The sequence below is a fragment of the Carcharhinus amblyrhynchos genome, unplaced genomic scaffold, assembly GCF_965287045.1.
Source record: "Carcharhinus amblyrhynchos unplaced genomic scaffold, sCarAmb.v2.hapA scaffold_38, whole genome shotgun sequence".
Lineage (NCBI taxonomy): Eukaryota > Metazoa > Chordata > Chondrichthyes > Carcharhiniformes > Carcharhinidae > Carcharhinus > Carcharhinus amblyrhynchos.
In genome coordinates this window covers 10,056,286-10,344,643 of record NW_027649779.1, presented here as the reverse complement: position 1 = coordinate 10,344,643, position 288,358 = coordinate 10,056,286, and the positions used below count along the sequence as shown (strand labels likewise).

At 44.7% G+C, this 288,358-nt stretch overlaps 11 protein-coding genes and 3 non-coding genes across 21 annotated transcripts in view; 9 read left to right on the top strand and 5 right to left on the bottom strand.

Annotated features, from left to right (window-relative positions):
• The window catches only part of LOC145362487 (uncharacterized), a 76,311-nt gene extending 23,559 nt beyond the window's left edge, over window positions 1–52,752 (top strand). The window contains exons 1-8 of one of the 4 annotated variants that reach the window (XM_080218500.1): window positions 5,960–6,152; window positions 6,695–7,663; window positions 11,349–11,355; window positions 13,558–13,934; window positions 14,016–14,270; window positions 24,468–24,483; window positions 32,386–33,069; window positions 51,807–52,752. In XM_080218500.1, coding sequence (XP_080074626.1) covers window positions 6,993–7,663; window positions 11,349–11,355; window positions 13,558–13,934; window positions 14,016–14,270; window positions 24,468–24,483; window positions 32,386–33,069; window positions 51,807–52,502 — 2,706 coding nt within the window. In that variant the 5' untranslated portion in view covers window positions 5,960–6,152; window positions 6,695–6,992 and the 3' untranslated portion in view covers window positions 52,503–52,752. Of the gene's footprint in view, window positions 6,153–6,694; window positions 7,664–11,348; window positions 11,356–13,557; window positions 13,935–14,015; window positions 14,271–24,467; window positions 24,484–32,385; window positions 33,070–47,834; window positions 47,918–48,018; window positions 48,104–51,091 lie in introns of those variants that run through there. The other 3 variants (XM_080218503.1, XM_080218501.1, XM_080218502.1) reach the window with 3 other exon arrangements.
• On the bottom strand, window positions 45,122–50,833 carry LOC145362505 (uncharacterized). 2 transcript variants are annotated; one of them, XM_080218526.1, is made up of 2 exons: window positions 50,750–50,833; window positions 45,122–46,703 (listed from the first exon to the last, which is right to left on the bottom strand). In XM_080218526.1, the coding sequence occupies exon 2, from the start codon at window positions 46,339–46,341 to the stop codon at window positions 45,193–45,195; it is 1,149 nt and encodes a 382-aa protein (XP_080074652.1). In that variant the 5' UTR covers window positions 46,342–46,703; window positions 50,750–50,833; the 3' UTR covers window positions 45,122–45,192. The 2 variants fall into 2 exon arrangements, with proteins under 2 accessions (XP_080074652.1, XP_080074651.1); XM_080218525.1 differs by lacking the exon at window positions 50,750–50,833 and adding an exon at window positions 46,795–46,943.
• Window positions 52,753–60,368: 7,616 nt separating the features above from the next.
• LOC145362486 (uncharacterized) lies at window positions 60,369–73,166 on the top strand. Its single transcript, XM_080218499.1, has 5 exons — window positions 60,369–60,492; window positions 60,953–61,068; window positions 61,707–62,846; window positions 64,907–65,423; window positions 71,827–73,166. The coding sequence occupies exons 3-5, from the start codon at window positions 61,840–61,842 to the stop codon at window positions 72,997–72,999; spliced, it is 2,697 nt and encodes an 898-aa protein (XP_080074625.1). The 5' UTR covers window positions 60,369–60,492; window positions 60,953–61,068; window positions 61,707–61,839; the 3' UTR covers window positions 73,000–73,166.
• A 13,721-nt stretch (window positions 73,167–86,887) lies between these two features.
• LOC145362572 (uncharacterized) lies at window positions 86,888–152,336 on the bottom strand. Its single transcript, XM_080218572.1, has 7 exons — window positions 152,113–152,336; window positions 149,742–150,987; window positions 114,325–114,435; window positions 113,942–114,243; window positions 112,739–112,808; window positions 112,523–112,645; window positions 86,888–88,116 (listed from the first exon to the last, which is right to left on the bottom strand). Exons 2-7 carry the CDS (start codon window positions 150,613–150,615, stop codon window positions 86,987–86,989), a joined length of 2,610 nt encoding a protein of 869 aa, XP_080074698.1. The 5' UTR covers window positions 150,616–150,987; window positions 152,113–152,336; the 3' UTR covers window positions 86,888–86,986.
• Window positions 90,596–97,217, top strand: LOC145362492 (uncharacterized). Its single transcript, XM_080218511.1, has 4 exons — window positions 90,596–90,728; window positions 91,819–92,793; window positions 95,739–95,747; window positions 96,281–97,217. Exons 2-4 carry the CDS (start codon window positions 91,928–91,930, stop codon window positions 97,113–97,115), a joined length of 1,710 nt encoding a protein of 569 aa, XP_080074637.1. The 5' UTR covers window positions 90,596–90,728; window positions 91,819–91,927; the 3' UTR covers window positions 97,116–97,217.
• Window positions 139,397–140,791, bottom strand: LOC145362519 (uncharacterized). Its single transcript, XM_080218539.1, has one exon. It carries the CDS (start codon window positions 140,318–140,320, stop codon window positions 139,397–139,399), a length of 924 nt encoding a protein of 307 aa, XP_080074665.1. The 5' UTR covers window positions 140,321–140,791.
• Window positions 141,266–163,558, top strand: LOC145362527 (uncharacterized). 4 transcript variants are annotated; one of them, XM_080218549.1, is made up of 2 exons: window positions 141,266–141,321; window positions 161,901–163,558. In XM_080218549.1, the coding sequence occupies exon 2, from the start codon at window positions 162,196–162,198 to the stop codon at window positions 162,895–162,897; it is 702 nt and encodes a 233-aa protein (XP_080074675.1). In that variant the 5' UTR covers window positions 141,266–141,321; window positions 161,901–162,195; the 3' UTR covers window positions 162,898–163,558. The 4 variants fall into 4 exon arrangements, with proteins under 4 accessions (XP_080074675.1, XP_080074673.1, XP_080074672.1 ...); XM_080218547.1 differs by having other exon boundaries at window positions 141,275–141,321; window positions 161,910–163,558; XM_080218546.1 differs by lacking the exon at window positions 141,266–141,321 and adding an exon at window positions 159,697–159,781 and having other exon boundaries at window positions 161,910–163,558.
• LOC145362531 (uncharacterized) lies at window positions 157,579–159,898 on the bottom strand. Its single transcript, XM_080218553.1, has 2 exons — window positions 159,780–159,898; window positions 157,579–158,420 (listed from the first exon to the last, which is right to left on the bottom strand). The coding sequence occupies exon 2, from the start codon at window positions 158,325–158,327 to the stop codon at window positions 157,785–157,787; it is 543 nt and encodes a 180-aa protein (XP_080074679.1). The 5' UTR covers window positions 158,328–158,420; window positions 159,780–159,898; the 3' UTR covers window positions 157,579–157,784.
• A 19,770-nt stretch (window positions 163,559–183,328) lies between the features above and the next one.
• LOC145362528 (uncharacterized) lies at window positions 183,329–184,211 on the top strand. The gene has a single exon (XM_080218550.1). The coding sequence runs from the start codon at window positions 183,398–183,400 to the stop codon at window positions 184,070–184,072; it is 675 nt and encodes a 224-aa protein (XP_080074676.1). The 5' UTR covers window positions 183,329–183,397; the 3' UTR covers window positions 184,073–184,211.
• A 15,918-nt stretch (window positions 184,212–200,129) lies between these two features.
• LOC145362571 (uncharacterized) lies at window positions 200,130–215,413 on the top strand. The gene is made up of 7 exons (XM_080218571.1): window positions 200,130–200,172; window positions 200,321–200,600; window positions 201,384–201,460; window positions 203,210–203,514; window positions 206,233–206,344; window positions 212,293–212,604; window positions 215,304–215,413. Exons 1-7 carry the CDS (start codon window positions 200,130–200,132, stop codon window positions 215,411–215,413), a joined length of 1,239 nt encoding a protein of 412 aa, XP_080074697.1.
• Window positions 215,414–227,896: 12,483 nt separating this feature from the next.
• trnaq-cug (transfer RNA glutamine (anticodon CUG)) lies at window positions 227,897–227,968 on the bottom strand. The gene has a single exon. It is a non-coding gene; the product is annotated as a tRNA-Gln (tRNA).
• A 1,630-nt stretch (window positions 227,969–229,598) lies between these two features.
• Window positions 229,599–229,688, top strand: trnap-agg (transfer RNA proline (anticodon AGG)). The gene is given in 2 exon segments: window positions 229,599–229,634; window positions 229,653–229,688. It is a non-coding gene; the product is annotated as a tRNA-Pro (tRNA).
• A 3,419-nt stretch (window positions 229,689–233,107) lies between these two features.
• LOC145362570 (immunoglobulin gamma-1 heavy chain-like) lies at window positions 233,108–286,971 on the top strand. Its single transcript, XM_080218570.1, has 8 exons — window positions 233,108–233,282; window positions 243,105–243,280; window positions 244,200–244,272; window positions 263,909–264,225; window positions 265,416–265,467; window positions 275,892–276,197; window positions 276,569–276,886; window positions 286,940–286,971. The coding sequence occupies exons 1-8, from the start codon at window positions 233,108–233,110 to the stop codon at window positions 286,969–286,971; spliced, it is 1,449 nt and encodes a 482-aa protein (XP_080074696.1).
• trnav-cac (transfer RNA valine (anticodon CAC)) lies at window positions 247,759–247,831 on the top strand. The gene has a single exon. It is a non-coding gene; the product is annotated as a tRNA-Val (tRNA).
• Window positions 286,972–288,358: the final 1,387 nt, after the last annotated feature.

Genomic DNA, 288,358 nt, shown 5'->3' with positions numbered 1-288,358 from the left:
GAACCCCTCCTGAACACACCTAACAAACTCCTCCCCATCCAAACCCCTTACCCTAGGGATATTCCAGTCGATGTTTGGGAAATTGAAGTCTCCCATCACGACAACTCTGTTATTACTACATCTCTCTAGGATCTGTTTCCCTATCTGCACCTCAACTTCCCTGTCACTATTGGGCAGCCTATAGAAAACACCCAGCAAAGTTATCGACCTTTTGCTGTTCCTAACTTCCACCCACAGAGACTCCATAGACAGTCCTTCCACGGCATCCTCCTTCTCTACAGCCGTGACACTGCTCCTGATCAACAGTGCCACTCCACCACCTCTTTTGCCCCCAACCCTGTCCTTCCTGAAGCATCTGAATCCTGGCACCTGAATACCCAGTCCTGTCCCTGAGATATCCAAGTCTCTGTAATGGCCACCACATCACATTCCCAAGCAGCAATCCACGCCCTAAGCTCATCTACCTTATTTACTACACTCCTGGCGTTAAAATAGACACAACTCAGCCCCTCGGTCTGGACATTTCTCTTCTCCATCACCCGTCTAACCTCCCTCTCATTCTGCCTACAGTCCTTCCCTACTCGGGAGCTAACCTCCTCGCTCTCAGTCTCCTCATCTCTATTCCCTCCCCGCAACCTTTCTAGTTTAAAGTCCCCCCAGTAGCCCTAGCCAGTCTTCCCACCAAGATATTAGTCCCCCTGAGATTCAAGTGCCACCCGTCTTTACTGAACAGGTCACACCTGCCCCTAAAGAGGTCCCAATGATCCAGGAACCGGAATCCCTGCCCCCTGCTCCAGTCCCTCAGCCACGCACTCACCCTCCACCTCATTCCATTCCTGCTCTCACTCTGTGGCGCAGGCAGCAATCCTGAGATTACTACCTTCGCGTTCCTCTTTCTCAGCTGTCTACCCAATTCCCTATAATCCCTTTTCATGACCCCCTTCCCTCTTCCTGCCTATGTCAATGGTATCTATATGAACCACAACCTCCGGCTCCTCACCCTCCCCTTTCAGGAAGTCTGGGAAGCGTCCAGAGACATCCCGGGTCCCAGCTCTAGGGAGGCAAACCACCATCAGCAACTCCCGTCTGCGTCCGCAGAAACGCCTGTCTGATCCCCTCACTATGGAGTCTCCTATTAACACTGCCTTACTGCTCTTTTTCTTACTTTTTTGAAATACTGGGTCAGGCTCAGCTCCAGAGACCTGGCCACTGCTTCCTCCCCGAGGTGAGCTGTCCCCCCCAGCAGTACTCAGACAGGAGTACTTATTTTAGAGGGGGACATTCACTGGCGTGCTCTCCATCACGTGAGCTTTCCCCTTCCTAACCGTTACCCACTTGCCTTCTTCCTGTTGCCCCAGTGTGACCATTTACTGGTAGCTCCTGTCAATTATCTCCTCATTCTCTCTAATGAGACGAAAGTCCTCGAGCTGCATTTCCAGTTCCTTTACCAGGTCCCGTAGGGACTGCAGTTCCACACACCAAGCACAGATATGGATGTCTGGGAGACCAGGAGCCTCCAGGACCTCCCACATGTTGCATTGGGAGCAACATACTGGCCTCACACTCATACTTGCCCTTTTTAGAAATACAGAGAAAAAAGTCATTTAAAAAACTTATAAACTTACCTTGCCACACCCTTTTCGCTTAAGCCCTGTGAGTCAAAGCCCTTCCAGCTCACACAAAAACAAACTTTCCTGCTCTCACTCCGAGCCCCCTCTCTCTCTTTTTTAGGTTAGAGGAGGTGGGAGGGTAGGATACTCTACCTGTGTGGAGTATCGGGATTCCTCGCCATTCCAGTTTACGGTAAGGAAAAAGAAACTACCCAAGACTCTTTGCAAACTGCTTCCGGTTTCCGGAGTAAAATTTAAAGAAAAAAAACGAGCAAAGTTAGTTTTAAAAATCGCTCTAACTTACGCTCAAGCTCTCTTCTTACAAATCTCTTCCTCTCTTCAGTGCTCCCAAGGATCAGTGAGGATTGTGAATATATTGTCCTGGACAATAATTGGGATAACTCAGCTTGGGTGTGGTTGAATGGAATATATCAATCTGTTAACCACCTACAGTTAGTGAAAGTCTGGAACGTGTAGCTGGAAATCACTCCCTAACAGCACTGTGGGTGTATTTACAGGCATTGTAGCAGTTCAGGGAGGCAGTAAGAAGTCTGACAACACCAGCTTAAAGTCCAACCGATTTATTTGATAGTAAACTCACAATCTTTCGAGGTTTCCCTCTTCGTCAAGTGAATGGAGAGTTCTGGCCTCAGACAGAGTATATGAAGCACAGACAGTTTAGAGATTACTGATTAGAATGCGAATCCTTACACCTAACCTGCTGTTCAAGTCTTAAAGAGGCCGACAATGTGAGTGGAAAGAGCATTAAGCACAAGTTAAAGAGATGTGTATTGTCTCCAGACAGTACAGTAAGTGAGGTTTTGCAAACCCAGGCAAGTCACGGGGGTTACAGATAGTGCGACATGAACCCAAGATCCCTGTTGAGGCCGTCCTCATGTGTGTGGAACTTGGCTATCAGTCTCTGCTCAGCGACTCTGCGCTGTTGTGTGTCGTGAAGGCCGGGCATTCGGCCTCTGACCTTCGGGTAAGCGTTCTCCAAGGCGGCCTTCACGACACACGACAGCGCAGAGTCGCTGAGCAGAGACTGATAGCCAAGTTCCGCACACATGAGGACGGTCTCAACAGGGATCTTGGGTTCATGTCGCACTATCTGTAACCCCCGTGACTTGCCTGGGTTTGCAAAACCTCACTTACTGTACTGTCTGGAGACAATACACATCTCTGTAACCTGTGCTCAGTGCTCCTTCCACTCACATTGTTGGCCACTTTAAGACTTGAACAGCAGGTTAGGTGTAAAGATTCGCATTTTAATCAGTAATCTCTAAACTGTCTGTGCTTTATATGCTCTGTCCGAGGCCAGAACTCTCCATTCACCTGACGAAGGAGCTAACCCGAAAGCTAGTGAGTTTACTATTAAATAAATCGGTTGGACTTAAACCTGGTGTTGTCAGACTTCTTAACTGTGTTTACCCCAGTCCAACGCCGGCATCTCCACATCAGGTCACGTCGCCAGGGATTCCCTGGCTGACAAGGAATATCGAGGCACCGCTCAGATAAAAGGGGAAACATACGTTGGGTTTAGACGAACAGGGACAAGTGAATCACTCCATGTGATTACAAAGTGTAAGGGAACACTTCAGAGGGCAGTCAGGAGGGCGAAAAGAGGGTATGATATGGATCTGGCAGATAAGATTAAAGAAAATCCCAAGAGGCTCTGTAGCTATATTAAGAATAAAAGTGTGGCTATAGAGAGAATAGATCTCCTTAAAAATCAGCGTGGCCATCTGTGTGTGGAACCACAGGAGATCGCTGAGTTTTTAAATGAATATTTCTCCCCCTTGTTGACTGAGGAGAGTATCATAGGTGCTAAAGGATTAAGAGGTTATGTATTGGGCCACACACCTATTACTTATATGTATTATAGGGGATGGATAGGGTAGAGGTAGAGAGATTCTTCCCGCTCAGAAAGGATAGCAGGACTGGAGGGCACAGCCTCAAAATAAGGGGGGGGGGGGAAGTTTAAATCGGAGTTGAGGAGGAACTTCTTCACTCAAAGGGTGGTGAATCTCTGGAATTCTCTGCCCGTTGAAGTGGTGGAGGCTACCTCGCTGAATATATTTAAGTCACGGGTAGATAGGTTTCGAATAGACAGGGGAATTAAGGGTTATGGGGAGAAAGCAGGAAAGTGGAACTGATCCACTTCAGATCAGCCATGATCTTATTGAATGGCGGGGCAGGCTTGAAGGGCTAGATGGCCTACTCCTGCTCCTATTTCTTATGTTCTTATGTACTTAGAACAAAGAACAACACAGCACGGGAAACAGGCCCTTCAGCCCAATGAGCCCACGCCGCCCATTTTAACATTGTGAGTCCCCTCTTCCACCCTTGATCCTTGTCTATGCTTATGGCACTCCACATTGGAAACCAGATTGAGGGGAAACTAATTTAGGGACAATTTGTTACACCAATCAGCCTCAGGGCACATCTTTGGGTTGTGGGAGGAAACCAGAGCACCCGGAGAAAACCCACGCAGTGGAGATATACTCGTGGAGAAATCTTCAACCTTAAAGTGCATTAAGGTAAATAAATCCCCTGGGCCTAATTAAAATGTATTCTCAGATCTTTTGAGGGGTTAGGGAAGAAATTGCAGAGGCCCTTCAAGAGAGATTTGCTTCTTTCTTTCCACTGGCAAAATTGTGGAAGATTGAAGTGTGGCAGATCTTGTTCCATTGTTTAAGGAGTAAAGAGAAGCCTGGTGATTGTAGGCCGCTGAGCCTCACATCAGTGCTGGATAAGTTACTGGAGGGAATTCTGAGGCACAGGTTCAGAGCTTGGCCTGGACCAGTTGGCCCAAGGGCCTGTTTCTGTGCTTTATTGCTCCATGGCCAGTGCTCCATTTGTTATCGGTCTTTATACTTCGAGCTAGCTTTCCCTCATACTCTCATTTTTCCTCCCTTGTCATTCTTTTCCTCATTCTTGGCCATTTTAAATATTCTGACTAATTGGCTGACCTGCCAGTCACCATCGTATGTGTCAGAATGGGCCAAGACTGAGGCAGCTGTGTTATATATATTTAAGAACATAAGAAATAGGAGCAGGAGTAGGCCATCTAGCCCTTCGAGCCTGCCCCGCCATTCAATAAGATCATGACTTTAAAAAAGCTTTATTTAGAAAAGAGAATAGGCCAACGTTTGGAGCGTCAGAGTTCTCCACAGATGCTGTTAGACCTGCTGAGATTTTCCAGCATTTTCTGTTTTTGTTTTGCAGTATTTTGCCTTTAAATGTATTTATATATCCTTGTGGACTGTGTTAACAAATGAATTGTTACTAACTGATATATAAAGCATTATGGGATGTAGCTGGCTTGAGCACATTCCTATTTAGTCATTAAGGACACAATCATGGGGCATTAAACTTGCCGAGCAGAGCCTCTCATATCAGCACACATACTTGTGAGACTGCTACAAGTACAGGCAAGTCAGAGATAAGAGTGTCCTGAAAGATTTATTGTGAAGGTTCAGGGATGGTTGGTCAGATGTAGCAATTCTCATTCCCCAAAAGCTGTGAATCCCTGTCTTACACACTCTCCCTCCATGCTGCATCTAATATTCTCTCTCCCAATTCCCCTGAAGGTGCTTATTGACAGATCCCTGTCCTGGACACACACAGTGAAAAGTCTGACAACACCAGGTTTTAGTCCAACCTATTTATTAATATTTACGCCAGTCCAACGCTGGCATACCCACATCTGGACACACACACACACACACACACACACAGAGCTGACAGACCCCATGCCAGCTGCCAGACAGATCCCTGTCCTGGGACACACACACAGAGCTGACAGTCCCCACGCAGGCTGCCAGACAGATCTCTGTCCTGGACACACACACAGAGCTGACAGTCTCCATTCAGGCTGCCAGACAGATCTCTGTCCTGGACACACACACACACACACACACACACACACACACACAGAGCTGACAGTCTCCATTCAGGCTGCCAGACAGATCTCTGTATGAATGAATGGAGTAACAATGTGCGGAATGTACTGACTGGAGGGGAATGAATGAATGGGCGGGGGCGGGGCTCCGGAGACGTCACCGCTAGAGGAGACTGATTGGCTGATTCAGGCCGGGCTCCATTGTGCCGTCACAATGACTCGGAGGGGCGTGCCCAGCACCCCGCCTCCCATTGGCGGCCACGGGCACTGGTTACAGAAGCAGAACACTTTGCGCATTGGACACCAGCTGGCGGGTCAAAACCACACGTGGGCTCGGGTTCCGCCCCCCATTGTCTGCGTGCGGGAACATTGACCAATGGGAACGCCTGGAGGACCGGATGAGGCGCTGGTCCTCCAACCAATCAGAGTCTGAGATTTGGCTGAATGGAGCTTCCTGTATTGTGGCCCAGCATTGCTGCTGTTCCTCCCTCTGTCTGAATGAAGACAGATTAATATTGTCCTGGAACTACCTTAGATATTTCCAGGCATTAATCTCCTGCCTATCAGAGTCATTAGTCGTTTGGATTTCTCTTCCACAGGGATCAGTGGAGGCTGAGGCTCATTGAATATATCCCAGGGTGAGTTAGACTGATTTTTGATTTGAGTCAAGAGTTATGGGGAACAGCTAGGAAAGTGGAGAGAAAATTAAGGTAAAGAGGGATTTCCTCACTCAAGGATGTGGTGAAGTTTTGGACCACAAAAGCCCTCAGTCATCAAGCAATTTCAAGCCGGGGATTGATAAGATTTTGAGATATCGAAGACACTGGCGCATCGAGGCATCTGGGGGATAGCATGGGAAATGTGGCGATCGGCCAATTCTCAATCAATGGTTGTGGCAATCTGATGGGCTGAATGGCCCAACTTGTTGTTTCTATTGCTTACGATTTCTGTGTGCTGGAGTGGAGACAGTGAGCGTGGATCTGTCAATTGGCCTCAATCAGTATCTTCTGGAGAATTGGGAGGGTGAATATCAGAGTGAGAATGGAGGGAGAGTGCTTGTGGGACGGAGATTTACAGCTTTTGGGGAATGAGAGAGGAAAGAATGTTCCGTGGAAACTAGAATTTTCTGTCCTGAATTTCTGTTCTGACACTGATGACTTTTTTTCAACTCGTTTTACAGGATATTGAGAGAGGAATCGTGGGCAGAATTCTCAAAAGTCACATCGAGACGTGACAGAGTCACATTCCTTGGGACCTGAATTGGCCTTTGAATCCAGAAGGAGAAATGGCTGTCCGGTCTGTTGATTTGAAAAGATTTCAAACATCAGTGTGACTGGAAAAGCACCAACCGTGTTCCAGTGCACTGACTAAAGAGCTTTAACCAGTTACAAAGCCTGAATAGATATCACAGCTGGGAGAAACTGTACTTGTGTTCTGTGTGTGGACAAGGCTGCAACTGAGGCAAGATCACATGCACCATGGAGAAACCATGGAAATGTGCGGACTGTGGGAAGAGATACAGAGTCCCATCTAAGCTGGAAATACATAGGCGCAGCCACACTGGGGAGAGGCCATTCATCTGCTCTCAGTGTAAGAAGGGATTCAACCAGTCATCCAGCCTCCAGAGACACCAGCGAGTTCACACTGGGGAGAGACCATTTACTTGCTCTCAGTGTGGGGAGGGATTCATTCAGTTATCCAGCCTGCAGACACACCAGCGAGTTCACACTGGGGAGAGGCCGTTCGCCTGCTCTCAGTGTGGGAGGGGATTCACTCGGTTATCCCACCTGCAAAGACACCAGCGAGTTCACACTGGGGAGAGACCGTTCACCTGCTTGCAGTGTGGGGAGGGATTCACTTGGTCAGCCCATCTGCAGAGACACCAGCGGATTCACACTGGGGAGAGGCCGTTCACCTGCTCGCAGTGTGGGAAAGAATTCACTCAGTCAGCCCATCTGCAGAGACACCAGCGGGTTCACACCGGGGAGAGGCCTTTCACCTGCTCGCAGTGTGGGGAGAAATTCACGCAGTCATCCCACCTGCAGACACACCAGCGACGTCACACCGGGGCAAGGCCTTTCACCTGCTCTCAGTGTGGGAAGGGATTCAGAGTTTCATCCCAGCTGCTGAGACACCAGCGAATTCACGAGTGATTCCAGGGGTTTGGATTCTGCTGTTACTGTTTCAGCTCTCAGTTATATCCAGGACTGTATTTTGTTCATTCTCACAGCTGGTCAATGGGGAGGGTTTCTTTCTGCTGGACTGGCCGGTCTCAGCCTCCAGTGGGCTGATTCTCTTTGAGTCTTGTTGCGAATACTTTGTTTTAAATTTCACAAGGATCACAGAGTGACAGGGTGTTAGGACGTTCAGGGATATTTAATGAGCATTTCTGTTTGAAACCTCCCCCCACAAATATCCATCCAATTTCCTTTAATTGTTTAGTGTCTCCATTTCCTCCACCCTCGGAGGCAGCAAGTTCCAAGTCATTACCATTCGCTGCATCGAAATATTCTTCCTCACATTCCTCCCCCTACATCTCTGACCCAAAACTTGAAATCTGTGTCCCCCTCGTCCTTGTCCCATCAGCGAATGGGAACAGCTTTTCTTTGCCCACCTTATCTAAACCTGTCAGAATCTTGTCCACCTCGTTCAAATCTCCCCTCAACCTCCTTTGCTCCAAGGGGAACAACCCCAGCCTGACATCGACAATAAAGAACAAACTAACAGAATATGTTAGTACCTGAAATCAAATGGGAATGTTTAATTTCTGTTTTAAAGATATTGTGAATATATTTTGCTGGACAATAATGAAACTGGGATAACTCAGCTTGGGTGTGGTTGAATGGAATATATCAATCTGTTAACCACCTACAGTTAGTGAAAGTCTGGAACGTGTAGCTGGAAATCACTCCCTAACAGCACTGTGGGTGTATTTACAGGCATTATAGCAGTTCAGGAAGGCAGTGTTGGGGTTGACCATGGCCGAGGCAGCTACATACAGACATATATTCTGTTATAATGGAAGGAGTGCAGATTGAATGTGAGGCATTATGGGACTGGACTGTCTTGACCACATTCCTGTGACAGCTCAGTTTCTGCAATTACTGACCATTAAAGCTGCTGAGCAGGGCCCCCAGGGAGGACCTGGTGACAATATTTACTGGGAATGAATTAGAATTAAACTTCTTCCAGTTTAGTGGCTGAGAACCTGAATCTGTAAAAAGGGGGTCTGACCAATCCAGAAACAGCGGTAGGTAGTTAGTTCAGAAGTTAAGAAGCGTTCTCAGGCGTCAGATCAATTATTTTCTTACAAATTTGTGAGGGATTTGTGTCCTGACAGTCAGTGAAGTGACTCCGAGTAACACTGGACTGAAAAGCAGACCCTCTGAGAGATTCTAATCCTACCATTAGATGGAACAAGAAAAAAAGTTTCAGTTATAATAAAGGAGAATTAAGCATCTTGTATCTTATTTTATTTGAGGAATTGTGAGCTTGTAGTGCTCTATCACTTTAAGAAACTATAGCTGTGAGAGAGAATGATGAGGATTCATGGTTTGATATTTTCGAGCTGTGAAACCCTGTATGTTTTGTTTGTTTATGTGGATGTTTGTAGATGGGTTTTATCATTGTTTTGGGCTACATTTGTTAAGGTTTATCTTTCTGGGGATTTAACCTTGTGTCTTTAATTGAAAGTATTTCTAGAAGTTTAAAAACAGAACCACAAGAACACTTAAGGAATTAATTTTGGTCATTCTTATAAAGCACATGCAAAGTTTCTCTGCTCGTGTATGGATGATATTTGTGGGTTGAATGCTTCAAGCTTTGAGGATTTCTGTCTGTGATTTAAATCAAACAGATTTCCAAAACAAAGTATAATTAATAACAAAGCTTTTTTTTTCCAAAAGTTATGAGCCTGGAGCCATATTTACTGAGCTGGTTCCAGGGTGTGTTACTAAACATGTGGGAATTTTAATCCGGATACAATTCATACATGTGAGAATGAGAGTTTTAATTTGTCATGGTTATTTAAAATTTGGGAGATGTGAAATAATTCTGACCAATCCTGTGTTGTATTGAACTTTGGTTAAACTTCCTATCGGAGTTGAGAGACTGAGTAAGAACATCAGAACATAAGAAATAGGAGCAGGAGTAGGCCATCTAGCCCTTCGAGCCTGCCCCGCCATTCAATAAGATCATGGCTGATCTGAAGTGGATCAGTTCCACTTTCCCGCTTTCTCCCCATAACCCTTAATTCCCTTGCCTATCAGAAACCTATCTGCCCGTGACTTAAATATATTCAGCGAGGCAGCCTCCACCACTTCAATGGGCAGAGAATTCCAGAGATTCACCACCCTTTGAGTGAAGAAGTTCCTCCTCAACACTGTTCTAAACTGCTCCCCCCTTATCTTGAGGCTGTGCCCTCTAGTCCTGCTATCCTTTCTGAGCGGGAAGAATCTCTCTACCTCTACCCTATCCATCCCCTTCATTATCTTATACGTCTCTATAAGATCCCCCCTCATCCTTCTAAACTCCAACGAGTACAGACCCATACTTATACTTTCCCCCCTCCCTGGGCTGATATCCCAGTTCAGATGCTAGTCCGACACAAGATCCCTGATGTGGAGATGCCGACATTGGACTGGGGTAAACACAGTAAGAAGTCTCATAACACCAGGTTAAAGTCCAACAGGTTTATTTGATAGTAACGGCCGCAAGCTTTCGGAACGCTATTCCTTCATCAGGTGAGTGAGAGAATTCTCCACTTTCCCTCTCCACTCCCTGGGCTGAGATCCCAGTTCAGTGTCTGGATGAGTCTCTCCCCAGGCTGAGATCCCAGTTCAGTGTCTGGATGAGTCTCTCTCTGGGCTGAGATCCCAGTTCAGTGTTTGGATGAGTCTCTCTCTGGGCTGAGATCCCAGTTCAGTGTCTGGATGAGTCTCTCTCTGGGCTGAGATCCCAGTTCAGTGTCTGGATGAGTCTCTCTCTCTGGGCTGAGATCTCAGTTCAGTGTTTGGATGAGTCTCTCTCTGGGCTGAGATCCCAGTTCAGTGTCTGGATGAGTCTCTCTCTGGGCTGAGATCCCAGTTCAGTGTTTGGATGAGTCTCTCTCTGGGCTGAGATCCCAGTTCAGTGTCTGGATGAGTCTCTCTCTGGGCTGAGATCCCAGTTCAGTGTCTGGATGAGTCTCTCTCTGGGCTGAGATCCCAGTTCAGTGTCTGGATGAGTCTCTCCCTGGGCTGAGATCCCAGTTCAGTGTCTGGATGAGTCTCTCTCCCTGGGCTGAGATCCCAGTGTCTGGATGAGTCTCTCCCTGGGCTGAGATCCCAGTGTCTGGATGAGTCTCTCCCTGGGCTGAGATCCCAGTGTCTGGATGAGTCTCACTGTGTCCCCCTGGCAGTACATTGAGAATCTGACCGCCTTCATTCAGATACAGCACCTCCACTGCGCATGTTTCACCCTCAGCCCAACCCCACCCCCCCATTCAGTCTGATTGGTTGACGCATCAGCCACTCACCCGCTGACCTCCGGCACCACCTCCTCCGATTGGTCCGGAGTCGGTGTCAATCATTATGTTGGCACATGCGCAGTCGCTAGAGACGGAGGGCTGAAGCTCGCGCGAGAGGTTTTAAAATGCGAGTTTTCCAAAGGCCGAGCGCGGATCCAGAGACAAAATTAAATCCGTAAAGATAAACAGAGCCAGCAGGTAAGTCAGAGAGGCTTCATAAGCTTACTGTGCGGTCACTAAACCCTCAATAAGCTTTTGGTGCCGCGTTTGCTCGGCGATGCGACCTTTCTCCAGGAGAGAGCCGAGATACCGGCCGCCATCTTTATAGAGGCGATGTGCATCACAGCGCATGCGCTGCTGCCATCTTTATAAGGGGCAATGTGCACCAAAGCGCTTGCGCTGCTGCCATCTTTATATAGCCGATGTTCACCAAAGCGCATGCGGTGCTGCCATCTTTATAAGGGGCAATGTGCACCAAAGTGCATGCGCCGCCGCCATCTTTATAGAGGCGATGTTCACCAAAGCGCATGCGCGGCTGCCATCTTTATAAGGGGCAATGTGCACAAGGCGCATGCGCACTCGCTATGCCATCACAGAATGTGTAACCTCTCCCTGCTGATTACCCCAGGGAGAAATCCTCCTTTCAGGTGATGCAGCATTTCATTTGTATCTCCTCCAACTCGGTGCTCCCTTTGTGGTCTCCTCTACATTGGGGATATTAAATGTACACTGGATATCTGCTTTGTGGAAACATCTTTCACTCCATCCCCAAACCTGACCACAACCTTCCGGTCACATTTCAGCTCAGTGTCTTGCTCTCATGTCCACCCTCGGTCTGCTGCAATGCTCCAGTTGTACACAATGCAAACTCAATGAAAAACACCTTATCTTCCAATTGGGCAAGTTCCAACCTTCTGGATTCAACGTTACATTCAACATCTTCAGAATGTGAACTTTCCCTTCCATCTTTGCTCTCTTTTTTTGTTTTCTGTTATCCACTTTCCCTTGGCTTGTCCCAACACAACCCCTGCCCGACATGGCTACTGTCCCTTGTTCAGTTTTGCTCTGAGCTCTGATCTTCCATTAACACATTCCGTATCTAACCTTTGCCGCAGTCAACATTCTTCAGTCCTAATGATTCCATTAACTCCCCCTTTTTTCTCACGCCCCAACATCATTGTCAATCTCTCCTTAACTCTGACTGATCACCAGCTTTCCATTCTGTCCAAAATTTATATCTTTTTTATATTCTATTGAAGGGTCACATGGACTCAGAACATTAACTTTGTTTCTGTCCACAGTTGCTGTCATTCTTGCTGAGTTTATCCAGTGTTTTCTATCTTTATTGGTGGCAATGAGCCATTCATAAAATGTGTGTTCATTGGGACTTTCAGATCAGCAGTAATAGAATTGGAAACCTATGGTCACTCAGTCGTATGGAATTTAAGTATTGCTAATTGAAAGACACGTGTTTTTGAAGCTTTTCATCTTGCACTCATCCAGACAGATGCAGAAATACCAAATTTCAAAGCAAATAATAATTGCTGCTGGATGAGGAACATGTATTGACTGGTTTGACAGTCAGTTCTGATTGGTTAGGATGTGGCCATGGAGAATGCACCAGGGAACTATCACTCCTGCCTTTGTTTAGTTTCAGAAAAGGCCCATTGCTTGGACATGTCCCTTCTACATGCAGAGGACAGCTCCCTGTGTTTGACTACATGTAGCTTCTCGCAAGTGTAAGTAAAACACTTTACAAGCCCAACTGATAATTTTTACAATTTGGCATGCTTGTGTCTGTCCAGATGAGTATAAGATACAAAAGGTTTTGAGCAATATTCCAGTGTCTTAAGGGACAAAAATGTAGTATGGAGAGGTGAAGGAGGAGGGTTTCAGAGTTTGGGGATGAGAGACTGAAGGCTTTGTCTCAAATGGTGGAGGGATTAAATAGTGAATGTACAAGGTGCCAGAATTAGAGCAGCACAGATATCTCAGCGGGCTGCAGGGTTAGAGGATAATACAGAGATAGGGAGGGATGAAGCCCCGGAGAGATTTGAACGCGAGGAGGAGAATTTTAAACTGAAGACATGAGAGGGACAGAAATTTGCAACTTTGGGGATCAAAGTGTTCCATAGGAGCGAGAATTTCCTGTTCTTCTGGTGATGACTTTGTAAACTCTTTTTGCAGAGAATTAGAATGGGAGGATTTGCAGACAAGAAACTCAAACCAAGTATCACGTAAAGAGCCAACAGAGTCGCTCGATTAATCAGGATTTGAATATCATCAGTCTTCGAATGTGAAAGAAGAAATGTTTGTCTGTTCTGCCTGTGGGAAAAGGTTTGAAACATCAGTGTGACTGGAGGAGCACCGAGACCCACCTGAATGAGAGTGTTCCAGTGAACTGAGTGTGGAAAGAGTTTAACCAGTTACACAGCCTGAGAAAACATCACACCGTTCACAGTGAGGAGAAATTGTACACGTGTTCTTGTGTGTGATCATCCACTGTGGAGGGACACGAGGACACTAACACCATGGAGAAACCGTGGAAATGTGGGGAGTGTGGGAAAGGATTCAGTTCTCCATCCCTGCTGGAAATTCATCAGCGCAGTCACACTGGGGAGAGGCCGTTCACCTGCTCGGAGTGTGGGAAGGGATTCACTCAGTCCTCCCAATTGCGAATGCACCAGCGGTTTCACACTGGGGAGAGGCCGTTCACCTGCTCGGAGTGTGGGAAGGGATTCACTCAGTTATCTGACCTGCCGAGACACCAGCGAGTTCACACTGGGGAGACACAGTTCACCTGCTCTGAGTGTGGGAAGGGATTCATTCAGTCATCCAATTTACTGAAACACCAGCAAGTTCACACTGGGGAGAGACCGTTCACCTGCCCTGTGTGTGGGAAAGGATTCACTCGGTCCTCTGATTTGCTAAGTCACCAGCGAGTTCACACTGAGGAGAAGCTGTTTGGCTGCACTTCCTGTGGGAAGAGATTCAGGTCTTCAGCCCAGCTCGGTGTACACCAGCGAGTTCACACTGGGGAGAGACCGTTCACCTGCTCCGAGTGTGGGAATAAATTTGCTCAGTTATCTCACCTGCAGACACACCAGCGAACACACACTGGGGAGAGACCGTTCACCTGCTCTGAGTGTGGGAACAAATTCACTTGTTCATCCCACCTGAGGAGACACCAGCGAGTCCACACGAGGGAGAGGCCATTCACCTGCTCCCAGTGCGGGAAGGGATTCACTCAGTCTGGCAGCCTGCTGAGGCACCAACACATTCACAATTAACTGTAGGGTTTGGATTCTGATGTTAGTGCAGTTCAATACTGATTGTTCATCAGATATAGGAGCAGAATGAGGCCACTCGGCCCATCTGCTCCACCATTCAATCATGGCTGATATTTTTCTCATCCCCATTCTCCTGCCTTTTCCCCATAACCCCTGATTCCCTCATTCATCAAGACCCTATCTATCTCTGTCTTAAAGACACTGAATGACCCGGCCCTCCACAGCCTTCCGCGGCAAAGAGTTCCACATATTCCCCCACTCTCTGGTTGAAGAAATTCCTCCTTGCCTCTGTTTTAAAGGAGCGTCCCTTTAGCCTGAGGTTGTGCCTTCTCTGGTTCTAGTTTTATCTCGTACGGATTTTGTTTTGTTGATGTTAATAATCCCAGTAACTGGGCTGAGGTTTAAGATTCTGGATCTGGAGCTGATTGTGTTCTCAAGGCTGCGGCTTCCCTTTAAGGACCGCTGCCTCTGATCTTTCCCCATAACTCAGCAACTCTCATCAGAAATTAGTTTACAACAAGATTCTGAACTTTTACTACATTGATATTTGGGACAAACTCTCCAGTTCAGTGTGGGAGAGGTCCCACTGATTGACATCTGCAATGAGAAAGTGTTGATTAATCCTTGCTGGGAATTCTTTCTGACTTGCACATTACACACAGTGACACCTCCATTATCCACCAGAAAGAAAGGGGAATGAGAACTGGTGGAGAATCGAGAACTCCCAGATGTTACCCCTCCTGTGCCTACAGAATCTACGTTTTCAAGTTTGCTGATGACACCACCGAAGTGGGTCGGATCTCAAACAATCTCGAGACAGAGTACAGGAATGAGATAGAGAATCTGGTGAACTGGTGCAGCAACAATAATCTCTCCCTCAATGTCAACAAAACAAAGGAGATTTTCATCGACTTCAGGAAGTGTAAAGGAGAACGTGCCCCTGTCTACATCAACGGGAACCAATGAGAAAGGGTTGAGAGCTTCACATTTTTAGGTGTCCAGATCACCAACAACCTGTCCGGGTTCCCCCACGCCAACACTATAGTTAAGAAAGCCCCACCAATGCCTCTACTTTCTCAGAAGACTAAGGAAATTTGGCATGTCAGCTACGACTCTCACCAACTTTTACAGATGCCCCATAGAAAGCATTCTTTCTGGTTGTATCACAGTTTGGTATGGGCTCCTGCTCTGCCCAAGACCATAAGGAACTACAAAAGGGTGGTGAATGTAGCCCGAATCCATCACACAAACCAGCCTTCCACCCATTGACTCTGTCTACACTTCCCGCTGCCTCGGGGAAAAGCAGCCGGCATAATTAAGGACCCCACGCACCCCGGACATTCTCTCTTCCACCTTCATCCATTGGGAAAAAGATACAAAAGTCTGAGGTCATGTACCGACCGTCTCAAGAACAGCTTCTTCCCTGCTGCTGTCAGACTTTTGAATGGACCTACCTCGCATTAAGTTGATCTTTCTTTACACCCTCGCTGTGACTGTAACACTACATTCTGCACCCTCTCCTTTCCCTCTTTATGAACAGTATGCTTGTCTGTATAGCGCACAAGAAACAATATTTTTCACTGTATACTAATACATGTGACAATAAATCAAATCAAAAAAGTATTCCCCTAAGTTTGGGAGTGCATACACGTTACAATCCAAGTACTAGGCTGTAAGAAAAAAATTCCTGTCCGATAACCCTATAAAACCTGAAGAAATGTCTGGATTATTATAGAAGTAGCTCACTCTCTGTCTCATGAAGAAAGCTTCCACAGCAGGAGACTGGCTGACAAACACAGGACAGGTCTGTTAACTCTGTTTGCAGCACAGACCTTCGATCTGATGACCCTCGTGTAATCCAACTGTCTGTGTGAAGTTTAAAGTAGGCTCTCGAGAGCCAAGAGATTGTGAAGTAATCCATACTGGCTTCAGCCCAACACCCACACTCTGGATCACAACACTTAACCGTTCAGAGGAGACTGCAGCTACAGAGACCAGCACTCTCTCTGTGTCATCCTGTTTGTCCTCTGGGACTGGTAGAACGTAAGAAATAGGAGCAGGAGTAGGCCATCTAGCCCTTCGAGCCTGCCCCGCCATTCAATAAGATCATGGCTGATCTGAAGTGGATCAGTTCCACTTTCCCGCCCTCTCCCCTTAATTCCCTTGTCTATCAGAAACCTATCTACCCGTGACTTAAATATATTTAGCGAGGTAGCCTCCACCACTTCAACAGACAGAGAATTCCAGAGATTCACCACCCTTTGAGTGAAGAAGTTCCTCCTCAACTCTGATCTAAACTGCCCTCCCCTTATCTTGAGGCTGTGCCCTCTAATCCTGCTATCCTTTCTAAGCGGGAAGAATCTCTCTACCTCTACCATATCCATCCCCTTCATTATCTTATATGTCTCTATAAGATCCCCCCTCATCCTTCTAAACTCCAACGAGTACAGACCCAGTCTATTTAGCCTCTCTTCATAGTCCAACCCCCTCATCTCCGGTATCAGCCTAGTGAACCTCCTCTGCACTCCCTCCAAGGCCAATATATCCTTGTGCAAGTGCGGCGACCAAAACTGCACACAGTACTCCAGCTGCGGCCTCACCAGTGCCCTGTACAGTTGCAGCAAGACCTCCCTGCTTTTATATTCAATCCCCCTCGCTATGAAGGCCAGCATCCCATTCGCCTTCTTGATCACCTGCTGCACCTGCAGGCTGGGTTTTTGTGACTCGTGCACAAGGACCCCAAGATCCCTCTGCACCGTAGCATGCTGCAGCTTTTCACCCTTTAAATAGTAATCCCTCCTACTATTATTTCTGCCAAAGTGGATAACCTCACACTTGCCAACATTATACTCCATCTGCAGATCCTGGGACTGATTGGTGTTTGGTATAATAATACTCACAAAGGTCAGTTGTAATGTCTCTGAGATCATTTTAACTGCAGCTAATCTAACCCTAAGGGAATCAGGTGGCACAGTGGTTTGCAGTGCTATTTCATAGCGACAGAGACCCAGCACGGCTCACTGTCTGCAGAGTCTGCACGTTCTCCCTGTGTCTGCATGGGTTTCATCTCTGGTTTCCTCCCCTACACCAAAAGACATGCTGGTTCAGTGCATCGATAATGCTAAATTCTCCCTCAGTGTACTCGAATAGGTGGCGACTAAGGGATTTTCACAGTAACCTCATTGCAGTGTTAACGTAAGCCTGCTTGTGACACTAACAAATAAACTTCAAACCAGAGGCCCAATCAACATCTGATTGTAAGAGGAGAACAAGATGTAAGGGAGCAATAACATTTGTGTGTTATGATTGGTGTTTAAAAGTTACTTAGACAGGCACATGAGCGGGATGGAGATGGAGGGATACAGGAGACTGTTTTAAATAAAGTTCAGGAGCCTTGGGACATCCCTGGGAATCAGTTGATTCCTAAGGACCTTCCAACATATTTTCTGGCTCACTTGTTTCACTCGGGGATTCCCTTGAATGCGTGTATAAGGATGTGGATGGTACTGATGTTTTTCTCTTTTAATCCACAGGTGATTCGGTCCGCCTTGTTGTCCAACAAGGGGCATACACACAGTGGGTTGTGCGAGGGCTGCTCTTGGTTGTTTCGAGAGTAGCCTCGTGCTTCATGTCATTAGTGTACGCTTAAACTGGACCAGATGCTGGGCAACACGACAGCTCAGTGACTATCACTGTTTGCTGTGCAGACACATGGATTTGGGCCAGTGTCTGTGGGAATTTGCGCATTCTCCCCTCCCCGTGCTTGCGTGGGTTTTCTCCGGGTGCTCTGGTTTCCTCCCACACCCCAAAGATGTGCTATTAGGCTGATTGGTGTAACAAATTCTCCGTAAATTAGTCTTCCCTCAATGTGGAATGCCATAGACAAGGGTCATGGGTGGAGGGGGGGACTTGTAATGTTAAAATGGCGGCGCGGGCTCGTTGGGCCGAAGGGCCTGTTTCCCGGGCTGTGTTGTTCTTTGTTCTTATGATGAGTGTCACTGGGAGGTGTGTGACAAAATAGGAGTGGAAACATCATGACACTTAAATGTGACTGACTCTGCCTGGCTCAGAGCTGTGAACCTCAAAGGGAGAACAATGATGGACACGGGGAACTCCAGAGATTTCTGATATCTGAGGAGTTTCTGAGAGAAGAATTGAAAAGAATCTGAAACAAAACAACCACTATGGACTCAGGGTGAAGCTGAATAACGGCACAGCTTTATTTTCTATATGTTGACGGAGAAGCGCAGTCAGGACATACAATCGGACTGTCCCGAAAGCGCTCTGTCTGTCCCTCGCAGCAGGCTATGGTTATACCTGAACTTCGCGATTCAAATGCTAATACTTTATTTACAGTATTCGACCTTAGCCATCCCATCTCGATGTTTCCAAGTGTTGAGGAAATTGTTTTAGGTGTGTGTTAATTGTTTTATCTGATTGATTATCTAATAGTCTAGAATCTCCGGGGTTTGAACCATAGGTGTGTCATTGATCTCAAAAGAGGTTTTGAGGGGCCAGGAATGTATCCTTAACTGTGCTAATTTTAGGCGTCTCCATGGGTTGTTTGACTGTTTTAAAGGTGCTGATTTTGATGGGGTGGAGATTTAGTTCCTGTAGGCGCCATCCTGTCCAGCTTCCCTTGTGTGCCAGCCCTCATTTGCATTCTAAAAGCATGCTCTTGCTGACTGATCGATGTCTGTTACTTTGTGATTTTTAGTGGAGAGGCTCTGAGGATAACTTTAGTCTGCTTTCATATTGTGTGCCCAATTTCATAAAATTTGTTGTCCGATAACATTCTCAAGGCTATTTGCAGTTCTTTGGACTGCAGTCAGGAAATAAATCTGACAGCTCACAGAAAGTAATGCTTTAATCTTCTGTTTGAGACACATTGTGACTGAAAAGAGCAAATGTTAAAACTTCAGGATAGAAATACTCAGAATGTCACGAAGACGAGTGAACTGTCCAATTAATCCCATTCACCGTCACTGCTAATTTACCCTCTGCAAGTATTTATCCCATTTCCTTTGGAAGTTACTATTAAACCTGCTTCGAGCACCTGTCAGTTTGTACGTTCCAGATCTCTTTGAATCATTGCGTAAAAAAGATCTCCTTATCATGCCCTCCAGTTAGGCTGTCAATTGTGTTAAATCTCTGTGTCCTCTGCTAACAGAGCCTCCTGTTCCTGGGAAATAGATTTTCTCCATTGACAGATCCTCTTGCTCCTGGGAAACAGTTCCTCTTTATTGACACTATCATAAATCATTTGTCATTTTAAACATCTCTATTATACATATTTTCTGACTCAGTTGTTTCACTCAGGGATTCCCTTGAATGTGTGTATAAGGATGTGGACGATACTGATGTTTTTCTCTCTTAATCCACAAGGGATTCAGTCCGCCTTGTTGCTCAACAAGGGGTTTACACGCGGTGGGTCGTACAAGGGCTGCTCTTGGTTGTTTCGAGAATAGCCTAGTACTTCATGTCGTTAGTGTGTGCTTAAACTGGACCAGATGCTGGGCAACATGACAGCTCAGTGACTATCACTGTTTGCTGTGCAGATATGTGGATTTGGGCCAGTGTCTGTGGGAGTTTGCGCATTCTCCCCGTGCTTGCGTTGGCTTCCTCTGGGTGCTCTGGTTTCCTCCCACACCCCAAAGATGTGCTACTAGGCTGATCAGTGTAACAAATTGTCCCTAAATTAGTCTTCCCTCAATCTGGTTTCCAATGTGGAATGCCATAAGGGTAGACATGGGTCATGGGTGGAGGAGGGACTCACAATGTTAAAATGGCGGCGCAGGATCATTGGGCCGAAGGGTCTGTTTCCCAGGCTGTGTTGTTCTTTGTTCTAAATCTCCCCATCATATTCCCTGATCTAAAAACCCACGTTTTTCCTGCCCTGAAGAATCATATGGACTCGAAATGTTAACTGTTTATCTCTGAACACAGACCTGCCGAGTTTTTCTGCTTTTCTCCCTGATTTTCCTTCAATCAGAAACCCTTCATGGTTTTGAACATCTCGGTTAAAGGGGAGCACACAGAGACAGAGGGATACAGAGGAAAGGAGGGACAGAGAGACAAAAAAAAATTGAGAGATTTTAAAAAGCAGAAAGCTGAGGTCGTCAAAGATAAAAGCTGAGAAACGGGAAACAAGCAACACAGAATAATGTAAAATATAAGAAGCAGCCTATCAGTTCCTTGCTATGGGTATCAGAGCAAACCCTGACTGATCCACAAACACAGCCAGTTATATCTGGAAATGAAAGTCTGAACAGAAATAATAGGCTCATTTGTAAATGTCACCGCAGTGCAACTCTGTGGACAGATATAGGCCTCATTGACAGATGTTCTGACCAGATTGTGGTCCCTGGATTTATTTTCTGCTCGGAAGTGAGATGTGCGGTTTGGACCCGGCAGCAGAGAAAGAGGAAGTTGTGTTACCTGAGAATGAAACAGTGGGCGTCAGTTTGATGTTATCGCCGTGAACAGTCTTCCTGCCTGTGAGGGTGAACTCACTGTGACAGCATCAAGAACAACCACACAGATTGCTGCTGGTCTCAGCATTACAGTCACCCCCATCCCCATTTTAAACTATATATAAAGGAGATTCTTTTGGGTTTTTAACATTGTCACTGAATTGGGAGATGGACTGAGGGTCATGACTGGGAGAGATGAGGGATAATTATATCAAACAATGACTTTTCCTCAAAAACAGTTAGCAGAAAATTTGAGATTTAAAGCAGGTCAGGGCCTGTCAGAGGAAGTGGGAGAGAGAAACAGGGAAAGGAGGATTGAGTCTCTGTAAGTTAGACGTTGTCTCAGACAGAGAAGAGAGATTCAGTGTTTTCGATGCTTTTTGAGAGAGAGGTAATGAGAGAAAGAAAAACTTAAGTCAGTTTAGACACAAACATAGAAAAGTTAAACTGAGTGTCTGAGAGAAAGATAGACAGAGGTTAAGTGACTTAAACAGTATCTGAGAGAGAGATTGAGTGAGAGAAAGAAGTGTGTTTCATTGAGTGTAGGGGTGGAAGGTAAGTGAGGTGTGTGAATGTCAGAGAGAGAGATGTGTAGTGAGTGTGAGAGACAGCAGAGCGATGTTAAGTGAGAGATATTAAGTGAGTGAGAACAGGTTCACACACCCAAAGATCACTGAGAATGATCAAAATGAGGAGCTCACCCAGAAAACTACAGGAATCTTCAGCTGAACACAATATTCATTCTTAAAGGGGCAGTCGGGGCTCTGATGCTGCTCAGCGTCCAGTTAAAGGAGCAGGCACAGCTGCACTCTTCCCTCTGTTCTGTAGACAATGGTTAAAGGCTGATAGGAGTGAGGTTTATTTAAGAGGACAGTATGTGGGAAGCATGATCAATAAATCATGGAATTCCTGGACACACTCTGAACTCCTTCCCTACCTGGGAATCAAACTGTTGTCTAATTATCCCAGCAGTTAACAGCTCCTCCGAAATCCTCCAGCTCTGATTATAATGCAGATTTCAGCCACTCTACTTTGAGCTGATTTCTATTTCAATGATCCGGCACTGACACAAACAGATTTAAAATAGTCTGGAAATCGAAACCTGCCGTTTCACTCTCAGTCAGGAACAGGTTCCAGTTTTACACCAATTTAGCAGCACATTACCAGCATTCACTGTTATTCTTCCTGACTCTAAACACAGTTAAGAAGGAGCTTCTGTTCCACGTCTAGGAGCTCTGAACCATGGAAAAGAGCGACTGGGACACATTTCTTACACACCTCAGGATGCACCCACACAGTGAAAAGTGACGAAAAAGACCCAAGTGCTGTGTGTCCCTCTCAGCATGAGGGACTGCGTCAGGAATGAAGTTCTGTTCCTGCTGTATGATCCACCCCCAGATCGACCTTTCAGAGCTCCACACACACAGCAGGTGAACAGTCTCTCCCCAGTGTGAACTTGCTGGCATGTCAGTCGGTTATATGAATGGGTGAATCCTTTCCCACACACACAGCAGGTGAACAGCCTCTCCCCAGTGTGAACTCGCTGGTGTGTCAGTCGGTTATATGAATGGGTGAATCCTTTCCCACACACAGAGCAGGTGAACAGTCTCTCCCCAGTGTGAACTCGCTGGTGTGTCAGTCGGTTATATGAATGGGTGAATCCTTTCCCACACACAGAGCAGGTGAACAGTCTCTCCCCAGTGTGAACTCGCTGGTGTGTCAGTAGTGTGAGAAACGCAGCTCACAGTCAAACAATTTTAGTCGAGTCAAGTTCCGAAGGAGGAAGATATTTTATTTAATGTTCTTGCAAGACCGGGTGTCCAAAAAATAGGCACACCTTACATCGATTTGCAGCACATTTTTATACTTTTTTTTACAAGCATTGTGATGGCTTTGCAATGTGTTGTTCTCCCCTAATTGGTGGTCCCTGTCCCATCTATGTGTTGTCATTCCCCTATTGGCTCGAGGTGCCCCAAGTTTCCATCCCGTCTACTCCCCATCTAACCATGTCTCCTGTTATCACAAGAGTGCATTAGTAAACTCATCCGTCTTACCTAACACTGTTACATGTCCAGTTCAGATCAGCGGTAATCAGTCTTTTGCCAACTTAATCACTGCTGTCCCGACTATCTCAGTGACCTTTTTCCCCCTTTTATGCTCAGTTGTAGAAACAACACATCTTTCATACCATTTGTTTTTACAACCTGGACCTTGTACATTCCTTCAGGATGTGGTGTATGCTTCACTGCACACCACACATCTGGTGTTATTCCTACACCACAGGCAGTCTCTTTATTGTCCCTGACTATTGCTCTGTTAGCAGCAGCGAATTTTATGTCCTGTGTTTGTGACTAAAATCACAGTTGTTCCCATAATGTGGGTTAGCAATGTGCCTGACTATATCCAGTCTACCTAACTTTAGGCTATTTTGCTATGGTGTACAGATATATGTGTTAACAGCATCTTTACTTGTTGCTTACAGTAGGTTATATGAATGGGTGAATCCCGTCCCACACACAGGGCAGGTGAACAGCCTCTCCCCAGTGTGAACCTGTTGGTGTGTCAGAAGTTTATATGAATGGGTGAATCCCTTCCCACACACCAGACCAGGTGAATGGTCTCTCCCCAGTGTAAACTTGCTGGTGTGTCAGTAGGTTGTATGAATGGGTGAATCCCTTCCCACACACAGGGCAGGTGAACGGTCTCTCCCCAGTGTGAACCTGTTGGTGTGTCAGAAGGTTATATGAATGGGTGAATCCCTTCCCACACACCAGGCAGGTGAATGGTGTCTCCCCAGTGTGACTGCGCTGATGAACTTCCAATTGTGACGGGAAACCAAATCCCTTCCCGCACTCCACACATTTCCATGGTTTCTCCATGGTGCTGGTGCCCTTGTGTTTCTCCAGGTTCGATGATTGGTTGAAGCCTCGCGCACAGACACACGCACAATAATTTCACCCTGCTGTGAACGCTGTGATGTTTTTTCAGGCTGTGTAACTGGCTAAAGCTCTCTCCACACTCAGTGCACTGGAACACTCTCACTCAGGAGTATTTTTGTCTTGATGCTTTTCCAGTCACACTGATGTTTAAAATCTTTGCCCGCAGGCAGAACAGACAAATATTTCTCCTTTCACGTTCAAACACCGAAGATATTCAGCTCCTAATGAACTGAATGACTTTGCCAGACGTGATGTTTGGTTCGAGTTTTCTGCCTGCCGATCCTCCAATTCCATAAGAGAATTTTACACTCGGTTTGAGGGAAATAAGGGTGATTATTAAAGCTTAAAGTGTTTTTATTATTGTCACAAGTAGGCTTACATTTAAATTACTGGAAAAATCCCTTAGTCGCCACACTCCGGGGCCTGTTTGGGTACACTGAGGGAGAATTTAGCACGGCCAATGCACCCTAACCAGCACGTCATTCGGACAGTGGGAGGAAACTGGAGCAGACGGAGGAAACCCACGCAGACACGGGGAGAACATACAGACTCCACATGGACAGTGAACCCAGGTCCAATGTACTTAATTGGGTAGAGCAAGGAATGTTCGGTAACAGACATCTAAAACAATATTTCGGGATACATAGAGTAGACACATCTCAATGAGAAAAATATTCACAGAAAAGGTGCATCATTTGTGGCTGACTAAAAAAGTTAAAGTCTGTATTAAACTTAAAGAAAAAAGCATACATTTGTGCAAAGTTGAGTGGCAGGTGAGAAGATTGGAAAGAATATCAACGAGAAATAAAAAGATTGATAAGGATGGAAAAACTAGAGTAAAAAGAGAAATTGAGCCAGTAATATAAAGGCAGGAAATAAGGGTTTCTATAAATATTTTAATCAGAAAAGAGCGAACAAAGTGAGCATTGGACCTACAGAAAATGCATCTGGGGAACTGTTAGTGGAAAGTAGGGCTACGGTGGGTGAATTGAGCAGGTATTTTGAACCCATCTTCTCTACAGAGGAAACAAGTAACTGCCCAGAAATATCTGTAATCACCAAGTGAAAGAAATCAGAGAATTCCGGATGCCAGGAAAGTGGTATTGAGCAAATTGTTTGGGAAGTGGGATGACAAATTCTCTGGTCGACATGGACTTCACCCTGAGGAGAGGCTAATGTGATAGTTGGTGCATTGGTTTTAATTTTCCAAAATTGTGTTGATTCAGCAAAGATTTCATCATATTGAAAAATCATAGAACCCTACAGTGCAGAGAGAGGCCCTTCGGCCCATCGAGTCTGTCCCGAACACAATCCCACCCAGGCCCTACCCCCATATCCCTACATATTATACCCACTAATCCCTCTAACCTACACATCCCTGGACACTAAGGGGCAATTTCTTAGCATGGCCAATCAACCTAACCCGCACATCTTTGGGAGGAAACCGGAGCACCCGGAGAAAACCCACGCAGACACGAGGAGAATGTGCAAACTCCACACAGACAGTGACCCGAGCCGGGAATCGGACCCAGGAGCTGTGAAGCAGCAGTGCTAACCCACTGTGCCGCCCAAACATGGATGGAAAGGATTACAATCTGGTTGTAACCTCGACTCCACATTCCCGCTTCCCATTCTAATCTCTCACCCTCTCACTGAGGATTTAATTAGCTCTGCTTTAAAAATGCTCAAAGGCTCTGCTTCCACTGCCTTTTGAGAAAGAGACTGGCTTCTCATATTTACCCTGCAAAAAATGTTAGGTGAACTGGCTTGAAGGTACCCTTTTAGCGAACAGTCATAGAGCAATACAGCACAGAAACAGGCCTTTCACCATTTCTGGCCCACGCTGTTCTCCCAGCTGGTTCCAGTTGAAAGGATTACAAGGATATGGGCCAAATGCAGGCAATTGGGATCAGCTGGTTCGCCTGGATCAGAAGTGATGAAGGGCCTGTTTCTGTGCTGTATTGCACCCACCATCCTCTGTGTAAAACAAAACTTGTTTGTACATCTCCTTTAAACGTTGCCCCTCACACTTTAAACCTATGCCCCTAGTAATTGACTCTTCCACCCTGGGAAAAAGCTTCTGACTATCCACTCTGTCCATGCCTCTCATAATCTTGTAGACTTCTATCAGGTCTCCCCTCAACCTCTGTCGCTCCAGTGAGAACAAACCAAGTTTCTCCAACCTCTCCTCATAGCTAATGTCCTCCATACCAGGGCAACATCCTGGTAAATCTTTTCTGTACCCTCTCCAAAACCTCCACACCCTTCTGGTAGTGTGGCGACCAGAATTGAACACTATATTCCAAATGCGGCCTAACTAAGACTCTATAAAGCTGCCACATGACTTGCCAATTTTTAAACTCAATATCCCGGCCGATGAAGGCAAGCATGCTGTATGCCTTCTTGACTACCTTCTCCATCTGCATTGCCGCTTTCAGTGACCTGTGTACCTGTACACCCAGATCCCTCTGCCTATCAATACTCTGAAGGGTTCTGCCATTTACTGTATATTTCCTGTCTGTATTAGACCTTCCAAAATGCATTAACCTCACATTTGTCCGGATTAAACTCCATCTGCCATCTCTCCGCCCAAGTCTCCAACTGATCTACATCCTCTGATGGTCCTGATCGCTATCTGCAAATCTGCCAATCTTTGGCAAACTTACTAATCAATCCAGTTACATTTTCCTCCAAATCATGTATATATATATATATGTTACAAACAACAAAGGTCCCAGCACTGATCCCTGAAGAATGCCACTTGTCACAGCCCTCCATTCAGAAACACACCCTTCCACTGTTACCCTCTGTCTTCTATGACCGAGCCAGTTTTGTATCCACCTTGCCAGCTCACCTCTGATCCCGATTGACTTCACCTTCTGCACAAGGTCTGCCATGAGGGACCTTGTCAAAGGCCTTACTGAAGTCCATGTAGACAACATCCACTGCCCTACCCTCATCAATCATCTTCATCACTTCCTCAAAAAACTTGCTCAAGCTCATGAGACACGACCTCCCCTTCACAAAACCATGTTGTCTCTCACTAATATGGTGTGTTAGCTTTTATTGGCAGACAGATTGAATTTCGGAGCCGTGAGGTCATGTTGCAACTGTACAAAACTCTGGTGCAGCCGCACTTGGAGTACTGTGTGCAGTTCTGGTCCCCACATTACAGGAAGGACGTGGAGGCTTTGGAGACGGTGCAGAGGAGGTTTACCAGGATGTTGCCTGGTATGGAGGGGAGGTCCTATGAGGAGAGACTGAGGGATTTGGGGTTATTTTCGCTGGAAAGAAGGAGGCTAAGAGGGGATCTTATTGAAACATATAAGATGATTAGAGGTTTAGATAGGGTGGATAGTGATAGCCTTTTTCCTCGGATGGAGAAAGCTAGCATGAGGGGGCATGGCTTTAAATTAAGGGGGGGTAGTTATAGGACGGATGTCAGGGGTAGGTTCTTTACCCAGAGGGTGGTGAGGGATTGGAATGCCCTGCCTGCTGCGGTTGTAAATGCGCCTAGTTTGGGGGCGTTTAAGAGATCTGTGGATAGGTTTATGGACGAAAAGGGATTGGTTTAGATTAGTGGGTCAGTGTTTTTTTTTTAAAAAACTGGTCGGCGCAACATCGTGGGCCGAAGGGCCTGTTCTGCGCTGTAATGTTCTATGTTCTGGTCGCCGTGTTATAAGAAAGATGTGGAGGCATTGGAAGGGGTGCAGAGGAGGTTTACCGGGATGTTGCCTGGTATGGTGGGAAGATCTTATGGGGAAAGGCTAAGGGACTTGAGGTTGTTTTCGTTAGAGAGAAGGAGGTTAAGAGGTGACCTAATTGAGGCATACAAGATGATCAGAGGGTTAGATAGGGTGGACAGTGAGAGCCTTTTTCCTCGATTGGTGATGGCTAACACGAGGGGACATAGCTTTAAATTGAGGGGTGGTAACTATAGGACGGATGTCAGAGGTAGGTTCTTTACTCAGAGGGTAGTAAGGGTGTGGAATGCCCTGCCTGCAGCAGTTGTGGACTCGCCAACTTTAAGGGCACTCAAATGGTCAGTGGATAGGCATATGGATAACATTGGAATAGTTTAGGTTAGAGGGTCATTAGATTGGTTCCACTGGTCGGCACAACATCGAGGGCCGAAGGGCCTGTACTGTGCTGTAATGTTCTATGTTCTATGCTAACCCTTCTTGATTACCTTCAGTTTATCAAAGTGGCCAGCTATAACCTCTTTAATGATTGGTTCTAGCATCTTCCCCACAAAAGATGACTATCTAATTGGCCTAAATTTCCTGTCTTATGCCACCATCTGTTCTTGAATTAGCAGGCTTATAATTGCTACTTTCCAGTCTGATGGAGCCTGTCCAGAATCTAGGAAACTTTGAAAATTAACACCAATAAATTTACTGTCACTGTCTCATTAACCACCTTCTTAAGATGCTGGGGTGAAATCCATCCTGACCCAGAGACTTGGCAGCCGTAGCTCCATCAGTTTGCTTAGTACAGCTTCCCACATCAGTGTAATTTCTCCTAGTTCCTCTCTCCCTTCCACCTCCTGATTTACAGCTAGCACTGGCTGGTTTTGTATTTTCTATAGTGAAGACAGAAGCAAAGATTTGTTTATTTCAACAGCCATTTATTATCTACTATTATTCCCCATGCTTTAGAGAGCCAATCCTCACTTTATAAGAACATAAGAACATAATAGGAGCAGCCCTTCGAGCCTGCCCCATCATTCAATAAGATCATGGCTGATCTGTCGTGGCTCAGTTCCACTTTCCCGCCCTCTCCCCATAGCCCTTAATCCCCTCTCTTATTAAAAACCCATCAACCCGCGTCTTAAAAATATTTAGCGAGGTAGCCTCCACCACTTCAACGGGCAGAGAATTCCAGAGATTCACCACCCTTTGAGTGAAGAAGTTCCTCCTCAACTCCGTTCTAAACCGCACCCCCCCTTTATCTTGAGGCTGTGCCCCCTAGTCCTACTGTCTTTTTTGAGCGGGAAGAGTCTCTCCACCTCTATCCTATCCATCCCATTCATCATCTTATACGTCTCAATGAGATCTCCCCTCATTCTTCTAAACTCTAACGAGTACAAGCCTAGTTTATTCAGCCTCTCCTCATAGCTCAACCCCCTCAACTCCAGTATCAGCCTAGTAAACCTCCTCTGCACTCCCTCCAAGGCCAAAATATCTTTCCTCCTCTAATAATACCTATAGAAACTCTTGTTCATTTTCACATTAGCAGCTAACTTCCTCTCATACTCAAATGTTTTTCTTCCAATTAACCTTTTAGCCATTCTCTGCTGTTCTTTATATTCCAGCCAATCATCTGACCTGCCACTCACCTTTGTGTAGCTTTACGCTTTTCCGTTAAGTTTGATGCTCTGAGGAAGGAGACAGGGAGAGGGAGAGCCCTTCAAAAGGAACTATTTTAAAATAATAATAATAATAATAATTCATGGGGTGTGAGCATTGCTGGCGAGGCCAGCATTTTTTGCCCAATTTTTGAGATTCCCATCTGAGCTGTAAACCTTTGGATTAAATCCCACCATCAAAAAATTATTTCCCAGCTTAATGTGTAAACTGATTCGCTCAGTCTGTTCTGTCTATGATGGCACAATCACTTGTTCACCCCAACGAGTTCACATCGAAATGCAGGTGATTGTTACGTTGTCAGTCACACATAAGAACTAGGAGGAGGAGTAGGCCATCTAGCCCTTCGAGCCTGCCCCGCCATTCAATAAAATCATGGCTGATCTGAAGTGGATCAGTTCCACTTTCCCGCTTTCTCCCCATAACCCTTAATTCCCTTGTCTATCAGAAACCTATCTACCCGTGACTTAAACATATTCAGCGAGGTAGCCTCCACCACTTCAACGGGCAGAGAATTCCAGAGATTCACCACCCTTTGAGTGAAGAAGTTCATCCTCAACTCCGATCTAAACTGCGCCCCCCCTTAACTTGAGGCTGTGCCCTCGAGTCCTGCTATCCTTTCTAAGCAGGAAGAAACTCTCTACCTCTACCCTATCCATCCCTTTCATTATCTTATACGTCTCTATAAGATTCCCCCTCATCCTTCAAAACTCCAACAAGTACAGACCCAGTCTATTCAGTCTCTCCTCATAGTCCAACCCCCTCATCTCTGGTATCAGCCTAGTGAACCTCCTCTGCACTCCCTCCAAGGCCAATATATCCTTCCGCAAGTGCGGCGACCAAAACTGCACACAGTACTCCAGCTGCGACCTCACCAGTACCCTGTACAGTTACAGCAAGACCTCCCTGCTTTTATATTCTATCCCCCTCGCCATAAAGGCCAGTATACCATTTGCCTTCTTGATCACCTGCTGCACCTGTGGACTGGGTTTTTGCGATGCATGCACAAGGACCCCCAGGTCCCTCTGCACCGTAGCATGCTGCAGCTTGTCGCCCTTTAAATAATAATCCCTCCTACTATCATTTCTGCCAAAGTGGATAACCTCACACTTGCTAACATTGTACTCCATCACACCCGGGACAGAAGTGTGCTGGAAGGCCTATGCTGCTTAGTTGCCAAATAAATTGATGTAACACATTTGAACCTTGGCCTAATGGTACCAATCATAATCATAGAACATAGAACATTACAGCGCAGTACAGGCCCTCCAGCCCTCGATGTTGCGCCAACCAGTGGAACCAATCTAATGACCCTCTAACCTAAACTATTCCCATGTTATCCATATGCCTATCCACTGACCATTTGAACGCCCTTAAAGTTGGCATATCGTATTTTCTGTTGAACAACATGCGTTTGAATGGCGAGGCGATTACCCAACATGCTCTGCGGGCGAGAATGTGCCCTATCCACATTACTACAATCGTTGCGCAAGCGCGCTACCCGGCTCTGACTGGGACATGCGCAGTGTCGGCACTCCGACCGGAGCATGCGTATTCCGGGCTGTGACTGGAGCCGGAGAGAAACAATGGAGTGAGGTTCAGTAATGGAGCCGCTGGGTGACCGGGGAGGGAGAGAAGCAGCGGAGTGGGCTGGGAGGCTTCATAAACACCTTGTGGATACCTCAATCCAGGTAATATGTTCCCGGTACCGTTTCAATCGGGCACCGAATAGAGTCGGAGCTGAGCGGCTCCAGGCCCGGATTACCGGCCGCCATCTTTATAGGAACAATGTACAACAGGGCGCATGCGCTGTGAGTCTGGACCAGTTACCAACTCTCCCGGATTGGACTGGAGTCTCCAGGAGTTTATTATTTGTCCATGGGGATGTGGGAGTTACTGGCTGGGCCAGCATTTATTGTCCATCCCTAATTGTCCTTGCAACATAGTAGTTAGCCCTGTTGTTTCACTGCATCAGAGACCTGGTTCGATTCCTGGATTGGGTCAATGTCTGTGTAAATTAGATGGGCACATGAAGGAAATAAACTTGCAGGGGAAAGGGAATATAAAAGGGGAATGAGACTGACTGGATTGTTTGACAGAAGTCGACATGGTCTTGAGTTACTGAATGGATTCTTTCTGTGTTGTAATGACTCGATGAGTGGAAATATATAACAGAGCGACAGTGTCTCATTACAAGATGAGAAATAATAAATGTACTTTGTTACAGAACCATAAATAGTATATCAGATCCACAATATAACAACACTCGGCATATCTCTATCCTCTAATAATTTATTATTCTCTTAAATGTCAGCCATCCCCTAGGGAAACCAGCCCTTTAATTGTGAACATTAGGAAAGAGACCATCCTTTTAGCCAGACTAATAAATGTGTCAAGCTGAGGGAGCAAAGGATGTCAATGTCTTTGAGAGAGAGAGTTGTAATGTGGAAGTTGGCCAATGAGCTTCAGAAAGAAACTTCCTCCTCTGTGCAACATCTGGGAGGAAATCAATGTTTCTCCCTTTCCATTTCTTTTCTCATTCTCGGGGAAATTGGGGACTTGCACCAACTGAAGAAAAAGGAAGTGAATTCAGTCTTACGTTCCACACATTTTTAGTCCAGTCATATGTGCATAGATCTGTCTGGCAGCCTGCATCGAGATTTTCAGCTCTCTGTGTGTCCAGGACAGGAAGCAGTGAGCATGGATCTGTCAATCAGCCTCAATCAGCACCTTCAGGGGAATTGGGAGGGTGAATATTAGATACAGCAGAGTGAGAATGGAGGGAGAATGTGTGGGATGGAGATTCACAGCTTTTGAGGAACGAGAGGAAAACATTTCCATAGAAAGTAGAATTGTCTGTTCTGAATTTCGATTCTGTACTGCCACTGATAACTTGTGTCAACTTGTTTTACAGGATATTGAAAGAGGAATCACAGGCTGAAATCTCAAATGTCAGGTCCTGATCTGGCAGAGTCATATTCCTTGGAACCTGAATATCATCAACCATTGAATCTGGAAGGAGATTTGAAAAGATTTTAAACATCAGTGTGACTGGAAAAGCATCAACACACTTCCACATTCAAGTGAGAGTGTTCCAGAGCACTGAGTGAAGAGCTTTAACCAGTTACACAGCCTGAATAAATATCACACCATTCACAGCGGGGAGAGACTGTTCTGTGTGCGGGTGAGTCTTCACCTGATTGTCCCCAAGTGAGAGGCAGGAAAACCTGCACCATGGATAAACCATGGAAATGTGCGGACTGTGGAAAGAGATACAGTGTCCCCTCTCTGTTGGAGACTCATCGGCGCATCCACACTGGGGAGAGGCCGTTCACCTGCTCTCAGTGTGGGAAGGGATTCATTCGGTTCCCCCACCTGCAGTCACACCAGCGAGTTCACACTGGAGAAAGGCCATTCACCTGCTCTCACTGTGGGGAGGGATTCAGTTGGTCATCCAGCCTGCAGACACACCAGCGAATTCACACTGGGGAGAGCCCATTCACCTGCTCTCAGTGTGGGGAGGGATTCACTCGGTCATCCAACCTGCAGAGACACCAGCGAGTTCACACTGGGGAGAGGCCGTTCACCTGCTCTCAGTGTGGGAAGGGATTCACTCAGTCATCCCACCTGCAGACACACCAGCGAATTCACACTGGTGAGAGCCCGTTCATCTGCTCTCAGTGTGGGGAGGGATTCACTCGGTCATCCAACCTGCAGAGACACCAGCGAGTTCACACTGGGGAGAGGCCGTTCACCTGCTCTCAGTGTGGGAAGGGATTCACTCAGTCATCCCACCTGCAGACACACCAGCGAATTCACACTGGTGAGAGCCCGTTCACCTGCTCTCAGTGTGGGGAGGGATTCACTCGGTCATCCAACCTGCAGAGACACCAGCGAGTTCACACTGGGGAGAGGCCGTTCACCTGCTCTCAGTGTGGGAAGGGATTCAACCAGTTATCCGACTTGCAGAGACACCAGCGAGTTCACACTGGGGAGAGACTGTTCACTTGTTCTCATTGTGGGGAGAGATTCACTCAGTCATCCCACCTACAGAGACACCAGCGAATTCACACGGGGGAGAGGCCATTCACCTGCTCTCAGTGTGGGAAGGGATTCAGAGTTTCATCCCAGCTGCTGAGACACCAACAAGTTCATGAGTGATATTCAGTATTGGATTCTGCTGTTACTGTTTCAGCTCTCAGTTACATCCAGGACTGCATTTTGTTCATTCTCATGGTTGGTGAATGGAGAGAGTCAGAGGGTTTCTTTCTGCTGGACTGGCAGGACTCATGACTTTGGATGGGTGGAAGAGGGGACTCACAATGTTGAAATGGTGGCGTGGGCTCGTTGGGCCAAAGGGCCTGTTTCCCGTGCTGTGTTGTTCTTTGTTCTTTTTTTGCCTCCAGTGGGCTGATGCTCTTTGAGTCTTGTTGTGAATACCTGGTTTTAAATTTCATAAGGATCACAGAGTGACGGGGTGTTAGGGAGGTCAGAGATATGTAATCAGCATTTCTGTCCGAAACCATCCCCCGCCAATCCCCAAATCTCCATCCAATTTCCTTTGTAATAGATTGTTTCCACTCCCTCCACCCTCATAGGGAGCGGGTTCCAAGTCAATACAACTCACTGCAGCAAAATATTCTTCCTCACATCCCTCCCCCTGCATCTCTGACTCAAAACTTTAAATCAGAGTCCCCCTCGTCCCTGTCCCATCAGCGAATGGGAACAACTTTACTTTGTCCACCTTATTTAAACCTGTCAGAATCTTGTCCACCTCGTTCAAATCTCCCCTCAACCTCCTTTGCTCCAAGGGGAACAACCCCAGCCTGACATCGACAATAAAGAACAAACTAACAGAATATGTTAGTACCTGAAATCAAATGGGAATGTTTAATTCCTGTTTTAAAGATATTGTGAATATATTATTCTGGACAATAATGAAACTGGGATAACTCAGCTTGGGTGTGGTTGAATGGAATATATCAATCTGGTATCCACCTACAGTTAGTGAAAGTCTGGAACGTGTAGCTGGAAATCACTCCCTAACAGCACTGTGGGTGTATTTACAGGCATTGTAGCAGTTCAGGAAGGCAGTGTTGGGGTTGACCATGGCCGAGGCAGCTACATACAGACATATATTCTGTTATAATGGAAGGAGTGCAGATTGAATGTGAGGCATTATGGGACTGGACTGTCCTGACCACGTTCCTGTGACAGCTCAGTTTCTGCAATTACTGATCATTAAAGCTGCTGAGCAGGGCCCCAACTGAGGACCTGGTGGGAATATTTACTGGGAATGAGATGGAATTAAATTTATCCCAGGACCGGCTGGCGTTCAGTGGCTGAGATACCCGAACTGTAAAAAGGGGAGTCTGACCAATCAACAGTGGTAGGTAGTTGGATAAGAAATTAAGAAGCATTCTCAGGCATTGTTTAAATTAATTTATCCTAAATTTGTGCTAAAAACTGTGACTGATTTGTGTCCCGATAGTCAGTGAAGTGACGGTATACTCCAAGTAGCACTGGACTGAAAAGCGGACCCTCTGAGAGTAGATTGTGACGGTTATTATCTTCCCCCATAATGGCCAGTGAAAAATCAGAGCTCGAGTGGGGACTGGACAGGGCTCTTACCTGCCATTTGGAAACCCAGAACACAAAACCAATCAATAAAATGGTTCGAGAATGGAGCCATTTTGATGGTTCAGATTCGAGACATTGGCTCTATTCTTTCTGACCTGCTGAGATTTTCCAGCATTTTGTGTTTTTGTTTCAAATTCCAGCATCCGCAGTATTTCACTTTTATGATAAAATGAGATTTGGAATCCCCACGACCCTCCCCCAAAACAGAGGGAGTGGTGGGAGAGGAAAATAAGGATAAGAATGAAGAAGTCTGGCTTCTGATTAACAAAATGAGTGAATCAGTTTATAAAGCACAAAAGTTATCCATCCCTGACAATAACTGATCAAATTACAATAATTAGGTTGAGGAATGTAACAAAAAATGAATAATGAAGTTTAAAATCAAGTTTGTTTTGTTGGAAAAGTTTTTTTAAAATTATGTAAAGTGCCATAATTGCGAGCCAAGTTTTTTTTCTGCTCACTCCCCACCCCTTTAGGCTCTGTACAAAAGTTAACCCTTTCAGCACTCAGTTGATTTGTTTTTAAATCACTCGGAAACTTGTGTCTATTTTAGTTTATAATTGTGGATTTATTCAAACCAGTTAAATCTGGAAATTTTAAATGTAGCCTGGAGGAATTTGGAATAACTGAGAATTCTCTCGTTGTCACCTCAACCCCAGATAAAGAACAACAATCTAACAGGTGGTAATGGTAACTCAATAAACTGTTGATTGAATCCTTGAATGTTGAATGATTCTTCTGAGTTCATTGCCCCCAACACACTGGAAACCAAGTATTGCCAAAACCTTCAGACAATACAAAGACTCACGAAAGCCAGTGTCCCAGTTTAAAGATTTATCTTTTATTTGACCAACGATCGAAGGGAAACATTATTGGACAGTGTAAAACCTCTCTAGAAGAGAAGCATCCTGATCTCTGCAACAACTCTGACGTAAAATGCTTAGGATAGATCAATTAATTATACATTCTTCTTGTCAAATTCTCTTGCCTTTCATTAGGTGTGAATCAATAATTTTCCATACCAAAAAAATCATTAATTACATAGAACATTACAGCGCAGAACAGGCCCTTCGGCCCACGATGTTACGCCGACCAGATAAAAAACAATGACCCTCTAACCTAAACCAATCCCTTTCCATCCATAAACCTATCCACGGATCTCTTAAATGCCCCCAAACTAGGCGCATTTACAACTGCAGCAGGCAGGGCATTCCAATCCCTCACCACCCTCTGGGTAAAGAACCTACCCCTGACATCCGTTCTATAACTACCCCCCCGTAATTTAAAGCTATGCCCCCTCATGCTAGCTTTCTCCATCCGAGGAAAAAGGCTATCACTGTCCACCCTATCTAAACCTCATCATCTTATATGTTTCAATAAGGTCCCCTCGTAGCCGCCTTCTTTCTAACAAAAACAACCTCAAATCCCTCAGTCTCTCCTCATAGGACCTCCCCTCCATACCAGGCAACATCCTGGTAAACCTCCTCTGCACCCTCTCCAAAGCCTCCACATCCTTCCTATAATGTGGGGACCAGAACTGCACACAGTACTCCAAGTACGGCCGCACCAGAGTTGTGTACAGTTGCAACATGATGCTGCGGCTCCTAAATTCAATCCCCCTACCAATAAACACCAAGACACCGTATGCCTTCCTAACAACCCTATCTACTTGATTCCCAACTTTCAGGGATCTATGTACACATACCCCTAGATCCCTCTGTTCATCCACACTATTCAGAGTCCTACCGTTAGCCCTATACTCTACACATCCGTTATTCCTGCCAAAGTGAATTACTTCACACTTTTCCGCATTAAACTCCATCCTCCACCTCTCAGCCCAGCTCTGCAACATGTCCAAGTCTCCCTGTAGACTAAGACACCCTTCCTCACTATCTACCACACCTCCAACTTTGGTGTCATCAGCAAATTTACTAATCCACCCAACTATACCCTCATCCAGATCTTTTATAAAAATTACAAACAGCAGTGGCCCCAAAACAGATCCCTGAGGCACACCACTCGTAACTGAACTCCATGACGAATACTTACCATCAACCACCGCCCTCTGTCTCCTATCCGCCAGCCAATTCCTAATCCAATTTCCTAAATCACCCTCAATCCCATACATCTGCAATTTCTGCAGAAGGCTTCCATGGTGAACCTTATCAAACGCCTTACTAAAGTCCATATATACCACGTCAACTGCCTTACCCCCATCCACCTCTTTGGTCACTTTCTCAAAAAATTCAATAAGGTTAGTAAGGCACGACCTACCCTCCACAAAACCGTGCTGACTATCTCTAATCATTTCATTACTCTCCAAATAACTATAAATCCTATCCCTAATAATTTTTTCTAAAACCTTGCCCACAACAGAAGTAAGACTCACCGGTGTATAATTCCCGGGGAAGTCTCTGTTCCCCTTCTTAAACAATGGGACAACATTCGCTAACCTCCAATCTTCTGGCACTATACCGGTGACCAACGACGACCTGAAGATCAGAGCCATATGTCATATACTTTAGCCAATTCTGTAACTTGTCCATGGAATCCAGACGCTTCCTCCCCCTATTGCTGACTCCACTTCCCCTATTGCTTAGCAATCCCAGACGCTTAGCTATAAAGATCAAAGTTACTGTTCCCATTCGCTCTTACTCTGCCACTGGCCAACCAGACAAATGCAAATTTTCATGTCTGAGAAGGCATTGTCTTATCTGGACAGTGTGAATGAATCCTATTCATGAAGCTGCTTTGAAAACCTTTCTATTAGAAACTTTCCTGACCAATGCTGGCAAATTCTGTGGTTTCATTGTTCTGAAGAATGTAGCCTGTCTGTAAGTATCCCTGTACCATCATGCCTTGCAGCAGCCTGCCTTTGGCTTAAGGTTACATTTGCTTTTAAAATACAGCTAATATCCATGTTAAAATTGGAAAATTCATGTTTAAATCAGAATTACTTGTTTAAATCTCTGAATTACAAGTAAACCAGAATTACTTGTTTAAATCTCTGAATTACAAGTAAATCAGAATTACTTGTTTAAATCTCTTACTGCATTTGCATATGTAGACTGTTCCCTTGTTAGCTTCTGGATCATTTAACTCAATGCTGGTAGTGTCTGAAATGCCTAATGGTTTAAAATTTCTCAAACTTTAGGAATTTTCTCCAACAGCTTGTCATTGCGGAGCTTGGAGTACAGCACTTGTTTCGGGAGTCTTGTGTGGGGCTTGAGGACAATTTGGCCAGCCCATCGCAGCTGGTCTAGTGTGATCAGTGCCTCACTACTGGGGATATTGGTCCGGGACAGAACACTCACATTGGTATGCCTATCCTGCCAGTGGATTTGCAGGATTTTGTGGAGGCAATGACGGTGACATCTCTCTAGGGATTTGAGGTATCTGCTGTTCACTGTCCATGTTTCTGCTGGATACAGAGGGACAGAGACTACAGCTGCTCTGTACACCATGAGCTCGGTGCTGGATTTGAGGTCTCAGGCTTCAAACACTCTGTTCCTCATGTGTCCGAAGCCTGCACTGGCGCATTGGAGTCGCTGCTGAATTTCATCACCGATGTCTGCCTGTGCCGATAGGAGACTCCCAAGGTGTGGGTAATGATCCACATTGTCCAGGGGCTCACCATGGATTTTCCAGATGATACCAAGTTGGGTGGAAGGGTGAATTATGATGCAGAGATCCTTCAGAATGATCTGGAAAGGTCGGGTGAGTGGGCTAATCAATGGCAGATGCAGGATAATTTGGATAAGTGTGAGCTTATTCACTTTGGAAGCAAAAGCAAGAAGGCAGATTACTACCTGAATGTCTGTAAATTGGGAGAGGGGAGTGTGCAGCGGGACCTGGTTATCCTTGTGCACCAGTCACTGAAGGTGAGCATGCAGGTGCAGCAGGCAGTAAAGACGGCAAATGGCATGTTGGCCTTCACTGTAAAAGCTAACGTACAGGGGCAGGGATGTGTTGTTGCAATTATACAGAGCCTTGATGAGGCCACAGCTAGAGTGTTGTGTGCCATTTTGGTCTCCTTTTCTGAGGAAGGATGTTCTTGCTCTCGAGGGAGTGCAGCGAAGTTTTACCAGGCTGATTCCGGGAATGGCGGGACTGACATACGAGGAGAGATTGACTAGGTTAGGATTGTTTTTGCTGCAGTTCAGACAAATGAGGAGGGATCTCATAGAGACTTATAAAATTTTAACAGGACTAGACAGGGATAGATGCAGGGAGGATACTCCCAATAGTGGGGGTGTCCAGAACCAGGGGGTCACAGTCTGAGGATTCAGGATAGACTATTTAGGACGGAGATGAGGAGACATTTCTTCACCCAGAAAGTGGTGAGCCTGTGGACTTCATTACCACAGGAAGCAGTTGATGCCAAAACATTGAATGTATTCAAGAGGTGGCTGGATATAGCTCTAGGGGCCAATGGGATCAAAGGTTATAGGGAGAAAGCAGGATGAGGCTACTGAGATGGATGATCAGCGATAATTGTAATGAATGGCAGGGCAGGCTCAAAGGGCCAAATGGCCTCCTCTTTCTCCTATCTTCTATGTTTCATCCTTACAGGAATATGCCAATCTTGAATTTCAATCAACTTGTGCTTAAAAGCCTCCCACATTCCAGAACATAAGAAATAGGAGCAGGAGTAGGCCATCTAGCCTTCGAGCCTGCCCCGCCATTCAATAAGATCATGGCTGATCTGAAGTGGATCAGTTCCACTTTCTCGCTTTCTCCCCATAACCTTTAATTCCCCTGTCTATCAGGAACCTATGTACCCATAACTTAAATATATTTAGCGAGGTAGCCTCCACCACTTCAACGGGCAGAGAATTCCAGAGACTCTAAGGGGGAAGAATCTCTCTACCTCTACCCTATCTATCCCCTTCATTATCTTATGTGTCTCTATAAGATGCCAAATGTTGATTTGCCCTCAAGCATCAGCTCCCAATCTACATTCTGCAGTTCCTGCCTAAGATTGCTGTAATTAGCCTTCTCCCAATTTAGTATCTTCACTTGAGGAAATAGGGGATTCCTGCACTGACTGCCTGCCCCTTGTAGCAATCACCCATCTATCTGCCTGCACCTTGGGTGTGACGAAGTTTCTAATGCTCCTGTCTATGACAGTTTCTGCTACCTTCATGCTCCTCAGTGCATCCAACTGCTGCTCCAACCTATCCATGCCGTCTGTAAAGAAGCGTCACAGATCTCCCACATTTCACAAGTGCAGCACTTAACCCCACTGACTGACATTTCCAGCACCAATTAAATTATTTAAGAAAATTTATAAAACTCTTACCTTCGCTTTTACCTTCTTGCAGTGTCCTTTTTTTTGGATAAATTGGGGTTGTTCTCCTTGGAGCAAAGCAGATTGATAGAGGTGTACAAAGGTACATGGAGGTGTCGAAGTTTACATGCTCTGTTTACACATATACAAGCTTTATGGGTCATCCAGTCTCGAAACTTTGGTTCTATTTTCTCTGAAGTGGAGATGGCGGTGTTGGACTGGGGTAAACACAGTCAGAAGTCTCACTGCACCAGATTAAAGTCCAATAGGTTTATTTGGTAGCAAAATCCACTAGCTTTCTGTGCGCTGCTCCTTCGTCAGGTGAGTGGGAGTTCTGTCCACAAACAAGGCATAGAAAGACACAAACTCAATTTCCAAAATAATGATTGGAATGCAAATTTACACAGGTAATTAAGTCTTAAAGGTACAGACAATGTGAGTGGAGACATCGTTCTATTCTCTCTCCACAGATGCTGTCAGATCTGCTGAGCTTTTCCAGCATTTTCTGTTTTTATTTCCCTTTATTTTTCCTTCCCTGTCACCGCTCTGCCTCATCAATGAGACATTGGGACTCAGAGGGTTGATGCAGTTTGATGGACAAGTTGTCTCCATTCTGAACAATGGGGAACAAGCTCCTCCCATTCAATGACATCTTGCCCTCTACAAACATGGCAGCCGCGCGTGCGCACCGCTGCATATTGCCCCCAATAAAGATGGCGAACGTTAACCCGGGACGAACCTGAGGAGCTGCGGCCCTGCTCGGAACAAACTGAGTCCGGGAAGCTCTCTTCCGCGGTTTGCTACTTTCACCACATGCTTACGCAGCGTTTTCACCCACCTCGGCGATCCATTGCTCTCTCCGTACCGCCAATCACCTCTAACAGATTTCCCAGCCCAAAACAAAAACCGTTTTCCATCGCCATTACTCACACTGCGCATGCTCCAGTCAAAGCTGGGCCCGCCCCTCTTTCGCTCCGATTGGTTGGAGGACCGTGCTCTCCGATCAGTCCTCCAGCACCGCCCCCTGTTCCCAATGGTCCAAGGCGCTGTCAATCAGCCCAGTATTGTGACGATGACTTGCTGCTTGTCCAATAATAACAGAGTCTCAGTGTAACAATGACCCACACACACAGGCTCCAGTCCAATCAGAGTGGAGATGGAGCACAGAGAAAACCCAGCAAAACACTGACTGACTCTGAGTGTAACATAAACAGTGTTTGTTCACATAATAAGAGTCACATTGCAGTATGTTAGTGAACACAGCATTAGATCCAATGTAATGATAATACAGTCAGTATCCAGTGCACCACAACCAAAGTTTAGGTTTCATTTGATAGTGTGACGGAGTCATGGTCTATTGATATAATGTATTTAAATTCCAGTGTGTGTTACTCTGCCACTGTCATCATCAGACAATAACCTGTCTGTTATTCCAATTCTGCTGTATTTTACAATGTTGATGGTAGTCATGACATAGAGATGCTGGCGTTGAACTGGGGTAAACACAGTAAGAAGTCTCACAACACCAGGTTGAAGTTCAACCAGTTTATTTGATAGTAATCCCACAAGCTTTACTATCAAATAAGCTGGTTGAACTTAAACCTGGTGTGGTGAGACTTCTTACTGTATTTTACAACTGCAGCTCCTGGGGCTGACTGGAATCTGGTATAATAATAATCACAAAGGTCGGTTTGTGTCCCTGAGGTCATTTGAACTGCAGGTAATCTGACCTTAAGGGAGACAAGAGGCCCAACAAACATTCGATTATAATAGGAGGACAAGATGTAAGGGAGCAATGATATTTTAAGGCGTCTGTGTTATGGTGAGTGTCACTGGGAGGTGAGTGATAAAATAGAAGTGGAAACATCGTAACAGAGACACATGTGACTGACTTGGCCTGACTGACAGCTGTTATATTTGAGAAGAGAATAATGAGGAAATGAGGATCTCCTGAGATTTCTGATATCTGAAGTGTATCTGTTAGAGGAATTGAAAATAATCAGTTCCTTTTCATGGTTATCTGCAGTTCTCAAGTTACAAAGATACATAGGAAACAGATCTGACAGCTCATCAAACCCAATGTTTAAATCTTCTGCTTGAGACACATGGTGACTGAAAAGATCAAATATTAAAACCTTAGGGGAGAAACATTCAGACTGTCATAAAGATGAATGAAGTATCTAATTAATCCCATTCACCATAACTCTGTCAGTATTTATCCAATTCCCTTTGAAAATTACTATTAAACCTGCTTCTAGCAACCAGTCAGTTTGTGCACTCCAAATCATTTCAATTTATTGTGTAAAAAAAATTCTCCTTTTCACCCCCTTCAATTCTGTTGACAATTATATCAAATCTCTGTGTCCTCTGCTTACAGAGCCTCCTGCACCTGGGAAATTGATTCTCTCCATTGACAGACCCTCCTGCTCCTTGGACATAGTTTCTTTCCATTGACATTTGTCACTTTAAACACCTTTATTAAATCTCCCCATCATATTCCCCAATCTAAGATGGATAACACATGTTTCTCTTGCCCTGAAGAATTATATGAACTCAAAATTATTATTTTATAATATGAACTGTTCCTCTCGCAACAGATGCCACGAGACCTGTTGGGCTTTTTTGCTTTTCTCCCTGTCTTTCCTTCTATAATCAATCAGAAACTCTCCATGATCTTGAACGTCTCGATTAAATAGGAACACACTCAGCCTGAGAAAGATACAGAGGAAAGGGGAGACAGAAAGACTGAGAGAAAAATTGAGAAAGATTTTAAAAAGCAGAAAGATGGGGCGGTCAAAGATAAAAGCTGAGAAACAGCGGAAACAAGCAATACAGAGAGAATAATATAGAATATAAGGGAGCAGGCTATCAGTTCTTGGCTATGGGGAGTACAGGGAACTCAGCAACTGATCCACAGACACAGCTGGTTATATCTGTGAATGGAAACTCTGAACAGAAATAACTGGCTCATTTGTAAATGTCACCACAATGTGACCTGTGTGATTCTGCCCTGACCCTGTGAACAGATATAGGCTGCACTGACAGATGTTCTCACCAGATTGTGGTCCCTGGATTTCTTTTCTGCTCAGAAGTGAGATGTGTGGTTTGGAACCGGCAGAGAAACAGGAAGTTGTGTTACCTGAGAACGAAACAGCCCACGTCAGTTTGCTGTTATCATCGTGAACAGTCTTCCTGCCTGTGAGGGTGAACTCACTCTGACAGCATCAAGAACGACCACACAGATTGCTGCTGGTCTCAGCATTACATTCACCTCCATTCCTATGTTAAACAATAAAGAAAGGGGATAATTTGGATTTTTAACACAGTCATTGAATTGGGAGATGGATTGAGGGTCATCACTGGGAGAAATGTGGAGGAATTAGAGAACAAATGAGTTTTCCCAAAAAGAGAGTTATTAGAAAAGAGATTTAAAGTGAGTCAGGGCCTGTCCGAGGAAGTGGGAGAGAGAAACAGAGAAGATTGAATCTCCATCAATGGAATGTTTTCTCAGACATCAAAGTGATGAAGTGTTTGTGCTTTTTCAGAGAGGTAACGAGAGAGAGAAAACAATGATTAAGTTTAAGCATTATCTGAAATAGGAAGGTTAAATGAGAGAGTGTTTGAAAGAAAGATAGAGAGACATTAAGTGACAAAGACAGAACCTGAGAGGAGAGAGGTTGAGTGAATGTGAGACAGGACCGAGGTTAGAGTGTGAGAGAGGTGGAAGGTAAGTGTGAGTGAATGCCTGGAGAGAAAGAGCAACATTCAGTGAATGTGAAAGAGATGAGGGGTGTTAAATATTGAGTTTCTGAGAGAGAGATGTTAAGTGAGTGAATGTCTGAAAGAGAGGAGAACAGGTTCACATACCTAGGGATCACTGACAATGATCAAAATAAGGAGATGACCCAGAAAACTACCAACAGGAAACTTCAGCTAAACACATCACTCATTCTTAAATGGTCAGTCAGGACTCTGATGCTGCTCAGCTTCTCTCTGTTCTGTTTATAATGGTTAAAGGCTATTAGGAGTGATGCTTATTTAAAACGATAGTGTGTGGGAAGCACACATCATCAAAACTGAGAATTCTTGGACACATACTGCAGCTCTTTCTCTATTCATCTGGGAATCAAAATTGTTGTCTAATTGTCCCAGCAGTTACCTGGCTCCTTTGAACTCAGTAAAAAGTCTGACAACACCAGGTTTTAGTCCAACCTATTTATTTGATAATATACTCACAAGCTTTCGGGGTTAGCCCCTTCGTCAGGTGAATGGAGAGTTCTGAGAGGATCTCCAAGAAGATTGCGCATATCGACACAGACATCAAGTTTTTACAGAGATGCAAGAAAGCAGAAGGATTCGCATTCTAATCAGTAATCTCTAAACTGTCTGTGCTTTATATGCTCTGACTGAGGCCAGAACTCTCCATTCACCTGACGAAGGGGCTAACCCCGAAAGCTTGTGAGTATATTATCAAATAAATAGGTTGGACTAAAACCTGGTGTTGTCAGACTTTTTACTGTGTTTACGCCAGTCCAACGCCGGCATACCCACATCATGACATCCTTTGAACTTCTCCAGCTGCTACGTTAATGCAGACTTCAACCAATTTATTTTAAGCCAGTTTCTGTTCAATAAACCATGACTGACACACACGCACACACATTAAAACGTTTCAGACTTTTTTGCATTTTTAGTCTGGAAACCTAAACCTGCCGTTTCATTCTCAGTCAGGAACAGATCCCAGTTTGACACCAATCTTTGACAGCATGTTTCCAGCATTCACCATTGTTCTTCCTGACTCTAAACACAGTTGTAAAGGAGCTTCTGTTCCACGTCCAGAGGCTCTGAACATTGGAAAAAAGCGACTGGGACACTTTTCTTACATTCCTCAGGATTCACCCACATGGGGACTCCGCTGTCAGGGAAAAGTGACGAGAAAGACCAAAGTGTTGTGTGTTCCTCTTAGCGTGACCATGGAGGACTGTGTCAAGAATGAAGTTCTGTTTACTGTATGATCCTCCCTCAGACTGCCCTTTCTGAGCTGCAGCTTGGTGATGTTGAACACTCAAATGGAAAAGACAAAAATCTACAACAATAATTCCATCAAATGTCTATTTCACATTTATTCAGAATATCAAACCTCAATAGAAGAAAAAAGTCAGAGTGAACATAATTCAGTCCTGGGTATGATTAACAGCATCAATATGTGTAGAATCCAAACCTTGCAATCTCTTGTGAACTCGCTGGTGTGTTAGCAGGTGGGATGACTGAATAAATCCCTTTCCACAGACAGTACAGGAGAACAGCCTCTCCCCAGTGTGAACTCGCTGGTGTTTCAGAAGATAAGATAAATGAGAAAATCCCTTCCCACATACAGAGCAGGTAAATGGCTTCTCCCCACTGTGAACTCTCTGATGTGTCAGCAGGTTGGATGACTGACTGAATCCTTTCCCACACACGGAGCAGGTGAACGGCCTCTCCCCAGTGTGAACTCGCTGGTGATTCAATAGGTTGGATGAACGAGTGAATCCCTTCCCACACACGGAGCAAGTGAATGGCCTCTCCTCACTGTGAACCTGCTGGTGAGTCAGAAGGTTGTATGAACGGGTGAATCCCTTCCCACATTCAGAGCAGGTGAACGGTCGATCCCCTGTATGGAGCTGCTGGTGTATCAGAAGATTGGATGAATTAATGAATCCCTTCCCACAGACTGAGCAGGTGAAGGGCCTCTCCCCAGTGTGAATTCTCTGGTGGTTCAGTAGGGCAGATGGACGGCTGAATCCCTTCCCACACACACAGCAGGTGAATGGCCTCTCCCCAGTGTGTGTATATTGGTGTGTTAGCAGGTCCTTTTTGTTTTTAAAGCTCTTCTCACAGTCAGAACAATTAAAAAGTTTGTTGTCAGAGTGAACAAGTTGATGTGTCTGCAGGTGGGATGACTGAATGAATCCTTTCCCACACACAGAGCAGGTGAACGGTCTCTCCCCAGTGTGAATGCGTTGGTGTGTCAGCAGATCTTTTTCGCATTTAAAACTCTTCCCACAGTCAGAACATCTAAACAGTCTCTCATCAGTGTGAACAAGTTGGTGTGTCACAATGTGAGATGAACGAGTGAATCTCTTCCCACACACAGGGCAGGTGAACGGCCTCTCCCCAGTGTGAACTCGATGGTGTGTTAAAAGGTTGTACGAATGGGTGAATCCCTTCCCGCAGACGGAGCAGGTGAATGGTCTCTCCCCAGTGTGACTGCGCCGATGAACTTCCAGTTGTGACGGGAAACCAAATCCCTTCCTGCACTCCACACATTTCCACGGTTTCTCCATGGTGCTGGTGCTCGTGCTCTTGTGTTTCTCCAGGTTGGATGAACAGTAGAAGCCTCACCCACACTCACATGTATATAGTTTCACGCTGCTGTGAATGGTGTGATGATTTTTCAGGCTGTGAAACTGGTTAAAGCTCTTTCCACAGTCAGTTCACTGGACCATTCTCACTTGGGTGCATGTTTGTCCTGATGCTTTTCCGGTCACACTATGTTTAAAATCTTTGCCCACAGACAGAATAGACAAACATTTCTCCTTCCACATTCAAAGACCGATGATATTCAGCTCCTGATGAACCAAATGGCTTTGTCAGACGTGATGTTCAGTTTCCGTTTTCCATCTGCCAATCCTCCACTTCCAATATCCTGTAAAAAGTTGAGAAAACTCATCACCGTCAGTCCAGGATAGAAATTCCGAACAAACAATTCTAGTTTCTCTGCAACATTTTTTCCTCACCTGTTCTCCCAAATCTGTAATTCCCCACCCCACAAACTCTCCCCCCTCCCTGGGCTGAAATCCAAATCTATCTCACCATCTCCACCATTTCTTTCCTCCACTCCCAGTTTTCTCCCTCCCTCTTCTCTGTCTGGGTTCAGTTCAGTAAAAAGTCTGACAACACCAGGTTTTAGTCCAACCGATTTATTTGATAATAGACTCACAAGCTTTCGGGGTTAGTCCCTTCGTCAGGTGAATGGAGAGTTCTGGCCTCAGACAGAGCATATACTTTATATACTTTATATGCTCTGTCTGTGGCCAGAACTCTCCATTCACCTGACGAAGGGACTAACCCCGAAAGCTTGTGAGTCTATTATCAAATAAATCGGTTGGACTAAAACCTGGTGTTGTCAGACTTTTTACTGTGTTTACGCCAGTCCAACGCCGGCATACCCACATCATGGGTTCAGTTCTCCAGCTCCTGTCTGCAGACTGACAATAAAACCGATGGGTCTTATTGGGGGTGTTGGGGCCTCCAGCGGGTGTTTGTGAATCCTCCCAGGGTTTCCTTCCCAGAGATCAGAGTCCTCATTGATTTGAGGCCAAAGTGAAACCCTCCCCCATCCTCTGATGTGAACCATCCTCCAGTGGCTGAGCCAGGATGGGGCCGTTAACCTGGGTCTGTTCCCGGGAGGGAGAAGCCCCACAGCTGCAAACCAGGGAGCTGACAATGATTCTGAAGCGAATCCACAAAGTGTTTCCAGACCCGCCCAGCCACCGCCTAACGCTGACTCCGCTTCTCCGGGACAAACCAGCGCCAAGGACAGCAATGACACTGCGCATGCTCCACATCACAATGCCCGGGGACTGATTGACGGCGGCTCCGGACCAATAGGAAGAGGGGGGTGGGCCTGGAGGACTGAGCGGAAGAAGGGGCTGGTCCTCCAACCAATCGGAGTGAACGAGGGGCGGGCCTTCAGGATCGAGCTGGAGCGGCTGATCCTCCAACCAATCAGAGTGAAAGAGGGGGGCGTGACCTGAAGCATGCGCATTGCGGGTAATGGCGATGGATGGGCAGTTTTAGTTTGGAAGCGAGATCGATACGAGGTAGAGGGTGACGTGCGGGGAACGATAAATATGGCGGGTGGGTGGAGAGGCTTCTTAAACTCAACTCCCGAAAAGAACTTTCCGGTCCCCTCCCCCCCGTTTGTATCAAATGGAGCCGCAGGTGGTAGTGTTGGGCCCGGGCTGACTGCCGCCATTGAGGCTGAATGTGGGAGGCCGGCAGATTGTGAATGAAGAGTGAAGCCCTGACGTCACAATGGAATGGGTGAGAGTGTGACGTCACAATGGAAGTGGGTGAGAATGTGCTGTCACAGTGGAATATAGAAGGGTAGGAGAAACTATGAAGCTGGGCTAGCGCTTAATATAAAAAAGGATAGCAAGAGTTTTTATAAATATATAAAAAGGAAGAGGCTGGCTAGGGTGAACGTTGGTCCTTTAGAGGATGAGAAAGGTGACCTAGTGGTAGGGGATGGGGATATGGCTAAGGTATTGAATAACTTTTTTGTTTCTGTCTTCACGGAGGAGGACGTGAATAATTTGCCGGGTGTTAGCGATGGAAAGGTGGTAGGACTGGAGGGTCTTAATGACATTACTGTTACTAGAGAGGCGGTGCTCGACAGACTGGAGGGGCTGATTGTGGACAAGTCCTCAGGACCGGATGGAATGCATCCGAGGGTTCTGAAAGAAATGGCGGAGGTGATAGTGGATGCCTTGGTGGTTATTTTCCAGACGTCGCTGGATTCCGGGGAAGTGCCGGATGATTGGAAAACGGCTAATGTTACGCCGTTGTTTAAGAAGGGTGCCAGGCAAAAGGCGGGGAATTATAGGCCGGTTAGTTTAACGTCTGTGGTAGGTAAAATGTTAGAATCTGTCATTAAGGAGGAAATTGCAAGGCATCTTGAAGGGAATTGCTTGATAGAGCAGACGCAGCATGGTTTCATTAAAGGGAAGTCGTGTCTGACAAATTTACTGGAATTCTATGAGGATGTGTCTAGGGCGGTGGATAGAGGAGAGCCGGTGGATGTGGTCTTTCTGGATTTTCAGAAGGCGTTTGACAAAGTACCTCACAAGAGGTTATTGCAGAAGGTCGAGGGACATGGAGTTGGGGGTAGGGTGTTAGCGTGGATAGAGGATTGGTTGTCAAATAGGAGGCAGAGAGTGGGGATCAACGGGTGCTATTCGGATTGGCGGATGGTGACTAGTGGAGTGCCCCAGGGGTCGGTGCTGGGGCCTCAGCTTTTTACCATTTATATAGATGATCTGGAGGAGGGAACCGAGTGTAGGGTGTCGAAATTTGCTGATGACACCAAGATTGGGGGAACGGCAAATTGTGCAGAGGGTGTGGAGAGTCTGCAGAAGGATCTAGATAGGCTGGGGGAATGGGCCAGGAAATGGCAAATGGAATTTAATGTTGGCAAGTGTGAGGTGGTCCACTTTGGTAGGAATAATGGTAGGAAGGACTATTACTTACGGGGCGAAAAACTGCAGCAGGCGACGGTGCAGAGGGACCTCGGGGTCCTTGTGCATGAGTCGCAAAAACCCAGCTTGCCGGTGCAGCAGGTGGTCAGGAAGGCGAATGGGATGCTGGCCTTCATAGCGAGGGGGATTGAATATAAAAGTAGGGAGGTCTTGCTGCAGCTGTATAGGGCATCGGTGAGGCCGCAGCTGGAGTACTGTGTGCAGTTTTGGGCGCCGCACCTGCGCAAAGATATTTTGGCCTTGGAAGGAGTGCAGAGGAGGTTTACTAGGCTGATACCGGAGTTGAGGGGGTTGAGCTATGAGGAGAGGCTGAATAAACTAGGCTTGTACTCGTTAGAGTTTAGAAGAATGAGGGGAGATCTCATTGAGACGTATAAGATGATGAATGGGATGGATAGGATAGAGGTGGAGAGACTCTTCCCGCTCAAAAAAGACAGTAGGACTAGGGGGCACAGTCTCAAGATAAAGGGGGGGCGGTTTAGAACGGAGTTGAGGAGGAACTTCTTCACTCAAAAGGTGGTGAATCTCTGGAATTCTCTGCCCGTTGAAGTGGTGGAGGCTGCCTCGCTAAATATTTTTAAGAAGCGGGTTGATGGGTTTTTGATAAGAGAGAGGATTAAGGGTTATGGGGAGAGGGCGGGAAAGTGGAACTGAGCCGCGACAGATCAGCCATGATCTTATTGAATGGCGGGGCAGGCTCGAAGGGCTAGATGGCCTACTCCTGCTCCTATTCCTTATGTTCTTATGAATGATTGAATGTGTGACGTCACAATGGGTGAGGTCTCCAGATGAGTTGAGACTTGGGTGGACTCGGGCGATGGCACTGACATGTGGCCCGGTGTCACAGTGGTTAGCACAGCTGCCTAACAGTGCCAGGGACCCAGGTGGAATTCCGGCCTCGGGGCACTATGAGGAGTTTGCACATTCTCCTTGTGGCTGTGTGGGTTTTCTCCAGGTGCTCCAGTTTCCTCCCATAGCCCAAAGATGTGCAGGTTAGATGGATTGGCCAGGCTAAATTAACCCTTGGCATCAACAGGATTAACAAGGTAAAAACATAGGATAAATGGGGATGATAGGGCTTGGATGGGATTGTTGTCAGTGCAGGCTCGATGGGCCAAATGGCCTCCTCACACTAGGGTTTCAATGAATGAAGATGGAAATAGGCAGTCTTGATGATGATGTGGATATGTGGCTGGGAGCTCCTCCTAGAGTGAAATATTTCACCAGGGTTGTGAACAGCCTAGTTCAGCCTCAGACAGTTGCCAGGAAGCAGGATAGAGTTGCTGGTGACGAAGTGGAGTTTGTGATAGGGACGGAACACAATGGGTTCAGTCTTCCCAGTATTGAAAGAAATTTCTGTTCGTTAATACTGGCTATCAGACAAGTCAAGACATGAGTTGGAGGGGAACTTGGAGTTGATGTTCACATCTACCTGCTATCTTGATCCTTTGAGATGGTGGAGGTTGAGGGTTTGGGAGATTCTGTCAGTGTTCTCATTGAGTTGTAGATGTATAAAATCCCTCTCCTTCATCCCCGATCTCTCCTATTTCTCTGTCTTTTTCCATAGTGCCCAGACTGGATGGTAGGTTCCCTTCCCTGAAGGACATAAGGAAATCAATTGGGTTTTTTGACAATCCAGCAGTTTTCATAGTCACCTTTTCCCAGTGCCGTCCCCACAAATTACCAGATTCTTTCAGCTCAGTTTCACAACTTGCCGTTGTGTTTTTGTGGGTTCACTCTCACTTCCTTTTTCTATTTTAAATCAATTTCACAGGGTATTAGAAGAGGAGGTTTTGCAGTTTGGAAACTGAAACCAAGCTTGGTATCAGCACCTTATGGAGCCAGCCAATTTATTGCAATCTGAATATCAATGTGTTTTGAACATGGAAGAAAATAGCATCATTCACAGTGGAGAGAAACTATACACGTGTTCTGTGTGTGGACAAGACTTCAGCCAATCATCTGACCTTTTGGAACATAATTGCAGTCACAACAGAGAGAAACTGTTGTGGAAATGTGGGGACTGTGAGAAGGGATTCAAATCCCCATCCTTGCTGGAAATTCATCTACGTAGTCACACTGGGGAGAGGCCATTCACCTGCTCCCAGTGTGGGAAAAGATTCACTCAATCATCCAGTTTACATATTCACCAGAGGACTCACACTGAGGAGAGGCCATTCACCTGCTCTGTGTGTGGGAAGGCATTCAATCGGTCATTCAGCCTAGCCTTGCACAAGCGAACTCACACGGGGGAGAAACCGTTCACCTGCTCTGTGTGTGGGAAGGAATTCAATCAGTCATCAAACCTAGCAAAACACCAGCGAGTTCACAGTGAGGACAGACCATTCACCTGCTGTGTGTGTGGGAAGGGCTTCAAAGCATCATCCATGTTAACAAAACACCACCGCGTTCACAATGGGGAGAGGCCATTCAGCTGTTCTCAATGTGGGAGGAGATTCGCGCTCTCAGCCAACCTGCTGACACACCAGCGAATTCACACTGGGGAGAGGCCGTTCATCTGCTCCCAGTGTGGGAAAGGATTCACTCAGTCATCCAGTTTACATATACACCAGAGGACCCACACTGGGGAGAGACCATTCACCTGTTCTGTGTGTGGGAAGGCATTCAGTCAGTCATCTAACCTAACATTACACCAGCAAGTTCACACTGGGGAAAAGCCATTCACTTGCTCCCAGTGTGGGAAGGGTTTTGCTCGCTCATCCAATCTCCTGATACACCTGCGAGTTCACACTGGGGAGAGGCCGTTAACTTGCTCCCAATGTGGGAAGCGATTCACTGACTCATCTCACCTGCTGGCACACCAGCGAACTCACACCGGGGAGAGGCCTTTCATCTGCTCCCAGTGTGGGAAGGGATTTGCACACTCAGGCAATCTGTGGACACACCAGCGAGTTCACACCAGGGAGAAACCGTTCATCTGTTCCCAGTGTGGGAAGGGATTTAGTCAATCATCCAACTTAGCAATACACCAACGGATTCACACTGGGGAGAGGATGTTCACTTGTTCCCAATGTGGGAAGGGCTTTGCTCACTCACACACGCTGCAGGCTCACCAGCGAGTTCACACTGGAGAGAAGCCATTCACTTGCTCTGTGTGTGGGAAGGGATTCAGTCAGTCATCAAATCTATTGAAACACCAGCGAATTCACAAGGAACTATTGTGATTGAATTTTGCTGTGAATCATATTCAGACTGAACCATGTCCATTTGGGTCAGTTCTGCTGAATTGAAAAGTGACTCCAGCCCTGCTACAGGTGTTAATATAGTTCGTCTGAGAAAGGGAGGATTTGGGGGTCAGGAAACTCACGGAAAATGTCAGATCAGGATTGGATGGAGCCACACAATTTATCGTAACCTAAACAGTGGAGAATTTTGAACCTGGAAGGAAACAACACCATTCACAACCACAGTCACATTAGGGAGACAGTGGAGGCAGAGAGTGGGGGTCAATGGGTGCTATTCGGATTGGCGGTTGGTGACTAGTGGGGTGCCCCAGGGGTCGGTGCTGGGGCCTCAGCTATTTACAATTTATATAGATGATCTGGAGGAGGGAACCGAGTGTAGGGTGTCGAAATTTGCTGATGACACCAAGATTGGGGGAAAGGCAAATTGTGTGGAGGGTGTGGAGAGTCTGCAGAAGGATCTAGATAGGCTGGGCGAATGGGCCAGGAAATGGCAAATGGAATTTAATGTTGGCAAGTGTGAGGTGGTCCACTTTGGTAGGAAGAATGGTAGGAAGGACTATTACTTACGTGGCGAAAAACTGCAGCAGGCGACGGTGCAGAGGGACCTCGGGGTCCTTGTGCATGAGTCGCAAAAACCCAGCCTGCAGGTGCAGCAGGTGGTCAGGAAGGCGAATGGGATGCTGGCCTTCATAGCGAGGGGGATTGAATATAAAAGTAGGGAGGTCTTGCTGCAGCTGTATAGGGCATTGGTGAGGCCGCAGCTGGAGTACTGTGTGCAGTTTTGGGCGCCGCACCTGCGCAAGGATATTTTGGCCTTGGAGGGAGTGCAGAGGAGGTTTACTAGGCTGATACCGGAGTTGAGGGGGTTGAGCTATGAGGAGAGGCTGAATAAACTAGGCTTGTACTCGTTAGAGTTTAGAAGAATGAGGGGAGATCTCATTGAGACGTATAAGATGATGAATGGGATGGATAGGATAGAGGTGGAAAGACTCTTCCCGCTCAAAAAAGACAGTAGGACTAGGGGGCACAGCCTCAAGATAAAGGGGGGGCGGTTCAGAACGGAGTTGAGGAGGAACTTCTTCACTCAAAGGGTGGTGAATCTCTGGAATTCTCTGCCCGTTGAAGTGGTGGAGGCTGCCTCGCTAAATATTTTTAAGAAGCGGGTTGATGGGTTTTTGATAAGAGAGGGGATTAAGGGTTATGGGGAGAGGGCGGGAAAGTGGAACTGAGCCACGACAGATCAGCCATGATCTTATTGAATGGCGGGGCAGGCTCGAAGGGCCAGATGGCCTACTCCTGCTCCTATTTCTTATGTTCTTATGTTCTTATGTTCTTATGAAATGTGGAGACTCTGAGGAGAGACTCAGTTACTTGTCAGAGCTAGAAACTCAGCAGTGCACTCACACTGGGGGGAGGCCATTCACCCGCTCTGAGTGTGGGAATGGATTCACTCAGTCTTCTGAGCTGACTACACACCAGTGAGTTCAGACTGGGGAGAAACCATTCAACTGCCCTGAGTTTCAGAAGAGATACAGTCGGCCATCCACACTGCTGAGTCACCAGCGAGTTTACAACTAACCACAATGATTGGATTTATCTGTTAATCACATCAAGGACTGAGCTGTGTTCAGTGTAAGTGAACCAGCAAATGAGGTTAAGGGACAGGTCAATAGAGGTGCAGTGGCAGATATTGAAAGGGATATTTCAGAAAACCCAGAACAGATACTGATTCCAATGAGAAAGAAAAATTCCAAGAGGAGGATCCACCGTCGTGGTTCATTAGAGAAGTTAAAGATAGTATAAAACTTAAAGAAAAAAGCCAAGAATTGCACAAAGACGGGTGGCAGGTCAGAAAACTAGACAGAATATAAACAGCAAAGAATGATAAAAAGATTAATAAGGAGAGAAGAATTTGAGTACGAGAGAAGGCAGTTAGAAATATAAAGATAGATAGTAAATGTTTCTCTGGATATTTAAATAAAAAAGAGTTAACAAAGTGAATGTTGGTCCAGGAGAAAGTGATTCTGGGGAATTAATAATAGAAAGTAAGGAGATGGAAGATGAATTCAACAGGCATTCTGCAACAGTCTTCACTGTAGTTTAATACTGTATCCGATAGGATATAACTTCTATCCTCGATACTATCAGGGTGTGGAAAGGAGGGAGAAACTCAGGAAAACTGCTGTCACTTATGAAGTGGTACAGAGCAAATGGTTGGAGCTGTGGGCTGACAAATCCTGGGCCTTGATGTACTCCATTCTAGGCTCTTAAAAGAAGTAGCTCATAAACTAGAAGCAAAGTACTGTGGATTCTGATAATCTTAATTGAAAACAGAAAATGCTGGAAAGACTCAGCAGGTCGGGCAGCATCTGTGAAGGGAGAAACAGAGTTGACGTTTTGAGGCCATGAGGCTGTTCTTCAGCTGAAGACGGGTAGAAATGACTGGTGAGATCATTGATGCATTGTTTTTAATTTTCCAAAATTCTCTGGTTTTGGTGGAAGTTCCATTAGATTGGAAAGTAGCAAATGTAACTCCTTTATTCAAAAGAGAGAGGCAAAAAGCAGGAAACTACAGAACAGTTAACATGTCATAGGAAAAATGTTAGAAGTTATTATTAAATATGTTACAGCATGGTAGTGAGAAAAAAATCTGGCTATGAAGGAGAATCAACACGGTTTTGAGACAGGGAAATCATATTCAATCTATTTTTTCAGTTCTTTGAAGGATTCACATGTGCCGTGGATAAAGGGGAACCAGAGGTGCGTAAAGGTGAATGTACTGAGATTTCCAGAATGCATTTGTAAGCTACCACATCAAAGGTTATTGTGGAAAATGAAAACTCCTCATGGGGCGGGGGGGGAATGGTAACATATTGACACAGAAAGAAGATTGGCTAGTTAATAGGAAATGGTTGGCATAAATGGGTCTTTTTTCTAGTTGGCTGTATGTGAAGAGTGGTGTGCCACAGGGATCAATGCTGGGACCTCAACCTTTTTACCATTTGTCTCAATGACTCCGATAAGGGAATTGAAGATATCGTTGTTAAATTTGCTGATGATATAAAGCTAGCTGGAAAAGTAAGTAATGAAAAGGATGGAAGGAGGCTATAAAGGGACATAGGTTAAGCGAGTGGGCAAAGAACCAGTAAATATAATATAAATGTGGACAAATGTGAAATTGTCCATTTTGGTAGGAAGAATAAAAACAAAGTATATCATCAAAACAGTGAAGGATTCAGAGGGATCTGTGTGTCTTTGTGCATGAATCACAAAAGGCAGGTCCAGCAAGTAATCAGGAAAGTTAATGGAATGTTATTGTTTATTGTGAAAAGAATTAGTTACAAAAGAAGAGACGTTATTCGTCAGTTATACAGAACACTGATGTGACCACAGTTGGAGTATTATTCATCTCCTTAAGGATATATATGTGTAAGAAGCAGTTCAGAGAAGGTCCACTGCACTAATACCTGGGATAGATGGCGAAAGGGTTAAAAATCATTCAATGCAGCAAAGTTCCTGAGAAACTGCTCGAGCTGCAAGATACAGCCGCAAAAACAATCGACATGGGGCCTTTGATGGACCACAGGAGGGCTGTAACTACAACATCATTGCTTTCAGATAACAGACTGCAGTGTATTTTGACAGAAATCATAAGTCACCACTCAGATTGCCAAACAGTCAAGGACCACATTCATGTGTTTATTGATAATGTAACTGTGTAGATGTGCCCTGTTGACTGAATATTGTAATTAGGCAACCGTAGGGCTGCTGTCATTGGTAAAACACTAATGTGGAAAACAAATGAAGTAATCAGAACTATTAGTTGGGATTGGATATTGAGTACATTTGAATAAGTTTACAACTTTGATTTGTGTGTTAATGACTCATAGTTGATGTTAAAGACATAATTGCTGTTGTATTCCTTTGCTCTGGGAGCCTGTATGTCACGTGTGGAATCAGGTTTCCCCTGCTATTAGATTGAATAAAGGCGAATTTTAAACTTTGAAAATATTTGTCTGGATTCTCGGGGGAGTGAAGAATGGGACAGTTAGTAAAGTTCCCTAACAAAGGGTATGGAGAAAAGGCAGGAGAATGGCAATAAGCCATAATGTTTGTTTGGAGGGCCAGTGTAAACATGATGGGCCAAGTGGTCTCCTGCACCACCATTCTGTGAAATTCAGGTCCTGGTGGATCGAGTGACCCTGTCGAATTTTGATCTAATGTTTGGTTTTAATTTCCTATCATTAAATCCTTCCCTTTTAATTTAAAAAAAGGAGTTGACGGTGTCAGTGTCACTGTCAATGCAGAATAGAAATTCAAAACAGATAATTCCAGTTTCTCTGGAACACTCTTCCCCCTCGTTTCCCCAAACTTATAGTTCAATCAAACTAAAAGACCAAAATCAACAACAAAGTCCCAACAGAATCTCCCTCTTCAGGGCCACCTGGGCACAGACAAAGACCACAGAAGATCAACCAGAGTGACCCCTGTCTCCCCCTTCAGCCCCTCCTATCCTGGATCTACAGATTACTGTTCTAACCAGGGTCCAGAGCAGGTCCAGGAGAACATGCTCCCACTCACCCACTCCCTCCACACTATACAGCCTTCAGGACTCAACATTCAGTCCATCAATTTCAGAGAGTAAACTCTCAGCCCATTCTGTTTCTTTGTCTTTGATTGTTTCATTTTTCCTCCTTTCAGTCAACAACCAACCCCTCCCCCCCCCACCCCCCCACTCCCCTGGTCCTGACACAGCTTTTGTTTTTTTTCCCACTCCATCTCCATTCCCTCTGGCTCTGGGGGATTTACTTTTCTCTCATTCAATCTCTCCTGTCTTCCACCCTGTCACAGACTTTCCTTTAGTCCATGTCACACTCCTCCGCTTTCTCCAAACCTGTTACATTTCTAACTTTTCCCAGTTCTGATGAGAGGTCACAGACCTGAAATATTAACACTGTTTCTTTCTCTGCACAGATGCTGCCTCACCTGCTGAGTTTTATTCCAGCATTTTTGTGCTTTTCAAGATTTCACAGAATCACCAAATAGCTTTGGTGCAGAAGGAGGCCACATGACCCATTATGTCTGCCCCGGTTCTCCGAACGCATAACTCAACTAGCCACCTTCGCCCTGTATTTCTGCACATTCTTCCTATTCAAATGATGTCACATTGCCCTTTGAATACTTCAATTGAATCTGTCTGCACCACACAATCAGAAGTGCATTACAGACCCTAACTTGTGTGTGAAGGGATTCGCTCAGTCATCCTGCCTCACTGAAATTCTTCACACTGAAAATAGTCCTCTTAAATGTTTTAAATGTGTAAAAATTTTAAAAGCAGACAAGAAGTGTTGAAACACCAACTCATTCGTGATTAATAAGGGAATCAAGGGTTATGGGGAAAAGGCAGAAGAATGGGGGTGAGAAAAATATCAGCCATGACTGAATGGCAGAGCAGACTTGATGGGTCGAGTGGCCGAATTCTGCTCCTATGTCTTATGATCTTATGCTCATTCATTCAAGGGTGATGTCATTCATCTGCTCCATATGTGGGAAAGGATTTGCCCTTTCAACCTGTTGAGACCCCAGTGAGCTCACACAGGGAAGAGCTTCATTCAGTCACCCAACCTGATTAAACACCAGTGAGATCACATGTGACTACAGAGATTGGCTTCTATTGACATTACTACTTTTTTTTAAGTTTATTTAGTAGTGTCACAAGTAGGTTTACATTAACTCTGCAATGAAGTTACTCTGAAAATTCCCTAGTTGTCCCACTCCAGTGTCCGGATACACTGAATTTTGGAGAATTTAGCATGGCCAATGCACCTAACCAGCACATTTTTCGGAATGTGGGAGGAAACCAAAGCACCCAGAGGAAACTTATGCAGATACAGAGAGAACGTGCTGACTCCATAAGACAGTGGCTCAAGCTGGGAATCGCACCTGGGTCCCTAACGCTATGAGACAGCAGTGCTAGCCACAGTGCCACCATGCCACCCAGTTGGACTGAACAATGTTCATTCTGAGAGTCAGGTTTTGTTTCTGACAGTAATAACCATCCTAACTTGACTGGAGAATATGAAATTAGTCAACTCTTTTTCAAAATTATTCTTCTGGATTTTTTCTTTTGGAGAGTTATTACATATTTCTGCTGTGAAATGAGAACTCCCACAACTTGCCTGGACTTGCAAAATCTCAGTAACTGTCCTGGCTGGAGACAATTCACACCTCTTTAACCTGTGCTTAACCCTCTCTCCACTCACATTGTCTGTACCTGTAAAGACTTGATTACCTGTAAAGACTCGCATTCCAACCGTTAACTTGTAAATTGAGTCTGTGTCTATGTTTGCCCTGTTTGTGAACACAATTCTTCACTCAACTGAAGGAAGAACACTCCAAAAGCTTGTGCTACCAAATAAACCTGTTGGACTTTAACCTGGTATTGTGAGACCTTTGTGCTCACCCCAGTTCAACGCCGACATCTCCACATCATAATTGAACCCAGCCAGAATCAACACAATCAAGGAAGGAGTGAGAGGGGAAACGTTAAAAAAAGCTTTGATACCTCTGTGTGATCCACAGCAGAACTTCCAGAAATGGAGCACAGAAGATCACCAATTCACAATATTTTGTTAATTTATCTCAAATGTTAACAATTTTATTTTGTATTAACTCTTTGAAATTTCAGTGGTGCAGTTATCACCCAGCATTCGCTGCGGGTGTGAAAGTCCCCTATTCACTCCACAGGTGGCCAGTACGCAGGCGCGGTGCTGCCTCTGGAGCATGCGCAGTGTCACTTTCCTCGGAGCTTGCGAGTGTGGGAGACGGTTTTTTTTAGCGGGTGAGAGTCGGTGGGGTGGAGGGAGAAATGGAACTGGGAGTCGAGGTGGGGAGGGAGCGGAGGCTTCACAAACACCCGCTGTAGACCGCAAGGTCCGAATCAGAGCCTGCGGGTCCCGGGTTTGCAGCTGCGGGGATTTTATCGGGGATTCGGCCCCGCGCCGCGGCCGCCATCTTTGTTCAGCGGGGAACAGAGCGCATGCGCGGTCAGTGGGCGGAGCTAAAGCAGACAATGCTGGAAAATCTCAGCAGGTCTGACAGCTTCTGTGGGGAGAAAATAGAGGTAATGTTTCCAGTCTGGATGATCCTATGTCAGAGCTAAGGGTAAAGAGAATCAAAAAAAATTATACTATGGGGTGGAATGGGTTGAAGGGAATGTAAGTGAGGATAAAGATGACTGAGAAGTTGCTAAAAATCAGAGAATCAGAATCTTACAGTGCAGAAGGCGGCCATTTGGCCCCCTCGAGTCTGCACTGATCACAGTCCCACCCAGCCCCTATCCCCATAAGCTCATGCACTTACCAAGCTAGTACCCCTAATACGAAGGGGCAATTTAGCATGGCCATTCCACCTAACCTGCACATCTTGGGTCTGTGGGAGGAAACCTGAGCACCTGGACAAAACCCACACAGACATGGGGAGAACGTGCCAACTCCACACAGACAGTGACCCAAGCTGGGAATTGAACCCTGGTGCTGTGAGGCAGCAGTGCAACCACTGTGCCACCATGCTGCCCACTGTGGCACAGTGGTTAGCAGTGACCATTAAGAGATCAGAATGTTTTGTTTGGCAGAGCAGAGGTATAGATGGTTAAGGCAGTTGGCCTGGAGTGGGGAGGCACAAGAAGGAGAGTGGGAATAGGGAAGTGGAAAAATGGAAGAGAGAAAGAAGAATGATACAAATGGATGAAAAAATGAAACAAAATTAAGTAAAACTAATGGAAATTCACTGGTGGTGGAGAGAGATCACACTGTAAAGTTGTTCACTCAATGTTCAGTTCAGAAGGCTGTGAAGTGCCCATTCGGAAGATGAGGTACTGTCCTTTTGGTTTGCTTTGGGGTTCAATTGAACATTGCAAAAGGCCAAGGATGGATGTGTGGACAGGAAGTCAGGGTGGTGTGTTCAAGTGGTAAGCATCTTTGTCTTAGAGCTTTATTTTTAAATGACCTGGTGTTCTAGATTCACCGTTGAGGAGAAACATCCTTTCAGGACTTATTTTGTCAAGCACCCAGATAATTTTATATGCTTCAATAAGTTAGAATCTCATTTCTCTAAACTTCAATGATTATAGATGCACCCTGCCCAAACTTTCTTCATAAAACAAACCCATCTGTGTCCCAAATCAGCTTAACGTACCTTGTCTGAACTACTCCCAATTTAAACATATTGATCTTAAATCATCCTACATTAGGAAACAGGAGGAGAGAATATTCCCTGTTTCTATCCTGGACTGAATGATGGATTTGGAAACTCCTTTTCCAGGGGTTTAGAAGGGGAGGATTTACACAGCAATCTCAAACAAAGAAAAATGTTTATCTCGTAATTTCAAACCACAGTTGACACATGACTCTTGTAATTTGCTTTTAAAGGGAGTGAGAAGATTTAGAGACTGCAATTTTTCTCTGACTCCAGTGCTTCTGACATCTTTCCAGCTGCAGGCTCCAGCAGCAAGTTTAAATTTGAAAATAGTGAAATTGTTCCAGAAGTGAGTATTATTGAACACTCATCTACAGTTCAGAGTTTTTAGTGCTGCGCTCTGTTATCTGTGTGAGATTCCATGGCTCTGGGGCTGGTGTGATTCACCAGCAAGTTCACACTGAGGAAAGGCTGATCACCTGCACTTTGTGTGGGGAGGGTTCAGTCGGTCATTCCACCTGCTGACACATTGGTGAGTTCGCGTTGGTGAGGGGCCATTTACCTGTTCTGACTATGGGAAGGAATTCACTCAGTCGTTCCACCTGCTGAGATACGAGCAAGTTCACAAGTGATGACAGGGGTTGGATTCTGCTGTTATTGCTGCTGTTAATTATGTCTAGGATTGAACCATGTTCATTCATCCAAGTCATCGGTGCAGACTTGATGCAGTTCCTGCACTGCAAGGGTTCTATGGATTCTAAAATTCTGTACAAATTGAACACAATTTCATTATTTCTGATTTCTGTACATCTGGAGATAAATTCTACTCCTATGTGAGCATTTTGATTGATTTGCTGACTCGCAGTGATGTTTTAAATTCATTATTCACTTTAAACCAGTGAAGGATATTCCACAGCAACTAGGGTTGCCTATTCTCAGTTTCTGAGCTGTACTGACTGTGATGACATTTGTAAACTCCTTTTACAGGATGTTAAAAGGGGAGGATTTGCCATCCGAAATCTCAAACAAAATTTCACGTCAAGCTCTGATAGAGTCATTCATTACGTTGGGGAAACCATCAGAGTGACAGGAAAAGCACTGAGATGCAGACACCCATACCATGGGAAAACTGTGGAAATGTGGGGATTGTGGAAAGCGATTCAAATTCCCGTCTGGGCTGGAAACACATCAACGCCGTCACACTGGGGAGAAACCGTTCACCTGCTCCAATTGTGGGAAAGGATTCACAGATTCCTCCACCCTACTGGCACACCAGCGAGTTCACACTGGGGAGAAACCGTTCACCTGCTCCAATTGTGGGAAAGGATTCAATCAGTCTTCCAACTTGCTGAAACACCAGCGAGTTCACACTGGGGAGAGACTGTTCACCTGTTCCAGTTGTGGGAAGGGATTCACTCAGTCATCCCATCTGCTGACACACCAGCTCGTTCACACTGGGGAGAGACCGTTCACCTGCTCCGTGTGCGGGAAAGGATTCGGAGATTCCTCCAGCCTGCTGAGACACAAGAGAGTTCATACTGGAGAGAGACCGTTCATCTGCTCCAATTGTGGGAAGGGATTCTCTCGGTCATCCACTCTGCTGACACACCAGCGAGTTCACACTGGGGAGAGACCATTTACCTGTTCCAGTTGTGGGAAAGGATTCACCCAGTTAGCCACCCTGCTGACACATCAGCGAGTTCACACTGGGGAGAAGCCATTCTCCTGCTCTGTGTGTGGAAAGGGGTTCATTCGGTCATTCCACCTGTTGAGACACCAGCGAGTTCACACTGGGGAGAGGCCATTTACCTGCTCAGAGCGTGAGAAGGGATTCAGTGATTTATCTGCGCTGCAGACACACCAGCGAGTTCATACTGGAGAGAGACCATTTACCTGTTCTGATTGTGGGAAGGGATTCACTCGGACATCCACGCTGCTGATGCACCAGCGAGTTCACACTGGGGAGAGACCATTCACCTGCTCTAACTGTGGGAAGGGATTCACTCAGTCATCCACCCTGCTGTCACATCAGCGAATCCACACTGGAGAGAAGCCATTTACCTGCTCTGTGTGTGGGAAGGGATTCACTCAGTTATCCACCTTGTTGAAACATCAGCCCATTCACAAGTGATGACAGGAGTTGGATTCTGCTGTTATTGCTGCTGTTAATCATATCCCGGACTGAAGCATGTTCATTCTGACAGTTGGTGAAGTGGGAGGTCAGAGGGTTTCTTGCTGTTGGACTGGCCGGTCTCTCAATTTTCATTCCTGTGGCTGATTCCCTTTGAGCGATGGCACATTCCCACTGAAATGATCCACGAAAGCAGATGTCAGATGAGACTGAGATGAGGAAAAAATTCATAATTCAAAGGACAGTGACCGTGGGGAATTCTCTATCACAGAAAGCTGTGGAATTCAAATTACTGAATATATTCAAGGAAGAGATAGTTTTTGTTTTAGATTTTAATGGCTTCAGGTGGTATGGGGAGGATATAGCATTGAGGTAGTGGATCAGCCATGATCATATTGAATGGTGGAGCAGACTCAAATGGCCTGCCCTTAGTTTCTATATAGTACATTAACTTTATACTGGATCATAAATAGTCTTTTTCCGACCACTACAGGTCGTAGAAGAATCGTAGAATCTCTACTGCACCAACCACAATCCCACCCAGGTCCTACCCCCATATCCCTTCATAGTTACCCACTAATTCCTCTAACCTACGCACCTCAGGACACTAAGGGGCAATTCTGTAGCATGTCCAATCAACCTAACCCGCAAATCTTTGGATTGTGGGAGGAAACCGGAGCACCCGGAGGAAACCCATGCAGACAAGAGGAGAATGTGCAAACTCCACACAAACAGGTGTGGTGTCTTTTATCCATCCTCATTCGGAGTGCGGAGTTGGCCGCACTCTGAACAATTTTTTCCAATTTATATTCTCTGGAATTTAGAAGAATGAGGGAAGATCAGATTGAGGTATACAAGATTATAAAAGGTGTGGATAAAGTAGATGTGGAGCAGATACTTTCTCTTGTGGGGCATTCTAGGATGAGAGGTCGTAGTCTAAGGATAAGGGATAGCAAATTTAAGATAGAGTTGAGGTGAAACCACTTCTCCTAAAGGGCTGTGAATCTGTGGAATTCACTACCCCAAAGTGCGATGGATGCTGGGATAGTGAGTAAATTTTAAGGAGGAGTTAGACAGATTTTTAATTGGTAATGGGTTGAAGGGTTATGGGGAGAAAGCAGGAAAATGAGGAGGAGGAGCATATCAGCCATGATCGAATGGCAGAGAAAACTCGATGGGCCGAATGGCCTAATTCTGCTCCTATATCTTACAAACTTATGAACACAGTTTTAAGATTTTGGAAAGAGAGACAGGGAAAATGAGGACTTCTTTTAAAAAGTAAATGGTAATGAGCTGGAACTCAACTGTTAAACTCAAAGGCTGATAATATCCAGACCCTGATGAATGGGGTTTGCCCTGAATGTTGAGGTCTCCCCTCCCACTTACTGCCCCTAACGCTGCCTCTGCTTAACCACCTCCTTCCCACCTGAAGGTGAAACTAACAAGTGTCTGTCCCTGGACATGAGCCGCACTGCACGTGCCCCGTGTCACAATGCCCGGGGCTGATTGATGGCTGATTTGAACCAATAGGAAGAGAACCGAGGGAGAGCGGCTCATCCTCCAACCAATCAGAGTGAATGAGGGGCGGGGTCTTAAGTGGTGCCCAGAGCTTTATAAATATTCAGAATAACTTCCCTGTTTATATATCAATATCACACTTTATGAAGCTCGGGGTCAAATTTGCTTTGCTGACTACTCTCTTAGTATGTCTTGTAGATATAAAAAATCTCTCTCCTTCACCTCTTTCTCTCACCTCCCATAGAGGCCAGTTGGGTTTTTGTGACAATCAAGCAGTTTTCATGGTCATTTTTTCCTACTGCCAGCTTCACAAATTACCAGATTCGTTCAGCTCGATTTCACAACCTGCCTTTGTGTTTTGTGGGTTCTCTCTCATTCCCTTTTTTTCTGTTTTAAATCAATTTCACAGGGGTATTGGAAGTTGAGGATTTACAGTTGGGAAATTTGAACATCATCTCAGGATCTGAGAGTCACCCAATTCATCAGAACTTCAGTATCATCAGAATTTGAACATGGAAGGTAAAAGCACCGTTAAGAGTGGGGAGAAACCGTACACGTGTTCTGAGTGTGGGCAAGGCTACAGCCGATCATCTGGCTTGTTGAGACACAAGCACGTTCACACTGGAGAGAGACCCTATAAATGTGGGGACTGTGGGAAGGGATTCAGTTACCCATTTGAACTGAAAGCTCATGGGCGAAATCACACTGGGGAACGACAGTTCACCTGCCCGGTGTGTGGGAAGGGATTCACTCAGTCATCCAGTCTGGTGACACATCAGCGAATTCACACTGGAGAGAGGCCGTTCATCTGCTCTGACTGTGGAAAGCGATTCACTCATTCATACAACCTGCTGAACCACCAGAGAGTTCACACCGGGGAGAGGCCATTCCTCTGCTCTGACTGTGGGATGGGATTCACTCACTCATCGAACCTGCTGGCACATGAGCGAGTTCACACTGGGGAGAAACCATTCACCTGCCCCGAGTGTGGGAAAGGATTCACTCGGTTAGCCAACCTGCGGAAACACCAGCGCAGTCACACTGATAAGAAATGTGTTTGAATGCTCAACTCCAGGAAGTGCCGTGGAAGATTGGAGGAACCGATGTCCTGTCAATGTGTTCACACTGATAAGAGACTATTCAGATGCTCTCGCTGTAGGACTGAGTTCAGACAATCATCTCAACTCACTGTAAACCAGCACACTGATGCTGGGGAGAGGCTGTTTACTGCTCAGTGTGTAGGAAGGGATTTATCTGTTTACCCAACCTATTGACAGACCTGAGAGTTCACATGTAATTACTGAGATTGGATTCTTCTGTTAATAACATCCAGGACTGAACTATGTTCTTTGGGTCTGTTTCTGATGTTAATGAGTTCCATTTCAGATAGAGATTAATATTCTGGATAAAGGACAAATAAATCAGCTTTGTGTTAAACATAGTGTGACAAGTCCTTTTATTGTCACCAACATAAGTTAGTTCCTTTTCAAATTCTCTCCCTCCCCCGTTTCCTCCAACAAGAGTGAGGAGCTCATGGAGCTTCTTTGTCACTAAGATTGAGACAATCTGATCAGCTGCCTCTGCTGATTCATTCCCTTCCATTGGGCCAAACTGTCTCTAAAATCTCCTTCTTCCCTGAGCCTTAAACTTGCCTGTTTCTTTAGTTTTTCTCCTATCTCCTCTCATCCCCTCTAGAGCTCGCCTTCTCCGTGAGACTCACCCTCTGCTCCCTTCACTCTATTCTCACTAGGTTGCTGACCATCACCTTCCCTGTCTGAGCTGATTGTTTTAATTGTTCCCTTGCCTCGGCTCCTGTCACTATCTGCAAAACTGCCAACATCACCCCCTCCTCAAAGAACCAGCTCTTGCTCCCACCGTCCGAGCAAACTACTACCGATTTTCAACTTCCCATTCCTCTCTAAAATCACTGAATGTCTTGGAAAATGGAGAATGCGGGGAAACTCACAGGAAAAAATTCAAATTAAAGTTTCTCCAAGTTTATAAAATGGGAAAGAGAAGCTGAAGTGAGCATTGGTTCCTTGGCAGGTGAGACGAAGCGGCGCAGTGGTTAACACTGTGCCTCACGCTGCCAGGAAATTGGGTTCAATTCCCGGTTTGGGTCACTGTCTGTATGGAGTTTGCACGTCCTCCCTGTGTCTGCGTGGGTTTCCTCCGGGTGCTCCGGTTTCCTCCCACAGTCAAAAGACCTGTTGGTTAGGTGCATTGACCTGAACTGGCACCATAGAGTGCCAACTAGGGGAATTTCACAGTAACTTCATTGCTGTGTTAATGTAAGCCTTACTTGTGACTAATAAACTTTAAACTTTAAGACTGAGCAATAAATGATGGAATGGCCCAGACTCTGAACAAATATTTGTTCCTGTTTTCAGTAAAAGGCACAAAATACAATTGTGTTGGAAACAGTTCAGAGAAGGTTCACTGGGCTGATTCCTGGGATGAAGGGATTATTTTATGTGGAAAGGTTGGGTCTGACCACAGAGTTTATCAGAATGAGAGATGATCTTATTGAAACCTAAGATTCTGAGGGGGTTTGACAGGGTGGATGCTGAGAGGATGTTTTCCCTTCTGGAAATCTCAAACTGGAAGCGCAGTTTAATAATAATTGGGGAGGTGAGGAGGAATTAAACGAGAGGAGAGGAGGAATTTCTTCTCATTCACTTTTGGAATTCTCTCTCCTTAGAGAGCAGCGGAGGCTGGGTCATTGAATATATTCAAGGCTGAGTTCCCCAGAGCTTTGATCAAAAGGGAGTCGAAGGTAACGGGAGCAAGGCAGGAATGTGGAGTTCAGGCTGCAATCAGCCATAATCTGACCAGCCACAATCTCATTGATTGGCAGAGCAATCTCGGTGGGTGAAATGGCCGAATCCTGCTCCTATTTCTTATACATATCTGAAAAGGAAGGAGCTGCAGGTTGTATCCAATAATTTCCTGTTTTAATGATGTGCCACCATAAATAAAATACAAGATGTGGAACATCCATGAGAATGCAATCCTGACAATTACTTACAGAAAGGATTGAATCAGGCATCTCATCTTCTGAGACACCAGTGAGCTCACATTTCACTTGTGATGCTACTGTGCATTTAAGGAATGTATTTTAATTCTATTTCTGTGTTTTTTCTTTCATTGCCTGATGTCTGATGAAAGCACAATTGGCCTTTTTATTTGTAATTTGGGCCTAATGGAATGTCCTGTAGTTTTCTGAGTTTACATCCCTTTTGAATTGTTGTGGGAAGATTGATTGACAGGTCAAGGTCAGGTGGTTCCTTCACAGAAGAATCCAAGGATTCACTTTCAGTTTTAGTTAAAAGCTATTGGACTCCAGACTGGGAAGCAGAACTTCTGTGTCTCTCCCTGGTATTAGAAATTCTGCTGACTAGATGGAACCGTAATAATTAACAATCATCTTTCAGCCCTGAAATTTAAACCCACTGTTTCACTCTCGGTCAGGAATAGATCCCAGTTTTACACCGATCTCTGATTTGTCAGCATGTTTCCAGCCTTCACCTTTGTCCTTCCTGACTCTAAGCCCAGATGTAAAGGAGCTCCTGTTCTGTGTCTAGGAGCCCAAAGCTTTGGGTGAAGTCACAAGGCACTGAGTGCTGGAGGGACAGTATTTCCAATATTCACTCCTCCAGTTTCCAGGTCGGATCTGTACCTCACTCAATGTCTGTTGTATCATTGTCCCAGCGGTTAACAGGCTCCGGTGAATTCCTCCATCTGATATTTTAATGCAGACTTTTATAAATTAGTTTGAATGGGTTTATTTTAAATTAGTAACATCAGCCTTAAAGTCACTGATTCAAGACAGTCACAAAAACATGTTAAATCATCAATGGCTACTGAGTACAACCAGGCCTGAGGCAAGGGTTTCAGAGTCGATTCTGTGCAATGGAATATCTTATCAGTGTTGCCATGGTGAGCTGTCTGCAGTAAAGAGCCTGTTTGACTCTCTAACTCAGACTAAACTATTTTCTCCCACAGCGCACAAAATATTACACCCTGTACCTCAATAAATTTCCACCAAGTTATAAAGGGTTTAGACACAGAAATCATTCAAGCTGGAGGGTGTGTTTAAAAAAATCATCTGACATTTTATAAAATAAACTTCTCAACAATGGTTCAGCTGCTGTTTGAGAATTGAGTCAGGTTTTGGGGATCTGACACCAGGAAGGCCATGACACATGGTGCAGAACAGATTCACCACAGCTCAGAAAGAAGCCACTCTACCATTGCTGTAATTATGATGTGGAGATGCTGGCATTGGACTGGGGTAAACACAGTAAGAAGTCTCACAACACCAGGTTAAAGTCCAACAGGTTTATTTGATAGTAAACCCACAAGCTTTCGGGGTTTGCCCCTTCGTCTGGTGAGTGGAGAGTTCTGGTCTGAAACAGAGCATATAAAGGCACACACAGTTTACAGAATACTGATTAGAATGTGAGTCTTTACAGTTAATCAATTCTTAAAGGTGCAGACAATGTGAGTGGAGATAGCATTAAGCACAGGTTAAAGAGATGTGTATTGTCTCTAGACAGGACAGAAAGTGAGATGTTGCAAGCCCAGGCAAGTCATGGAGGTTACAGATAGTGTGACATGAACCCAAGATCCCACTTGAGGCCGTCCTCATGTGTGCGAAACTTGGCTATCAGTTTCTGCGCAGCGACTCTGCGCTGTCGTATGTCATGAAGGCCACCTTGGAGAACATTTACCCAAAGATCAGAGGCCAAATGCCCATGACCACTGAAATCCCGAGGCATAGTACATTAAGGAGACCATGCAGACACTACGACAACGGATGAATGAACATCGCTCGACAATCACCAGGCAAGACTGTTCCCTTCCTGTTGGCGAACACTTCAGCGGTCAAGGCCAGATCCTGCCTTATTTTACTAAAATCCACTCTCCCCACCCGTCCCACATTTTTTTTGCAAGTCATTGAGTACTTTGTCCATAACAAACTTTTGTTCTATCTGATCCTCCCCCATCAACAAACTCACCACATTTCTCCTGCTCTTTAGTTCTGAAGTAGAGTTACATCATGAAACATTAACACTGTTTCTCTCTCCACAGATGTTGCCAAACCTGCTGCTTTTTTCCAGCTCTCTCTGTATTTATGGGTGGGAAAAACACTATTTACCATCCAGGATAACATAAATGTCCTTCTTCAGCTTCTGTGGATCATTTCAGTGGAAATGTGCTCTCCCAGGCTCAAAGAGCATCAGCCCACTGGAAGCAAAGTTTTGAAACTGCCAAGTCCAGCAGAAAGAAACCCTCCGACCCTCCCACTTCACCAACTGTCAGAATGAACATGGTGCAGTCTTGGATGTGATTAACAGCAGCAATAACAGCAGAATACACTCCTGGTCATCACTTGTGAACTTGCTGGTGTGTTACCAGGTGGGATGACTGAAAGAATCCCTTCCCACACACAAATGGTCTCTTTCCAGTGTGAACCCACTGGTGTGCCCGCAAGCTGGATAATCTTCTAAACTTCTTTGTGCAGTGAGAGCAGCTGAACGATCTCTCCTTAGTGTGAATGTCACAATGGGACACCAGTTGCCAATATCTTTTGAAGCCGCTCCCACTGTCAGAACATTTAAAGGGTCTTCATTGCTGTGAGTGACAGTGTGTTTCAACAAGTGAGAGTAACTGAGTGAATCCCTTCCCACTCACAGAGCAGGTGAATGGCCTCACCCCAGTGTGAATGCGTTGGTGAATTTCCAGTCAACATGGGTGTCTGAATCCTTTCCCACAGTCCACACATTTCCATGGTTTCTCCATGCTGTGGGTGTCCTTGTGACTCTTCAGATTAAACGATCAGTTAAATCTCACACAGAGCACAGGTACAGTCTGTCCTTGCTATGATTGCTGCAATGTATTTTCAGGCTATGTAACTGATTAAAGTTCTTTTTCCACATTCAGTGTACTGGAAAACTCTCACTTGGGTGTCTGCATATCTCGGAGTTTTCACAATCTCACTTATTTTAAAGTATTCTGAAGCAGACAATACAGAGCAACATTTTTCCTGCTTGATTCAACAGTCAATGATGGTCAGGCCCCGATGAATCAAGCGACTCTGTCAGATCTAGATATGATGTTTATTTTAGATTTCGGTCTGTAAATTGTCACCTTCTGATGTCCTGTAGAATGAGTTTACAAAAGTCATCGTGTCAGTACAGGATAGAAATTCAGAACAGACAATTCTAGTTGCTATGAAACATTCTATCCTCTCTCATTCCCCAAAAGCTGTAAATCCCCATCTCACACACTCTCCCTCCATTCTCACCCTGCTGTATCTAATATTCACCCTCCCAATTCTCCTGAAGGTGCTGATTGAGGCTGATTAACAGATCCATTCTCACTTCTTCCTGTCCTGGACACAGAGAGTTGAAAATCTTCAAGCTGACAACCATGTTAAAGTTTTACATTTGGACATAAATGAACAGACTAATCACGGAATCTTAGAATGCTTACAGTGCAGGAGATCATTTGGTCCATTGAGTCTGCAATGACTCTGACAGAGAATCCCACCTAGACACCATTCCTATTTACCCCGCCATTCCCTCTCACCTACACATCTTTGGAGGTAAGGGACAATTTAGCATGTTCAATCAGCCTAAGCTGCACATCTTTAGAGTGTGGAAGAGAATTGGAGCACCCAGAAGAAGTCCATGAAGACACAGGGAAAATCTGCAGATCTGCTCAGACAGTGACCCAAGCCGGAGAATCGAACCAGTGTCCCTGGATCAGTGAAGCAGCTGTGCCAGCCTCTGCCACGGTGCCGCTGCAACGATGTGTATAATACGAAGCAAGAGATACATGAAAAATGTAAGGAGGATCCTAATTTAGGCAACAAGTGATGATCAGGAAGTTAAAAATTAAAGACTAGAGAAAGAGAAAAAAAGTGTTTTATTCGCAAATGTTGGAGACATAAGGAAGTTTGAATCTGTCTAAAGCTCAATCTTCATTCAGAGAGAGAGAGCAGCAGCAGCTTTGCTGGCCAGGAGTGAGCCGCTGAACAAGCCCATTGTCCATTTCCGCATTCAGACAGAGGAGCGGTGATTGGCTGGGGGAACAGAGTCCTTCCGGTCCTCCAGAGTTCCCATTGGTCAATCCCCCGCATACAGACAATGGGAGGCGGAGCCCCACGTGGGGGTAGGCGGGACTTTGCCTTCCAGCCGCGCTGAGCGGCTGTCCAATGGGAAAGGCTGGAAGACCCGGACAGACAATGGTCAGTGCGCCGGCTTTGTCCCGGGCCCCGCCCCACACACCCGCACATGCGCATTCCCCAAATTCCGCCAATGTGCACTTCCGACTCACTGCCTCTCACCGTAGCTGGCCAATGGGAAGTGTTAGAACACCGGAAGGACTCTTGTCCTCCAGCCAATCAGATTGTCCACCCAAGGGAGAGGCAAGGACACCTGCACCATGGAGAAACCATGGAAATGTGGGGACTGTGGGAAGAGATACAGATTCCCATCAGAGCTGGAGGTTCACCGGCGCATCCACACTGGGGAGAGACCATTCACCTGCTCTCAGTGTGGGAAGGGATTCACTCAGTTATCCCACCTGCGGACACACCAGCGAATTCACACTGGGGAGAGGCCATTCACCTGCTCTCAGTGTGGGAAGAGATTCACACAATCGTCCCATCTACAGTCACACCAGTGTGTTCACGCTGGGGAGAGGCCATTCACCTGCTCTCAGTGTGGGAAGGGATTCACACAATCGTCCCATCTACAGTCACACCAGTGTGTTCACGCTGGGGAGAGGCCATTCACCTGCTCTCAGTGTGGGAAGGGATTCACACAATCGTCCCATCTACAGTCACACCAGTGTGTTCACGCTGGGGAGAGGCCATTCACCTGCTCTCAGTGTGGGAAGGGATTCAGTCAGTTATCCAACCTGCAGAGACACCAGCGAGTTCACAGTGGGGAGAGACCGTTCACCTGCTCTCAGTGTGAGAAGGGATTCACACAATCGTCCCATCTACAGTCACACCAGTGTGTTCACACTGGGGAGAGGCCATTCACCTGCTCTCAGTGTGGGAAGGGATTCAGTCAGTTATCCAGCCTGCAGAGACACCAGCGAGTTCACAGTGGGGAGAGGCCATTCACCTGCTCTCAGTGTGAGAAGGAATTCACTCATTTATCAAGCCTGCAGACACACCAGCGAGTTCACATTGGGGAGAGACCGTTCACCTGCTCTCAGTGTGAGAAGGAATTCACTCATTTATCGAGCCTGCAGATACACCAGCGAGTTCACACTGGAGAGAGACCATTCACGTGCTCTCAGTGTGGCAAGGGATTCAGTGATTCATCCAACATGCGGAGACACCAGCGAGTTCACACTGGGGAGAAGCCATTCATCTGCTCTCAGTGTGAGAAGGGATTCACTCAGATATCCAGTCTGCGGACACACGAGCGAATTCACACTGGGGAGAAACCATTCATCTGCCCTCAGTGTGGGAAGGGATTCACTGACCTATCCAACCTGTGCACACACCAGCGAGTTCACAGTGGGGAGAGGCCGTTCATCTGCTCTCAGTGTGGGAAGGGTTTTAGACTTTCATCCCAGCTGTTGAGACACCAACAAGTTCACGAGTGATTCCAGGGGTTGGATTCTGTTTATTGTTTCTGCTCTCAATTACATCCAGGACTGCATTTTGTTCATTCTCACAGTTGGACAATGGGGAATGTTGGAGGGTTTCTTTCAGCTGGACTGGCTGGCCTCATGACATTGCATCCAGTGGGTTAATGATCTTTGAGACTTGTTGCAAATACCTGCTTTCAAATTTCACAAAAGTATCATCAGTGACAGGATGTTAGGAAGTTCAGAGATAATTAGTAAGGATTTCTGTTTGGAACCCCCAAATGCCCATCCAATTTTCTTTGAAATTATTTATTGTCTCCACTTTCTCCACCTTCTTAGGCAGCGAGTTCCAGGTCATCACCATTCGCTACATCAAATTATTCTTCCTCACATCCCCCCCATCTCTGACTCAAAACTTTAAATCTATGACCCCGCCTTGTTCTTGTCCCACCAACGAATGGGAACAGCTTTTCTTTGTCCACCTGATTTAAACCTGTCAGAATCTTGTCAGGAATGTGTAGCTGGAAATCCCTCCCTAATAGCACTGTGGGCATACTTACACCTTAGGCATTGTAGCAGTTCAAGAAGGCAGTGTTGGGGTTGACCATGGCCGAGGCAGCTACATACAGCCACATATTCTGTTATAAAAGGACTGCAGATTATGGGACTGGACTCTCTTGACCACATTCTTGTGACTACTCAGTTTCTGCAATCACAGATCATTAAAGCTGCTTAGCAAGGCTCCAAAAGAGGACCTGGTGAGAATATTTACACAGAATGCATTAGCATTAAACTTACTCCATAAGTTTGAGCAGCATGGTAGCACAGTGGTTAGCACTGCTATCTCATAGGATTTGATTCCTGGCTTATGTCACTATCTGTGTGGAGTCTGCACATTCTCCCCATGTCCTCCTTTCCTCCGGGTGCTCCAGTTTCCTCCCAAAGTCTAAAGATGTGCAGATTAGGTGGATTGGCCGTGTTAAATTGCCCCTTAGTATCAGGGGGACTAGCTAGGGTAAATGCATGGGAGATAGGGCCTGGGTGTGATTGTGGTCGGTGCAGACTCAATGGGCCAAATGGCCTCCTTCTGCACTATAAGATTCTATGAATCTATGAATAACCAGCTGGTGTTCAGCGGCTGAGATGTCCGAAACTGTAAAAAAGCGGGTCTGACCAATCAACAAACGATGGTAGGTAGTAGATTAAGAAGCGTTCTCAGGCATTGCTTCAATTATTTTATCATAGATTTGTGATAAGAACTGTGAAGGTTTTGTTATCCGGTAGTCAGTGAAGTGACAATACACTCCAAGCAGCACTGGACTGAAAAGTTGACCTCTAAGAGTGGATTCTAATGGTTATAATCCGACCCAAGCGTGGACAGTGAAAAATTCACAGCTCGAGTGGGCACCAGACAGATTTCTTATCTGCGTTTTGGAAACTAAGAGCCAGAAACTTATCGATAAAATGATTTGAGAATAGAGCCAACATTTTGAGTCTGGATGACACTTCATAGGACCTCTCGTGAAGGGTCATCCAGACTTGAAAAGTTGGCTCTATGCTCTCATAAGAACACGGATCTTGCACCTCGACACGGATGCTGTCAGACCTGCTGGGATTTTCCAACATTTTCTGTTTTTGTTTGACTTTTATAATAAATGATTAAGTCTGATTGGAATCCCCACGACCCTCCTGCAATACAGAGAGAAATTGGTGACAAAAGGAGAAGAAGGATATGGATGATAAAGTGTGGGTTCTGATTCTCTGAGCCCGTGTAGAATTAAGAAAATGAGTGAACCAGTTGAGAAGAACAGAAATTACCCATCCCTAACAAAAACTGATCAAATTAAAATAGTTTGAGGAATATAACAAAAAAAATTAATAGATGAAGTTTAAAATCAAGTTTCTTTTGTTGTTAGAGAGGGGGTTTCTCACAATAACTTCATTGCAGTGAAGCCTACTTGAGACTAATTATAAGCTTTAAGTTTGTTAAAATTATTTTGTTATATGGGTTCAGAATACCTTGAGATTAAAAACTAATAAAGGCTATTGAAACAGGGTGGACTGACTTAGACTAACGTAGAATAAGGACCACAGTGTGCCTTATTTATATAATACAAAGGTACTGTCTGCATAGAGACACATAGAGAATTTAAACATGTATTTCAGATTTAAATATGTACTTTTTTTACTAAAATGTGTACCTTGGCCAAACTGCAGACCGCATAAAGTATAATGGGATAAAAACTGAGTGAGACAGGCCACATTCTTTCAGAATAGTGAAGCCACAGAACACAGTTTTTATCAGTATGAGTTATAAAAGTACACGCTTCCCAGACATTAGAATGAATAGAATTATTCATTTTTTACTGATAAGGGATGGCTAAGCAGGTAGTGGAAAGAAACTTTTGAACTCTATAAGCTGTGTAATAGAAGTTGCTGAGAATCAGTTAGAAAGCAACCTTTGAACCCTATGGACCTCCATAAGTGAAAGTTGCAAAGTAACAGTGGGCAGGAACTTTCAGATTCTACAGACCAATGAATTCCCATTCTTCCAAAAGATGGAACGTTATTGGCCAAGGTAAATATTGTGCACGAACATGATTGGAGCATCCAGTTGGGATGACAGAGTGGGTGGGTGAAATGAACCTTCAAAATAGTATAACTATATGGCCAATGAATAACTTTATAAAGGAGTTGGACTGCCCAGCTGCCTTTCTCCCAGTGCGCGTTGGTCAATAAAGAATGTCTTAAACCAATACAGTGTCTTCCGCAAATCTTTGTATGAACTGGGTTCATCCCAACACTTGGCTTCTGAGAAAAACTCCCATCATATGTAAAGTGATGTAATTGTGTGCCAAGTTTTTTTTGCTCACTCCCCACCCCTTTAAGTTCTGTAGAAAAGCTAACACTTTCAGTGAACAGTTGGTTTGTTTGTAAATCACCTGGTAGTTTTTGATTGAGGATTTATGGGAACCAGTTAAATGTAGAAATTTTAAGCGTAGCCTGGAGGAACTTGGAATAACTGAGACTTTTATTGTGTTGTCAACCCAGTCCCAGATAAAGAACAAATATTTTACACCTGCAACATGTTTGGGATTTTAAACTAACAAAGACTAGATGTTGCCTCTAAAATCAGCCTTGGAGGTCGGCTTAAAAATATGGTTGTTATAATGAAGGGGAATGAAGGATCTTACATCTTATTTAATCAAGGCGTTGTGAGCTTAGACCATAAGACATAGGAGCAGAATTAGGCCAGGCAGCCCATCAAGTCTTCTCCACTATTCAATCTTGACTGATATTTTTCTCATCCCCATTCCCCATAATCCCTGATCCCTTATTAACCAAGAACCTATCTATCTCTGTCTTACAGACTCTCAATGAGCTGGCCTTCACAGCTTTATGTGGTAAAGTGTTCCATAGATTCACCACTCTCTGGCTGAAGAAATTGCTCCTCATCTTTGTTTTAAAGGATTATCCCTTTAGCCTGAGGTTGTGCCCTCTAGTTCTAGTTTTTTACTAAGTTTCATTAAGATCCTCCCTCATCCTTCTAAACTCCAATGAATACAAACCCAGAGACCTCAACCATTCTTCATATAGCTCTTCATTCCAGAGATCATTCTTGTGAACCTCCTCCAGATTCTTTCCGAGACCAGCATATCCTTCCTTAGATGTGTGGCCCAAAACTGCTCACAATACTCCAAATGGGGCCTGACCAGAGCCTTATACAGTCTCAGAAGTATATCGCTGCTCCTGTATTCTAGCCTTCTTGACATGAATGCTAACATTGCATTTGCCTTCCTAACTGCTGACTAAACCTGCATGTTAGTTTTAAAAGAATCTTGAACAATAACTCCCAAGTCCCTTTGTGCTTTTGATTTTCAAAGCATTTCCCCATTTAGAAAATAGTCTATGCCTCCAATCCTCCTACCCAAGTGCATAATCTCACAGTTGTCCAGATTGTATTCCACCTGCCACTTCTTTGCCCACTTTCCGAGCCCATCAAAGTCCTTCTGCAGCCCTCCTGCTTCCCCAGTACTACCTGTCCCTCCACATATCTTTGTATCATCTGCAGACCATCCAGTGGCACTGCTGCCTTAAAAAAGCAAATACAACAATGGTTTTGGCATATACTAGAAGGCAACAGTACCTTCTTTTCCATCTTCCAATCATTAAAGTATATTGTGAAATGTTTGTGGCGCTCTGTCACTTTAAGAAGCTAAAGCTGTGAGAGAGAATGCTGAGGATTCATTGTTTGATATTTACAAGCTGTGAGAATTGGTGTGTTTTGTTTGTTTTAGTGGATGTTTGTAGATGTGTTTTATCATTGTTTTGGGCTACATTTGTTAAGGCTTATCTTTCAGGGGAATTAACCTTATCTTGAGTCTTTACTTAAAGGCATCCCTGGAAGTTTAGAAACAGAACCACAAGAACGTTTAAGGAATTCATTCTGGTTATTGTTGTTATACAGCTAATACTATGTTTCTCTGGGTAAGGATAATATTTGTGGGTTGAATGCTTCAAGCTTTGAGGTTTTCTGTCTGTGATTTAAGTCAAACAGATTTAAATAAAGGAAGTGTAATAACTAAAGCTTTTTTTTCACAGAAGTTGTGAACCGAGAGCCATATTCACTGGCCAGAGACATGATTCCAGGAGACTTTTCTAAATTTGTGGGGACTTTAATCCAGATCCAAACTCACACATGTGAGTATGAGAGAGTTTTAATTGTAATGGTTATTTAAAATTTGGGACACGTGAAAAGAGTACATGGAACAGCACAGCACAGTACAGGCCCATCGGCCCTCAATGTTGTGCCGAGCTACGTCCAAACCCAAGATCAAGCTATCCCACTCCCTATAATTCTGACCAATCCTGTGTTCATTGAATCATAGAATCTCTCCAGTGCAGAAGGGACCATTCAGATTATCCAGTCTGCACCATCTCTCTAACAGAGCATCTTACCCAGGCCCTCTCCCCTGCCCTGTCCCTGTAATCTCACACATTTACCATGGTTAACCTATCTAACCCACACAGCTTGGGATACTAAGAGGGAATTCAACACTGCAAATCCACCAAACCTGGGCATCTTTGGTCTGTGGGTGGAAACTGGAGCAGCTGGAAGAAGCCCATGCAGACACAGAGAGAACATGCAAACTCCACACAGACACTCACCCAGGGCTGGAATTAAATACGGTGCACTGCGAGGTAGCAGTGCTAACCTCTTTGCAACCATGTCACCCTATAGTTGAGGCCAAAACATTGTCTGATTTCAAGAAGATGTGATATATACTCTTGGGGCTAAAGGGATCAAGGGATATGGGAGGTGGTGGGGGTGGGGGAGAAACAGGATATTGAATTCAATGATCAGTCATGATCAAGATGAATGGTGTAGCAGGCGCAAAGGGCCAAATGGCCTACTCCTGCTTCTAGTTTCTATGTTTCTCTCCACTGTGCCAGCAATCCATCCAGTGGCACAGTGGTTAGCATTGCTGCCTTAAAAAAGCAAATACAACAATGGCTTTGGCATAAACTAGAATGTGACTGACAGTTTCACAATGGAGTCAAGGGCATCAGGAGCAAAAGATACCTTGGGAGGTGTAGAAGAAAGTGACAGAGATTACGAGTGGGTCCTTGGTAGGTTTTCTAAAGAGATTCCCAAAGGAAGTAGCAAGTTGGAAAAAGTCCAGAATAAATTAATCTACAGTTGCACTGGAAACTGTGCCTTACAACTGAATACAAAATACAAAGGGTTCAGGGAACTGGTGGATAAACTGCATAATGGACCTGATTGCTGGCAGGAGAGCATGTCTGTCCTGGGCAATCAGTTACATTGGAAACAGGGGACAGATGACAGGATGAGTGGTGCTCAGAAAAACCTACTGCTGTTCGGCCAAACCTTGGAACAAGATATTGATTTACAGTCCGAAAATATCAGATCCAGTGAAGAGTTCGAAGATGGCATGGGGACTTTGAGGGAGCTAATTCAGCCACAAAGTGACACCTCCCTGAAGCAGTCCACTCCCTGTGTTTAGCTAAAACCAAACAACTTGAGACACAAATGAGTCACCAGCCAGCAGATGTAGTTGTTTTCTTCAAAAAAAGAATCACTAAAAGTACTCCCACCTCTCCTGTGTGATAAGGAAATGCCAGTGTGTGTGTGATTAGCCATGACTTTTGCACTGTCATGATCCACAACACTTACTCCAAGTTTGTTTGCTCAGTTGAAGGAATACCGTACATTTGAGTCATAATTGTTGAAGCAGGGTGTTGTTTGCAAGCATCGCAGATTTGAAGAATTAGTTTGGAAAGGGAGTGAAAATTAATTTAATTTGAACTGCTGTGTGTTTCTATTTGAAATAAATACAGACTGTACCTAAATATAAAAGGAATGATTTGGGTTTGAAATTAAGTTGTTCAAGGTTAGGATTGTGAAGGCCAATTTTGCTCCCAAAACATAAAGATAAGGCTGCAAACCAGTTTCAACTTTCCAAAACATTTGAATTAAAATTGTTGAGATTCAATTAACAATACATTTCACAAAGTACTTAAGAACATAAGAACATAAGAAATAGGAGCAGGAGTAGGCCATCTAGCCCTTCGAGCCTGCCCCGCCATTCAATAAGATCATGGCTGATCTGTCGTGGCTCAGTTCCACATTCCCGCCCTCTCCCCATAACCCTTAATCCCCTCTCTTATCAAGAACCCATCAACCCGCTTCTTAAAAATATTTAGCGAGGCAGCCTCCACCACTTCAACGGGCAGAGAATTCCAGAGATTCACCACCCTTTGAGTGAAGAAGTTCCTCCTCAACTCCGTTCTAAACCGCCTCCCCTTTATCTTGAGGCTGTGCCCCCTAGTCCTACTGTCTTTTTTGAGCGGGAAGAGTCTCTCCACCTCTATCCTATCCATCCCATTCATCATCTTATACGTCTCAATGAGATCTCCCCTCATTCTTCTAAACTCTAACGAGTACAAGCCTAGTTTATTCAGCCTCTCCTCATAGCTCAATCCCCTCAACTCCGGTATCAGCCTAGTAAACCTCCTCTGCACTCCCTCCAGGGCCAAAATATCCTTGCGCAGGTGCGGCGCCCAAAACTGCACACAGTACTCCAGCTGCGGCCTCACCAATGCCCTATACAGCTGCAGCAAGACCTCCCTACTTTTATATTCAATCCCCCTCGCTATGAAGGCCAGCATCCCATTCGCCTTCCTGACCACCTGCTGCACCTGCAAGCTGGGTTTTTGCAACTCATGCACAAGGACCCCGAGGTCCCTCTGCACCGTCGCCTGCTGCAGTTTTTCGCCACGTAAGTAATAGTCCTTCCTACCATTATTCCTACCAAAGTGGACCACCTCGCATTTGCCAACATTAAATTCCAATTGCCAGTTCCTGGCCCATTCGCCCAGCCTATCTAGATCCTTCTGCAGACTTTCCACACCCTCCGCACAATTTGCCTTTCCCCCAATCTTGGTGTCATCAGCAAATTTCGACACCCTGCACTTGGTTCCCTCCTCCAGATCATCTATATAAATGGTAAATAGCTCTTTCAACTTTGATTAAATAGTAAATATTGAAAATTGAAATTGGTGTTCAAAAAAGGATAAAAGAGATGAAATTTGAACAAAATTGAAGAAAATAACACAAGAGAAGTTTTTTAAATTATGTAATTTATTTGCATGCCAAATTTCCTCTGCCCACTCCCCACCTCTCTAGGTTCTACAGAAAAGTTAACCCTTTCAGCAGACAGTTGATTTTTATAAATCGACACACAGCCTTTGTTTTTTTAATGTAACCTATGATTGGACACATTAACTCACTGAGATCTTGACCAGAGCCAGATGGAGTGTTTGTGTTTTTTGTTTAAACAGGTGATGATGGTTTCCAGCTCTGAGTGAAGGCAGCAGTTTTGAGAATGAAAGCAGAGAATAAAAGACTTTACCTTTCAGAAAGCCAACAAGACTGCTTTTGGGATTGGAATTGATAAATATCTGACATGAGTTGCTATTTCAAGCATTTGAAATGGAAATTACCTGGTGTTTAAAGGAAAGAATAAAATTGGTAATGCCTGGAATCAAATGGAAATGTTTAATTTCTGTAAAAACATATTATAAGAATACGTAATAATTTATTTGACTCTAAAGATTCTCCAGAACTCCTGAAAGTGTAGTTTAAATCCATACATTTGGGTGTTTATGAAGATTTGAGTGAAAGGGACGTCTCGATGAGATGAATGAGGTGACAGTTTTATCTTGGAGATACTTGTTTCTTTGTCTATGAACTATTTGAGAAAAATGAATTTGATAATCTGGCCACCATCTAAAACTGGGACTGTACAGGACGAAACAAGCAAAGACATTGAGATGAAGGACACCTGTAAACCTGACTTTGGATTTTCTTTTGAAGACTCTGACAGAATTATTGAATGGTGCATCCTTTGTAAGACAGTGGACTCCAGGATGATGAAACTAATTGGTAAAATAGACAGCACAATCCCAAAAGACCTGATAATCCTTCCACAAATGCAAAACAATGATTTGTGGGAGAGGGCAGAGAGATGCCAACAAGTAGGGCAAAAGAACACTGTCTGGTTTGAAAGAAAATGAGTGACAACATTTAACAGGGAGGGAAATAAGTGAAGGTGAGATTCCAACAGAGAATTAAAGAAGAAATTGGAACACCGATGTGAGACTGCAGAAATGGTTTGTAAATTGGGAATTAACTTACATCCGAGAGTACACGGTGCAGCTGTACTGAAAAGTGAAGGGCAGTCCAGTGGCAGAGTGGTTAACACTACTCCCTTACAGCGCCAAGGACCTGGATTCAATTCTAGCCTTGGATGACTGCCTGTATAGAGTTTACACATTCTCCTTGGGTCTGCGTGGATTTCCTTTAGGTGTTCCAGTTTTTTGCCTTCATCCAAAGATGTGCGAGTTGATTGGCCATAGTAAATTGTGCCTTATTGCCAGCTGGACTAGCAGGGTAAATAAGTGGGGTTATGGGGATATGGCCTGGATGGGATTGTGGTCTGTGCAGCCTCGATGGGCCTCCTTCTGCACTGTAATGATTCTATGATTTAAATGGGACTTTCTCAGCTACTGGACCAACAGCATGACATGAAATGGTTAATATGGTCTGAAGAGTAAGAAATCACTTTGAAATGATAAAGGCACTGACACATACTCCATAGAGAAACTGATTGTAAGACCAAACTAAATGGAATTTTTGATTAGATCAAATGAAGCCGAGGGAGAAATAATAGTTAATCAGAATGAATTACAAGATGGATACAGGTGAAGGAACAGCTTTGAGAATTTTTTTTAAGTCTATGCAATTTGTATAGGAATTATATGTTATCACTGCTTTTATATCCAATTATACCGGTTCAATTATATCTAAAAATTAGTTATGAGAAGAAGATTGTAAAGGGAAAGGAAGTTGGCTATCTTGGACAAGGCCAATGAACAAAAGGGGGGAAATATCAGAGTGAATTAATAGATTTCATAAAAGAGGTGATAGATGTAATACCCCTGCATTTGAGTAAAATCACATGTTTGTCAAATGCTCTACGTCAAGGTTCTAATATCAGCAAGGTTGTTTACTTGTTTGAGGAACAAACAATTTCTAGATTACAGACAAGCCTTGGGTGAAGTTTTAATAATAAACCTACATTGGCAAGGTAGGAATTTTAGAACAATGTTTTGTGTTTTGACTAACAGTATAGCATTGATATCTGTATTGCAGCTGAGAGTGGTGTTGGAAAGCTCAGTGGGATTGGTGAGTGAATTTGGGCTTTGCAGGTTGGACTCTGGTTGTGGAGGTACTGAATGCCCCTGGGGCAGGATTTTGGGAAATCGCCTTTGGTTCAGGAACCTGAGGAAAATTCATATTTCTACAGGGGTGGCCACCCAACTGAAGTGATTAAAGTCGCTTGTCTAGTTCACCATTGTACCTTAAAATAAATTTCAATTCATTTGCTGTTTCAGAGGCTTTTTTTGATGGTTAAGTCCCTTTCAAATTAAAGCATTTAGAGGGTCAATATGGAACTGAGTTACCATGCTGTTGTAACCAAATCAAATTGTGTCTAAATATTAATAGTATATCCCTGTAAAGCTGACAGAAAAGCTTTACGAAGGTTCAAATAAGATTCACAAGGATGTTAACAGAGCTGAGTGTGTTTAAGTCACAGGATAGATTGAACAGGCTGGGGATAATTTTGCCAGGAAAGAGAAGGCTGAAGACTGACCTGACAGAGATTTTAATGGGTGTGATAGGATTGATATCATCAAGTCATCACTGTGATTACAGGATAGAAATCTGGAACTGACAATTCTAGTTCTCACAGAAAATCGTTCTTCATCTCAAATTATAAATATATGTCCCCACACACTCCCTCTTTTCTGAAGTAAAGTTTATTTATCAGTCAAAAGCAAAGTTTACTTTAAGACTGCAATGAATTTGAGAACATAAGAAAGAACATAAGAAATAGGAGCAGGAGTAGGCCATCTAGCCCCCGAGCCTGCCCCGCCATTCAATAAGATCATGGCTGATCTGTCGTGTCTCAGTTCCACATTCCCGCCCTCTCCCCATAACCCTTAATCCCCTCTCTTATCAAAAACCCATCAACCCGCGTCTTAAAAATATTTAGCGAGGCAGCCTCCACCACTTCAACGGGCAGAGAATTCCAGAGATTCACCAGCCTTTGAGTGAAGAAGTTCCTCCTCAACTCCGTTCTAAACCCCCCCCCCCCTTTATCTTGAGGCTGTGCCCCCTAGTCCTACTGTCTTTTTTGAGCGGGAAGAGTCTCTCCACCTCTATCCTATCCATCCCATTCATCATCTTATATGTCTCAATGAGATACAGTGAAATTTCCCTAATCGCCACATTACAGCGCCTGTTCGGGTCAATGCACCTAACCAGTACATCTTTCAGACTGTGAGAAGTAACCAGAGCCCCGGGAAAAATCCGTGCAGACCTATTGATTGTAAAATTAAGTCATCCTACTATCCTCCTCTTGCTTTTTCTCCAATTTTCCTCCCCTGAAGGTGTTGCCTCTCGACTTCAGTCTCATACTCACCTATTGTCCTCCCCAATATGTCACCCAGTTCTCGAAGTCATTCCATCTAAATTTAACAACCTATTTTACTATAAGGTGACATTCCAATCCAATCCAGTGATATCCCATTGTACTTTGTGAAAGGGCGGGGTCACTGCGCCCAACTTTCCATTCCAGTCCCAGGGTTTTGGATACTGCGGTCTGGATGCGTAATGGCGGCTGCATCTCCCACACTCCATCGCGCCGCAGAAACCACTCTATCCGCCGCGCAGGCGGGCGGTCTGGGACTGCGCATGTCCAAGGGAGAGGAGAAGCTGCGCGTGTGCCGATGAGCGCCCACCCCCTGACCCTCGTGCTGAGGTGTTGGCCAATGGAAAAAGTTGGAGGACCGGAAGGACTCTGCTCCTCCAGCCAATCAGTGTATGAGCTTTGTGTGACTGAAGATGGAGTTTCAGAAACATTAAAACTTCCTCCTGTGAGTAAAACACTTTCTTTTCTCCCCCTTTCCATTTCTTTTCCCATTCTGGGGGGACAGTGGGGACTTGCAGCAACTGAAGGGTAAGGAAGTGAGTCCAGTCTGTATATTCCACACATTGTCAGTCCAGTGAGATAGACAGATATCTGTCTGGCAGCCTGCATGGAGATTTTCAGCTGTGTGTGTCCAGGACAGGAAGCAGTGAGCATGGATCTGTCAATCAGCCTCAATCAGCATCTTCAGGAGAATTGGGAGGGTGAACATTAGATACAGCAGAGTGAGAATGGAGGGAGAGTGTATGGGATGGAGATTTGCAGCTTTTGGGGAATGAGAGAGAAAGAATGTTCCATAGAAACTAGAATTATTATTGTAAAAGACTGAGTTTTATTTGCTGTAAAAATGTAAGAGCTTAATTGCTGTGTATGTAAAGAATGTGCAATGAAGATAAATGTACTGACGAGTGAGACCTTCAAACTCTGATTAGCCTCAACATTTAAAACTGTGTAAATAAGGGATTGTACAGAATCAGCTAAAGGGATATATTGAACCAGTTCTCTTGTATTCCTGTCTAAGATAATGAGAGAAGGTGGTGTGTCAGTAATTTAGGATCCAGTTAAATTAATCGACTGATCAAATGGACCAATAGTCACGTAACAACAGCCCCAACTCTGACATGAGGTAATCATCACTTTGGGGATAAAAGTAGAGATTCTGAAGGTCTTCCTTGCGAACCAAATATTGAAGACTCCCGAGGCTGAGTTCCAAGGAAATTCTTGTCAGAAAAGGAGCCAGACTCCCGAGGCTGAATTCCTGTGAAAGAAGGAGCCAGAGAGGGTTACACTTCTACAGACTGATCACCCACATGAAGTTGTAAAAGTCAATGTCTTGAAGTGGTTCAGTAAAACTTTTTCATTCAATAAACTTTTTTAAATTTACTAATTCACATTTGGACCTGATGTCCTTGACTCAGTTGTCATATTGTCAGTCACATTCTAGTACATAGCAAAGCCAATGTTGTATTTGCTTTTATAGTATAGAAACATAGGAACTAGAAGCAGGAGTAGGAGAGTCTGCTCCACCATTCATCTTGATCATGGCTGATCACCAAATTCAATATCCTGATCCCCCCTTTCTCCCATATTCCTTGATCCTCTTACCCCAAGAGCTGTATCTAATTTCTTCTTGAAATCAGTGTTTTGGCTTCAACTATAGGGTGGCACAGTGCCAAGCACTGCTGCCTCACAGCGCCAGGGACCCACCTTCAATTCCAGACTTGAGTGACTGTGCGGAGTTTGCATGTTCTCCATGTCTGCATGGGCTTCCTCCAAGTGCTCCAGTTTCCGACCACAGACCAAAGGTGTGCAGGTTGGGTGGATTTGCAATGCTAAATTCCATCTTTGTGTTCCAAGACGTGTAGGTTTGACGGATTAGCCATGTTAAGTGTGTGAGGTTATGGGCATAGGGTGGGACAAAGGGCCTGGGTAAGGTCACTGTTCGAGAGAGTCGGTGCAGACCTGATGGGCTGAATGGTCTTCTAGATTATAGGGATTCGATGATTTACTATCTACAATCTGGGGTGTTGTTAGAACATAGATCCATAGAACATTACAGCACAGAAACAGGCCTTTTGGCCCTTCTTGGTTGCGTCAAATCATTTTTCTGCCTAATCCCACTGACATGCACCTGGACCATATCCCTCCAAACCCCTCTCATCCATGTTCCTGTCCAAGTTTTTCTTAAATGTTAAAAGTGAGCACTCTTCATGGCACTCCGTTCTTCTTTTCCTGATGACATTCTATCACTGCCCATCTCTGTGGAGTTTGACTTTGGACCTGAATAGTTCTTATCAACTTGCTTACATGCTGTTTCTTTTAGGTGTCTGGTCTCCCAGTGCAACTTTCTATAACTCTGCTATTTGTCTGGTACATCTATGATTCATTCACAATGTGACTTTAAGGCTATTACTTAACTGTGTCCACCCAGGCATGCCAAATATTGACCCTTGCAACAGAGTCAACTAAGGACACAGGGACACTCACATGAGAAATTTGTGAGGGATTCATTTTCTGTTGAAGAACTTGCCAATTCGTCTCACTCAGTTTACAAACATTGCATCAATCTACTCTCTTTTTTTGGCCAAGTGGCAGCCTGCATCTTGTTTTCATGTTTTTTTGCTGCCAGATGGAGCTGTCCTTTGTTCTGCCACTAACACCTTATTCTGGACCAATGCTTTGTTTCTTTGCAACAACCATTACCTCTCCCTTTCGTTCCAGGACATTTTTGTCATTTGATCTCACTCACCCTCTCACCAATCCCTAACTTAAACAGCAATCTACTGAAAGCAAAGTAGTGAGACCGGCCATTCCAGCAGAAAGAAACCTTCCGACCCTCCCACTTCACCCACTATCAGAATGAACATGGTTCAGTCCTGGATATGATTAACTGCAGCAATAACAGCAGAATCCAACTCCTGTCATCACTTATGAACTTGTTGGTGTCTCAGCAGGGCAGATGACTGAGTGAATCCCTTCCCACAGTCAGTGCAGGTGAAAGGTCTCTCCCCGGTGTGAACTCTCTGGTGTGTTCGCAGGGCGGATGATGTTCTAAACCTCTTTGTGCAGTGAGAGCAGCTGAACGGTCTCTCCCCAGTGTGAAAGCGCTGGTGAATCATCAGTACCTGGGAGCTTTTGAATCCCCGCCCACAGTCGGTGCATCTAAAGGGTCTCTCGTTGGTGTGAGTGACTTTGTGTCTCAGCAGGGCGGATGACTGAGCAAAACGCTGTCCACACACAAAGCAGGTGAATGGCCTCTGCCCAGTGTGAACTCGTTGGTGTGTCTGTAAGGTGGATGAATCACTGAATCCCTTCCCACAGTGAGAACAGGTGAATGGTTTCTCCCCAGTGTGAACTCGCTGGTGCACCCGGAGGTGTGATGATGTTTTGAATCTCTTTGTGCAGTGAGAGCAGCTGAACGGTCTCTCCTCAGTGTGAATGCGCTGGTGGGACATCAGCTCCTGAGACCTTTTGAAACCACGCCCACAGTGGGAGAATTTAAAGGGTTTCTCATTGGTTTGAGTGACTTTGTGCATCAGCAGATGGGATGACTGAGTGAACTCATTCCCACACTTGGTGCCATTGAATGACCTGACTCCAGTGTGAACCTGCTGGTGTGTCAGGAGGCTGGATGACCGCGTGAAGCATTTCCCACATTTGGAGCAGGTAAACGGTTTCTCCCCAGTGTGAACTCGCTGATGTGTCTGCAAGTGAGATAACTGAGTGAATCCCTTCCCACATTGAGAGCAGGTGAATGGCCTCTCCCCGGAATGAACACGCTGGTGTGTCTGCATATTAGACAACTGAGTGAATCCCTTCCCACACATCGTGCAAGTGAATGGTCTCTCCTTGGTGTGAACTCGCTGGTGAATCCGCAGGCTGGATGAATCACTGAATCCCTTCCCACACTGAGGGCAGGTGAATGGCCTCAACCCAGTGTGACTGTGCTGATGTGTTTCCAGTTTGGATGGATACTTAAACCCCTTCCCACAGTCCCCACATTTCCATCGTTTCTCCATGATGCAGGTGTCCTTGTGTCTCTCCAGGTCAGACAATCAGTCAAAGCCACAGAGGGTTACAGTTCCCCCCACTGCTAATAACCATGTGGTTTTCGTTCAGGCTGTAGAACTGGTTAAAGCTCTTTCCACAGTCAGTTCACTGGAGCACTCGTACTCTGAAGTGTACGTGTCTTGGTCCTTTTCCAGCCACACTGACGTTTAAAGCCTTCTGAAGCAAACAGAACAGACAAAGACATTCACCTTCTAGAATCAGAGGCCATTGATATTCACTTTGCAATGAATCAAATGCAAATGCCAGATCCTGACATGACGTTTGGTTTGAGGTTTCTTGCTGAAAATTCTTCCCTTCTAATATCCTGTAAAAGAGTTTACAAAAGGCATTACTGTCAGTACTGGGTAGAAATTCAGAACAGACAATTCTAGTTTCTATGGAACATTTTTTCCTCATTCATTCCCCAAAAGCTGTAAATCTCCATCCCCCACCCTCTCCTTCCCTTCTCATTCTGTCGTATCTAATATTCACCCTCCCAATTCACCAAAGATCCTCAGACAGCACCTTCCAAAACCAGGACCATTTCCATCTGAAGGATAAGGGCAGCAGTTACTTGGGAGTTCCCCTCCAAGCCACTCACGATCCTGACTTGGAACTATATCGCCATTCCTTTTCAGTCACTGGGTCAAAATCCAGAAATTCCCTCCCTACCAGCAGTGTGGGTTAACACAGTGAGAAGTCTGACAACACCAGTTTAAAGGTGAGTGGAGTTCACTCTCCACACACCTGATGAAGGGGCAAACCCCTAAAGCTTTTGGGTTTACTCCCAAGTAACTGCTGCCCTTATCCTTCAGATGGAAATGGTCCTGGTTTTGGAAGGTGCTGTCTGAGGATCTTTGGTGAATTGGGAGGGTGAATATTAGATACGACAGAATGAGAAGGGAAGGAGAGGGTGGGGGATGGAGATTTACAGCTTTTGGGGAATGAATGAGGAAAAAATGTTCCATAGAAACTAGAATTGTCTGTTCTGAATTTCTACCCAGTACTGACAGTAATGCCTTTTGTAAACTCTTTTACAGGATATTAGAAGGGAAGAATTTTCAGCAAGAAACCTCAAACCAAACGTCATGTCAGGATCTGGCATTTGCATTTGATTCATTGCAAAGTGAATATCAATGACCTCTGATTCTAGAAGGTGAATGTCTTTGTCTGTTCTGTTTGCTTCAGAAGGCTTTAAACATCAGTGTGGCTGGAAAAGGACCAAGACACGTACACTTCCGAGCACGAGTGCTCCAGTGAACTGACTGTGGAAAGAGCTTTAACCAGTTCTACAGCCTGAACGAAAACCACATGGTTACCAGCAGTGGGGGGAACTGTAACCCTCTGTGGCTTTGACTGATTGTCTGACCTGGAGAGACACAAGGACACCTGCATCATGGACTTTAACTTGGCATTGTGAGACTTCTTAGTGTGTTTACCCCAATCCAATGCCGGCATCTCCACATCATTGTGGGTTAACCCACAAATACAGACTGTAGCGATTCAAGATTTTAGCTCACCACCACTTTCTCAACGGCAACTAGGGATGGGCAATAAATGCTGACCAGTCAGCGACATCCATGTCTCATGAATGAATAAATTAAAAGATTTCCCTGAAGGTGCTGATTGAGGCTGATTGATAGATCCATGCTCACTGCTTCCTGCCCTGGACACAGAGAGCTGAAAATCTTTAAGCTGACAGCCACGTTACAGTTTTACATTTGGCCATTAATGAGCAGACTGATGATGTTTGTAATACACTGTATTACCTGGTTACAGATTCATGAAGAATGTGAGGAGGGTCTTTATTTAGGCAGCGAGAGTGACCTGGAAGTTAAAAAAAACTGAAGCCCAGAATGAGAAAAGAAATGGAAAGGGGGGGGGAAGAAAGTGTTTTACTCACAAATGTTGGAGACATAAGGAAGTTTGAGTCTGCCTGAAGCTCAGTCTTCATTCAGAGAGAGAGCAGCAGCAGCAGCTTTGCTGGGCAGGAATGAGCAGCTCAACAAGCTCAATGTCCACGTCCGCATTCAGACAATGGGGAGCTCTGATTGGCTGGAGGACCAGAGTCCTTCCGGTCCTCCAGCTCTTCTCATTGGTTAATACCTCAGCGCGACGGCCGAGGAAGGGGGACACGCCCCGCACATGCGCAGTTTCCCCTCTCCATTGGACATGCGCAGTCCGGACCGGGGGGGCAGGGGGAGACCACCGAGCGGCTTCTCGCTCTGGCCGGAGCCGCCAGCCGCTTGTCTGGAAACCTTGGCTCGAGGAGAGGGGGGGAACAATGGGTGGGGGCGGGGCTCCCGGGTCCGCGAGCCTGGGCCTGCGCACTGGAACCCCGAGACGTCACCGCGGAGCAGAGTGATTCCTATTGGCTGATTTGGGCTCTGTCGTGGCGTCACGAGTTGTCCACTGAGTTTCCGAGTGAAACTTCCTCCTCTGGGCAACATCTGGGAGGGAATCAATGTCTCCCCCTTTCCATTTCTATTCTCATTCTGGGGGAAATTGGGGACCTGCAGCAACTGAAGGGTAAGGGAGTGAATCCAATGAGGCTGCAGACTCTGGAAACATTACAGACGAACATCGGAATGAGGAGCAGGAGCAGCCCAGGCCCAGGTATCTCTCATTCTCTCTCAAAGACATTGACATCCTTTAGCTCTCTCACTGTGACACGTTTATATATCTGGCTAATCGGATGGCCTCTTACCCAATGTTCATAATTCAAGGGGAAGTTTTCCCAGGAGAGGGCTAACATTTTAATGAACAGTAAATTTGTATGGGAGAGAAATATGTTTAATGTATACGATTTACATGGTATGTACTATGTTATTTACTATTCCCTATTTCTTGTCTTAAAATATGTAGCAGTGTATCAACATGATCTATTTCCAGTGATGGAAACATTACAACATGGAAGGCACCCATTTGGCAACTCAAATCCATGCCAATCTCTGTAGAGCAATTAGGTCAATCCCATTCCCTCTCTGTATCCCCATTTCCCCGTGTTTCATGTCACAATGGAAGTTCCAAAGGAGCTTCCAAAGGAGTGGAGTTGGGTCATGGCACTGAGGTGCAAATAGGTGGTCTTAATGATGTGGCAATGTGGCTGGAAGCTCAACTTGGGCTGAAATATTTTACCATGGTTGTAAAGAGATTGGTTCAGCCTCAGACAGCTGCCAGAAAGAGGGAGAGATTTGCTGGTGAGGGAGTGGAGTTTGTAGTGGGGACTGAAGACAATGGGTTCAGTCTTCCCAGTGTTTATATGAAAGAAATTTCTGTTCTTTTGCTACTGGATGTCAGACAAGTCAGGATGGTGTGTGAGTTGGAGGGGAACTTGAAGGTGATGGTGTTCCCATCTGTTTGCTACACTGGTCCTTCTAGATGGGTGGAGGTTGAGGGTTTGGGAAACTTTCTGCCAAAGTCCTAATTGAGTTGTCAATGTCCAAATCCCTCTCCTACTTCTCTCTATCTTCTCTCACAGTGTCCAGAGTCTTGTGTCCAGACCGTGTGGTAGATTTCCTAACCTGAAGGATATCAGTGAACCCACTGGGTTTTTATGACAATCCAGCAGCTTTTATGATCACTTTTTTCCTAGTGCCAGCCCCACAAATGACCAGATTCACTCAGCTCAATTTCACAACCTGCCTTTGTGTTTTTGTAGGTTCTCTCTCACTTCTTTTTTTTCTGTTTTAAATCAGTTTCACAGGGTTTTAGAAGAGGAGGATTTGCAGTTGGGAAACTGAAACCAAATATTATATCAAAGCCTGGTGGAGCTAACCAATTTATTGTAACCTGAATATCAGTGTGTTTCGAACATGGAAGGAAATAGCACCATTCATAATGAAGCAAAACTGTACACGTGTTCTGTGTGTGGTCAAGACTTCAACCAATCATCCAGCCTTTCAGAACATAATTGCAGTCACAACAGGGAGAAGCTGTGGAAATGTGGGGACTGTGGGAAGGAATTCGATTACCCATCCCAGCTGGAGATTCATCAGCGCAGTCACAGTGGGGAGAGACCATTCACCTGCTCCCAGTGTGGGAAGGGATTCACTCAGTCAAACAGCTTACATGTTCACCAGAGGACTCACACTGAGGAGAGACCATTCACCTGCCCCCAGTGTGGGAAGGGATTCACTACTTCATCCCATCTGCAGAAACATCAGCGAATTCACACCGGGGAGAGGCCGTTCACCTGCTCTGTGTGTGGGAAGGGATTCACTCAGTCTTCCAACCTCATGTTACACCAGCGAATTCACACTGGGGAGAGGCCATTCACTTGCTTTCTGTGTGGGAAGAGATTTGCTCAGTCAGCCACCCTCTTCACACACCAGCGGATTCACACTGATGAGAGACCTTTTAAATGTCCAGACTGTGGAAAATGCTTTAAAAATTCTGTAAATCTGCACTATCATCAACGTGTTCACACTAATGAGAAACCATTCAGGTGCTCTCACTGTGGGACTGGGTTCAAGCAATCATCTCAACTGACTGTACACCAGCGCACTCACACTGGGGAGAGACCGTTCACCTGTTCCCAGTGTGGGGATGGATTTGCTCACTCATCCACTCTGCTGACACACCAGCGAATTCACACTGGGGAGAAGCCGTTCATTTGTTCCAAGTGTGGAAGGGGATTCAATCAGTCTTCCAATCTGCTGAGACACCAGCGAGTTCACAAGTAACTGTTGTGATTGGATTTTGCTGTTTTCATGTTCAGACTGTTGAACCTTTGGGTCTGTTTCTGCTGAATTGAAAAGCGATTCCAGCTCTGTTATAGGTGTTGTTATAATTGGTCTTAAAGGGGAGGATATGGGGTCAGGAAACTTGCACGGAACATCAGATCAGGATTGGATGAAATTGCACAACGTATTATAACCTGAACAGCAAAAAATTTTGAACGTGGAAGAAAATAGCACCGTTTTCATTATCTAAAAGTTGCAAGATCTGGGGAAGATTCCAGTAGATTGCAAAATAGCAAATGTAACTCCTTTACTCAAAAAAAGGAAGAAGGCAAAAAAGAAACTAAAGGCCACTTAATCGAAAATCTGATGTAGGGAAAATATTAAAGCTTTATTAAAGATATCATGAGAATGAGAAAAAGTCAGACAATAAGAGAGAGTCAACACGGTTTGAGAAAGGGATATCATATTCAACCTATTTACTGGAGTTCTTTGAAGGAGTCACATACGCTTTGGATAAAGGGGGTTAGTTGGCTGGGTGGCTGGTTTGTGATGCACAGTTTTACCAACAGCACAGTTCAATTGTCGTGCCAACCAAGGTTATTCATGAAGGTGCTGTCTCCTCAATTTTGCCCCTCACCTGAGGTGTGGTGATCTAAGATGATGAAAGGTATGGATAAAGTAGACGTGGAGCAGATGCTTCCTCTTCTGGGGCATTCTAGGATGAGCGGTCTAGTCTTAGGATAAGGGGCAGCAAATCTAAACCAGAGTTGAAGAGAAACTGCTTCTCCCAAAGGGTTGTGAATCTGTGGAATTCACATTGCAGTGGATGTTGGGACAGTGAGAAAATTTAAGGAGGAGTTAAACAGATTTTTAATTGGTAATGAGTTGAAGTGTTTTGGGGAGAAGGCAGGAAAATAGGGATGAGGAGCATTTCAGCCGTGACCGAATGATGGAATAGACTCAATTGGCCGAATGGTCTAATTCTGCTCCTATATCTTATGAATTTATGATCCTCAGGTTAAGTGACCATCAGTCAGCTCTCCTTCTCAGTGAGACATCTGGGAGATGATGACTTTATATATTGGTAAATGGGGCAGCAAAGGTGAATGTACTGTACTTAGATTTCCAAAATGCATTTGATAAGCTGCCACATCAAATAGAAAATAGAATCTCACAGTGTAGAGGGGTAACATGACATGGAAAGATGATTGGCTAGCTAACAGGAAACAGAGTTGGCACACATAGATCTTTATCTGGTTGGCAGGATGTGACAAGTGATGTGCCAAAGTGATCAGACCTGGGACCCCGACTTTTAACAATTTATATAAATGACTTGGATGCAAGCATGGTCGTTAAATTTGCTGAGGAGAAAATAAGTTGTGAAGAGGATGTAAGGAATGTAGATAGGTTCAGCTAACGGGCAAAGATTTGGCAAATTGAGTATAAGATGGGCAAATGTGGAATTATCAATTTTGGCTGGAATTCCTGCCAAATTTTAAAAAAACATTAAATGGTGAGAGATTGCAGAACTCTGAGATTCAGAGGGATCTGGGTCTCCTAATGCATGAATCACAAAAGGCTGAAACGCAAGTACAGCAAGTAATCAGGAAAGTTAATAGAATGTTGTTGTTTATTCTGAGGAAATTGGTTACAAAGGGAGTGAGCTTATGTTTCAGTCATACAGGACACTGGTGACACCACATCTGGAGTGTTATTAAAGTACTGAACTCCTTATTTAAGTAAAATGTAAATACATTGGAAGCAGTTCAGAGAATGCCTACCAGATTAATACAATAAAATTGGCAGGTTGTCTTACAAGGAAAGATTGGAGTGTCTGGGCTTGTGTCCACCGGAGTTCAAAAGAGTAAGAGGTACTTTGATTAAAGCCTTTTAGGTTTGAGGGTTATTGACTGGGTTGATGTGGAAAGGATTTTTTTTTCTTGTGGGAGAATCTTGAAGAAGGAGACACTGTTTAAAATGTGTTGCTCATTTAAGACAGAGATGGGGAGAAATGTTTTCTTTCAGAGGATCATGGATCTTTGGAACTCTCTTCCTCAAAAGGCAGAGGAACCAGAATCTTGGAATATTTTGAAGACAGAACAAAATGATCTCCTAATTAACAAGGAGATGGAAGATTATTGGTGAGGGTAGTGGGCAGGAATGTGGGGTTGAGGTCATCCCCAATGTCGGAACAGGCTCGAGGGGTTGAGTGGCCTCTTTCTGTTCCTAATTATTATGTTTGAATGGGTCTGTTTCTATTAATAAACAGCAGTCCATTTATATGTCTGTTAATATTGTTAATAATAGTCAAATAAATTGGCTTTGTGTTAAACACATGGTGCTATGCCTTTTCAATATCTCTTACACGGAATAGTCCAAAGACATGTGAGTTACGTTGATTGACCATGGTAAAATTGACCCTAGTGTCTGTGGGAATAGGAAGGTTATTAAGTAAGGTTACAGGAATAGGGTCTGGGTGGGATTGTGGTCGGTGTGGACTGGATGAGATGAATAGCCTCCTTCTGCATTGTAGGGATTCTACAATTCTAGTCTTGTAATAGAATATTGTAACTATGTTAATATATTTCAAGGCATTGTTATTCTGATAGAGAAGGAGTGTATGTCAACTCCCTGTAGAGCAATCCAGTTAGACCCATTGTCCCTCCATATACTCATTCTCCTGCAAGAGTATTTGCTTCAAATGCATATCCAATTTCATTTTGAAATCTTTAACTGCCTTCACTGCCACCAGATCCATGGGCACCTAGTTCCAGATCATGACCACTTGCTGCACCCACCATATCTCCAACCAGGTAATGAGTGCCGCATAATGCACACATTTGAACAGGAAGTGATGTGCATGGATTCATTAACCAACATGAATTGGCACCTTTAGGAGAACTGGGAGGCTATTTATTGGGATACAGCAGGGTAAGAATAGTGGGGAAAAGTGAAGCGTTTTCTATAAAAACTAGATTTGTCTTTTCTGAATTTCTAAGTTGCACTGACAGTGATGAATTTTGGAAATTTGTGTTACAGGATATCAGAAGAGGATTTCCAGACAGAAACCTCAAAATAAATACTCGTGGTGATCTGACAGATTAACTCCATTCATCGGAACCTGGACAACATCAGCCTTTGGAATCTACAAAGGGAAATACTTATCTGTTCTGCCTGCTTCAAGAGATTTCAACCATAAGTGTGATTGGAAAAGCATGGAGTCACACAGATCCGAGTGAGAGTGTTCCAGTGAACTGACTGTGGAAAAAAACTCCAACACAGCTTGAAAAGACATCACCAGTCACATTGGGGTGAGACCGTTCAGGTGTTTTGTTGTGGATGAGGCTTCAGCTGACTGTCAAACTGTGACAGACACATGGACACCAGCACCATGGAGAAGCCATGGAAATGTGGAGACTGTGGTAAAGGATTCCATTTTCCACACCAACTGGAAACTCATCGATGTAACCACACTGGGGAGAGGCCATTCATTTGCTTGGAGTGTGGGAAGGGATTTGCTCATTCATCCTCCCTGCAGACACACAAACGAGTTCACACAGGGGACTGGCCATTCACCTGCCCCGAGTGTGGGAAAGGATTCAAAAGTTCATCCCACCTGCAGAAACACAATCGGGTTCACAGCGGGGAGAAGCCATTCACCTGCTCCGATTGTGGGAAGGGATTCAGTGAATCATCCAACTTGCTGATGCACCAGCGAGTTCACACTGGGGAGAAATGGTTCACGTGCTCGGAGTGTGGGAAGGGATTCACTCAGTTATCCCACCTGCAGACACACGAGCGAGTTCACACCGGGGAAAGGCCATTCCTCTGCTCTGACTGTGGGAAGGGATTCAGTAATTCATCCAACCTGCAGAGGCACCAGCGAATTCACACCAGGGAGAGACTGTTCAGCTGCTCCGAGTGTGGGAAGGGATTCACTGATTCATCCTATCTGCTGATACATCAGCGCGTTCACACTGGGGAGAGGCCGTTCATCTGCTCTGAGTGTGGGAAGCGTTTCCCTTATGCATCAAATCTGCAAAAACACCGCCGATTGCACACTGGGGAGAGACCATTCACCTGCTCCGACTGTGGGAAAACATTCACTCAGTCATCCCACCTGCAGACACACCAGCGAGTTCACACCGGGGAGAGACCATTCACCTGCTCTCAGTGTGGGAAAGGATTCAGTAATTCATCCAACCTGCGGACACACCAGCGAGTTCACACTGGGGAGAGACCATTTACCTGCTCTGACTGTGGGAAAGGATTCACTAAATCATCACAACTGCTGAGACATCAGCGAATTCACAAGTGATGACAGGGGTTGGATTCTGCTGTTATTGCTGCTGTTAATCACATCCGGGACTGAACCATGTTCATTCTGACAGTGGGTGAAGTGAGAGGGTCGGAGGGTTTCTTTCTGCTGGACCGGCCGGTCTCACGACTTTGCTTCCAGTGGACTGATGTTCTTTAAATCTAGGAGAGCACATTTTCACTGAAATGATCCATAAAAGCTGATGAAGGACATTTATTCTATCCTGGATAGTAAATAGAGGTTTTTCCACCACGACAGGTAGATGTACAATAAGTACATTTGTCTCTGTTCCATTGAGTCTACAGCACAGGGCCAGGTCAGTCAGCTCAATTGGTCTATGTCAGTATTTATGCTCCACATGAGCCTCCACACACCCCTCTTCATCTTCCCCCATCAGCATATCCTTCTATTCCTTCTCCCTCATGTACGTATCTCGCTTCCCCTTCAATGTATTCACGCTGTTCACCTCAACCGTTCACTATGGTAGTGAGTTCCACATTCTCACCACTTGCTGGGTAAAGAGGTTTCTCATTAATTCCCTGTTGGATTATTGAACCCCTTCATAACCTTAGAGACTTCCACCAGGTCACCCTTCAGTCTTCTCGGGGTCCTTGTGCATGAGTCGCAAAAACCCAGCCTGCAGGTGGTCAGGAAGGCGACTGGGATGCTGGCCTTCATAGCGAGGGGGATTGAATATAAAAGTAGGGAGGTCTTGCTGCGGCTGTATAGGGCATTGGTGAGGCCGCAGCTGGAGTACTGTGTGCAGTTTTTGTCGCTGCACTTACGCAAGGATATTTTGGCCTTGGAGGGAGTGCAGAGGAGGTTTACTAGGCTGATGCCGGTGTTGAGGGGGTTGAACTATGAGGAGAGGCTGAATAAACTAGGCTTGTGCTCATTAGAGTTTAGAAGAATGAGGGGAGATCTCATTGAGACGTATAAGATGATGAATGGGATGGATAGGATAGAGGTGGAGAGACTCTTCCCGCTCAGAAAGGACAGTAGGACTAGGGGGCACAGCCTCAAGATAAAGGGGGGGGCGGTTTAGAACGGAGTTGAGGAGGAACTTCTTCACTCAAAGGGTGGTGAATCTCTGGAATTCTCTGCCCGTTGAAGTGGTGGAGGCTGCCTTGCTAAATATTTTTAAGACGCGGGTTGATAGGCAAGGGGTTTAAGGGTTATGGGGAGAGGGCGGGAATGTGGAACTGAGCCACGACAGATCAGCCATGATCTTACTGAATGGCGGGGCAGGCTCGAGGGGCTAGATGGCCTACTCCTGCTCCTATTTCTTATGTTCTTATGTTCGTTTCTGGAGAAAAGCAGCCCATCATTCAAAATGTGTCAAATTTAGACTAAGCCTTTAACAATGACTTTGATGCAAGAACTGAGTGTGATATATCCAACATTGTGGAGAATAAGAAAAAAATGAATTTCTATAGCACCTCTCACAACCACAAGGTGTCAGCTGAACATGTGAATCAGGAGCCTGTTCTGCCATTCAACATGATCATGGCTGATCTGATTGAAATCTCAACTCCACATTCCCACCTACCCCAATACCTTTCAGCACCTTGTTTATCTGGAACCTATCTCACTCTGCCTTTGTCCTGAAGCATTATACAGTGAATGAAGTTCTGTGAATTGTAGTGACTGTTGTAATGGAGGAAACTGCAGGCTTGGGTAATCAAATTTAGTTTTAAAATTCAATCACTTCCATACCATATTCATTGCTATAAGTAACAAGGTCACGGAAGCCATTTTAAACTCGAACATGTGGCTTCTCACAGTCTGTTCACCTTCTGTCAGTTGTCTTTATTCGCTACAAATTGATTCTATATTAAAAACCAGTCATGAAACAGATTCAGTATCGAACTTTGGTTAAGATATTGTTAGTAACTCAATATAATAGACAATTATATCATAAAGACTAGATCTTTATTTATAAATATTAACACTGAATAACCTGAAATGTTTCCAGAAACTGCAGACCTGGTAGAAATTGTTTAAAGGAAGAAATTATTTTCTAATTTTAATAAGCTACAGGATATCATATTCTTCCAAAGTCCAGCTGACGAATAAGGTTCATTGTTCAGTCTGGTCAGGATTAATAAGGAAGAAAGCTGTTAACTGTCTTTTTGAACCAGTCTATCTTGTAGTGACAAGCATATTAATTAAGATTATTGTATTAATTAGCTAGCAGTCAGTAATAAATAAATAATTGTAGTAGTAGTGAGATTTAATTGGGTTACAATTAATAATAAAGAATCATTATTTTTAAGTTTATTTATTAGTGTCACATGTAAGCTTATAGTAAAAAAAACTGAGTTTTATTTGCTGTAAAAAGGTATGATCTGAATTACTGCGTATATAAAGAATGTGCAAATACAATAAATATACTTTCAAGAGAGAACTTCAAACTCTGATTCATCTCAGAATTTGAAATTGTCTGAATATCTGATTGTATAGAATCAGATAACGGGGTTAATACGAAACTCTGCAATTGTATTTCTGTCGAAGATAATGAGAGAAGGTGGTGTAAGTAATTGGGGATCTGGGTTTAATTAATCTGTAACCAAATTGACCAAGTGTCATGTCACAATCAACCCAACTCTGATGTCAGGTAATGTTCACTTTGGGAATAAAAGTAGAGATTCCCAACATCCCAACATCAGTACTTGCCAGCCAAGTACTGAATATTCATGGGGTCGAGTTCCAGATAAATTATTGTCAAAGAAGGAACCAGACTTCTGAGGTTCAAATCCACAAGAATTCCTTTCCAAGGAGCCAGAGAGGGTTAACCTTTCACAGACTGATCACCCACGTCAAATTATAAAAGCCAAAGTTTGCAGTAAACGTTTCTCGACGAGTAAACTTATTTTTAAAACTTACTTACCGGAGAATCCTGCTGTTGCCTTACCTGGTTAAAATATTCTTCCATCCATTTAATTTATTAAATGGCAAGTTGGAGGGGGCTGAAGTCAATTAAAATTCAGATATCAAGATCAGGTAACACAAATCTGAAATTTAAAAACTTGCATTTAGCATCGTTCAGGACTACAGGGTCTCCCAATGCACTTTCCAACCAATGAAGTGTCTTTGAAGTGTGGTCATTGTTGTAATGCAGGAACTGTGACAACTAATGCATACACAGCAAGATCCCAAAAGCAGCAACATGATCACGAGCAGATGATTTGTTTGTAGTGATGTTGATTGATAAATATTGGTCAGGACTTTGGGGATAGCCCCACCCCCAGTCTTCAAAATCATATCCATGGCAACATCTATGTCCTTGAAGGGGCAGATGGGGTACTTGGGTGGCATCTCGCCCTAAAGGCAGCAGCTCTAAAATGTCATCACTGTAAATCCAGGATAGAAATTCAGAACAGACAATTCCAGTTTCAGTTTTGTTCCCCATCCCAACAATCAGAATCCAGAATCCAGTGAAGTGTCTTTCCTCCACTCCCAGTTTTCCCTCCCCCTTGGGCTGTGTTCAGATCTCCAGCTGTGTTTGCAGAATAAGAATAAATTCAATCATTTTCTCTCCTGCTCACTGCATCCCTGATGCCCCATCTACTCAATGCCCCTTCACTATGACAGTCACACCTGTACCCTGTTGGCTGGACAAGACTCGCCAGCTTCCTCTGTTAAGTGGTATCTGGTCACCTGAGTACCTTGGGCATGACACGAAAAGAGCCCCACCTTCCCAGGGGTCGGTGCTGGGGCCTCAGCTATTCACCATTTATATAGATGATCTGGAGGAGGGAACCGAGTGTATGGTGTCGAAATTTGCTGATGACACCAAGATTGGTGGAACGGCAAATTGCGCGGAGGGTGTGGAGAGTCTGCAGAAGGATCTAGATAGGCTGGGCAAATGGGCCAGGAACTGGCAAATGGAATTTAATGTTGGCAAGTGCGAGGTGGTCCACTTTGGTAGGAGTAATGGTAGGAAGGACTATTACTTACGTGGCGAAAAACTGCAGCAGGCGACGGTGCAGAGGGACCTCGGGGTCCTTGTGCATAAGTCGCAAAAACCCAGCCTGCAGGTGCAGAAGGTGGTCAGGAAGGCAAATGGGATGCTGGCCTTCATAGCGAGGGGGATTGAATATAAAAGTAGGGAGGTCTTGCTGCGGCTGTATAGGGCATTGGTGAGGCCACAGCTGGAGTACTGTGTGCAGTTTTGGTCGCCGCACTTACGCAAGGATATTTTGACCTTGGAGGGAGTGCAGAGGAGGTTTACTAGGCTGATGCCGGAGTTGAGGGAGTTGAGCTATGAGGAGAGGCTGAATAAACTAGGCTTGTACTCGTTCGAGTTTAGAAGAATGAGGGGAGATCTCATTGAGACATATAAGATTATGAATGGGATGGATAGGATAGAGGTGGAGAGACTCTTCCCGCTCAGAAAGGACGGTAGGACTAGGGGGCACAGCCTCAAGATAAAGGGGGGGCGGTTTAGAACGGAGTTGAGGAGGAACTTCTTCACTCAAAGGGTGGTGAATCTCTGGAATTCTCTGCCCGTTGAAGTGGTGGAGGCTGCCTCGCTAAATATTTTTAAGACGCGGGTTGATGGGTTTTTGATAAGCGAGGGGATTAAGGGTTATGGGGAGAGGGCGGGAATGTGGAACTGAGCCACGACAGATCAGCCATGATCTTACTGAATGGTGGGGCAGGCTCGAAGGGCTAGATGGCCTACTCCTGCTCCTATTTCTTATGTTCTTATGTTCCCAATCTGCCCTGACTTTCTATTTCATTGGTAGTCTCTTGGCTTTGAGGATGAATTGCCTGATCTGATTGTTAAATCCACCCATCTCCCTTGATTCCATAATCCTTAATACTCTCATCTCACAACCTTCTCACAATCTCAGTTTTTAAATTTTCTGTTGACTGAATCTGATCAGAATTCCAGATTTCTATTTTCCGTGAAGTGATTCCTGATATTGCTCCTGAACACCCCAGTCTCAGTTAAACAAATAAACATTGCTGATTTGTATATTTAAATGGTGACATTTTTAAAAAAAGCACAGTGGTTAGCACTGCTGTCTCATAGCGACAGGGACCCAGTTCAATTCCGGCCTTGGCTCTGTGTGGAGCTTGTACATTCTCCCCGTGTCTGCATGGGTTTCCTCTGGGTGCTCCGGCTTCCGCTCACCGTCTGAAAGGTGTGCTGTTCGGTGCATTGACCCAAACAGATGCTGGAGCGTGGCGACTCAGGGAATTTCACAGTAACTTCATTGCCGTGTTAATGTAAGCCTTATTTGTGATTAATAAATAAATTTTAACTTCAAAAACAAAAAAACAGTGGTTAGCACTGCTGCCTGACAGCGCCAGGGACCTGGGTTCGATTCCCGGCTTGGGTCACTATCTGTGTGGAGTTTGCACATTCTCCCCATATCTGCGTGAGTTTCCTCCGGGTGCTCCGGTTTCCTCCCCAGTCCAAAGATCTGCAGGCTAGGTGGGCTGGCCATGCTAAATTGACCTTAGTACCCTCAGGGGGATTAACAGGGTAACTAGGTGAGATTACAGGGATAGGGCCTGAGTGGGACTGTTGTTCAGTGCAGGCTCAATGGGCCAAATGGCCTGCTTCTGCACTGTAGGAATTCGATAATAATTGCGGTTAAAAACTGGAGAAGCTGGAAATGGGAAGTAAAAACAGAAAGTTGTGGAAATGGGAAGTAAAAACAGAAAGTTGTGGAAATGGGAAGTAAAAACACTAAGTTGTGGAAATGGGAAGTAAAAACAGAAAGTTGTGGAAATGGGAAGTAAAAACAGTAAGTTGTGGAAATGGGAATTAAAAACAGAAAGTTGTGGAAATGGGAATTAAAAACAGAAAGTTGTGGAAATGGGAAGTAAAAACAGAAAGTTGTGGAAATGGGAATTAAAAACAGAAAGTTGTGGAAATGGGAAGTAAAAACAGAAAGTTGTGGAAATGGGAATTAAAAACAGAAAGTTGTGGAAATGGGAAGTAAAAACAGAAAGTTGTGGAAATGGGAATTAAAAACAGAAAGTTGTGGAAATGGGAAGTAAAAACAGAAAGTTGTGGAAATCCTCAGCAGGTTTTGGCAGCTTCTGTGAAGAGAAACAGAGTTAACATTTACAATGCCAGGGGATTGTTGTTGATGAGCTGAGTATTTGCAGCATTGTGCTGAGCTTTGAGAAACATTCTGAATGTGAATTTCTAGTTCTTACACAGATCTGGATGTCAATCTGATTTCACACCTTCCTCTGAACACTTTCCAAACTCACCTCCAGCTCATTGTCCATTCCTTCACTAAACACCCGGATGGACAATCACCACCACAAGATGGCGGCGCCCGCCGGTTGCCCGGGTAGCCGGGCCCAGGCAACGGGGAGGAAGCCCGCCCACTCACCCCCCCCTCCCTTACCAAGATGGCCGTCCCCGCGCTCCGCTCCCTGAACAAAAGACACGCCTTCCTCTCCCAAGATGGCGGCGGTGACCTGGGTTCAATCCAAGTCCCGGATGATCCTCTTCCTATTGGCCCGGATCTGCCCGTCAATCACTCCCCGGCCCATTGTGAGCTGGAGCATGCGCAGTGTGACTGTGAAGCTGGACTCAGGCGGGTGAGTGGAGGAGGTTCCAAACCCCCCAATAAGACCCATTGGGTTTACTGTCAGTCTGCAGACAGGAGCTGGAGAACTGAACCCAGACAGAGGACAGGGAGGGAAGGAAAGAAATGGTGAGATGGGTTTGGATTTCAGACCAAGGAGGAGGGAGAGTGTGTGGGACAGGGATTTACAGATTTAGAACAAAGAACAATGCAGTGCAGGAACAGGCCCTTTGGCCCACCAAGCCTGTGCTGATTCCTAATTTAGATCCACGACTTATTGTCCTTCCGTGGTTCCTATCCCTCTGTTCACCTCCTGTTCACATGTCTATCAAGACACGCCTTGAATGTTGCTAAAGTGCCTGCTTCCATCACCTCCATTGGCAGTACATTCCAGGCACCCATAACCCTCTGTGTGAAAAACTTTCCCCATCTCATCTTCAACCTGTGCCCTCTCATAGTCGACCCTCCCGCCCTGGGAAAGAACCTCTGACTATCCATCCTATCTATGCATCTCATGATCTTGTAGACCTCTATCAGGTCACCCTCTCAAGCCTCTGTCTTTCCAGTAAAAACAATCCGGGTTTATCCAACCTCTTCTCGTACCTTAAACCCTCTAGACCGGGCAACGTATGGTAAACCTTCTTTATACTCTCTCCAAAGCACCCACGTCCTTTTGGTCGTGAGGTGACCATAACTGCATGAAATACTCTAAATGTGGCCTAACTAAAGTTTTATGCAGCTGTAACACTTTTTGCCAACTTTTATACTTGATGTTCTGGCCAATGAAGGCAAGCAAGAGAGGAAAAAATGTTCCAGAGAAACTAAAATTGTTCAGAATTTTTATCCTGGACTGACTGATGACTTTTGTAAACTGTTTTACAGAATATTGGAAAGGAGGAATTACAGACAGAAACAGATATCACACCGAGATCTGACAGAGTCACTCGATTCATCAGGGTCTGAATATCATTGGCCTTTGAATGTGGAAGGAGAAATGTTTGTTCTGTCTGTGAGAAAAGATTTCAGACATCAATGTGACTGGAAAAGCACTGAGACACACAAATACCTGAGTGAGAGTATTTCTGTGAACTGACTACGGAAAGAGCTTTAACTAGATACACAGCCTGAAAGAACATCACACCATTCACCGCAAGGAGAAACCATTCACATGTTATGTGTGTGGATGAGGATTCAGCTGTGTGTCCAAACTGGAGAGACACAAGGACACTGGCATCATGGAGAAACCATGGAAATGTGGGGATTGTGGGAAGGGATTCAGTTACCCTTCTGAATTGGAAATGCATCGACGCGCTCACACTGGGGAGAGGCCATTCACCTGCTCCACCTGTGGGAAGGGATTCACTCAGTCATCCAGCCTGCTGACACACCAGTATGTTCACACTGATCAGACACCTTTCAAATGTTCTGACTGTGAGAAGGCATTTAAAAGCAAAAAGTATCTGCTGATGCACCAACACATTCACAGTGAGGAGAAGCCATTCACCTGCCCCTTGTGTGGGAAGGGATTCACTGCTACATCCAACCTGCAGAAACACCAACGAGTTCACACTGACAAGAGACCCTTTAAATGTCCAGACTGCAGGAAATGCTTTAAAACCTCCGGTGAAGTGACGTGTCATCAACGTGTTCACACTGATGAGAGACCATTCAGATGCTCTCACTGTGGGACTGGCTTCAGGCGATCATCTGAACTCACTGTACACCAGCGAATTCACACTGGAGAGAGGCCATACACCTGCTGTGTGTGTGGGAAGAACTTCATTCAGTCATACCACCTGCTGAAACACCAGCAAATTCATTCCGATATAAAACCTTTTAAATGTTTTGACTGTGAGCAGAGCTTTAAAAGCAGCAAAAATCTCGTGATGCACCAACGAGTTCACACTGGGGAGAGACCGTTCACCTGCTGTGTGTGTGGGAAGGGATTCACTCAGTCATACAACCTGTTGAAACATCAGCGGATTCACTCTGATATAAAACATTATAAATATTTTGATTTTGAGCAGAACATTAAAAGTAGCAATGACCTAATGATACACCAGCAAGTTCACACTGGAGAGAGACTGTTCACCTGTTCCGAGTGTGCGAATGTATTCACTGACTTACAGCAAATGCTCAGACACCAGCAACTTCATGAGTGTGTGCAGGGGTTGGATTCAACTGCTTTTACTGCTGTTAATCACATTGAGGACTGAATGTGTGGGTTAATCCTGAGGTGTGTAAGAAATGTGTCCCAGCCACTCTCTTCCATGGATCAGAGCTCCTTATCTGGGTAGAGAAAACAGGTCCACTCTGGGTTGTCACCCGGCAAGTTGCTGTGGAAGCTTTCTTCATAAGGAGAGAGGGAAGGACAGAGAGCCCTGTTCTGTTAATTTTCAAGGAATTTTTTTTACATCTTATGAAGATTATTAGATAGTGATTGTTTACAGATTGATTGAGATTGATATAGAACTGTGAGCTATTCCTGATCACAAGTGACTATTCCCAGTCTGAAAACGTTTCTGATCTGAAGTTTCCAAATGTTTTTGTGGCATTTGAGTTTTCAGATGAAAAGCACTGACAATAACAAAACATAGAACATTACAGCGCAGAACAGGCCCTTCGGCCCACGATGTTGCGCCGACCAGTTGAAAAACAATGACCCACTAACCTAAACCAATCCCTTTCCATCCATAAACCTATCCACGGATCTCTTAAACGCCCCCAAACTAGGCGCATTTACAACCGCAGCAGGCAGGGCATTCCAATCCCTCACCACCCTCTGGGTAAAGAACCTACCCCTGACATCCGTCCTATAACTACCCCCCCTTAATTTAAAGCCATGCCCCCTCATGCTAGATTTCTCCATCAGAGGAAAAAGGCTATCACTGTCCACCCTATCTAAACCTCTAATCATCTTATATGTTTCAATAAGGTCCCCTCTTAGCCGCCTTCTTTCCAGCGAAAACAACCCCAAATCCCTCAGTCTCTCCTCATAGGACTTCCCCTCCATACCAGGCAACATCCTGGTAAACCTCCTCTGCGCCCTCTCCAAAGCCTCCACATCCTTCCTGTAATGTGGGGACCAGAACTGCACACAGTACTCCAAGTGCGGCCGCACCAGAGTTGTGTACAGTTGCAACATGACGCTGCGACTCCTAAATTCAATCTCCCTACCAATAAACGCCAAGACACCGTATGCCTTCTTAACAACCCTATCTACTTGATTCCCAACTTTCAGGGATCTATGTACATATACACCTAGATCCCTCTGTTCATCCACACTATTCAAAGTCCTCCCGTTAGCCCTATACTCAACACATCTGTTATTCCTACCAAAGTGAATTACCTCACACTTCTCCGCATTAAACTCCATCCGCCACCTCTCAGCCCAGCTCTGCAACCTGTCCAAGTCTTCCTGCAAACTATGACATCCTTCCTCACAATCTACCACACCTCCGACTTTGGTGTCATCAGCAAATTTACTAATCCACCCAACTATACCCTCATCCAGATCATTAATAAAAATTACAAACAGCAGCGGCCCCAAAACAGATCCCTGAGGCACACCACTCGTAACCGAACTCAGTTACTAACCGTAACAGTTAGTATTTATCCAGTAACAGGTTAAAATGTACCAAGACCCTTCACAGACAGTAAGAAGCTGGATTGAAAAGGTAAGGAGGCAAATTTAGGAGGGATTTCCATCCTTTAGGACCTCAGCTGGTGAAAGTATAAGTGAAGTGAAGCCAGTTGGGGGAGCTGAAGAAGGTCAGGACATGTTATTTTGTTGTCTCCTGAGACGTGGGCATCACTGGAAAGGCCAGAACTTATTACCCATCCCTTATTGTCCTTCAACTGAGTGGCTTGCTCGGCTCTAGACTCAACCACATTGCTGTGAGTCCAGAGTCACACGTAGGCCAGACCAGATAAGGATGGCACATTTCCTTCTCTAAAGGAACTTAGTAAAGTTTTACAACAATTGATGATAACTAACGTGGACATCATTACTGAGACTAGCTTTAGAATTCCAGATTCATTAACTGAATTGGGGATTTGAACCCATGTCCCCAGAGCATTAGGCTGGACTTCAAGATGACTATTCCAGAAGTGGACATGGTTAACAGCTTCATGTTTTGAGGTGTCCAGATCACCAACAACCTGTCCTGGTCCCTCCACACTAACACTATAGTTAAGAAACTCAACCAACACCTCTGCTTTCTCAGGAGGCTAAGAAAATTTGGCATGTCTGCTACAACTCTCATTAGCTTTTACAGATGCATCATAGAAAGCATTCAAGTCTGAGATCACAGACCAACCAACTCAAGAACACCTTCTTCTCCACTGCCATCAGACTCTTGAATGGACCTACCTTGCATTAAGCTTTTCTCTACACCAGAATTATAGGGAGTGGGATAGCTTGATCTTGGAATTGGACATAGCTCGGCACAACATTGAGGGCCAAAGGGCCTGTACTGTGCTGTAATGTTCTATGTTCTAGCTATGACTCTAACACTATTTTCTGCACTGTCTCCTTTCTTTTTCCCTGATGTACTTTACAAACAATATGTTTTGTTTGTATGTTGTGCAAGAAACAATACTTTTCACTGTATCCCAATATAGGTGACAATAATAAATCCAATCAAAGACATTACCACTATGTCACCTTCTTCCCTAATTGGAGGAGGGCAGGGAGGTTGGAAGGTTAAGGGGCTAGTGGAGGTTCCAGAGGCTGTCTATCATGGAGAAAGTGGCTGCCTCTATGGAGCTTCAAGTACGATTCTGACTCACCTCCATGCAGGTCATGACCATAAACTGTAAACTTCCAGCCCTTGTCCATTCTTACATCCCGAGAACCAGCTCCCCCTCTCTCTGGCTTTGTGCTGATTATCAATCCGGCTGGGAGCCACTGGGTGGATGAGTGGGTGAAGGAATGTTCAATGCACATGAAGGAGATTGGGTGTGTTTCCCCATTTTTGTTTTGTTCACTTTTCCAATATTTATTTATTTCCATTTTTAACCAAAAGATATTCAAGTTGTAACACTGAAATCCAAAGGAGTTTAAATCTGTTAAAATCAATCCCCATTCAGTACACAGGAGGACTGGACCCAATTTTTTATAGTATAAATAAACACAAATCTTACAAGATGTTTATCAGGGGAATTGTTTTTCTGTGAGACCAGGGACGGTCAAACTCTGTCCCAAAGTTCAGATTAGGGCCCTGAGCCTGGGCTATGGGGCCACACACATGGAGCATCATTCCCGGATGTCCTTCACCCCTGATTTAAATCACTCCACCATTGGTGGTCATGCCTTCAGCTGCCTGGACCCTAAGCTCTGGAATTTCCTCCCTAAACCTCTCCACCTTTCCACTTCATTTTCCTCCCTAAAGACTGTCCTTATAACCAATCTCTTTGTATCATCTGACGCAATATGTCCTTTTGTTCCTGTGAAACTGCTTAGGACATGTTATTAAATGAAAAACTCTACATAAATATAAGTTGTTGTTCGAGTTCAGTGAGATCTGATTGCTTACTGTGCGAGTGAATCTGTATAAATGTAACTCAGGTGGACACAGTTTATTAGAACTGACCTAGGGAGAAGAAAGCTCTGAACTAACCACTGGACTTTCTGTTCTAACTTGCTTTTACACCTGAAGCTAAATGTTTTCCAGACACACTGGCTACCTACGGAAGAAATCTGAAATTTTAAACACCACCCCCCCTTAAATAAGGAAAAAAATATATATATACACATTGATATCAAGTACATGGCTATCATTACAATTTTTTTTATTCATTTGTGGGACATGGTCATCATTGGCTGGCCAGCATTTATTGCCCATCCCTAGTTGCCCTTGGTGAGCATCTAAGAATCAACCACATTGCTGTGGCTTTGGTGTCACATGGAAGCCAGACCAGGTAATGATGGCAGATTTCTTTCCCTAAAGGACATTTGTGAACATATATGCAGATATATGAATTAGGAGTAGGCCACTCAGCCCCTTGAGTCTGGTTTGCCATTCAGTAAGCTCATGTCTGATCTGATTGTAATCTCAGTTCCAAAGCCCCTGATAACTTTTCACCCTCTTATTTATTGTTACGATCTTTGACCAGACTCTGGGATGTGAGGGAAAATCCAATTAGGGACAATCAACATTTTTGATTAAAATAAAGGTTGTGATTCAAGACAGATAACAAGTAGGACAGTAGCACAGTGGTTAGCACTGCTGCCTCATCACCCAGGGCCAAGGTTCGATTCCTTGTCCTGACACAGTCAAGGATTTGTGTACATCCACTCCCAGTCACTGTGTTCCTGCACCCTGTTTAAAACTGTCCCATTTTGTTTATTCTGCCTCTCCACATTCTTCCTTCCAAAATCTATCACTGACTAAATCACTTTGGGATGTTCTGAGGGTGTGAAAGGTTTTGAACAAGAAATTTCTTTCTCTTTCACAGCTGATTTAAGGCGGTAGATTTTGCTTCAAAGATTAAATTGGGATTGATTTCAGAGTTAATTATTTGACTGATCAGGAAGAATTAAGAGGAAAGATCAGGTCCTTTAAGGTACATTGCAGGCTTGGTAGTTCAATCAGCTCCACTCTCAGTTCAGGAGAACTCAGCAACTTCACATACTGTCCACAGGGGAGTTCCTCTGCTGCATAGAATCCCTACAGTGCAGGAGGAGGCCATTCGGCACCGAGTCTGCATTGACCACAATCGCACCCAGGCCCCATCCCCATAACCCCACCTTTCTAATCCTCTGACACTAACAGGCAATTCAGCATGGCCACACATCTTTGTGCTGTGGGAGGGAACCACAGCACTTGGAGGAAACCCGTGCAGACACAAGGAGAATGTGCAAACTCCATGCAGATAGTGACCCGAGCCTGGAATTGAAGCCGGCGCTGCGAGGTAGAAGTTCTAACCACAATGCAACCGTGCAATGGGACCAACATTCGTGTTTTAACTAACGTCACTGTGGATTAATCAGACTGCTGTTTGTGGAATCTTACTGTGCACAAACTGACTGCTGGGATCAGTAATAACTTATATTTATATTATTATATTATATTAATAACTTGCATTGGTGATGGCCTGGTGGTGCTGCCGCTAGACTATTGTTAATGTTCTGGGAACCCAGGTTTGAATCCCACCACGACAGGTGCTGGAATTTCAATTCAATAAAAAAAACCTGGAATTAAGAATCTACTGATGGCCATGAAACAATTGTCGATTATTGGAAAAACCCATCTTGTTCACTAATGTCCTTTAGGGAAGGAAATGTGCCGTCCTTACCTGGTCTGGCCTACACGTGACTCCAGGCCCACTGCAATGTGGTTGACCCTCAACTGCCCGCCAATTAGGGATGGAGAATTATTGCTGGCCAGCCAGAGACACCCAAGCTACACAAATTAAAACTAAACATGTTTACTGTGGGGGTGGGGTGAGTGTGGGAGGCTGGTCAGGAATGGATTGAATCATTCCGTTTAAAGGTAACAGGCATGGATGAGGGTTTCAGCAGCAGGTGGGGTGCACGGGCTACATGATGGAGACTGAAATATCTGATATTAGTGATGGTGTGGAAATGTTGTCAGAAACTCATCTTGGGGTCAAATCTGACATTGAGATTGTGAAGGGTGTGGGTCAGCCTCAGACAGTTCCGAGGAAGATGGATGTGCTCAGTTGTTAGGGAATGGGATTTGGAATGGTGACTGAAGACAATCGCTTTGATCTTCTCAATTTTTAACTGGAGGAAATTTCTACTCATTCAGTACTGAATGTGGGAGAAGCAGTTTGATAATTTAGTAACAGTGGAGGAATGGAGGGGGATGAGGGTGAGTTAAAGCTGGGTGTTATCAGTGTATGTGGGAAATTTCACACGGTGCTTTCGAATGATGTCACTTAATGGCAGCATGTGGATGAGAAATAGGAGGGACCACAGATAGATCCTTGGGGAACATCAAGTTCAGGGGCCTTGGAGAGGAAAAGGAAGCTGGAGAGGAGGTCAAAGATTGATTTTTCAGAATGTGTGGTGACAGTGGATTTAAAGGTGAGAAGGATTAGGACCACAAGTAAACAGTATCAATTAATATAGAGAAGGCAAATGGTCAGCAGCTTAGTGTGAATAGGGTCAATAGAACATAAGGGTCATGGGGGTTGTGGGGTGGGGTCATGCACAAGCTGAGTTCTGACAGGGCATAAGAGACAGATGGGAGGGAAACTGGAGAAAAATGTGAGTTCCAGACTTAGTTAAGGATAGTTTGGCCCGGTGTGCTTGTGGAAGGAAGGGAAGCAGCAGAGGCAGCTGACCAGATTGTCTCCATGTTAGTGCCAAAAAGTTCCATGAGCCTCTCACACTCGTTGTTGGTGAGCATGGATGAGACAGGGGAGAGAATTTCAAAAGGAACAAACTGTAACAGCTGTTAAAAAAGATTCAGCACAGTGTATTTTACACAAACTATTTTCTTAAGCAAAAAATATTAGCCCCTGTAACTGGGCTGGGGTTTGAAAAAGAACAGAAAAAGACTCCAATGAATTCATTGACTGAAGTTACTCACAAAGTTGCTGGTGTCTCAGCAGGTGGAATGACGGAGTGAATCCCTTTCTACATTCCACAGTCTTTTCTTGGTTTGAATTTGCTGGTGTACAGTGAGTTCGGATGATCGCCTGAACCCAGTCCCAGAGCTGGAGCACCTGAACGGTCTCTCATCAATGTGAATTCACTGATGGAACATCGGATCTCAACGTTTTTTATAGCATTTACCACAGTCCAGATATTGGAAAAGTCTCTCCTCAGAGCGAACACATTGATGGGACATCAGATTCTCAAAACCTTTAAAGCACTTAAGCATTTAAATGGTCTCTTGTCGTAAACTCGCTGGTGTCTCAACATCTTGGATGAATCAGTGAATCCTTTCCCACGCTTGGGGCAGGTGAACGGTTTTCCAAAGTGTGGACTCGCTGGTGCTTCAACAGGTTGGATAAATCATTGAATCCTTTCCCACACACATTATAACTGAATGGCCTCTCCCCAGTGTCTCAGCAGGCTGGATAAATCACTGAATCCCTTCCCACACTTAGAACAAGTGAAAGGTTTCTCCCCAGTGTGACTGTGTTGATGAGTTTCTAGCTGAGACGGGCAACAAAATGACTCCTCACAATCCCTGCGTTTCCACGGTTTCTTCGTGTGAACACGTTTATGTTGCCACAAGCCTGATGATCGATTGAAGCCTCATCTACACACAGAACAGGTGTATGGTTTCTCCCCACTCTGAATGGTGCTTTTTCCTTCCATGTTCAAGACTCAATGATATTCAGTTCCAATAACTTGGGTGAACTTATCAGACCCTGGTGTGATGTTTCGTTTCCTGTTCCCCAAATACAAAACTTCCCCTTTTAAGGCCCTATCAAATTGATTTAAAACAGAAAGAAAATGAGTGAGACAGAACCAAAAAAACACAAAGGCAGGTTTTAAAATTGAGCTGAATGAATCAGGTAATTTGTGGGGCTGGCACTAGGAAAGAGCAACTATGAAAGTTGCCTCCTTCTGCTCTGTAGGAATTCTGTGAGACTCGGACGTTGTCATGAGGGAATAGGTTTTGGAGAACAGTATTTGCTTCCTTTTCATTCCTGCGCTGTCACTGCTCTGTCTGATCAATAAGACATTGGGACTCAGAGGGATGATGTAGTTTGATGGACAGGTTGTCTCCATTCTGAACAATGTGGAACTCAGGAGCAGCATTGTGTACTATCTACAAGATGCACTCCAGAAATTCATCTTAGCACCTTCCAACCCACAACCACTTCCATCTAAAAGGACAAGGGCAGCAGAGACATGGGAACACCACCAACTGCAAGCTCCACTTCAAACCACTCACCATCCTGACTTGGAAATATATCGCATTCCTTCGCAGTCACAAGGTCAAAATCTTGGAATTCCCTCCCTACCAGCAGCATGGATGTACCTACACCATATGGACTGCAGTGGTTCAGATCCCAACAAACATGGTGTCTGCACCTGCGCGCTGCTGCACATTGCCCCTTACAAAGATATCGGCCGGACATGCGAACTGATGAACATTACTACCGGCAGAACAGCATCAGTCAGAATCCAACACTTGTAATCACTTGTGAACTTGCTGATGCCAATCCAACAGGAGAAAAACCCTCTGACCCTCCCACTTCACCAACTGTCAGAATGAACATGGTTCTGTCCTGGGTGTGATTAACAGCAGAATCCAACACTTGTAATCACTTGTGAACTCGCTGGTGTGTCCGCATGTTCGATAACTGAGTGAATCCCTTCCCACAATCAGAGCAGGTGAATGGCCTCTCCCCAGTGTGAACTCGCTGGTGTCTCCTCAGGTCAGATGAATCACTGAATCGCTTCCTGCACTGGGAGCAGATGAATGGCCTCAGCCCAGCATGAACTCGCTCGTGTTTCCTGAGGTCAGATGAATGGCTGAATTGCTTCTCACACTCAGAACAGGAGAATGGCTTCTCCCCAGTGTGGACTCGTATGTGCGTCCGCAGGATGGATGAATTACTGAACCCCTTCCCACACACTGAGCAAGTGAATGGTCTCTCCCCAGTGTGAATTCGCTGGTGTGACTGTAGGTGGGATAACTGGGTGAATCCCTTCTCACAATTAGGACAGACAAATGGTCTCTCTCCAGTGTGAATTCGCTGGTGTGTCTGTAAGATGGATGGGTTACTGAACCCCTTCCCACAAACAGGGCAGATGAATGGCTTTTCCCCTGTGTGACAACGTTGATGAATTTCCAGGTGAGACGGGCAATGAAAACATTTCCCACAATCTCCACATTTCCATGGTTTCTCCATGGTGTCGATGTCCTTGTGTCTCTCCAAGTCTGACAATCAGTTGAAGCCTCGTTCACACATACAACCCATGTGCAGTCTCTCCCTGCTGTGAATGATGTGATGTTTCTTCAGCCAATGTAACTGATTAAAACGCCTTTCACAGTCACTGCATTGTACACTCTCAGTCAGGTGTCTTTCTCTGTACTATTCCAGTCACACTGATATTAAAATCTCTCACAGCAGACAAAAACTGAAGGTTGATGATATTCAGCTCCCGATGAATGGAATGACTCTGTCAGATCCTGATGTGCTGTCTACTTTGAGTGTTCTGTCTGCGATATTGCCTCTCCTAATATATTGTAAAAGAATTTACAAACGTTATCAGATACAGTACAGGGTAGAAATTCAGAACAGAATTTTAATTGCTAAGGAACATTCATTCTTCTCTCATTTATTGAAGGCTGTAAATATCTGGACCACATACTCTCTATTCACATTCTGCTGTATTCAATACACACCCAATAACACTATGATCTATAATTATACAGTACTCTATCACATGATTACAGATACACAGAACTGTTAGGGAGTATTTTATTTCAAAAGTGTTGCTGACCTGAAACTCTCTGCCGACTAGCTTGTTTGAAGTAGAAGAGGAGAATAATTTCAGAATTAAATTGAAGGGGCTCTTCAAAGAAATAAACGTGTAGGGGGAATGGGGATGTAGAGAAGATATGGGAGTGACTAGATTGTCCTCCAGAGTGTTAGCATGAGCCCAAGTTACTGAATGGACACTTTGTGTCATAATGACTCTGCTGGAAATGCATATTGTAGCTGCAGCGGAATAATACAAGATTAGAAGTAACTACTGTATTTTATTACAAATACAGATCTAATCTGTACCATATTACAAGATGTGGGTATGCCGGCGTTGGATCATCGACATGGATACCATCATCACACGTGAGAATACCATCCACCAGGTACGTGGTAAATACTCTTGCAACTCGGCCAACATTGTCTACCTGATACGTTGCAAGAAAGGATGTCCCGAAGCATGGTACATTGGGGAGACCATGCAGACGCTACGACAACGGATGAATGAACATCGCTCGACAGTCACCAGGCAAGACTGTTCCCTTCCTGTTGGCGAACACTTCAGTGGTCACGGGCATTCAGCCTCTGACCTTCGGGTAAGCATTCTCCAAGGCGGCCTTCACGACACACGACAGTGCAGAGTCGCTGAGCAGAGACTGATAGCCAAGCTCCGCACACATGAGGACGGTCTCAACAGGGATCTTGGGTTCATGTCGCACTGTCTGTAACCCCCGTGACTTGCCTGGGTTTGCAAAACCTCACTTACTGTACTGTCTGGAGACAATACACATCTCTTTAACCTGTGATCAGTGCTCCTACCACTCACATTATCAGCCACTTCAGGTCTTGAACAGCAGGTTAGGTGTAAGGATTTGCATTCTAATCAGTAATCTCTAAACTGTCTGTGCTTTATATGCTCTGTCTGAGGCCAGAACTCTCCATTCACCTGACGAAGGGACTAACCCCGAAAGCTTGTGAGTCTATTATCAAATAAATAGGTTGGACTAAAACCTGGTGTTGTCAGCCATATTACAAGACTAGACATCTCTGGCCTATCTTAATTTACTGTCCCCTTAAAAGTCAGCCAACTCCTGGAGAAACTATCTCTTTAATTGTGAACATTAGGAAAGAGATCATCCTTTTACCCAGACAAATAAATGTGTCAAACTGAGGGAGTGAAAGAATGTCAATGTCTCTGATAGAGAGAGACCTGGGCCAACCTTTCCAGAGTCTGCAGCCTCCCTGGATTCACTTCCTTTCCCTTCAGTTGCTGCAAGTCCCCAATTTCCCTCAGAATGAGAAAAGAAATGGAAAGAGGGAGAAAAGAAAGTGTTTTCCTCACAAATGAAGGCGACAGGAGGAGGTTTCAGTCTGTTGTGGACCTCAATCTGAGTGTCACAAAGACCTGATTGGATGGAGGACCAGAGTCCTTCCGGTCCTCCAACTTCTCCCATTGGTCAACACCCCAGCACGAGGGTCAGGAGGCGGGCTAACCCGCGCATGAGCAGCCTCCCCTCGCCCTTGGACATGCGCAGTCCCGGGCCGGGGGGGGCAGGGGGAGACCACCGAGCGGCTTCTCGCTCTGGCCGGAGCCGCCAGCCGCTTGTCTGGAAACCTTAGCTCCCAGGTCTGCGCGCTTGCGCACTGAAACTCTGTGACGTCATCACAGAAGAGACTGATTCTTATTGGGTGATTCAGACAGGCTCCATTGTTGACGTCACAATGCGGAAGTTGGATTGATTCAGATTTCAGGTTCAGACTCCCTCCTCTGGGCAACATCTGGGAGGAAGTCAGTGTCTCCCCCTTTCCATTTCTATTCTCATTCTGGGGGAAATTGGGGACCTGCAGCAACTGAAGGGTAAGGGAGTGAATCCAGGGAGGGTGCAGACACTGGAAAGGTTGGCCCAGGTTTCTCTCTCTCTTAAAGACATTGGCATCCTTTGTAGTGTTCCACAGGGACTAGAAATGTCTGTTCTGAATTTCCATCTTGTTCTGACAGTGATGACTTTTGTAAATTCTTTTTACAGGATATTAGAAGGAGACGATTTGCTGATAGAAATCTCAAGATCGAACAGTCATTCAATTCATGGGAGCTGAATGTCATCAGTTTTGAATCTGGAACCAGAAACGTTTATCTTTTTGAATTGGGTGAACAATTTGGTGTGAACAGTAAAGCATTGAGGCACACGCAACCGGAGTGGCAGTGTTCCAGTGCACATTTTGTGAAAACTGCAGGAGAGACAGAAAGACACTCAGATCATGGAAAAACCATGGCAATGTGGCGACTGTGAAAAGTCATTCCGTTCCCCATCGGTGCTGGAAATTCATCGACGCATTCACACTGGGGAGAGGCCATTCACCTGCTCCGATTGTGGGAAAGGGTTCACTCGGTTATCGATCTTGCTGACACACCAGCGAGTTCACACAGGGGAGAGGCCCTTCACCTGCTCTGATTGTGGGAAGGGATTCACTCAGTCATCACACTTGCTGATACACCAGCGAGTTCACAATGGAGAGAAGCCATTCACTTGCCCCATGTGTGAGAAGGGATTCAGCGATTCATCCACCCTGCAGACACACCAGAGAGTTCACACTGGGGAGAGGCCATTCATCTGCTCCATGTGTGGTAAGGGATTTGCTCAGTCATCCAACCTGTATTCACACCAGCGAGTTCACACCGGAGAGAGGCCGTTTCCCTGCTGTGTGTGTGGGAAGGGATTCAGTAACTCTGCCAACCTGCTGAGACACCAGCAACTTCACACTGGGGAGGCTTCCTTCACCTGCTTTGAGTGTGGTAAAGGATTCAGTGATTCATCCAATCTGTTTTCACACCAGCGAACTCACACTGGGGAGAGGCCATTCACCTGCTTTCTGTGCGGGAAGGGATTTAGTCAGGCATCCAGCCTGCAGACACACCAGCGAGTTCACACGGGGGAGAGACCATTCACCTGCTCTGTGTGCGGCAAGGGATTCAGTGATTCGTCCAACTTGATTTCACACCAGCGAACTCACACTGGGGAGAGGCCATTTAACTGCTTTGTGTGTCAGAAGGGATTCAGTCGATTCTCCAACCTGCTGACACACCAGCGACTTCACACTGGGGAGAGGCCGTTCACCTGCACTGAATGTGGAAGGGGATTCACACGGTCATCCCACCTGCTGAGACACCAGCGAGTTCACAAGTGATTACAAGCATTGGATTTTGCTGTTAATCACACCCAGGACTGAACCACGTTCATTCTGACAGTGGGTGAAGTGGGAGGGTCGGAGGGTTTCTTCCTGCTGGACTGGCAGGTCTCAGGACTTTGTTTCCAGTGGGCTGTTGCTCTTTGAGCCTGGGAGAGCACATCTCCACTGAAATAATCCACAAAAACTGGTGAAGGAGATTTATTTTAGCCTAGATTATAAATAGTGTTTTCCCTACCACTACAGGTAGATCTAAAATAAATACATTTCTCTCTGTTCCATTGAGTCTACAAGCACAGTGCCAGGCCAGTCGGCTCAATCAGTCTGTGTCAGTATTTATGACCCTCCACCCACCCCTCTTCATCTCTCCCCATCAGCATATCCTTCTATTCCTTTATCCCTCATGTATGTATCCAGCTTCTCCTTCAGTGTATTCATGCTGTTCACCTCAACCACTCGCTGTGGTAGCGAGTTCCACATTCTCACCACTCGCTGGGCCAAGAGGTTTCTCACTGAACTCCCTATTAGATAATTAAATCTCTGAAAATGTACTCTGCATTTATAACAAAAAGGATGAATTGTCCACGTGGGTAGAGATAAATGTCTGTCCTGATAGACATTAGAGAGATTTGGTTGAAAGGTGACCGAGGCTGGGATCTAAATATTGAAGGGTAATTGACATAACGGAATAGCAGGAAAGTGACGGGATCTCTCCCATTAATTAACAACGGCGTTAGTTCAGTACAGAGAGACCATCTTAGCCTGAAAGATCAGGATCAGGTTTGGGTCGAGATAAGAAATAGGAAAGATATGAGGTCTCTTGTGGGAGTAGTTAATGGCCCCTTACCTAAATTACACAACTGATTTATTTATATATAGTATATTTATTTATTAGTGTCACAAACTGGCTTACATTAACTCTGCAATGAAGTTACTGTGAAAATCCCCTAGTCACCACAGCCCAGCGCCTGTTTGGGGACACTGAGGGAGAATTTAGCATGGCCAGGGTGCCCCACCAGCACGTCTTTCGGACTATGGGAGGAAACCGCAGCACCCAGAGGAAATCTGTGCAGACACGGGGAGAACGTGCAGACACAGACAGTGACCCAAGCCGGGAATGGACCACGGGTCCCTGGTGCCATGAGGCAGCAGTGCTAACTACTGTGCCACCATGCTGCCCTAAGATACTATATTACACTGCACATAAACAAAATAAATACCTGATCAAAAAGGACTCAGAAAAAGTACAAACTTATAAATCTCAACCCCTTTTCACAAATACAGATCAAATACTTCATCATTTTCTCATTATTTTGTTCTGATTATTCAAATAGTATCTCTATTAAACTCAGAGATAATATTATTTTATTCCATGACTTCATATAAACTAACATTTGAAGCTTATACATTGTTTTAGAACTGTATTTACACAAATCTTCACCCGAAGCATTCCAAAGACTCGTCCACAAACTGAAATATACGCAGACTTCAAAGTTGTACAAACATAACATTTTTAAGAACATAAGAAATAGGAGCAGGAGTAGGCCATCTAACCCCTCGAGCCTGCCCCGCCATTCAGTAAGATCATGGCTGATCTGAAGTGGATCAGTTCCACTTTCCTGCTTTCTCCCCATAACCCTTAATTCCCTTGTCTATCAAAAACCTATCTACCCGTGATTTAAATATATTTGGCGAGGTAGCCTCCACCACTTCAACGGGCAGAGAATTCCAGAGATTCACCACCCTTTGAGTGAAGAAGTTCCTCCTCAACTCTGATCTAAACTGCCCGCCCCCTTATCTTGAGGCTGTGCCCTCTAGTCCTGCTATCCCCTCTAAGCGGGAAGAATGTCTCTACCTCTACCCTATCCATCCCCTTCATTATCTCATGCATCTCTATAAGATCCCTCCTCATCCTTCTAAACTCCAACGAGTGCAGACCCAGTCTATTTTTTAAACTTGTTTTTTTTCTATTTAATTCATAATCATTATCCTTTAAAGTCAATAGTTTATTTGCAAATTTTCAAGCTTTTTTTGCTTCTTCCGAAATCTTTGCAGTATTCAGTTCAACTGACTCCCTTAACTTCAAAACCTGGACATTTTATAAATAATTTATTGCTAATCATTTGGCTTTTTTTCCTGTAACTTATAGATCGGATTAATAGAGTTTATTTATTAGTGTCACAAAGTAGACTTGTATTAACACTGCAATGAAGTTAATGAAAATCCCCCCAGTCAGCACACTCCGGCATCTGTTTGGGTTACACCGAGGGAGAATTTAGCATGACCAATGCGCCCTCACCAGCACATCTTTCGGACAGTGGGAGGAAACCCACGCAGACACAGGGAGAATGTGCAGACTCTACACAGTGACCCAAGCCAGGAATTGAACCTGGGTCCCTGGCACTGTGAGGCAGCAGTGCTCACCACAGTGACACCATGTCGCCCAAATATTCATGCTCCATAACATTGCCCCAAACCGCTGGAGAATCATCTCAAGTGAACAATACGAAATATACAATGACTGTGGATCCAATAAAAGCTTAATTTCACTCAGAATTTCAAAGAACAACACGGGAAACAGGCCCTTCGGCCCAACAAGCCTGCGCCACCATTTTAACATTGTGAGTTCCCTCCTCTACCCATGACCCTTGTCTACGCCTGTTGGGGAAGATTGAGGGGAGGCTAATTTAGGGACAATTTGTTACACCAATCAGCCTAAGAGCACATCTTTGGGGTGTGGGAGGAAACCGGAGCACCCGGAGAAAACCCACGCAATCACGGGGAGAATGCACAAACTCCCACAGACACCGGCCCAAATCCATGTATCTGCACAGCAAACAGTGATAGTCACTGAGCTGTCGTGTTGCCCGTCAGTTTAAGCGTACACTAACAACGTGAAGCACTAGGCAACTCTCAAAGCAACATCCAAGAGCAGCCCTCGTACGACCCACCACGTGTATGCCCCTTGTTGGACAACAAGGCGGACAGAATCACCTGTGGATGTCAAAAAAAGACATCAATAAACATACACAACTTATACAGATATTTACGGAAGATCCCCAGAACATAGAACACTACAGCACAAACAGGCCCTTCGGCCCACAAGTTGCACCGATCACATCTATACCTACCAATCCATAGAACTATCTGTAACTTCCAATCCCATTAGATCCCATATACTCATCCAGAAGTCTTTTAAAAGACTCCAGCGAGTTCGCCTCTACCACCACCGACGGCAGCCGATTCCATTCACTCACCACCCTCTGAGTGAAAAACTTACCCCTAACATCTCCTCTGTACTTGCTTCCCAGCACCTTAAACCTGTGTCCTCTCGTAGTGACCATTTCAGCCCTGGGAAATAGCCTCCAAGAATCCACCCTATCTATTCCTCTCAACATTTTATAAACCCCCATCAGGTCGTCTCTCATCCTTCGTCTCTCCAGGGAGAAGAGACCTAGCTCCCTCAACCTATCTTCATAAGGCATGCCCCCCAATCCAGGCAACATCCTTGTAAATCTCCTCTGCACCCTTTCAATAGCTTCCACATCCTGTAGTGAGGTGACCATAACTGCGCACAGTACTCCAAGTGGGGCCTGACAAGGGTCTTATAAAGTTGCAGAATTACCTCCCGACTCCTAAACTCAATCCCTCGATTAATGAAGGCAAACGTAAGTCAGGTGAGCCATAAAATATGTTGGACGGTCCACAGGAATCTATTGATTCCCAGAAATGTCCTGAGGCTCTTGATCCTTATTTAGAACAATGGGCAATAAATGCTGTACCAGCCAGTGGCACCCACATTCCAGGAGTAAATAAATGTTGACATTGTCTGTGGGGAGAGAATAGAGCCAACGTTTGGAGTCTAGATTACCTTTCATCAGAGGGGTCTGAACCCGCTTCTGTTTTTGTAAATGTTGACATTGTTTATTAACCAAGGGATTCACCAAATAACAAACTTTGTTCCAGTCAGAGTTGGTCGCAATTCATTTTTGACAATATTTTTATTTTCTCGAATTCAGTATTAACAATTTCAATGAGCTCTTGAAGATCCCACAAATCAGACTTGTAAACTACACACATGTGAATGCAGTAAGCGATTAAAACAAGTGATTATGATTTCATTTTGATATTTTAAAGGTATTAACTGTATTATTAAAGTGTGCGCTTTAGCCAGGAGCAAGTTGCCCCAAGGCCTGATGGATTTCCAGAGAGAACCACATTCTTAGGAAACAATGAAACCTCGGAACGTTCTTCTCATCGGGAATTGCGAGCAGTAAGGTTCTCAGGGCTGTTTACGAACAGAGTTATTCCCTATCTAGATAAGACACGAGAATGTACGTTAGTCTGATGGGACCAGTGACGTGGAAGAAAACGGTGGAGAAATGAACTTTGACTTGAACATCTGAGGTTGCTAAGCAGTGGAGGAAGTTGAGTCACTGATACAGGGGGAAGGAAACATAAGAACATAAGAACATAAGAAATAGGAGCAGGAGTAGGCCATCTAGCCCTTCGAGCCTGCCCCGCCATTCAATAAGATCATGGCTGATCTGTCGCTGCTCAGTTCCACATTCCCGCCCTCTCCCCATAACCCTTAATCCCCTCTCTTATCAAGAACCCATCAACCCGCTTCTTAAAAATATTTAGCGAGGCAGCCTCCACCACTTCAACGGGCAGAGAATTCCAGAGATTCACCACCCTTTGAGTGAAGAAGTTCCTCCTCAACTCCATTCTAAACCGCCTCCCTCTTATCTTGAGGCTGTGCCCCCGAGTCCTACTGTCTTTTTTGAGCGGGAAGAGTCTCTCCACCTCTATCCTATCCATCCCATTCATCATCTTATACGTCTCAATGAGATCTCCCCTCATTCTTCTAAACTCCAACGAGTACAAGCCTAGTTTATTCAGCCTCTCCTCATAGCTCAACCCCCTCAACTCCGGTATCAGCCTACTAAACCTCCTCTGCACTCCCTTCAAGGCCAAAATATCCTTGCGCAAGTGCGGCGCCCAAAACTGCACACAGTACTCCAGCTGCAGCCTCACCAATGCCCTATACAGCTGCAGCAAGACCTCCCTACTTTTATATTCAATCCCCCTCGCTATGAAGGCCAGCATCCCATTTGCCTTCCTGACCACCTGCTGCACCTGCAAGCTGGGTTTTTGCGACTCATGCACAAGGACCCCGAGGTCCCTCTGCACCGTCGCCTGCTGCAGTTTTTCGCCACGTAAGTAATAGTCCTTCCTACCATTCTTCCTACCAAAGTGGACCACCTCACACTTGCCAACATTAAATTCCATTTGCCATTTCCTGGCCCATTCGCCCAGCCTATCTAGATCCTTCTGCAGACTCTCCACACCCTCCGCACAATTTGCCGTTCCCCCAATCTTGGTGTCATCAACAAATTTCGACACCCTACACTCGGTTCCCTCCTCCAGATCATCTATATAAATGGTAAAAAGCTGTGGCCCCAGCACCGACCCCTGGGGCACTCCACTAGTCACCATCCGCCAATCTGAATAGCACCCGTTGACCCCCACTCTCTGTCTCCTATTTGACAACCAATCCTCTATCCACGCTAACACCCTACCCCCAACTCCATGTCCCTCGACCTTCTGCAATAACCTCTTGTAACATCCAGGTTCAATGAATAACCATCGTGTCACAGGGTATAATGCAATTGTCTAAAGTACGTGACATGTTATTATGATTTAAGTATATTGAAGATTGATTCAAAGCTAATGATAGGTGGGAGAATTTGATAAGAAAAATGTATAATTGATTTATCCTAAACTGTATTGGTCGAAGTTTATTGGAGATGTCAGTCTGCTTTCCCTCTGGAGAGACCTCGGACTCTTCGATAATCTCTTCCTGCACTGAGCTGGTGAAATAAAAGATACGTCTTTAAATTGGGAAAATGGCTTTCGTGAGTCTTTGTATTCGCTGAAGTTTTGGCGATGCCCGGCCACCTCGTAAACCCCACTCACGGAGGGTTGGAGGGTTTCTTTCTGTTGGACTGGCCTGTTATGTGACTTTGCTTCCAGTGGGTTGATGCTCTTTGAGCCTGGGAGAGCACATTTCCCACTGAAATGATTCACAAAAGCTGATGAAGGACATTTATCCTGGATAGTAAACAGTGTTTCTCCTACCTCTGCAGCTAGATCTAAAATAAATGCAGGAAGAATTGGAAAATTGCAGCAGGTTTGACTGTGGAGGGAGAAACAGAATTAGTATTTTGCTATTATTCAAAATGAAGAGAGAGACCAATACCAATTGGCTGGAGGCCCGTTTCCCACTGAGTTCTCCAGCACCTTCCTGTCTCTCTATTACTGCGACGCCCAGGGCAGTTTTCCAACTGGGGCACAGGCCTCATTATTCTCGGCTAAATTCAGCCCTCAGCTCCATCGCCTGGCTATCATTGAGACAAGCAACAGAGAGACAGAAAGGTGCCCCAGGCTCAGACGGGAAGTCAAAACTCGGGGCTTTAGATGAATTATTAGGATCTCTGAAATGATTTACAAGGATGAAGCCTGGATTGGGAGGCATGCCTTATGAAGTTAGGTTGAGGGAACTGGGTCTCTTTTCCCTGGAGAGACGAAGGTTGAGAGGCGACCTGATAGAGGTTTATAAAATGTTGAGAGGAATGGATAGAGTGGATTCTCAGAGGCTATTTCCCCGGGTTGAAATGGCCGCTACGAGAGGACACAGATTTAAGGTGCGGGGAGAAAAGTACAGAAGTGATGTTAGGGGTAAGTTTTTCACTCAGAGGGTGGTGAGTGAGTGGAATCGGCTGCCGTCAGTGGTGGTGGAGGCGAACTCGCTGGGGTCTTTTAAAAGACTTCTGGATGAGTATATGGGGTTTTATGGGATTCGGGGTTATAGATAGGTGTTGATGTGATCGGCGCAACTCGTGGGCCGAAGGGCCTGTTTGTGCTGTAGTGTTCTATGTTCTATGTTCTATGATCAATAATTTAAAGAAATGAATTTAAACCCATTGAGTAAATAATCACAAGACAAAACTTCAAGTTTTATGAATTTTACTCTGACAAAACTGGAAGCAACAATGAATAAACACTTCTTGTAGAAACACAAGCTGTAAAATTAAACTTTGCCCTTTTACTCTTGACGCACTCAAATATCCCATTCAATGGTTCTGTTTTACTCTGGAATGTTGATGTTAATTCTCCAGGAATGATTCCGACAAGGTGACTCCCCAAGAGTGTATTTCCACTGTTTTCCTTCTCCAGTCTGGCAAACTTTAGTCCTAGAACTGAATTTCACAGTGATGGTTTTAACACAAGCAAGGTGAATCTTCCAGTCTTGTTTCACAATTGTGACCAACATTTGACATTGGAGCAGAAGTTGGCCCTTTGAGTCCGCTCCCACCATTTACTGAGATCATGGCTGATCTGTTTGTGTTGCATTCCACACTGTCATTCTCCAGCTGATACTTTACATTCCCTTATCCAACAAAAATTGGTATAAAGACAAAATTCTGCTGCTGCTTAGGGTGAGAGGGGCGAGGTATAATTCAGATATTAGAGGGAGGTTTTTCACACAGAGGGTTGTGGGAGTATGGAATACTCTGCCAAGCAAGGTGGTGGACTCAAGCACACTGGATTTGTTTAAGAGTTACTTAGACAGGCACATGAGCAGGATGGAGATGGAGGGATATAGGAGACTGTTTTAAATAAGGTTCAGGAGCCTTGGGACATCCCTGGGAATCAACTAATTCCTATGGACCTTCCAATATATTTTCCGGCTCACTTGTTTTACTTTTGAGCTTCTGGGGATTCCCTTGAATGTTTGTATAAGGATGTGCATGGTATTGATGTTTTTCTCTTTTAATCCACAGGTGTTGTCCAACAAGGGGCATACACGCGGTGGGTTGTACGAGGGCTGCTCTTGGTTGTTTCGAGAGTAGCCTAGTACTTCACGTCATTAGTGTGTACTTAAACTGGACCAGATGCTGGGCAACACGACAGCTCAGTGACTATCACTGTTTGCTGTGCAGATACATGGATTTGGGCCAGTGTCTGTGGGAGTTTGCACATTCTCCCTGTACTTGCGTGGGTTTACGTGATTCGGTCTGCCTTGTTGTCCACCAAGGGGCATACACACGGTGGGTCGTGCGTGGGCTGCTCTTGGATGTTGCTTTGAGAGTCGCCTATTGCTTCACGTCGTTAGTGTGTGCTTAAACTGGACCAACTGACGGGCAACATGACAGCTCAGTGACTATCACTGTTTGCTGTGCAGACACATGGATTTGGGCCAGTGTCTGTGGGAGTTTGCACATTCTCCCCGTGCTTGCGTGGGTTTTCTCCGGGTGCTCCAGTTTCCTCCCACACCCCAAAGATGTGCTCTTAGGCTGATTGGTGTAACAAATCCCTAAATTAGTCTCCCCTCAATCTGGTTTCCAATCTGGAGTGCCATAAGCGCAGACAAGGGTCATGGGTGGAAGAGGGGACTCACAATGTAGAAATGGGCGGCGTGGGCTCGATGGACCGAAGGGCCTGTTTCCCAGGCTGTGTTGTTCTTTGTTCTTTGCTGGAACCTGAAACTGAAACAGAAAATGCTGGATAATCTCAGCAAGTCTGACAGCATCTATAGAGCGGGAATAGAGACAGCATTTTGAGTCAGGGTGATTCTTTGTCAGAGGTGAATACACGGAAAAATTGGACAAAATTTATCCTGTGAGGGTTAAGAATTGGGAAACAATCTATTAAACCTTCTCTGAACCACTTTCAACGCATTTGTATCATTTCTTAACAAAACTGCAGCCAGTATTCGAGATGCAGCCTCAGCAATGCCCTGTAGAACCAAAGCTGAACATCTATGTTCAATTTCTCTCGTAATAAAGGATAGCATTACATTTGGACAGGGAGCAGAAAGAAACCCTCTGACCCTCCCCATTGACTAACTGTGAGAATGAACAAAATGCAGTCCTGGATGTAACTGAGAGCAGAAACAATAACAGCTGAATCCAAACCCCTGTGATCTTGTTGGTGCCTCAGCAGCTGTGATGAAATACTGAACCCTTTTTATACACTGAGCAGGTTTCTCCCCAGTGTAACCTCACTGATGTCTCAGCAGGTGGGATAACTGAGTGAATTCCTTCCCACACTGAGAGCAGGTAAACAGCCTCTCCCCATGTGAACTCGCTGGTGTCTCTGCAGGTTGGATAACTGACTGAAACCCTTCCCACACTGAGAGCAGGTAAACGGTCTCTCCCCAGTGTGAACTCGCTGGTGTGTCCGCAGGTAGGATCGCTGAGTGAATCCCTTCCCACACTGAGAGCAGGTGAATGGCCTCTCCCCAGTGTGAATGTGCTGGTGTGTTTGCAGGTCAGATAACTGGTTGAATCCCTTCTCACACTGAGAGCAGGTGAATGGCCTCTCCCCAGTGTGAATTCGCTGGTGTTTCTGGAAGGCAGAGGACACAGCAAATCCCTTTCCACACTCAGAGCAGATGAATGGCCTCTCCCCAGTGTGAACTCGCTGATGTATCTGCAGGTCAGATAACCGAGTGAATCTCTTCCCACACTGAGAGCAGGTGAATGGCCTCTCCCCAGTGTGAACTCGCTGATGTGTCCGCAGATTGGATAACTGGTTGAATCCCTTCCCACACTGAGAGCAGGTGAAGGGCCTCTCCCCAGTGTGAACGCGCTGGTGTCTCTGCAGGCTGGATGACCAAGTGAATCCCTTCCCACACTGAGAGCAGGTGAATGGTTTCTCCCCAGTGTGAACTCGCTGGTGTGTCCGCAGGTGGGAAAAACGAATGAATCCCTCTCCACACTGAGAGCAGATGAATGGCCTCTCCCCAGTGTGGCTGCGCCGATGAGCATCCAGCAGAGATGGGAATCTGTATCTCTTCCCACAGTCCCCACATTTCCATGGTTTCTCCATGGTGCAGGTATCCCTGCCTCTCTCTTGTGTGGACAATCAGGTGAAGCCTCACCCACACACAGAACACTTGTACAGTCTCGCCCTGCTGTGAATGGTGTGATATTTATTCAGGCTGTGTAACTGGTTAAAGCTCTTCAGTCAGTGCACGGGAACACTCTCACTTGAATTTGGCAGCGTGTTGTTGCTTTTCCAGTCACACTGACGTTTGAAATCTTTTCAAATCGACAAACCGGGCAACAATTTCTCCTTCCAGATTCAATGGCTGATGATATTCAGGTCCCACAGAATATGCTTCTGCCAGAACTAGATGTGATGTTTGTGATTTCAGCCTGTGATTCCTCTTTCAATATCCTGTAAAACAAATTGACACAAGTCATCAGTGTCAGCACAGGATAGAAATTCAGAACAGACAATTCCAGTTTCTATGGAACATTCTTTCCTCTCTCATTCCCTAAAATCTGTGAATCTCTATCCCATACACTCTCCCTCCATTCTCATTCTGCTGTATCTCATATTCACCCTCCCAATTCTCCTGAAGGTGCTGATTGAGTCTGATTGACAGATCCATGCTCACTGCTTCCTGTCCTGGACACACAGAGAGCTGAAAATCTCCATGCAGGCTGCCAGACAGATCCATGTTTGTCTGAGTGGATTAAAAATGTGTGGAATATACAGACTGGATTCACTCCCTTACCCTTCAGTTGCTGCAAGTCCCCAATTTCCCCCAGAATGAGAAATGGAAAGGGGGAGACATTGATTTCCTCCCAGATGTTGCCCAGAGGAGGAAGTTTCACTCTGAAGCTCATTGACCAACTTCCGCATTGTGAGGTCACAATGGAACCCTGCCTGAATCAGCCAATAGGAATCACTCTGCTCTGCGGTGACGTTTTGGGGTTCCAGTGCGCAGGCCCGAGCGCGCGGAGCCCCGCCCCCACGCATTGTTCCCCTCCCCCTCCCGGGAGTCCCGCCCCCACCCATTGTTCCCCACCCCGTCCCGGGAGCCCCGCCCCCACCCATTGTTCCCCTCCCCCTCCCGGGAGTCCCGCCCCCACCCATTGTTCCCCACCCCGTCCCGGGAGCCCCACCCCCACCCATTGTTCCCCACCGCATCCCGGGAGCCCCGTCCCCACCCAGTGTTCCCCTCCCGGGAGCCCCGCCCCCACCCATTGTTCCCCTCCCCGAGCCCCGCCCCCACCCATTGTTCCCCACCCCATCCCGGGAGTCCCGCCCCCACCCATTGTTCCCCTCCCCCTCCTCGAGCCAAGGTCTCCAGACAAGCGGCTGGCGGCTCCGGCCAGAGCGAGAAGCCGCTCGGTGATCTCCCCCACGGCCCGGGACAGCGCATGTCCAAGGGAGAGGGGGAAGATGCGCATGTGCAGGGGAAAGCCCACCCTCTGACCTTCATGCTGAGGTTTTGACCAATGGGACGAGTTAGAGGATCGGAAGTTCTCTGGTCCTCCAGCCAATCAGAGCCTCCCCATTGTCTGAATGCGGAAGTTGGACAATGAGCTCATTCCTGCCCAGGAAAGGTGCTGCTGTTCTCTCTCTGAATGGAGACTGAGCTTCAGACTGACTCAAACTTCATCCTGTCTACAACATCTGTGAGTAAAACACTTTCTTTTCTCCCCCTTTCCATTTCTCTTCTCATTCTGGGGGAAATTGGGGACCTGCAGCAACTGAAGGGTAAGGAAGTGAATCCAGGGAGGGAGCAGATTCTGGAAAGGTTGGCCCAGGTCTCTCTCTCTCTTAAAGGCATTGATATCCTTTACTCCCTCAGCCTGACACATTGATTCATCTGGATAAAAGATCCCTTTCCTAATGACCACAGTTAAAGGACTGGTTTTCCCCAGGAGATGGCTGACATTTAATAAGAATAAAAAATTAATATAGGACAGAGATATCCCTAGTGTTGTAATATCGTAGATTTGGTATATTATTTATGGTTCTGTCACAAAGTACATTTATTATTCCTCGTCTTGTAATGTAGCACTGAAGCTGTGTTACATATTTTCACTCATCGAATCATTACAGCACAGAAGGAGTCCATTCAGTAACTCAAATCCATGCCAACTCTCTGTGGAACAATCCAGTCAGCCCCATTCCCTTTCAATATTCCCTTTCCTCTGCAAGATAATTTCCTTCATGTGCCCATCTCATTTCTGAAATATATTAAAGGGGGCAGTAAACTAATTTGGACAGAGATGTGTCTGATGTTCCTTCATCCATGGATATGGGTGCTGCAGACTTTGGCCAGTATTTATCACCCATCCCCATTTGCCCTTGAACTGAATGGCTTGCGAGGCCATTTCAGAAGCCGGTTGACAGTCAACCACATTGCTGTGCCTTTGGAGTCACATGTAGCCCAGATTGGGTAAGGATGGCAGATTTCCTTCCCTAAACAACATTAATGAACCAAATGGGTTTTTCTGGTCAATCAACAATGGTTTCATGGTCAAAAGTAGATTCTTAATTCTAGATTTTGTTTTAAAATTCAAATTCCACGATCTGCCATGGCAGGATTCAAACCTGGGTCCCCAGAACATTAGCTAAGTTTCTGAATTAATAGTCTAGCGATAATATCACGAGGCTATCAGCTCCCCTGTTGTTATATGGTACAGATTAGATGTATTATTTATAGTTCTGTAATAAAATACATTTATTATATCTGGTTGTGTAATTTTGGACTACAGCTATATTGTATATTTCCAACAATCTCTTCCCTCAGAGAATTGTTAGTATCAAGATTTCTCTTCCATGGGGACCAGTGGGAGGATTGAATATATTCAAGGATGAGTTAGAATAACAAGGTAGTCAATACATTTTGGGAACAGACTGGAAAATGGAGAGAAAGCTCAGATGAGGAAGGATTTCTTCACTCAAGGATGTGGTGATTTTTTCTGGATTCTCTATCCCAGAGGACGACCGAGCTTCTGTCATCAAAAATTTTGAAGAGAGGGATTGATAGGTTTCTAGATATTGAAGATATCGATGGATATGGGGGACAGTGTGGGGAAAGTAATGCAGAGGTAGATCAACCAATAATCCCAATGAATGTTTGAGCAGACTCGATGGGCTGAATGCTGACTGCAGCTCCTGTTTGTTATGATGTGTGTGTCCAGGACAGGAAGCAGTGAGCATGGATCTGTCCATCAGCACCTTCAGGAGAATTGGGAGGGTGAATATTAGATACAGCAGAGTGAGAATGGAGGGAGAATGTGTGGGATGGAGATTTATAGCTTTTGGGGAATGAAAGTGGAAAGAACGTTCATCAGGATCATAGAATTGCTACATCTTATCAACTGTCCCTGAGCTTTCACAGTGAATCCCACTTCTGAAGACCCCCTTATCCCTGACTTGTCTGTACTGCTGTCAGTCTCACAAAGCAGCTCCCTGTGTGCTGATACGGGAGGCCCTGTGAGGCGAGTTTAATGTTCCATGATTGTGTCTTTAATGAATGCTCCATAGAAATGAGAAATGTAGATTTGAATTTCGATCGTATTCTGAATTGCGATTTTTTTTTGCTAAATTGACTTACAGGATATCAGACAAGGAGAAATCAGACAGAAATCGCCAATGTCACAGCTAAATCTGACAGAGTGACTCAATTTCCTGGGACCTGAATATCATCGGCCTTTGAGTCGAGCAGGAGAAATGCTTGTTTGGCCTCAAAAGATTGTAAATATCACTGACTAGAAATGCACTGAGATACACACAAACCCGAGAGAGAGTGTTCCATTGCACTGAGTGTGGAAAGAGCTTTAACCAGTTACACAGCCTGAAAATACATCGCAGCGTTCACAGCGGGGAGAGAGTGTACCCGTGTTCTGTGTGAGATTTAACTGATTGTTTAACCTGGAGAGTCACACCCGCACCATGGAGAAACCGTGGGAATGTGGGGAGTGTGGGAAGAGATACAAAATCCCATCTGAGCTGGAAATTCATCAACGCAGTCACAGCGGGGAGAGGCCATTCACCTGCTCTGTGTGTGGGAAGGGATTCACTCAGTTACCCGGACTGCAGAAACACAATCTCACTCACACCCAGGAGAGACCCTTTAAATGCTCTGACTGTGGGAAGGGTTTCAAAAGCTCTCGGTATCTGATGTCTCACCGGCGCGTTCACACTGAGGACAGACCCTTCAGCTGCTCTCACTGCGCAAAGAGGTTTAGAACATTGTACAACCTGCAGAGACACCAGCGAGTTCACACCGGGGAGAGGCCGTTCACCTGCTCGGTGTGTGGGAAGGGATTCACTCATCCATCCCACCTGCTCAGACACAATTTCACTCACACCAATGAGAGACCCTTTAAATGTTCTGACTGTGGGAGTGGTTTCAAAAGCTCTGGAGAGCTGGTGTCCCACCAGCGCACTCACACTGAGGAGAGACCGTTCGGCTGCTCTCACTGCGCCAAGAGATTCAGAACATCGTCCAACCTGCAGACACACCAGCGAGTTCACACCGGGGAGAGACCCTTCACCTGCTCTGTGTGTGAGAGGGGATTCACTCAGTTGTCCAGCTTGCTGAAACACAATCTCTCTCACACCCAGGAGAGACCCTGTAAATGCTCTGGCTGTGGGGGAAGCTTTGAACGTTCTGGAGAGCTGGTGTCCCACCAGTGTATTCAGACTGAGGAGAGGCCATTCGGCTGCCCTCACTGCACAAAGAGGTTTAAAACGTCATCCAACCTGCAGACACACCAGCGAGTTCACACCAGGGAAAGGCCGTTCACCTGCTCGGTGTGTGGGAAGGGATTCACTCATTCATCAAACCTGCGCACACACAGTCTCACTCACACCAACGAGAGACCCTTTAAATGCTCTGACTGTGGGAGTGGATTCAAAAGCTCTCAGGAACTGATGATCCACCAGCGTGTTCACACTGAGGAAAGACCGTTCCGCTGCTCTCACTGCTCAAAGAGATTTAAAACATCATCCAACCTGCGGGTACACCAGCGCACTCACACTGAGGACAGACCATTCACCTGCTGTGTGTGTGGGAAGGGATTCACTCACTCATCCAGCCTGCTGAGACACAGAGCCACTCACTCCGAGGAGAGCCCCTTTAAATGCTCTGCCTGAGAGGCCGGTTTCAGAAGCTCTGAGGAGCTGATGATCCCCGAGCACATTCATAAGAACATAAGAAATAGGAGCAGGAGTAGGCCATCTAGCCCTTCGAGCCTGCCCCGCCATTCAATAAGATCATGGCTGATCTGTCGTGGCTCAGTTCCACATTCCCGCCCTCTCCCCATAACCCTTAATCCCCTCTCTTATCAAAAACCCATCAACCCGCGTCTTAAAAATATTTAGCGAGGCAGCCTCCACCACTTCAACGGGCAGAGAATTCCAGAGATTCACCACCCTTTGAGTGAAGAAGTTCCTCCTCAACTCCGTTCTAAACCGCCCCCCCTTTATCCTGAGGCTGTGCCCCCTAGTCCTACTGTCCTTTCTGAGCGGGAAGAGTCTCTCCACCTCTATCCTATCCATCCCATTCATCATCTTATACGTCTCAATGAGATCTCCCCTCATTCTTCTAAACTCTAACGAGTACAAGCCTAGTTTATTCAGCCTCTCCTCATAGCTCAACCCCCTCAACTCCGGTATCAGCCTAGTAAACCTCCTCTGCACTTCCTCCAAGGCCAAAATATCCTTGCATAAGTGCGGCGACCAAAACTGCACACAGTACTCCAGCTGCGGCCTCACCAATGCCCTATACAGCTGCAGCAAGACCTCCCTACTTTTATATTCAATCCCCCTCGCTATGAAGGCCAGCATCCCATTCGCCTTCCTGACCACCTGCTGCACCTGCAAGCTGGGTTTTTGCGACTCATGCACAAGGACCCCCAGGTCCCTCTGCACCGTCGCCTGCTGCAGTAGAGGCCATTCAGCTGCTCTCTCTGTTCAAGGAGGTTTAGAATATCATCAACACTGCTGAAACACCAGTGAGTTCACACCGGGGAGAAACCATTCACCTGCTCGGTGTGTGTGAAAGGATTTACCCGGTTATCCAGCCTGCCCAGACACACCACCATCACACCCAGGAGAGATTCTTTAAATCTGGGCCTGGTTTCCAAACCTCTCGGGAACTAATGTCCCACCAGTGAGTTCACACCGGGCAGAGGCTGGTCACCTGCTCTGACTGGGAAGGGATTCACTCAGTCAGCAAACTCGGTGAAAGTGAGTTCACAAGTGATTACAGTTCTGGGATTATTCTTGTCAATCTTTCTTGCCCCTTCTCCAGTGCCTCTATTTCCTTTTTCTAGATGGAGATCACTAATAGGATGTAGTACAGCACTGGAACAGACCCTTTAGCCCACGATGTTGTGTCGAACATGACGCCAAATTAAACAATTCCTTTCTGCCTGCCCTTGATCCGTATTCCTCTATTCCTCGCACATTCATGAGCTTATTTAAAACTCCCTTAAATGCCCCTATCGTATCTGCCTCCACCACCATCCCTGGCAGAGTGTTCCACACACCTACCTCTCTCTGTGTAAAAAACATTTACCTCTCACATGAACTTTCCCCGTCTCACCTTAAGTTCGTGCTCCCTAGTATTAAACATATCAACTCTGGGGGAAAAGATTCTATGTCCCTCATTTTATAGACTGCTATCAGGTCTCCCCTCACCCTCCACCACTATCGAGAAAACAACCCTCGTTTGTCAGTCGCTCCCACTCTCCAATCCAGGCAGCATCCTGGGAAACCTCTTCTGCACCCTCATCAAAGCCTCTGCATCCTTTCTGGAATGTGGCGACCAGAATTGAACGCAATATTCTAAGTGCGGCCCAAACAAAGTTTTATAAATCTGCAACATGGCACGCTGACTCTCGTACTTAATAAAGTATGGAACTGATCCACTTCAGAGCATGATGTGGAGATGCCGGCGTTGGACTGGGGTAAACACAGTAGAAAGTCTGACAACACCAGGTTGAAGTCCAACTGGTTTATTTGATAGTAAACTCACAAGCTTTCGGGTTTGTCCGGTTTCCTACCACAGTCCAAAGATGTGTGGGTTAGGTTGATTGGCTATGCTAAGAAATTGCCCCTTAGTATCCAGGGGTGTGTAGGTTAGAGGGATTAGTGGGTATAATATGTAGAGATATGGGGGTAGGGCCTGGGTGGGATTGTGTTCGATGCAGACTTGATGGGCTGAAGGGCCTCTTTCTGCACTGTAGGGTTCTATGATTCTATGTTTATCTTGACAGTTGGAGTGTTTCTTTCTGCTGGACTGGCCAGTCTCCCAATTTGGCTTCCAGTGGGCTGCTGTTCTTCCTTGGGGATCACTGATGTTGGCAGTGCTCCCAGTGCAGTCTAACCCTGGTTCAAAACGAGTTGAATCTGACCTCCCCTGCTTTCCAGTCCTAACCTACTCCAATAGGAGCTCTTTATAGGGCCCGACACTGTGGGGAAAGCTGTGAATGTTTCGAGTCTGGGCAAAGGAGATGTGCTGGAGGCAGATTCAGTCACCGTTCTCAATAGAGAATTGGATCTTTTTTTTGAAGAGGAAAAATTGACCAGACGTGCGGGAAATGGGCACTGTGTGAATTTTCATTGCAGAGGGCTAGCACAGACAAAACGGGCCGAATGGCCTCCCTCTGTCTTGCCATTCTGGATTACCAGCTCGCTGATTCTGAACAGCACAACAAGACAGTTGGTATCTCTCGTGCCCCTGAGTCAGGAGGTCGGTGCGGGGGGGAGTTGAATTTCCAAACCATTCCCGGTACTAAGGGAGAGCCGGACAGGCAGAGCGACCATGTCTCGAGTGAGAGACTAACCCGAGAGCCCTGTTTCCACCTCAGGTAGACATAAAAGATCCAACAGCAACAGCCGGAAGAGGACAGGTGTGACCCCGGGGTGTCCCGGGGCCTGATATTTATCCCACAATTAATGAGTGAGACCGGGTGATCTGGTCATCATCACGTTACCTTCTGTGGGAGCTTGCTGTGCGCAAATTGGCTGCAATCTTCAGAAAGCGTTGACCGCAGTATCCCAAAAGGCGGAAGGCACTATATAAATGCAAGCTTCCTTATGAATCAACAGGCTCCTATCCTTATGGACAGATTGCCCAGAGGGCCAGGAGTCAGCTCGAGCCAGCTGAGTGCGGGAGGACAGGAACTTCCAGTGTGAACCGAGGCTGCTTCCCTTCATTGTGGGACCTGACCATTTAAAGGGGATACCTTGACTTGCTGAGCTGTGAATCCAGCCCCCTTCTCCCTCTGTAATAGAACAAAGAACAACACAGCTCAGGAAACAGGCCCTTCAACCGAGCCCACGCCGCCATTTTAACATTGAGAGTGCCCTCCTCTCCCTACGACCTTTGTCCACGCCTATTGGACTCCACAATAACGGAACCATAACCAGATTGAGGGGAGACTAATTTAGGGACAATTTGTTACACCAATCAGCCTAAGAGCACATCTTTGGGGTGTGGGAGGAAACCGGAGCACCCGGAGAAAACCCAAGCAAGCATGGGGAGAATGTGCAAACTCCCACAGACACCGGCCCAAATCCATGTGTCTGCACAGCAAACAGTGATAGTCACTGAGCTGTCGTGTTGCCCGTCAGTTTAAGTGTACACTAACGATGTGAAGCACTAGGCAACTCTCGAAGCAACATCCAAGAGCAGCCCTCGCACGAGCCACTGTGTGTATGCCCCTTGTTGGACAACAAGGCGGACCGAATTGCCTGTGGATTAAAAGAAAAGACATCAATAAACATGTACAACTTAGACAGACATTCACAGAATCTCATGGAATAATGCTGACCTGGAAGTAACATCTGGACTGTACCTCTGCCACTGAGGACAGGCAGAGATAATATTTCCCCCTATGATTCTGCTGTAAATAATTTATCTCACAGACTAACGGGTAGATTTCACCAAACCTTGCTAAACTGACTGAGTACGGCCGTTGGAAGAAATGATCCATTTTTGGTTAAGATCGGGATCTGGGAATTTTATACAGGAGCCATTCACAACGGGGCAAATTCACTTTCTCTTTTAGACTGTTATGGTTTGTTTTATTTTGATTGTTTTAGAATTCTATCTCGGCTCCTGGGGTGGAATTTGTCACAGCTGTCAACCGTGAGCTGAGTTTTCACAGCAGGTTGTTGGATCAGGATTTGCCTAAACTCTCCTGGTGAGACAGTTCTCTTAATGAATAAATGTACTATCTTTAGCTTTGTTGTCACAAAGCATCCCTGTCTGTAACAATGTGTCTCAAAAGCTCGTGGATGAGTTTGAACAGAACATGGTACATGAAATAACTCCTCAGAGACCAGTGTCTCTTCAACAGATTTCCTTTATTTACAAACTCAGTTCCACTCCGAAGATTGCTTCAGTTACAAGATCAGAATCAGGAGTGTCAGTAACCTTGATATATGATATATACAATATATGTGGTGCACCCTGATTAGGTAGGTGATCATTCCCTCAGTCAGGGGGCTCATACTCCAAGAGGACAATCTCGTGTGCCTCATTGAATTATAGGCTCCCGACAGTACAGAAGGAGGTCATTCGGCCCATTGAGCCCGCACCGACAACAATCCCACCTTATTCCTGCAACCCCAGATATTTACCCTGCTAATCCCCCCCCAAACTAGCTAGTTATCCGAACAGAGATTGTAGAGTGGATTCAGAACTCTCTTCTCCCCAGCTCTGATCGAACATGCTAGGATTCTTATCAATTTTTACTGGTGCACAATAGAAAGCAATCTTTCCAAATCTATTGAAGGTTTCTGCTCTGCCCAAGACCAAAGAAACATTGGGGAATGTTGCTCAATCTATCACGCAACCCAGCCTCCCCTCCATTGACTCTGTCTACACTCACCGCTGCCTCAGAAGAGCAACAAGCACAATTAAAGACTCTACGCACCCTGGACATCCTCTCTTCTTATTGCAGCACAGTTAGGAAAGTCAGTAAAAGATAATCTGTTGTTGGCAATTTGATGATCTGGTGTCTAAAACCAGAAGATTCAATATTTAGAATCAACAAGATGAACAAAGTTAGAAGGTTATTTATTAGTCATAGGCAAGACTTACATTAAACACTGCAATGAAGGCCCTGTGAAATTCCCCTAGTCCAGTGCCTGTTCGGGTCAATGCATTTAACCAGCATGTCTTTCAGAATGTGGGAGGAAACTGGAGTACCCGGAGGAAGCCCACAGAAGCACATCAATACTGCAGCTGGATATTCACAGGAAAAAAGTTGTTATCGAACGCTTCAAGTGGACCGAACAGAGAGAGATCCAAGTGTAAGAAATACTCCAATCTTTAATAAATATGTTTCAAACGCTGACAGATTTTAAGTCAGCTTCTATCACATCGAAGTCAATGGGAGATTGTTAAAGGTTCCAGATAGATATGTAACTTGATGTTACCATTACCATACATTGATAGATTCAGGAATGTCGCACAAACATTTTAATTCTTCGTTCTATTTTCAGACTGTAAAGTTAAACCAGGAATTTCACTCTCAGTCAGGAACAGATCCCAGTTTTACACCCATCTCTGATCTGACAGCACATTTCCAGCATTCACCATCGCTTTTCCTGACTGTAAACAGAGTCATATAAGGAGTTTCTATTCCTTGTCTAGGAGCTGTGAACCATGGAAGGGAGTGGCTGCGGCACATTCCTTACACACCTCAGGCTAGCAGAGACGCTCTGGAAGGTAAGGGCCCAAGAGAATGGCGGAAGGTCCGAAAACTGAAATGATCTAGACAGTTAGAAAGGAGAGAAGAAAAAACCCTCACACATGGAGCAGTCGGTAACAGGAGAAGAATTAATCTCTTATCCTGAAGAAATGAAGGACTTAACTGTGTGTCTGAAACAATATTAGTTCATTTAACACTTATCAGATAATAAACTGCAACATGTTCTGGAGATCAGCCTGAAAAAACTCCAGTTCTCGAGTTGAACATGTTTCAGATTTGGATATGATTAAACTGGAATTAAAAGCCTAATGATGACCATGAAACCATTGTTAATTGTTGTTAAAACCCATCGGGTTCACTAATGTCCTTTAGGGAAGGAAATCTGTAGTCCTTAGTTGGTCTGGCCTACATGTGACTCCAGAGACATAGCAATGTGGCTGACTCTTAGACGGCCTCTGAAATGGAGGGCAACTAGGGATGGGTGAGAAATGCTCAGTCCAGACAGTTACCCTCACACCCAGTAACATGAATTTTTAAAAGTAACAGCAGAATCCAAATCCTTCCATCATTTGTGAACTTTTTGGTGTCTCAAAAGGTGGGATGAGTGGATGAACGTCTTCCCACAGTCAGAGCAAAGGAATGGCCTCTCCCCAGTGTGAACTCGCTGGTGTGTCAGAAGATTGGCTGAATGAATGAATCCTTTTCCACACGTGGAGCAGGTGAACGACCTCTCCCCAGTGTGAACTCGCTGGTGTTTCTGGAGGCTGGACGACAGAGTGAATCCCTTCCCGCACACTGTGCATCTGAAAGGCCTCTCCCCGTTGTGAACTCGCTGGTGTGTCAGCAGGTCAGTCGTGGTTCTGTAAGTCTTCTCACACCCGGAGCATTTGAAAAGTCGTTTATCCGTGTGAACCAGTTGGTGTTTACTGAGGTGGGACGATCGTGAGAATCCCTTTCCACACACGGCGCAGGTGAATGGCCTCTCTCCAGTGTGAACTCGCCGGTGTATCAACAATTCACTCGTGGTTTTATAACTCTTCTCACACTCAGTACATTTGAAAGGTCTGTTATCCGTGTGAACCAGTCGGTGTGTAGTGAGGTAGGATAATCGTGTGAACCCCTTCCCGCACAGAGAGCAGGTGAATGGCCTCTCCCCAGTGTGACTGCGTTCATGTTCGATGAGGTTCTGTGATCGTATGAACGCCTTCCCACAGTGCGGGCAGCTGAACTGTCTCTGGGTGTGAACACCCTGTTGTGTGATCTGGTCCTTGGAGCTTTTAGAGTTATTATCACAGTCTGAGTGGTCAAACAGCCTCGCATCAAGATGAACTTGCTGGTGTGACAGCAGGTGGGATGACTGAATGAATCCCTTCCCACACACGGTGCAGGTGAACCGTCTCTCCCCAGTGTGACTGCGCCGATGGTTTTTAAGCTGGGATGGAAAACTGAATTCCTTCCCACAGTCTTCACATTTCCACAGTTTCTCCATGGTGTCCTTGTGCCTCTCCAGGTTGGATGATCAGTTGAAGCCTTATTCAAACACAGAACACACGTCCAGTTTCTCCGTGTTGTGAATGCTGTGATGTTTTTTTCAGGCTATGTAACCGGTTAAAGCTCTTTCCACAGTCAGTTCACTGGAACACTCTCACTCGAGTGTGTGTGTGTGTCTCGATGCTTTTCCATTCACACTGATGTTTAAAATCTTTTCCCGGAGACAGAAGAGAAAAATATTTCTCCTTCCACGTTTAAAAATCTATATCAGGTGCTGATGAGCGGAATAATTTTGTTAGATCGTTCTGAAATGTATTGTTTGAGTTTCCCATTTGAAAAAACTTCCTCTTCTAAGACACTGTAGACAGAAGTTTGTATAGTGATGGAAATTCAGAACAGATAATTCGAGTTTAAATCATAGAATCCCGACAGTGCAGCAGGAGGACATTCGATCTATCAAGCCTGCACCAACAACAATCCTATCCAGGCCCTATGCCCATCACCCCATCCTAATATTAACCTTGATGTGGAGGTGCCGGTATTGGACTGGAGTCGGCACAGTGAGAAGTCTCACAGAACCAGGTTAAAGTCCAACAGGTTTATTGGGTAGCATGAGTATTCGGAGCATTGCTCCTTCATCAGGTGAGTGCCTGATATTAACCTAACCTGCACATCTTTAGACACTAAAAGGCAATTATAATTAACTATTACAGGGACTACAACCTCTCACACTGATGTGTGCATGGCCCTGAAGGCTGCAAACATCAGCTGCAGCTTGGGAGTGAAGGAAGCTGTTTAAAACCCTTTGGTCCAAAACACTGCATTCCTGGGCACTAGGACCCGGTGGGGAACAGGGACCCGGAGCCTCCGCCCACTCTGTTACGTCACCAGAATAAAAACGCATGCGCACTCCTCTGCTGTGAAGCAAGATGGCGGCCGTTAACCGGGGGGCCTCGAATCGGGGAAAGAGACCCGGAGCTGCCAACGCGGGAGCTTCAGGTTTGTATCCGGGTTTCGGATCTTCACCCAGTGTTTACACACCCTCCCCGATCAAAGGCCGCTCCATTATTCCCTCTGGGTTTCCGCAGCTTTATCGGCCGCGCAAGAACCAAACAAGCGTCTGTCGCGCAGGACCTGCCACTCAGTGCGCATGCTCCCATTGGAATGGGCACTGCGCCTGCGCACCACCATCCTGTGGTGTAGATGGGACTTGGATTTTGATCTGATTTATTGTCACATGTATTAACACACAGTGAAAAGTATTGTTTCCTGCACTATACAGACAGAGCATACCATTCATAGAGAAGGAAAGGAGAGGGTGCAGAATGTAGTGTTACAGTCATAGCCACAGTGTAGAGGAAAATAAAAGCAAATTACTGTAGATGCTGGAATCTGAAACCAAAAGAGAAAATGCTGGAAAATCTCAGTGGGTCTGACAGCATCTGGAAGGAGAGAAAAGAGCTGATCTTTTGAGTCCAGATGACTCTTTGTCAAAGCTCTTTTCTCTCCTCACAGCTGCTGCCAGAACTGCTAAGATTTTCCAGCATTTTCTCTTTTGGTTGTAGAGAAAGATAATGTTAATGCAGTGCAACTTAATGCCATTCAAAAGTCTGATGGCAACAGGGAAGAAGCTGTTTTTGAGGTGATTGGTACATGATCTCAGACTTTATATGCAGCTGCCATCTTTATAAGGGCAATGGGCAGCAGGGTGCATTTGCATCTGCCATCTTTATAAGGGGCAACGGGCAGCAGGTTGCATATGCAGCTGCCATATTCATAGGGGGCAATGGGCATTGATTGCAGAGTTGGTCCCTTTTTCATTGAATCACAGGCTGACTAGTTAGGAGCTGGCTATGTGTTGGATGCAGAACTCGGTCCCTGGCCTCCTGTGTGGGTCTTTTTTATTGTTGCCTCAGTCTGAACTCCATTTATAACCCGTCTCTGTGGGTTCTCTCTCAATCCCCTTATTTTCTGTTTCAAATAAATTTCACAGGAACTAGGAAACAATCAGCAGTCTGGAAACTGAAAATAAATATATCAGAATCTGACAGTCATTCTAATTATCGTAACTGAGAATCAGTGGATTTTGAACACGGAAAGTAAAAGCACCGTTCACAGTGGGGAGAAACCGTGTGTAAACAAGGTTTCTGCCCATCATCTGACCTACCAAAACACCAGTGCGGTCACTCCATGGGAAACTGCAGTAATGTGGGGACTGTGGGAAGAAATTCAGTTACCCACATCCAGGCTGGAAACTCATCGGCGCAGTCACACTGCAGAGAGACCATTCACCTGCTCTCAGTGTCATTCAGTCATCCAACCTCCTGACACATCAATGTGTTCACACTGACGAGAGACCATTCGGGTCCTCTCTCTGTCGTACTGGATTCAGGCATTCACAGAATCTCACTGCACATCAGCGCACCCATACTGGGGACAGACTATTCACCTGCTCTGAGTGTGGGAAGGGATTCACTCAGTTCTCCATACTGCTTAGACACCAATGCACCCACACTGGGATGAGGCCATTCACCTGCTCCGAGTGTGGGAAGGGATTCACTCAGTCCTCCATACTGCTTAGACACCAACGCACCCACACTGGGGAAAGGCCATTCACCTGCTCTGAGAGTGGGAAGGGATTCACTCAGTCCTCCATACTGCTTAGACACCAACGCACCCACACTGGGGAGAGGCCATTCACCTGCTCCGAGTGTGGGAAGGGATTCACTCAGTCCTCCATACTGCTTAGTCACCAACACACCCACACTGGGGAGAGACCATTCACCTGCTCCGAGTGTGGGAAGGGATTCACTCAGTCCTCCATACTGCTTAGACACCAATGCACCCACACTGGGGAAAGGCCATTCACCTGCTCCGAGTGTGGGAAGGGATTCACTCAGTCCTCCATACTGCTTAGACACCAACGCACCCACACTGGGGAAAGGCCATTCACCTGCTCCGAGTGTGGGAAGGGATTCACTCAGTCCTCCATACTGCTTAGACACCAACACACCCATCCTGGGGAAAGACCATTCACCTGCTCCGAGTGTGAGAGGGATTCAATTGGTCATCCAACCTCCTTAGACACCAAATAATTCACCAGTAACCACAGTGATTGGAATCTGATGATAATCCTATCCGTGACTGTAATACATTCATTGTGTTTGTATTTGCTAATGTTATTGAACTCTGGCGAGTTTTAAGGTTTAATATTCTGAAGAAGTCAAATAGATTAGCTTCGTGTTGAATCTTTTTGGTATCCTCAACATGAGTTAATTCCTTTTTGAGGTGTTCTCTCTTTCTCCCTCCTTCATCTTCACCTCCCCACGAGTGCTCATGGAGGGGAAACTCATGATCTTCTTTGTGAAGACAATCCAACCAGCTGCCTCTGCTGCTTCCCTCCCTTCCCCTAATCCACTGGACCAAACCACCTCTAACACTCCCCTTTGTCTGACCTCTGAACTCACATCTTTCTCCAGTTTTCCTTCTGCTCCCCTCCTGTCCTCTGAGAACTCATCTTGTCCACGAGACCCACCAGCTGATTCCTCAATCCTATTCCCACTGATCTACTGCAAGACGTTCCCCAACAGATTGATTTGGCATCACAAACTTTCAGATCGCTGCTCCTTCATCAGGTCACTTGAATTCCAACCATTATTTTTGCAATTGTGTCTCTGTCTCAAAATGTTGTGTTTATGAACCTACATCTCCACTCAGCTGATGAAGGAGCATTGCTCCAGAAGTTCATGATTCCACATAAACCTGTGGAAATTAACCTGGTTTTGTGACTTTTTGCTGTGCCCACATCAGCCCAATGCCGGCATTTCACAGAATATTCCGGCGCAGTACAGGCCCTTCGGCCCTCGATGTTGCGCTGACCAGTGGAACCAATGTAATGATCCTCTAACCTAAACTATTCCAATGTTATCCATATGCCTATCCACTGACCATGTGAACGCCCTTAAAGTTGGCGAGTCCACAACTGCTGCAGGCAGGGCATTCCACGTCCTTACTACCCTCCGAGTAAAGAACCTACCTCTGAAATCCATCCTATAACTACCACCCCTTAATTTAAAGCTATGTCCCCTTGTGTTAGCCATCACCAACCGAGGAAAAAGGCTATCCTACCTTACCTTCATCATCTTGTATGCCTCAATTAGGTCACCTCTTAACCTTCTTCTCTCCAATGAAAATAACCTCAAGTCCCTCAGCCTTTCCTCAGAAGACCTTCCCACCATACCAGGCAACATCCTGGTAAACCTCCTCTGCACCCTTTCCAATGCCTCCAAATCCTTCTTATAATGTGGCGACCAGAACTGTACGCAATACTCCAAGTGCGGCCGCACCAGAGTTTTGTACAGTTGTAACATGACCTCATGGCTCCGAAATTCAATCCCTCTACCAATAAAACCTAATGGGATTTGTAACGGTGACTGAAGACAATGGCTTTGATCTTTTCAATTTTTAACTGGAGGAAATTTCAGTACTGGATGTGGGAGAAGCAGTTTGATCATTTAGTAACAGTGGAGAGGGATGGGGGTGAGGTAGAGCTGGGTGTTGTCAGTGTACACGGGAAATTTCACACGGTGCTTTTGTCACTTAATGGCAGCATGTGGATGAGAAATAGGAGAGGCCACGGATAGATCCTTGAGGAAACATCAAGTTCAGGGGCCTTGGAAAGGAAAAGGAAGCTGGAGAGGAGGGCAGAGATTGTTTTTTCAGAAAGTGTGGTGAGAGTGGATTTAAAGGTGAGAAGGATAGGACCAGAAGAGAACAAGAACTGTAAAAGGTATTGATTAATACAGAAAATGGTCAGCAGCTTAGTGTGAATAGGGTCAATAGGGGGTTGTGGGGGTGACATTGCAACTTCTCCATGTTAGCTGATATTGTCAATACCTCCCTCTCTCTCTCTCAAACCCAATGACATCAACCACTTCTCAAATTAATCCCGGACACTTTTAAACTACCATCCCATCTTCTGTTCCTCTCGAAGGTCCTTAAACCTTTCTGACCTTGTAAAGTTTATTTTTATTCAGGATCTGTGGAATCTTGTGCCTTTATTCACTTGTTAAGTATGTTGAATGTCCACCTTTACCTATTTTACACAAACTCACCCAAATCTAAAAGCAGTTTAGTAGGAATTGAGGGGAACAAACAGAAGGTGGGTCTCCTGAACGAGATGAATTGCTAAGAGGAAATGGAGAGTGCTACAATCCCAGCTAATGTTATTACTGGACCCGACTTCACAGGGGATTCGGTCCACCTTGTTGTCCAACGAGGGGCATACACGCGGTGGGTCGTGCAAGGGCTGCTCTTGGATGTTGCTTTGAGAGTTGCCTAGTGCTTCACGTCGTTAGTGTATGCTTACACTGGACCAGATGCTGGGCAACACGACAGCTCAGTGACTATCACTGTTTGCTGTGCAGACACATGGATTTGGGCCAGTGTTTGTGGGAATTTGCACATTCTCCCCGTGCTTGGGTGGGATTTCTCCGGGTGCTCCGGTTTCCTCCCACAACCCAAAAAACATGCTCTTAGGCTGATTGGTGTAACAAATTGTCCCTAAATTAGTTTTCCCTCAATTTTCCCCAATAGGCGTAGACAATGGTCATGGGTAGAGGAGGGCACTCAATGTTAAAATGGTGGCGTTGGCTCGTTGGGCCTGTTTCCCATTCTGTGTTGTTCTTTGACTGTCACAAAACCTTGGCTCAATTGACCGTAACTTTTATGTGGATGAACAGAGGCACTGGACGGCCAATTAGCTTTTAACGAAAACATCTTTTAAACATAAATAACAGTAACATCAAACTCCTTCTTTCCAGCCAACTCCTGCTGCAGTCAACACACCAGAGGATGCTCCCTCTTGTGGTGATGTGAGGTACACGGTCTCTACCTGGGGTGGGTCATTGTATCCTCAGACTGATGGAGGGTCTTGTTGCAGGATTGTGCTGCTGCAGCCCAACCTATTTAGAGAATTGATACCAATCTCAGACACAGCTATGGGCAACACTCTGCCTTTACACAAACACACTATCTCACACACACACACACACTCTCACACAAACACAGAGCCAGGCTGAGACCAAATATCAGTTTCAGTTCAAATCAGCTGCTGGGCACTAAAATAATAACAAACAAATCTGAATTTAATCTGGGTTTTATTGTGAAATGGGATCATGTATAAATATCGCTCCGTGTGGAGCGGAACTGGTGATTTGTCTGTAAGAGATATTAAATTGGACAGGTTATAACGTTTGAACTGTAAGATCTAATGGTGTGAAGTAAGTGGGAACAGCGTGGATGTGATAAAGGCTGGAATACTGATTGGGAGAACGAGAGTGAAACTGCTGTGCTGAGTTGTAGGGAGGGATGGATGGATGGAGAGGGGGATGAATTGGGGTGAATGTGAGAAGCTGAAGGCTGCAAGAAACTACAAAACTTGTGAATGTAACCCAATCCATCACAAACCAGCCTCCCATCCATTGACTCTGTCTGCACTTCCTGCTGCCTCGGGAAAAGCAGCCAGTATAATTAAGGACCCCATGCACCCTGGACATTCTCTCTTCCACCTTCATCCATCAGGAAAAAGATACAAAAGGCTGAGGTCACGTACCGACCAACTCGAACAGCTTCTTCCCTGCTGCTGTCAGACTTTTGAATGGACCTACCTCGCATTAAGTTGAACTTTTTCTACACCCTAGCTATGACTGTAACACTACATTCCGCATTCTCTCCTTTCCTTCTCTATGAATGGTATGCTTTGTCTGTATAGTGTGCAAGAAACAATACTTTTCACTGTATACTAAGACATGTGACAATAATAAATCAAATCTCATCAAATAAATTTATGTTTGAAGAGGTTCCCAGTGTCTCTGAGCAGCTGAACTGGGGAAGCCTTTGGGCCGAGACAGTGCTGCTGCTGTTTCCCCTCCTGTACAGTAAGAAGTCTCACAATGACCAGGTTAAAGTCCAACAGGTTTATTTGGTAGCACAAGGTTTCGGAGTCTCAGGCCTCTTCCTCAGGTGAGTGAGGAGTTGTGTTCACAGACAGGGCAGATATGGACACAAACTCAATTTACAAGATAATGGTTGAAATGCGAGTGAATCGACGTGAGTGGAGAGAGGGTTAAGGACAGGTTAATGTGTATTGTCTCCAGCCAGGAAAGTTAGTGAGATTTTGCAAGCTGAGGCAAGTCGTGGGGGGTCAGAGATGGTGTGAAATGTACATCAGGGATGGCTGTATCCTTCTGAGCTGCTGCTCCTCCTCCTGGTGTCACCTATTGCCCAGTCCACCCCGGTTGCTGGTGGGACATCCAGGGCCTGTAGAGAGACCAGCTGCCATATTGCTATGGTAGCCAAAATGGAAGGCTTGGAGGAATTTCTCCCAGAATTGTGTCAGGACGTTTGTGTATTTTAAGGAACATGTAAAAGACTCTTTGGCAGGAGTGTTGGTCTAAGTATAGAACATAGAACACTACAGCACAAACAGGCCCTTCGGCCCACGAGTTGCGCCGATCACATCAACACCTATCTATAGCCCCCAATCCCATAAAACCCCATATACTTATCCAGAAGTCTTTTAAAAGACCCCAGCGAGTTCGCCTCCACCACCACTGACGGCAGCCGATTCCACTCACTCACCACCCTCTGAGTGAAAAACTTACCCCTAACTTACCCTAAACTTACCCCTAAGTATTATCTACATTTCTAGATAACGCAGCTATCTGTCAATGGTTTCTCCAGTGTCTGTGCTATCGTTTGTCTTGTTTCTGGATAAATTGGTCTCTCCAGTTGTTTGTAATGTTCTGGGTTGTGTAGTTGAACTGTGTCCTTTGGTGGGTTTTGTTGTCTGTCCGTGATAATAATGTGTCCTTTCTCTGCCAGTTTTATGATGATGTCCGTGTTGTCTCTTAGTTCCTTTGTCTCCTGTTCTTCTGAGGTTTGTGTTGCCTGGGAGGGTGGTGGAGGTGTGATGCCTCACATCCTTCAAAAAAAACCTGGATGAGTAGTTTGCCCACAGCCTTGGTGTGCCAAGTGCTGGCAAGTGGGATTAGATGGACCAGTCGGGGCATTTCGTACATCAGTGCAGACTCTTCTGCACTAGAATATTCTGTGATTCTATTTAGTTTCTTTTCAATGATGGGATGTTTTCTATCTTCTTCTTGGTAAATTCTAAGGTATCCCTGCTGATTTTGGGTGGTATCCATTTGGATTTTGGTGTCGAGGGGGGTTTTCTCCGAGTTCGTTTCCTCAAAGCAAACTGTCAATTTTTATCCTTTTGAAGAATTCCTCAAGGTCTGATTCTGTTGGTTGGTTTTGGGTTTGGCGGCGGATATGAAGCAAAGTCTTTTCCCTGGAACCTTTTGTGTTTGTGTTAGTTGTAAAGTTGTGCTGATGTTTCTGGTAATGCTGCCTATTCTGAGAGGGGTTCTGCTCTGGGCTGGCTGTCCCTCTGCACGGTTTCTGTGATCCTTGGTTAAACTTTTCCATCTGCACTGTGGTTTCCATCCAGTGGATGACTCTAACTTTCATTCTTTTATCGTGTTCCTTAATCATTATTCTGAATAGTTCCTCTATGGTGAGCAGTTTGACATTTTCCTCCGGTTCCCCCAGTGGTCTGGGACTGGGTACCATTTTGTCTTTTGCTGTTTACTGGGAGTGTCCTTTGGCTCGTGGTTTGTTTTGGATCTGTTCTTAGTCTTTTTTCTGGCCCTAGGGCTCCCTGCCTTAGGGGTATACCCGGGATGAATTCTGAGCTTGTCCAGTCTCGTGCTTCCCTTTACAGGTCCTTTTACAGTTCTCCAGGTCCCCAGTCAGTCCGAGCGAAATGTGATACAGCAGCCACAAACAGAGGGAGATAAACCACAACTTCTTGCTTTGGTGGGATGCTCAGGGATAGCGTGTTCTCCTCACTGTCCAGTTCATTAAGGTTCCTGTTGTAGCTCCTTGTCACTGTCCTCCTAGTTAGTGCGTTCTCGTCTTCCTTTATTATCTACGTGTGGTGGCATCTTTTGTGCTCTGCCTGTTTTCGCTGCGCTCTGCCTGACGCTTGTCTTCCCCATCCTGGAGCAATGTGTTTGTGAGCTTGCTGTATTCCTTCCCCTTGGTTTGGGCTGTTGATTCTGTTCTCCATCAGTGTCTGTTTTGAGGTCTCTTGTGGGGAACCTATTCCAAGTAGATGTGTTGAGTTTGCTGTGTTCAGTCACGTTGTTGCAGTTGTGGTTTATCTTCTCTTTGTGGGATGCTGTGTCACATTTCTCTCGGATTTAATGGGGACCTGGAGAGCTTTTGGTTCTTTATTTCAGTCAGACGGGGTGGGAATTTGATACGAGTTTGAGGGGTGGTGTTTTTGTTTGATGATTCTGGGTGACAGCGAACATCAGCAGAAACAGAACAATTATTATCAGACCATCAGTTTTGAATGTGATTAACAGCAGAATCCAATCCCTGTGGTTGTTTATGAACTTGCTGATGTGTCAGCAGGCTGGATAGCCAATGGAATCCCTTCCCACACACGGAGCAGGTGAATGGCCTCTCCCCGGTGTGAACTCGCTGGTGCGCTCTGAGGTTGCCTGAATGCCTGAACCTCTTTCCGCAGGAAGAGCAGCTGAATGGCTTCTCCTTAGTGTGAACTCGCTGGTGGGTCAGGCAGTGAGATGACTGAGCGAATCCCTTCCCACACACGGAGCAGGTGAATGGTTTCTCCCCAGTGTGAACCCGCTGGTGTGCAGTGAGTTCCGACGACCGTAACCTCTTTCCACAGTGAGTGCAGCTGAATGGCCTCTCCCCGGTGTGAACTCGCTGGTGGACCACCAGGTTGGCTGACTGAGTGAATCCCTTCCCGCACACTGAGCAGGTGAATGGCCTCTCCCCGGTGTGAACTCGCTGGTGTTTCAGCAGATCCGAGGATACCGTGAATCGCTTGCCACACTCAGAGCAGGTGAACAGTCTCTCCCCAGTGTGAACTCGCTGGTGCTTACTGAGGTGGGATGAATGTCTGAATCTCTTTCCGCAGTCGGTACAGCTGAAGGGCCTCTCCTCAGTGTGAAATCGCTGCTGTGACATGAGACAGGCTGACTGAGTGAATCCCTTCCCACACACCGAGCAGGTGAAGGGCCTCTCCCCAGTGTGACTGCGTCGGTGGTTTTCCAGCTGGTATTGAGAATTGAATCCTTTCCCACAATCCCCACATTTCCACGGCCTCTCCCCGGTGTGTGTGCGTCGATGATATTCCAGCCGGGATGGATAATTGTAACCTTTCCCACAATCCTCACATTTCCAAGGTTTCTCCATGGTGCCAGCGTCCTTGTATCTCTCCAGGTTGGGTGATCAGTTGAAGCCTTGTCCACGTGCAGAACATGTGTATAATATCTCCTCGCTGTCAATGGTGTGATGTTTTTTCAGGCTGAGTAACTGGTTAAAACTCTTTCCACACTCAGTCCACTGGAACACACTTACTCAGATGTTTGAGTGTGTGTCTCGCTGCTTTTCCAGTCACACTGATGTTTGAAATCTTTCCCTGCAGGCAGGACAAACATTTCCGCTTTCACGTTCAAATGTGGATAATATTCAGGCCCTGATGAATTGAGTGATTCTGCCAGAGCTTGCTGCGATGTTCCGTGTGAGCTTCCTGGCCCCTTATGATCATCTTCCCCTTCTGAAAGCCTGGAAAAGGAGATGTAAAAACTCTTCACTGCAAGTGAGCAGGATATAAATCCAGAATAGACAATTGGAGTTTCTCTGGAACATTTTTTTCCTCTCTTGTTCTCCCACATCTGTAAATTCCCTTCCCACACATACACTCCCACTCCTCCCTGGGCTGAAATCCAAACCCATCTCACCATTTCTTTCCTCCACTCCCAGTTTTCTCCTTCCCTCTCTCCTCTGTCTGGGTTCAGTTCTGGGTTGAGTGAAAAACCAAACCAAAGAATCAATAATTTTCTCTCCTGATACGAAGAAGCATTACCCACTTTCTGTTACATCATTATAAGAGGGGGCAGCACGGTGGCACAGTGGTTGGCATTGCTGCCTCACAGCACCTGGCACTGTTCCCTCACATACCAGGGACCCGGGTTCAATTCCGGCCTCGGGTCACTGTCCGTGTGGAGTTTGCACGTTCTCCCCGTGTTTGCAGGTTAGGTTAATTGGCCATGATCAATCGAGCCTAGTATCAGGGAGATTGGTGGGGTAAATGTGTGGGGTTGTGGGAATAGGGCCTGGGTGGGATTGTAGTTGGTACAGACCTGATGGGCCAAATGGCCTCCCTCAGCACTGTAGAGATTCAAGAAGGCTGCACCACATTCACCATGAAACCAAGCTGATGACATTTAACCTGGGCCTGTTTTTGGGCAAATTTCTTGCAGCTGCAGTTTCTCATTTGGGGTTTGTAGTCTACATTGACTGTTATCGAAACCTCTCCACCCACAAGTTCCCCTCCAGTGCCTCTTACCAGCTGCTGAGCAACAAACATCATCTTCTCCACAGGTAACTGGCGGTGGGCAATATTTACTCCTGTCCAAATCCCAAAAACACAGCAAAGAACAAAGCAAAGTACAGCACAGGAACAAGTCCCTTGGTCCTTCAAGTCTATGCTGATCATAATGCCCCAACCAAACTGAAAAGAAACCTTCTGCCCTTACTCGGTCTGTTTCCCTCCCTATTCACGTACCCATCTAGCTGCCTCTTAACATTTTACAACATTTGATTTCATTAAATTAGATTAAATCACTGATAAAAATAACTATTCAAAAACAATACCCATTTGACAATCCGATTTCCCCTAAAATTTACCTCCTTTGATGGTGTCACTTTGAAAATTGCTGGGCCCAACTGGATTCCAACATCCTCTGTGTTAAAAGTGGCAGTTTCACTTCCATCTCCACTACAGCTCAAACTGATCCAAAAGGAAACAGAATCATTACCTGGAGGAGATAAAAAATGCTGGACTACGAGAAGGGCCAGGAGTGGGAGGAGCTGATTCGCTGTTACAAAGCCAAGCATGGGTATAATGGGTTGATTGCTGTTGCCCCCCCCCCCCCCCCCATGTATTGTAATCATTCAGTGGTTCTGCGATTCAATGAAAAGGGAGTGAATACTGGTGGCCAATCACCAAACATCTAGCCCAATACAAACCAGTTCTGAATGGGTCTGTCTCTCTTTCTAGATTTGGATTATGGACTCAATGGGCCAAATGACCTCCTCCTTCTGTACTGTGGGGATTCTATAAAGTTGTCAGTCATCAACCCGGGCCTGTCTGCAGTCTGAGTGAACAAAGAACAACACAGCCCGGGAAACAGGTCCTTCGGCCCAACAAGCCTGCGCTGCCATTTTAAAATTATGAGTCTCCTCTCTACCCATAACCCTTGTCTATGCTTATAGCCATCCACATTGAGGAAAGACTAATTTAGGGACAATTTGTTACACCAATCAGCCTAATAGCACATCTTTGGGGTGTGGGAGGAAACCGGAGCACCCGGAGGAAACCCACACAAGCACGGGGAGAATGCGCAAACTCCCGCAGACACTGGCCCAAATCCACGTATCTGCACAGCAAACAGTGATAGTCACTGAGCTGTCGTGTTGCCCAGCATCTGGTCCAGTTTAAGCGTACACTAACGACGTGAAGTACTAGGCTACTCTCGAAACAACCAAGAGCAGCCCTTGTACGACCCATTGCGTGTATGCCCCTCGTTGGACAACAAGGTGGACCGAAGCACCTGTGGATTAAAAGAGAAAAACATCAATACTATGCACATGAGTGGTTAGCACTGCTGTCCCACAGCGCCAGGGACCCGGGTTCGATTCCTGGCTTGGGTCACTGTCTGCGTGGAGTTTGCGCATTCTCCCCGTGTCTGCGTGGGTTTCCTCCGGGTGCTCCGGTTTCCTCCCACAGTCTGGAAGATGTGCTGGTTAGGGTGCATTGACCCCGAACAGGTGCTGGACTATGGCCATCAGGAGAATTTCACAGTAACTTCATTGAGGTGTTAATGTAAGGCCCACTTGTGATGTGAACTTCACAATGAGACAAGTTTCTCCCCTGGTCAGCCAGACCCTGAGGCCCCGCCCACCCAGCGATTGCGTAACAGACGGCCACGCATGCGCTCCCCGTTAAACCAACATGGTGGCGGAGGCACTGGGCCCCGGGTCCCGGGGAAAAAGCGTCGCGGCTGTGAATACGGAACCCGTGGGGTATACTCGGGCCCTGCGGCCTATAGCGGGTGTTTGTGAAGCTTCCGTTCCCTCCCCACCCTGTGTCCCGGCTCCATTCCCCACCGCACCAACTCTTACCCGCTGGAAAAAAGTGTCGCCCGCCATCGCAGGGACCTCGGGCAAAGTGACATCGCGCATGCGCCAAGTATAGCACTGCGATTGCGCACTGGGTTCCGGTGCCGTAAATGGGGCGCTTTCATAACCGCAGCGAATGCCGGGTAACAGCAGTGCCATTCACTTCCCAGTCAAACGACAATATTGATTCTCAATTCCGATGTATTTTTAAACATACGCAACATCTGTGGACGATTGCTGTGATATATTCCACATAAGACGTAGGAGCAGGAGTAGGCCATCTCGCCCTTCGAGCCTGCCCCACCATTCAATAAGATCTTGGCTGAACTGAAGTGGATCAGTTCCACTTTCCCGCTTTCTCCCCATAACCCTTAATTCCCTTGTCTGTCAGAAACCTATCTACCTGTGTCTTAAATATATTTAGCAAGGTAGCCTCCACCACTTCAATGGGCAGGGAATTCCAGAGATTCACCACCCTTTGAGTGAAGAAGTTCCCCCTCAACTCTGATCTAAACTGCATCCCCCTCCCTTATTTTGAGGCTGTGCCCTCTAGTTCTGCTATTCTAGAACGTAGAAGATTACAGCATAGTACAGGCCCTTCGGCCCTCAATGTTGTGCCGAGCTATGTCCAATCCCAAGATCAAGCTATCCCACTCCCTATAATTCTGGTGTGCTCCATGTGCCTATCCAATAAGGATTCTATTTGTCAAGTTTTGCACGTAAATCTCCAGTGGGTAAGTGAACAAAGAACAATACAGCACAGGAACAGGCCCTTTGGCCCTCCAAGCCTGCACCCATCATGTGTTCCCAACTGGACTATCTGCTTCTATCCCTCTATTCTAAGTGCTGTGACTGTTATGACTTTCACACTGGTTCTCCTGAAGGTGCAGATTCTGCCTGCTTTCAATTCATAATCATTCGTTCCTGTCTCTATCTCCAGAGACTGAATACTGACCTGAACCCAGATAAAAAAATTCCAGATGAATATTGCCCTCTTGATGGATACTGAATATTTATTGGTTATTCCACAGATGTAACCCACTTCACCCATCATGCTGTCTCTTTAGAAATCTATCCAATTAATTCCACAGCCCTGCTGGCAGAATCAAAACGGTACATCGACTGTAATAATCCATGACCTTAATAGAAATAGTTTTGCAGCTGGATAATTCTCAGACATATTCACCCTCTTTAGAAGGTTTGATTGCCCAATTTATTAAGATATTAGGAGCCATTGGTGAGTTAATCACACAGAGTAGAGTTTAATTCAAAACACTGCAGATACTAATGAATTATTAATAAAGGGCCAAGTCAAGACGGAATGCAACAGCTGTGTCATCGTGTCCTTCCACCCGAGTCCCAGAAATTGACAAGGGGGATGACGGGAGAGAGCAGTGTGCATTTAGGACTCCAGAAACAGGAACTTTAGAGACAATTTAACTCAGTGCACCAGTGGAAGAGAGGGAAGCAGCAGAACCAGCTGGTCAGATTGTTTCAATGACAAATAAGTTCCATGCACTCCTCGTACTTGTTGGAGTGAGGATGAAGGAAATAGCAGAAAAAATGGAGGAAGATATGGGTTCATAAGAACGTAAGAAATTGGAGCAGGAGTAGGCCACCTAGCCCTTCGAGCCTGCCCCGCCATTCAATAAGATCATGGCTGATCTGAAGTGGATCAGTTCCACTTTCCCGCTTTCTCCCCATAACCCTTAATTCCCTTGTCTATCAGAAACCTATCTACCCGTGACATAAATATATTCAGCGAGGTAGCCTCCACCACTTCAACAGGCAGAGAATTCCAGAGATTCACCACCCTTTGAGTGAAGAAGTTCCTCCTCAACTCTGATCTAAATTGCTCCCCCCCCTTATTTTGAGGCTGTGCCCTCTAGTCCTGCTATCCTTTCTAAGTGGGAAGAATCTCTCTACCTCTACCCTATCTATCCCCTTCATTATCTTATACATCTCTATAAGATCCCCCCTCAGCCTTCTAAACTCCAACAAGTACAGACCCAGTCTATTCAGTCTCTCTTCATAGGCGAACCCCCTCATCTCCGGTATCAGCCTAGTGAACCTTCTCTGTACTCCCTCCAAGGTCAATATATCCTTCCGCAAGTGTGGCGACCAAAACTGCACACAGTACTCCAGCTGCGGCCTCACCAGTGCCCTGTACAGTTGCAGCAAGACCTCCCTACTTTTATATTCTATCCCCCTCGCTATAAAGACCAACATCCCATTCGCCTTCTTGATCACCTGCTGCACCTGCAGACTGGGTTTTTGCGACTCATGCACAAGGACGCCCAGGTCCCTCTGCACCGTAGCATGCTGCAGCTTTTCACCCTTTAAATAATAATCCCTCCTACTATTAATTCCACGTTTAAGTTCCTTCCTACTTTCAATGTGCTCCTCAAGGGTTTTGTCCATTCTTAGACTCGGTCTATCACATGCTTCCTTTTTACTGAGCTTACAATTTCCCTTGTCATTCCTGTTTCCCGAATCCTGCCATTTCTATCCTTCATTTGTTTGCGAGAATATTGCCTGTCCTGCACTTCAATCAACAGGCCTTTTAAAAGTCTTCCACGTGCCAGACATGGATTTGCCCTCAAATAGTTGTTCTCCGTCCACGTTCCCCAGTTCCCATCTAATCTGGATCTAACTGGCCCTCGCCTAATTAACCACCCTCACCCTGAGTGCCACTCTTATCAATGACTATCTCAAATCCTATGGGATTATGGCGGCTAAGCCCAAAATGCAACCCCCCCCCCCACTGAAACACTGATCACCTGGCCCAGCTCAATCCCCACTATCAGGTCTGGTACGGCTCCCTCCCTGGATGGATTGTCAACACACTGTATCAAAAAGCCCTCCAGGGCACGTCTAACAAACTGTTCTCCATCCTAGCCCTTGGCTGTAAGGGAATTTGTATAGATACTTAACAAGAAAAAAGTGAGCATTGCTCCCATAGAAAGTGCATCTGGAGAACTGATTGTGAAAAGTCGGGCTACTGTGGGTGAACTAAAGAGAGATTTTCATAGAACCCTACAGTGCAGAAAGAGGCCCTTCACCCCATCGAGTCTGCACCGACCACAATCTCACTCAGGCCCTACCCCCATATCGTACCTGCTAATCCCTCTAACCTAAGCATCTTGGGACACTAAGGAGCAATTTTTAGCATAGCCGATCAACCTAACCTGCACATCTTTGGACTGTGGGAGGAAACCGGAGCACCCGGATGAAACCCATGCAGACATGAGGAGAATGTGCAAACTTCACACACACAGTGACTCGAGCCGGGAATTGAACCCAGGTCCCTGAAGCTGTGAAGCAGCAGTGCTAATCACTGGTTAGCAGCAGGGCAGCATGGTGGCACAGTGGGTTAGCACTGCTGCTTCACAGTTCCAGGGTCCTGGGTTCAATTCCCGGCCTTGGGTCACTGTCTGTGTGGAGTTTGCACATTCTCCTCGTGTCTGTGTGGGTTTCCTCCCACAGTCCAAAGATATGCGGGTTAGGTTGATTGGCTGTGCTAAGAAATTGCCCCTTAGTGTCCTGGGGTGTGTAGGTTAGAGGGATTAGTGGGTATAATACATAGGGATCTGGCGGTAGGTTCTAGGTGGGATTGTGTTCGGTGCAGACTCGAAGGGCCTCCTTCTGCACTGTAGGGTTCTATGGTTCCGTGCTGCCCTGTCTTTTGCACCCATCTTTGCTATAGAGGGCAGAAGTAACCTCCCAGAGATAGTTCTAAATCAGGAGATGGAAGAGATGGCGCAAATCAGGAAGATTACGAACAGTGTTATTGAGCACATTGTTTGGGTGTGCGCGCTGAGAGATTCTCTGATCCGAATGGATTTCCCCCTCAGGCGTTGAAAGAAGAGACTATTGAGATTGTTGTTGTAGTGGTTTTAATTTTACAAGATTCCATCGATTCGGGAAAAAGGGAGAAAGTGGGAAAGTTCGGCCCAGTTAGCTGAACATTTGTCACAGAGGAAATGTTAAAAGCCATTCTCTTTCTCAAAAGGCAGTGGAAGTATAGTCTTTGAATATTTTTAAGACAAAGCTGGATAAATTCCTGTTTAACAATGCAGTGAAAGGTGATGGGGGTTTAGGCAGGAATGTAGAGTTGAGGTTACAATCAGATCAGCTTACTGAATGATGGAGCAGGCTCGAGGGGCCTCTTCCTGCTCCTAATTTTTATGTTGGTACGCTCGCTGGTGTTTCAGCAGGTGGGAGGACTGAGTGAATCTCTTCCCACACTCGGAGCAGACGAACGGCCTCTCCCCGGTGTGAGTGCGCTGGTGGACAGTGAGATGAGATGATTGTCTGAATCCAGTCCCACACTGAGGGCACCTGAATGGTCTCTCATCAGTGTGAACACGTTGATGGTACATTAGTTCTTGACAATTTTTGTAGCACTTCCTGCAGTCCGGACATTTAAAAGGTCTGTGCTCGCTGTGGATACTTTGGTGTGTCATCAGGTTTGATGAATTAATGAATCCCTTCCCACACACACAGCAGGTGAACGGCCTCTGTCCTGTGTGACCACGCTGATGAATTTCCAGCTGTGACGGATAATTGAATCCCTTCCCACATTCCCCGCATTTCCACAGCTTCTCCCTGCTGTGACTGCATTTGTGTCTTGACAGGCCGGATGACTGACTGAAGTCTCGCGCACACACAGAACATGTGTACGGTTTCTCCCCACTGTGAACGGTGCTTTTTCCTTCCATGTTCAAAATCCAATGATATTCCGGTTACGGTAAACTGGGTGATCCCGACGTGATGTTTGGGGTTGAGCTTCCTGATTGCAAATTCACCCCTTTCTGAAACAGAAAAAGTGAGAGTCAAACCACAAAAGCAGGTAGTGAAACTGAGCTGAATGGATCTTGTAATTTGTGGGGCCGGCACTAGGAATGAGTGACCATGAAAACTGCTGGATTGTCATAAATGTAACAACTGGTTCATTATATCCTTCAGGAAAGGGAACCTGCCACCCAGTCTGGGCCGATACACGATCCAGTATCTATGGACAGGAATAAGAGGGGCATAGAAGAAGTAGAGGATGAAGAAGAGGGATTTTTCTGTATCAGCTTGATCAGAACTTTGGCAGAATCATGTAATGCTAAACCTCCACCATTTACAATGACCAGGGTATTAGGTGTATGTGAAGACTATCACCTCTGAGTTCCCCTCCAACTCACACATCGTCCTGACTTGTCTGACATCCAATACCGGAACATCAGGAATTTTCTCTCATTTAGATATTGGGAAAGTTGAAGCCATTCTTTCCAGTTCCTACTCCAAACTTCATTCCCTGACTACTGACACCGTCACTCTCACTGCCAACTGTCTGAGGCCAGCTGTGTGAACAGCATGGTGGCTCAGTGATTAACACTGCTGCCTCACAGTGTCAGGGAACTGGGTTTGATTCCTGGCTTGGGTGACTGTCTACGTGGAGTTTGCACATTCTCCTCATATTTGTGTGGGTTTCCTCTGGTGCTCCAGTTTCCTCCCACAGTCTGAAAGACGTGCTGGTTAGGGAGCATTGGGCCGTGCTAAATTCTCCCTCAGTGTAACCTGAACAGGTGTCGGTGTGGTGACTTGGGGGATTTTTACATTAATTTCATTGCAGTGTTAATGTAAGCCTACTTGTAGCACTAGTAAATAACCAGGTTGTTCAGAACCATGATGTTATATAACCATGGTTGAGGGGATGGCACAGTTGTGCTGCATCAGTGAGAAATTGGAAGTGAAAGAGTGAAGCAGTTTGATGGGCAAGTTGTCCACATTCTGTCACTCGGAGGAATTTCAAATAAGGAACTTATTGCCCCCAACAAAAATGGCATCTACATATGCGCCCTACTGCGAGTGCCCCCAATAAAGATGTCAGCTGCGCATGCGCCCTACTGCCAATGCACCGATAAAGTTGTCAGCTCCGCGCACACCCGTTTGATTACCCCCGACAAAGAAGGCAGCTACGCATGCGCCCTAGTGCGAATGCGCCGACGAGGATGACAGCTGCGCATGCGCCTTAGTGCGAATCCCCCCGATAAAGATGACAGCTGCGCATGCTCCTTACTGGGATCACCTGAAAAAGATGGCGGCGGTTAACCGGGGTTTGTAACTGAGAGAAAATTGCGGTTCTGCTCTGTACAAACAGGCCGGGGACCATCCCCAATTACCGGTAGGTTCTTTTTCAAGGATACGCGGTTTATGTAAGGTGTTTACGAAGTCTCGTAAACCGCCCGCCTGATCCATCGCTCCCTCTGCCTCGCCATTCCCACCTTTTACTAATTGTGTATCTGAGCAAGAATCGTTTCTCCGTCTCCATTGATCACACTGCGCATGCTTCATTTACACTCCCGCCCCTAGAACTGATTGGAGGACCAGCCGCTCCTGCGCGGTCCTCCAGCCCCGCCCCTCATTCACTTCGATTGGTTGGAGGACCAGCTTCTCCCGCTTGGTCCTCCAGCCCCGCCCCCTCTTCCTATTGGTCCATAGCCACCGTCAATCAGTCCCCGGCATTGTGATGTGGAGCATACGCAGTGTCATTGCTGTCCTTGGTGCTGGTTTGTCCCGGAGAAGCGGAGTCAGCGTTAGGCGGTGGCTGGGCGGGTCTGGAAACACTTTGTGGATTCGCTTTAGAATCATTGTCAGCTCCCTGGTTTGCAGCTGCGGGGCTTCTCCCGGGAACAAGCCCAGGTTAACAGCCCCATCCTGGCTCAGCCACTGGAGGTTCTGGAAACACTTTGTGGATCCGCAGGTGGTGAGGAGCTGGAACCAACGGGATTTAAATGGATCCAGAGCCTGAAATCAAACCGGGAACATAAATGGATCTGGGCGATGAGTCTTCATAAACACCCAGTGTGGGCTAGATGCTGGATCTCGGGTCAGGGTGGCACGGTGGTTAGCACTGCTGCCTCACAGCGCCAGGGTCCTGGGTTCGATTCCCAGCTTGGGTCACTGTGGAGTTTGCATGTGCTCCCTGTGTCTGCATGGGTTTTCTCCGGATGCTCCAGTTTCCTCCCACAGTTGGAAAGATGAGCTAGTTAGGTGCATTGACCCAAACAGGTGCTGGTGATGAGGGGAATTTAACTGCAGTGTTAATGTAAGCCTTACTTGTGACTAATAAATAAACTTTAAGGAACATTATAAAACAAAGTGAGATTCCCAGATACATCAGGAGATAATAGGACAGGTGACCAAAAACTTGGACAACAAGGTGAGTTTTAAAGAGAGTCTTAAAGGAGGAAAGTGAGGCAGAGACAGAGAAATACAGGGAGGGAATTCAGAACCTAGGGCTGAAGACATGACCACCAGTGGTGGAGCAATTGCAGTAGGGAATGTACCAGAACAGCACTGATATCTCGGATGTTTGTGGGAAGATTACAGAGATCGGGAGGGCTGAAGCTATGGAATGATTTGAAAACAAGGATGAGAATCTTACAATCAAGGTGTTACATGCGTGGGAGCCAAGGCAGATCAGGGAGGACAGAGGTGATCGGGGGACAGGACTTGCTGTTAATTAGGAAAGGGTTGGTGGACTTTTGGATGACTTCACATTTCCATAGGTAAAATGGAGACCCGTAACAGTGCTATGGAACAGTTGAGTTTGGAGGTAACAATGGCCTGAATGAGGGTTTGAGCAACATTGAGGTAGAGTTGAGGTCATGTGATGTTACTGAGGTGGAAATAGGCGGTCCCAGAAACTTGGGATCAAATGGGACACTGAGGTTATGAACAAACTGGCTTAATTTCAGACATTCGCCAGGAAGAGGGATTGAGTGGATTGCAAAGGAACAAGACTTGGAAGGGGGGCCAAAAACAGTGGCTTCCATATTCTTGATATTGAATTGAGGTTAATTAGTCAGCAGGAAGAGAACCAGAAAGCAGAATGGGCTCTGACACTGATATCAGGTTTAAATTAGTTAGAGAGAGAGAGGTTTGGAGAAACCCCCTTCACAATTTCTCATCAAATCTCTAAACAGTCAGTTCTGGACACGAAGTTAACATCTGCTATTTTGACTGATGGGTTCAGGGTGATTCTGATTAATGTTTTCTCTTGTGTTTTGAATGAATTGAATCATCAAAAATACTATCTCTAGTTGCACACATTTTTTAAAAGCATACTGAAATGATTATCTGACAGTTTATTTGGATTTCAGTTCGGGGAGGAGGGAGAGTGTGTGGGATGGGGATCTGCAACTTTGGGGGTTCAAGTGGACAAAAAAAATTGCAGAGAAACTAGAATTGTCATGTCAGAATTTCTATTCTGGACTGTCAGTGATGACTTTTATTGACAGTTTTTACAGGTATTAGACCAAACATCACATCAAGATCTGACAGAATCACTCGATTCCTAGGAATCGTACTTGGAATGTGGAAGGAGAAATGTTTGAAATCTTTTCCTACAGACAAGACAATCAAACATCAGTGTGACTGGAAAAGCACTGAGACACACCTGAGTGAGCGTGTTCCAGTGAACTGACTGTGAAAAGAGCTTAAACCAGTTAGACAGCCTGAAAAAAACATCACCATTCAGTGAGGAGAAATGTTCTCGTGTTGTGTGTGTAGAAAAGGCTTCATCTGATCATCAACATGGAGAGACATGATGACACTGACACTACAGAGAAACCATGGATATGTGGGGACTGTGGGAAAGCATTCACTTGCCCATCCAAACTGGAAACTCATCGACGCACCCACACTGGGGAGAGACCCTTCACCTGCTCCATATGTGGGAAGGATTTCACTCAGTCATCCAACCTGGCATTACACCAGCGTGTTCACACTGGGGAGAGGCCGTTTAGCTGCTCTGTGTGTGGGAAAAGATTCATTCAGTCATACAATCTAGCATTACACCGGCGGGTTCACACTGGGGAGAGGCCATTCACCTGCCCCGTGTGTGGGAAGGGATTCATTAATTCCTCGAACCTCGTGGCACACCAGCGAGTTCACTCTGGGGAGAAACCATTCAGCTGCACTGACTGTGGAATGAGCTTTAAGCTTTCATCCACTCTGCTGAAACACCAGCGAGTTCACACCGGGGAGAAACCATTCAGCTGCACTGACTGTGGAAGGAGCTTCAGACACTCAGGCGGTCTCACTGTACACCAGCGAGCTCACACCGGGGAGAAGCCATTCACCTGCTCCATGTGTGGGAAGGGATTCACTGATTCATGCCAACTGCTGAGACATGAACGGGTTCACACTGGGGAGAGGCCGTTCTCCTGCTCCGAGTGTGGGAAGAGATTCATTGATTCATCTCAATTACTGAAACACCAGCGAGTTCACAAGTGATGGCAGGGATTGGATTCTGCTGTTAATTCATTCTGACAGCAGGAGTTTGTTTCTGCTGGTGTTAAACTCCAGCCCAGTTACTGGCTGTATTAATATCCTGGATCAAGAGGTGATTGTGCTGCTGGGGTTGCAGTTACCGCTGTCCATCAGAAATTAGATTTGGAACTTTTACTTCAACCTCAAATTGTTTAAGTTAAGTTTCTTTATTAGTGTTACAAGTAGGCTTACATTAACACTGCAATGAAGTTACTATAAAAATCCCCCAGTCGCCACTCTACACGCCTGTTTGGGTACACTGAGGGAGAATTTAGCATAGCCAGTACACCTAACCAGCACATCATTTGGACTGTGTGAGGAAACTGGAGCACCCAGAGGAAACCCACGGGGACACGGAGAGAATGTGCAGATTCCACACGGACAGTGACCCAAGTCAGGAATCGAACCCGGGTCCTGGCACTGTGAGGCAGCAGTGCGAACCACTGTGTTACCGCGTCACCCTACTGATCTTGGCCCAAATTCCACTATTCAGTATATGAGAGGTTGCAGCAATGAACATCTCCAATTAGAAAGTGTTGATTAATCCTTGCTGAGAATTCTTACTCACTGTCACATTACACACAGTGACACCACCATAATCCATCAGAAAGAAGGGGAATGGGAATTGCTGGAGAATCAAGAGTCTCTCCAAATGTCACCCATCCCATCTGGAACAGAAATGCCTTCAGCACAGGGATAGCATCTTTTAAGATTAAACCAAATAAACTCAAGTTAAATCAGGACAAGGTAAAAGGGGCAGCTCCCCAAAAGGAAAGGGAACAGCCTGAACAAAATCAAAGTACAAAGGAAACTTAAAAACATCAAATAAAAATGTGATTATTAGGGTCAATAATGCACCCCAGCCCCTGCAGCGCCAGCTCAGGAATGGCAATAAGTTGAATCCGAGTAATAGATTGGAAGAAATCACCATCTAATAGCCTTACAAAACCTTTGGATACTGATGGAATATTATAGAAAGAAACGTCTTTGGAAGAAAGCTTGCTGGCTGACAAACATGGGACAAGCCTTTCTCCCTGTCAAGGACCTGTGTCTAACACAAGCCCTGAAGCAAGACATTTTTAACCCCGATACCATTGGCTCTTATGGTAACTAGCTACATGTACAGGTTAAAATAGGCCCTCGAGCAAGGAGGTTTCAAATTGACTGGCTTCTCCCCAATCAGGCTCGTTGAAGTGAATCTTCCATAGGTACCAGCTATGGACATCAACATTCACTTTGCTTCAGCCGTCTACTTGCCCTCTGGGATCTGTAAACCTCTCTCACAGGTCAGGTGCTTTTCCTATCAATTTAACTCATGCATCTTGTTTTAAATGTCGCTTCTCAATAAACTGTTTTAAAATCACTACTGAGCTCAATTCTCTTTTTGGGTGTAGACCAGTAAGAGTTTACAAAGTCGATTTTTAAATGTTTCTGTAGGCTTTTGAATAGGGAGAAGCGAGCGAAAGTAAGCATTCTCTACGGGAGACAGGTAAAAGGGAAAATATAATGGGGAACAAGGAAATGGCAGAGAAATGCAACAAATACTTTGTATCTATCTGTCCTCATGGTGGAAGACAAAAGAAAAGTTCTAGTAATGGGGAACCAAGTGGGTAGTGCCAGGGGGCAGGAACTTTTAATACAAGGAAGAGCTATTTTTAAACATTAGTCGCCACCACAATATCGTTTGAGTTGTAATACTGTTCATCAAATGTCAATAATAATGAAAAACCTGACAGACATGTTCTGACATCATTTTATGGAACTTTACAGTAAAGTTGTGAATTGAATGATCCTTTCTGACAAGTACAATGCGAATAAAAGTTTTTAAAAAATGAAACAAGCCATTTAATTCCCATCAAAATGGGTTTGATTGACCAATGGTGGGAGTTGCACTAGTCCAAAACTGTTGTGGCTTTGGAAACACAGATTACACACTCCCTTGTCCCATAAGAATGAGGGTCTTCTAGAAATAGAGACTGGAGAAATTAATGGGACTAAATGGTGACAATTTCCCTGGATCAGACAACCTGCATCTTGGGGATTTAGAAGGGGGAGCTTCAGAAATAGTTGCTGTGTTAGTGTGATCTTCCAGAATTCCTTAAACTCTAGAACAGTTCACAAGGATCGGAGGTTAGCAAACATTAACCGCACTAGTCCAGAAAGTAGAAGGAGAGAGAATGGGGAATCTAGACCAGTTAACATCAGTTGTAGGTGAAATATTAGAAATCTTATTGTTCGGGACTTGGTAACATGGTACCTGTAAAATAAAAAAAACAGAAAATGCTGGAAAATCTCAGCAGGTCTGATAGCATCGGTGGAGAGAGAATAGAGCCAACATTTCAAATTTGGATACCCTCTATCAGCTCTGATGGGCTGTCATCCAGACTCGACATGTTGGTTCCATTCTTTTCCCACAGATGCTGTCAGATCGGCTGAGATTTTCCAGCATTTTCTATTTTTATTTCTGATTCCAGCATCTGCAGTATTTCACTTTTATCTATTAAATTAGACTAGGATCAAATTAATGGTGGTGAGAAAAATGAGAGGTGATCTAATTAGAGTATATGATTCTTCATGGGTCTGAGAGGTTAGATGGTGTGAAATTATTTCTCTTGACTGGAGAGTCTTGACTACTGGGTCACAGCCTCTGAATAAGGAGTCAATCATTTAGATTGAAATGAGGAGAAAATTCTTCATTCAGTTGTGAATGTCTGGAATTTTCTCTTCCAGGGAGCAGAGGATGCTGGGCCATTGAATGTAATTAAGATAAAGATTGATAAATATTTGGGTACAAAGAGAATCTGAGCAATATGGGGAGGTGGGGTTGAGGTAGATTATCAACCTTGCAAAACATCAGCTGCAGCCTGAGACTGGGTGGAAATGTTGAAAAGTCTAATTCTCTAGTTGCAGACCCGGACACTAGGACCCGGTGGGAAGAGAATAACCTTCGCCACGCCCCATACTGTTGCGTGAGGAATAGCCCGCGCATGCGCTCATCGTTGAACAAAGATGGCGGCCGTCAGCCGGGATTTGGGCCTCGGAGGGGAAAAGATCCGGAGCTGCAAACACGGGAGCGGCAGAGTCTCAATCGGGGTTTGAGAAACTCTCCTTATCCAGGGCCCGCTCCCTCGGAGTTTCCTCTCCCTTCCCCGCTGCACAGAGGCAAAAACAGAGACTCACCCCATCGCCATTACTGACAGTGCGCATGCTCCAATAGGTGATTAGTGCGCCTGTGCGGTGCCAGCCTATGCTGTGAATAGGGGACATTCTGCACCGCGGGGAATGCTGGGTCAGGACACTGCCATTGCAAGTCATTATTAGGAGCTCGTTACGTTTTTACTATTGTGTGTAGATTGGAGAACGGGGGCGGGTTCTATAAATTAATTAAAGGAGGAACCAAGTTATACAGAAATCTATGTGCACAGATCCTTCATTATCCATCAGAAAGAAGGGGAGTGGGAATAGGTGGAGAATTGCAAATGCCCCAAAGTGTTCCAAAAGCAGCAGCAATGAAAAGCGGAATCCAAGAGCTCCCGTCAAATGTAAACTCAGAAAGCGATGTGACTGAGTGAAGTATTTCACTTAGTAATTATTAGAATTGTATTCTCATCGATATTCCAGGTCATTTCTCAAAATCATTCAATGGAGGTAGGTGTCATTGGATTAGACCAGCACTTACTTCCCATCCCTAATTGCCCTTGAAAAGGTGTTGGTGAGCTGCCTTCTTGAATCGCTGCAGTCCATGTGGTTGGAACACCCACAATGCTGTTAGGAAGGGATTTCCAGGATTTTGATCCAATGACGGTGAAAGAATATTTCCAAATCAGGATAGTGAATGGCTTGGAGGGGAACTTCCAAATGGTGGTTTTCCCACCTGTCCACTGTCCTTGTCCTTTTAGATTGTAGTGGTCGTGGGGTTTCTCTTTTTTGCAGGTTTCACATAGATTTGCAAAAAATAAAATCTCTTAAGATGTGGACGTTACTCACAAGGCCCAGATTACTGTCCTGAATTAGTATCCTGCACTGACAGTGATATGTTACCAATCACTAGTTGTCCTTTGTGATTGTATAGTTGGCCTTTTTCTTAAACCTCTGTAGTCCATGTAGTAAAGGTGCTCCCACAATGCAACAGTATTAGGATTTTAACCCAGTCTCATTGGAGGAATAGTGATATTTGTCTAAGTCACGGAGTTGCGTGATTTTCCCATGTCTCAGCTGCTGTGGTACTTCCTGGTGGGAAAGACTGTGCGTTTTGGCAATTCTGCCAAAATCCTGGTTGAGTTGCTGATGTATAAAATCTCTTTCCGTCACCTTCCTCTCTGACCTCTCCCTCTTCATGCATAAAAGCTGGATTCTTGTTGTGGGCTCTGAAGGGGTGAAGGGTTCCTTTCCCTCAGTGCACTGGTGAACAGTTTGAAGCTTTATGACAATCCAGCAGTTTTCATATCCCTTTTCTGATTCCCAATCCCACAATTTATCAGATTCATTCAGCTCAATTTCACATCTTGCCTTTGTGTATTTATGGCTTGTCTCTCATGTTTCCTCCTTTGTGTTTTTACATCATTTTTCAAGGGATTAGAAGGTGAGGAATTACAGACAATTGTAAATCAAGGATCACATCAAAATCTTACAGAGTGCCTCGATTCGTCAGGATCTAAATAATCATCGGCCTTTGAACATGGAAGAGAAAAGTACCGTTCACAGTGGGGACAAACCGTACATGTGTTCTGTGTGTGGACAAGACTTCAAACGATCGTCTGGCCTGTCAAGACACAAGCGCAGTCACAACATGTTCACTTTGACATGAGACCATTCACGTGTTCTCACTGCGGGACTGGCTTCAGGCGATCAGGCGACCTCACTGTACACCAGCGAATTCACACTGGGGAGAGACTGTTCACCTGCTCTGTGTGCGGGAAGGAATTCACTTGTTTATCCTTTCTCACTTCACACCAACTTGTTCACACAAATGAGAGACCATTCACATGTTCTGACTGTGAGAAGAGCTTTAAAATAAGAAAACTTCTACTCACACACCAGGGAAATCACTCTGAGGAGAGACCGTTCACCTGCACTGAGTGTGGGAAAGGATTCACCCGGTCATCCATTCTGCTGAGACATTAACAAGTTCACAGTGAGGAGAAACCAGTCACTTGTTCAATGTGTGTAAAGAGATTCACCCAGTCACACAACTTGGTGAGACACCAGCGAATTCACCAGTGATCACAGGGGTGTGATTCTGCTGTTATTGCTGCTGCATCCCAACTGAATTATGTTTATAGATAGTTGGAGTTTTTCTGATGTAAATCAACCCTGTTGGACTTGGAGAATGCCCCACGGCATCTCTCATTCATGTGTCAATAAATTTTCACACCTGCATATCTTATTTGAAATTTAAATCACTCAGAAACTGTATTGAACAATAAACAGATCACATCCAATCCACCCCTGTGTGAATGTGCTGATGTATCAGCAGGCTGATGACTAAAGTCTGTTTCGTAACTTCAGGATAAAGATTTGGAAGCTCTGAATGTTGGTAATCTCATCTGTAGGCTGGAGCTATTTGATAGGCGGGATGTTCATAGCTGTAAACTTGTCAGGTGTTGAAAGAATTACTATTGGAGTAAACCCACCTATTTATAACCTCAGACTCTGTTCCCTGTTGTATTTAATAAGTAACACAGTGGAATAGTGGGGTAAATATGAGGGCCTGGGTAAGATGCTCTGTTGGAGAGTTGGTGTAGAGTTGATGGGCCCTGTACCCTCACACATTTACCCTGCTAATCCCCCTAACCTACATTTCTTTGGCTGCTAAGGGACAATTTAACACAGCCAATCTTCTTAACTTGCACATCTTTAGACTGTAGCAGGAAACTGGAGCAAACTCACACAGACATGGGGAGAACAAGCAAACTCCACACACAAACCCAAGGTTGGAACCATACCCAGGTCCCTAGCACCGTCAGGCAGCAGTGCTCACCACTGTTCCATCGTGCAGCCCTTCAACTGCTGCTGAATCCCACGTCCACACGTTACCGCCAGACTTGATAAGTCCAACACATTCTTGATTGGGCTCCCACGTTCTGCCAATTTGAGGTAATCCAAAATATCCCATGTCTTGCAGACCGTTCCTTCATCTCCACAACCCTCTCTTCGAATTCTGGAACCTTGTGCAACCCCTTTGCAATTGCTGCAGCATTGTTGGCGTGTGAGCTAATGTATGGTTCAGAATAACACCAAAAGTGTGAGTTCAATTCCCATTTCAGCTGAGGTCGGTGTTGGAGCTGCCTCCTCACCCTGCCCAAATGTGCATACTAATGGCAGCCTTCCACTGACAAAAACTGCCAGGAAAACACATCAGTAGACAACGCTGGATGACACATCAGCAGACAAGGAGCCAAGAACTTGCCGAAGGGATAAGTTCTGAACTACTGGCTATGTGGTGGGTCATTGCTTATTTAATCACTTTTATAAACTGGAATTTTCTTTGTAAACCTCAGCTTGAAAGAATAAAGCAAATAAATTGGAATATTAACTAACTATTGACATCTTGAACCAATGGTCTTCACTTTCCCCACCCTGATGTGGTACTGAAGCTTCTTAGGTTTGAAGAAGAAACTTAACCTTAGGGCACTGGATGCTATGGTGGTACAGTGGTTAGCATTGCTGCCTCACAGCGCCAGAGACATGGGTTCAATCCCTGGCTTGGGTCATTGTCTGTGTCTGCACATTCTCCCTGTGTCTGCGTGTGTTTCCTCTGGGTGCTTTGGTTTCCTCCTGCAGTCCAAAAGATGTGCTGGTCAGGTACAGTAGTCATGCTAAATTTTCCCGGTGTACTCAAACAAGTATGGCGATTAGGGGATTTTCACAGTAACTTCATTACAGTGTGAATGTCAGCCGACTTGTGACTCATAAATAAACTTTCCTGTTGTCCTCAGTATCTGTGACCTGGCAGGATGGCAAGAATGGCCCAGGGCTCCAGTGAGTGGCACTGGACAGGCCGGAGTGGCCAAGTGGGAGGAGCAGCAGTTGGGAGGCTTACAGCGACCCCTGGTGGCCTGGAGGGGAAACAGCAGCAGCACAGCCTGCACTAAAGCTTCCCCAGTTCGGCTGCTCAGGGACACTGGGAACCTCTTCAAATGTAAACTTCAGCTTCTCGTATTAACCCCCATTCGTCCCTCTCTCCGTCCATCCATCTCACTCTCCCTTCCTCTCACCATCCATCCCTCTCTCCCTCCTCCCATCCCTCCCTACAACAAGAATCATTCACTCAGCGCAGCAGTTTCACCCTCATTCCAGCCTTTATTACATCCACTCAGCTTCCAGATACTTTACACCATTAGATATTACAATTCAAACTTTATAATCTCTCCAGTTTAATATTTATTCAATCATAGACAGCAGACAAATCATCAATTCCATTCCCGCCAGGAGCTATGATTTACCATTTACATAGATGATCTGGAGGAGGGAACCGAGTGTATGGTGTCGAAATTTGCTGATGACACCAAGATTGGGGGAAAGGCAAATTGTGCGGAGGGTGTGGAGAGTCTGCAGAAGGATCTAGATAGGCTGGGCGAATGGGCCAGGAAATGGCAAATGGAATTTAATGTTGGCAAGTGTGAGGTGGTCCACTTTGGTAGGAATAATGGTAGGAAGGATTATTACTTACGTGGCGAAAAACTGCAGCAGGTGACGGTGCAGAGGGACCTCGGGGTCCTTGTGCATGAGTCGCAAAAACCCAGCTTGCAGGTGCAGCAGGTGGTCAGGAAGGCGAATGGGATGCTGGCCTTCATAGCGAGGGGGATTGAATATAAAAGTAGGGAGGTCTTGCTGCAGCTGTATAGGGCATTGGTGAGGCCACAGCTGGAGTACTGTGTGCAGTTTTGGGCGCCGCACCTGCGCAAGGATATTTTGGCCCTGGAGGGAGTGCAGAGGAGGTTTACTAGGCTGATACCGGAGTTGAGGGGATTGAGCTATGAGGAGAGGCTGAATAAACTAGGCTTGTACTCGTTAGAGTTTAGAAGAATGAGGGGAGATCTCATTGAGACGTATAAGATGATGAATGGGATGGATAGGATAGAGGTGGAGAGACTCTTCCCGCTCAAAAAAGACAGTAGGACTAGGGGGCACAGCCTCAAGATAAAGGGGAGGCGGTTTAGAACGGAGTTGAGGAGGAACTTCTTCACTCAAAGGGTGGTGAATCTCTGGAATTCTCTGCCCGTTGAAGTGGTGGAGGCTGCCTCGCTAAATATTTTTAAGAAGCGGGTTGATGGGTTCTTGATAAGAGAGGGGATTAAGGGTTATGGGGAGAGGGCGGGAAAGTGGAACTGAGCCACAACAGATCAGCCATGATCTTATTGAATGGCGGGGCAGGCTCGAAGGGCTAGATGGCCTACTCCTGCTCCTATTTCTTATGTTCTTATGTTCTTATATATTGATATGTTTTCCCTTTTCACAATAAAATCCACACACCCAGCTTCAGATCTGCTTCTGTTATTATTTTAGTGCCCAGCAGATTATTTGGACTGAAATTGATATCGATCCTTTGTGGGCTCAGTTTGTCTCTGTGTTTGTGAGAGTGTCTGAGATAGTGTATGTGTGCGAGTTAGTGTGAGATTATAGAAACTAGAGGAGGCCATTCAGCCCTTTGAGCCTGCTCCACCATTCATTTTGATCATCGCTGATCATCAAATTCAATATCCCGATCCCCCCCTCTCCCATATCCCTCGATCCCTTTAGCACCAAGAGCTATATCTAATTTCTTCTTGAAATCATATGTGTGTGTCTGCCTTTTGTTGAGTGTGTTTGTATGTCTGTGAATGTGCTTGTGTCATGGTGTGGAGATACCAGCATTGGACTGGGTTAAACACAGTAAGAAGTCTCAGAACACCAGGTTAAAGTCCAACCAGTTTATTTGATAGTAAACCCATAAGCTTTCAGGGTTTGCCCCTTCGTCAGGTGAGTGAAGAGTTCTGGTCTCAAACAGAGCATATAAAAGGCACACACAGTTTACAGAATACTGATTAGAATGCGAGTCTTTACAACAAACCTGCTATTCAAGTCTTAAAGATGCAGACAATGTGAGTGGAAATAGCATCAGGCACAGGCAGAAGAGTCTAGACAGGACAGTTAATGAGATTTTACAAGTTCAGGCAAGTCATGGGGGTTACAGATAGTGCGACATGAACCTAAGATCCCTTTTGGGGCCATCCTCATGTGTGTGGACTTGGCTATCAGTCTCTGCTCAGCAACTCTGCGCTGTCGTGTGTCGTGAAAGCCAAGTTTACTGTCAAATAAATCGGACTTAAACCTGGTGTTGTCAGACTTGTGTGTTCTCCGCAGCAGAAGCGGGTTCCATTCCATGTTATAGAGCAGAAATCCAGGAGAACTGGATTAATTGTTGGATTATACAGTGATATGTTACACAGCAGGAATCCAGGAGAACTGGATTACTTGTTGGATTATACAGTGATATGTTACAGAGCAGGAATCCAGGAGAACTGGATTACTTGTTGGATTATACAGTGATATGTTACAGAGCCGAAATCCAGGAGAACTGGATTAATTGTTGGATTATACAGTGACATATTACCGAGCAGGAATCCAGGAGAACTGGATTAATTGTTGGATTATCCAGTGATATATTACAGAGCAGAAATCCAGGAGAACTGGATTACTTGTTGGATTACACAGTGATATGTTACAGAGCAGGAATCCAGGAGAACTGGATTACTTGTTGGATTACACAGTGATATGTTACAGAGCAGAAATGCAGGAGAACTGGATTTATTGTTGGATTACACAGAGACATGTTACAGAGCAGGAATCCAGGAGAACTGGATTAATTGTTGGATTACACAGTGATATATTACAGAGCAGAAATTCAGGAGAACTGGTTTAATTGTTGGATTACACAGTGATATGTTACAGAGCAGTAATCCAGGAGAACTGGATTAATTGTTGGATTACACAGTGATATATTACAGAGCAGGAATCCAGGAGAACTGGATTAATTGTTGGATTACACAGTGATATGTTACAGAGCAGGAATCCAGGAGAACTGGATTAATTGTTGGATTACACAGTGATATGTTACAGAGCAGTAATCCAGGAGAACTGGATTAATTGTTGGATTACACAGTGATATATTACAGAGCAGGAATCCAGGAGAACTGGATTAATTGTTGGATTACACAGTGATATATTACAGAGCAGTAATCCAGGAGAACTGGATTAATTGTTGGATTACACAGTGATATATTACAGAGCAGGAATCCAGGAGAACTGGATTAATTGTTGAATTACACAGTGATATGTTACAGATGTGTGTGTGTCCCTGGGCACAGTTCCCAGAGAGTTTAAAATCCGGCTTCTGTCTCTCTTCAAAGCTGCTGGTTTGCAGCATTTATGAGACAGAAACTTCACTCTCATTCTCTCCCTCCCCTCCCCCAGCCAGTGCTTCTGTTCTTAAAAAAATGTCTGAGTGTTTTTTTTGCAGTTCTGATTTCTGGTGAGTCATTGAACATTAAGCACAAGGCAGACACATGTAAACACCCAGACAGACAACAACAGACAGATTGCATTGTAAATGCAACAACAAAGAACTTTGCAAGACATTTCTTCAGGCAACTTAAGAAGAAGGGAGCTTTGCAAGAACCAGCAAAGGGTGCAAACCTGTAGCCGATGGAGTCTTGGATGAACAAGTTGTATGATCTACATTTAGACCGGCCTCTGTCTCTCTCAGCCTGGCAATACAGGGCTGCGAGTTAATTTGACCCATTTTTCTCTCAGCTCCAGGTGCTGGTAATGTGAAGCTGGGATGGGGGCGGGAGGGGGCTGGGGGAGAGAGACAGCGAGCGAGCCTTGGGATAAACCATTTGCCTGGTGCTCACTAACCCACACAACACCCCCCACACACTCAGAGACAGGTTGGTTTTGGACTGGGCCATACTTGGAGGAGGTGTGTCCAGGTGAGGTGTAGGAGATGTGGTTGGATGGGGTTTGATTGGGGAGGTGTGGACAGTTTGTGTGTGACTCAGTGAGGATATAAAAAGGCAGGGTATGCATTGTTTTCTCTCTCTCTACACGTGGGTTGGTAGCAGGTAAACTCTGTGAGTGAGTCATGGAGTTCCAGCTCTGATATTTTAACCGCCCTCCCCTTTACCCAGCACAAAGCCCCTGGCCCAGGATCTGTCTCCCCCACCATGGGAGAGGGGATGGAAGGAGTTGGAGAGATCACCGAGGGGAAAACATGAGCGATGGTGAGTATGAACCTCTTCACTTTGTGTCTGCACCCCTTTCCCGCCCCAGCCCTGCTTTTCTCTGTTTGCAGCCTCCTCTCAATCTTTCTTTCTCTATCTGCTCTCTATTTTTCTGTCGCTCTCTAGCTATCTTTTTGCTTTCTCTCGCTATCTTTTTTTTCCCTGGACACTTTTTTTCTCCCCCCGGACTTTTTTTCCCTGCCCTGCTCTCTTTTCCACCCCCTCCCCCCACTAGATCCCTAAGCACACTCCCCTCCTCCCAGTCCCTCTATTCCCACTTCCCTTGTGAATCCCAGTGGTTCCCTCAGCCCCTTCCCCCACCAAATCCCTCAAAGCCTATCCTTCTCCTATCCTGAATCCCTCTCTATTCCCTCACCGGTGCCCTGTCTCATCTGCCCACCTTCAATCTGACTCTAAGCCCACCCCCCCCACAAATCTCTCAGAACCCACTGCCAAAGCCCTCTAAGCCCCTCTGAATCCCCCAAGGTCCCGTCCCAATTCCTTAACCACCCCTTAAAGACGCCCTATGACTCCCCCACCTCCAGTCCCTCCTAAGCCCCCAAACTCAAATCCCTCAAGTCCTCCCCAGCTCCAAATCTGAGTCACCTCTCCCCTCGAATCCTTTGATGTGCCCCCAATTCTAACCCTGAAGCAATCCCCACCCCCCAAGTCCCTCTCTGAATCCCCCTTCTCAAACTGCTAAAAATCCCATCCGGCCTCAATCCCTTTCCCTCCACCCTGACATTCACCCTCCTGCGCTAACTCTCTCTCTCCCACCCAGACATGCTCTCAGTTCTAAGCCCCTGAGATTCCTCTGGAATCCCCTTGAATATCTCCCTGGATTGGCCCCCCTCACCACATCCCTCTGCCCCCATATCCTGCTCCTTCTCAAATCCCACCCCCTTTGATCACTGAGCCCCAAACCATTTAATTCCCTCCCCCCCCACTGCTGAATCCTCTTAAATCCACCCCCCATCCCTCCTGTATCCGTCAGACCCTGAGAAAACCCCCCCTCTGTCTCCCTTTCCTGAATCCTCTCAATTCTCCCTGATTCCCACCCTCTCAGTGCCCACTGCTGAATCTCTAAATCCATGAGACCCTCCCTTAAATCTCCCTGAATCCCTCGAATTCCCCACCACAATCCCTCTGAGTCTCTCCCCACATCCCTCTCCACTCTCCTCTTTAATCCCTCTCAATTTCCCCCTCCCACTCCAGCTGAATCTATCGTCATCTCCGCAATCCCTCTAAATCTCCCAGCCACTGAATCCATTCCTCTCAGTGCCATACCCCCCAACTGTGCAAACCCTCTTCAATCCCCCTCCAAATCCCTCTCAGTCCTGTACCACCCCACAGCCCAAACCCTCTTCAATCCCCTCAGTGCCCAATCCCTCAAAGTGTCCTGCTGAATATCCCTCTAAGTTTCTCCCCTCCCTCCAGCAAACCCCCACTCCCTCCCTGTGAACAGCCCCTAGACAGAATCCCCCTCCCCCTCCCCCTCCCCACACATCAATCCCCCTCCACTCCCCCTGTAAACAGCTCCTGGTTGAGTTGAATGTGGAAACTCTGCCCATTTAAAATGCTGGAATGATGAATTGCCCTGACACTGTTATAATATCCCCGTCCCCTCTCCTCCATTGCCCCCTTTCTGTAATAACCTCTGACTCTGGGCAGCCTGTGTTATAATATTCCCCCCTCTTGTACAACAGACCCCACACCCCTCCCCTCTATCTAATTACCTGTGTATTACAAACTCCCCCTTTCAGTAGTTTTTTTTTGCCATTCCCCTCACTGTGTTCCTGGGCCCTCGCTGCTTGAAAACAGTGAACCTCTGATCTGGCCTGTCACGAGAGAGAGAAGCAGAGAGATGGAGATCGGGAGGATGCTGCTGTAATTCAGACAGAATGATTCACAGACAGAGAGAGGTAAGAGACAGATATGGAGATGGGGAGAATGTCCACAGCAGCAATGATTCAGAGGGTGGGAATCAGGGAGAGGTCGAGAGAGGGAAGCAGATAGCTAGAGACAGAAAGAAGCAGTTAAAATTTTACTTGTTAGTCACAAGTAGGCTCACATTAACATTTCAGTGAAGTTACTGTGAAAAGATATAGGGATGGAGACAGGATGTTACTGTAATTCAGACAGAATGAGTCAAAGGGCAACAGAGATAGATAGAAAGGGACAGAGAGATGGAGAAGGGGCTGCTGTGATTGAGATAAAATGACCCACGGAGAGGGAGAGATGAGCAGAGAGGCTGAGATACAAAGCGAGATGTGGAGATGAATAGAAAGGGGAGCTTTGGGAAGACAGACTGATGAAGTTTCAGGAAGAGAAAGATAGAATGAGAGAAAAAGGGAAAGATGCTGCCATTGAGAGAGGCTGAGGTGGAAAGGATGGGGAGAGACAGGGATTGGAAAGATGTGGAGAAACAGTTCTGAGGATGGGGGAGTTACACAGACAGAGCTTCAGGGAGAGGGATTGGAATCTGTGGGATTACATTGGAGCAGGGATCACTCGGAATAACCCCCCCCTCCCCCTGACACACAGACCACTAACCCTCAGTGTAAAAGCCCCACCAGTCTATCTGTGTATAAAAATGAACGACAAAGACACAGGGATTTTTATTAATATTTTTCTCTCTGGTTATAGCTCTTGTCCGAGGATTCCTCACGGCAAAACTATTCGCTCTCTGCATCGTCAAAGTTTCCTAAAGTATTCTCCTTGGAAGAGAGAAAGAGAAAATGAAGTGAAATTTGGTTAAACACAAAACAAAAAAGCTGATTGTAAATAAAAGGCACAGCAAGATCCCAGGACTTGCTGACATTCACAATCTCACTGAGGGAGGGGTAGGGGGAACATTCATTTTCACATCCTCATTATTAAACCCCGACAAGATGGGAACATTTTCAAATGAAATGAACTTTCAAATGCCTCGTGACTGTCCCGATATTTAATTTATTAAAACATATCAAAGCATTCCGGGGGGGAGAGGCCTTTACTCCTGAGACAGGCCAGTGAATAAACACAGGAGCTTATTCCCACTTCTATCAGTCACCTGCAGCTCCCGCCCCCCCGCAGGAGGACACCCCCACCCCCAGAGCCTCTGTCTCTTTCCCCAACCCTCCTCCACCGAGCCCTGGGAAGAAACACAGAGCATGAGTGCACAGCAAGATCCCACATACACACAGTCTGAACAAGGCCAGATACAGAGTAATATTGTCAGGATTGGGGTCAAGTGAGTGGGAAATAAAGGAACCAGACACCTTCCTCTCTCTCCCTCTCCACACGAGACAGCCCCTCTCCCAGATCCTGTGCCTCTTCCCACCCCCTCACCGCAACCCCCCACAAACCTCACCTCTTGCTGTCTTCCTATTTTCCCCTCTCTCTCGCCAGACTTCTTCCCGTCTCTCTCTCTCTCTCTCCCCCCCTCCCTGTCTCTCTCTCTCTCTTCCCCCCACCGCCCCCCCCACCGTGTCTCTCGCCACCGTCTCTCTGTTCCACCCCCCTCCATCGAATATTGTTATGAAGTTGCATATAAAAATCTGGTGTTTGCCCAATGTAAGTATTGAAAAGAAATGCTGAGAAAATCAAAATAACCCACCCAGCATTGAGTCTTTCGAAAGCCTGTGTCTTTGGGATTTTAAACTGCAGAAAGCAGGCTGCAGAAGACAACTTTATAACATCTGTGTCCAAAGCAGCAGCCAGAATCCCAGCAGCAAAACAGGTTCTGAATTGGACCAATGATTTTAACACAAGCTCTCAAACACACACACAACCGATTACATTCAGATTGCAGTGTTGGTGACAGCCTCGAGCTACTCAAATTGCAGGAATACTGGGAGGGAATTCTAGGTGTTTAAACCCGGATGGGGGGTAATAACGGGGAGACAGGGACATTGCTACGTCTTTAGATTGAAGGAAGGAGAGTCTGATACTGAATCCTGCAGCAATATATAGAGCTTCATCACATCACCCTCTAAATAGAAACCAACTCAGAAAGTATTCCAGACTGAAACAGCAGCAGAAAGTTCACACTTCCAACAGACACCTGGTATTATATTATTTGAGGGTGACTCTATTCTGGAATGATTTATTTCATTATTCCCAAGTGAGTTTGGTCATTGGAACAGCATTCTATTGGGGAGTTTATTCAGTTTGTTCCTTGTTTTAATAAGGTTGTCACCCCCCCCCCCCCCCCCCCCCGCTAGTCTAAATGAAAGAGCTGTTAGTTGTTCCTGATAGAGAGAGTGTTAGATCCTGCTGTAATTCACCAATTCCTCCCACACTCCAAAGATGTGCAGGTTCAGTGGACTGGCCGTGTTAATTTGACCCCAGTGTCAGGGGGGATCAGCAGGTTAAAAGTGCAGGATTACGGGAATAAGGCCTGGGAGTGGGGGTGGGGGGTTGTGGTCAGTACAGACTAGATGGGCCGAATGGCCTCCTTCTGCACTGTAGGGATTCTATGTCTAAAACCAGTAACTTCCTACTATCTCACACACACTTAATTAAGATTACATGATGAGTTGTATCCTTTTGGCGGGTGGGGGGGGTTTCCAAAATTGTGCAGCGTTGTATCAATATTTATAATTCCCCAATCACATCCCCCCTCCCTTAATCAATGAATGAATGAGTCAAATTACAATGAATTCTGCACAGCAAGATCCCACTGGCAGTCCCACAATGGAGAAGGACACCCCCCCAAACTCTGTATCTCTTTCCCCCTGCTACTCCTGAGACCCTCACACCCTCCACTCCCTCTCTGTTTAGCTCTCCCTCCATTTCTCTATCTCTCTCCACCCCCTCCCCCTCGCCAACCCTTCTCCAACCCCCTCCTCAACCCTTCTCTCCTTCCCCCTCCCCAACCCTTCTCTCCGTCCCCCTCCCCAACCCTTCTCTCCTTCCCCCTCCCCAACCCTTCTCTCCGTCCCCCTCCCCAACCCTTCTCTCCTTCCCCCTCCCCAACCCTTCTCTCCTTCCCCTCCCCAACCCTTCTCTCCTTCCCCCTCCCCAACCCTTCTCTCCGTCCCCCTCCCCAACCCTTCTCTCCGTCCCCCTCCCCAACCCTTCTCTCCTTCCCCCTCCCCAACCCTTCTCTCCTTCCCCCTCCCCAACCCTTCTCTCCTTCCCCCTCCCCAACCCTTCTCTCCTCCCCCTCCCCAACCCTTCTCCTTCCCCCTCCCCAACCCTTCTCCATCCCCCTCCCCAACCCTTCTCTCCTCCCCCTCCCCAACCCTTCTCTCCGTCCCCCTCCCCAACCCTTCTCTCCGTCCCCCTCCCCAACCCTTCTCTCCGTCCCCCTCCCCAACCCTTCTCTCCTTCCCCCTCCCCAACCCTTCTCCATCCCCCTCCCCAACCCTTCTCTCCTCCCCCTCCCCAACCCTTCTCCATCCCCCTCCCCAACCCTTCTCTCCGTCCCCCTCCCCAACCCTTCTCTCCTTCCCCCTCCCCAACCCTTCTCTCCGTCCCCCTCCCCAACCCTTCTCTCCTTCCCCCTCCCCAACCCTTCTCTCCGTCCCCCTCCCCAACCCTTCTCTCCGTCCCCCTCCCCAACCCTTCTCTCCTTCCCCCTCCCCAACCCTTCTCTCCGTCCCCCTCCCCAACCCTTCTCTCCTTCCCCCTCCCCAACCCTTCTCTTCCCCCTCAGTGCTTTCTGTTTAAAGTTCCGCTCACGGTCACAGTGCGAGGAATAGGGAGCCGGACCCACCTGTGTACACAGCAAGATCCCACACACACACACACACAACCTGGTGAGGGCCAGGTTAAATAAATGTTGTGGGTGAGGACTGCAGGAGCGTGTGTGGGGAATGGGATCCACACCTCTCTCTCCCTCTCTTTCCAAATTAAATTGACAACAATTCACACTGGGGTTTTCTCCCACATTTTGTTGAAAGATGAAATATCGATAGGAGTGTCTGGGAGGGGTGCAAGGATCGGCAAAAACACTGGAGGGACAGAGAAATTCTATACCATCCCATCTCTCATCTATACCATCTCCCATCCAAATAGGGTTGCACAGCAGCACAGTGGTTAGCACTGCTGCTTCATAGCTCCAGGGTCCTGGGTTCAATTTCCGTGCTTGGGTCAAAGAACAACACAGCACAGGAAACAGACCCAACGAGCCCGTGCTGCCATTTTAACATTGTGAGTTCCCTCTTCCACCCATGACCCACGTCTATGCTTATGGCACTCCAGATTGAGGGAAGACTAATTTAGGGACAATTTGTTACACCAATCAACCTAAGAGCACATCTTTGGGGTGTGGGAGGAAACCGGAGAAAACCCACGCAAGCACGGGGAGAATGTGCAAACTCCCACAGACACCGGCCCAAATCCATGTATCTGCACAGCAAACAGCGATAGTCACTGAGCTGTCATCTTGCCCAGCATCTGGTCCAGTTTAAGCACACACTAACGACGTGAAGCACTAGGCCACTCTCGAAACATCCAAGAGCAGCCCTCGCACGACCCACCACATGTATGCCCCTCGCTGGACAACAAGGTGGACCGTCTGTGTGGAGTTTGCACATTCTCCTCGTGTCTGTGTGGGTTTCCTCTGGGTTCTCCGGTTTCCTCCCACGGTCCAAAGATGTGCGGGTTAGGTTGATTGGCTATGCTAAAAATTGCCCCTTAGTGTCCAGGGATGTGTAGGTTAGAGGGATTAGTGGGTATAATATGTAGGGATATGGGGGTAGGGCCTGGGTGGGATTGTGTTTGGTGCAGACTCGATGGGCCGAATGGCCTCTTTCTGCACTCTAGGATTCTATGATTCAAATAGAAATTCCTGGGAAAAGGGTGAGAGAGAGAGAAAAGAATCTGGAATCACACAGCACAGAAACAGGCCCTTTGGCCCACCAGCTCAATGCTGGCCCATCCAATCCCAATCTATACTCCTCCCATTCCCCAGCACTTGCTCCATAGTCTACGATGCCTCAGAGATTAAAGTGTTTGAATTTACCCAACCCCCTTTCCAGGCTTTTCCTTGAACCCACTCTGCGGTCCCTGAGCCTGATCTTGTTTCAAAATAAAAAGTGTGGTCGCTGTTGCAGTGCGGGGCAAAGGCCACAGGCCCAGTGTGTGCATAGCAAGATCCCACAGCAGCAGCAATGTGAACCTGAATCAGATGGGACACAGTCCTTCCCCCTCCCCACAGTGCTCCCACCCTTTCGCCTGCTATGAGACCCTTTCCTCACTCACTACTGTGTGTTTGTGTGTGTCTGCATCATCCCAAACCTCCAGAAAGGCTGGAACTCTCTTAAACTGAAGCCAAATTCTTTTGAAACAAAAATCCTGGTGGTGCACAGCAGGATCCCACGAGGTGCAATCAGCTGTGTTCAGTGTTTTTTTTAATTTGTGAAATGTTTATACAGAGAGAGGCTGAGACAGTGAAATCCCGCCACTGGGTCCCTCAGAATTAAACTGGAGACCCCGTCCCTCACTGAAGCCCCCCTCCCTCTAACAGCCTGTGTCTCTCCCCTGCATCTAACCCACACCTACAGCTGTTTCCATCCCTGCCTCTTTTCCTCTCTCCCTGTCTCTGTCTGTTTCTGCTGCAGAAGACACAGGGAGAGAGAGAGAGAAAAACAGACAGGGAGAGAAATTGGGAGAGAGAATGAGAGACAGACAGGGGGAGAAATCGGGAGAGAGAACGAGAGACAGACAGGGGGACAAATCGGGAGAGAGAATGAGAGACAGACGGGGGAGAAATCGGGAGAGAGAACGAGAGACAGACAGGGGGAGAAATCGGGAGAGAGAACGAGAGACAGACAGGGGGAGAAATCGGGAGAGAGAATGAGAGACAGAAGGGGGACAAATCGGGAGAGAGAACGAGACACAGACAGATATTTGATAATTAAATGTATATTGAGTGTCCTGTAATTTGGTGTCTGTTTTATACAGAGAGGTGAAGACAGTGACATTCTCTCCCTGGCACCCCGGCAAGCTCAAAGACACTCACAGACACAAACTGCTTTGTTAAGTTTCCCCAATCTCTGCAGCTTCCCGTGTGGCCCAGGGTTTGAACTGAAATTTAAAAAGCAGCACGGAGAGACTGCAGGATTTTGAGTTGAGTTTCTCCACCCACTCACCCTGTAAATATAAAATGGATTCTTTCTGTGCTGTAATGACTCTGAGTGCAAATGTATAGCAGAGCGACAGTGCCTCATTACAAGACGAGAAATAATAAATGTATTTTGTTACAGAACCATAAATAATATATCAGATCCACAATATAACAACACTCGGCATATCTCTGTCCTCTAATAATTTATTATTCTCTTAAATGTCAGCCATCCCCTAGGGAAACCAGCCCTTTAATTGTGAACATTAGGAAAGAGACCATCCTTTTGGCCAGACTAATAAATGTGTCAAGCTGAGGGAGCAAAGGATGTCAATGTCTTTGGGAAAGAGTCGTAATACAGAAGTCAGCCAATAAAGTTCAGACTAAAACTTCCTCCTCTGTGCAACATCTGGGAGGAAATCAATGTTTCCCCATTTCCATTTCTTTTCTCATTCTCGGGGAAATTGGGGACTTGCACCAACTGAAGGGAAAGAAAGTGAATCCAGTCTTACATTCGACACATTTTTAGTCCAGTCATATGTGCATAGATCTGTCTGGCAGCCTGCATGGAGATTTTCAGCTCTCTGTGTCCAGGACAGGAAGCAGTGAGCATGGATCTGTCAATCAGACTCAATCAGCACCTTCAGGAGAATTGGGAGGGTGAATATTAGATACAGCAGAGTGAGAATGGAGGGAGAATGTGTGGGATGGAGATTCACAGCTTTTGAGGAATGAGAGGAAAACATTTCCATAGAAACTAGAATTGTCTGTTCTGAATTTCGATCCTGTACTGACACTGATAACTTGTGTCAACTTGTTTTACAGGATATTGAAAGAGGAATCACAGGCTGAAATCTCAAATGTCAGGTCTAGATCTGGCAGAGTTATATTCCTTGGAACCTGAATATCATCAACCATTGAATCTGGAAGGAGATTTGAAAAGATTTTAAACATCACTGTGATTGGAAAAACTCCAACACACTGCCAAATTCAAGTGAGAGTGTTCCCGTGCACTGAGTGAAGAGCTTTAACCAGTTACACAGCCTGAATAAATATCACACCATTCACAGCAGGGAGAGACTGTTCTGTGTGTGGGTGAGTCTTCACCTGATTGTCCACCCAAGTGAGAGGCAGGGTCACCTGCACCATGGATAAACCATGGAAATGTGCGGACTGTGGAAAGAGATACAGTGTCCCCTCTCTGTTGGATACTCATCGGCGCAGCCACACTGGGGAGAGGCCATTCACCTGCTCTCAGTGTGGGAAGGGATTCATTCGGTTCCCCCACCTGCAGTCACACCAGCGAGTTCACACTGGGGAGAAGCCGTTCACCTGCTCTCAGTGTGGGGAGGGATTCAGTTGGTCATCCAGCCTGCAGGCACACCAGCGAGTTCACACTGGAGAGAGACCATTTACCTGCTCTCAGTGTGGGGAGGGATTCACTCGGTCATCCAACCTGCAGGCACACCAGCGAGTTCACACTGGGGAGAGGCCGTTCACCTGCTTTCAGTGTGGGAAGAGATTCACTTGGTCATCCAGCCTGCAGAGACACCAGCGAGTTCACACTGGAGAGAGACCATTTATCTGCTCTCAGTGTGGGAAGGGATTCAACCAGTTATCCAACTTGCAGAGACACCAGCGAGTTCACACTGGGGAGAGACTGTTCACTTGTTCTCATTGTGGGGAAGGATTCACTCAGTCATCCCACCTGCAGAGACACCAGCGAATTCACACTGGGGAGAGACCGTTCACCTGCTCTCAGTGTGGGAAGGGATTCAGAGTTTCATCCCAGCTGCTGAGACACCAACAGGTTCATGAGTGATTCCAGGGGTTGGATTCTGCTGTTACTGTTTCAGCTCTCAGTTACATCCAGGACTGCATTTTGTTCATTCTCATGGTTGGTGAATGGAGAGAGTCAGAGGGTTTCTTTCTGCTGGACTGGCAGGACTCATGACTTTGGATGGGTGGAAGGGGGGACTCACAATGTTGAAATGGTGGCGTGGGCTCGTTGGGCCAAAGGGCCTGTTTCCCGTGCTGTGTTGTTCTTTGTTCTTTTTTTGCCTCCAGTGGGCTGATGCTGTTTGAGTCTTGTTGTGAATACCTGGTTTTAAATTTCATAAGGATCAGAGTGACAGGGTGTTAGGAAGGTCAGGGATATTTAATCAGCATAAGAACATAAGAAATAGGAGCAGGAGTAGGCCATCCAGCCCTTCGAGCCTGCCCCGCCATTCAATAAGATCATGGCTGATCTGTCGCTGCTCAGTTCCACTTTCCCGCCCTCTCCCCATAACCCTTAATCCCCTCTCCTATCAAAAACCCATCAACCCGCGTCTTAAAAATATTTAGCGAGGCAGCCTCCACCACTTCAACGGGCAGAGAATTCCAGAGATTCACCACCCTTTGAGTGAAGAAGTTCCTCCTCAACTCCGTTTTAAACCACCCCCCTTTTATCTTGAGACTGTGCCCCCTAGTCCTACTGTCTTTTTTGAGCGGGAAGAGTCTCTCCACCTCTATCCTATCCATCCCATTCATCATCTTATACGTCTCAATGAGATCTCCTCTCATTCTTCTAAACTCTAACGAGTACAAGCCCAGTTTATTCAGCCTCTCCTCATAGCTCAACCCCCTCAACTCCGGTATCAGCCTAGTAAACCTCCTCTGCACTCCCTCCAAGGCCAAAATATCTTTGCGCAGGTGCGGCGCCCAAAACTGCACACAGTACTCCAGCTGCGGCCTCACCAGTGCCCTATACAGCTGCAGCAAGACTTCCCTACTTTTATATTCAATCCCCTTCGCTATGAAGGCCAGCATCCCATTCGCCTTCCTGACCACCTGCTGCACCTGCATTTCTGTCTGAAACCATCCCCCGCCAATCCCCAAATCTCCATCCAATTTCCTTTGTAATAGATTGTTTCCACTCCCTCCACCCTCATAGGGAACGGGTTCTAAGTCAATACAACTCACTGCAGCAAAATATTCTTCCTCACATTCCTCTTCCTGCATCTCTGACTCAAAACCTGTGTCCCCCTCGTCCCTGTCCCATCAGCGAATGGGAACAGCTTTTCTTTGTCCACCTTATTTAAACCTGTCAGAATCTTGTCCACCTCGTTCAAATCTCCCCTCAACCTCCTTTGCTCCAAGGGGAACAACCCCAGCCTGACATCGACAATAAAGAACAAACTAACAGAATATGTTAGTACCTGAAATCAAATGGGAATGTTGAATTTCTGTTGTAAAGATATTGTGCATATATTGTCCTGGACAATAACTGGGATAACTCAGCTTGGGTGTGGTTGAATGGAATATATCAATCTGGTATCCACCTACAGTTAGTGAAAGTCTGGAATGTGAAGCTGGAAATCACTCCCTAACAGCACTGTGGGTGTATTTACAGGCATTGTAGCAGTTCAGGAAGGCAGTGTTGGGGTTGACCATGGCCGAGGCAGCTACAGACAGACACATATTCTGTTATAATGGAAGGAGTGCAGATTGAATGTGAGGCATTATGGGACTGGACTGTCTTGACCACATTCCTGTGAGAGCTCAGTTTCTGTAATTACAGACCATTAAAGCTGCTGAGCAGGCCCCCCCCCGGGGGGGGGGGGGGGGGGGGGGAGAGAGGGAGAGAGAGAGAGAGAGAGAGAGAGAGAGGAGGACCTGGTGAGAATATTTACTGGGAATGAGTTGGAATTACACTTTTCCCAGGACCGGCTGGTGTTTAGTGGCTGAGATACCCGAATCTGTAAAAAGAGGAGTCTGACCAATCAACAAACAGTGGTAGGTAGTTGGTTAATAAATTAAGAGACGTTCTCAGGCATTGTTTAAATTAATTTATCCTAAATTTGTGATAAAAACTGACTGATTTGTGTCCCGATAGTCAGTGAAGTGACGGTATATTCCAAGTAGCACAGACTGAAAAGTGGACCCTCTGAGAGTAGATCCGAATGGTTATGATCTTCCCCCATCATGGCCAGTGAAAAATCAGAGCTCGAGTGGGTACCGGACAGGTCTCTTACCTGCCATTTGGAAACTAGGAACACAAAACCTATTGATAAAATGGTTCGAGAATAGAGCCATTTCGATGGTTCAGATTCGAGACATTGGCTCTATTCTTTCTCCAAAGATGCTGCAGACCTGCTGAGATTTTCCAGCATTTTGTGTTTTTGTTTCAGATTCCAGCATCCGCAGTATTTCACTTTTATGATAAAATGAGATTTGAAATCCCCACGACCCTCCCGCAAAACAGAGGGAGTGGTGGGAGAGGAAAAAAACGGATAAGAATGAAGAAGTCTGGCTTCTGATTAACAAAATGAGTGAATCAGTTTATAAAGCACAGAAGTTATCCTTCCCTAACAATAACTGATCAAATTACAATAATTAGGTTGAGGAATGTAACAAAAAAATGAATAATGAAGTTTAAAATCAAGTGTGTTTTGTTGTTAGAAAAGTTTTTTTAAAATCATGTAAAGTGCCATAATTGTGTGCCAAGTTTTTTTCTGCTCACTCCCCACCCCTTTAGGCTCTATACAAAAGTTAACCCTTTCAGCACTCAGTTGATTTGTTTTTGAATCACTTGGAAACTCGTGTCTATTTTAATTTATAATTGTGGATTTATTCAAACCAGTTAAATCTGAAAATTTTAAATGTAGCCTGGAGGAATTTGGGAGAACTGAGAATTCTCTCGTTGTCACCTCAACCCCAGATAAAGAACAACAATCTAACAGGTGGTAATGGTAACTCAATAAACTGTTTGTTGATTAAATCCTTGAATGTTGAATGATTCTTCTGAGTTCATTGTCCCCAACACACCGGAAACCAAGTATTGCCAAAACCTTCAGACAATACAAAGACTCACGAAAGCCAGTGTCCCAGTTTAAAGATTTATCTTTTATTTGACCAACGATCGAAGGGAAACATTATTGGACAGTGTAATACTGCTCTAGAAGAGAAGCATCCTGATCTCTGCAATAACTCTGACGTAGAATGCTTAGGATAGATTCTTCATGTCAAATTCTCCTGCCCTTCATTAGGTGTGAACCAATCAATTTCCATACAAAAAAATCATTAATTACATATGTCATATACTTTAGCCAATTCCATTTTATCCTCTGACACAATGGGATTTAATTTGTCCGTAGAATCCGGATGCTTCCTCCCCCTCTTGCTGATGTACTTCCCCATTGCTTAGTAACCCCAGACGCTTAGCTACAAAGATCAAAGTTACTGTTCCCATTGGCCAACCAGCCAAATGTAAATTTTCATGTCTGAGAAGGCATTGTCTTATCTGGGCAGTGTGAATGAATCCTATTCATGAAGCTGCTTTGAAAACTTTTCTATTAGAAACTTTCCTGACCAATGCTGGCAAATTCTGTGGTTTCATTGTTCTGAAGAACGTAGCCTGTCTGTAAGTATCCCTGTACCATCATGCCTTGCAGCAGCCTGCCTTTGGCTTAAGGTTACATTTGCTTTTAAAATACAGCTAATATCCATTTTAAAATCAGAAAATCCATGTTTAAATCAGAATTACTTGTTTAAATCTCTGAATTACAAGTAAATCAGAATCTCTTACTGCATTTGCATATGTAGACTGTTCCCTTGTTAGCTTCTAAATCATTTAACTCAATGCTGGTAGTGTCTGAAATGCCTAATGGTTTAAAATTTCTCAAACTTTAGGAATTTTCTCCAACAGCTTTCCATTGCGGAGCTTGAAGTACAGCACTTGTTGTGGGAGTCTTGTGTGGGGCTTGAGGACAATGTGGCCTGCCCATCGCAGCTGGTCTAGTGTGATCAGTGCCTCCCTACTGGGGATATTGGCCCGGGAGTGGACACTCACATTGGTATGCCTATCCTGCCAGTGGATTTGCAGGATTTTGTGGAGGCAATGTTGGTGACATCTCTCCAGGGATTTGAGGTATCTGCTGTTCACTGTCCATGTTTCTGCTGGATACAGAGGGACAGAGACTACAGCTGCTCTGTACACCATGAGCTTGGTGCTGGATTTGAGATCTCAGGCTTCGAACACTCTGTTCCTCATGCGTCTGAAGCCTGCACTGACGCATTGGAGTCGCTGCTGAATTTCATCGCCGATGTCTGCCTGTGCCGATAGGAGACTCCCAAGGTGTGGGTAATGATCCACATTGTCCAGGGGCTCACCATGGATTTTCCGGATGATAGATACCAAGTTGGGTGGGAGGGTGAATTATGATGCAAAGATCCTTCAGAATGATCTGGAAAGGTTGGGTGAGTGGGCTAATCAATGGCAGATGCAGGATAATTTGGATAAGTGTGAGCTTATTCACTTTGGAAGCAAAAGCAAGAAGGCAGATTACTACCTGAATGTCTGTAAATTGGGAGAGGGGAGTGTGCAGAGGGACCTGGTTATCCTTGTGCACCAGTCACTGAAGGTGAGCATGCAGGTGCAGCAGGCAGTAAAGACGGCAAATGGCATGTTGGCCTTCACTGTAAAAGCTAACGTACAGGGGCAGGGATGTGTTGTTGCAATTATACAGAGCCTTGATGAGGCCACAGCTAGAGTGTTGTGTGCCATTTTGGTCTCCTTTTCTGAGGAAGGATGTTCTTGCTCTCGAGGGAGTGCAGCGAAGTTTTACCAGGCTGATTCCAGGAATGGTGGGACTGACATACGAGGAGAGATTGACTAGGTTAGGATTGTTTTTGCTGCAGTTCAGACAAATGAGGAGGGATCTCATAGTAACTTATAAAATTTTAACAGGACTAGACAGGGATAGATGCAGGGAGGATATTCCCAATGGTGGGGGTGTCCAGAACCAGGGGGTCACAGTCTGAGGATTCAGGATAGACTATTTAGGACAGAGATGAGGGGACATTTCTTCACCCAGAAAGTGGTGAGTCTGCGGAATTCATTTCCACAGGAAGCAGTTGATGCCAAAACATTGAATGTATTCAAGAGGTGGCTGGATATAGCTCTTGGGGCGAATGGGATCAAAGGTTATAGGGAGAAAGCAGGATGAGGCTACTGAGATGGATGATCAGCGATAATTGTAACGAATGGCAGGGTAGGTTCAAAGGGCCAAATGGTCTCCTCTTTCTCCTATCTTCTATGTTTCTATGTTTCATCCTTACAGGAATGTGCCGATCCTGAATTCCTATCAACTTGCACTTAAAAGCCTCCCACATTCCAGAATATAAGAAATAGGAGCAGGCATAGGCCATCTAGCCCTTCAAGCCTACCCCGCCATTCAATAAGATCATGGCTGATCTGAAGTGGATCAGTTCCACTTTCCCGCTTTCTCCCCATAACCCGTAATTCCCCTGTCTATCAAATACCTATCTACCCGTGACTTAAGTATATTCAGCGAGGTAGCCTCCACCGTTACAATGGGCAGAGAATTCCAGAGACTCTAAGAATCTCTCTACCTCTACCCTGTCTATCCCCGTCATTATCTTATATGTCTCTCTAAGATGCCAGATATCGATTTGCCCTCTTACATCAGCTCCCAATCTACATTCTTCAGTTCCTGCCTAGTATTGTTCCTGCACTGACTGCCTGCCCCTTGTAGCAATCACCCATCTATCTGCCTGCACCTTGGGTGTGACGAAGTTTCTAAAGCTCCTGTCTATGACAGTTTCTGCCACCTTCATGCTCCTCAGTGCATCCAACTGCTGCTCCAACCTATCCACGCCGTCTGTAAAGAAGCATCACAGATCTCCCACATTTCACAAGTGCAGCACTTAACCCCACTGACTGACATTTCCAGCACCAACTAAATTATTTCAGAAAATTTATAAAACTCTTACCTTCTCTTTTACCTTCTTGCAGTGTCCTTTTTTTTAGATAAATTGGGGTTGTTCTCCTTGGAGCAAAGTAGATTGATAGAGGTGTACAAAGGTACATGGAGGTGTGGAAGTTTACATGCTCTGTTTACACATGTACAAGCTTTATGGGTCATCCAGTCTCGAAACGTTGGTTCTATTTACTCTGAAGTGGAGATGGTGGTGTTGGACTGGAGTAAACACAGTAAGACATCTCACTGCACCAGATTAAAGTCCAATAGGTTTATTTGGTAGCAAAATCCACTAGCTTTCTGTGTGCTGCTCCTTCGTCAGGTGAGTGGGAGTTCTGTCCACAAACAAGGCATAGAAAGACACAAACTCAATTCACAAAATAATGATTAGAATGCAAATTTTTACAGGTAATCAAGTCTTAAAGGTACAGACAATGTGAGTGGAGAGAGCGTTCTATTCTCTCTCCACAGATGCTGTCAGATCTGCTGAGATTTTCCAGCATTTTCTGTTTTTATTTCCCTTTATTTTTTCTTCTCTGTCACCGCTCTGCCTCATCAATGAGACATTGGGACTCAGAGGGTTGATGCAGTTTGATGGACAAGTTGTCTCCATTCTGAACAATGGGGAACAAGCTCCTCCCACTCAATGACATCATTGCCCTCTACAAACATGGCGGCCGCGCGTCCGCACCGCTGCATATTGCCCCCAATAAAGATGGCGAACGGTAACCCGGAGCGAACCTGAGGAGCTGCGGCCCTGCTCGGAACAAACTGGGTCCGGGAAGCTCTCTTCCGCGGTTTGCTGCTTACACCACATGCTTACGCAGCGTTTTCACCCACCTGGGCGATCCATTGCTCTCTCCGTACCGTCAATCACCTCGAACAGATTTCCCAGCCCAAAACAAAAACCGTTTTCCACCGCCATTACTCACAGTGCGCATGCTCCAGTCAAAGCAGGCCCCGCCCCTCTTTCGCTCCTAATGGTTGGAGGACCGAATGCTCCCGATCAGTCCTCCAACACCGCCCCCTCTTCCCATTGGTCCCCGATGCCGTCAATCCGCCCAGTATTGTGACGATGACTCGCTGCTTGTCCAATAATAACAGAGTCTCAGTGTAACAATGACTCACACACAGGCTCCAGTCCAATCAGAGTGAAGATGGAGCACAGAGAAAACCCGGCAAAACACTGACTGACTCTGAGTGTAACATAAACAGTGTTTGTTCACATAATAAGAGTCACATTGCAGTGTGTTAGTGAACACAGCATTAGATCCAATGTAATGATAATACAGTCAGTATCCAGTGCACCATAACCAAAGATTAGGTTTCATTTGATAGTGTGAGTGAGTCATGGTCTATCGATATAATGTATTTAAATTCCAGTGTGTGTGACTCTGCTACTGTCAGTATCAAACAATAACCTGTCAGTTATCCCAATTCTGCTGTATTTTACAACGTCGATGGTAGTCATGACGTAGAGATGCCGGCATTGGACTGGGGTGAACACAGTAAGAAGTCTCACAACACCAGGTTTAAGTTCAACCAGTTTATTTGATAGTAATCCCACAAGTTTACTATCAAATAAATTGTTAGGACTTAAGAACATAAGAACATAAGAAATAGGAGCAGGAGTAGGCCGTCTAGCCCTTCGAGCCTGCCCCGCCATTCAATAAGATCATGGCTGATCTGTCGCTGCTCAGTTCCACTTTCCCGCTTTCTCCCCATAACCCTTAAGCCCCTCTCTTATCAAAAACCCATCAACCCGCGTCTTAAAAATATTTAACGAGGCAGCCTCCACCACTTCAACGGGCAGAGAATTCCAGAGATTCACCACCCTTTGAGTGAAGAAGTTCCTCCTCAACTCCGTTCTAAACCGCCCCCCTTTTATCTTGAGGCTGTGCCCCCTAGTCCTACTGTCTTTTTTGAGCGGGAAGAGTCTCTCCACCTCTATCCTATCCATCCCATTCATCATCTTATACGTCTCAATGAGATCTCCCCTCATTCTTCTAAACTCTAACAAGTACAAGCCCAGTTTATTCAGCCTCTCCTTAAACCTGGTGTGGTGAGACTGCAGCTCCTGGGGCTGACTGGAGTCTGGTATAATAATAATCACAAAGGTCAGCTTTGAACTGCAGGTAATCTGACATTAAGGGAGACAAGAGGCCCAACAAACAATCGATTATAATAGGAGGACAAGATGTAAGTGAGGAATGATATTTTAAAGTGTCTGTGTTATGGTGATTGTCACTGGGAAGTGAGTGATAAAATAGAAGTGGAAACATCATAACAGAGACACATGTGACTGACTCAGCCTGACTGAGAGCTGTTATATTTGTGGCGAGAATAATGAGAGCATGGGGATCTCCCGAGATTTCCGATATCTGAGGTATACCTGTTAGAGGAACTGAAAATAATCAGTTCCTTCTCATGGTTATCTGCAGTTCTCAATTTACACAGACACATAGGAAACAGATCTGACAGCTTATCAAACCCAATGGCTTAATCTTCTGTTTCAGACACATAGTGACTGAAAAGATCAAATCTTAAAACCTTACGGGGGAAACATTCAAAATGTCAAAAAGATGAGTGAACTATCTAATTAATCCCGTTCACCATATCCAATTTTCTTTTAAACTTACTATGAAACCTGCTTCTAGCACATGTCAGGTTGTGCATTCCAGATCATATTACTGTGTAAAAATATCTCCTTATCATCCCCTTCAATTCTGTTGTCAATTATATTAAATCTCTGTGCCCTCTTCTTAAGGTCTAGATTGTAATAACTGAGAGAGGTTTGGGCAGAGTTCACTGATGCAAGATCCAGATTGTAATAACTGAGAGAGGTTTAGGGCAGAGGTGACTGACACAAGGCCCAGATTGTAATAACTGAGAGAGGTTTACATTAAAGAATACTGATACTAGGCTCAGACTGCAATAACTGAGAGAGGTTAAGGGCAGAGATTACAGATACAAGGCCCAGATTTTAATAACTGAGAGAGGGTTAGGGCAGAGATTACTGATACAAGGCCCAGATTGTAATAACTGAGAGAGGTTTAGGGCAGAGATTACAGATACAAGGCCCAGATTTTAATAACTGAGAGAGGGTTAGGGCAGAGATTACTGATACAAGGCCCAGATTTTAATAACTGAGAGAGGGTTAGGGCAGAGATTACTGATACAAGGCCCAGATTTTAATAACTGAGAGAGGTTTAAGGCAGAGATTACTGATACAAGGCCCAGATTGTAATAACTGAGAGAGGTTTAGGGCAGAGATTACTGATACAAGGCCCAGATTGTAATAACTGAGAGAGATTTAGGGCAGAGTTTACTGATACAAGGCCCAGATTGTAATAGCTGAGGGAGGTTAAGGGCAGAGATTACTGATACAAGGCCCAGATTGTAATAACTGAGAGAGGTTGAGGGTAGAGCTTACTGATACAAGGTCCAGATTGTAATAACTGAGATGGGTTTTGGGCAGAGATTACTGACACAAGGCCCAGATTGTAATAACTGAGAGGGGTCGCCTTCACCACATCAGGGTGTGGTGTGAGTTTGCATCTCTCGGTTATATTGGGAGTCAGTGGCAATGTCCAATTTCAGGATAAATGACTTTTAACATTGAATTGCATTATTGTAGACCTGGACAATGACCATCATTGAGATTTACCTGTACATGTCAACAAATATTCCATTGATTTCTGGATGAGTACCCCAACATTTGCAAAGTCTCTGTTTCTCATTTGTGTGTAAAATCCCCACAGTACAGGGGGAGGCCATTCGGTCCATCAAGTCTGCACTAACCACAATCCCATCCATGCCCTGTCCCCGTATCCCACACATTTACCCTGCAACTCCCCCTGTCACTAAAGCATGACCAATCAACCTATCCCACACATCTTTAAACAGTGGGAGAAAACCGGAGGACCCAGAGAAAACCCACGCAGACATGGGAAGAACATGCAAACTCCACACAGTCACACGAGGCCAGAATTGAACCAAGTCCCTTTGAGGCAGCAGTGCGAACCAGTGTGCCACAGTGGTGCCAGTATCTGGTGGTTGTTCACAGTTGGCGATGGGACAATGTTAAATGGACAGTTTAGTCAGATTCGATAACCATTTGGATTTACAACAGTGTTGCCAGGGCTGGGGAATTGTGGTGATGAGGAAAGACTGGATTGGCCAGGTTTGTTTTCCTCAGAGCAGAGGAGGCTGAGGGAGACTGAACTGAGGTGTCCAAAATTATGAGGGAGCCAAGACAGGGTGGATAGAAAAGGCCTGTTTCCCCTGAGCAGAGGGAGGTCACTTATTGTGGATGGGTGGGGATGGGGGAGGTGGGAGGGGGGTTAGTGGGGGGCTGCACAGACATAAAGTGATTGGTGGAAGGATTAGAGGGGGCATTAGGAAAAGGGTTCTCATTCAAGGGATGGTGGGTGTCTGGAATTCACTACCTAAACTGATGGTTCAGACAGAAATCTCTCGGCTCACTCGCCTCACACACAAATCTATAGCTGAAATGCTGAAACCTGTAGAAAGGGGGCTAGGGGCTGGATCACTGGAAACTGGGGTTATAATGAAGGGCTAGTCTTTATTTCCCAAGCTGGTGAAGGTGTGATGGGCTGAATGGCCTCTTTCTGTGCCACAACCTTTTCCCTGCTTTCTGTTAGCCCCATTGATGGGCAGAATGGAGGAGTGAGCTGGTTTTTAATTAGTAACAAGAGCAGGAATGAGGGAAAATGTTGAGGTGAAGCTGATTTTTTTTTCTGATTTCCACCCCTCCCCTCATCAAAGTGAGATAGAAATCAACCCACCCCTCCCCCCACCACCCCCACCTGTCCTGTGCTCCCTCCAAATACACTTGCCTGAGTGGCAGCACATTAGCACAATGGTTAGCACTGCAGCCTCGTAGTGCCAAGGACCCGTGTTCAATTCCAGCCTCGGGTCATTGTCTGTCCGGGATTTTCATGTTCCTCCCATATAGAGTCATAGAGGTTTACAGCATGGAAACAGGCCCTTCAGCCCAACTGCTCCATGCTGCCCTTTTTAAAAACCCCTAAGCTAATCCCAATTGCTTGTATTTGGCCCATATCCGTCTATACCCATCACACCCATGTAACTGTCTAAATGCATTTTAAAAGATAAAATTGTACCCATCTCGATGACTGCATCTGGCAGCTTGTTCCAGACAGTCACCACCCTCTGTGTGAAAAAAAAATCTCCTCTGGACACTTTTGTATCTTTCTCCTCCCATCTTAAACCTAGGCCCTCTAGTTTTAGACTCCCCTAACTTTGGGAAAAGATATTGACTATCGAGCTGATCTGTGCCCCTCGTTATTTTACAGAACTCTATAAGATCACCGCTCAGCCTCCAATGCTCCAGTGAAAAAAGTCACAGTCTATCCAGCTTCTCCTTATATCTCAATCCATCAAGTCCCAGTAGCATCCTAGTAAATCTTTTCTGCAATCTTTCTAGTTTAATAATATCCTTTCTATAATCGGGTGACCAGAATATCTGTGGGGTCTGAAAGATGGACAGGTTAGGTGGATTGACCATGCTAAATTCTCCCTTAATGTCCAAAGATGTGAAGGTTATGGGGATTCCAGAGTATTGTGGTGTTACGGGAATCGGGTAAAATGTTCTGTTGACATAGACTTGATGCACTGTCGGGATTTTATGATTTTAGTCGGGGGGGGGTGTAGTTTGATATCTGGGGGAGAGAGTTGCAACACAGTGGCACGGTGGTTAGCATTGCTGCCTCTCAGCGCTAGGATCCCGAATTCGATTCCCAGATTGGGTCACTGTCTGTGTGGAGTTTGCACATTCTCCCCATGTCTGCATGGGTTTCCTCCAGATGCTCTGGTTTCCTCCAGCAGTCCAAAAGTCCGACGCATTGGCCATGCTAAATTCTCCGTCAGTGTTTCCGAACAGGAATGTGGCGACATTGCAGTGTTAATGTAAGCGTACTTATTAGTGACACTGATAAATAAACTTAAACTGCAGGTCTCGGTGCTGCTGTGACAATGCACCCTCTTGTTTAAACACTCTGCAATGCTGAGACTGGGAGAGGAGTGAACAATAGGGAGCAGCATTGCAGCTTCTCTCCCCCCATTGAAACTGGGATTGTTGCTCCATCTGTTGCACCATCCCCACCACATCCACTGGGGGGCAATCTGGACAATGGGCTGCAGGCAGACCTCACTGCGCCTGCGCCACAATCACACCCACCGCCGGTGGCCATCTTGCGTTGCCAGAGGAGACGGCCGGCGGCCATCTTGCGTTGCCAAGGGAGACGGCCGGTGGCCATCTTGCGTTGCCAGGGGAGACGACAGCGGCTGTTTTGCGTTGCCAGGGGAGACGGCCGGCGGCCATCTTGCGTTGCCAGGGGAGACGGCGTCCCGCGCGCTGCACTCTGGGGGAATTCCCCTCCTGCACATGCACTCAGGCAGTTATATTTTAATGTTTTAATATTTTGAATCTTAATGATTATTATTCACATTCTCACCCGTCAGATTTTCGGTTCCTTCTCCATTCGGGAAAATCGTTTCTTTTTTTTATTTCCGTCTATTTTTCAATTACACCCGCGCGATGCGCTCTGGGAAAATACTACAGCACATGCGCGGTTCCTCCACCTGCCTCTTTATAAAAATATGTATTTTATTTAGTTTTAATTCCGCTCCGGGCGGGATTTCCGGGTGGGAATTTCTCTCACTTTCTACATTTCTGAACCGTCGCTTTTTCCTCGACGGGGGGGAAGGGGCTGATGGTGACGTCACGGCAATATGGAGGCTGGCCCCGCCTCTCTACAGGACCCGGATGTTCCGCCAACGAGCAACGGCCGGGCCGGAGTGGGCAAGCGGTGACAGTGGGCGGAGAAGCGTCCGGGCGTGTTACAGCGACACCGGGTGGTCAGGAAAGGAAATAACAGCAGCGCAGTCTCTGCCCAAAGGCTTCCCCAGTTTATCTGCTCAGAGACCCTGGGAAACTTTTCAACTGGAAACTTCTCACATTCTCCCCTAACCATCTATTTACCCCTCCATCCATCTCACCCTCTCTCCTTCTCTCCATCCAGCTCTCTCTCTCCCATCCATGTTCCCTCTCTGCAACAAAACCATTCACTCAGAACAGCCGCTTCAATCTCATTACCTCAGTCTGTCTTCCAGTCTGTCTCAAATCCATTCTGTTCCCAGATACTTTATACATTAGATATTACAATTCAAACATTATAATCTCTCCAATTCTGTTTTTGTTCAAAGATCATGGACAACTGAGAAATCATTAATTGCACTCCCATTCTGAGCTATGGGGTATATTTATACATTTTCTCATTTCACGAGCTTTAGATTAACTTCTGTTATGATTTTAGTGATGATGTGGCGATGCTGGCGTTGGACTGGGCTAAACACAGTAAAAAGTCTCACAACACCAGGTTAAAGTCCGGCAGGTTTATTTGGTAGCAAAAGCTTTCGGAGTACTGCGCCTTCGTCAGATAAGTGGTCGTTCTGTTCACAAACAGGGCATATAACAATACAAACTCAATTTGCAAACTAATGGTTGGAATGCGAGTCAAAGAACAAAAGAACAACACAGCACAGGAAACAGGCCCTTCGGCCCTACAAGCCCGCACCGCCCATTTTAACAGTTGGTGAGTGCTTCATTCCAATCCTTCTTTTCCCTGCGGCTTTTGTCTACATCTAGTGTGCTCCACAATAAAGGGGTGCAAATTTAGGGAATTATATATGCGCCAGATTAAGGGAGATCCAATTTAGCCTAAAAACACGTTTTGGGGGTGTGGGAGGAAACCGGAGAACCCGGAGAAAATCCACGCAAGCACGGGGAGAATGTGCAAATTTCCACAGACACTGACCCAAGACGGAGATCTGACTCCGGTCCCTGTAACTGGACAGCAAACAGTGAGTCTCTGAGCTGTCGTGTTGCCTGTTAATTGGTCCAGTTTAAGCTTACACTAACGACGTGAAGCACTAGGCTACTCTCGAAGCAACATCCAAGAGCAGTCATCGCACAACCCACCGTGAGTCTTTACAAGTAATCAAGTGTTAAGGGTATGGTTTCACGTAGAACACCATCCACCCGGTACATGGTGCATATTCTTGTAACGTTGTCTACCTGATACGCTGCAGGAAAGGATGTCCAGAGCATGGTACATTGGGGAGATGATGCAGACGCTACCACAACGGTTGAATGAAAACCACTCGACAATCACCACTCAAGAGTATTCTCATCTTGTGCGGGAACACTTCAGTGGTCAGGGGCATTCGGCCTCTGATCTTCGGATACACTTTCTCCAAGGCGGCCTTCATGACACACGACAGCGCAGAGTCGCTGAGCAGAGACTGAAAGCCAAATTCTAGACACATGAGGACGCCTGAACCGGGATCTTGGGTTCATGTCACACTATCTGTAATCTCCATGGCTTTCCTTGCTCTTGCAAAATCTCACTTACTATCCCGGCTGGAGACAATGCACATCTCCTTAAACTTGCTTAACCCTCTCCCAACTCACATTGTCTGTATCTTTAAGTCTTGATTACCTGTAAAGGCTCGCATTCCAACCATTATTTTGTAAATTGGGCTTGTGTCTTTCTATGCCCTGCTTGTGAACAGAACTCCCACTGATCTGATGAAGGAGCACCGCTCTGAAAGCTAGTGGCTTTTTCTATCAAATAAACCTGTTGGAAATTAACCTGGTGTTGTGAGACTTACATTATTTTAGTTCCCAGCAGGTGGATTAGAGATTAACATCAACTGGTCATTGTCTCAGTTTATCTCTGTGTTTGTGAGGGTGTGTGTGATAGTTGTATGTCTGCGTGTGTCAGTCCTTGCGGTTATGTAAGTCTATGTTTTTGTGTGCATGTCTGTGTGTGTTCGTGTATGTGTTTGTGTGTGTCTGTTAGTTTGTCTGTAGCTGTTTGTCTGAGATTGTGTATATCTGTATATGTATCCTGGCAGTATTCCAGTAAATCTTTTCTGCACTCTTTCTAGTTTACTGATATCCTTTCTATAATAGGGTGACCAGAATTACACACAGTATTCCAAGTGTGGCCTTACCAATGTCTTGTACAACTTCAACAAGACATCCCAACTCCTGTATTCAATGTTTTGACCGATGAAACCAAGCATGCTGAATGCCTTCTTCGTCACTCTGTCCACCCGTGACTCTGCTTTCAAGGGGCTACGAACCTGTACTGCTAGATCTTTTTGTTCTATAACTGTCCACAACACCATCCCATTAAATGAATAAGTTCTGTCCTGATTTGATTGACCAAAATGGATCACCTCGCATCCCTCTAAGTAAAACTCCATCTTCCGTTCACCAATCCACTGGCCCAATTGATAAAGATCCCGTTGTAATCCGTGATAACCTTCTTCACTGTCCACCATGCCACCAATCTTGGTGTCATCTACAAACTTACTAACCATGCCCCCTATATTCTCATCCAAATCATTAATATAAGTGACAAGAAACAGTGATCCCAGCACTGATCCCTGAGGCACACTGCTGGTCACAGGCCCCCAGTTTGAAAAACAACCCTCGACAACCACCCTCTGTCTTCTGTCATCAAGCCAATTTTGTACCCATTTGTCTACCTCACCCCGGATCCAGTAAGAGTGTTTCCAGCTGCTGCTTCAACTGAACCATGCGGGGTGTGAGGAACTGCAGCTGGTCACACTTCCCGCGGACATAGTCGCCAGGGACACTAGAAAGTTCCCTAATCTCCCACACCTAACAGGAGGAGCATATCACTGTCCTAACTGCCATTTCTACAACTGGACACTGAAAGAAAAATAATCTTCCTTACTTTTGACAAAGAGGGACATTCACAAACTCTGAGTCACAACACCCAGAAGAGTCACAGGATCAGATCCTGGGCTCGGGAGCTCCGAGGCCCAGATAACTGTAGGGCCTCGACTGAATGTTCACAGCTTTCTGCCACCTTTCCATTCTCGAGTTTTATTTTAAACAATGGGCGTGGCCTAAATTAACAATGTTCAGGCCTGAGGTATTTCAGTTCAGTTCTGAGATCCAGTGTCCCAGAGCAGTCAAACTCTGCAGTCTCCAGCTCCCCCTCATATAAACCATCAGCTCCGGGCAGCAGAGAGATGGGAATCCTTCTTGTTTTCACCCTGTGTGTCTGTTTACCCCGTGAGTACCGATCAAACTAACCCACATTGTGTGGATTGGATGTAAAGCTGTCCCAGTCCATCCCAGTTACAGACACTGTTTGGGGTTTTAGCTCCGTTGTGTGGTTCAGCTCTGATGGTCCATTAAACTCTCTGTGTTTAATTTCCAGCATCTTTCAGTCAGAAAGTGACACAGACCCCAGCAGAGGTGACCAAGCAGGAGTGTCAGTCTCTCACCATCACCTGTGTTTTAGATGGTTATTACTATGACTTGGTAAACGGACATTTCTTCAAACAAACCCAGCCCGGGAAGGAGAGGGAGCGGATCTCCAGCGGAGAGAGATTTATTGTGTCTGTGAACAAAGCAGAAAAGACATTTTCGCTGGAAATTCGGGATGTGAGAGTTGAAGACGCCGCCACCTATTACTGTAAAGCTCAGTATGACACACAGTGATGGGCCTCGGCTTCCCGCGATACAAAAACTCGACCTGCAGATTATCACAGAACCAAATGAAAAACTAGAGTTAATCTATCCTGAATAACACCCCACCCCCACCCACCAATCCCCACTGTTGTGCCTCAGACTCCCGGCACCGCAGTTTATTTTTAAGCAGACCTGATTATTACCGTTGACAGTTTGAGTTTTATAAATACGGAGTGTGAATGGATGGGAGTATCATTCCTGGGAGTGTTTTCGGTGAATTGAGAATGGGAATGACTGATCCCAGTTACAAACCCTGACACCAGATGGGACCCTAGGCTCACAGCCGGAACTGGGAGCCACATTCCGCGCTGTTTAATTCATGTCCCAACATCCCACCCAGTACCAGAGGTTTTGATGCTGAACTGTAACACTGTGTAACTTTTGGGACGGTCACAGTGGAAAGAAGCTGAACAAATACCTGTGCACAATTACAATATAAATTCTCAGTGCCCAGAGAGTGAATCATTGGTTTGATGTTATCATCGCTGTGATCTGGATTATTTCCACTGTAATCTTCACCACTCACATCTTTCTTTGATTTTTTTTGCGATATATGAGGTTAATATTTCCGTCCTGCGGCCAGTTACTGATAGCTCGGGCCTCACAAAATTATAATTTGAACGGACAGAGACGTTGAAATCTTGAATATTATTTATTGTTTTTAAATCCCCCGAATAATTGGACATTTCCGAGTGACTGGTGATGGTTTTCCGGCAGATTGAGATATCGGTAGTTTTTGTACCGGGGAGACTGAGGGCGGAGTCATTGTGTGATTATAAATATGTGGATGGATCCGGGACGGTGGTGACTGTCAGTGACTCAGCCGGTAAGTGACTCCAAACCCCGCCTTGTTACAGTCTGTCTGGTTTAATGTCCCCCTTCACTTTATCATAGTGATCTTTCTCGTTTCAATCCCATCGAATCTTCCTGTGGAGAATCATCCGGTACAGATTCCGAGTTGGGAGCAGGGTGTGATTCTGGGGTCGGCTCCAGTCAGTCCCGGGGAAAGTCTCTTTGAGACCTGATGGAGTCAGCGGTCAGTGGGACAGGGATAGTGGGACGAGGCTGGGGGGGGAGGGGAGGAAGGGACGGGGGCGGAGTGGGTTCGGGGGGAAAGGGCGGTGAGGCGCGGGGTGGGGGTGCCAGTGTTAGGTGTGATGTGGGAGTTGACAGTAAAACCACTGCCGAAACTGAACAGAATGAACGCAACTGACAAGTAGCAGACTTTGGGGCATGTTCCCACGACACAAAAAAACAGACAACAAAAAGTAAATGAAATGAATCTGATTCGAGATTTCAATGTAACGTGAAGGGGGAAAAACATGATACTGACAGAAAAATAAACACACAGATTTCAAAACAATGCTCCCAGAAAGTGTTAAACCTGATTAAATGTATGACATTTGACCACCGTTGCTCGGCATGTTTCTGCCCCGTTGGAGCTGATAAACAACAGTCATTCTTTGTTGGATCTTGCTGTGCACTGTGATGTGACGCAGTTGGGTTGCTTTCTGACAATCATTTCTAGAAATGGATTATATCACGGATAATAAAATGTTCCCTCAGTTTGTCTCTCAACATGGACGCAGTTGGGTTGCTTTCTGACAATCATTTCTAGAAATGGTTTGGGTCACTGATAATAAAATGTTCCCTCAGTTTGTCTCTCAACATGGAAGATGGAAGCTGAAACCGAGCATATATGGGATAATCATTTAGCATGGAAGGGCGACATTCGGCCCCTAGGGTAGATGCTGCCCCTTTATAAATGAAATCCAATTCTTCCACAAGCCATGAATGTTCCGGATAAACCTGTTGTTTTCCAGTTCATGTATGTGATCATTACTCATTCATATTTCACTCTTAAACCAGCTCCTACTACGCTGACAGTCTGTTCATAGATTCACAGAAATTACGGCAGAAAGACAGGCCCTTCGGTCCAAACTGATCCATGTGCCGATCAAAATGCCCATCTAAGCTCAGCCATTGGCCTGCATTTGGCCCACATCCCTCTAAAACTTTCCTCTCCATGTATCTGTCCAAATGCCTTTCAAATGTTGTCAATGTCCCTGCCTCAACCACTTCCTTCGGCAGCTCATTCCACACACATATCACCCTCTGTGTAAAAGAAACAGTTTTTTCTGCAGGTTCCCGTTAATTCTTTCCCTATTCCTTCTTGTCCTCGATTCCCAACCCTGGGAATAAAACTGAGTTCATTCGCCCTATCCGTGCCTCTCATGATCTTATACACTTCTACAAGATCACCCCTCTATCTCCTATGCACCAAAGGAAAAAGTCCAATCTCTCCCTAAAACTCAGTCCCTTGAGTCCTGGCAACATCCTTGTTAATCTCTTCTGCACTCTCTCCGGGTTAATAACATCGTTACAGATCATTCGAGCTTGTACAAATTAAAATGTCATCTCATTGTACACTGGTTTATAGAATAAGTGAATCTCGTTCCATTAGAATTAAAATAATAACAACACCGCATAAAACTGAGCTCCTCCTGCAACTGACTCAATCCATGTGTTAAATAGCAAGACCTAAAAAAAGTGTATTCTTTTTGTTATCCTGCAGATTCCCCTTCCCTGGTATCCACGAATCCGCCTCTCCAAATGTCTGCTGCCGATGACACGGTTATATTAAGCTGTCAATATTCAGGAATCTGTGAGTACACAATACAATGGTACAGTCAATCCCCAGGACAGGCTCTGAAATACTTGCTTCAGACACACACTTCAGGAGGGGACAATAAAGAAACCGCTGCCGGAGGGAGAATTTCTGCTTCTATCGATTCTGACAAGAAAAGCAGCCAGTTAAAGATCTCCAAACTGCAACTAAGCGACTCGGCGACCTATTACTGTGGACTGAGTCGGCACACGGTAGTTGAATCTCCCTTAACACCCGTACAATAACCTCCCAGCACCACGGGAGAAAACCAAGCTCTCTGAATAGCACCGTCCCAACGCCACTCCCCACCATGGCCTTCCATCCCCACCAAGTGTACACAATTACTGACCCCCAACCCATCCCCCACCATTCCTCCCACACCACCCCCCCCCCCCCAGCCCCCGCCGCTTCCCCACGGTGCTGGAACACAGCAGAAGGGCAGAGAGAGTTGGACGAGATCACAATGGATCTGGTTACGGAATCAAACACTGTGTAACATGAAATGACTAGAAAACTCATCTTTGGCAATGGAACCAGGCTGATTGTGGAACCCAGTAAGTAACTAATCCTGGACAATGTTTACTCAACATGTTATTTCCCCTCCATGTCTTCATGGAGCCACACAGTCACTGGTTAAATTCAATTAACACTATTTTTGTATGGAACGGGTGAGCAGTTCTCATTGGCAATCCAAACAGCAGCTTCACTGGGTATTGAGATAGAGCAGATGTGAGCTTTATTGTTTCCACAATTCAGAATTGTTTCCTTAAAACATTTAACTGGCCTTTATCATAAAAACCCACCTGGTAGCTGGCAAGGAGATGCATTGCTGAAATGATTGTGTGTAATGCAATTAAATGATACATTGATAGATAATTAAAACAGGAACATCCCAATAGGGTCATGGTGTCATAGAGATAAACAGCACTGTAAAAGTTGCTTCAGACTAATAAGGGTCAGTGATAGAGTAGACAGGAGAGCACCTATCCCCGCAATAGACAGAACAATGAGCAGTGTTTTTTTTTTGGAGCAATACACTGGGTATTTCATGGTTCAAATAAAAGGGTCTCTCCTTTGAAGGCAGACATGAGGAGATGTTTTCTCTCTTAAAGAGTCGTGAGTTTCGTGAACTTTCTTCCTCAATCATCAAGGGAAACAGGACCTTCGATTATTTTAAAGACAGTTAGCTGGATGTTTGATTAACAAGGGTAACCGGTGGTCGGAGATAGGCAGGAATGTGGGGGTGAGGTTACAATCAGATCAGTCATGATCTTACTGAACAGCGGTTGGGCTGGAGCGGCCCAGTGCCTCACTCCGGCTCCCACTTTGCTCGTTCGTATGTTGATGTCAAATTATTTTCCTCGGATTTGTTTCTCCTGGGTATTCAGGGAGAAATACTGGTAAAGATGGAACATGTAAAACACATTCAACTTACTATCCAAATATTGTTCCCTGAAATAGTCAAAAAAGAACAGTGGGAGCTCAGTGTGAGGGCGAGGGAAGGAACGGTTGTATTTGGTTCAGGAGAGAAGCTAATTAAAACAAGTGACACGAACTCAAAGTGAATATCAGCTATCCCTGTGTTCAGATGGTTGGATCTATATTTTGTAGTAGCTGTTAACATTGTGTTAATTACCGAACTGAGAAGCGTTGGTAAAACCCTAGAGCACCCAAGGAGGCCATTCGGCCCACATGGTCTGTGATGGTGGGGAGGGCTAAGGTATGAAATATCTGTTTTATGCAGCGAATCAGTGACTGTTCCAACTTTGTCTTTGTCGTTGAATTGTCTGAAATCTAAAACAATTTTCTCAATAGAAGGTTTCTGACTGAACAATTGTTACTGTGCTACGAAAAGCTAACGTTTGGCAGCGGCACCCGCGTGAGAGTTGCACCAAGTCAGTGTGAAGTCAATGTGTTTTTATTCTTTCACTCCACATCTCCTCTGTGATCTAGTTTTCTGTTGTAAATAGCCTCGTTAAGTTGGGCAGAGTGTCAACATAATATGTGGCATGCAGGCAAAGAGAAGTTTTGAGTCAGTTTTGATCTAGCTCAGCTTACCCAGGCATTAGAGGTACATTGGAAAGGAGTTGGGACTGCAAGCCACAGTAATATGGTATTGAACTGAGAACCAGATGTGTCCCGTGAAGGGGATAGGAAGATTCCATTCAGAGAGTTGATTTAAATGAGAGAGGGGAGACGAATAAGCATCATTGTTCTGTTTAAACCGTTGTAATTGTGAATTACACAAGCTTTTCATTCTCTTGGTGAAAATTAAACTCTCCTCATATCAATCCCATATTCTTTGACTATGAACCCCGGTTCTGGACCCTGCTGCCATCCTGCATTTACCCTGTCTAATCCTGCATTATGGGTTTTAGTGAGATCTTCTCCTCCTGCCTTCCTTCTTCTGAACCCCAGACAATAAAATCCTAACCGACTCAATCTCCCCTCATATGTCAGTCCTGCCGCTCCAGAATCTGTCCGGTGAACTTCCCTCCACTCCCTCTTCAGCAAGAACATCATTCCTGGGATATTGTTTTACATTTGCTTCAGGATGTAATGATGAACCAACCGTGGAAGCAAATCAAATCTCAAAAACCTTAGCACGAAAAACAATCCTTATATTGCTATTCATGTGGGTATGTTGATTTTGTACCACCTGGTATTACTTTGCAAACTATGCAACCAGAAAGCTTACTTTTGGCAGTGGAACCAAACTCAGAGTAGAACCCACTTTTCAGGTTTAAATTCCGTTTGCCACTGCTCTGTCTGACCAGCTCGCCCATATCGGCCTGCAACCTTTGCAAGCCAGTGACATTTAACCTCACACGAGCAACGTGTGTGCATCCTTGGCTTGACTTGGTGTGAAATTTGTATACAGCGCTCCCGAAATAATGCACGCTAAATGCCTCTCTTCTGTCCTCTGTGAGGTAAATATGATCCAGCTGCTGCAACGCGAAGTTTCTGTCTTAGAAATTATTCCTACACGTTTACCAATCACGACAGTGAAACACCCACATTCAGCACTGAAATATGTGACCAGTAAGGGTAAACTTACTTAATGTCATTATCTGCTGTGTGATGGGCAGGGAGCCAGCATCATGTGTAAAGACAATTCAGGAAATTGCACCGATAAAATGCATTTATGCAGCTGAATATCCAGCTCAGCTCATCCTAAAATTGCAGTGTCCAGTCTTTGCAGCTCCAGTCCTTAGTGGTGTCAAATTGAACTAAAAAAATACAGAATTTTATTTTTATTTATTGAATGTGGGCATTAAATCAAATCAAATCAAATCAAATCCTAATTGCCCGCTGGGCAATTTCAGGTTCCACGACATTGTGTCGTGGTTCCAAACAACTGGGTGACATATTTCCTTCTCCAAAGGACATTGTTGATCTAAATGGACATTTACAACCCATGACAGAAGGCCTATTTTCATTCGCAAACTTGGCAATAGAAATTTCACTTCCCTCGTCCAAGACATTATGTATATTGTAAATATTTGTGGACCGAGTATTGATCGCTGAGGTACTCCACTTGTAATAGATTGTCATCCTGAAAATGCTCCTCACATCCCAACTCTCTGTATCCTATCGATTAGCCAATCCTCTATCCATGCGAATCTATTACTCAGAAAAGCATGAACTCTGAATTAGCCCTTTGTCCGAGATCTTATTCAAAGCTTTTTTGCTGCAAATATATTATGCCAACCATTGAACGGCATTGTTTTTATGACAATCGTCGATAGTCGCCGTCGTTTTTACGACAGGCCACGTTTCAATCAATTTATTTGAAATTACTCCAAGTGTTGAGGTGAGATTTAAACCCATTTCTTCAGGGGAATTAGCCTGGGTCTCTGTGCTGCTAATTCACTGACATTGCCATTTCTCTGCAACCATCCCATAATGCTCCATGAAGGATGTTTAGTGATAATTTCAATCAAAAGTTTGTTGCAGAACCAGATATCACTGTGACTAATTTTGTCTTGTAGGTTTTATGAAAGAATTAATATTCAGTGCCCTCACCCAGCACTTTCCTTCATGGGCAGATATCTTACAGAGAAAGATAGAAATTAGGAGCACGACGAGGCCAGTCGATCCTGAGACCTCTGCCATTCGACACGACAGTGGCTGACCCTAACGCTTGGCACCATATCAGCCCTCTCCCCATAATTCTTGACACCTTTAGAGAACAGTAATATATTTCCATTTACAATATATTCACTGGTTTTGCAACCACAAACTTCTATGGCAGAGAGCTACAATTTCATCAGCCTCCGAGTGACGACATTTTTAAATGTCAAACCCTGTACACTGAAACTTTGATCCCATTTTCTAGACCCCACCCCGCCAAAGGAAACAACATCCCTGCATCCAGTCTGCTCATCTCTGCTAGAATTCTATATATTTCAATGACATCGCCTCTCATGTTCCAAACTCCAGTGAATATAGATGCAGTCATCCCAGTCTCTCCTAAAAGGACAGTCACGCCATTCCAAGAATCAGTCTGGTGTACTGTAACTGCACTCCTTATATTGCAAGTACATTCTTTATTCGATAAGGAGACCAAAACTGCACATAGTATTGGATTTTGTCAAAAAAGGCTGGATTTAGGAAATGTCTTAAGGGAGGAAAGTGAGGCATTAAATCTCAAAATATTTCCTGATTTCTCTTCTGAAAGTCTTAAACATTAAACATCGTCTAAAATCCCATTTGCTGAAATCTTGGACTCCCCAACCAACAGCCAATGTTCCTGTTTATCAATCCTCTCCGTTTGGGAATGATTAAGTCACTCCTTAAATAAATTCCTGCATTTTAGGGTTAACCATCATCTACACAATTGATCGAGTGCTATCACCCTACATACAGCATACAGAGTAACATTCTTTCTCCTTCTGCTCTGTTCAAGGATTTTTTAAATGCTGAGTTTTAATTTTATGAAAAAAAAGGACAGAAATGTTGCCGGTTCTGATTGCAGACTCTCCTTTATTTCAATCATCATCTCAGATCTTCACATTAAAACATGAATATTAAGCTCCGAATACATTTTTTCGGTCGCTTAGTGTTTGTGCATTCTGTCTTCTTCACCTATCCAAAGAATTTGAATAAAGACATTCGTTGATCGTTCCTTACTCTTAGCATATGCACATTTATAAACAACATGGCTATTTGATTTTCAGATTTAAGGTGTGTTAAGTTGCATTTCCCTCACTGAAAACATCCACTAGTTTTATCCATTCACAAAATATTAATCTTTCTTTGCAAATTGTTGCTTCCAGTTATGCTGCTTACATTGCAGTTAGAAACCAACATATTCAGCATTCTATCACATTGTCTTAATAAATGTAACTAATCAGCGTATCATTCTCTACAGGTATATGTGTGTGTGTGTGTGTGTGTGTGTGCGTGTGTGTTTGTGTGTTTATGATTGAGTGTGTGTGCGTGTTCATGCGTGAGTGTGTTTGTACGCCTCTATGTCCATACCTGACTGTGTGAGTATCAGCAGCGTGTACATGTATTCAAGTCTCGAAGCAACATGGGAGCACATATAGGTCATTTGGCCCATGGAATACACTGTCTGATGTGACAGTAGAGTCAGACACTTTAGGAATTTTCAGGCAGTTATTGGATAGGCACATGAGCACACCAGAATTATAGGGAGTGGGATGACTTGATCTTGGGTTTAGACTTAACTCGGCACAACATTGACGGCCGAAAGGCCTGTTCTGTGCTGTACTGTTCTATGTTCTATGATACTGATCGAACATTCAAACTGATTATGGCACACTTGCACACACGCACCCACCCATACAAAAACACACACACACACACACTCACACAGATGTGTAAAAACTAATGCACACACTCATATTTTGTGACAAACAAACGTAGCATTTGCCTTCCTCATTGCTTGCCGTACCTGAATGTAATTTTTTTGTGGCCAGGTCTCTTTTCAACCTCGCACCATGCAGGTATTTTTTTTTTCGTTTCCGACCATTGTTGATAACTTAATACTTAGTCACTTTTTATCCCATCTGCCATGTCTGTGTGCATTCACTGAGCCTGTCCAAATCCCCTTGAAACCCTATTGCTTCCTCGTCTCCAATATGTTTGTGCCATCAGCAAGGTTTGAATTGTTAAATTTGGTCTCCATCTCAAGTTTCTGACTGTGTTTCAGTCTCTGTGTTTGTTTCTGGGCATGTCTGTTTCTCAATACCTCAGTCTGTGTGTCTCCGTGTGTCTCTAAATCTCTGTGCGTGTGTGTGTGTGTGTGTACGCCTGTGTGTCTGTATGTCTGTGCTTGTCTGTGTGTGTGTCGACAGCCATACGGATTTACTTTATTCTCAAAGGAACATAAGGGCAGGAGTAGGGCATTTGGTCCACAAATAATGTTCCAACATTCAAACAGATCATCACACACACACACATACACACGCACGCGTACATGCACACGTGTACACTCATATTGCTATTTTGTCAGACAAATATGTAGCATTCGCCTTCCATGTTCTTGCTGTTCCTACATGCTAGCTTTCAGTGACCCATGAACAAGGACACCCAGCTCTCTCTGGGAATAACTCTATCCAATCTCACACCGCTTAGGAACTACTCCGCCTTTCTGATGTCTTTTTTTTTCTGCCAGAGTAGATAACGTCCCACATGTTCAGGTTTTATTCCATCTGCCATGTTCTTGCCCATGGACTCAGCCTGTCCAAACCTCTTCAACCATCCATGTATCCCCCTCACCATTAAGTGTGCATCAGCATCAAGATCGGAAATATTTTATTTGGCCCCCAAATTCAGCCTATATGTGGCTCTGGGCGTCTGTGTCCCTCAATGTGTCAGTGTGTGTCCCTCTGCATGTATCTGGGTATGACGGCCTCGAGATGCATGTGTGTGTGTCATAGAATTATAGAGGTTTACACCATGGAAACAGGCTTTTGGCCGAAATTGTTCATCCCACCTTTTTTTGAAGTCCTAAGCTAATCCCAATTGCCTGCATTTGGCCCATAATCCTCTATACCCATCTTACCCATGTAACGGTATAAAAGACAAAATTGTACCCGTCTCTACTAATACCTCTGGCAGTTTATTCCAGACACTTACCACCCTCTATGCGAAAAAAAGAATTGCCCCTTTGGACACTTTTGTACCTCTCCCTCTCTCTGTCTCTCTCACCTTAAACCTATGCCCTCTAGTTTTTGAATCCCCTACCTTTCGAAAAAAATATATTGACTATTGAGCTGATCTATACCCCTCATTACTTTCTATACGTCTATGAGAGCACCCCTCAGACTTCTACGCTCCAGAGGAAAAAGGTCCCAGTCTATCCAAACTCTCCTTATAGTTGAAAGCATCAAGTACCAGCAGCATCCAAAAAAATATTGTTCTGCACTCTTTATAGTTTAATAATATATTTTCCATGATAGAGTGACCAGAGCTGTACATAGTATTCAACGTTGGCCTTGTCAATGCCTTGTGCAATTTCAACAAGATGTCCCAAATCCGGTATTCAATGTTCTGACCAATGAAAGCAAGCATGCCGAATGTCGTCATCACCATTCTGTCCACCTGTGAATCCACTTTCAAGGAACTCTGAACTTATGCCCCCAGATCTCTTTGTTCTGTAACTCTTCCCAAAGCCCTACTATTAACTGAGTAAGTCTTGTCCTTGTTCAATCTACCAAAATGCCTCACCTTTCATTTATCTAAATTAAACTCCATCTGCCAGTCGTCAGCCCACTGGCCCAATTGATCTTAATCCCACTGCCACCTTCTTCACTGCCCACGATGCCACAAATCTTGGTGTCATCTGCAAACTTACTAACCATGCCTCCTATATTCTCATCCAAATCATCAATATAGATGACAAATAACAGTGGATCCAGCACTGATCCCTGAGGCACACCTCTGGTCACAGGCCTCCAGTTTGAAAAACAACTCTGTACAACAAACCTCTGGCTTCTGTCATCAAACAAATTTCGTATCCATTTAGCTTCCTCACACTGGATGTCATGAGATTTAACCTTATGCAACAGCCTACTGTGCAATACCTTCTCAAAGGCCTTGTTAAATGCCATGTCGACAACATCAACTGCATTGCCCTCATCAACCTTCTTGGCTATCCCTTCAAAAATTCAATCAAATTTCTGAGAAATGATTTTCCACTCACAAAGCCATGCTGACTGTCCCTAATCAGTCCTTGCATCTCTAAATGACTGTAGGTCCTGTCTCTCAAAATGTATTTCAACAATCTAGCCACCACAGATGCGTGACTCACTGGCCTGTAGCTTCCAGGCTTTTCCCTGCAGCCCATTTTTAAACAAAGACACAACATTTGCCACCCTCCAATCTTCAGGCACCTCACCTGTGTCTAACGATGATTTAAATATCTCTGCTAGGGAACCCGCAAATTTCTCCAGCGACTCCCATAATATCCTGGGATACACTTCATTAATATTCAGGGATTCATCTATCTCAATGCGCTTTAAGACTTCCAGGACCTCTTTCTCGGTTATATGTACACTCCCGAAGACGTTACTGTTTTTCCCCAAGTTCCCGAACAACCATGCCTTTGTCAACAGTGAATAATGGTGAGAAATATTCAATTAGGATCTCACCCGCGTTTGTGTGTGTGTGTGTTTGTGTGTGTGTGTGTGTGTGTGTCTGTTATGTGTTTGTGTGCATGTGTGCATTAGTGTCTGTGCATATGTGTATGTCTGCTTGTGTGCATAGGCATGTGTGCATGTGTCTATGTGTGTGTGTGTGTGTGTGTGTGTGTGTGAGAGAGAGAGAGAGAGAGAGGGAACCTTATCTGTGCCAAGGAAAAAAAAATACTTATCCAGTCTCAGCATTTGGTAAGTTAATGCACAAACTTACATAGGGTTAAGGCTCAGAAAAATGTGGTCTGATAGAATGCCACAGCAGGTTGGGGGATGGCACCATGTTGGATTCTGATTTTTTTCCCCTTTTATTTCTTGCACTTTCAGAGGCGAAAGACCCGAAAGAACCAAAATTGAGCGTCTTTTACCCACCAGTGCCACCGGGAGCCCACAACACCACCACCGCTGCAGTATGTTTGGCCTCGGGCTTCTCCCCCAAGACAATCAAGCTCTCCCTGTCCAGGGGATCCGACCAGGGGATCAATGTGACAAGATCCAGTGTCCTATTGGAGAGCGGGAATTACAGGATTTCGGGTTTTCTCTCTTTCACCCAATCCGGGAAATCACCAAACATCACGTGCACGGCAGTTCACAATAACCAGAATTACTCAGTAAATATCACGCCCACAGCTGAAATTGGTAAGTTTATTTTATTTCTGTTCATGTGATGTGGGTGTCATTGGCTTGACCAGCATTTATTGCCCATCCTAAATTGCCCTTCAGCAGAGGGCATTTAAGAGTCACTTTCCTGTCAGACATTGTAAGAACGGCAGATTTCCTTCCCTAAAGGATATTAGTGAACAAGATGAGTTTTAATGATCATCGACAATAATTTCATTGGTCATCATTAGACTTCTTATTCCATTTTATTTAATATTCAAATTTCGCATCTGACATGGCGAATTTCGAACGCGCACTCGTATTCTGAGTCGTTGGATTGACAATGTCACTGCGCTACTGCCTCCTCTGAGAGTGTTTTATGATAGGAAGAACGTCCACTAAATATTATCCATCCTCTTAACGCCGAAGGACTCTCAATGTCACCGTCACTCAAAATGTTGTCTTTTTGAAAGATTAGCTGACTAATGATTGAAGGCCATTTATTCTAGTCTCGGGACTTCACTGCAGGAGTTCCTCAGTGTCTCAGACCCAATCAGCTTCAGTTGCTTCATCAATCACCTTCAATCCATTGTAAGGTCAGAAGTTGGGATGTTCGCTGATGACTGAACAATGTTCAGCACCATTCATGACACCTCAGATCTTGAAGTAATGCATTACAAATGCAGCAATAGCTGGACAATATCTAGGGTTGGACTGAGAAGCTGCAAATAACACTTGAACCACACATGTTCCAGGCAATGACCAACTCCAACAGGAAAGAAGGTAACAATCGGCTCTTGTCATTTAATGGCATTACTATGACTGAAATAAAGAACAAAGAAAATTACAGCGCAGGATCAGGCCCTTCGGCCCTCCAAGCCTGCACCGAACATGCTATCCGACAGAACTAAAACCCCCTACCCTTCAGGCACCATATCCCTCTATTCCCATCCTGTTCATGTATTTGTCCAGATGCCCCTTAAAACTCACTACCATATCTGCTTCCACTACCTCCCCCGGCAGCGAGTTCCAGGCACCCACCACCCTGTGTGTAAAAAAAATCTGCCTCGCACATCTCCTTCAAACCTTTAATCTATGCTCCTTAGTAATTGACTCTACCATACTGAGAAATAAAAAAAGTTTCTGACTATCCAATCTGTACATGCCTCTCATAATCTTGTAGACTTCTAAATGGTCAACCCCCACTATCACCATCCTGAGGGTTAACGTTGCTCAGAAACTGAACTGGACTATCCATATAAGTGCTCTGACTGCAAGAGCATGTCGGAGATTGGGAATCCTGTGCTGAATAACCTGTCTCCTAATCTCCCCGATCCTCTGCACCATCCACAAGACATAACCATGACTGTGGTAGGGTATTAGTCCCTTGCCTGGATAAATGCAGCTCCAGCAACACTCAGAAATTTGACACGACCCAGGACAAAGAGGCTCCGTTTGATTAAAAGTTTATTTATTAGTGTCACAAATAGGCTTACATTAAACCTGCAATGAAGTTACTGTGAAAATATCCTAGTCGCCACACTCTGCACCTGTTCGGGGACACTGAGGGGGAATTTAGCATGGCCAATACTTCTAATCAGCACGACTTTCAGACTGTGGGAGGAAACTGGACTTGGAGACTTACTGCTGTGTATCTTGTGGATCAGACCCACACTGACAAGAGGAAACCCTGCACTCTGCACAGACAGTCACCTCCAAGCCAAGAATCGAATCCAGGTCCCTGACACTGTGGGCGGGGGGAGGGGGGTTAGAGGGGTGGGGGTAGGGGGTTGCAACAGTACTGAGCATTGTACCACTGTGCCGCTCCAGCATTGAGTTCTCCATTCTCAAACATCCACTTTTTCCACCACCGAAGCACAGTGACAGCAGTGTGTGCCATCCACAAGATACACAGCAGTAATTCTCCAAGTCTCTTTCCGGTGGATCTTCCAAAATCATGGCCGTTATCATCTCGGAGGAGAAGGGCAGCAGATACCCGGGAACACCATTATCTGGATGTACCCCTCCAAGTCACTCAGCATCCTGAGTTGGAAATATTTTGGCAGTTCCTTCACTGTCGCTCCGTTAAAATGGTGGAACTTCTTCCCTAAGAGCCCTGTGTGTGTACGTACACCTCACAGACTGCAGAGTTTCAAGCAGCAGACTCACAACCATCTTCAGAAGGGGGCAATTAGGGATTGGCAGTAAATGCTGACCTGCCAGCGATATCCCCATTCTATAAGTGAATAAAAATAATAATAGCTGACTATTACAATTCAGGGCAGAGTCCAGGACCCGCAGCTGCTGGTGTGTCACCGAATTTAGGAAAGTATTAAATGCTAACCAGTGTACTGGAGAATCCCGCTCCTCTGGAGAAATGTCCTGATATCATTAATCCACTGCAGAGCTGAAATCAGGCCTCGGTTTCACCACTTCTTTGGAAGACAGTGAAATACTGCCCCGATGGAATGGCCCGGATTCTGGGGTTTAATCCCTGATGAGTAATCGACCCTACACTCTTTGAACTCAGATTTGGGCCGAACTGAATGGCATAATTACCAATGTTTCTCCGTTGTGAATAATCAAGTGAACAAGTCTAATCGTGCTGTTTGATTCTTACTTTCTTCGTGGCCATTGGTTATGACAACAACATTATTGGAAGTGATATTGAGAACAAACATGGTTACAGTAATGCCACTTGCTCACTGAATAAGCTATTTATTTTTGTGCCCTTCCAGATCAAACTAAATGCCTTACAAGTCGATATGATTCCTCAACAGAATCACATGACACGGAAAACGGTATGTACTTTATTCAACATTTATCAAAGGAAAACACTTCCGAATAGACAGATTGATAAGTGGACAGATAGACAGGGGTACAGAGCCGGAGACCGAATGAGAAAGATATAGTGAGATGGGGAGAACGATAGATTGTCACACAGAGTGAAGGAGAGAGATATATAAATCGAGGGATGGGGAGGAATGGTGGGGGGTGGGAGAAAGGTGAGGGAGAGAGAGAGTGTGAAAGAAAGAGACAGAGAGAGAGAGATACAGAGTGAAAGACAGATGAAGATAGATGGAAAGGCAGGCGGGCCGGTGGACAGGCAGACGGACAGGATGGACAGACGGACAAAGTCAAGCAGTTAGATAATGAAAAAGAAAGTTAGTGGTTTCAGTTTTTTTTTAGTTCCAAATGATCTATGTATCAAACCAGATCTATCTTTTGTTTCTCTCATCTTGGCAGATCGGCTGAGGGTGAACTTTTTGTCTTTGACGGTGATGGGGCTGAGAATTTTGTTTTTCAAGAGCATTGTCTTCAATGTCCTGATGACGGCCAGGGTGTGGCTATTCTGAGGTAAGATCGGTCACCTAAATGCGTGCCCAGAAAGACAAAGTGAGATAGACACAGTCCATTGACGGGATCTCGGGAGGCCACTGTTTAGGCAGGCGCTGAAACTAACCCGTGGAGTGAACAGTAACTTGGATACATTTAGACAAACGAACTCTCACCCCAGTGCTCCATTCTCATCGCTTTTTATCCCGGCATCCCCAACCCCCGCCCCCAATCGCAGCCTTGACTTCTTAAACCTCTCCAGAGTTGTGTTTAATTATGAGTGTCACTGATAGACTGGCCTTTTACACCCATCCTCTGGTCTTGAGCTGTGTGGCTCTTTCAGAGAGTCGGTGCAGGCTCTATGGGCCAAATCACATCCTTCTGCACTGTAGGGGTTCTTGTGTACTTGCACTGGCTTCTGAGAATATTAATGGAGAACGTTAATGGAGACTCTTAAGATGAAACGTGTTATTTTCTTGCTGATCTTTGATGTACTAACACTGTTATTCCTTTCATTCCAAACAGAACTGCATTGGACGATTAAATGGATTCAGGAGTGAACTCATTGACTGGGACATCAAAATCCAGACACTTCCTGATCTTAGATTCCACTTCAAGCTATTCAAACTCGCTTGTTTTAAATGGCGGCTTAACTTTTAAATATCCTCATTTCGGTAACTTTTTCCCAAGTTTATTTTGATTTGAAACTCGTGGTTCTGTATGATTTCTACTGCTTATGCGGCACAAACATTTCAATTATGCATTTCAGCAACAGTGTGGAGCTGACATTTATATGGTCTCTGCTTGCAATAGTGTCGGAGACATTTCTGAAAACAGCATTTTCAATTTTAGGACATATAGATTTTTATATTCTTTACTTGGAATAGTAGAATCCTATTGCATAGAAAGCAGCCACTCAGCCCATAGCGATAGTGCCAGCCCCTTTACAGGGCAATCTAGCTAATGGCACCTCACCTTTCCCTTTTATTTGTTTTACTTTGGTAGTTAATTTAAACGTTGTTTTTTTTTGCACGCAATTTAAGAGCGTAAGATACATTTAATGCTCTTCTGGTTCGTTAATCACACTTTTGTTCATGTCTGTAACCTTGTACTTTTGTCATGTGCATTGCTATTAATATTCAATAAATCTGCAGTCTTTACTGAAGGATATCTTCTGTCTCTTTGTTAACGTGATGGCCAGACATGGTTTGGTCAACAGAGCGCACTTGACGTCACGCAGCACAAATGGTGGCCATTCGGCCCATCATGAGGATACCAGCTCCCCATGGCAGATCCTGCCAATTGGAACCAATTTATTTTTTGAAGTGAAACAATTGAAAGTCCACAGGTTTGAACCCCTGGTCTCAGGGCTGAGGTTCATTCGCTCGATAGCCATTCCAGTACAAAGAACAAAGGACAAAGAAAATTACAGCACAGGAACTGGAACTTCGGCCCTCCAAGCCTGCTCCAGCCATGATGCCCGATTGAACTAAAACCCCCTGCCCATCTGGGGAACATTTCCCTCTATTTCCATCCTATACATGTGTTTATCAAGGCGCTCTTTAAAACTCACTACTGTGTTCACTTCCACTACCTCCCCCATCAGCGAGCTCCAGGCACCAACCACCTTTTGTGTAAAAAACATGTCTCATATATTTTCTTGCTGCTCACACCTTAAACCTATGCCCCCTAGTAATTGACTCTTCCACCCTGGGAAAAACCTTCTGACTCTCCTTTCTGCTCATGCCTCTCATAATCTTGTAGCCAATTATCAGGACACCCCCTCAACCTCTGTCGGTCCAGTGAGAGCAACCCAAATTTCTCCAACCTCTCCTCATAGCTAATGCCCTCCATACCAGGCAACATGCTGGTAATTCTTTTCTGTACCCTCTCCAAAGCATTCACATTCTTCTGGTAGTGTGGCGACCAGAATTGATCACTATGTTCCAAGTGCAGCCTAACTAATCTTCTGCAAGGCTGCAAAATGACTTGCCAATTTTTCAACTCATGCCCCGGCCAATGAAGGCAAACATGCTGTATGCCTTCTTGACTACCTTCTCCACCTGCATTGCCACTTTCAGTGACCTGTGTACCTGCACATCCAGATCCCTCTACCTATCAATACTCTTAAGGGTTGTGCCATTTACTGTATATTTCCTATCTGTTTTAAAGCTTCCAAAATGCATCATCTCACATTTGTCCAGATTAAACTCCATCTGCCATCCCTTTGGTGAAGCCTCCAACTGATCTATATCCTACTGTTTCCTCATCGCTATCCGCAAATCTACGAACCTTTGTGCTGTTTTCAAACTTATTAATCAATTCAGTTACATTTTCTTCCAAATTATTTATAGCAATGATCCCAGCAGTAACCCTGAGGAAAGCCCTTGTCACAGCCCTCCATTCAGAAATGTTTTGTTTTGGTGGTCTTATCATTATGCTGCCGTCTCCACACCCTCAGCCCCAGCCCCTGCCCTACCCCACCCGTCTAAAAATATAACAACGAAAAACAATGGGGATTAAGGTGTTGGGAGAGGGGAAGCTTCCTAATAGGAATGAGGGAATTGAGGAGCTAACTGCACCAGGCTGGGAAAGCGAGAACAATCCCAAAATGCCCCCAACACCCAAAGAGGAACGGTCCTCCTGCGTCTGGTTTAACTACATCGGCTGCAGTGGTAATTCGGGTCATTAGGGATGGGCTATAAATGTTGGCCAGGACAGCGACTCCCACACACAATGTATTTGTTACTTCACTCATTGATAAGTGCATTGTGGGCAGGGCCAGAATGTATTTCCCATCCCGAATCACCATTGAACCGTGTGGCTTGTGTTGACCGTGGTGTTGTACTTAAAGTCTCATGTACTGAATCAGATGGGTTTCAGTAACAATTGACTCATGGTTCGATTGTTGAATTCCAGATTGTTTTTATTGCATTCAGGATTCTCTAACTGCCATGGCTGGAATTCAATCCTCATGTATGCTCAAAGCATTAGCTCTGGCTTTCTGGATTAATCACCATGCCATTATAAGATGCCGTTATAACATCCCTGAAGGGGGAGGGGGGAACAATTTATCATGATGGGTTTTGTGTCTGTGTTAAAATAGAATCGTAGAAACAATACATTGCAGAAAGAGGCCATTCGGTCCATCGAGTCTGCACTGACTCTCTGAAAGAGAAATCAATCCAGACCCTCCCCTCTGCCCACAGTCAATCCTGTACATCTGTGGGACACAAAGGTGCATTTTGGTATGGCCAATACACCCAAACTGCACATCCTTGGACTGAGGTATGAGACTAGAGTATCCGGATAAAACCGATGCAGATACGGGGAGAACGTGCAAATTTAACACAGGCAGCTACCCAAGGCTGGATTCGAACCAGTGTCTCTGGCACTGCAGAGATAACCACTGTGCTTAGGACTCTGGATGGCTTGCCCAGAGGCCGTTCCCCCTAGCATCAAACTTTAGTGTGACTGCTCAACCTGTACTTGGTATTTTAAGCGGAATGATCCAGGAATGACACAAATTACATTCTCAGTCCCGAAGTTCATGCTCTGAAAATCCTATCAGGTGTTGATTTTCTTTTGCTTCTTGGCAGCAGGAGGGTTAATCGCCTTTGGGTTGCTTATTTTGATAGAAACTGTTGAGATGTAATGATACATGCGTTCACTGCTGATTGGGGGAACCAGGGTCTGGTTGACAAGGCGACCAACGGCAGAAAGAAGTCCTCCGAGTGTGCGGTTTCACTCAACAGGTCGCTGAGCCTCTCAGTTTGTTCAAAGATCAGAACTTGTGGTTTAATCACCCGGGACTGGAAACTCCAGCAGCGAGATGGCAGTTAGTCAGAGCCGGGGGGAGTGGTGAGAGGCCAGGTGTTGCCAACTGTCGACAAGCCTGAATCTTTTCAGAGACTTTCCCAGCGACTGAAGCTGCAGGAGATTTCTGCAGAAGACAGTTCCAAAGGCACACAGGTCTCTGAAAGGAGAAACAATTATTTTATTCGCTCTCTTTCCAATCTGTCCCGCGAAGGTTAAACATTCCGTCAGCTTCCACTCTCACACCGCTGCCCCCATCACCCCTCCGGCCCCCACACCCCCCACACTCCTTCAAAAGATCATATATGTTTCAAACAATCATCACTCAATCTTCTATACTCCAATGGATTCTGTCCGATCTTTCCTCGTATCACCCCGTCCCAAGTCCCCACTCAAGTGGAACACGTTAAGAAAGACAATCTGTGTTCTTTACACAGTCTGCCCTTCATGTGACTCCTGACACACAGCATTTTTATTCATTCATGGAACATGGGCGTTTATTGCCCATCTCCAGTTGCCCTTGGAGGGCAGTTGACAGTCAACCACATTGATGTGGCTCTAGACTCACGTGTTGGCCTAACCTGGTAAGCACGGCAGATTTCCTTCCCTAAAGGACATAGTGACCCAGATGTTTTTGTTTCTCTGACAATTGACAAAGATTTCACTGTCATCAGTAGATACAAAATTTTAAGGGTTTTTTTGAAATTGAATTGTGTTTCAAGCACTGGACCCCAGAAGATTGGCTGAGTTTTTGGATTGTTACTCTAGAGATAATATCACCACGCCATTCCGTCCCCTGGTTGACTGTGAACAATGATCTGAGATGGCCATTAGCAAACAATATCTGAAAGCGTGTGTATCTATGTGTGTGTGAATCTGTGTGTGTGTGCGTATCTTTGTGTGTCCGTGTGTGTGTGTGTGTGTGTGTGTGTGCATGTGTGCGTTTATATCTGTGTGTCATTTTGCCTGAGACAATCTGCCTGTCTTTGTCCATGTCTGTGTTTGTGTGTGCGTGTTTCAGCTTTTGTCTAAGAGAGTTTGCGTTGTCTGAGTGTGTGTGCATGTTTGAGTGTGAGTTTTTCTGTGCGCTTGTTTGTTTGAGTCTGTGTATGTGTGTGTCTGAACGTATGTGTGCATGAGGGAGAGTGTGTGTGTGTGTGTGAGAGAGAGAGAGAGAGAGAGAGAGAGAGAGGAGAGAGAGAGGGATTGCCCACACACACACACATACACACACACAGACACACGCACACACACTCTCTCTCTCACGCACACATACTTTCACACACGCACACACACATACTCAAACAAACAAGCACACAGAAAAGATTACACTCAGACATGCCCACTGTTCAAGGGCAATTAGAAAGAGCAACACAAAACCAGAAAATGCTGGAAAGGTTCTGCAGCTCTGACATCATCTGTGAAGAGAGAATAGTGTTAACGTTTCGAGTCTGGATTACCCTGACGAATTGTCATCGAGACTCTAAACTTTGGTTCTATTCTCTCTCCGTAGCTACTGTCAGACCCACTGAGATGTTCCAGAATGTTGTTTTTTTTTGTTTTGGATTAACGAATCAGCAGTAATTTGTGTTTCGGACCAGTAACAATTTTTGACTTTGCGAACAACACTCATAGACAAATGAATGAAAATTATTGAGAAAAAAATCCAAGAATTAACAAGTTCCTGTTTAGCCGATTCTTCAGGCAGAAACCATTAATGAATCAAATGAAAGTGTTGCAATCCAGTCAATCCTGTTACTCATTTGGTTTCTATATTAAAGAACGAGGCAATTCGGCCTAACAAGCACATGTTTGCTATCTCAATGAGCTAAAAAAAAAGCCCAACTGTATTTTTCGTTGACACATGTCCCTCTGCATGTTATATTTTCGATTCTGTAATCATTCTCTTTTGAAAGTCATCCCAGAAAATGTTTTCTCTGGTCTTTGAAACCATGAATCCCAGAGCCGAACATTTGGCGATGTAAACCCGACTTGCTCATCATCGATTTCAGGAACAGTTCTTGCTATGTCTCTTACACGTACACGTTACTAAGCCACCATGAAAGTTTAATATGTGCAGTAACATACAGGCTACAGAGAAGTAGCAGTTTGTCACATGGCCTCTCTCTCCCTGCTCTGACAGTAAACAAGATTATGACTGATCTTATTATAAGCTTCTGCCAACCCTGGTCACATTTCACCCTTCTTGTTTACTAAGAATCTAGCTCCTTCTGCCTTTAAAAATACTGAAAGACTGCTTCCACTGCCTTCTGAGGGGCACATGACCCTCTGAGAGGAAAACCTCCCACTCTTCTCTCTCCTAAATGTGCGACCCCATTTTTTTAAAGAGTGCCCTTGGGGCTTCACTGGAACATTGCAGCAGGATAAGGAGGGACTCGTAGGCAGGGAGAGCGAGGATCAAAACAGGCTGTGAGTTGGAATTCTCGAAATGAGCCACACATTTCTTCTCAGGGAAGAAACCAGCGTAGGCCAAAGTGCAGCAATTCAGACAAAAACAGGAAACGCTGCCTGCATTAAGCCAGTCAGTAACTGTGCAAGTGAGAAACCGAGTTCAGGTTTCAGACTGATGTCTTTGTTATGAGGGCTGGAAGATGTAAGAGATGAAGAGTTATCTTTATTCTTCTGCCCCATGTGGTTGTTGTAACCTCTCGCCTCTTGTCTAAATGAATATTTCAGAAGGTCGGTAAATGTTGGCCACATTTCTCTCGGTCTTGCCTCACACACAGTCCAGGTTGTAGGCAGATTTCCTTTCTGAAAGAACATAAAAACTAGAAGCAGGAATAGGCCACCTGGCCCTCCGAGCCTGATCCGCCATTCATTAAAAACATTGCTGATCTTTTTCCTGAATTCAACTCCACTTACCCGCCCGCTCGCCATAACCCTGAATTCCTTTACTGCTCAAAAATCTATCTTTGCCTTAAAAATGTTTAACGATGTAGCCTCAACTGTTTCACCGGATAGGTATCTATACAGATTCACAACCATTTAGATGATGAGGTTCCTCCTCAACACAATCCAAAATCTCCCCATCTTTATGAGGAAGTCTTGTCCCTTAGTTCTAATTTCATCTGTCAGTGGAAACAGCCCCCTTGCTCCTATCATATTTATTCCTTTCATATTTGTATGCGTTTCTATAAGACCACACCACCCCCCCACCCCCACCACCATTTTCTTCCAAACCCCAATGAGCACTGTTGCATCATTGGTGCACAGAAGTTGCTTTTGCAAAAACGGATGACAGTTTTATTATGGTCTCTATTATTCAGCCGAATTTTCAATTCTACATTTCTATTAATTATATTTAAATTCCACCTGTCTCCGCTGGTGCGATTTGAACTCGTGTGTCGAGAGCACCAGACAGTACTTTCTCAAGACACAGCCATTACCACGATAAAATCACAAGGGCAGTCGATACCTGGGAATGCAATCAAAAGGAGATTCACTCTCCAAGTCACTCACCATCCCGACTTGAAAATATAAGGGCCGTTTCTTCAGTACTGATGGGTCATAATCCTGGAATTGTCAGAATTTTATACCTTTCAATGAGATCTCCCATTCTTCCAAATTTAATTGAATGCACGCCTCAATCTCTCCTCAAAGGACATGTGTCAGTCTGCTGAACTTTTGGTGCACCCCATCTATAACAAGTATGTTCTTCCTCGCACTCCTATCTAAACCCAGGTTGATGGCACGCTGACATAGTGTGTTAGCACGGCTGTATCATAGCACCAGGGACTCGGGTTCGATTCCTGGCTTGGGTCGTTGTCTGTGCAGAGTCCGTATGTTGTCCCCGTGTCTACTTAGGTTTTGTCCGGGTGCTCCGGTTTCCTCCCACAGTCTGAAAGATGTACTGGTTGGGTATATTGACAATGCTAAATTCTACACCAATGTACTGGAACAGGCGCCAGAGTGTGACGAATAGAGGATTATCACAGTGACATTATTGCAATATTAATGTAAAGCTACCAGCGACACAAATAAATAGACTTAAATGTTATTGTTGAATTCAAAAAAATCAAATTGCATTCGGCGCACTGAGGGTGCTGGGTGGGGAAGTGATGTGAACGGTATGCCTATACTATTAGTCTGGGACACTTCAGTGGCATGGTCACTGTCCTACAATCTTCACCTTCCAAACATGCTATTCAGTTTTGAATTAATTATTGACCAACCTGTATGAATACATGAACATTTCTGTTTCAGTGTCCAGATGCGCCTTACGTCCGCCCTCTGCTGACTGCCCATTGCACAGCGGGAACAGGCGGTTGGCACGATTCTCTCTGTTTTTCCTCTGGATGATCAGAGGTGCCGACATTAATACAACTCAAACACTATCTGCAAACAGCCAGAACCAAAATTACAACTACAGAGACCAAAAGGAGAGAAAAAGGCACAAACTGGGCAGTTCCGATGGTTTCAGGACATGGAAATTAATCTGTTCTGACGTGTGCTATAGATTTGAGCTCATGGCTCAGCGCTGAAAGAGTTAATGGAAAAGCGAACATGCGATGAGCAGGAGCTACTCTAAGTGTTTCAGTGCAAGTAAGACCAGAACCTTGCAGTCATGTATTATAGCGAGCAATCCCCCTCTCTCTCTCTCTGTCTCTCAGTCTCTCTCTTTCTCTCTCCCTCTCTCACTGAATCTCTCTCTCTCTTTCTCTCACTCTCATCTCTCTCCCTCTCACTCTCTCTCTCTCAGTCTCTCTCTCTGACTCTCTCTATCTTTTTCTCAGTCTCTCTCTCTCTCTCTGACTCTCTCTCTCTTTCTCTCACTCTCTCACACACACATAATTTCACACACGCACACACGCACACACAAACAAGCACTCACACAGAAAAACTCACACTCAGACATGCACACACACTCAGACAACAACGAAAACTCTCTTAGACAAAAGCTGACACACACACACATACACACACAAACAAACAAGCACAGACGTGGACAGACAGGTTGATTATCTCAGACAGTATGATATACAAACATAAACACACACATGCACACAACCACACACACACACACACGCACACACAGATACACACACACACACACACAGATACACACGCTGTCAGATAAACACACACATGGACGCGCACTGATACACACTGACAAACAAACACAAACACATACACTGTCAGACAACACATATATAGACACTCAAACAAGGACACAGAAACACAGACACTCACAGAGGAGACACATATGTTCAGACAAACTCAGGCGCACACACACACACACACACACACACACACACACTGCTTCTCAGCTAAATACACACACGCAGATAAACAAACAGGCACAGACACACACAAGCAGAGTTTCCGAAATCATATGCACGGATGCACCCACACAGAGCCAAACACAGACACACACATGCAGTATCAAAAGAACGTGTAGAGAAAGACATACACTGTTGCAAAATAGAAACAGGAATAGGCCATTCGGCCTTCCGAGCCTTCTCCGCCACTCACTATGATCATGGATGATCATCTAATTCAATATCCTGATCGTGCCTTCCGCCATATCCCTTGATCCCTTTAGCCCCAAGAACTGTATCCAATTTATTTTTGAAATCTCGCCATAATCACTTGTACAAATTCACCACTGTCTGGATGATGAAGTTTCTCTTCACCTCAGTTCTAAAGGTTTTACCCTTTATCCTCAAACTATTAACCCTAGTTCTGGACTCCCCAACCGTCTGGAATTGAATTTACGCTGCCTAACACTTTTAGAATTTTATCAGTTTCTGTTAGATCCTTCTCACTCTTCTAAACTCCAAATATTACAATCCAAACTGACTTTGTCTCTCCTCCACGACAGACCAGGAATCAGACTTCACTCTGCTCTGCAGTAAGGACATCTTTCCTCAGATAAGGACACAGACACTGCACACAATACTCCGGTTTTGGGCTCACCAACGCCCTATAAAATTGCAGTAATATTCCCCTATCCTTATACTCACATCCTGTCGTTATGAAGGCCAACATACCATTTGCCTTCCTTCCTGCCCGCTGTACCATTTGTGAATACATATGGATACCAAGCTCTCGCTGAGTATTCACCTCTCAATTTATACCCATTCAAATATTTCCTTCCTACTGTTACTACTGAAGTGGATAATCTCGCATTTACCCACATTATACTGCATTTGCCATGCGTGTGCTCATTCACTCTGCCTATTCAAATCACACTGAAGCATCATTGCATCCTCCTCAGAGCTCACCCTTTCTCCTAACTTTGCATCATCTGCAACTTGGAGATAATGCATTTAGTTCCCTCTTTCAATTCAATTCTATATAATATGAACAATTGGGATCCTAGCACGGATTCCTGTGGTTCCTCACCGGTCACTGCCAGCCAATTGGAAAAAAACAGCCATTTCTACCAACTTTTTGCCTCCTATCTGCCAAGCAGATTTCTATCCATCTCAAGACACTATCCATTTGTTTCAACTTTGTATGGTTGTATGCTATATAAGACATTGTCGAAACCCTTCTAACGTCTAAATAACCCATATACACCGATTTTCCTTGGTCACCTCTATTAGTTGCATTCTCACACAATCCCAGTAGCTTTGCTAAGCATGATTTCCTTTTTGCAAATCCATGTTGACTTCGTCTGACTATACCACTGCCTTCCAAATGCTGAGCAACTTCCCAATCCTGATGTTCGGCTAATTAGTTTATGGTTCACCCTATTTTTCTCTACCCTTTTTGAATGGTGGACATTTATTAGCTACCTTCCAATCTTTAGGTACCATCTTAGAGCCTAAAACATTTTCTGAAAATGCCCACAAATGGATCAACTTTTGTTATGTTTCTCACCTTCTTACTTCCATACTCTATTGCCCCCTTCCCAATCAATCCCTACGCCCTTTTTTTGCTGCATTTTAAACTGCTCCAAATTCTCAAGTCAATGGATTAATTTGCCAATTTGTCTGTTTCTTCATCCTTTGGAAGCCATGGCTTGGCCACAGTTACCTCACCATTCTTCCACATCCTCTGTACTAATGCCTTCCTTCAATATCACATAGAATCCCTACAGTGCAGAAGACCATTCGGCCTATCGAGTCTGGATTTACCACAATCCCATCCAGGCCCTATTTCCCTAATCACACATATTTCTCCTGCTAATCTCCTGACACGAGGGTCAATTTCACATGGCCAATCATCCTAATCCGCACATGTCTGGGGAAGAAACTGGGACGCTCCGAGGAAATCCATGCAGACACGGGGAGAATGTGCCAACTCCACACGGACGTTGATGATACGTCGGAATTGAACACGTGCTCCTGTCGCTGTGAGGCAGCAGCATCACTGAGCAAATTATTATTATTAACATTATTATTATTATTATTATTACCATTATTCTTATTGCTTATTCAATAATCCTTGATACTTTCTACTACGTTGATCGAGTTCCGTTCATTGGGCGGAAGTTGGTCGATTTGGATTTGTCCTGCCTTTTGCGATCGGGTATGTCTGCGAAAATTCCACAATAGTGGAATTATGATAGTTTTGATAGTGTCATAGCAGTACTTGAATAGATTGGCTGGGGCACAGATAGTCCAAGAGCAAAAATCGTTATTATTGTTGCTGAAGTATTGTCAGGACGAATAATCTTTACATTGTCCAATGCTTTTAACATGGGGTTAGGCCAGATACCAATCATGATCATTGCATCAGCCCCAGAGAACCATTGTTCGCGCTGAGAAGCAGAGAAGCCACAGTGTGGGCATTGTGTCCAGCTTGAGGTGTAATTCACTCTGTTATCTCTCGCAATTTAAACAAAGTTGGCAGGCGAGAGGCCAGAGTGTGAAACGTCACCTATGCAATCAACAGCAATCTGAAGGAAGACAGCAGGTATTTATCGCAAATCACACACACACACACGCACACACACACTTGCTCAATAATTGTCAGACTCCAGTGGAATTGTTATTGTGTGACACCAACCGTTTCTTTTTATTTCCAACAGAGGAATTAAAAAAGCAGCGAAACGATGAAAACAGTAACGTTTCAGGTCCCCGGCGCCAATGTGCAATGTAATTGCAGGGAAAACTGGTTGACAAATTTGTCTTCTCAGTGAGTAATTTGTGAGGCATTTTAACAAAGCGCCCTTTAGCAAACCAATCACCCACATTTGTAAATTCAAAAAAGGTTCTGCCGAGATTTGAACTCGGATCGCTGGATTCAGAGTCCAGAGTGCTCACCATTACACCACAGAACCCAACACACAGCAGCAAATTGAAAATCGTCACTCAATACTTGTGCCCTTTTAACCAACAGGGAGAAATATCAAGCCCATTGCACAATCCCGTTAATTACCCAAACCTGCCCTTGCTGGTTCCTCCTGTAACAATGAGTAGGCTACCTTCGACCGCATTACATTTCATTGTAGCTGACTACATTCAAAGAGCAATGTTAGCATTGAACTGACATAGACCTTACTGCGGTAAACCTACTGAACAACATCACCTTATCACAGCTCTGCTTTTATCAAACTGGAAGCCAATGTGAAAATATAAACAATTTCAAATCTTAGCAGACAGGAAGGAGTGTGTGAGTGCGGACAATTGGCGCTGTGCACATTCCTGTAATCAGTAACTGGGAGAATTAGACAGATGGGATCCGGGTGGTCTCGTGGTTAGGATTCGGCGCTTTCAGGGTCGCAGGCTGCCTTCGATGCGTTAAGATTTAAGGATTTGTATAAACTTCCTGGTCCAAAGTAGCTCTGCCAGAATCGGTGGAGTGAGATTTGCACTTTTGCTTCCGGGTTGGAAATGTCACATGCGCAGCAGGTCAAGAAAAAACACAGAGTGAAAGACAGTGATATGATGTAAAACGCTGCCTATAGAGATGGTGATACAAGGTAGAATCTGGGTGGTAACGGGTCAGATTTAACCATTTGTTTTGACAGAAATATCACTCAGTTCTGAGTAAAATTCTCAGGCTAAATGACAAGAAAACTTCTCCATAAATGAAACACTAAACTATTTGACCTCGACTGATTGCAAGCAGTTTTCATTCAGAAAGCAGTAACTGTGCGATTCATAAAGCAGATTGGAGAAAGTCTCAGTTTGAGCTGTGACACTGCCGGGCGAATAGAGAGCTGAAGTTCACCCAGAAAAACAGCAAAGTTTAATAACAACGGGTTCTGAAAACTTCAGCGGGAATCTCAACATAAAACAAAACACTTTTCACTTGTCCATGAAGGATTAGCAGGTGACAGACAGCGCCGTGTATTACTGTGCACTGAGAGCCACAGAGAATGAGGTTCCCGGGGGCCTCATACAAAATCTGACACATGTTGATAATCAATGGTTCATTGTCAGGACAACACATGGGATTAAATATCAGAGAAAATTTATTCATAGTGAATGCGACAATAGAGTCCTGTTTGAGTGTTTTCCCTCACTGAGATTAAGGATTGTCACTGTTAGGAAATTTGACACTGTTTTACTCATATTACTATCAGATCAATTCCAATCGTTCCCCGAACCCATTCACACAATCCCGCAGATCTCCAAGGTGAACAATGTCATCAGACTGTACTTTAAATGTTCCAGATCTTTTAACTGCCTGACAGACCACACCTTTCAAATGTGATCAAATATCAAAGGCAGACTTAAAGTTGTTACATGTTGAAGTCGCTGGGCTAAAATTATTGACTTTATAAACAAAAAAAGACACAGTTGCAAACAGTTGAGACAACAATATTGGACGGATATTTTGCTCGAGATTAAAGTGCACAAATGCTGATGCGGTTTTTTTTCCAACGGTCTCGACTTTCACTGAAGGTGTCAGAACTGCTTTGTAGAAAGTTAAACAATTTTTATTGTGGCTTTCCTTGACGTGCGGGCTCGTTGGTCTAGGGGTATGACTCTCGCTTAGGGTATCTCAACCCATTAATATGCGAGAGGTCCCGGGTTCAAATCCTGGACGAGCCCTTCGTTAGTTTCGTTTTGACCAAGTCCAATATCGTGATTTGTTGAAGGTGCAAACGGCGGGATGGCTTTCTGCTGCTTGGCTCCGAAAAAAAAAGGCACAGAGTTTAAGAGCACAGAAAGCGCCCACTGGGGCACCCACATGGCAGGAGAGCACACCCATCCTATCCGCGCCTGCCGTGTGACATCTGGATGGGAAACATTCGTTCTGATTCTCACTCCAGAGATAGTGCCAAAAATACTGACATCACCCGCTATTTTCTGTTTTTATTTCAGATTTCGAAAGTCCACAGTATGCTATTTATATTAGACTTTATGTTTTGTGCTGATAAGTGGCAAGTAACATTCGCGCCACACAAATGCCAGGCAATGTCCATCACCAATAACAGAAAATCTAACCACCGCCCCTTGACATTCGATAGTTTTTCCATCACTGAATCCCCCACTGTTAACATTCTTGCTGTTACCATTGACCAGAATTTCAATTGGACTCTCCACATAAACACAGTGCTTACAAGAGCAGGTCAGAGGCCAGGAATACCCCGGCGTATGACTCACCCCTTGATTCCCCAGAGCCTGTCCACCATCTACAAGGCACAATTCAGGAGCGTGCTGGAATATTCCCCACTTGACTGGATGGGTGCCGCTCCAACAACACTCAAAAAGCTTGACATCATCAGGGCAAAGCAGACTAATTGATTGACACCAGATCCACAAGCATTCAATCCCACTACAACCGAAGCTCAGTAGCAGCGATGTTACTATCTAAAAGATGCACAACAGCAATTCACCAAAGATCATTAGACAACACCTTCAAAACCCAGGACTACCTCCATCCAGAAGGACAAAGGTAGTAGACACATGGGAACACCAGCACCTGTAAGTTGTCCTCCAAGTCATTCACCATCCTGCCTTGGAGTTATACTGCCATTGTTTCGCATGGACCCATTCTATGGTCTAATCACGTTCTGAGTTAATGCGTACCTCACTCTGAGGGCGTGACCCGCAAAATATTTTCTCATTGTTCATTTCTCTCATCTCTCCCTCGATGCAAACAAAACGAAGAAAATTGCGATTGACTTCAGAAAGCGCAGAACAGAATATGCCCCTGTCTACATAAAAGGGGACGAAGTAGAATGGATCGAGAGTTTCAGATATTTCGGTGTCCAGATCACCAACAACCTGTCCTGGTCCCCCCCATGCCGACACTATATTGAAGGAAGCCCACCAACGCCTCTACTTTCTCAGAAGACTTGGGAAATTTGACATGTCAGCGACGACGGTCACCGAGTTTTACATGTGCACCATAGAAAATAGTCTTTCTAGTTGTATCACAGCTTAGTATGGCTCCTGCTCTGCCCAAGACCGCAAGAATCAACGAAAGGTCGTGAATGTAACCCGATCCATCACGCAAACCAGCCTCCCATCCATTGAATCTGTCTCAGCTTCTTGCTGCCTCGGCGAAGCATCCAGCGTAATTAAGGACCCCCCACACCCCCGACATTCTCTCTTCCACCTTCTTCCTTTGAGAGAAATATAGCCTGAAGTCACGTACCAGCCAACTCAAGAATAGGGTTTTCCCTGCTGCTATCATACTTTTGAAAGGTCATTGTCTTGCATTAAGTTGATCTTTCTCCACAATCTGATAAGGACTGCAACACCAGTTTCTGCAATCTCCCGTTTCCTTCTCTATGAGTGGTAGGCTTTGTCTGAAAGCGCAGAAGAAAAAATATATGTTTCGTTGTATACTAATACATGTGACAATAATAAATAAAATCAAATCAAATCATTTCATTTCCCCTGACTTCCACACGCTTCCTGTTGTTAAATTTCCTCCCTCCTGAGTTTCATTCGCTCCAAACTCCCACATTTATTTTCATCTTTTCCTGTTGTAATGAAAGATCATGGATGTAAAAGATGACCTGTGTTTCCTTGTCCACAAATTCTGCCTGAATTCCTAAGTTTCTGCAGCATCTTCCATCTTCGCTGCGGTTACCTGATGGATTTTGAATAGCCCAGAGAGCGCATTTTCTTTCAATCAGTGGCTGCGTATAATTTTTTAATATATATATGCCAAACCAAACCCCATAGAGTCAACGACCTTCTTCTGGTTTACCTTTCCAGGAGAAAGTATAAACACCCACTTTTTTTCTGAAGCTGGCCTTGTCCTACCCGCCAGGCCTCACTAAGGGCAGAAATGTGAATGTTGAAATACCTGCGCTCCCAGGCTATGAAAGCAGTACACCATTCCTGTCTGTCGCTGTTGGACAGACCCATAAAGCCCTGACATTCCAGGTCCAGAACTGCTTTTATTTCTACAAAAATACACTTCATTTGTAAAATATCTGGAAGATTACAAACATTTCAAAGTGGCTATCACACAAAGTGCCAGAAGGTACAATTCCTCTACGTATGTCATTTTGCACTCTGAGGTGCATCAATACAGTCAAATAAACATTGCAGGCATTGCAAAATGGTCATTATCAATGGTACAAAAGCACTTCAGTTCTTTACACTCTGTTGTAGATGATGGTGACAGTCTCCGAGGCCTCTTTTTCCTCTTCTAGGTGGTAGTTGCTGACCCGACCATTCACAGGCACCTCTGGGTGCCTTTCCCCTGAAAAGAATTTTTTATTTGTAAAATATATGGAAGAACATTCTAAACAAAATGGTCATCGCACAACGTACACAGATTTCAAGCGGTCTACATAGATCAAGAAGAATTCTGAGGTGTTTCAGTCTAATTGAGATACATGTAATGTGCACCTTGTACATTCAATGTGAATCATAAGGCCGGAGGTGTTCTATACATTTCCCTACCCCTCAATGCACTGCGGCTGAAAGATCTGAGACAACAACATTCCCCCTTTACATATCTGTGCTGGATATCCCAAGCTTTCGTGCATTCCTCAGCTCATAGTCCTGGAATTTGGAATGTGTCATCTGCAATATTCGGTCGGGTACAACACTTTACACTGGGAAAACTCTTTCCATCCATTCATTTCACCTTGCCTGCTCTATTGTTGCATGGTTTATCTATTTCTCCTTGTCAAAGCAGGGAACATTTCCAACTCTCCCGTGCACTGGCACTACACTCATATCCAAGGAGGATTGAAATATTATGGTCAGTACTTTCGCTAATTCCGTCATTCCCGTCCTCAGCAACTATGTACATCCCACCCATACCGAGTAAATCATTGAACTGATTGTGATACAACATGTCTTGGATCGAAAGGAGTTAACTGAACTTGTTTGTTCAGTGAATGAAATTAATGTCAGCCTCTATGGATCCCAACTGTGTCACTGGAGGGTTTCTCCCTTCTAGTAATAAAGGACTCCTTTCAATGGACGCATAAACTCCGGCATTCAAGCTCGAGTGAGAAGGAGTTCAGAATCTGAGAATAGATTGGGGTGTTGCAACAATGGATCAAACTTTGGGAACAATAGATTGGAATCTTCCAACAATCGATGGAGATTTCTTCTTGAACATTGTCGAGTCAATTGACGTTGAGAAACCATTGAATTTCCAGATCAAGGATGTACTGGTACGGATTCAAGAGGTGTATTATCCTATTCTGGCTATCGTTGGTGTCCCTGGTAAGTTTCTCTATCCATTTTTTTTATTCCATAAACCAGGTTAAACTGCATTTTTCTTCTGTGTGCCTTCATTTTGGAAAAAAGAAACGAATTAATTCTCTTCAGCTCGTCTTTAATTCCATTACCAATATAGGGGCCCCCAAGCCCCTCCCTGGCTTCTATCTGGGGCTGTTCACAACTTCCAATTTCCCCTTGACCCAAACTAGATTCCCAACACCCAGGCCCAGTCCAAAGTCACCCCCACCTATGCCTCAGCTCAGCGGCATAATGAACCCTACTAGCCTTGCGAATATTCTCAATCTTGTGATTGAATCCTCCAAGGTTTCACTGTTGCAACTAATCCCATTCCCCTGTCCTTTTCTCAGATTACTGCAAATCCTTCCCATTCATGATTTCTCCAATTACCTGTTTGAAATAAATTTATTTCTCGCCTCCTGTTTGTGATATTCACCTCCACATGTTCATCGTTGCCAGCTTAAAGAAGCGCAGAAAAAATAGATTGATGTGGGAGGCGCTGTCATTCACTTCCCCCTGTCTCTTGTGTGATATCCATGTCGGAGGGAATGTGTAACACATCTCTGACACATGTCTTTGTAACCACGTTCACTGAGCGCCTCTGTTTCTCACTCTCAGCAGGTCGTGTGTTCAGCAACACGAGCAACCTCCCTCTAATGTGTTTGTTTATTATTTTAAATATATTTCCATTAAAGATTTGCCAGCTTGACTATTAATTTATCTCAGCCTCAAAGATGGTCCTGTGCAGATTGATTATTCCCCCAAAGCCAAATATGGAAAAAGACAGGAGGAAGCCAATAGAGTTCATTCACTGTGTTCTGTATGCACAACGCGTATACATAGACACAAAAACAGAGAAATCAAATAACAACATGGGGCAAAAGAGGATAACGCTCGGCAGTGTGTACTGTCTGCAACATGCACTACAACAATTCAAGAAATATCCTTACATAGCGCCTTCCAAAACCACAACCTCTTCCATCTGGAAGGACAAAGGCAGCAGATACATGGGAACACCACCAATTGCAAGTACCCTTCCAAGCCACTCACCATCCTGACTTAAAAAATAACGGCAGTTCCATCTCAGTTTCTGGGTCCGATTCCTGGAATTCCCTCCCCAATGTCATTGTGGGTCAACTCACAACAAGTGGACTGCAGGGATTAAAGATGGAAACTCACCATCACCTTTTCAAGGGCAACTAGCGAGGGACAATATATGTTGGCTAGCCAGTGATGCCCATGTCCTCTGTGCACACCATGCCGTAGAGAGGCAGTGTTACATAGTGTATGGAGAGCCTTGTAGGAGAGGTCAGACCTTATAGAATCAGTGTTTTTTGATGTTGGGGCCCCATACTTGCCGTAATGTATCAGAATTGGACCAGAATGTACAAGTTTGGAATTCCATTGGGACACGTTCCATAATAATTGGATGCCAATTCTGAACGGAAGGAGTCTATTCACTGATCCGTAACCAAAGGATATTCTTCGCCATTGCATATGTTAGGATATTGTCCACCCTTTTCCGATCATCAATCTAGGAACCCCTGGATCAAGAAAAACGATCAAATTCTAAGGCCACATCGTCTCCAGCTTTTTAAATATGTCCAGCCAGTAGGCTTTAACTTTAACATTGGACCAGACTCAACAATCTCTTCTAAGATTCACAAATGTTCCTTTCTAAATCTCATTTTGCTATTCCCTGAAGATTATGGTTTTTCAAACGATCATCCTCGAATCTTTTAAAGGTTGTAAGCCTGCCATGTTCTACTACCTTGCCAGGGAGTGCATTCCAGATTTCCACCACCCTGTAACTGAAAAATGTTTTTTTTCTCTCTCTCTCAAATTCCCTCTGAATCTCCTCACTTCACCTTACATCTATGCCCCTCCATATTGTTCGCTGAACCAAGGGGAACAGCTGCTCCCTACTCCCCCTATCAATCCTCATAATTTAGCATACCTCAATCACGTGCCTCCTTCATCCTTCCCTGCTTTGAAGTGATTTGCGAGAGCTAGGAGAAGCTCTAACAAAAATGTGTAGGGCATAGGAACATAGGAATTAGGAACATAATTAGTCAAATTCAACCCTTTGAGCCTGCTCCACCATTCAACCAGATCATGACTGATCTTTCCCCGCTCTCAAATCCACCTCCTCACCTGTCCTCTGTATCCCTATTTCTCTTGAATATTAGAAAGATATCTACCTTCTGATACCATTCACCAATTCAGACTCCACCACGCTATAGGGCAGCGAATTCCACGAATTCACCACGCTCTGTGAGAAGGAGACAGAGCAAGTGTAATTGGCAGGAGAAGATGCGAGTGGTTGCATGAACTAAGTTTGCAGAGAGGTAACTTATCAGAATGTGATAATGGGAGTTAAAAAAGGTCAATGTCCAGGTAATACAAAACTAAAGAACCATTAACAAATGGACTTGTCGAGGAGGGTTTGTGCATTGGTCAAAATGTCTGACACATTTATGAAATGTGACCCTTTGTTCTCCATGCTTGATATCCTTCCTCTTGTGCAAGATTTTTTTAACACCACCGAACATATTTGAAGATGGTGATTAGGATATGTTTCCCCATTTTTGTGGTCTTCTGTTTTGGGATACTTCCCCTTTTGTGCCCCACAAATGTGACCTCAGTCATTTTATTTCTGTATGGATCTCACCTTCTCCATGAACAAATATTACTTCCTTCTCGCTGAACTCGGCTTTTGTCAATATTTGAACTGAATTGATTTTCTTTCCTGCAATAAATCTGACCGAAATCTATCTAAGATCCAAAATACCACTCATTCATCAATCAATTCATCCCACAATATTTCATAAGGGTAATGTTCGTTTAGCCTCTGTAGATTGTTGATGAATGAATCCATGCACTCATCCGATTGTGACCACTTTTCCCATTCGTCCATTGCCCCTAACACCTCATCCCCTTCACCCAACACGTCACATGACCCCAACCTTCCTGTCGCTTACCATTTCAACTCAGCACCTTGTTCTTATGCCGACATTTTTGACCTTGGCTTGCTGCCATGCTCGAGTGAAGCCCAATGCACACTGGAAGATTAGCACCGCTTCTTCCAGTTGGGCACCTTGCAGCCATCGGACTGATCATTCTGTTCAATAACTTTAAACTATTATCTTATTTCTCCATCCTTCATAGTAAGAAATAACATTTGTTCATGGATAAGTTAATTTCCATTCAGAGAGAAAAAAAGATTGAAGTCACATTTGTGGGTCACAAGAGGGAAAATACCCCAAAACAGAAGGCCACAAAAATGGGGAAACAATTGCCAATCGCCATTTTAAAATATGCCCGGTGTTGTGAAAAATAACTTGGACAAGCAGGAAAGATGTCAAGCATGGAGAACAAAGGGCCACCGATTCGAATAAATAGGACACTTTTGCCAGGCATTCTGATCTAAAAAAGGTGACACCCCATGAAAAGAAGCAAACCATATTAAAGCCAAAACACACACAAGAAGTGAAAGTACTACAGAGAAAGAAAACAACTGTCCGAGGAGAAGGAAATCAAATGGAACATAAATACTGGAGTGTTAAACCAGAAGTGGATGGACACTCAAACATGCTTAAATACTTGTTTATCCAGCAAAGTAAAATGGCTAAAAGCACTTTATACCGCAGCCATCATCCATCAGGTTATAGGGCCCATGCACCATACACTACCAATTGACATTTGTTCAACTTCGGAGCAAATAAATTAGCTCCAGAAATTTTGTCTTTCAATTGCAGCACTCTAGAATCATAGAATCACTTAATGCCGAAGGAGGAAATTCGGCCCATCGAGTCTGCACCAGCCACAATCCCACCCACACCCTATTCCTGTAAGACCACATACTTACCCTTTAATCCCCCTGACACTAGAGTCAGTTTAGCATGGCCACTCAACCTAAACCAGACATCGCTGGACAGTGGGAGTTCCAGTGACAGTGTTCTGTAACTAACTATTCAATCACCTACTGTCCCCAGTAGTCTCGTAAACTTTCTATTTCGACTGCTCTGCATTGCTGTATTCCTTCTCTGACAGAACAATCCCGCTCTCAACTTGCCTGTCGTGGGATCACTGATATTAAGCTTTTTTTTCATTTTAAGATGACTCACACCAACTTGAAACTTTAAATATTTTTCACTGTCCACAGATGCTGCCAGAATCATAGAGTCAGAGAGGTTTACAGCCTGGAAACAGGCCTTTTGGCCCAACTTGTCCTTTTTAACCCCTACACTAATTCCAAATTCCCAGATTTGGCTCATATTCCCCTATACCCATCGTTTCAATGTAACCATGTAAATGGCATTTAAAAGTCAAAATTATACCTGCCTCGACTAGTACCTCTGGCAACTTGTTCCAGACATTCACCACCCTCTGAGTGAAAAAAAAAGAAATGCCCCTCTGGAAACTTTTGATTCTCTCCCCTCTCAACTCAAACGTACGTCCTCCAGTTTTAGACTCCCCTACGTTTGGGAAAAATATATTGATTATCTAGCTGATCTATGCCCCTCGTTATTTTATAGACCTCAATAAGATCACTCTCAGATGTTTCAGAAGGGACAGGGAGGGAGGCAAAACAGGTGGGGAAGTGGAACCGGAAGAAATAGCAGAGGCACTAAATGAATACTTTACTTCAGTATTCACTATGGAAAAGAATATTGGTGGTTGTAGTGCAGAGTTGCAGCGGACTGAAAAGGCTGAGCATGTAGACATTAAGAAAGAGAATGTGTTGGAGCTTTTGCAAAGCATCAGGATAGATAAGTCACCAGGACTGGATGAGATGTACCCCAAACTATTGTGGGAGGCGAAGGAAGAGATTGCGGAGCCTCTGGCGATGATCCTTGCATCATCAGTGGAGACTGGAGATATTCCAGAGGATTGGAGGATTGTGGATGTTGTTCCTTTATTCAGGAAAGGGAGTAGAGATAGTCCTGGAAATTATAGACCAGTGAGTCTAATCTCAGTGCTTGGTAAGTTGAATGGAGGAGATCCTGAGAGGCAGAATTTATGAACATTTGGAGAGATATAATATAATTAAGAATAGTCAGCATGGCTTTGTCAAGGCAGACCGTACCTTACGAGCCTGATTGCTTTTATTTTGAGGATGTGGCTAAACACATTGATGAAGGAAGAACAGTAGATGTAGTATATATTGACTTCTTCAAGGCATTTGATAAGGTGCCCCATGCAAGACTTACTGAGAAAGTGAGGGGGCATGGGATCCAAGGGGACATTGCTTTCTGCATCCAGAACTGGCTTGCCCACAGAAGGTAAAGACTGGTTATATTTGGGTCATATTCTGCAAAGAGGTCGTTCACCAGTGGAGTGCTCCAGGGATTCCAGGACCCTTTGTAATTTTTACAAAAAGATTGTAACTTTGTAATCTTTGTAACTTTAATAAATGACCTGGATGAGGAAGTGGAGGGATGCTTTGGTATGTTTGCTGATGATGCAATGTTTGGAGATGTTGTGGACAGTGTGGAGGGATGTCAAACGTTGCAGCGAGTCATTGATAGGATGCAAGATTGGGTGGAGAAGTGGCAGATGGAGTTCAACCCAGATAAATGTGAAGTGGTTCATTTTGGCAAGTCAAATAAGATGGCAGAATATAATACTAATGGTAGGACTCTTGGCAGTGTGGAAGGTGAGAAGGATCTTGGGTTCCAAGTTCATAGGACGCTCAAAGCAGCTGTGCAGGATGAAGCTATGGTTAAAGTGGCACATGGTGTCCTGGCCTTAATCAATCGAGGAATTGAGTTTAGGAGTCGAAAGATAATGTTGCCTAGTCAGACCCCACTTGGAGTACTGTGCTCAGTTCTGTTCGCTTCATTACAGGATGGATGTGGAAGCCATAGAGAGGGCGCAGGGGAGATTTACAAAGATGTTGCCTGGGTTGGGGAGCATGCATTATGAGGATATGAGGTTGAGGGAACTCGGCCTTTTCTCCTTGGAGAGACGAAGGATGAGGGGTGACCTGATAGAGGTGTATAAGGTGTTGTAAGAGGTGTATAAGAGGTATTGATCGAATGGATAGCCAGAGGCTTTTCCCAGGGCTGAAATGGTTGCCAAAATGGGACACAGGTTTAAGATGCTGGAAAGTAGGTACAGAGGAGATGTCATCGGTAAGTTTTTTTTCACTCGCAGAGTGGTGGGTACATGAGATGGGCTGCCAGCAACGGTGGTGAAGGCGGATTCGATAGTGACTTTTACGAGACTTTTGGATAAGTACATGGAACTTAATAAGATAGTGGGTTATAGGTAAGCCTAGTAATCTCTAAGGTAGGGACATGTTCGGCACACCTTTGTGGGCCGAAGGGCCTGTATTGTGCTGTAGTTTTTTTTATATATGTTTCTGTGCTGTCCTCAAACCTCTCGTCTGTTTCCTTAGTGAGCTCATGAGCTTTTCTGGTATGTTCTGTTTTCAGTACAAATTTCAGGCAGCCCTATTGTTTTGCATTTCTTTTACTGTTTCGCTACACTTCAATTTCACAGTAACGAAACTGGAGTGCTAATGCAAGAATTACTCGTCTCTAATAAATAAATAATGTCGTCCTCACAAGCACAGAATATCCAGTTCTTTTAAATCGCTCTCTGTAATTTAAGGGGTTGTAAAAACTCAATAAACAGATATGTATTGAAAAACAAAACCCTAAAGACCTGAGCATTCAGTCAGAAGTTTATCCGAACTGCGAGGCACGAATACTCGCAAAAAAAACAAATAAAGCTGAAACAACTCCCCCATTTTCAATACATATATATTCAATTTAAAAATTGCATTTTTCATAAAGCATATGTGTGTGTGTGTGTGTGTGTGTGTGTGTGTGTGTGTGTATGTGTGTGTGTGTGTGTGTGTGTATGTGTATGCGTGGATGTGACCTTACCAGCAATTGTCTCCATAGTTCAATAGCCCGTGTGTAGAAGACTGTAAACCTTGTATCTCTCCTGGGGTGTGACCCTCTCTGTAAACTTCAAGTTCATTCATCGGTGTCACTTTTGCTGACTTTAATACTGCAATGAAGTTACTGTGAAAATCTCCCAGACGTCACCTTCTGGCACCTGTTGGGGTGCACTGAGGGAGAATTTGGCATGACCAATGCACCTCAGCAGCACGGCTTTCGGACTGTGGGAGGAAACTGGAACACATGGGGGAAGAAAGTGCAGAATCCAAACAGTGACCCACGGTGAGAATCAAACCCATGTCGGTGATGCTGTGAGGCAGCAGTACTAACTACTGAGCCATTCTTTCTCACAAACAATGAACTTGCAGCTCTTTTAAATCTATTTCTTTAATTCCTGGGTTGTAAACCCTCATTAAACAGATATGTACACACAAAAACCCACTGAAGACTCGAGCATTAAGATAGGCGTTTATCCAATCATCAAAACTCTCAAAAAACTCAAGTAAAATTGGAACAAATCTGGCTTCCTTAATGCAGATATGTTCAACTTAAAAAAACAATCTTATGAAAATATCTGTCAGTGTGTGTGTCTTTTGTGTGTCTGTGGGCAGGATGTTACCAACTATTTACTCCACACTCCCAAGAACAGGGAATTTGGCACCCAGCCATGTCTCCATTCACAGCAGCAGGATGAGAAAAATCCTCCGTCCCGAATGGCCATGAGTTTCCATTCTCTGTGTTCGTGTATTTGTTTATCTGTGTGTTTATGTATGTGTTTGTGTGTGAGTTTGTGTGATTTTGTTTGAGTTTCTTTCTATGCGTGTATGTTTGTGCATGTATTCCTGTTTCTACGTATTTCAATGCATGAGTGGGTTTGTGTATGCCTGTGTGTGTGTGTGTGTGTGTGTGTGTGTGTGTATGTGTTTGTGTGTGTGTGTGTGTGCGTGTGTATGTCTGTGTTGTGTATGTGTTTGTGTTTGTGTGTGTGTGTATGTCTGTGTGAGTGTGTTTCTGCACATGAGTGTATATGTGTGCGATTCGACATATTTGTGTTTGTCACTGTGTGTGTGAACACCTCTGAGCAGCGGCTCACCTATCTTTCAGCAAAAAAGTCAAAAGAAATCCAACATCCATTTGTCTTCAAGAACCGAAGGGATAATCTTTTTTGGCCTGCAAACGTTTCAATCTCCATCTTAAGGGGCAAAAAGTGTGACCTTTTCTGTTTTGCATGTTTAATAATCTAATTGCAACCCTGGAGGGTTTGAACACAGTTTCTCACAAAGATACCTTGTTGCAGTGAGTAAATCTTTGTGAAAACATGGGAATTATCCACATCTCTGTCTGCCGCTAAGAGGCCCATCATCTCTGGCTCATTCCAGTGACCACAACTCCCCAGGACTCCTGAGTTCTCAATCATCTCTGCCTCCCACTGCTGTCATGATGTGGGAGATGATGGACTGGGGTAAACATAGTAAGAAGTCTGACAACGCCAGGTTTAAGTCCAACCAATTTATTTGATAGTGAGCTTATGAGTAAAAGCTTATGAGCTTACTATCAAATAAATGATGCCGGAGTTGAGGGGGTTGAACTATGAGGAGAGGTTGAATAAACTAGGCTTGTATTCGTTAGAGTTTAGAAGAATGAGGGGAGATCTCATTGAGACGTATAAGATGATGAATGGGATGGATAGGATAGAGGTGGAGAGACTCTTCCCGCTCAGACAGGACAGTAGGACTAGAGGGCACAGCCTCAAGATAAAGGGGGGGGGGGGCGGTTTAGAACGGAGTTGAGAAGGAACTTCTTCACTCAAAGGGTGGTGAATCTCTGGAATTCTCTGCCTGTTGAGGTGGTGGAGGCTGCCTCACTAAATATATTTAAGACGCGGGTAGATGGGTTTTTGATAGGCAAGGGGATTAAGGGTTATGGGGAGAGGGCGGGAAAGTGGAACTGACCCACGACAGATCAGCCATGATCTTATTGAATGGCGGGGCAGGCTCGAAGGGCTAGATGGCCTACTCCTGCTCCCATTTCTTATGTTCTCCTGCTCCTATTTCTTAAATCAGTTGGAGTTGTCAGACTTCTTACTGTGTCCCACTGTTGTCACCAGGATATCCTTTCACTCCAAGCTCTTTGCGTCACCTCTGACTCCATGTGTCGTTCCTGCCTCCTCTGTTTTCGCACCAATTACTTCATAGTGTAACCATAAAAATTATAAATTTCCTGCAGTGCAGCAGGAGTCCATTCAGCCCATCGAATCTGCACCGTCAGTAATGCTGCCCATGTCCTATCATTGTAACTGGGCGTAGTCCCTCTAATGTTAAGAGGAAATTCAATAGAAGCCTGTTCCCCAAACCCCGAGGTATTTACTCTGCTGATCCCCCTGATCAATGCATCTTGGGACAGCCCACCTAAACTGTACAACGTTGGAGTGTGGGAGGAAACCGGCGCGCCCGGAGGAAACCCACGCAGACATGGGGAGAATGTGTAAGTTCAACACAGTCAGAAGCCTCACAACACAAGGTTAAAGTCCAACAGATTTATTTGGTAACAAACATCACCAGCTTTTGGAGTGCTGCTCCTTCATCAGCTGAGTGGGAGTTCTGTTCACAAACAGAGTATATACCGCACAGACAGAGACCTGAGGCTGGAATTCAAACTGGTTTCGTGGCCCTTTGAAATGAAGTTCCACCAACTGTGCCACCGTGCCAGCCAAATCTATGATATGAAGAAATCTGTGATTCCTTCCATTGTATCACAAATGTCCCTTTTTTTTCCAGTATTTATCCTCATACATTACAGGTTGCAATAGCAAGTCTCAACAACTCGTCATTCAAACTGTTTCTTTTCCAGGAACCTGATGTGTATTTTCATTGTTTATTTCCCTTCCTTACAGTGAACTTAGTCACGATTGTGATCCTCATCCGCAAAAACTGTGATCTCTCCAGATGTGTCACCCGTTACCTTGTGGCCATGTCACTGGCGGACCTTCTGGTTATTATTCTTGACCTGATATTGAGACATATTCCGATTGTTTTTGATGAACAATTTATGTTCCTGAAGTCCGTCCCCGTGTGTAACATCCACGCTGTCCTGCTTTATGCAGCCACTGACTGTTCTGCCTGGTTCACCGTCGCTTTCACATTTGATAGATTTGTGGCCATTTGTTGCCAGAAGCTGAAAAACAAATATTGCACTGAGAAAACAGCAGTTATGGTCCTGGGAACAGTGACAGCACTGAGTTGTTTAAAGAACGTTTTCTGGTATTTTATGGTAACAGGTCAGTATCTCTTGATCAATGACCCTTGGTTTTGTAATTACCCATATGATTTCATGTTTTCTCCAGTCTGGGGAGCAATTGTGTTCCTCCATTATATTCTAACCCCGTGTATCCCATTTGTTCTAATTCTGCTGCTCAATGTACTCACCGTCAGACACATTTTAGTTATGAGCAGGGTCCGCAGGAGACTCCGGGCTCAGAGAAATGGGGAGAGTCTCCGAGATCCAGAGATGGAAAGTCGAAGAAAATCCATAATTTTACTGTTTGTTATTTCAGCCAATTTCATCCTGTTATGGTCAACGTTAATGGTTGATACTTTATCTTTTCAGATGTTCTGGTTGGGTTATCCATCCCTATATAACAAGGCATTTGTTGAGGATTTGGGTTTCATGCTGCAGCTCCTGAGTTGCTGCACCAACACTTTTATTTATGTAGTTACCCAGACTATGTTTAGGGAGCAATTGAAGATTCTGCTGATACATTCATGTCCTCCAATTCTCTGCTTCATTAAATAATTAGCCGAATTAAATCACAAAGAGTTTCCAGAATTCATCATTTAATTTCACATTTCCTTAAGGAAGAGTGGGGCAGGCTCCATATGATCCTCATCTCCCATTTGACCAAGGAACTGTTCAATATCCAGTGATCTTATTCCAATTTGACAGATAACCAACCACGATGACATCTCACTTCCCCCTTTTACCATTCCAGGTACCCTTCATCCCACTGCTTCACACTGATTGCCATGATGTGGAGATGTTGGTTTTGGACTGGGCTAAGCACAGTGAGAAGGCTCATAACCACAGGTTAAAGTCCACTTTAACCTGGTGTTGTGAGACGTCTTACTCACACTGGTTGGACTGGATTCATCAAACAATCACTTTCTTGGATAGCGGGTCTACATTTCACACCACTGGGATGGGGAGAAGAAGTGAGGTCATGATGACTGCATGAGTAACCAAAATGAACTGAGGCACAGAGGAAATTCACACAGATAGCTGGGGTTAAGGGTTAAGGTGTGCACTGTCAAATCACATTCCAGAATGGGAAGAGGAACTAAAGGGGAACTGGAATGTTATTAGTCTCCAGAATCAGTCTCAGCGACAGAGCGAGTGAGAAATAAATTCAGGAGAAAGAAAACAACAGGATCAAGCACCCAGAGAGACAAGGGGACAGAACAAGGCAGACAGAGAGAGAGAGAGAGAGAGAGAGAGAGAGAGTGAGAAAGGAGAGAGAGAGAGAGAGGAGTCCAGAGATGGAGATGGGACGGAAAGAGAAAGCAATGGGATTGAGAGGTATAGAGGCACAGAGAGAGGGACAGAAAGTGAGGGAATGGCCAGAGAAAGTGAGAATGGGGCAGTGAAAGCATGGAACAGGGTGAACATGGAGCAGCTTTAGAGAGAGAAAGAGGCTGAGATAGAGAGAGAGGTCACAGTGAGAGTGGAGGCAGAGAGATTCCAGGGCTGCTGTTCTCTGCCTGTTAGTCTGTGTGTAGGTTATTATGAGAAAAGCACTTAGATGATTGCTACATTGAAAGTATTGCAGTAACTGGAGCAGTGCCTCTACAAAAATACCCAATTTCTGCAGGGACATTTAAAAATCTCTCTCTGATGTGAAAGTCGATCGGCCAACAAAACGATTGCAAGTTGAAACGTTTCAGGAACGACTGCTGAACAACATGACGCTTAAAGACAACTGGAAAAAAAATCTATATCGGCCTAGTTCTCAGAATCTCAGGGACAAACAACTTTTAATTCATATTTACTTACTGTTAAACACAATTGTCATTTCTAATCTGTATGAATGTAGAGGGATATGTCTTTCCATTCATTCTTATCCTTTTAGTAGGGAAAAAAATCTCTTGGTGGAATTTAGGAACCCTTTCAGGATTCCTTGGTGGAATTTCGCAACCCTTTAAGGATTCCTTTCAGGATAAGTAACTTACTCCTTGGCAAGGTCAGTCTGGCACCTGAGCAATGCCCAACGGATAGTACGTTGGCGGGACCAGTGGGGACAGTGCCAGGGGTGAATTCATAGAACCCTACAGTGCAGAAATAGGCCCTTTGGCCCATCAAGTCTGCACCGACCACATTCAGACCCCCATATCCCTACATATTTTATCTGCTAATCCCTCTAACATAAACATCTCAGGACACTAAAGGGCAATTTTTACATAGCAAATCAACCTAACCCACATATCTTTGGACGGGGAATTGTCATAATAACCACACACCAACACACAGACTAACATCTTTGGTTGGGGATACGTGGGCAAGCCAATGAGGAAGCGGGGCCACTGCCAGTTTACCTGCAATTGGTGATGGACGAAGGAGGGTCGTGATCGACCTGGGTGACGGGGATTACATCTCAGGCCTCTGATGCCCTTGATTGTGGGGTGAGTGGGTGGTGAGCTAATTGTGGCTGCCTGTAGCAGCAGGGGCCAGACAGCTCTGTCTCTGTCTGAGAACACTGAACGTGTGGAATACCTCCTCTACAGGCTGTTTGCAATTTAAGTCCTGCCCACAGCGTCTCCGGCTAGAAATTGACTACCCATATTTTCACAGACAGACAGTGTAAGATTGGGCATGAAAACTTGCCCCCAAAACAGATCTGGAACTCTCTCATTTTTAGGCTTTGGCCACTTCGAAAACATCTTGTGAATTTGTGCCCTGTCTTCAATCAAGAAAACCTGATTAAATTAGCTCCTGCTTCGAACATGACTATTGGTCTGGAAATGTTATTAAAGTGAAAGGGTTCCTTCATATATTAAACATTGAAGCTACGTGAAGAGGATGAGTGAAAAAAATTGGAACCAGCCTGATCTCCACACCCAGGCCTGTGCTTTGTGGGAGTGGGGGTGGGGGTGGAGGTGTGGGGGAATCCCAGCTGGATGGTGACAAAACAAGGGGTTTCGTTCAGATCAACAACCTGTAGGGAACTCGCCCGGGGCTGCTTGTAACAAAAGAAACAGCGAGAAAATTAAACAGAGGGAAGGAGGCAAGGGCGACAGACTGACAGCAAGACGTGGCGAGAAAAAAAATGAGGCAGTCAACTGGCGACATCGACAGAGAAGATATGGATAGAGGGAGGGCGGTGGTGGTGGAGAGACAGACAGAGAGAGAAAGAGACCGAGAAGGAGAAGTGAGAGAAACAGAGTGGAAATGAGACAAACAGATCGACAGGATAAGCCAGATAGATATAAACAGAGAGTGTGAGAACAAATGTAGAGAGAGGAGAGGCATTTGGGCATCTGGAGGCAGAAGGAGTGAAATGGATATAGAGGGGACAGACAGAAACAGAAGATGAGAAGGAAGAGAGTAAGAGGTGAGAAAAAGGAAATAGAGGGAAAAACGTCACAGAGTAGTTGGTGTATTGGAGCCAGGATGGAGATAAGATTGGGTATAAATTTCCCACAGTAGGTTACCAACTCCAAACATTCTCTGAAATCCCGGATGGATGTGGGAGCCAGGGCATGTTTTATCATCCACACCTTCTTCTCCAATGAGGAATGGGTCGTGTGGTTAGAGTTTGACACTTTTACTGCTGTTTAAATTACAGGTCAGGTATTGAAGACTTATTGGTCTAGGGCCTATTGGTCACGCCCGTAATAAAAAAGAAGCTGAAGTGTCACGAACAAGATAATTCTTGATTTTCCTCCATTTAAATGTTGTTGACTTTGTTTAAAAGCTGACTATGTTCAATGTTAAAATTGCAATCTACATTACACGGTGACTTGATACATTTTGTTGGTCAATTCCGTTTGCAATTCAGTGATGTTCAATTCCAGAGATATTCATTTCATAATGAAGAAATATGTGTTAAATCATGCACTGAAACTGAATCGTGAAACAAATACTGAGTACAATTGTACAATGAGCATTGAGAAGGTGCCGTCTGGACTCGAAACCTCAGCTCCTTTCACTCCTTATCGATGCTGCCAGTCCTTGTGACACTTGCCAGAATTTTCCCTTTTCGTTTCCGATTCCAGCATCCAAGTAATTTGCTTTTATTACTGAGTACAATTGATTGAGATTATTCAAAGGAAGATGAAAATGATGCATTAATAAATGGACAGAAATCCCTTAGATATTTGCGAGACTGACACTTTTAAATGGTGATGTTGGGGATAAGTTGTACAATCAGATTGAAAGTAACGGTTATCTTCCTGAATTCAGTGACATAGGCCCTCAGTCTGACCATCTGAACCTGCAGCAACACAGCCTAGTTGAACATTGCAGACAGGCCGATTTGCTCCACATGCTCCCCAGTTGTTTCTGTAGTATAGTGGTTATCACATTCGCCTCACACGCGAAAGGTCCTCGGTTCAAAACCGGCCAGAAACATTTAATCAACTTTTAGCTTGCTGATGTCCGGTATGGTGCATTCCTTGATTTCCGTTTGTTGTTCAACATTATCCAAACCTCGATGTTAAAGCCATGCTATCATTGATCTGGCTTCTCTCTCAAATATCTGGTGCAAAATAATAACCGACTATTTTGACGCACTGACAGGAAAGTTCGATTTTGGCACCGAACACTTATTCCCATCTCGTTCAGTCTACAACAGAATTTAATGGGTTTATAGGTGCAGATTAATATGGTTAATCACCTTCTGAAATATCTGATAGTCGTGTGTGCTCAAAAAGACAGATACAAGTGATACTGTAAGTGAACTGGAGGTAATGGCGCACATTTCACAGAAGAATCTTTTTTACTGGCTTTTCATCACTAAGAAACAGGAAAAGCCCCTCAGACAGATGAGGGAATCGATGCTCAGTGCGGATCTACTAGACTTTTCTGTAAAGGGCCCGAATTTATGCGCCTGAATGTTTCACGCCCATAATACTAATAAAGGCTCAAGTGTGAAGAACAGATAATTCTTGATTCCCCTCCATTTAAATGTAGGTGACTTTGTGTAAAAGCTGACGATAGTCAAGCTCAAAATTGCGATCTGTATTACACGGAGATTTGGTTCGTTCACTTGGTCAGTTATGTTTTTAATTCAATGATGCTCAGTGTACCTTGGAAGATATTTGCTTTTGTATAAAAGCTGACTGTGGTCAATGTCAAAAAGGTACAATGGGATGTGTATTTTCCAGTGTCCCGCTTTCTTTTGTTGGCCAATCATGCTTGCAATTTAATGGTGTCTATTTCACAAATATTAAGTTCAGAGAGAGGGCATTTTGTGTTAAATAAATGTATTGAAGTTAAAGGTTGAATCAAAGAACCGGGAACGTGCAATATGATTGGATGGGATTTTTATTCTCCGCCTATTTGCATATCGCAAATAGTCACTTTTGCAAAAGGAGACCATGATGTTCGGTAAGTGATCAGAGAGCGCCCTCCCGTGGACAGTACAGCATTGTAGACGGAAGCAGAACCAAAACCCGAGATATCTGCACTCTGAGACACATCCAATACAGGTACAACACTGGACAAGAGGAAACTTCCTCTCAACATCCACACTGTTAGCACCTCTCAGAGTTTTGAAGGTTTCAGTCAATTTGCCTTACTCTTCTGAATTCCCGTGGGTACAAACCTGACATCACCATCCTTTCCTCATAAGATAACCCGCTCATATCTGGCAATAGTACAATGAAACTCCTCTGAACTTTTTCTAACGCATTAACATCTTTCTTCAGAAAAGGAGGCAAGTAGTGTGCACAATATTCGAGATATGTGCAATGCCCTCGCTAATGCCAAAATTTCCGATCTATCTTTGTGTGTCAACACATTTAACATTTTTATCTTCACTCTCTTCATCACTGCAGGAATCATCCCAATTATATGTTTCTTGACCAATTCAGCCCGAGTGTATTTGTTCAGGTCAAATCCAGTTTAAATAACTTGTTTGAGTTTTATGCTGTGTGACAGAGATTGTTTGTGAGGATATTTCTCTAAATGGACGTTCAAAAGTCATGTGATACAGTGCTGCACCACAGTCTTGTTCAATGGCAGAAGGATCTTGACACAGAGGGCGCGGGTTGAAGTAAATTGGTGGAAGAAACAAGGAGACATCACGAAAAACATTGTCAGACAGTGAGTGATCCAGATCTGGAATGTGCTGTTTGAGAGTGTGGTGCAGGCAGCGCCAATTAATGGTTTCAAAATGGAATTGCATATGGTCTGAAAATGAACAAAATGCTAGACTGTGGGGTACAGAGTGTTATTGGATGAATTGCCTCTTTAAAGGGCCAACACATACATGAAGCTTCAAAATGCCTTCTTCTCTGCTGTAAGTACTTTGTCAATGTTGAAAGGGAGACAGTGTCATAGTGGTGATATTTCTGAGAGAGTAATTCCGAGGCTAGGCAAATTTCTCAATATATATATATTCAAATCCACTTACAAAAGGCTTTAAAATGCAATTACAATTTTGAATTTAAAGTTCGTTTCTGTAATTGCGGCCATGACAAGAAATATATCAGATTATCTAATGCCCTGCAGAAAAGGAAACCTTCCATCATTCACCAGTTTGGCCCAGAATTGACTCCAGGCGCACACGTGTTTGGCGATTACGTACCTTCTATGAGGGTCTAGAAACCAGTAAATTCAGTGTATTAGTGATTGCCATTATATGCTGGCCTTACCAGCAGGGTATACAGCCCATCAAAGAATAAGAAACAGCAACTGAAATCAGCATTTCACAACACCTGCAATAGCAAAGATAGTCCAGGAGATGGCAGTGAAACTGTGCTTTTTGGCACGACACGATACAGATGATCATCTCATTTATTTCTGTAATAGACTCAGTCTTTGTCCATTCTAAACGTGAACCATTTTCTCTGACACGAAATCATTTTTCTGATTATATAATAATAGTTCTCAGCTGATTTTGTACTCAACAAAATCCCAGTTGTTGCTATACTGCACCAAGCCTTATTTGACATTACACCGTTCATTCTGGCAGTTATGACAGCACGGAATTAATCCTCGTCTAATGTCATGAAACTCTATATCTCCGTTGTTACTTCACTGGATCCTCTCTCTCCTGATAATGCACCAGGATATGTTACTGTTTGCATTACACGAGGCTCCGTCTCAGTTATTACATTGCTGAAACCTGCCACATATAAAGAAACATTGACAATATCTCAATCACTGCTGCACTAGTCCACCTCCCTGTTTATACCAAATAATATTCTGTCTCTAATTATTATTCTGTTTCATGATTTATTTATTTCTGCAATTGCCCCTGTCAAAGTATATATCAATCTAAAGGTTTGGTTTGAAATTACTGCATCGGCTTTGTCTCAGTTTATATTATACAATGACCAGAATTAGACAAAATTATACTGGGAGACAGTTCTATTGCGCCAGCTGCTCTCTCCTTTATCAGTGTGCCAAACCATACCTCTGCTCATTTTACACATTATCCTTTCTCAATTATTGCTTTATTCTGCATTGCCTCACTTTTTATTCCACTGGGTCACATCTCTGTTTATATCACACTAGATCTTGTCCCTATTTTCTGGTAGCGCTGATACGCTGGAACCAGTCTCAGTTTAAATTACAGCGCACATTGACCCTGCTTATATTAGAATAGACCTTGTCTTTGTCAAAACTAAATATGTCATGTCTCTATTTAGATGTGAAAACACCACGCTGGTTAGTAATATACTGTATACACTCTCTCAGTAATGACTGAACTGGGCCCAGTCTGTATTCTTATTAGTACAGTTGCTGTATCGATACCTGGTGCATTCGGCTCTATCTCTGTATTACTGCACAAAACCCGTCCCTCGTTTATATTACAACAGATAGCATTAGTTGGATTGGCCACGCAAAATTGCCCGTTATTTTCCCTAGTATGTGGATTAGGCATGGTCAATGTGTGGGGCTAATGGGGATAGGGCAGCGGGGAGGACCTGGGGTAGGACGCAGACTCGGTGGGCCAGATGGCCTTTCTTCTGAACTGTAGGAATTCTACGGTTCTATGTCTAAGAAATATCATAGACATTTGTGTGCTTGTTTATTTTATATATTGTATTTTCTAATAACCCCCTTTGGAGAAATGATCTCTTTTAGCAATTCCCCTTCAGTTTTCCCAGTGATAACCTTCAGCCCATCTCTGCCTTCCATGAATGCATGAAAACACCAAACAGTTCATGTGTTTCAACTGAAGGTCATTTAAGTTGTAAGTATTTATTGACAACCATTCGGTTGTGTGCTCTTGCATAGAAAATGATTTCAGCCTCACTATTTTGTTCCCGGCATTGACTTATCTGTCTTTAGGGATCTGTTGGAAAATGAATAAATCGCATTTTGAATGACGAGGAGATTATGAAAATTGATCTTCTCAATGTCTCACTGAAGTTCCTGATATAGGACTCAACTGCGTGCTGATTTGTGAAAATGATGGTGAAAATGACCCTGGATATATAGCCGACAGGACATAATTATACCTCTAATTCTCAGACTTCTTATTCCTATTAATGCTAAGGATTGAAACATCTGCTGCTCTCCTGAGAAGGTTCAACATTTTTATTTAACCGTTATCTTCATCAATTCCATGGTAACTATCCCAAATATTTTCTACTGTGTATGGGTTGTACAATCTCGGAAATACGATGAATCAGGATCAGGTGTATCATAAGGGTGGCCAGACCTTATGTGATATAAACAGTGATGTTGCCTGGTGAACATGGACTGCAGCGATTCAAGATAGCAGCTCATCACAACTTTGTCAGGGGCAATTAGAGAAGGGGAACAGGTGTCAGTGCTCCCCACATCCTATAAATGATTAAAAATTCTGCAGTAACAACAGAGACAGAATCGAATCTAATATAGACAGATATTCTTGCACAGTTATGACATAAACTGACCAAGAGAGTCATGCAAAGCAATGTATGGGATCTCTAGAGAGACAGAGCATGATATCATATTTAAATAAACATTTCTTGTGTGATTGATAATTCTGGAAAAAAGTAATTTGTTCAATAATAATCGACAGGTGTCCAATGAAGGAAATCATATTCAGGTTCTAATTCACAACTGATTGGGTAACGCTTTCCAAAAAATAGTCACAGGGAATTAGAACATTATAATTTGAATGACTGGCTTCAGTGTAGCACTAACAGAGACAGCTGGGCCCGGAGCCAGACTGGGACCTGATATAAAAAAGCAATTATTTCTTGGGCCTTCGCCCAGGTGTCGTTGTCATGACGAGTGACGCAGGGATTTGTGTGGCAAACAAGGATTGGAAACCCTATGGCAACCGCAGGAGTGACTGACTCCACCTGACTAAGAGCTGTTATTCCCAAGGTGGGGAGGGGGGCAGTCAGTCATGGGAGACTCCATATTTTCCTGTTATCTGAGGCAATAATGGTGAATAATTGTGAATAATCTGGTCCCTCTCATTCTTACAAATAGTCCTGCAGTTACAGTCAAAATTAGGACACGTGAAGACTGAAAAAACTAAATATAAAAACATCATCGGAGGCAAAAAGAACAGTGCAATAAACGTTAAGGATTGTTGTGCTTTTCCAAAACAAGTTCGATCCAATGCTAATTTGTTCAAAGTGGGGGGCTTGTATGTAGAATTGAATAATTGAATTTCGGAACAGTCCACCTCCCCGCCCCCACCCTCCCCACCCCCCAGCACTCCTCCCCCACGCGCACACACAAACACACACAAACACAAGTGTTGTCACAAGATAAGAGTAGCACAAGATCAAAGCTGTATGAATGTTGCATTTTATTCAGGCTCAATGAAGGCCGGGGGTGCGGGGTGGGGGGGGGGGGGGGGGGGGGGGGGGCGGGGGAGGGTGGTGGGGGGAGGGGTACAGAATCGATGCTTGGACAATGATACTGGGCCATTAAAATGGACCTATTCTCGAAAAATCCTTCAAATTTTAACTCTATGAAGGATATATCTCATTAATTTTCCAAAGTTACTGTGAAATCTGATTCCATCAGCCTTTCAAGCTCTTTATTCCATTTCATGACAACTGCTGTGTCAAGGTGAACAATTAAAATTCTGTCGCCCTGTTCAACAAAATAAATCTTTTCCCATTGGTTACCGACCGCCCTTCGAGTAGAAATATACTCTCTTTAATTACCCCACTCACAACTTCACGATTTTGAACTCGAATTAAAGTGTTCAAATGATTGACAAGGAAATGGAGAGAGACACAAGGAAATTTGGGAGAAAGAAGAACAGAGTGCTGACAGATAAAAGCTGAGGAACAAAAATAAATAACAGATGGACAGAAAATGATCAAACAAGGAAAGATAACAGCTATCATTCCCTCCCTTCACGGAGTCCGGGGGAGTTCAGTGACTGATCCACTGACCATTCCGATAATGCCCGGGAATGGAACCTCTGAACAGATCGCAATAGAATCATTTGTAAATGATACCGTAATGTGATCTGTGTGACTCTGCCCTGACTCTGTGGGCGGATATAAGCCGCGCTGACAGATGTTCTCACCAGATTGTGGTCTCTGGATTTATTTTCTGCTCAGAAGTGAGATGTGCGGTTTGGAACCGGCAGCAGAGAAACAGGAAGTTGTGTTACCTGAGAATGAAACAACCGGGGCCAGTTTGATGTTATCATCGTGAACAGTCTTCCTGCCTGTGAGGGTGAACTCACTCTGAAAGCATCAAGAACAACCGTACAGATTGCTGCCCGTCTCAGCATTACAGTCACTTCCATTCCCATTTTAAGGAATCAAGAAAATGATCATATTAGGGGGTTTAAATAGATTAATTGAAGGGAAAATGGACTGAAGATTATCACTGAGAGAAAAGAGGAAAAATTAAAGCAACATTTCTTTCCCGCCGAGGTGTTTTAAAATAGGAAGTTTAAGTGTGTTCGGTGCTGTGTGAGAGAAATCGAGGACAGGGGTTTAAGCGAATGAACTGGTTTGTTTCCGACACTGAATTTTCCACTGATGAGACTTTTGTGCTTTATTTTTTTAGTCAAAAGATGTCGTAACCAAAAAAACCTTTTTTTTCTAACGAGTAGCCAGATCCGTTTCCTGGGTACCCGTGTAAGTGAGTTAATGGAGACTGAGGGAAAGAATAAAATTTATCTGATTTAGGTGCAGTCTAAGGCAGAGAAAGATAGGAGAGATGTTCAGTGAGTCATTTGAAAGATGCATTGCACTGGCAGCGGAATGGTCAGCTGTACATCACATTCAAACACGCCCCGGGCAAATCATTACATTTAGGTTTTGACTGAGACATAGAAAGTGCAAGTAAATGCTGAATATGTTACTCATATCGTTTTTAAAGTTAGTAAGAATTATTTACACAGTGATTAGCACTGGAACCACACACTGTTACGGACACAGGTTCCATTTCGGCCTTGTGTAACTGTATGGTGTTTGAAAAATCACCCCGTGTGTGCGTGGGTTTCCTCCAGGTTTACCACTTTCCCTCTACATTCCAAAAATGTACAGGGTGGTTGGAATGGCCATGCTCAGTTGCCCTTTAGCGTCCATCTATAGTGCAACGTGACATACATTTATTCTGTTCTTCAATCTCTTTTGAACAAGAGAACGCTACAAGTTTCATCCCAAGATTTCAAGAAAAGCTTGGCCTGGGTCCCACAGGTCCCTGGACAATATTTATAGTGTCTTCTTCCATATAACAGTCTTGGATCAACCTACAATTCCTTCGCCCCAGGGATTCAGAATCAATTCACTCCGCCCAAAGACACGTTAAAAAAAAGTCAAGAGAAAACGCTGGAATATCTCAGCAAGTCTGGCAGCATCTGTAAGGACAGAGGAGAGCTGACATTTCGAGTCCAATGACCCTTCATCAACGCTTTGTCAAAAGGTCATCTGGACGGGAAACGTCGGCTCTTTTCTCCCCTTACGGATATTATCAGGCCTGCTGAGATTTTCCAGCATTTTTTTTCTTTTGGTTTCAATTCCAGAAATACACAGTAATTTAATTTTATACTTCAAACAACACCGTTCTTTGGAAATAACACAAGAACCGAAGATTCCTACCTTTACTCTGTCTGTCCCAGATAGACTCCAGTTCCACTGTGAGGAAAATGACCCTTCACCACCACTGAAATTGCTGAGCAAGCCACCCAGTTTTATCAAAGCTTTTATGGAGAGTCAAACAATAAAATCATCTCGAGGGCAAGTTTCACCAAGGTGGTTCACAACCGCCTTTTCAGCAGGGATAATTAATGTTGGTTTTGTCGGTGATGCTCACATCCAGAGGATCAATGAAAGCAGCGCAAAGTGCTGCAGATTACAGAAATCTAAACAATTAAAACGCTACTTAGCAGCTCAATGGGCATCAGCAGAGAGAGAAGCAGATTCGCATTTAAGGTCGATGCCAGGATGCAAAATCTCTTGATATAACTACAAACAGCAAGGCTGTTATGCCCAATATCCTACACAAATCCTCATTTTTCAAATAAAATCGCATTGTGATGATCATTTATCATATCTTGGTTTGTTAGAGCAAGTTACACATACATTACCTGCTGTATTTCCAACATTATAGCAGTGAATAAATTCAGCAAAGGTACATTAGTGAGCTGTAAGAACGTTGGGACGACATGAGTTCGGGTAAAATGTTCTATAAATGCAAGTTCCACCAAAATGAAAGTTGTAATTTTCTGGAAGTGCTGAGATTATTGCGGATATATTCATTCTTCTGCCTGATCATAGCATCATGAACTCATAGAATCCCTACAGTTCAAATGGAGGCTATTCTGTCCAAAAAGTCTGCAACGCTCTCCAGCAGAACATCCTACCTGGGCCCAGCCTTCACCCTATCCCGACAACGATACATATTCACAAGCTAATCCCCCGAACCTGCACATCGCTGAACACTAACAGGAAACTTAACATAGACAATCTACCTTGTGAAGAATGCTCTGCTGGATAGCTGGCGCAGACTTGATGAACAGAATGGTCTCCTTCTGCACTGTAGGGAATCCATGATTCTACGTTGCACATCTTTGGAAGCTAAGGGGCAACTTACCACAGCCAATCCACCTAACCTGCATATCCTTGGACTGTGGAAGGGAACTGGAGCATTCGGAGAGAACTCACATGGATATGAAAACCACTCACATTCACCCAGGGTTGAAATCGAACCCGTTTCCCTGTCGCCTGTGAGGCAGCAAAATTAATTGTATCTCTTAGTGATAACCGTATTGGATTTTTTATCCTCCTGTCGTGTGAGTGTGATCACTATTTGTGACAGGAATATTGAGACATCAGATTTTTTTTAATTGAATTTGTCTAGTTTAAACAAATTAAATCCTCAATCAAATTAACATTCAGTGGAATATCAGCCTGTTCACAGATGTTTTCTTAATTGTGACTTCAGAACTTTGAGAACTAATTCTGAAATGGAATGTGTCATTTTCTTTTAATTAAATACAACTGGTGTTATGAATGTTCAAAAAGTTTCGATTCATTTTGAACCAACTGTTAATATTCTTAAAATAAACCGCTATTTTCAGTTGAAACGGATCAATAAGTGATGGTTTATGTGGTTTTGCTGCCATGAACATTTCATTGTAAACAGTGAGTATTTATGTAAATGAACACAAAAATAGAAATTCCAAATTAGATTGTTGACTGACAAAAAAACAACAAATATTTCCCCACCAACACAGCACAGAAATAGAGACAACCATGCAAATCAATCAACGGATTCCAGTAATGGTTGTTTTTCAACATTATTTATTCATCAGTTATGTGAGGAAAAACATCATGATGATATCTAAGCTCAGAATTAGGAAATAATGCCTCTGATCCCGAAATGTAATGACACTGCAAATGTGTTCATGGAAATTTCCTGTGTTTCATCCCTTTCTCTATCTTTCTCCTGTCTGGTTCTCTGTCTTGTCTCTCCATGATGGTTCATCGTCTTCACTCCACAGCACAAAGTCAATGTCTGCCCAATGTGTTCTCTCAGCCACAGTTACAGGTTTCTAAAAGAATATAATTCAATAAATTGGAATAAATGACTGAGATTCACTCTAAAAGATCTCTTCAGAAATCTATAGTTTTGAAATGCTTGAAACATTTTCTTCTGCACCTAACCTCGGTTACACCTGGTGATAAGGATTCAATGTGGAATCTTTCCCTATATTTAGCCGGTGTTATCCCTGTCCTTGGAGTATTTGACTTGACAGTGTGGCGGAATATTTACTCTGCGTCTAAACTCATTGCACCTGGTTTATGAATGTTTGATATATCTTTGTCAGGGAAGATTTAATCCGTATCTAATCTCTGCTGTACCTGGCCTGGATGTGTTTTGTGGAACTGTGTGGACGGCTCTTTCCCCTATACCTAACGCTAATTTAAACCTGCCTCCTGGATCTCTGAAGGAAGAGTGCAGGAGAGTTTTTACATAGAAGAGTGTCCATGCTCTTTCTGCCTTAATTTTGTTTGAACAGATTTGTAGGCGGAGTTCCCCTCTGTTTATAAACAGTATACTGTTGTGAGAATGTTTGAATTGAATAGTTTAGAGGGAGATTCACTTCGCATCTCACTCGTGTTATTCCTGCTTTGGGAGTTATTAATTTGCCGGTACAGAGGGGGCTTTGCATTCTGCAGCTAACCCCATGTTACTCCTGTCCTGTATGATTTTGATGGGACAGTCGGCCGTCTCTATAAATTTCATGGGGATTGAACCAGTCTCTTTATATTACAGTAAATTTACCCTGTGTCAGCTTGTATTATGAGCCATGCCTTTGTTTATTTTCCACTAGACCCTAAGTCTTTTTATCGTGTACGTAGGATGTTATGTTGTCTGTCTCTACACATAGTAAATTGGATATATTATCTGTCCGTTCTAAATTAGACGCTGGCCCTGCTTATATTATGTGTCACCATGTTTCTGTTTATATTAAACTGGACTCAATCCTGTTTATATTAATTTAGATCTCTCTCTGTTTGCATCAAAGTAGATGCGACCTTATTTCTGCAATTGTCCATATCCACGTTTATATTGCATTGGACAGGGTCTCAGTTTTTACTGCACTGGTCAATGCCAGTAATGATTAAAGTGGCTGGGAGAACACAATTCTCTGCATCCTTCTGCAAGTGCAAACTCTGAGGTTTTGGACAGTGGAAAAGAAGGAGTGGCATCTGAAATCTACTTCTGCTGGCTGCATTGAAAGTGGATATCAAGTCCTGTGTAGCATGTACTGTCAATGAAGAACAAAAAAACAAAGACAATTATAGCACAATAAAATACTGGTGATCCAATACTGCCCGTTTCTGGATCTTGCCTGATAGCAATCTTTTTTATCCCAACATATTATCTCTTCTTCTCACAAAACCGTGGAGTAAAACAAACATAATTCAAAGAGAGGCATAGTTAAGTGCAGGAACAAAATTGACACCGTGAAATATATACAGGGTGAGTATCACATATTACATAACCAGAGAGAATGCCGTGTGCAATGTAAACTGAGCTGTGGTCTGGCAGAGTATTAACACAACCAGGCTGTGTTTTAATATAAACAGGGGCCTGATTCAAGAAAATAAAGAACAAAGAACAAAGAACAACACAGCACGGGAAACAGGTCCTTCGGCCCAACGAGCCCGCGCCGCCATCTTAACAATGTGTTTTTCCCCCTCCACCCTTGACCCAAGTCTATGCTTATGGAACCCCCACTGGAAACCAGATTAAGGGGCGAATAATTTAGGGACAATTTGTTACACCGATCAGACTAAGAGCACATCTTTGGGATGTGGGAGGAAATCGGAGCACCCGGAGGAAACCCACGCAACCACAGGCAGAATGTGCAAACTCCCACAGACACTGGCCCAAATCCATGTATCTGCACAGCAAACAGTGATAGTCACTGAGCTGTCGTGGTGCCCATCTGCTGGTCCAGTTTTAAGCATACACAAACGACGCGAAGTACTAGGCCACTCTCGAAACATCCAAGAGCAGCCCACGCAAGACCCACCTTGTGCCTGCCCCTCGTTGGACAACAAGGTGAACCGACGCACTTGCGGAGTAAAATAGCAAAAAACATCAACACATGTAACAGTTTATAGTAATGAGTTAGTGCCGAGTGCCATGTGGGGATGGTCAAATGCCTAATTCCAATGAGATCCATATCCCGTGAAAGAAACATTTTTAAATATAACATTGTCAAGGAAAATAAAACTGAGGCAGTATCTCGCACAGTTTTACTGATATTGGAACTTCTTAGACATGAACTGAGACAGTGCTGATTTATTAATGATACTGGACCAAATAAGGAGAATGTAAAAATAAGTTCAGAAAGGTAGTAACTATTTTCACCAATTACTATCCAGTTGCAATTTAATAATTCCATTCACCAGATCTCATTCATACATAATGAGGAGTGTATTTAAAATTACTCTATGATAGGAAGGCGACGTTGTCGAGGCCCCCATTTATTCCCATTACTAATTGCATTCGGTAAGCTGGTGGTGAGCCGCCTTATTCAATTGCTGCAGCACCTGCAGTGTAGGTACACCAACAGTGCTCTTAGGGAGGGTGCTCCTGGGGTCGGACTCAGCATCAGTAAAGGAGTGGTCCAAGTGAGGTCTGTGAGTGCCTTAGAGAGGAATTTCCAGGCGGGGTTGTTCCAATTCCCCAGTTATCATCAATTCAGACAGATAAACAATTAGTTCACCAATTATATTCATCAGTTTGATAAAAGCAAAACACTGCAGATTCTGGAAACTGAAACAAAAATAATGAATGCTGGAAAATCTCAACGGGTCTGATAGCATGTGTGGAGAGAGAATAGAGCCAACGTTTCGAGTCAGTGTGATCTATTTTTGGAGGAAATTGAAGAGGGTGATGACATTGAGAACTGATATGGGTGGATAGGGATTAGGATTTTTTTTAGGATATAGTTCGTGATTGGGATGTTGATTAGTTTAGGATGAAGAAGTTTGTTATGAGATTTGGGATCACTATGTGAATTGATGCAGTTTGTGTGTGTCTCGAAATAGTATCTATTATTTCTGTTATTCCCATCTCACAGGAAATTTGTGCAGCATTCCTGACACGTTGTAGGAAACAATGATGATCTCTCCAAAGCAGCAGGAATACTCTGCCGAAGGGTCATCCAGATGTGAAACAAAGGCTCTGTTCTGTCTTCACAGATGTTACTGAGATTCTCCAGTATTTTCTGTTTATTTTCGACATTTCATTCAATTTAACATATAACTGTGCTTTGCATCGTATAATTTATTGATATTAAACTTTATTGACAATATACTGGCTTTTTAGACACGAATAAATGAAATCTGTCCCAGAATTCAGTGGGGAATGGAATTAATTCAGACCGAGGATAATGATCAGATACCCAGCAGCCTCTGCGCTTCATTGACAGGTCATCACCTCATCATCACACAGAAAGTCCTGGTACATAGCTGGAGTGTGTGATGGTTTTGAAAGTGATGATATAAATGGAACAACCTGTACTTCATGTGAAGTTACTGAATCTTTAAATTCCGATTCATTATTACACTGTTTTGGGAAATAATGTGACAGTTGTAGTTTTCCAGTGAGTTTCACAAATATATCTGTTGCTATCTTATTTACGTTTCACCCTGTTGCCTTCACTAATTTGGGTGATGGTATGTTGATTGATTTGTTGTATATGAAAGAACCAGTATTTTATACAGTACAATCATTCCTCCTCAACCATATCATGCTCTCTCTTTCTGTCCTGGATATGAAGATTCAGCATCAGCAGAGAAATGAACCATCCGAACTGCAGGAAAATCTCCCCCTACTCTTCAAGTGGATCAGCTTGCTAACTCTCGAGAAACTCGGAATGTATTTCACCCAGACACTCTGGAAGGAGTGAAGGTATTAGATGGACACACATTGAATAAAGGAGTTGTTTCAATTTATGAAGTAGTCAAACACAAATATGGAAAAGTAGAGCAGCATCATTCAGTACCATTTATCAATGAATCCACCAATCCATTCACTAATTCCTTAATCAAAATATTCAGACAACCAACAGTCATTCATCCATCAGTCATTCAAATGTCATTCATTCCTGTGTCAACACAGTCATACATTTATTGTTTGTGTAGACCGTGACATCAATTATTTTAATTGATCCAGTGATCCAGAGGCCCAGGGCAATGATGTGAGGACAGGGATTTAAGTCGGGCCGTTCCCGCAGGTAGATTTTGAATTCTATTGATAAATCTGGAATGGATACTAATTGCGATCGTTGGAGCCGCTGTGATTCCCCGATGGAGGAAATCTGCCATCGGCTACATTGTCTCACAAGGATATAACTGCAGACTGAAAGCAAAATAGCTGACTCTTTAATATCTACAGACGTGTCCTAGAAAACCAATCAATTTAAGGGAATTTGGTGCAGGCAAAGAGTGTTGGTCTTTCCAAACAAACAGCCCATGGAAAGATAAAAGGAAATAAAATATAAATGTGCCTGCTCAAATATAACAGCATGTATCGTCTCTCTGAGCCATTTCTCAGTCTGCCTGTGATTATTTCTGTCCGTCCTTCACAATATCCTGATGTGTTGGAAAAATCATCATTGTTGTTAATTGGGTGCCAGAGAAGGTGGAAAATAATCCTTTCTTTAGAGGTGGGAAAACATCATCTGGATTTATAACTTCCAAAAATTCAAGTGCCTCCACTACTGTTGCTGTGTAGATTTGTTTATAAATAGACCTTACTGACAACATGCAGGGTTTTAAGTTGGCTTGTTGCCAAGCGGTCAGTACTGATGAAACCGATCTTTGATCTACTGCACAAACACCCCCAGATGTTTCCTGTCAATAACTTTGAGCATTTGACACCAGCCTGGGTTGCTGCCAAATACTGTGTGGGACAGATTCGCGTGAAGCTGAATGGACAACAAGGGATTCAGACATTTAAACAGTAAATGTTTCATTCCCACAATTTAAATCGTAATCATTCTAATCAAATATTTTCATTCAGTGTCCTGTTCATTACCTGAGTAAATACTATGTCAAAACAATAATGTGACCGGATGATTTTTTTCATTTGTATAGTTTCCGAGTAAATTTCATTCCAATAATTGAAGTCTGTTTATTAATCACTTCATGAAATGAGAGAGAGAGAGAGATGTTGATGTGCCCAGTTCCCCAATGAAGTGAAATCGGTGCAATGACATGAAATAATATTAAAACAACATCATAAAACTGACATGAACACCGGGGATTCCTGGAATATTCTGAAATTTCTGTATGTCATTGAAACAGCAGCGTCTCTTGTACCTGATTTGCACCGTGTTCTATTGTACAGTATAATCTGATTTCTGTTATTGAAGAGTTCCTCTCATAGCTGCCAATGAGTGGAGAAATGATCAGTTTATAACCTGATTCAATGGAAGATAAAACATTTATTCTTGTGATACTGTGCAATGTGCCGCAAAGCTCTGATATCCTGTATTCCCAAGAACAGTGTATGTTCGACAGCCGGTGGCCAATAGAGTGAGCTGCAATGATTTGGATGCTGAAGAAGAACTTTAATGATCTCCATGTCCGTTCCGATTCATTAACTTCTCCATCAAAAATCAATCTAATTTTATGTTTCTCTGTCAACTCCCTATTTAATTATCAGGAGGTTGGGATTCTCATTATTTTCAAAGGCCTGTCTTCGAGATTGGGGCAGTTTGACAAATATAAGGAGAAATATTGTATTGTGTGAGATTTTCTTCTCATCTCCAAACCCAATTTGTACAGTGAAAGCCAACCACACTGTAAATAGAATCACTTTGTATATTCTACACATTTAATTACAGAAATCGATGGTATTTCTTCTGATAAATTGTGCTTTATTATTGTAATGTGGCAGAGACACGGAGTTGTTGCAAAATTCTCTAATGTTCCAAAATGTTATTTCATCATTTTCAGATTTATTTTCTTGTTGGTGGTGTGGTAATAAAATCACCATATTTACAATGGAATTACTTATTTAAATAAATAAATAATGAATTGTAATATCACCATCAGAAATAATGGGGACAATACAATTAACATTTCAGTCAAACAAATATTCTGATACAGATAAAATGTCCATTTTAATATTAATCTATTGTAAATCTCCGAGTCCATTCTGTTGGGGGTGTGGAAGGTGGGACGTGGATCCAGGCGCCGCCTCCAGCAGGGAATCAACAGGCGGCGCCTGGAAAGCCGCCCCCTTCTGCCGGGTATTTAAATACCGCTCACTGGGACTGGAATCCAACAGCCCGGGAGCTGGTTTGTTCACTGAGTTCCTGACACAACCATTTCCCCCAAATCACCAGAAAGATGAGGTCGGCCATTTCTCTCAGTTTGTTGCTGACTTTCTTATCCGGTGAGTATTTTTTTATTAGTGTTCAAGTCTCTCACTGTTACTGTCTCAGTGTTAGTCTCTCTCTGGAATGTTCCAGAGTCAGCAATCATTTCACTAAGATTAATCCCTGGTGTTTTTGATCTATTTTTACAGGTGTCCAGTCGGATGTTGTGTTGACCCAGCCAGAGGCAGAGACCGGGCGTCCCGGAGGCTCCCTGAGACTGACGTGTAAAGCCAGCGGTTTCAGTCTTAGCGGCTACTGGATGTACTGGATCCGGCAGGTTCCCGGGCAGGACCTGGAGTGGCTGGTTAGCTATGCTAGTTCATCGAGCAGCTACTACGCGCCATCAATTCAGGGTCGATTTACTGCGTCCACAGACACTTCAAGCAACATCTTCTCTTTGGACATGAGGAGCCTAAAGATTGAAGACACGGCCATCTATTACTGTGCAAGACAACACAGCGAGAAGATCCAGGGCTGCACCCGGACAAGAACAGCCCGGGAGGGATATCAGCGTCTTCCATCATAACCTGAAGGTCAGTGTCTGTTTTAAATGCAATATGATCGAGGCTGGTCAGAACCAAACTATAATCGTGTTAAAAAAAAGTAACACAGAAAGCATTTAACAGTAAAACTTCCCAAACTCACCGATATAACTGGTGAGCTTTTCACTGACTTTATATTCATTGTAGTTTCAGCAAGTACCACACACGATATATTACTCTTTTTAATATTTCTGATAGATTGTGTTATATAAACAGTTGCCTACATTTTACATTAGAGCAAAACTAATGGTCCATTTGAAGTGAATATTGAACAGCAGTACTGAACAGAGTGAGTGCAGTTTTTGTGTGGGTGTGTGTCACTGTGATATACTATGGGGGTCACAATGCTGAGAAAAGCGTCATCCTCATACAAAAACCTCAGAAAAGGACGTTGCTTAAATTTGTGACCAATGCCATTGCCGAATGCCAAAGTAAATGAGGGTTCAACAAAATAATACTTACAAACAGCATTGTTTTTTTTAAGATGTAAAATGCTTCAATTTTATTGTTATTGATTTACACGCTGAATGTGCACAGAGAGTGTAAAAGTTTCTAACCCCCTTTATCAATATCATGACCAGTAAAAATTGAAATATCTCACTGACTCACCCTGAACGAGTTGGAAACAGGCTTTTGAAATAGCTGTGAAATTAACTGTCTGTATTTTACAGCTAACAGTGCGCCTCAGTATTTGTCATGCTGTGTCTCACTGTGATAACTGGATGGCACAGCAGTTACTGTCAATACAAAAACCCCTCAGCACTGATTGACTGAAACTGGATCAGTGTCACTTTTAAATCCCAACTGTAATCACAGTGCAGTATTATTTATGTCCAGCACTGACCACATGACAAGAATAAACATGGAAAATCTTGATAATTACTCAATCATCGATGTGTGTTTTCAACAACATGTTCACGTGTAACTCTGTGAAATATAAAATATTAGGGTCATTTATGAATGCCAAATAGTATCCAGAAATCCAATTATAATCGAATGAACATTAATTGTCTTTGCTTTTCCTTGGGTTTGTGGATATTTAAAATAATGGTGATTTTGTGTCTATTTTGTGCAGGGACGGTTATTGTATGACACAACCTACGGAATGTGACACTGTGACTACTTCGGCTACTGGGGACAAGGGACCATGGTGACGGTGACTACAGGTAAGAACCATCCACTTATTGAGTAACTTGTTTACGTGTGTCTTTGTTTTATATTTTTATCTATACGAATAATCCATGTGGTAACATAAATGTGAGTTTGGTGGATTCTCGGTTGAGAATTGTTACAATGTTTCCTGTGATTTTGCTGCAAAGGGGTTTTAGAATTCCGCTTTTTCTTGAGAATAGGTGCTGCTGAGGGATTCAATCCCAAATTGTTGGGATTTTGTGTTTACCTGTTGACGTTACTGTGTGGTTGGGTTACTTTAAAAGCCTAATGTCTGTTAAACAATTCAGCGTTTCTGCAGCGCTTACTCTCGGCGACATCTAGTGGCTGCGGGTTGTACCATCTACTGCACAAGTGTTTGAAATTTAAACCAAAAATAGTAAAAAATCTAAAATTTCTATATTTATCCAGTGAAGATGTTCCACTCACTCACAATGTTGGTGCTGCTGTGCAATATTTTCTGCTTATTCTAAACATTAATTAGTTTGGTGATGGGCGAATTGGCTGGAATTTATATTAAACATTTCTGTAAATGTTATATTTGATTCTGTTGAAAGTGTTTGTAGAATTGTACTGCTTCTGCATGAAGCGGGGTTCAGTCTCTCAGTGATTCTTTTTTTTCTGGTGAGGAGATTATGTATCTGGGTGACTCTAAATACGTAAAATTTGTGAATTAATTTGGTGTTTCTGCATTGTTTGAACTCAGTGACACTGAGCTGTTACACGTTTTGTGATTGAATATGAACATTCTGCAGGTCGCAACTGCTTGTTGCATGACTGCAGACAGAAATAAAGCAGGCTTTATTGTGTTTGTATGTTTAAAATCTTTAGTGATAACGGCTGACGCAGCTCGCTCAGAACATAGTTTGTCACTGCTTTCAGAATTTGGGGTACCTGCAATGTTTAATCTCGGTGGCATTTGATGGCTGGAACTTTTACCATCCAAATGTTTAAATATGTTTGAAATATGACCCAATATGAATAAGATGTGATCAAGTTTCAATACTAATTTGTTGGACATATTCCACCTCCTCGCAATGCTATTCCCATTACTCCAGATTTCTGTTTAGTTTAACAATTGGTTAAGAGCTGGTTTGCTAGATTCGATATTGAGATTTTTTTTTTGCAATGTTACATTTGATTCTGTTGATTGGATAATTGAGCTGTTTTTTCTGTGAAGCGGATTCATTCCCTCATTGATGTGTCTTGTGTTTCTGCTGAGCAGATTCTGTGGTGCAGTCACTGTGAATGTTTAAAATTTGTGCAATGGTTTGGCTTTGTGGCATTATTTCTGTGTTGTTTAAATAGTGTTTTAACGGTGCCGTTGAGAGCTTAGATGTTTTCTGGTTGAATGCAAACAACCTTTGAGTTTGAAAATCCTTGTAGGGAGAAAACAAGCAGGTTTGGGGAAAAAAAAATCTAAAAGATTTCACAGCATTTTTATAAATTTTAACTAACGCTCACAAATTCAAGTAAGTCATGACTTACAACGCTCGTTCCGACACTTAGTCTTTGCTGCAATCACAAACTTCTCATGAACAAGTTTAATAGTAAAATTAATGTAAATCAAAGGATTATTAATCAGTAATTTAACTCCATATTCACCACAGATTATTTTATATTAATAATTTAGCAATAATCCCCTTTAATAGTTTTGTTGTGTTTTTCACACAAATAACATGACCAGAACATTTTCCAGACTGGAAATATTTTGTGTCAATTCCAGAAACTATTTCAATGATAACCTGCTGTTTTCACAGCAGCGCTCAGTTGAACAAGATATTTTGCATTAATCGGTATATTTCAGATTAAGTTCGCATTCACTGGAATACGAGTTTTGCAGAATAATTTCCTTTTTGGAAATTGTTGTTTCCGATTATTAATTTTTTTTTCTGTGCAATTGCAGCCAGATTATTCGTTCTAAGTATTCTTTTTAAATTAGATGCCGAGATAATTAATTACTTATCTCATCTCAAAATTTGTGAAATTGTTTGGTGTTCCTCAATTGTTTTTACATTGTTTCAGCTCAGTGAAACTGAGCAGTTCTGGCTAAATGAAAATAAACTTGCTTTTGAATATTCTTGTAGGGATAAAGCAGAAACATATATGTTAGGCCATTTTATTCATGTTAACTAGTCGTTACATATTAACATAAAACATGAATTACAATTCACTGTATCTCTATTAGGGACATTACGCTGCCCTGAATCTGTTATATTCGAAGTTCTCATTTTCAGAAAAAATAATTGCCCAGTTTTAGGGATTTGAGACAGCCAGGGAGAGATAGTTAAAAGGCAAAGGGAGTTTTAAAATAAACATCAGGTTAATTTAAAATGTTTATTGATTTTTTTTCGCTGTTGTAATTTGACCTTGGATCAATTAGAATCAAACAGTTTATAAAAATTTGACAGACTGAACACAGTTTCCTGACAGATGGAATTCGCTGACACTCAAGCAAAATTGCTCAACTGATTGTGTGTGAATTGTAGTAAAGTGTCAACGGAAACTGGCTACCGATTGACAATTAAATGCTTGAAATTCAAAAAGATTACTTTGAATAAAAATAGTATGATGTTATAAATATTATAAAAATAATATTAGCTCTGCACTTAATAACATCATGTTTCCCATTAATGTTAAACACAGAATAGAATTATAGGAAGAATAAATGACAGAATGGAAGAATTCATACTAACTGAAGCTTATGTTTAATTCATATTAAATATTATAATGAAGAAAAGGTCGAGGCTTAAATTCTGCAACGTGTTTTTAGCGTTACAGAGGATTTGAATCAATTATCGTCTCTGCGTTTGCACTGTTTAATTCAGATCTTCCTTCATTAAACAATGTGTTCAGTAATGAAGTTGTTATATGGGTGGTCTAAATTATTAAATCTCGGAAGCAGTATTATTGATTTCAAACGGCCAGGCCGTTACATTCTATACAAACACAGAAATCTGCATTTTTAACACGATTGTTGGTTATAGTAAGACATTTGTAGTAAAAGTGAAAAAGTAAAATATTACGATGTAATTAGATTTAAGTAAATGAATGACAGATGTTTGAATGTTTCCATTCAGTAATTTGAAATTATAGTTTAACATTGAGATTTAATTGGAACCTAATTATTTAACATTGTTGAGGGCAGAAGCACGTTTTGAATGATTGAAAACTCACTTTATTACAGAGAACAAATCAGCTGGCAGGAGAACTAACTGACAATTAACAATAACTTAAAATGTAATATTGACGCTGATTAATTCAAAACAAAAGACCTTGAATATTGCACTAGCGTGCAAAATATTATCAGTTTTAGAGAATATTTAATTGTATCAAAATGAATTCAAAAACAAAACATTTCTTTACTCAGCTGTGCTCGGCTCGATAAAGTGTTTTGCCTTGATTATTTTGTTGATTACATTTAATTAAGAAATTATATCCAATCAGGTAACGATTTTCAATGTAATTTTTTCTGGTTTGTTTAATTCTTACAGTGTCACTGCATCTCTGTTGGTTAAAATTGAACTGTTACTGTGTCACTGTATCTCTGTTAGGGACATTGAACTGTTATTGTGTCACTGCATCTCTGTTAGGGACATTGAACTGTTACTGTGTCACTGTATCTCTGTTAGGGACATTGAACTGTTACTGTGTCGCTGTATCACTGTTAGGGACATTGAACTGCCCTGAATCTGTTATTTTTGCTCATTTTCAGCGAAATTACATTTTTGCACAGTTTTCGAGAAGTGAGACAGGCAGAGGGAAATAATTAAAAGTCGAGAGGAGTTCTGAAATGAATATCAGTTTAATTTAAAATAGGTTATTGATTTTCTGTTGTAAGTTGACTATTGATCAATGAGAATCCAACAGTTTGAAATTGACAGATTGAACAGATCTTTCTGCTGGGAACTCGGCTATTGAACTGTTTGTGTCTGTTCTGTTTCTGGGCGTGTGGTCACTGTGTTGGGACCAGGAATCTCCCTGACTGGTTATAAATCTTCTGGTTCCTTCTCCTGTACTGCAGGAAGTGAAATTTGATTTATTTCTTCAATGCATTTGTACTTGTGAGAAATGTGACTGTTTGACTGGGCATCTCATAAATTAAACCCCTGAAGCATATTGTGTCCATCAGAGAAGCAGAAACATCAGGCTGTAGAGGGAGAATTGGGTGATTTTTAAGCAGTGATGTACCGGCCTTGGGAATGTTCGATGAACAAATACAAAGTGAGATTTACTATATTGTGCTCCGTCCTACAGCAGCCCCTGAACTGTTTAGTTTGACAGTTGAAGGGTCAAATTCACTTGCATATTATTTTTAATCTTCTAAAGGCATTTTAGAGACATTTGCTCGGCCAGAATTTTTAATCTAATTGTTCCTTCACAAAGTATGAAGCATCCTTGAACAACTGCAGTCCATATGCTGCAGGCATCCGCCCTGCTGTTAGGCAGGAAGTTCCAGGATTTTGACCCAGCGATTATGAATGAATTGAGATATTGTTTCAGGTCTGGATGGTGTGTGCTTTGGAGGGGAGCTTACAGGTTATTCTGTTTCAGATGTAGCTGCTGCCCTTGTCCTGTTAGGATGTAAAGGCAGTGGGTTTAGACAGTGTATTCTATGGAGCCTTGGTGAGTTGCTGCAGTGCATGTTGTATATAATACACACAGTGCTGACACTGTTTGTTAGTGATGGAGAGAGTGAATAGGGTGAATGAGGGGGCGGATAATCTTGTGGGTGGCTTTGCCCTGGATTGCGTCAGATTGCGTGAGATTTTACACGTTTCTCTCATTGAGGAAAGAGGAAATTATTTAATTGTGACTGACATGTGAATGATTTAAATGTTTTTCCAACACTTGACCCACAGTCCGTATTGTGCTCGCTTGTCACTCCCACTGACTGTGTGAGTGGGTGAGTGTGTGTGGAGTGAGGGTGCTTTTCCAGACTGAATCAGCCAGATAGAGACTTACACACATCACACACTCTCACACACATAAATACACACATACAGACCCTCATATTCTCTCACACATACATACACACACTCACTTTCTCTCTCATACGATATCTCACACACATCCTCTTTCTCTCACGGCCGACATACTCTGTCTCAAATACAAATACAGACATACTCCCGCTCTCTCAATCAGTCTCTCATCTCTCATACACAAAAACACTCACACGCACACACGTCCACACACATTCTCTCTTACACTCAGACACACACACACATAAGCATAGTCTCACGCTCTCGCACACGGACTCTCTCTCCCAAACTCTGTCACACACGCTCAAGTTGTCTCACATTTATTCACACACACTCTCTCACAATTCCTCTTGCACACGCATCGCTCTCTCTCACACACACACATATTTCTATCCCTTTTGCACACACTATCTCACACCTGCACATTCTTGCTCTCTCACACGAGCTCTCTCACAAACACTCTCTCACAAACATAGACCTATGCACACGCTCTAACTTATACACAGACACAGTCTCTCACATAAGCACAGTCTCGCGCAAACATTCTCTGACACACACACACACACACACACACACACACACACACACACACACACACTTTGCTTCTATCACCCACGCACATTGCACACATCTTTCTCTCTCACACACAATCCCATGCACACTTCCACACACTCATGAACAGATTATTTTGCATTCCAGTAGGCACGCTGCCCCCTCTTGCAAACGCAGCCCACTGTCACACACATGTGCAAACACAGTCTATCACACACAGGCACCTTCACACACACATTCACCCCTCTCTCTCTATCAAACACACACCCAAACACACCTCACACACTTTCCATCTCACATACGTCAGAGAGACAGTCATTTGCATCATAGAATAGAATCACAAGATCCTACAGTACAGAAGGAGGCCATTCAGCCCATCGAGTCTGCATCAACAGGAATCCCACCAAAGCCCTATCCCCATAACCACATGTGTTTACTCTAACTAGACCTCCTGAAACTAAGGGGCAATTTAGCACGGCCAGTCCCCTGAACCCAAACTTCTTTGGACTGTGGGAGGAAACAAGAGCAACCGAAGGAAACCCAAGCAGACACGGGGTGAACTTACTAACTCCATACAGAATGTCTCATATCGGGAATTGAACTGTGAGGCAGCAGCGTTAATCACTGTGCCACCTCGGCCACCCCCACCCCCTCCCGCACTAACATTTGAATGAGGGTGGGATCGAGGAGCCCGAGTAAAACTCATGTGAATAAGTTTCAGCGGGAAATTCTTCTCTGTTTGGAGTCATATTTAGCACAAAGCAAGATGGTGATGGTTGTTGGAGGTCAAACATCTAAGTTGAGAAATCACTGCAGGAGTTCGGCAGGGGACTGTTCTGGGACCAACAATCTTCTATTGCTTCATCAATGACACATTCCATCCAACATGAGGTCAGAAGTAGGGATTTCCATGTGTTACACCGGACACAAAGACACAATCAATAAGAAGGGATCTGGCTGAGACTAAGTCCGCCTGGCTCCCCAATACTGGTGGAAACTTGGTGTTTGATTCCTGTGTGACCCTAGTTTTGCTGGAAGCTTCCCTTCCAGCTCCCTCAGTCTGTCTATTTGTTCACTGATCCGTGTTTCTGAAAGAAAGGCCCCGACATTAAAGCAGCTGCCCGGTGATCTACACTGATTCCTGACTTTACACAGCCCTGTTACTGAAAGCTGATCAATGGAGAGAATCGGGAAAAGATCGATGGAGAGGGAGAGGAGGAGGTGGCTCACTGACTCTCTCACCCTCACCCACACTGACTCACTCACCCTCAATCTCTCATCCTCACTCAAATAACTTCACTCACTCACCCTCACTTACCCACCTTCCCTCACTGACACACTCTCACTCACTCACCCTCACTCACTCACCCTCAATCTCTCATCCTCACTCAAATAACTTCACTCACTCACCCTCACTTACCAACCTTCCCTCACTGACACACTCTCACTCACTCACCCTCATTCACTCACCCTCACTCACTCAACCACAATCACTCACCCACAGTCACTCATTCTCATTTACGCTTACTCAATCGCCCTCATTCACTCACCCTTGCTCACTCATCCACCCTCACGCACTCGCCCTCACACACACTCGCTCTCATGCACTCGCCCTCACGCACTCATCCTCACGCACTCAACCTCATGCACTCAACCTCATGCACTCAACCTCAAGCACTCAACCTCAAGCACTCAACCTCAAGCACTCAAACTCATGCACTCAAACTCAGAAACTCACTGATCCTGATTCACCCTGAGTCACTCACCCTCACACACTCACTAACTCATAATCACTCACTCATATTCACTCACTCACTCTCATCCATCGCCACTCACACACACAAGCACTCACACACCCTCATTCAACCTCACTCGTTCACTCAAACACACGCCCTGACTCACTCATCCTCACACCCTCACACACTCACTCACTCACAATCACTCACTCATATTCGCTCACTCACTCTCATCCATCCTCACTCACCCACAAACACTCATTCAACCTCACTCGTTCAACCTCAATCACACACCCTGCCTCACTCACTCTCACACCCTGACTGATTCACTCACATTTACTCACTCTCACACCCTCATCACGCACCCACATTCACTCACTCACTCACACGCACTCACCCTCACCCTCACGCACTCACCCTCATGCGCCATCATTAACTCACTGTCACTCAGCCACCCACACTCATACACCATCACTCACTCAACCTCACTCACTAAACCACACTCACTGACTTAGACCCTCAGTCAGTCACCAACATTCATACTCACCGTCATTCACTCATCCTACTAATCCACCTTCACTCACCCAGTCTCACTCACTCACACTCACTCACCCCATTCTCTCACAGTCACTCACTTACCGGACTTACCCACCCTCACTCAGCCAGTCTCACTCACTCTCACTCACACTCACTCACTTACTCACCTACCCACCCTCAATCACCCAGACTCACCCCCACAGACTCAAGCTCAATGACCCTCTCTCTGTGTCTTTCTCACTTGCGCCACCTCACCCATTCAGACTCACTCAGACTCACGCACTTACATTCACTCACACACCCTCACATCCTCATCATCACTCAACATCACGCACCCTAACTCACAGATCCTCAATCACTCATCCTCACTCAAACACCTTCACTCACTCACCCTCACTCTCCCACCCATCCACATTCATTCTCCCTCACATACCACCCTCAATAACACACCCTGATTCATTCACTCTCACCCCTCACAAACACAGTTACATTCACTCCCTCACCCTCATTCACTCAATCTCACTCACTTCCACTCACCCATCTCAACTAACCTTCACACATCCTCACTCACTCTCCCACACTTTTTCACTCTTGCTTACCTACACTCATCCAGCCACCTTCACTCACATTCAGCCTCCTTCACTCACCTACCCTCTCTCACACACCCTCATTTACTCACACTCTCTCACCCTCACCCACACTTACTCACCCTCAATCACTCATCCTCACTCAAAGAACTTGACTCACTCACCCTCACTTACCCACCTTCCTTCACACATCACTCATCCACTCTCACTCAATTAATCACTCACCCTCACACACTCACATTCTCTCACTCACACTCACTGAATCTGTGTGGTGAGCGTCTGCAACGAGAGAGAAGAAAGATCTCAAGCGGCAGTTTGGTGTTCAAAGGTGGGAGCTGCCCTGGGAGTGCAGAGAGCTGGAGGGAATCGCTGGGGGCTCGGGGCCAGGGACAATGGCAAAGAGTCAGGGGAGAACAGGAGGTGAGGGAAAGGGCAGAGAGCCGGGGTGGGGATGGACAGAGAGCCAGGGGAAACAGCAGAGAGCTGGGGGAAGGGCAGAGAGCTGGGGAAAAGGGCACACAGCCAGGGAACAGGGCGGAAAGCCAGGGGAAAGGGCAGACAGAGAGGGGAAAGGACAGGGAGGAGGGGGAAAGGGCAGAGAGACCAGTGAAAGGGGAGAGAGCTGAAAGAAAGGGCAGAGGGATGGGGAAAGGGTAGAAAGACCAGGAAAAGGGGAAAGAACCAGGAGAAAGGGCAGGGAGGCACGTAAAAGGGGAGGGAGGCAGGAGAAAGGCCAGAGAGCCGAGGGAAAGGGCAGAGAGCCCAGGGGAAAGGGCAGGAGAGTCAGGGGGAAAGGTCAGAGAGCTGGGGCAAAGGAGAAAGAGGGGAGGGAGCAGGGACAGAGGGCAGAGAGCTGAGGGAAAGAGCAGAGAGCCGGGAGAGAGGGCACAGAGCTAGAGGGAAGTGTGGAGAACCAGGTGGAAATACACAGAGCCGGATAAAAGGGGAAAAGAGCCACCGTGAAAGCCAGAGAGCCAGGGGAAAGGGCAAAGAGCTGGGGAAATGGGCAGAGGGCGGGTGATGGACGGGCGGTGTGAGGAGGTTCAGAATAGAGTTAGCACCACAGTCAGCTCATCTGTAATCTCAGTGAATGATGGAGGAGACTTCAGGGCCCGAATGGCCAACTCCTGCTATTAATGTATGATCCTTCAATGAGTCAATGTTGGATTTATTTGAATTTATAATCACATTTAGAGTTTCCTGATCATTCAGAAAGTATTCATTCCGGAGGGATTTTTGAAGCAAAGTCACTAATCTCCGTTTTGTGGAGTGAGAGGCAGTGAGTTGGAGAGAGGAAGGGGCATCAATCAGTCTGAACACAGGCAATTTCCAAAACTAGTGTGGAGATGCCGGAGTGAGGTTGGTGTGGGCACAGTAAGGATTCTCACAACACCAGGTTAAAGTCCAACAGGTTTATTTGGAATCACAAGCTGTTGGAGCTCCCTCATCAGGTGAGTGGATGGTCTGAATGAAGGGAGAACTTCTTCATTACAAAGTGTTGTTGTTTGAGAAATAAACAGCGGTTCATCACACACTGCTGTTGTTTGAGAAATAAATAGTTGCTGCAATAATGGAGAAAATTTTTGCTGTTCTCTGTTAATCCAATGAATGACATGTCATTGTGAGACTAACAGAATGTGTTTTTTTTCCTAATTTGATAGAAGTGGAGACAGGGATATGAGTTTCTACAGAGATGACAATTCCCAAATGATAGAAGTAACATCATCTCAAAGGCGGATGAAAGATTTAATCGGGAAATATTAGGGAAAAGTTCATAATTCTAATCAATGCTCGAGATAGAAACATAGAAAATAGAAGCTGGAGTAGGCCATTCGGCCCTTGGAGCCTACTCCGCCATTCACTTTGGTCAGAGCTCATCACTGTCCTGATCACACCTACTACCCATATCCCTTCGTCCCTTTAACACCAAGAGCTATATCTCATATAGAAACCTATTTGTAACAATATGTTTGTTGACTTAATAAACGCAAGAGTCTAACTTGTTCAATTGGCTATTCTTTCCCAGCGACACCATCTCCGCCCAATCTCTACGGCCTGGTCTCCTCCTGTCAGCAACAGAACTCCGACGGCTCCATCACCTTCGGATGTTTGGCGATGGATTACTCTCCAGATGTTTCCAAACTGACCTGGAAGAAAAATGGGCAAACGGTCCCCAGTGGGTTTAAGACTTACCCATCAGTGAGAAACACGAAGGGAACCTACACCCTGAGCAGCCAGTTAACCATCAGCGACTCAGCGGGAGAATGTCCCAGAATTGACTGTGAGGTTCGACACATCAGCACAGTCAAGAGCGTTAAAATACCATGTAAGTGTTGTGGAACTTGTGTGAAACAGAAACACTGTGGTTAACATGTCGGGCCTTGGTGAGAACTCATTGAAATAGATGTGCTTAATCCGGCCCTCTGGATTGGTCCAGATAGTGTCTATTGACTGCAAATGAGTTAGAACATAGAACATTGCAGAGCAGTACAGGCCCTTCGGCCCTCGATGTTGCGCCGACCAGTGGAACCAATCTAATGACCCTCTGACCTAAACTATTCCAATGTTATCCATATGCCTATCCACTGACCATTTGAACGCCCTTAAAGTTGGTGAGTCCGCAACTGCTGCAGGCAGGGCATTCCACGCACTTATTACCCTCTGTTGACAAATGTTTAATTGGTATGTTTTTATTTCCTGAAGGTGATCCTAAGCCTAAGATCCATCCAACTGTTATCCTCACCGTGAGTTCCAGTGAAGAAATCTCACACAGGAAATTCGCAATCATCGTCTGTTCAATCATCGATTTCCAGCCAGGGTCAATGGAAGTGAGTTGGCTGAAGAATGGGAAACCCACGCATTCAGGAATTGTCACCTCTCCCCCCTGTGAAGTGAACGGGAACTTCTCGGCCAGCAGTCGGCTGACAGTCTCCGCTGGGGAATGGTTCAGCAAAGCGGTCTATACCTGCCAGGTCACTCACCTAGGAAACACTCAGAGTCTGGACATCAGCGCATCTCAGGGTAAGAGACTCAAACAGAGGACAAAATATATCATTCTGATGTTAATCAGAATTAGGGATCTATTAAAGTTGGTACAAAGCATAGAACAACTTGTAAGTTATTGTCCTGTAGTTTGCTGCATTAGGACAATATCTCATTCAGAATTTCATCAGAAAAACAATTTTTTGTTATCCTTTCCTGAGATGTGCATTTATTTCCCAAACCTGAGGGCACTGAAGTGTCACTCACGTTGCTGTGAATTTGGAGTCACATGCATGCCAGGCCAGATAAAGACAGCAGGTTGATTTTGCTAAGGAGCATTTGTGAACTAGGAGGGGTTTTACAGCAATAGCTTCATGAGAACCATTTCAACTTTTAATTATAGATTTTTACCAAATTCAAATTTCATATTTGCAATGATGGGATTCGAATCTGTGTCCCCAGAGTCTTGCCCGAGGTTATAAGTCCATTGACAACACCATATGCCACTGCCTCCCCTTAAAAGAGTGCCCCCTTTCGGTTTGAAGCAATATAGTGAGTGAGGTGGCCTTGATGTCAGCTTGTTCCTGAGACAGCTGGTAAAATTTGGAGAGACAGTAGGTGTGAGACTGTTTCACAGGTCACAGCACAGGGGTAAAATATTAGAAAGTGCATCCACCCTATTTATAAACCAACGGTCAGTAGTTTTTCCCTGAGTTCAGGATGGTGTATTTGTTTGGGAATTCTCCAATTCTGATTCATGGAAATGTTACCGCTGCTCCAATATTTAATACAGGGAATAATTCCATACAGCAAGCTGGTTTCCCATTCGCCATGGAAGGTGAAAGGCGATAGTTAGAGATTGATATATTGAAGGCGACTTTGTCTCCTTCAGGCTGAAGACTGCTGTCCTGCTTCTGAAGGGGAACTAGGGTTCATTTTCATTTCTCATTCACAGATCCTCCCCAGTGCCTTGATACCACAGTGAAGATACAGCCACCACCAATAGAACAGGTCTTACTGGAGGCGACCGTGACCTTAACCTGCATCATTTCTCATCCTCCTGATGGAGTTAACGTGTCCTGGATCCGAGACAGGAAGTATTTGAAATCAGAGATTGCCGAAAAGCCCGGAGCGGATCGTGACAGCGTGATCAGCAAATTAAGCATCTCCACACAAGCCTGGTTGAGTGCGGCTGTGTTTGAGTGCGTGGTGAGCCATCAGGATCTGCCGACTCCTCTAAGAACATCTATCCACAAGGAAACAGGTGAGCTGAGAGATTGAAACAATAAATGTAGGGTCAACGACAGGGTTCTGAGCAATGTGGAGGAACAGGGAGATCCTGGGGTTCATATCCACAGATCTCTGAAGGTTGCCACTCAAGTGGATAGAGCCGTGAAGAAGGCTTAAAGTGTGTTAGTGTTTATTAACAGGGGGTTTGAGGTTAAGAGCCGTGGGGTTATGCTGCAACTGTACAGGGCCTTGGTGAGACCACATTTGGAATATTGTGTTCAGTTCTGGTCACCTCACTCTAAGAAGGATGTGGAAGCATTGGAGAGAGTGCAGAGGAGATTTACCAGGATGCTGCCTGGTTTGGAGGGTAGGTCTTATGAGGAAAGGTTGAGGGAGCTGGGGCTTTTCTCTTTGGAGCAGAGGAGGATGACAGACGACTAAATAGAGGTTTATAAGATGGTGAGGGGGATTGATAGAGTGGATGTTCAGGGACTATTTCCTTGGGTGGATGTTGCTGTTACAAAGGGGTATAACTATAAGGTTCATGGTGGGAGATATGGAGGGATGTCCGAGGTAGATTCTTCACTCAGAGAGTGGTTGGGGTGTGGAATGCACTGCCTGCTGTGATCGTGGAGTCGGACACTTTAGGAACTTTCAAGCGGTTATTGGATAGGCACATGGAGCACACCAGAATGATAGGGAGTGGGATAGACTGATCTTGGGTTCGGACATAGCTCGGCACAGCATTGAGGGCTGAAGGGCCTGTACTGTGCTGTAATGTTCTATGTTTCTATGTAAATGCATCACTGTGTCTATCTCCAGTGAAAGTGTCCTCGTCAATATTTAGTATTCAGTGCATTAATGTTCTCCCCTGAACTAAACGACTCTGGGCCGATTGATATGTTTATGGGGAGTTTGATGTGTTGATGAGTGAAAAGTGGACTGAAGGCGATGTTATTGGGTTTAGATCGAAGAAGAAGGGAGGAGGCTGATGTGGAGCATCAAAAACCAGAAAACCAAAAAGCAAAAGTAGATCAGTTGGGCCGAATGGCCTGATTCTGTGCTGTAAACTTTCTGAATCTTTCCACTCCGCCCCCCCTGAGTTATTTGAGAAAACAATTGTGTTCACCTCTCCTCCAAGCTGCAAATCAAAACTGGGAACAGTTAAAATCAGAAGCGAAGCACATTTTCCTGATATCTAACCAGTGGTTTCATTGTCTCCAGAATTCTCCAGTTTATTGACATTTATTGTACATTTTCTGCAGATCCAAATCCACGGGAACCGGTCGTCTCTGTCCTCCTGCCCTCGGCGGAAGACGTCTCCGCTCAGAGTTTCGTCTCCCTCAGCTGCTTAGTGAGAGGTTTCTCCCCCCGAGAGATCTTCGTCAAGTGGACCATCAACGACAAGCCGGTGAATCCCGGCAACTACAGGAACACCGAGGTGGTGGCGGAGAACGGCGATAGCTCCTTCTTCATGTACAGCCTGTTATCCATTGCAGCAGAGGAATGGTCCAGCGGCGCTTCTTACTCCTGTGTGGTGGGACATGAAGCCATCCCCTTGAAGATCATCAACAGAACAGTTGACAAATCCAGCGGTAAACCCAGTTTTGTGAACATTTCCCTTGCACTGATGGACACGGTTAATTCATGTCAATGAGAGTCACTCACTTCCATTAAAAACTACAATAAAAAGAATAAAAACATTTTCCTCTGACGATCAATGAAATACCCAATTGTTTAATTGGTTGTTTTTCAGTTTTACTTCCATATCTTTGATTTGAGTCAGATATTTTCATGTCTCGGACCCAACATTGTTGAACCAGTGCTCCCAGCGGAGATAGACACTGGGTCAGGGATAGAATAGAGCACATTCATTACAGGATTCTGCAAAATATCTTCACTGGCTCTCCTCCCGCTGAGGGGAAAAATCCGACATTTTTAACATGTCTGACACACAAACACAACATTTAGATCTCTGTGTCCCTGCTTCTCTCATTGACCACCTCTTTAAGCTGCTGCACCGCACCCACTGGGAACTGAAGTGAGGGTCACACACAAAAAACCATGGAGAAATATTCCCCCCATCGGACTGAGGGAGAGTGAAATTGTTAACATCCTGGATTCCCACTAACCCAGCAGAGAGAGGGGAGGAGCAGGAGCTAATCCATGTGCCAAAACTTCCTCAATGAAAAGAGAAGGAATGTCATTATTTAATCCACTCACCTCCACCTCCTCAGTGGTTAGAACCATCAGGGACATTGCATCACTGGGTAGAGAGAGGGAAACTCTGAGCTCACTCTCCTCCCTCCCCCGTGTTTGGAAGGGAACAGTTCTCTACTATAAGGACCCAGTTGCTAACAGTACAAATTAGTTTCCGGTTTACTTGCGACAGATTTTGAAGTATTATTATCTTAATCATTGAAATATATATATACTAATGCAACATAATTTTAAAATGTCTCAACACTCTTGTTCCTGTTAACCATGCGCTGACATTGATTTCCCAGAATACAAATTTAAACAAGTCATAGATCCCTCCCCGGGCTTTAATGTTCTGTCCCTGAGGTCTCTGAGATACATCAATGAATTCTTTCATTCTCTCTCCTGATATCACCGTGCTCCTCACATAAAATATATTTCTACAGCAAAACATTGAAAATATGTTCCGTTATTCGGGTTGTCTGGATCATATTCAGTTCACTATTGTCGGTGAAACTTGGAGCAATAGTTAAAAAAAACACACACTGTCAAAACTGCCCCAAACTGTCACAATTATACATACATACATAGGCGTTCACACCCACACTCACACACTCACACACACATACACACACACACACACACTCACACACACACACACATACACACACTCACACACGCACACACTCATACACACACTCACACACTACACACACATACACACACTCACACACTACACACACTACACACTCACACACACTCACACACTCACTCTCACACACTCACACACACACACTCACACACACATGCATACACACACTACACACACACATACACACACTCACACACTCACATATACAGACACACTACACACTCACACACTCATTCACACACTCACACACACACAAACACACACACATACACACACACAGACACGTGGACACAATTGCACAAATACACATACTCATACATATGCACACGAATACAGAATGTTAATATACACACACAAACGCATACACATACTCCCACACACAGAAATATAGACAGGCACATTCAAATACAGACACAGAATCTCACAAATACACAATACACACAAATACATACACAACAAAAACACAGATACATTTATAAATAAAAATGCACATTCACAGATCAGAAGAACACACAATATACGCACAAACGAACTCAAACAAGCACGATCCTACAAATACACTAATGGACCACACATATACAAACAAAAATACATGCATACACAAATACTTCCCTCTCTTTCTCTTTCGCTTTCTCTCTGTCCCCACACGCACCATGCACACAAACACACACACACACACACACACACACACACACACACACACACACACACACACACACACACACATGGATGCACAAGGGGGCATACACCCACACCTGCACACACAGACACGTACTTGTATAAAAAGCCACAAAACAAAACATGCACACAAATTATCAAATATATACAAACGCACGCAGAAACCATGCAAACACACAAGTACATATTACCTAAACATACGTGACTAGGTACACAGACCCAAACGCAAACACATACATGCATACACACAATACGGACAGATAACACGCATGCAGGTCCAAAACATACACAAACAGATACACACACTCAAACAAATGCATATTCTCACACGTTCTCGCTGAAATGAATACTGATATAGAGACCCACAATGTTATACACATTATCACTTATACAGGGAAATAGATGTAACAATGTTAACACACTGTATATAGGTAAACAGAGAGCAAAATATTTTCACACAAACATGTGGATGCAAACATTCACATGCTCATACAGAACAGAACACCACAGCACACAATACTACACATGGAAACACAGCCATACACTGACACATTGTTATAAATAACTATCAACACGGATTTACATGCACTAACATGTTAACAGATCCGCACACAAACACACGGAGGAACAGACACACACAGAAAGGGAAGGAAACATTACTCGAGTGACAGAAATTAACATATTGAAATAGGCAGAAACACGGGCACACGTTAAGAGTGGCATTAATAAATATACTGAGACTTCACACAATAATAGTCATATATCCACAATGTCTGAAGAATAAATTATACACACAGACACACAACTACACAATTCAACAAACACAGGCAAATGAACACGTTCATTATCCCTCATACACACAGATTAACTCAGGACCAAAGATTAATGCAGCTCAGGAAGTGTTCACACACACACACACACACATACAAACACACACACACACACACACACACAGACACACACAAATACACACAGACACACACACACACAGACACACACACATACACACACACACAGGCACACACACATACACACACACACACACACACACACACACACACAATCTTAAATACAAACGGCAGGTAAATGATGAAAGTAAAATTTAAATGTGAACTTGAATGGACATACACACCGATAACTATCCCAATTCTCAAAACACCGCCAAACACGTTGAGAAACTGAATTAAGCTCATGATTTACTGAACATTTCCACTGTAAATTAGCAAAGATTGGAAATTACATCACAGATCTTAAACAGCAGCATTCACAGTTTACAGATCAGTCACCATCTGTGGAAACAATCATTGACAGGGGAATGTTCCTCCATATCAGTCAGAACATTCTTCAATAAGGGTTCGTGGCAAATAGTTCAAAATGAACTGATTCTCAAGAAAACACCTTCAGTGCTTTCTGACATGGACTCTCCAAGGAATACCAATAAGGATCAGGTGTGAAAATAGTTATGGAGATCTGTTACTGAGTGTCCTGAATTTAACAGGAGATATACATTGAAAATTAGAGATGAGAATGAATGAACAGTTTATGAAGGAGAACAGGGAAAAGAAAACAATAAGATTCCCTGGATAAATAAAGTAATCTAATTCCATTTCCTGGTCTCTGTCCCCTAGACCCCACCGACCGCATCTGGATTGAAGACAGTGAGGATGATAACAGCAACATCTGGACAACCGCTTCCACATTCATCGTCCTGTTCTTCCTGAGCATTTTCTACAGCACTGCCGTCACTCTGATGAAGGTGAGATGATTCAATTCACTCACATTTCAAACTGGCAGAATGGATTTGAAAAATCTCTCAATGTTTCACTGATTAAAAACATTAATGTCCCGCATCAGAAACATCTGCTTCAATATTGTCTCTTTATTTTACAGATCAAATGATGGATTGAATTTTGGACGCTGCAGATTTCCCTCAGCTGATTATAAAGATCTGTGTATGGCTTCAATACAATATCTGCTCTCGGTGAATCTATCAGTAAATTTCTCTCAGTTTATCATTCTGGATCTGTAACTGAGGCAACATTAGACATTATTTCAGTTTTCAGTGTGAAAACTACGAGTTTTTTTTGTTATAATGTTATTGTGGTTAATAGTTTCCCCCCTAGTTTAAATTTCATGTATAAATAATTTCTCATTCCTTATTCACGTTTGTTAATTCCTCTTTCTATTAAGGATCTGTATTCTCTTTCTGGTGTATGTAACAGATGTACAAATATTGACGGATTCTCTGTACATGTCTCCTGTTCTCAATGTGAACCTCGATCGCGATGTTCACTTTCCCAACTTTAAAAAAAACAATTTCGCTGTAAAATATTCTCTGAATTTTTAAATAAATTTTGAATAAAAATTTAACGATCCCTGTCTTGGCTTAATTCCGTTCTCCTAAACCCATCAACCCCGCTCCATTTCCCTATTACACGGTTTCCCCCCACTTTCCCAGACAGGCATGTCCCCCCCAGTCATGGGTGGGATGTGGTTGAACTCAGGACCCTTTCGAGACAGAGTCACTGCGCCACCCAGTGATCCACCCGTGGAAAGACACCTTCATCTCTGCCCTTTTCTGATCAAACCCAAAGACAGAATGAGAGAAGAATGAGGAGAACCTTGGTGAATTCACTCATAAACTGGTCTGTCATGGAGTTTAGAAGGATGAGGGGGGGATGTTATAGAGACGTATAAGATAATGAAGGGGATGGATAGGGTAGAGGGAGAGAGATTCTTCCCGCTTAGAAAGGATAGCAGGACGAGAGAGCACAGCCTCAAGATAAGGGGGGGAGGGGTGCACTTTAGATCAGAGTTGAGGAGGAACTTCTTCACTCAAAGGGGTGGTGAATCTGTGGAATTCTCTGCCCATTGAAGTGGTGGAGGCTACCTCGTTGAATATATTTAAGACACGGGTAGATTTTGACAGACAAGTGAATTAAGGGTTATGGGGAGAAAGCGGGAAAGTGGAACTGATCCACTTCAGGTCAGCCATGATCTTATTGAATGGCGGGGCAGGCTCGAAGGGCTAGATGGCCTACTCCTGCTCCTATTTCTTATGTTCCTTTCTTATGTTCTTATGGAGGACCAGCAGCATTTAAACTGCCCTTAACCTTGTCTGATTCCCCTTAGTCCGCCAGAAATGAGAAATGAATTTGCTCCGAATCTTCACTTCAGGGCATGAAGAAAGATTGTGTTTCATGTGTTCAAGGAGGCACTAACTGACCGAACGTAAGGCAGAATGTAAAATCAGTGGACTGGATGCAGGAGAAAAACACGAGAATAGCTCCAGAGATCAGAAACTTCAGTGGCGAATATATTTTGGAGAGTTTGGGACTAATTTTCTTGACAGAAAGTTGCTGATGTGACTTTAATGAGGCATTCAAAATCCTGAGGGGTCTTGACAGAGTAGATAGAGAGAAACTTTCAATGGCAGAAGGATTTTGACACAGAGGGCACGGGTTGAAGTAAATTGGTGAAGGAAACATGGAGACATCAGGAAAAAACATTTTCAGACAGTGAGTGACCCAAATCTGGAATGTGCTGTTTGAGAGCGTGCTGCACGCAGAGCCAATTAATGGGTTCAAAATGCGATTGGATAATTGTCTGAAAATGAACTAAATGCGAGACTGTGGGGTACAGAGTGTTATTGGATGAATTGGTCCTTTAGAGGGCCAACGCATACATGACGCTTCAAAACGGCCTTCTTCTCTGCTGTAAGTACTCTATCAATATTGAAAGGGTGACAGTGGCATCGTGGTAATATCTCTGCGAGAGTAATTCCGAGGTAGGCAAATTTCTCAAGATAGATATTGATCCTGATAAATGTGAGGTGATGCATTTTGGAAGGAATAATGTAGAGGGGAGTTACATGATAAAGGGTAGAGCAATTAAGAGTATAGAAATGCAGAGGGACCCGGGAGTGCAAGTGATCAAGTCTCTCAAGGTGTCAACACAGGTGGAGAAGGTTGCAAAGAAAGGTTACGTAATGCTAGCCTTTATAGGAAGGGGTATATAGTATAAGAGCTGGCGTCTAATCCTGCAGTTGGACAGAACGTTGGTTAGACCGTATTTGGAGTACTGCGTCCAGTTCTGGTCACCTTACTACCGGAAGGACGTGGAGACCCTGCTGCTGTGACAATGCACCCTCTTGTTTAAACACTCTGCAATGCTGAGACTGGGGAGAGGAGTGAACAACAGGGAGCAGCATTGCAGCTTCTCTCCCCCCATTGAAACTGGGATTGTTGCTCCATCTGCTGCACCATCCCCACCACATCCACTGGGGGGCAATCTGGACAATGGGCTGCAGGCAGACCTCACTGCGCCTGCGCCACAATCACACCCACCGCCAGCGTCCATCTTGCGTTGCCAGGGGAGACAGCGTCCCGCGCGCTGCACTCTGGGGGAATTCCCCTTCTGCACATGCGCCCAGACAGTTACATTTTAATCTTTTAATATGTTGAATCTTGATGATTATTATTCACATCCTCACCCGTCAGACTTTCGGTTCCTTCTCCATTCGGGAAAATCGTTTCTGTTTTTTATTCCGTCTGTTTTTCAATCACACCCGCGCGGTGCGCTCTGGGAAAATACTACAGCACATGCGCGGTTCCGCCACCTGCCTCTTTATAAAAATATGTATTTTATTTAATTTTAATTCCGCTCCTGGCGGGATTTCCGGGTGGGAATTTCTCTCACTTTCTACATTTCTGAACCGCCGCTTTTTCCTCGGCGGGGGGGAGGGGCTGCCAGTGACGTCACGGCAATATGGCGGCTGCCCCGCCTCTCTACAGGACCAGGATGATCCGCCAATGAGCAGCGTCTGGGCCGGAGTGGGCAAGAGGTGATGCTGGGCGGAGCAGCGCCCGGGCGTGTTACAGCGACCCCCGGTGGTCAGGAAGGGAAATAGCAGCAGCGCAGTCTCTGCCCAAAGGCTTCCCCAGTTCAGCTGCTCAGAGACACTGGGAACCTCTTCAACTGGAAACTTCAGCTTCTCACATTCACCCCCTGTGTTCAGTCATTGTTTAATAGACAACCTCTGTAGGGAAATCAGAAACAACTTGTTCACATTAAAGGGAATGGGAATCTGAACCATTCTGCTCAAAAAGCTCTGCTCGCCTTGAAATTTCAATTGAAATGTTCAGGATGAGAATTTATAGATACAAGTCATGTTGTATGTGGAACGGTCATGATGCTACAATAACATCAGTGCAGACATCTCACAGGGTTGTGTGACTGGAGGAGATGTCAGAGATGCGCCTTCATCAGAGAAAGGGAATAGCCAACAGAAACAATTGAAGCAACATTTAATCTCTTTGTTTACTGTGTTTTAGGGACCGCCTGTTGCGCAAGAACCAACACCTAAACCTTTCCTGCTAAATAAATGTGAAAGCTGTTCAGGTTTATAACTGGCAGGGAAAATCGGGACAGGAATGAGGATTCAACATTTTCATTCCAACTCCGGTGATCTTTTCCTGCATCAGGGTAACTTGTATAATGTAGACCAAAAGCTTCAAAATGGGAATATTTTATCTATCCAGGACCGACACAATGTTAATAAAGGCCGTTAAAATGAATATTACTGACAGAGAGATTAATGCAGTTACCTTACTAATTGTTCCCTTTCTGGAGAAACAGGGAAATAAATTTTTCCCAAATATCTCCTCAAACCTGCTGCACTTTCTTGTGATGAGAGTGATACAGCACCACCATCTGCTGGCGGCCCACTGTAACTGCAGGCGCTGGTGTTTGTGAGTCTGGGAACCGCTGAAATGTGAATATTGAACGATATTATCCGTGATTGGAGCTTCCAGAAGGAGTTCCCCCTTTTTATAACCTGACACCGCACATAAACCGTGTTCTTCATTCCCCACAGGGGGATATTGTCCGGAGATTGAAGTTGGGATTATTTCACACTGCAAATTGTACATTCGATGCAGTTATCACATGTTAATCACATTCAGAATCTTAGTGGGTAAACTTTTCTGTCCTCTGTACTCCGTTTGTCAGAAATTTTCAAGGTATTGTCTTACAAGGGCAGAAGGGCAGAGACATTTACAAGGGACACGCACACACACACACACACACACACACACACACACAGACTTACAGGGGCACACACACACACACACACACTGACAAACACACACACACACTGACAAACACACACACACACACACAAACTTACAGGGGTGCGAACATACACACAGATCCTGCGAAAGGATTGTCACAGTAACTTCATTGCAATGTTAATGTAATCCTACTTGTGACACTAATAAATAAACTTTAATATTTCCATTATAATTATCTAAATTTCACACAATGATACTTTCACGATTGAAAACACTATCATTTTAAGGTATCTGATAACTGCATCGAATGTACAATTTGCAGTCTGAAATCATCCCAACTTCAATCTCCAGACAATATCCCCCTGTGGGGAATGAAGAACACGGTTTATGTGCGGTGTCAGGTTATAAAAAGGGGGAACTCCTTCTGGAAACTCCAATCACGGATAATATAGTTCAGTATTCACATTTCAGCGGTTCCCAGACTCACAAACACCAGCGCCTGCAGTTACAGTGGGCCGCCAGCAGATGGTGGTGCTGTATCATTCTAATCACAAGAAAGTGCAGCAGGTTTGAGGAGATATTTGGGGAAAATTTATTTCCCTGTTTCTCCAGAAAGGGAACAATTAGTAAAGTAACTGCATTAATCTCTCTGTCAGTAATATTCACAGGGAAATCTGACCG

What these genes read in the sequence shown, in the direction of transcription:
- LOC145362486 (XM_080218499.1), top strand. Translation starts at nt 61,840, where the DNA reads ATGGGAAAACTGTGGAAATGTGGGGATTGTGGAAAGCGATTCAAATTC. An exon ending in AAACATCAGCCCATTCACAA is followed by an intron (nt 62,847 to 64,906) that starts GTGATGACAGGA and finishes CACCGTTAAGAG; the next exon opens with TGGGGAGAAACCGTACACGT. An exon ending in GTCACACTGATAAGAAATGT is followed by an intron (nt 65,424 to 71,826) that starts GTTTGAATGCTC and finishes TGCACCATGGAG; the next exon opens with AAACCATGGAAATGTGGGGA.
- LOC145362527 (XM_080218549.1), top strand. Translation starts at nt 162,196, where the DNA reads ATGGAGAGACATGATGACACTGACACTACAGAGAAACCATGGATATGT.
- LOC145362519 (XM_080218539.1), bottom strand. Translation starts at nt 140,320, where the DNA reads ATGGAGAAACTGTGGAAATGTGAAGACTGTGGGAAGGAATTCAGTTTT.
- LOC145362570 (XM_080218570.1), top strand. Translation starts at nt 233,108, where the DNA reads ATGGATCAAACTTTGGGAACAATAGATTGGAATCTTCCAACAATCGAT. An exon ending in TGTTCCTGAAGTCCGTCCCC is followed by an intron (nt 243,281 to 244,199) that starts GTGTGTAACATC and finishes TTACCATTCCAG; the next exon opens with GTACCCTTCATCCCACTGCT. An exon ending in GGACATCAGCGCATCTCAGG is followed by an intron (nt 276,887 to 286,939) that starts GTAAGAGACTCA and finishes ACTGTGTTTTAG; the next exon opens with GGACCGCCTGTTGCGCAAGA.
- LOC145362572 (XM_080218572.1), bottom strand. Translation starts at nt 150,615, where the DNA reads ATGGAGAAACCTTGGAAATGTGAGGATTGTGGGAAAGGTTACAATTAT. An exon ending in TTCTGCTGTTAATCACATTC is followed by an intron (nt 114,436 to 149,741) that starts AAAACTGATGGT and finishes GTTGTCACACAG; the next exon opens with GGGAAAAGCCATTCATCTGC. An exon ending in ACCATTTGTCTGTCCTAATT is followed by an intron (nt 114,244 to 114,324) that starts GTGAGAAGGGAT and finishes TCACTTGCTCAG; the next exon opens with TGTGTGGGAAGGGGTTCAGT.
- LOC145362528 (XM_080218550.1), top strand. Translation starts at nt 183,398, where the DNA reads ATGGATAAACCATGGAAATGTGCGGACTGTGGAAAGAGATACAGTGTC.
- LOC145362531 (XM_080218553.1), bottom strand. Translation starts at nt 158,327, where the DNA reads ATGGAAGGAAAAAGCACCGTTCACAGTGGGGAGAAACCGTACACATGT.
- LOC145362492 (XM_080218511.1), top strand. Translation starts at nt 91,928, where the DNA reads ATGGAAGGAAATAGCACCATTCATAATGAAGCAAAACTGTACACGTGT.
- LOC145362505 (XM_080218526.1), bottom strand. Translation starts at nt 46,341, where the DNA reads ATGGAGAAACCGTGGAAATGTGTGGAGTGCAGGAAGGGATTTGGTTTC.
- LOC145362571 (XM_080218571.1), top strand. Translation starts at nt 200,130, where the DNA reads ATGGGAATCCTTCTTGTTTTCACCCTGTGTGTCTGTTTACCCC. An exon ending in GACTGTCAGTGACTCAGCCG is followed by an intron (nt 201,461 to 203,209) that starts GTAAGTGACTCC and finishes GTTATCCTGCAG; the next exon opens with ATTCCCCTTCCCTGGTATCC. An exon ending in CACGCCCACAGCTGAAATTG is followed by an intron (nt 212,605 to 215,303) that starts GTAAGTTTATTT and finishes GTGCCCTTCCAG; the next exon opens with ATCAAACTAAATGCCTTACA.